The sequence below is a fragment of the Choloepus didactylus genome, chromosome 11, assembly GCF_015220235.1.
Source record: "Choloepus didactylus isolate mChoDid1 chromosome 11, mChoDid1.pri, whole genome shotgun sequence".
Taxonomy (NCBI): Eukaryota; Metazoa; Chordata; class Mammalia; order Pilosa; family Megalonychidae; genus Choloepus; species Choloepus didactylus.
Window position 1 is genome coordinate 81,082,917 of NC_051317.1, and position 288,358 is coordinate 81,371,274.

The window sequence follows — 288,358 nt, forward strand, 5'->3', positions numbered from 1 at the left end:
TCCAAAGTTCCAGGTCCTCCATCCACCTCCAAGGGCTTCTCCTTTTTTTGCCACCTGCTCTTTTCTTTGCTACAAGTGTGGGTGGCTGTTTCCCATTCTGAATTTTATTTCTCTCTCCAGCATCACACACCCTCTGGCTGTAAAATTCTCCTTTATTTATGCCCTGCCCTGTGGCCTCCAGTTCCCTCCTCTCTATCAAATTGCTTCAGAAGACTTCCTCTTAATGAAATCTTGTCTTTATTGCACATTTAAAGGATATCTCTAAATTAACTAGAGTGATTCCCTTGGATTTTCTGTTCTTTCTCCTTACATTGATTAAGTTCTCACAGGAAATAAAGCCCAGGGGAATAAGAACTATTGGCAGCAGTAACCCCAGTGCCATTGGGAATTAGGTTTCATTGAATCTCTGAGACACTAAGTCATAAAATAGAACCTGAGATAATTAGCAGGTTTTTCAAATTGCTTCACCTGTAGAAATGCAACCTGGGGAATTTCGGTCACATCCTCAAAGACAATGAGCTTTATGAGAGCAGGGGCTTTGTTTTATTCATGGTTGTAGCCCCCTCACCTGCAACAGTGTACATAATAGGTGCTCACAAATTTTTGCTTCAATAGTCAACTTTTATTTGGAGACAGAAGAGTTAGTAGAAGAAGGGAACTGGTAAGTGAGAACAGGGAACAAATTTATTAAGGACTACTTAGTTTCTTCTGTTAATCCCCACCACTACTTTTTATGGTATTTTTAAATTAGAGGATGCAAGTCATTATTATCAAGTGTTTTTCTTTTCATTAAAAAGAACACTAGTGATGTTGGAACGGCCAGCACATTTTATTAAAAATATATGTAAAAAAATCTAAATGGCCATTCTTCATTACATTATCATGATTCTCTTAAAAATTGTCAAGAAGATACATTCTGCAAAGTAAGTTTAGTTGGAAAAAAGGCAGTTACTCATATGTGTTGTGTCAGTGAAGTTTTAAAGTAACAAAAAGAAATCAGAGCAAAGCATTACATTTTATTAAATTCATTCTAATTTTAGAATTTTGAGGATAAAATATACTTGAGAAGTTTCTTTACGTCTGTTCCCAAGCTTCTTTCCTCATATGAGAACCAGTATTACACTGGATACATAGTAAGAGGGCCATTAGTTTTACCTTAGGCTCCATGTCCTCAAATATTTGACTCTGTGCTGCACACAGCTAATTCTCAATCAGGTGTGGACTTCTTTGAAAGTTGACAAGTGTTCCTGGCCTCTTTCCTTCTTTCTCCTCCTCCCAGAGTTCATCAGCACACCTACAAGATGGATAAGTGGTTAAGAGAAATGGGAGCATAGAAATCAGTTTGTTTTGCACCCCATGAGTGATAGTGTCAAAAGACTTGAGAGAAAGTAATGGATAATCCATTAGAACGCTGTGTGTCAGGCACACTGGAAACACTTCTCTGCTTAGGTTAGGGTAATTACCACATGGAATTGTCTCTCCACCAGGGAAATGCTAACCTCCCTCCTGGGTTGGGCTGAGGATGGCTCTGACTGGGTGTGGGACTGGCTCCTGAAAGGATTAGCTTTCAACCAAGTCCTCCCCGACACCCATTCCCTTCCCCATTTTCCACAGAGCTCAGAAGTCAGCTCTCCTTTTCTGAATAGACAAACTGATAAAGAAATGAGGTTCAATCAGCATGACGTTATCATTTTGAGAGTCAGTGATGCTAACCCTGACTTACCTGATTGGGAAAGTTTTGGCAATTATGTTAAGATTTCCTTTTTGCATAGACAGTAAGGTTACTACTTTACAAAACCGAGTCTGATTTCTTCATGCTCTGACTATATTACCAGCTACAGAAATCTCTTTGGCTTTGAGCTGCAGGATACTGAAGAGGTAAAATGTTAATATTTTGGATTATCATTTTAAGTTTTTATTCAGATTTCCTCATTTCTAGAGTCCTTTTTTTTAATTCTCTGGGACTCTATAACTTAGAGTGAAAGAATGAAAATAGAGAAACAATTTTGAAACTTAATATTTGGTTTTATTAAAAGATAATTTATGTTTTGGGTTTTCTTTCTTTTCTTTTCTTTTTTTTTCCCCAGCATAATGAAAATGTTCTGATATTGATTGTGGTGATGAATGCACAACTATGTGATGATACTGTAAGCCATTGATTGTATATTTTGGGTGGATTGTATTGTGTATGAATATATCTCAATAAAATTGCATTAAAAAAGAAAAATAAGATAATTTATTGGCTTCAAATCACAAACAAATCAAAACAGAGGATATACTATTTAAATATTGACTTTTTTGCTTGAATAATCATAGGAAAAGCCTCAACACTTAACCTCATATAAATTTGTTATATCCCCTATACTAATCTATTCTTCCTGTAGCACCTTGCACAGTGGAAGCAGACTTTGTTGATTGACTGACAATGAATGAATGAATGCAGGAATGCATTATAGTCATCTGCTGCCAGTCCAGAAAATGCTAAGTCAAGGGTAGAGAATAGATGCCAGAAAAGGAGGAAATTTCCAGATCTCAATGTAAATGAATCCCTAAGAGGCCTTCCCGCATGGCTGAGTGATGTCTCAGTTCTTGGGCCATGTAATTTAAGCTAACCATTCTTCTTACCAAGGAATAATGATTTGTTTTGCAACCAGCTGAGTCATTCAGACTTTGACTGACTGGTGAATATATGTAGAACCCTCATTTTCCCTCTTGATTCTGTTCAAGCTGGCCTGAGAAAGTCACCAACACATCCATTTCCTGCCTGACTTTCAGCCCTTCCCACGAGTTGGTGTTTGTTTCCTAGCTACAAGGGGAATTGGAGGAGCCACACATGCATTTCCTGAGTGTTATGGGGTGTGGAGGTGAGAACAAGATCAGACATGAAGCCAGGGAGAGTGCTGCCTACCAGACCAGACTGGTGACGATGAGCAGAAAACCTGGCTAAACTGAGCTGTGAGCTGTTAATAGGCTCACGAGGCAACAGGGACAGCTTTGATCATCCATGAACACTCATTAAGGTGTGATTTGGTTCATAATGAGTTATGAGGGGAAATCCCATTCTAGAGGTAGTACTGAATCATGCACACGTCTACTATATGGGTTTCATTAACCTTTGGATTATATTATATTCCATGAAATGTTACAATTCAATACAAGAGAACCTAGGAATGTTATGATTTACTGTTTGAGGCAGGCATGAGTCCTGTTCTATAGCAACAGGGTTCCTATTTAATTTAAATTGCTCTTAATTTGGAAAGATTTTTAAAAAAAGTTATAGTCAATGATATGCTGGTAAAGGAAGCCCTGATTTGTTTGCTTATTTCCGTGGTGTGGGTATTTCCACCATGGTCAATTTCAAGCTATCATTTCACAAAATTCCTGAAGATTGTATTTCATAATTAGCTTCTGCGAACTGGTTAGAGCTGACTCCAGCACACTGCTGGGAGTAAAATCTTATTCATTTTGCTAGCCTTTATTAGGATAACACAGAAGTCTTTAGGGAAGGTTGAATCTTCATCCCATTCTGAAGGAATGTGGCAAAGGGGAGGTGATGCTATGAAGGAGACATTCTAGCTAAGCCCACAGCTATGGATATTTAATGGGCAAGATGTCAGGGCCTAGAGATTCAAGGCAGAAAAGATTCCTATAGCTGTCCAACTTACTTTTTCTCTGCATGTCTATGTTTTCTCCTCCAAAATCACTTGTTCAGAGAACACTGGGATAGATATCCCAGAATGAGCTACTTAGACACATGGGAACATTGCATTGGTTTTTACCTTTTCCTGCATTCAAAGGCTTGCTTGGCTTTCCCATTTGTATCTGAGAAAACTTCTTTATGTTTTAGGCAACTTAAAGAAGTTTTAGTTAGCATCTCCTAAGATCTGTGAGCAATGACGTAAGTGTTAAGCAAGAGAAATGGAGTTCATCCTTCTGAGGCAGAGGCCAGGCCTTGGCTTGCTCATCATATAGAACAATTATTTGGCTACTTCTGGTCCTAAGGTGTGGCTTTGCGTCTTTATTACCTGCTGCTGTTGTTGTTGTTGTTGTTATTTTAATTATCAGGATCTAAGTAGTCAGTAAGTATAATTGGCTTCTCCTTAGAGCCTTTTTGGAGTACTTTTACATTTTACACAAGTAGAACCCAGGGAGATAATTTTCTTCATCCTTTTATGTCAATCTCTGCTATGTCTGGGGCTGAGTCACCTTCAGTGCATCAAAGACATTGAACATGGTCATCTGTTTGTATCTGGACTCGTTTCTTGGGTTCACTGCCCATATAGGGCTGACTACAATTTCCTCTATCCTCCACCCCACCTTCCCATTTACAGCAGGTACTACATCGCCATGGCCAAAAACTTCAGCTTCCTATCTTGCATGTAAACCACTTAGATTCTATTATGTCTTCCTAAAGGAACTGGCAGACTTTTTTCCTCTGACATTTTTCTTAGTCTGTAGACCATTAGCAACTGCAAGGTGATTTACTCTTCAGCATTGGTGAGATTTTCACTGGGGAATTAATAATCAGCAAGTTATTTCCTGTTTTTCATGTATATCAATGTGAAAATTATCTTTGTCCTTCTGCTGACAACTGTGCTAGTATAACATGCTAACTGGAAACTCTACAGTTTTTGGTAAAATTTATGCACTGACTTCCCAGATTTGGCCTCTGGTGATTTCTTTGAACTTGTTGGACTAGAACAGAGGTAAGAATGGGAAGCATTTGCTTTGAAAAACCATGATTTTGATAGAAACATACTATTTATATAGAGTCATGGTCTACCAGTATTAAGATTTCTATGTCAATGTCTAGAAAATATGTAGCTCTGATAGAATTTCCTGATTTAAAACCTCACTTAAAAAAATTTTCAGAAGGCAATAAAGGGTCTAGCTACTACATATGAAAGTTGCTATCATGTTCCTTTATTAATTTAGTTTTTGTTTTGAGTTTTATATTTCATGCTAGAAGCTGATGCCCAATTTGTGCCTTCTTAGTTACTGCATTTAAACCCATGCTGGATTCCCAAGGGCTGTTTTTAGAAGACCTTTAAATGCCAGGATGTCCTCACTTAGAGACATGTATTGGTAAATTTCAAACAGTAGGAGCAAAACCAAAATTAATGGTTATATTTGTCTTTTTGGGAAGCACTACATTTCTAATCAATCACTTGGTGAGTTAGAATCAAATATTGTGTATCAAATTGTGCTCTGGTAGAGTTGGAAGGAATAATATGCTGGAGTCACAGAAATCTATTTGTTGACTTAATTCTAGGATGACCAGAGCATTGAAGCTAATTTTTTACTGGAAGAAATGACACCTATATTAAATGTGCTGATTACCAAAAAGAACTAAGAAAAATGGGGGGGGGGGGTGTTAGGGGGAACATTTTACTTCCAACAACTCTACCTAGTTTAGCACAAATCACTGAGTTGGTGGCTATTTCCACAAACATTAATGGCAGCTCCACTTTGCCTGTATAGATATTTAGGCTGAATACATAAATTCAGAAAGGAGGCTTTGCCAAAGGTATAGCATACTTATGAAATTTCTGGAACAGGGAATTGATGGTTTTGAGGTTATGTATATGGACTTTGGGACTAGAGAGGCCTCTCTTATAAGCCAAATTATTTAACTTTTCTCTGCCTTGGATTTCTTATCTGTAAACGGGGGGTGATAAGAACTATTTTGAAGGTTGATGTAATGGTTCAAATGAAATAATGTATGCATAGTTATGATTTTTATGTGTGGAAATACAGGATATATCCTTATAAATGAAGGGTAATGTAGGTGGTAAAACAAGAAACAAAGCATTTTAGAAGAAAAAGTTGCTTGTAATTTTGGAAAGTTAGTCTCTAATTAGTGAGTACTTAATATCTGATTTGGTCAGTAAAATATTGGCTGAAGATGAATCTACCCCAAATAAGCAACTTTACCTGGTTGGAGAAGGACAGCTACTCTGTTTAAAGAGAAGGGAGTGACAACATATTATTTCTTCATAGCAAGCAAAAAAAAAAAAAAAAAAAAAATTCCTAAATCAACTTGGATAGAAAAGCCCAATATTAGAAGACCCTCTGTGTGTATGTGTGTGTGTGTGCAGGTGCTAAGGGATGGTGATTTTTCCATACTGTATACATTAATTTTTGTATTATCTACTTCATGGAAGGGCATACCAGTCTCCTTAAATGATCACTCAGAATCTGAGATTTGGGTAGTGTGGTAATCTTTTGGATAATTCACAAATATTCCAATTCTCCCCTTTCCAAAGACATGCACACTTCTCTGTCCCTTTTGAAGTTAGGCATGTCCATGTGACTTGATTTGGCAAATGAAAAGTGAGAGGAAGTGATGAGACTCACCTCTCATTTCCTCTGCTTTGGTCATCAAGGAAGCACATGTTGAAATGGAGTCTACGTCAGCCAACTCTGCCAACTGGTGAGGGACAAGGAGTGTGAATGAGAAACAAATTATGTTAGCCAATGAGATTTGGGGGTTGTTTATTATTGCAGTAGAAGCTAGCCTACCTTGAATCATCTAGGTGGCACAGAGCCTTGGTATTTATGGGTGAATGGACATGGATCAAAAGTAGCCAGGTGACACAACTGACCAGCCTAACAGTCCACTGTTTACAAAGAATGATTCTTCAAAACAAAACCAGCCCACAGACAAAATGCAACAGAACAGAAAACCTTTCAGAAGCTGTGTCTTAAATGGTCTTCCATTTGCCTCATGATTTTTCCTCCCTCTCCCTAGCTTGGGAGGTTGGTCAAACAACTATCATCGCCAAAATGTGATTGTGGACTAATGACCTCTTTCATTATCACTTCCTACATCTCCCTACCTTGGCTCCACCCCTTCTCCCTCCCTGCTTCCTTCCCTTCCTTCCTTCCTGAATAAAATGACTGCATGCCTGCTGTGTCAGGCGCTATACAGATCTCTAGGAGTGCAAAGCCAAATAACTGATTTAGCCCCAGGGGAACTTCTAGCTAGCTACTGGTAGAATCCGACCTCTCTAAACAAATAACATTAATATACAGTGATAAATGTTACAATGAGATATTTGCAAAATAATATGCAGGCTCAGAAATAACACGGAGCAGCTCTTCCCTGATGTAGCTGAGACTTGAATTTTATAAAGACCTCTAGCCAAAATCAATCAAAACACCACACAAGCATTTTGATAAGGAGATCTGTAATTAGTAGCAGTCTTTCAAAGCTTCATTGAGTCTAAAGTTTGGGAATGTTTTGAGTAGGCTGAGGCCATTATTTTGACAGAAAAAAAGAATGATTAAATATGCAGAGCATTTGAGGAATGTGTATGAAGAGCGTACTCAATTCTGTTAGGCCAGGATGTAGACTTTTCCAACTCACATAACCTCCTCACTAGTGAAACAATCAATAATACCTGAAAAAGAAAATGGGTGGAAATAATTAACAAAGAAGAGACTCACAAACATTGAAACCTTGAAAACTTGCATTGTCAAGCCAATTAGGCAGTCATTAACTTGGCTGTAGCCAAGAACTATGTTAGAATATATTTTGCGGAAGATTGAATATTTAAAAGTGACTGGTTAAAGACTTTATTACTATCATTTTAATGAAGTCACATCAGTCAAAGGTAGAAGTACAACAAATGTAAAGAAAGAGTCTGGAATGTGCATTTATTTATTTATTATTCAGCAAAACATACAAATTTTTTAAACATAAAATCATTCAGCAAAAATAATCAGCAAACATGCCACAAAGCAAACCAAATATAGCTAAGTTTCCCTACTGGTGGCCTATTTTGACTTTTTATTTTGGTGTGTGGAGGTCACAGAAACTCACAGACTTATAGTACATGCACGCTCAAAAATTTTAAGTGCCTATTTGAGAAATGTCTTTATTTGGAATAAAGACTTTTTGAGTTACAAAACTGTGAATGGCTTATGGAATGCAGCTTACTAAATTAGTCTTTGTTCTTACAAATTAGAGTAATCTCATCCCTTGAGAATTGAAGATATATATCATCTATATTTCTGTAGTCAGCAGCCCACAGTTAATTTTCTTTATTGGTGTTATTGGCAGGCTTTTCACTCTCCTCAGCTGGTGTATTGTGTCCCCGTTGGCTTGGAATAGCCGGAAGCACTCGGTTTGCCCTTAGAGGTTCTCCAGACAGAACTGGGGAGAAAGAATAGAATGAGAGACTTTCAAGATTTGCCTTTCTTGGTGCAGAATGGTGGTAGGAGAACTGCTATTTCTTAAGAGGGGCAGTATTTCTAAGTTTTTCTTAGTGAGAGTTGAGTATACATATCTATTTAGGCTTTACTTCATGTAGTCATGGATGTCAAATATGCAAAAATACAGGACTGGGCCAAGTCTGATCAAAACAAGATTGGGCAGTGCGTGCCAGGCAGAGTTCTTCCTTGGGTGGGGTAGTAGTTGATGGCCAGCCAAGTCAGCACAAGGTTCCAAAGAAGCCCCAAAGACATTTGCCCTGTTCTTTTATGCAAACTGCAAACAAACCTCAAAAGGCTATCCTGTTTCTTTAGGGAAAGCACTGCGTGCCCTACCATTTATTTTTCTTAGAGCTAAAGCCTATCAAAGATCTTTATCTTCCCTTCTCTTCTGAGACCTAAATGTGAAAAGTGATGCTTCCAAGCTCTGCAAGAAACTCCCCTGTTTTTGGTTTCTCTAAGCACCACCAAGACTCAAGACTGAGTGACTCCTCCCTTAACTCCTTCCTTCCTTTGTGGGACTAGGTTTCTCCTTAAAGACAAGCTCAGGCCTGAATTGCATTCAACAATATAATTCATAGCACCCAAAACTCTCACATTTACCCAGATCAGTAAGGCAGAGGAACGCATCTGTTGAGGAGGAAGTCTCGGTTTCTGCTACTAACTCTGGGTGGCTTTGGACATACTCTTCTACTTCTTACTTTCCTAATCTGCAAAAAGACTGGGTTTTATTAGGACTGTGGTTCATTGTTTTTACCAAAAGAGTTCTAGAACTCTTGGTTGGTCCCTTTCAAACTGTAGCCTGGGTTGAAAAGCCATATTGGGTATTTAATCTGTGCAAACAGTGTGCAGGTGCTTTAGGTATATTATCTCATTCAATCCTCACAAATTTATCAGCCTGGTACTATTGTTATAGCCAAAATGAGGAAACTTAAGTACAGAAAGTTTAGGGAACTTGTCTTGTTAATAGTTAAGGCAGCTCCTAAATCATCTAATCTCTGATTAAGGTGTAGAAGGGACTTGTGTGTGTGTGTATGTCTGTGTGTTTGTGCAAGTGATATAAAGGGGTGGGGTGTGGCTTATGCAGTAGGCAGGAAGAAAAAAGAGGAAGAAAATGAGAATCCAGTAATTATTGTTTTACGTGTTATCCCAAGACTCAGTATCCCAGGGCTTTGCTCCTGGGTTTGCTACTTACTACCTATGTAATGGTGGTCAAGTTATGTCATCTCTCTGAACTCAGTTTTCTTATTGGTACAGTAGGAATAAGAATGGCACCTGTCTTACAGCACAGATGTGAGGATATATAGACTCAGAATTGGGGGTGGGGCCTAGGAATCTACTGTACAACAAGCTTCCCAGATAATTCTTAGGCATACTCAAGTTTGAAGATCATTGATGCAGTAAAATGTATTACTATTTTATTTTGTGAGTTTTTAATATTATAAATATACAAATTGATTTTAAATAAATATAAAATAAATCAATAATGCCAAAATTATTAGTGATGAAGGGCATCTACTTGACTATTCCTTTCTGCTTTGAAGTACATGGAGTGTGAACACAGAGGTAATGCACATTTCCAGCTGTCCACCGTAGTAAGGAAACCAATGTCAAGATGTTATCCTTAAGAGAAGAATTTTAAAGCACCTTCCTAAAGACATTAAATAATACATAGCAAAGAAAATTCCTATTACTGCTTTTATAGTCTGAACACAAAAATTTCTCAAGGGAGGGAGTGTTCTCTATCCCCTCCAACAAGTGTTACTAAGTTGGAAGAAGCTTTTTAAAGATTGTCTCTATATTTCATATAATTTACAAATTTTAGCTCCTGATGTCCCCTTGAAAAATGAAAGGAAAATGAAATTACATTTAGTTGTGTCTATATTTGTTAATTATTACAAAGGAAGTCGAGAAAGATTTACAGTACTTACATTTCTGGTCTGGTAGGGGAGCTAGGTTGTTCCGTGTGAAAGGAAGATCCTTGATTTTGGGTCTGTTTGGGGAGGGATGCTGAAAATTTTGTCCTGGAGACAAACATATTTGCATCAATCATTTAGACCCAATTAAGTGCAAATTACAATATCCAATGGATAAGAGAATCATAAAACTTGTTAGAAATCACTAAATTTAAGATGTGACAACAACAAAAACAATAATAGCTACACTTTGAGTGTCTATTATACGCCAGTCACTGTTCAAATGAAAGGAAGAGGCACCAGAAATCATTTCTTGAATGAAATAATTTAAATAAAATTTTCTAAACCAGCACAGGTGGTCCTTCACTCCACAACACTTAAGTTGGAAAAATAAAAGTGATATTGAGTTATGGAATAATTTATCACTTAGTTGTCAAGTTTTTGATGAATGAGTAGGTCAGAAGTGGTGTCTGTGTTTCTCAATTTTGGTGGCACGTGGGAATTATTTGAGGAACTTAAAAAAATATCAATGCTGTTGCCATACTCCAAATCAATTAAAAGAGAATCTCTGGGGGTAGGGCTCAGTAATCACATTTTTATCAGCTCCCAGGTGATTCTAATGGACAGCCAGGACTGAGAATCACTGACCTACAGTTGGGAATTGGGTGAAAGCACTCGGGAAATCGCTATAACCTAATTGCCTACAACAGTAGTGTGTTGGAACCACTGTACTGACTCTTGATGGCTGATGGTTAGATTTTCAGGAATTTTGTGAGCTGGTTTTCATCTCATTGGTGGCTTGAAATCAGTCATGTTGGTAATATTTACACAATGGAAATCAGCAAATTCTGATTTTTTTTCGCCTAGGGAGACCATTGTTAAACATTTATCAGCATACCGTTGAATAAGAGAGATGTATTTTCCAAATATCTGAACATAGAAGGAAAAACAAGGGTTATTTAAGCTCATTTTAAAAGTTGATAGAATGGCATAATGGTCAGGAGCTTGGACTCTGGGATCAGACAGGATTGGGCTTGATTCCCAGGTCACCACTTTTCAGCCTTGGGGAAGTGACATAGCCTCTCTAAATCTGTTTCCTCATATTTAAAAGTGGTGAAAATACTATCTGTCTTCTATCTGTCATGAGGATTAAATAGGAGAACAAATGTAAAGCATTTAGTTCAATACCTGGTATAAGGAAAGTGCTCAATATGCATTAGCAATTACTAGAGGCATTCTATTACGTGGAGTGTTTAACATTATCTTCCAGACAGTGAGGCATGTTTTCATTTGTTCTTTTGCTCACTAGGGTATCTGAGAAGGAACTGGAATCACAACAGCAATGCTGACAGAGTTTAAGAATCTACTGTCTGGACAAAATAGCCTTTTGCATAAGAAAAAAGCAAATATTATCCAAGATCCACCTTCTGTCCCCTTTAAGTCCAATGGTAGATTGCCTTTGTGGGGGAATCGCCTGTAGAGTGTGCTTTGATGGCAACTGGCCAAAATTTCCAGTCTCTTTAGTGGATACTTTGCCATTATCTGTATATATTTTTTCTTTATTAAAGAAGCTGTGGATTTACAGAACAATCATGCATAAAATACAGGATTCCCATATACCACCCTATTGTTAACACCTTGCACTGGTGTGGAACATTTGTTACAATTGATAATAGCACGTTTTTATAATTGCACTGTTAACTATAGTCCATGGTTAACTTAGGGTTCACTGTGCAGTGTGGTTCCATGGAAATTTTTGTTACCGTATATATAATCTAACATTTCCTCTTTAAATCACATTCAGATATATATTTCAGTGCTGCTAATTACATTCATGATATTGTGCTACCTTCACCACCATCTATTACCAAAACATTTCCATCAATTCCAAATAGGAACCCTTGTACATTTTAAGCCTCAACTTCTATTCCCTATCCCCGCTCTTTTCTCTGGTAACACATATTCTAGGTTATGACTCTATGAGTTTGCTTATTCTAATTATTTCAAATCAGTAAGATCATACAATCCTTATGTGTCTGGTTTATTTCAGGCAACATGATGTCTTCAAGTTTAATCCATGCTGTTGCATGTATCAGAGCTTCATTACTTTTTACGGCTAAGTAATATTCCATTATATATATATACAGCATATTATTTATCCATTCATCAATTGATGAACCATTATATTTTTATTCCTTTGAACTCTGAAGGTAAAGTCACATCAGGAGCCACTATTTAAAAAGCAAACACTTCTGCATGGACTATGTTAAGACCCAAATCATCTCTAACTTAATTATCCTTGAACACTTGAGTAGAAATTTGCAAAACCAAGAAACAAGGTAATAATAATTATAGATAACATTTTTAAGCACTTACGTATTGTTTTTAAGCACTATCAGGGGCTGGGCTAAATGCTGCAGGCATAATCTTTTAGTCCGAACAACCACCTTCCCTGTGACATAGATCCTATTATCTTTGCTGTTTTACAAATGAGGAAGCTGCCTTGGAGAAATTCTAAAATGTGCTCAAGGTCAAGAGCCGGTAAGTGCTGAGCCTGGACAGCAACCCAAATCTGTGTTACCCTAAGACCTCACTATTCTGCCTTCTAGGCACCAAAGAAATATTGTTAGGATGGAAGAAGTGGGCAAGAGAGGGGCTGAGACAATGAGTTAAACTTTACCCCTCACTGGTGTTTTGTGCAGTTTAGAAGGACAACATGGAGCTGTGCACAGCCCCAAACTCATATCTGTGCTCGATGCCACCAGGGACCATCCAGCCCATGGGGATAGGGTCGAGGACCATCTTCCCAGAATAAAAGGGCAGGAAAAGTTTTCACAGTTACATGAAGGAGCCAGAGGTGATTAAAGCAAAAGGCAATAAATTCGGCAATCAACTCTTGAGCACCCACTGTATTCCAGATGCTGGAGAAGAAGGCAAGCGCTCAAAGGTCTTCCAGTTTAGACGGGAAGAGAGAAGGAGAGACAGGTAAACGTGCAATTTTGAAGTGCCATGAGTAGTGCTGTGATAGAAGTATGTGGGGCATCACAGAGGAAAGAAGGGTCCAGAGAGATCAATGTGCCCTCGAATCTGATCGATCTTGTTCGAATGTCTGCTCCCCCTTCCTAGCTAGCTTTGTAACCTACGGCAGGTGAGCAAACTTCTCTGTGCCTCAATCTCTCCACTTACAAAATGGGGATAAAAACTCCTCTCCTGCAGTGTTGTTGAGAAAGAAGTGTGTTGTATGTTGTCTGCCCCCAAGAAGGTGCCTCAACAAGGTGGATCTATTCTTGCTATGAATAGTAAGAAAGGGCAACACTTCCTAGAGGGCTGAGTGACATTCACGTAGAAGGGGAATTTTGAGTTGGTTTTTAAAAGTTTAAAGGAATCTGTCAAGCATGTAGGCAGGGAGAGGGTCCATCCAGAGAAAAGTAACATGGGCAAAGATCTCATAAGAGTGAAAAGGAGTGGAATATTCAAGAAACTGTTCAAGGGGTTGGGGAAAAAAGATGTGAGATGGGAGGTGCAGAGAATGGGAAGTGGCGCAGAGCCACACAATCAGGGCTTTGCTTGCTTAGCTAAGGAATCTGGCTTTTGTTCTGGAAAGATGCAAAGCCTCTGATGGGTTTAAACAGAGGACTCACAGGATCACATCTACGTAGCAAGGAGGGTGAATTATTACTGATACAGTCTAGAAAGTTCTGGAGGAGGAAGATGTCTCTTGAGGGAGAAAGGAAGTGAGTACTTTCTTATTTTTCTTGTGATAGCTTGTAAATAACCAGACTGGTAGAAAACACCACAGAGCTTTCTGTTCCATTTTCTCTGAAAGCTGCTGGCAGGGAATTAAGCTGATTTGGTCCAAATTCCAACTCATTAGGATAAGTGCCTCATCCCCCATCTCTGCATCTAGCCAGCTGACAGGTCCCAATAAATGTTAAGCGATAATCATTACGGTGAAATATTCAGAGTTGCTGATGTTAGCACAGGATGGCTAGTGCTGCCAGGAATTCAAACATTAGTGCTGCTAGCTGGTATTATTTTTACTGAACCCAGGGCAAGAAAGGAGAAAATCCAAAGTTAAAGGGGTATCCAAGTTCAAACCAGTGGTACAGTGGTATAGTTTATAGTATCCAATTGCTTTACCACATCAGGCTTTCACATCACATAAAGAAGCTCATAAGAAGCTCAATGTAAAAATCTGCTGAGTTTCAACCTCCCTAGACTAAAAACTTAAACCACTGAAGAGAACCCTCTCAACTGTATTCCAGATGCCTCGGTAGCCCTAAACCCAACATATTAAATTGGGTTAAAAGTGCCCACAAAAATAAAACCCATTAGCCAGGGAAAACGTTTTATTTCCGGGAGGATAATGTGATTTCTAAGAAAATTACATGTTAGGTAATCAGTAAGCATACTAACAAACTGGACTTCAAGATTTAAAGAGAGAATTACACTGCCAGGGTGATGACCTGAATATATCATCAAGCTCCAAGATTTTGAGCAAATCATGTAACTTTTCTAGGCCATGTCAAGTAGGACTGGGAAGAGCGCCCCTCAGACAAATTGGTTCCAGCCCCTCTATGCAGAGGGTAAGGTACTATTTTTTTTTTTTTTTTAATTTTACAGATCAGGAAACTGTTGCCCAGAAAGATAAAATTTCTTGCTTTGTCAATCAGGGGCCATCCAAGAAAATAGTTAGATCTCTCTAGGTCTTTCAAATAGAGGGAATTTCATAGCAAAAAAGTTGGTTACATTGGTGGTAGAGAAACCGAGAAGCCAACAGAGGACAAGGACAACCCAGAGAGGAGCCTCTGCAGGAAGATGCAAACACCTCCAGGCCATAGGGACAGTGGGAAGAATTGGCATTGCCACGGCCCAGAAGCTAGTGGGAGCCAGACGCACAGAGGGAGGGACTGTTTGGAGAGAAAGGGGAGGAGATGGAGCTGTTGTAAGAGACACCATAGGAAGCAGAGGGGGCCCTGGAGAAATACTCTGGTTTCCCCATTCTCCTGCTCTTAATCTTTCACCATTGCCTCTTGTTGGCCAAAACTACCTGGAGGCCATCTGGCAAAGGGCAGTGTGACTTCAGAAGCACTCCCTTAACCATTGGACCATACTGCCTCTTGATAAATTAGTATGATAGACACTCAAAAATCATTTAATGAATGAGCAAATGATCAAGGTCCTATCCATCTTAAAACCTAATGCCTTGTATTTAAACATGAGGAGGAGGCAATTTAAAGTCAGCTACACAGATTTTAGCAAATCCTTCATCCATAAAGCTCCTTTATTGACAAATGATATAGGCAAAACTAATTGATGAAGTTTCCCTTGGAGAATTTTGCTTCTCCTCTTCTGCTGTTCTACTGCCCCGGGACTTTTCCAGCTACTTCATTAGGTATTGAACAAATTCCAAACCAACTTTATTGAATTACCTTTCATTTCAAATGGTTGAAATTTTTGGATGGTGAAGAGTCTACTAGTTGTCTATCCAGTATCCATTCTACCTTCTCCCTTAGAAACAGAATGCCCAGGTAAAAGAGTACATGATGATTTTTATCTATCCCTTGCAGATAGGTGTAATCATATGACTAAAATTCTGGCCAATGAGATGTAAGCAGAAGCGTGGGACTTATGGAAGATGACTTTTTAATGGGCACTGACTCAGCTGAGAGACACCCATTTTTTTTTTTTTTTTTGCCTCTCTCTATATCCTTCTTCCTGCTCCATCAGTTACTGCAGACTGTGAGTTCCCCCGGATGATGGAAGCCATATATTAGGGTGTGGTGCCTACAGACAGAAGGAGCCTGGGTCTCTAATGATCATGAGCCATCAAGCATCTGGGAACTTCAGACTTCTTTCATATGAGAAAAATGGAATGAGAGCAATAAACTTCTTTGTAGTTTAAGTCACTGTCATTTTGAGTTTTCTACTACAGGTAGCTGAGCCCAATCCTAACTGATATTGAAGGGACAGCAGACGGCTGTCAAAAGGGAAGGTGTTAGCATAGTCAGGACAGGGTTAGCTCCAGGAAGTAGGCTGAGCTGAGATCCTGGAGGCCACTAAAGTGTCAAAAGGTGGCAGGCCAATAAGTTCTTTTCTTTATTCTTCCTCAAGAAAAAAAAAAAAAAGGCAAAACCACACTACCACACCACTAGCTAAATGCTTCAATGCTTTGTGGGAGGGAGTCAAGTTTTGAGTGGAGCTTTTCCTCAGACACACAGAAATAGCCTAATGTGCTTATCCATATTCATCCCATGCCTAAATGTGTATATGTGTGTGTGTGTGTGTGTATGTAAATATGTATGAGGGGAGCCACACTCTGCCTCAAAGTCTTGGGCACCAGGCACATTTAAATGAATGAAGAGGACCTGACACAAGCTGCATATTAACAGGAAGGACTATTCTTCAGTTCCAAAAGAAATATGCCCTCCCCCACATTTCTTAAAACACATAGCACTCTTGTTTTATCTTTCATTTTTCCACTTTTGACAGGGAAGTGGGTTCTACGAATATATAATTTTCTTCCTAACCCTATTATATGGAAAACAACAGAAACACTTCGATAAATAACAATTGACACTCCACAGAGAGATACTAGAGAGTGTGGGCTTGGTAGAACTGGGCAACCAAGTTGGTTACTCAGATCCTGCTTATTATTGCTGCATGGGAATTTGGGTTCATTGCTGACAGGTTTTTCAGTTTCTCAAGAAAAGCTAGGAATTTACAATTTTTTTGTGTGTGTAAAACTTCTTGATTTTTAAATATTGGCAATTAATTCAGTTAATAACAAACCAAAATAAACCAAGATATTGTGGTAGTGAAGAGACTTTGAAGTTGTTTTGCAGCCTCTGCTTTAGAGCAATGGTTCTCAGCCTCTGGTGGCAGCAGAATCATCTGTGAATCATTTTTAAAAAACATTTATAAATTGTTTAGTGTGATGCATTTATTTGAAAAGGGGCATGGAATATATACACATGTATTTGCTTGTATGCATATAAAACATCTTGGGAAGGAGAAACAGGAAATTAATGACATCGGTAGATTTGGGTGAGAGGCACTGGGTAGATGCAAGAAGAGACAGGAAGGAGAACTGCCACAGAATCCTTTGGTATGTGGTGAGACTTGAACCATAAATGTGCAAATGTGTTACCTTACTAAACATATACATACAAGGCATACCATTTTCCCTTCTTCCTCAACAAGATTTTGATTTGGTAAGTATGGAGTGGTGCTTGAACAGTCAAACTAACCAACCCCTTGTAGGTGATTTTGCAAACATACCCCTGGTTAGGAATCCCTGCTACTGGCAATAGTATTCCTGATCAAACTGCCAGACAACACACATATTTGCTTGGAGGCTGAGGAGGCATGCACTTTTACTGGATGATTTTACTCTTAAGGTGGAAAAAGAGAATGTTTCCATAGCCTGGAAATCTGGATCCAGGAGCACTCCAGGAGAAATGATGGCCCCATTTACCCATTTTATTCTGGTCCTTCCCTCTGGGGTAATGTGGCTATCTGTCACTCCAGTTCCTAACTCAGAACTGTATGAGTCACTTCCTGTATAGAGCTTGCCAGAAATGAAGAAGAAGGAAGCAAGGATATTACCTGATGAAGGATTATGTAGATGGGGAAGATGTGGTGGCCCCAAGACCTCCTGGTGACCAGATCTGCCATTGAGCAATCTGTCTAGCAGCTTGTCAGAAGACGACACAGTCCAAGCTTTGTAGGGGAACACCTGATTAGACTCACCCCTCCAGGGGTTGTCTAGCAATGTTTGGCAGCTAGTTCTATTATTTAATAAATCCTGCTCACTTCTACTTTTCTGAGACCTCTGAGCTGTATGATGAGTACCAGAGCTCAGCCCAGCATGGGCAGTGGCCCCATGGGAGGCCGTCAGGAAGTTATTGCCCAGGGTGATGGGTGGGAGACTCTGTGTTCTGATTGGTGGAAGCCCCTTATGGGCCAAAGGCTTCTTTTCTGGCAAGAGATATTTTGAATTCTCTGAGGTCCTCTTCTTAAAGTCAACCATAGCCTCCTGATCACCAGGCTGTTCTTGGCAGTTGGTATCCACGATGCTGTCAAAGGTGGTGATGATGTCATCGACTTCCGAGGTGTCCTCCTCCCTGTATCTGTCTCTGCTGTGATCTTTCTGATAGGCTCTCTGCTCTTCTTTCTTATTTTTGCAGAAGATTTGATTGAGCATGCTGAACCGTCCCTCCTTCTTCTGGGGTCTACTGTTCTGGGAAGGAAGGGGTTGGGTAGGCTCTATTCTATGGGAACATAAAATAACACGGATATTATGTGAGGATAGGAAGTGGAGACAACGTCACTAAACAAAACATAGCCTCTATTTTATCTACTTAAGCAGATTGTCTGAGATCACCCAAAGACACCCCTAAACTCTCCCAAGTCAAAGGTGATGGGCAACAACTCTCAACATCCTGTGAAATCTCCTTCAAAAGGTGATTCATCACCATGATCAGTCCTCTGCTCAATTAGAACATTTCTTAATTAGATTTTTTTTGGACTCTCAGGGATCATCCTTCCAAATTTGTTCCTAGATAATCTGTTTTCACCAAGGTTTAAACTAAGCTGAAAGGACATGTCAGTGGGTGAATAATCTTTAAGTCAAAGAGATGAAGGTCAAGGGTGAGTCAGGCTTCAACTAGTTGGTAGTGGGTGGAGGTTGCACAGGTGATGAGAGGTGGTTCTAGGCCTGGAAATCTGGCCTAGATTTGGAGAGGGATCCAAAGGGGATCTGGACGACAGAGCTCTGACATTATTCACCTCAGGAAATGTGCCCATTTTATGCTGGGTCTGTTCTTTATTTCCCTTTTAACTACTAATAAGTTGCCTATTGAAAAATACTTTTTAAACCAGAGAAGCAGGCTTTGGTCTAGGCTGCAGCTGGAGAAGAAAAGGAAGTGTGTATGCCAGAGGTTGGGTGTGGCAGCAGGCAAAAAGTGAGCAGTGCCCAGTGGGCAGGCAAACTCAAAAGGAAAAAGGTCAGCAATTGTCTGGCAGCTTGTCCTTATGTAGAAAGTTCCCCTGAGGAACTATTCTGTTTTTGTTCCTTGGAAAGTTCTATGTTATTTTCTTTTGAGGCTGTAATTGGTTTAATGCTTTCTGCAATACGAGTTAACAAGGAAACCTGATACATGTACATATCCCTAAGGGTCAGATTTCAACATTACTCTTTGGCGTAAGATATTGTAATTTGTAATTTGAAACACATCACCACTTATTCTAGTTGCATACACATAATGGTTTTTTTCTACAGGTCACACAGTACGTAATTGAATTTTTATTGCAGTGATATATTTTTCTTTCTAGTACTTGTATATTATCTTTTTTTCTTTTCCTTTATTTAAAAAAATTACTTTTAAAAATTGTTTTAGGTTTACAGAAAAACTGAGCAGAAAGTACAGAGAGTTCTCATAAATCCCCTCCCCCTATCCCCTCCTCCCCCCAACAGTTTCCCCTATTATCACATCTTGCATTAGTGTGGTACATTTGTTACAATTGGTGAACCAATATTGGTACACTATTATTAAGTAAAGTCTATAGTTTACATTAGCCATGATGTATTTTTATCTTCATTTATTCATCTTGCACTAGACCTTTGAAACATTGAACAGTTTCCTGGACTCCTGCTGGGGATCGAAATCATATCCCCCACAAAAGATATGTTCAATATCTAATCCCCAGTCCTGTGGTGTGAATCCATTTGTAAATAGGACCTTTGACAATGTTTTTAGTTATGTTGTATTCAACTGAGTGAGGGTGGGTCTTAATCTAATATGGCTGAGGTATTTATAAACAAAGGAAATTGGACATGGAGATAGAAGCCAGAGAAGGGAAAAGAGATCACTATGTGATGGAGACAGAGTCCAGGTTCAAGCCAAGGAGCCCCAGGGATTGCTGGCAAGCTAGCACCAGAATGCTACAGACTCTGGGAGATGACATGGCCTGGTGATACCTTGATGTTGGACTTCTAGCCTCCAAAACTGTGAGAGTAAATCTCTGTTATTTAAGCCAACTAGTGTATGGTATTTGTCATAGCACACCTGGCAAACTAAGACAACTCTAATACTACCTTTGCAGGAGCCCCAGAAGACTTTAATTTTCTTTCAGATTTCCCAGTTACAGAATGTGTCCCTGTGCTAAATACTGTTACTTATCAACTTTCACAACCTATCTTCTTCTCCTATTACAGGTTGTGCTTTAGGCTGGTAGTTCTTAATGTGTGGTCCAATAAACTTGCAAGGTTCCCAAGACTCTTCCAGGGGGTCCATGAAGCAAAACTATTTTCATAATAATGCACCAAGTTGTTATTTTTCATTTTCACTGTGCTACCTTTTGGAGTGATGGTGCAACAGAGATGGTGTACAAAACTGTGGGCACCTTAGCACAAATCAAAGCAGTGGCATCAAACAATACTACTGATAGTCATTGCATTCTCTACCAACACATACTTGCAATTAAAAAAAAATTCAGTTTAACTTAATGATGTCTTTGGTGAAGCAGTAAAATTTATTAATTTTATTAAAATTTACCCTCAAGTATAAATCTTTCTGACAAAATAGGAAGTGCTCATAAAGCAGTTCTACTACATGCTGAAGTAAATGGTTGTCTTGAAGCAAAACATCTGTGCAATTATTTGTGTTGCCAGCTGAACTAGCCACTTTTTTCTCAGGGAATAACATTTTTATGACTTACAGACAACTGTGGATATTCAGAATTGGGTATTTGAATAAATTTTTTAAAAAATGAACAAAATGAGCCAGACACTCAAGGAAAATGACTGACAGTAATTGTTGCCAATGACAAAAGTCTAGATTTGAAGGAAAATTTAGAATTTTGGAAAACTTGTTTTAACCACTCTGAACTTGACAGCTTCCCAATACATAAAGGCTTTTTTAATGAGATTGTTGGTGATATTAGCAAATGTCATTTTTTGATATCATATCATTTGGAAGATCTGCATAACACATCATTTGGAAGATCTGCATAACTAAATGAACCAATATTTTCCAAAATGACCACTGCAAGCTATTATAAAATCATGCATGGGCATATGTGATGGCTTAGAAGCTTTATGGACCCCAGAAAAGTATGTTCTTAAAGTTAATCCATTCCTGTGGGTGTGGACAAAGTAGGATCCTCTGGTGAGTAGGATCTTAAGTTAAGATGTGACCCACTTCATTCACCTTTTACTGGGGTCTTTTATAAGAGGATGAAATATATAGAGAAAGACATGGAAGCTGAGAGAAAAAAACAGAAGCTCAGAGAGAAAGCCACAAGGAAGAAGCTGAAAGCAATGAAGCCTGGTAGAGAAGGGAGAGACCAGCAGATGCCACCATGTGCCTTGCCATTTGACAGAGGAATCCAGGTATTGTCTTGATGATGCCTTGATTTGGACATTTTCATGGCCTCAGAACTGTAAGCTTGCAAGCTAATAAATCCCCCTTGTTAAAAGCCAGCCCATTTCTGTTATATTACATTTCAGCAGCTTTAGCAAAACTAAAACAGTGTAAGACCCATTAAAAATGTAAGATAGACTAATGGATTTTAATGCAACAAAGTACAAAAAGTTCACTGATGTGGTGACAGAGTCCACATTGCAACTAACCTTTAGGAAACTAATAGCTGTCAAGTGTTTGCATAATATCAAAGAAAAATACCCACAATTGACTGCAAAGACTATTGAAATACTCCTTTCTTTTCCAACATTTATGTGAGGCCAGACTGACTTCAAACACTTCAATCAAAACAACCTGTTGCAACAGAAACAGAATCCAGCTGTCTTCTATTAAGCTTCCATTAAGAAATCAAAGACATTTTTAAAAAATTGAAAACAATGTATCTCTCATCATTACAATATTTTTGCTTTGGAATATAGGGTTCCTTTTAATTAAAAATATATTATTTATGATAACATGAAAATATAATGGGTTTATTGTTTACATGAATAAAGAAATAAACATTTTAAAAGTTTCACACTTTAATTTCCAATACCATAAATATTAATATGTGTAACTTGAATAACAAAAACTCTGAGATCTTTAATAATTTTTGAGAGTGTAAATGGGTCTTGAGACCAAAAAAGTTTGCGAACCCCTGATCCAGACAAAAGGAAGAGTAGAAGCTATGGCATAAAGGGAAGAGGAAAGAAAGAAAAAGGAAAGTAAGGATTAAAGTCATGTGAATATGAGGTCAATGGACTGGAATATAGAATATTTCTCTGTATGTCAGATAACAGTAAACACAAAATTAAGCTATTGTTGGTTTTGCACATCGGTAGGCAAGGAGACTATCCTTGCAGTGTTGTTTCATCCAATTTTATAAATCTTTGAGAGGAAGACAAAAATGGGTGCCTCCAGGTGTACTTACCTGTTCTCTTGGGAGAGGAGTTTGACACAGGCCATGTGGCCACAGTACAGGGCGTACGCCAGCGGTGTACTCTCGTTGATATCTCGCAGGTTGCTGTCCATGCCCAACTCAAGCAGTGACTGGACACATTCTGCCTTCCCTGCAGCTGCAGCCCAATGCAGAGGTGTTCTGGAGAACCACGTGGGAAAAAACACAAGTCTGAGCTCATGAATGGGACAGGTTGCTTAAACAGTAACAGCACCTGCTCAATGTCTGGTTGTGACAAGAAAAATTTGTTGCTATTTATGGTATGGGAAAAATAAGTATTATATGGGACTTAAGGATGATGGTGTGCATGTGTATGGACTTCTCCTCTAGCTCTAAGGAGTCCTTGGCCTTCCACCATCTCTGACGTTGCTGAGAATTTCCTAGAAGAGGAAATGCTGGGGCAGAGTATGAACAATTTTAAGGCTCTTTATACATAGTGCCAAACTACCTTCCAAGAAGATTGTCTCAATTTATCCTCCTTTCTCCTTCCTTAACATTGACTATTATCACCATCTTTTAAAAACTGCCAATTTGGTAGGAAACATGATACTTCAATGTTTTCTTTTGCATTTCTTTAATTAATAGTGCAGTTGAACTTTTGAAATATATATGTATTTGCCATTTGAGTTTTTTCATTGAAATGACTTTTTATGTCCTTTGTCCATTTTTTCTGTTAGAGTGTTAGTGTTTTTCTTACTAACATGCATGGGCTCTTTGCATATTAAAGGTATCAATCTTTTATCAGTTATATTTATGCACACATTTTCTCCAATTTTTCACTTGACTTTTAATTTTTAATGATTTTTCCATAAAAATTAAAACATAATCACATTTAATTGCCTCTTTATTTTTTGTTTCTTTCTTGATGTTATGCTTAGAAAGTCATTCATCAGTCAGAGGGCAGATAAATATTCCTCTGTATTTAAACCTTTGTTAAATTATTAAACCAGTATTTTCTTAAGAAAATGAAAAAGAAAAGTCACAGATTGGGAGAAAATATTTGCAAATCCCATATCCAACAAAGGATTTGTATTCAGAAAATATAAAATTGTTCAAAACTGAACAATAAAAAAAAAACTAATGTAAAAAATGGGTAACAGATCAGAACAGACTCTTCATCAAAGAAGATATATGGATGATAAAAAAGCACATGAAAAGATGCTTAGTAACAGTCATTAGGGAAATGCAAATTAAAACCACAAAGAGAAACCACTGCATATGTATTTAAATGGCTAAAATTTAAAATTCTGACAATACCAAGTGCTGATGAAGATAAAGAACAAATGGAACTTTTATACATTGCTGGTGAAAATGAAAAATGGTACAGGTACTCTGGGAAACAGTTTGACAGCTTCTTCCAAAGTTAAACATATATTTATCACATTATCCAGCAGTCCCACTTCTAGATATTTACCTAGAGAAATGAGAACTTCTGTTCATACAAAAACCTGCACAAGATTGTTTATAGCAGCATTTGTCATAATTGCCAAACCCAGAAACAATCCAACTGTCTTTCAAAGGGTAAATGGATAAAAAAACAAACAAACAAACAAAAAAACAAAAAAACACACAACTGTGTTTCATCCATACAGAGAAAAGAAATGGACTTCTGATATATAAAACAAAGATGAACCTCAAATACATTCTGCTAAGTGAAAGAAAATCTCAAAAACTTGCATCCTGTATCTTTCCATTTACATGACATTCTGGAAAAGGGAAAACCGTAAAGACTGAACAAATCAGTAGTTGCCAGGGTTTAGGGGTGGGAGAGGATTTGACTACAAAAGGACAGCATGATTTTAGAGTTAATGGAATTGTTCTGAATCTTTTCTGTGGTGGTGGTTACATGAATCTATGTATGTGTTAAAACTCATACAACTTTACACTAAAAAAGAAAGGGGGGTATTTTACTGAATGTCAATAAAAAGAAAACCCATATTTCCTTCTAGATTTATTTAGATTAAAAAATCCTGTGTGTCGCTTTGTGTATTTTGGAAAGTGAGTTGAGGTACAGAGCTAATTGGACTATTTTTCCAGTTACATAGCCAACTTTTCTCAACACCATTTATTAATGTAGTGGGGTCATATTTTGAGATACTGAATATACGCATATTTTTCTACCTTTTCTCTTTCTCTAATTCAAGGAGATGGTTGACTTTGTGCTTAGTCTCAGGGAATAAATAGTGTCTTCCTGTTTTCCCAGCACTGGGAGTGGATTTGGAGCAAAAGCAAAGTATTTGATTGACATTATGAAGGGAGAAAGACTTCCTGAGGCTAGAAAGAGAGTCTGCCCTCCATCTCCTCTGCCCCACTGACCTCCACTGTCAAGGCTGTGTGGGGGTGAGGTGATGTGAGCCTGAAGGAGTATGGAACCCAAGAGCAGAGGAGACCGGAACCTTGCTTCAGGGAGTGTGGAGTGTCTCTGTGGTGGGTCTAGGTAAATGGGACAGTCCCAAAAGATTCTATGCTGCTAAGCACAGCATGGAAACAGTTGAAGGCCATAAGAGGAGGACAGGATGAGAAGGCCAACCTCCACCTTTTTACTACACACTTTGGCATGTAAAAGATTCCAGGATCATTGCATGATAAGGGAAAGGGGTGGGGGCTGAAAAAGATCTAGGTTAAGTTTGTCACTAACGTAGTGAGATGACAGCTCAAAAACAGAAATTAGGTTAAATTATAGATAATAGAAACCATCAAAATTTTTGAAAATCTGGCTTATAAAATGAAATTCATACTTGGTACATTAAATATTCCATCCTTTCCCCTTATAAGCTCCACATAGGAAGGAAATGGGGGCATTTTGCTCACTTATGCTATCCTTAGCACCTAGCAGGGTGTCTAACACATAAAAGGGGGCTCAATAAAATATGCTAAATAATGATTATATTTTGATACTGCCTTTATCATACTGATAACAAAATAATCCTGAATAATATCGGACCCTGATTTTTTTGTTTGTTTTACTCTTTGGGGTAGAAATGAGTATTTGGGCAATTCATTTAAAAGTTGCATGCTGTTTTTTACCTTCTGGAAGGTCAAGGTTTGGATTTAGCTCTGAAAAAGGACTCTGTCCACGTTTTGGGATTCTGTCCCAGGAGATATTCAGTATTCCTGATGTATAGCAACTACTTTCATCTAGAACAGAAAGTCTCAGAAACTGTGGCTTAGCTGAAGCACATAAAAGATTAACTTCTGGGGAGGTAGAGTTGCATCTCTGCCAATTAGCTTTCCTTTAAAAAATGTATTTTTCTTAAGTGTGGATTCATGCTGTTCTGTACATGCTGTTCTGTACCTCCCTACTATTACTATGACTATTATTATTATTAGTAGTAGTAATAGTAGTAGTAGTAGAATCCTTGGACTTGTAATTGCCTAGACAGTTGCTACCAGACAATCCAGAGGTGATCCTAGAAGTGGCCAAAGGATGGATAGCTCTGGCTATCTTGTCATTTTGGAAAATATTGTGAAAAGGGTCTGGATGTACCATTTTGCACATGACATTATTTGAGATGGAATAAGCCATATTTTTGGACGGTGTACTGATGATGTCACACTCTCATGTCCTGTTTTAGTGTTTGGTGGTTAGGGAGAGGCAAAGGGCAAGTTAAAATTCCTACAAATGGGATCTCCCATGAAGAGAATGGCTATTTCCTGTGCCAGTCACTCTGGAAAAGGATCAAAACTGGGCAAGAAAGGAGGGCTTGGAAGGCAATGGGGATAGAATTTCTCCTCTCCGTGGCTTTATGTGGGGGCTGAAACCTTGGCAGAAGGGCACTCCTGGGAGAGCAAAAGTGGTTTCTCAGAGAGGAGGCAATCTGAGGACTGGCAAAGGAGGGCTCAGGTGGGGATGCCCTTGAGGGGTCTTGGGCCATAGCCACAGTGGGCCCACAGAGTCTGCATGTGCAAGCTTGTCATCTGTTGATCAAGCACCTGCCTTCTTTTGCTTTGGACAGCAACTTCAGAACACTTGGTAGGGCCATATATATTTTTTCCAATACAGTAGTCTATCACACTGCTTATTTGAATATATGGCAGATATGATTTGTTCCATTCTCTGTCAGAGAGGTCTCGAGACAGCATTTATTCTGAAACAAGATGAAGCACTAGCAGATTATGCCCTCCCTTTTGGAGAATATATTGCCAATAAATTCAGTGGATGGAGAATTGGACATTGATCTAGTCAGGCTTAATATGTGACAATTCACTGTGAAGCATTGTAAAGTATTCTTTTTATAGGAACCACTAAGCCCAATTCTTTTAATTCTTCTGACCATCAACATGGAAGAAGAGGTTCTGAAGAACATGTGGAAAACTTGTTAGTATTATTTTTTTCAGTATATGGATAGGAGCATATAGATAACTTCTGACTAATATATGGTCTGTAATATCCAATTTCAAATCTAAGTTATAGTTCCTTTCTTATCTGCAAGCCTTCAGGAGCATCCTGCAAACATATCATAATGGTCTCAGTGGGGAGCTGAGGGGAAGGGTCAGTGCCCTGCTTCAGGAGAAGAAATTCAGTAGACAGTAGCACAGGCTGATGTGGTGGCCTCTGAATGGCAGGGGATGATGGGTACAAAAATGCAGTATTGGCTCAGGATTTATAGAACATGTAAAATTCCCCAGAGAAGTCCCATAAATACATTGGGTGGGAGAACTTGATAAATGACTCCCTGTGGACAAGCTGGGCAGTGGTTCAGATTATTGCACTGGGCATTCAAGAGAAGTGTGACATCATAGGCTGATGAAGTTCTAGACATTTAAGCTACTTCTGGGCTATGTGTTCTGTGCCATTAATCTTAGGCTAGTACCATAATGTTTCAAAATCATAGATTTACTGTGTGTCTTAATATCTAGGAGGGCTGGTGCCCCTGTATTTTCTCTCTACTTTCTTACTATTACAACCTTATTCTTCCTTTTCTACAAAAATCTTCTCTCCACCAGGAAAGAGAAGAAGGAAAGGGAAGTCACAATTATTGCAAATGTTTAAAGCACTTAAACCTATTAAAAATTTGAAAATTCTCCCAGTAACACAAGCTTACATGAAGTTACAATGCAGAAAATGTGGAAAAAAAGTGGAGGGCAGGAGTTGCTATAATGAGAGACTTGACCTGGGCACTGGAGCAGGAACTAGGCTTTCTTTGAGATTTTACTTCTGCTTTGAACTCTCATAGAACTTGATTGTTTGTGTTTTTCCTCCTCTTGTTTTTATTTTCTTCCTTGAGTCTGGGGAACTGGATTTTCTTTGTTAAGCATGTGGTAAGGAAAAATAGAAAATAACTTATCCAGTGCTGGTTCTAGGAGTACTCTGAAGTAGGCAGACACTCATCCCCAGCCCTCCTTTCTTAAATTTGCTCTTTTTTTCTCTTTATGGATCATTTACCTTTTCTCCTCATGTAACTGAAGTCCTTCTACTTTCTTAACAGCTCAGGAGCAACACCTGCTCTTAGGAAAAAACCTACTACCAATTATTTATGCTCTAATGTTAATTAAAGTCATTGTGTTAACCATCTCCAGCTTCTGGGACTTCTGTGGAACTCAACATTTTTTTCTTTGGTGTTAAAAATATTTCAGACACTAGGAAGTAAAAGGTGCTTTCTTGGGGCATCTAAAATCATGATAAGTAAATGGTTAATTTTGTACTTGAAGAGGGTAAAAAAAAATCATGCATAATATGGGCAGGCCTTTTACTTATTTTTAATAGTCTTGTTTGTTGTTATATTATTCTTATATTGCCATTGAAGCAATGCTTAACCAAAACAAAGGTTAGATAAACGGCATTGTAGGTGAAAAGTTCTAAGTTGGGAAGACAAGGGTAAAAGTCTTCATTTATAAATAGCTCTGGAGTTCAGTCCTTTCACCTTTCTGGGCCCAGCTTCCTTCCCTATGGTAATAAATCTATAATAATTAAAAAAAAAAAAAAAACTGATACAAGATCCCTTCTAGTTCTAAGAGCCTAATAGTTCTGAATACAAAGCCTCTTTTTGCTCTTCTCTGGATAACAAGAACTTGTTGACTTTACAACATAATCCAGAAATGAAGGAAAAAAAAAAACCCTACTATTAAGAACAGAAAGTACATGTAGCAGGAAGCTGATATACAGAAAGCCTTCTGTGAACACTGAGGATGTTTAGCAAAAAGGTGGAAAATTTGACAATACCGTACAGTCACAGTGTTTCTCTCCGTAACAATAATTTTTCCTGTCCTGACTAAAATAGAGCAATTTTTATTGTCACGAGAACATGTGTAAATATTACTGGCAATGAGGTGATAGTCGTGTAGGATCACTCCTTAAACATCTTTATTTTAAGATTAAAATTTGGAAAGGATTACTGGTAGTTCCTAGCACTTCCTGGGTAGCCATGGATACCTGTCATCCACATCCAGAGCCTGTAGGTTACACTCGGGGACCCTTGCCAGTTCGTTAATAATGTCGCTGAAACCTGCCGCTGCTGCGATGTGCACACAAGTCTTCCCGCTTTCATCATCATAGTTGATTATGGACGGACTCTGGTGATGGCTCAGAATAATGGAACACAGAATTCTATTTCCACTCTGGAAAAAAAGGGTCAAAGAAAAACCTTTATGTACAATCCAGTCCTCATCCCAGCATATGCATGTCAACATGAAAACCTTAAAACCTTAAGTAAAGAAATCCACTCCCCCCACCAAAAAAAAAAAAAAAAAAAAAAAAAAATTTAGAAGGAAAAGGAAAATACATTCTATACAAACTCTCCAACAAATTTTCACTTTCTCAAGTCACTGTAGAGAGTTATCTCTCCCGTAAGAGCTAAATTATCTTCCATGATTAGAGAGCTAAGGACAGAATACAGGTATTCAATTGACTGACATCAGAGCTAGCATGGTGATCAAGCCACCTAGAAAACAGCTTGCCTGTTAGGTCTGTTTTGCTTCCCTACTTGCTGTAAAGGTTGACTGCTGAGAAACTGATAGCTAATTTTTTAAAGCCATTTATTGTGATATTCAGACACCATATAATCCATCCAAAGTATACAATCAAAGGCTCACAGTATCATCACATTAGTAGTTAATTTTAACGTTCACAGAATGACTGCTGAGTACTAACTGGTGGTGGGATGATGAGGCCAAAATGACCTGGAAATGGTCAAATTACCATAATTTCCATGGAGTATAACTACCAAAAGTCCTTTTTGGAAGGAAGTAGATAATAAATAAGTAGTTAATAAATTAAAAAGTTAAACAACCAAGTATGAGAAGAAAAGAACTTCAGGCAATCATCTAAATTGGATTTACCTTTCCGGGAAGGTCTATAGGAAGCTTTTAAATCTTATCTGAAGGGAGTCTATTCTATAAACCTTTTAAAATAAACTATGCCATCTTTAAAAGTCACCAGCTCTTACTTGGGTGTGTCCACAATCTTTTCAGCTTAAATGAAGAAAAAAGTAATGGTGTGTATTCCTGGTGTTGAATATCCTTAATTGGACTCAAAAAGCAAAGAACATTGCATAAGCGGTCGCAATTTAAGATGACAACAAATCTAATGGTGTAAAAAGGAAATTCTAGTTTTATATCTCCCAATGGAAGGTTTTATCTTTCAGGTTTCTTTTGATATCTCTTCAAGTCAACTTACTCATTAGCATTTTTATTTTCTCAATGAATCCATAGAGATGTTGCACAAAGCCTTATCAGTAGAATGGGGGTTCCTAGGAGGTAGGAAAGGAGCAGGTTAATGGAAGGAGAGAGACTGGCTGTCATCTCGGAGGTAGAAGCTGGGCCACTTGCTAGGCTCAGGAACTCAGGGGTTAAAAAAAGAGTTGGATTTTTTAAATGCTGCAATTCCGACATATTTCAAATGCTGTTTAATAGTCACCTTATTTTCCTACATAAATTTTTTCTTTGATATTTTTCACACTATATTATCCCAGTTTATTTAAACTCAAGGTTGTGTTTTAGAACGTCTGAGTCAGTTTTCACAATTCTACGGAATGCCACCAATTGATTTTCCCTTTTCCTCTTCTTTTCCCTCCCCTCTCTCTAGCACTGTTTGCAAATTAGTCAGGAAGGCTGTCAGGATATCCCATTACTCACCCTGCGACTTGAGTCACAATGAACCATTATATAGTAAGTGTCTGCCCACTGTATCTGGAGCCAACAGCCAGCACCAGTGATGAAACTGAAACTTTGCAGAGGACTAAGAGCTCCCCAATTTGAGCCCCAAGAAGGGTCCTGAGTAGGTTTTAAATTCCAACACCGGAGTCAACTACATAAGTTATGGGGTCCAGGGCAAAATGAAAATATGGAACCCCCTGTTCAAAAAGTAGAAACAAAGCTAATTCCTTTCTTCCCTTGTGTCTCTCTCAACCTAACATGGGGATTTTTATTTGCTATTTAATGTTGCCCTCCCTCGAGCATCCCTGGACCCTCCCAGGCCTGCCACCCTGCCTTTGACTCTTCCAGTGTCCACCCCTGACCCTCCCTTTGTCTGATCCCAAATCAGAGGACAATAGCAATTGGTGGGTGGGGGGTGTAGGGGATATGGGTGGTGGGGGTGGTGTCTGAGAACCTGTCCCAGGGAGGCAGGACCATGTGAGCTGAGATCTCAAACCCCCAGCAGATGCTCCACTGTCCTATTGGGCTTCACTTACAAGATACAAATTCAAAATAAAATTATTGAGAACTTTAAGAAGATGATCGCAGAGGATTAAACCTCAAGCACTGGGTCCCCTTCTGAACCTGGGGCCTCTGTGGCTGCAGTGGTCCCATGCTCACAAAGCTGGCTGTGCCTACCTTTTTCCTTCTCTTTCTCTTGCCTTCTGTCATACATCCTCTTCTTCCCTTGGCCCTTCCTTTGTCTACCAGTGACTTTTAAGTAACTCTGATCAATTGTTTTGAGTTCAAGCCATGCCTGTCACCAGAAGTCTGCCACACTGAATACCCATCCATACATGAATTTGTGCTGCTTTATCAACTTACCTATGATTCTTTTACCTCTTATTTCCAAAACGTATTTTGACGGGGTCTAAAATACATTCTAAATAATCAAGAGACACTTTTTAAAAAGCACTACCCTCTTGAGAAGGAAAACAGAAGCTAAAAGAGTGCCAGCTCTATGAATTTATTTTGTTAACAATTTACTAGAAGAGGAAAGGAATTCAGGTTACCAAGGTGATTCAAAGGGCAAAACACCCTGGCACTGCTCGGCTGTTCCTCTGTGTGGACAAGGGAGCACCAAGCACAGAGGGAAAACAAAAACTCCACTCCTCACACTCTCTCTTCCTCCTTCCTGGGCTGACCTTTGGCAGGAGCCATTTTGGAAGTAGGAAGCTAAAATAAGAGTTGCTGCTCAGGATTCGAGTCTGCCTCTTCGGGGATCCCCACCAGCCAGTCCCAGTTGGCAGTTCTCTTGAGAGCTGGATTATGACTGACTGCTTCCCTGGATAGGTGAAGGCAGATCCCAACCCCCACACTTTCCCCCCACCACCAAATACCTTTCTGTCCTGAATTTTCCAGACAATTCCTTTGCCTCTACATCTGGCTTCCCCTTACAACATTATCCTGTATAGTTTCCTTTTCTTTGCAAGAAGATTCTCCCAGGAAAATTGCTAATAACTACACTTTCTGCATGTACATTTTGTACCCGACACTGTTCTAAGCATTTCCATGTACTATCTCATTTAATCCTGATAACAAAAAGGTAATCCTGATAACCAGAAGGTAGGCACTATAGTTATTCCCATTTGATAGAGGAGATGATGGAGGTATATAGAGAAATTAAGTAACTTGCCCAAGGTCACAGCTAAGAAGTGACAGAGCTGAGACTGAGTCTGTCTGCAGAGTCTTGGCACTTAACCACTATACCACCAGACTGTCTCTGACAAAGGAATAGTCTGTTTAGTAATTCTGCATGTTCATACTGAGGAACTAAAGTAAAAACTGCTGTTTAGATCTGTGGGGTCAGTAGCGGCCATGCGTGCCTTGCAAACTGAGACCTTCTTTAGAGTTCAACATTAAGGCACTTCAAAAGCCTTTCCTAAAATGTTCAGAGATAGATTGTGGTGATGAACGTATAACTGTTATCATACTGTGGACAGTGGATTGTATACCATGGATGATTGTATGGTGTGTGAATGTATTTCAGTAAAACTGAATTTAATAATAATAATAAAGAGAATACAATATAAATACATTAATTTTTCTTTCAAAAAAAAGCCTTTCCTAGGAGGGTTGCCATGGTGTGCTCTCACAAGCATTTGAGGGAGACCTAGAGAGCATTGGCTTGTAAGCCAAGGCGGCTGGATCAGTGGTCTCTTAGTTACAGCATTTACAACTTGGGAGTCTGGATTGGGTGTTAGCTAAATGTAGGTTCTAGACTGAGGTGGGGTTGGGCGGGGGATGTATGTCACAGAGACCAGAAAGCCCCAGTAGAGAAGAAATAGGGATGTTCCCCAGATGGGCCACTAAATATGGGGAAGTAACAATACTATAAATATGCTATCTCATGGGATTCTAGAATTGTAGGGTGGACCACCAGATGAGGATTGTGGATTTGTTCATTCTCTGTATTTGTTTGTTTTTGTCCATGGGGTAGTCCCTAATGTTGCCTTCATATGCTCTGAAAACTGCCGGGACTATCTCAGTTCTGCTCATGTTCTCTTTACCCCTCAAAAGTGAGTAGAGTGGAGGAGCCTGACCCAAAAGCAGCCTTGCCAAGAACGGAGTTGAATTAATGTGGAATGATTTGGCTACAGACAAACTGATAAAGACAAGAGCTCAATGTCCTGATTGTGACCTTCTGTATTCCAGATGACTTTCTAAGTAATCTTAGTGGGAGATTTAGGATTAGTTGGTTATTTGTTAACATATATCTGGTGTATTAGTTCTATGGTAGCTTTTTCTTGGAGGAACTCCTGTCTCCTTCCTTTTCCTGTATGTAGGGATCTGTTTGCATTGCTTGCCCATGATGTTAACTATATAAAGCAGAGGCTGGGGTTTTAGATCACACATTGCTTCCAAATTGCTGAGTGGTTTTGTAATATAAGACTATGTTGGCCCCATTAGTTCAGCTGTAGCCAGATGTGTTTTACTGGAATGGAGCTGGTGGGGAAGAGCTACTGGTTTTCTCACTGCGAACATTTGAGAATTGAGTGTTTGGGGCTAACCAGAGTGTGAAAGGTGGCCAACCCCCCTGGTTCAGAGTCTGGACCATCTCCATGGTCAACCTCTTCAGACCTCGGCTCCCTGCTTGGCCTGGACTCCAAAGGGCATTGGACCCCAAAGCCTGGGGCTGACTCCCCTGGAAAACAAGTGGAAGACAGAAATGGTGGGAGGGAGCTGAGGCTGAACTTCTTTATTTCATTGGTGTATTGATGCTTAATATGGAAAAAAAAAATCTATGTTCCTGCTGCATTCATGTGTAGAAAGAAGCTGGCTTCTGCTTATTGCTGTCTGGCAAGATCAGGATGTCTGCTCCAGTACATCTTTGTGGTTATTCTTGCTAAACACGTGACTGGGAATCTTTCTGCTGAGATGGATCCTGGCAAAGAGTAACTCTCAATAAATATATGCTGAACAATGAATAAATAAATACACGAGTAAAACAAGCCCCACAAACTATGGGCAAAGCCAAACAGTATAGAATTTTATCTGGTCCTTTTTGCTTCTCTCTCTTTTCTTGATTATCTCTTTTACTTTATTATCTTTTCTCTTCTTTCTTTCTTTATATTTACTCCTAGGCCAGTCCCTGTTTTCCCTCATTCTCCTCAACCCCCTTCCTCTCCACCATCGAGTACTGGGGGAACTTACAAATGAAGACCACTCTAACTTAGGTTACCCTTTAAGAGTCCGCCTTCCTAAACAGGTTTTTGTTTCAGGGTTGATTTCGAAACTTGACTTTCTCTTTGTTTACTCTAGGCTTAAGTGGCTTTGTAATCTTCCTCTTATCAAGCATTGCACTGGGAGTCATGTGGTCTGGGTTCCTGCATGGGTGCTGGGTACATGTGGGTAAATGACACCCTCCCTGTGAACTAGATTCTCTGCCTGTGAACGGAAGGGTTGGACCAAATGGCCTCTGAGGTCCTTTCCAGCTCTAAGATTCTTTAACCTTATGAGCTAGATTCACTGGTATACTCTTCAGCATTGTGAGTATATTTAGAGTTAAAGTATATTTACAGGATTTTTACACAATTCAAACAGTTGACCACAAACCTTGGCTGCACAGGAAGAGGGAGGAGTCAATGCTAGACCACACTTGTCTCAGACATTGGGGACTTGAAGATTATATTCAAGGGGTCCAAAGGTGTGTGTGTGTTGTTTAATTTCCTCAACTACAAAACCACATACTGAATGAATAAACATGAAATAGTTGTTTTATATTTGTGTAGTTATTTCTGCCCTCCCTTGAAAAGTGTGCTGAAAGAAAAATGCAATTGAATGAGATCCCAAATAAACATGATTTCTACTAAGCAGAGGAGGTAGCTAGTGGAGGGCAGTAGATACTTGCCCCTCTCACTGACCTGCCATGGTGCCTGGAATTCCTATCTTTAGAAGAACTCCCTGGTATTGAGACATTGCACTCTTGGAAGGCTTGGTTAATCTTAAAATGTTATTTCACAGAAAGAACCAATAAACCATTAATTCTATTGGTGTGAGATAGATTCATTTTTTTGGATGATTGAATGCAGTGAACACCTATTTGAGGACCTAAGAGTCCTGAAGCTCTATTCTGGGTCTCAAGAGACAATCGGATGAATAAGTCACATTGGCAAGCACACAGTCTAGAAGGGAAGACACGGTACTCCGCTGATTGTAACAAATCCTAGAGTGAGAAAGTGCTAGGTGGACAACATGGAGGGAACAATTCTGAAAGATAATTCAACAGAAAAGGTGACATTTATTTGGGCCTTAAGAAACAAGAAAGAATAAGCAGAAATTCTATAGATAGAAGGGATGAGGTGGGAAGTACAAGAAGGAAAAAGCATTTCACCCAAAGGGAAGGGTGTGGCCAAGGGGAAGGCAGAATGAATTTTTATGATGTATCGGGGAAAATGTTAATATTCCAGTGATTGGTACAAAAATGGTATTGGCTGAAGAAGAAAGGAGAGGGATTAGGGTGGGAAGAGGTTGTTCACATCACTAAGTGCTGGCGTAAGGAGTTTGCTCTTTACCAACAAATGGAGCCCACTGAAGGTTTTTGAGCCAATGACCAACAGTGGCCATAATTGTTTTGGTGTAATAACAGCTATGCTAGTATGTTACTTTGTGATTTGTTGAAAGAGAACTCAATGGCAGTGTGAGAATAGTAAGGAGAGGGGAAGGACTGAAAATAGGAATATCATCTAGTGCAACTGTTCAGATGAGAGATGGTAGGAATTTGATCTGAGGAAGCGAAAGTGGGTATGCTAAATTGTCTACAGCTGCACATCCAGGTTTACTGTCTGTTTCTTTCCATCGTGCTCTCCACCCTTTAGCATTCTACAGACTGCATCAAATGGGCTCACTTGCTTTTTGACTTCCTGTTGAGTTTGACCAATGGGAAGCACTGACAGGAGAAGGATGTGGGAGGAAAGAAAGACTGAAGTATTTATTCTGTTTCTCTCCCTGTTGGGCTACTGTTTGGCAGTGGTTGGTTCTTCTACCAAGGGCCACTGCTTCTGTCCGGGGCCTTGTCTTAGTAACTGATGCCTCCCCACGCTCTTTTAGTCCCCTTTGTACTAATGACAACCTGCTTGTTAGCCCTGGAGTTGACCTTAAACCCTGCCCAAGCCTGTGTAAATAGCCCCTTTATGAATCTCCCTATAATTACCCCCATTTGAGTATGCCATATATCTCCTGCTGGGACTCTGACCTGTATGGTGTGGATAGGAAGGAGGAAAGAGAGATGAGAGACCTGAGCAGGTAGAATTGAGAGATCCTGATAACCAATGGACATGAAGGTGGTAAGGCTGGAGTACTTATAAAACATGCTGAGGTCTTTGGCTTGGGTTACTGGAAGATGGGAATGTGAAAGGAAGAAGAGATGGATTCTCTTTGAACATGTTGAGTTTGAGGTATCTGTGGGATGTTGTGGGAAGATGCCCAGGAGAGCTGGAAATGTGGGTCTAGAGTTCAAGAGAGATGTCAGAGCTGGAGTTAGTGCTCTGAGCATCTTCTGAATTGGATGGCAGTTGAAGCCGTAGGAACCAACGAGCTCTCTGATAAAGAGAGAGTCAGAAAACATTGATGACTGAGATTTTGCAGTGTTGAGTGAAAGGGAGATGAGGCTGATGTCATCACAGGCAGGCAAGAACATGCCCCTAAGGGGCTGTGATGTCGTACAGGGAGATTGTGATGGGGCCAGGGGCTCTGCTCAGTATGGAGGCCCAGGTACAGCCAAGCAGTGGGATCTTCTAGGGAGATGGGTGGGGGTGAAAGAGGGCAGTGAGCACATTGGAGGAGACTGTGAGGTATCAAGGGACCTGAGAAATGTGAGCAGAAGTCAAACTTAGTTTACTTCATAGGCTTGATGTCTCAAATATTATTGCTTTGGTTATTTGGACCAAAAAAAAAAACAAAAAACAAAAAACAAACAAACAAAAAAAAACAGAGGCTTTATTATTTCAAAGTACTATAGATTTAAATGAGGTCTCATTGCCCGGTACAAGAACAAAGCTGGAATTCCAGTGAAGGAACAAATGACAATGGGAAATAGAATCATACATGTGGAAAAATTTTAAAGGGAACACAATGCTGGTCCTGTGTTAAAAATGAACAAGAAGGCTAAAGAAGGCAAGTGTCATGATGGTATCAACTGACATTTGGAATTACCCTTAATCCTCTTTTCAGTGTAAAGGGTGAAATACACCACTTCAGAAATTTATTGCCAACTGTAGAGAAGGAAGAGGGGGCAGTAATCCCCCTGAGCTGTGATTCTTAACCTTTTGGGTGTAGTCACAGATCTTGTCCAGTAATTGAAGAAGGTTGCGGACTCTTTCCTCAGAACAATGCATGCAAACACACTCACACACACATACAATAGCACACAATCTTAGGAGTTTTAGAAGTGACCTGTCTTTTTAATCTTTGTAAACTAAGACCTACCAATGGCAGTGCTCAAGAAAATATTTAGTAAGTGATTGAGTAAATCAATGAGTGATACATTATGCTTATAAAGATCAGGTCAAATGAAAACATTGTAGGGGAGTGTACCTAAGGTATTAGCATCCATTCATGTCAATTCATTTGTCATGGTGGTTCTCAACACTGCATATTACAATCTCCTGGAGGGAGAAGGAATTTTTAAAAATACTGATACTCAGGCCACACTGAGACCAACTGAATAAAATTCTAAAGGTGTGGGGCCTGAGCATCAGTATTGTTTAAGAGCTCTTCAGATGATCCTAATGACAGACAGAACTGAAATCAATGAAACCAGTTAAAAGCTGTATTGTTAGGTGGAGAGAAACAAATATGAAGATATGAGTATAATAGGTAAGTTTTCATGGAGGAAATATTCTTGAACCATAATAAACATAACACTAATAAAAATGATAATCTCTTCCAATTATATAGCACATTACCTATCACTTTCATATGCCTGGTCTCATTCAAACCTCAAAGATACACCGATAGTCAAGCCCAGCATGTATTGGTGAGCTTCCTCAGATCAAACCTAGACCAGTCATTGCAGACTCAGACTTTGCAAGTTCAGTATGTTGTTCTTATGACTTTGCCAAACTGCGCCTTGGAAGATAAGAACAGGTTCTCACCCTCGAAGAGCCTAACTCAATATGGGACCTGGGAATCTGTTGTTTTACAAGCACTGCAGGGGATGCTGTTTTAAGGCTAGGTTTGGAAATCTCTGGTCTACAGCAGATTGGGGGTGGGGTGGAGAAAGGGCAAGCAGCCAGAATTACCCATGGAGATTTTTCAAAATATGAATACATGGGCCCCATCCCCGAATCAGAATGCAGGAGTGATGAGGGTGAATGTGCAGAAAATGCTTGATTTCGGTAACACTCTCCTTCTGACCGAGAACCAACAACCATGGAGCACTTCTTGGGAGTCTAAGCTAGGCTGTACTGGGATCACTGTTACAGAGGTGACCCTTGACAAGCCAGAGATAGGGGACTGGGCCCCGGATAGAGATTGGCAGCGAGGCATGGGGTGGGGGACTAGATACCGAAAGTATGTAGGAGGGTACCCAGGGCAGGTGGAGATGGCAAAAACAAGCTTTGTGCATCTTGGAGTTTTGCCTAGGGCTGGCCCTGATAAAGAATAACTGACGCTGAGGTTGAAGGGACAAAAACAGAGCAGTTTCCAAATCACTTCTGTTTTCCCCTCATATCAGGCACATGTGTCAACCCTGAAAGTCCCAGGTGCCCACCTCTGCTGTGCTTTGCACATGAAACCTGAGTGAAACCACTGTCAGAACCAGCAGACACTACTCCCACAGTATCCTGGCAGCAATTCAGAAAGGGCTTCTTTATTGGCGGACGGAAATAAACAGTGGTGATGGCTTTGCTTACGCCATCAAAAGACAGAATGAGTTGGCAAGTTTGTTGAAAGGATGCCTAATTCTGCTGTCCTCTGAAGGAGGGGATAGATTAACTCATGGGTAATCATTTATTGGAGAAAGCACTCCAGCAAATGCAAGCTATTAGCATTCTTTCTACTCCCAGTGTTACCATCTTTGGATTCCAGATTTCTTGGGTCTATTTTGATTTCTTTGGTTGAGTGGACTAACATAGACTCCCTTCCGTGCAGTGCTGCAGGATCATGGGCCACTATTTTCATTTTTCAGCATAGAATTCAGGACCAGGACCAGCTGGACTGACCCATCTTTGGAAGATTTGGAAGGAAGGAGAGGGCCATGGTCCAAAGACTTGGAAGGAATTTTCCCAGTGATTGTTTTGACGGTTTACTCTGGGATACTGTGAGCCAGTAGCAAGCACTGAGATGGAGAGAGCAAGAGAGCAAGAGTGAGAGGGAGGTGTGTGTGTGTGTGTGTGTGTGTGTGTGTGTGTGTGTGTGTGTGTACAAGCAAGGCAGGCCTCGCCTGATATCCTATAACTTCTCTCCTCTGCGTCTTGGCAGGGTTTCTTCTCAACAAGTGATGCAGCCAAGTCCTCTAAGGTGACAGGTTTGCTGTTGTCCTTCTGGATATGAAAGGGGGGGGGGTAGAAGGTCAGAGTGAATCTTACTTGCTCAATCATATATATCGTTCCCAAATCAATGCTGGGGCCTCGTACCTTTGATAATCTCGTCTTTCTCATGCCTGACCGTAACTCAGAGAATTGTTAACACTGTTTTACGTTAAACTTGAGATAGTCCATTGGCCAGTTCTCACCTGGACAGCCCAGTGGAGAGCCGTTTTAAAGTCTTTATCCACAAGGGTGGGGTCTGCCCCCTTCTTCAGCAGCACTTGGGTGTGTTGAGGCTGGTTATGGAAAGCTGCCCAATGGAGTGGTGTCATTCCCTACAAAACAATAACCAAAGAGAGCTGACGTGAGGACTGGCTGTCAAGAAGGAAACTGGAGCTCACCCCCTCTCCCCAGGTACAGGGGGCCACTAGCAGACACTTGGTTGCTGTCCATTAGTTCATTCATCCAATAGATACTTACTGAGCTCAACTTTGTGCCAGGCACATAAGTGTTGAGGATACAGTAGGAATAAGATAAACAAGATCCCTGTCCTCATGAGGATTAGATTCCAGTAGGGGTAGACAGGCAAATGCATGCAAAGGAGCTGCCCAGTTTTCCAGATTGAGGATTTCTATTGAGAAGATGCCTGGAGAGGAACCACAGGGGTGCTCTAGACAGGCCCTGGTGAAAAGAGCTGGGGAAAGAGGGTCCAGGCAAAGGGAGCAGTAAGTACCAAGTCCTGGAAGCAGGGAAGATGTATTCAAGGGAGAGACCTAGGACTGCAGTCACATTAGAATGGAATCTGCCACCACAAAGCCAGGAACGTTGTTTCACTGAGTATCTCAGTGCCTGGAACAGAGGCTAGATAAATAGTGAATGAATAGATAGATGAGAGAATGAATGCAGTGGGAGAGGAGGAGAGTGATATGAGATAAGGTTGGAGGGGGAGGCAGGGGTTGCCTGATCCTGGAGTGGGGGCAGAGGGTAGTGATATGGATTTTATTCTAAATTCAGTGAAAGGCAATGAAGGGTTTTAAGCAGGTGCTGGCATGATTTGAGTTACACTGTTTGGAAGAAATCATTCTGTGGCAGCATGGAGAACAGACCTAGATGAGTCAATCTGGTGAATCCCAGCTTCTGTGAGGGCTTATGGTTCCTCACTTTAGGCTTAATTTAATGATGCAATGAGCCTATTCTGAGAAATGGTGGCCAAAAAGATGGCCTCTCTTCCTTGCCCACTGCTTTCAGTTCCACGAAATATATCTAAAATGACTCCAGACGTTAAAAACCATTAAATTGTACACTTGAGATGGGTGAATTGTATGGAATGTGAATTATATCTCAACAAAGCTGTTTTTAAAAATATTAAAGTTTCTTTTTTTTATAGTCATCTGCACGTTTCATAAAGGTAAGAGCCACTACCTTGGCCCTCTCTGCTGCATCCTAGATGAACTGAGTGGAGGAGATGGACCTCAGCCTGAAAATAATAGTACAGAGCTAATATTTATTGATCCAGAGATCTTTATGAATTCTTGTATGTATTATCTCATTTAATTGTCCAACCAACATTTTGGATTAAGTACTGTGGTGGAGCCTGCTATGTGCTCACCAAATCTGTTTCTTCTTCCTCCTGGACATACAGCAGGTCTACATTTTCAACCTTCCTGCAGTTAGATGTGGCCTAATTCATTTCTGATCACTGGAAGTGGACAGAAGGGTATGGAAGCCACATACAGGCCTGGCCTATAAAATAAAGCCCACATTGTCCTCCATGCCTGTTCTCTTTCTTCATCTGCCAGCTGAATGAGGAGGAAGACAAACCTCTAGAAGATGCTGGAACCATGTGGCTAAAGAAGCCGAGGGTCCCTAAAGAGGTACAAGAAGACTGTCTCACCCAGCAGCTTTGGACTCTGATGTAAGCAAGAAAAAATCTTTCATAGTGTCAGGCCACCAGGATTCTGTGTTGTTTGCTATAGCAGTTAGCCAACTCTGACTACTGCAGGTACCATTACCCTTCTCATTTGTAGAAGAGGAAGCTGAGCCCCTGAGAATTTCCCAAGCCAATGAGTAAATATGGAAGTGAATCTAGGGTTTGAGGTTTGTGGGGCGCTTGGATTTGGCCAAGTAAGGCTGGGATTAAAATGTTAAATTCCCTTTGGCCAGTTCCATATTTTAAGCCATTAAATTATGTTCTGCTTTTGAGTTTCAAGTGTCATGTAACACTGAACCTCCTAAGATACTCTTGAGGATATTTCAAGAAACTGGACACATATGGAAAAGAATGCTGGTTAAAATGCAATGAAACTTCTTATTCTTATTCATATAGCTGAATATTTATTTGGGATTCAGAATAGCTCAAAACTTTTCAATAGGTCCTTTTCTTTTTTAATTTGGTTGACCAGGATTAGCAATCAGAACTCAAGGAAATCAAATTATTTATATTTTGCACAAATCACCCCTTTCCCAGTTCTGAATGTTGTTTCAGGGTCATTGTCTTCATCATGAAGTGTTACCATAATTGAGGGTTAAAGATATCAAATCAATTTTGAAGTCACTGGAGTGTAAGCTTCCTGAGGACAGAAGAGCCTAGAGCCCAGAACAGTGCCAGACACATTGTAGATGCCAAGTAAATGTTTATTAAATTAATAAATAACTTCTCACTAGTTATTGATTACATTTTAAGAAATTTTCTAAAATTTGGCTTTGCTTTTAAAAATCATATGCACAAGAAGGAAAGGAAGAATATGACTTCTCCTTTATAGAAAATGAACTTGTCAGAGATGATCACTGTTACCAACTCATCAGTTGAAACCTGTAAGAAATTTTGAAGAGTACTTCAAATTGCCATGTTCTTTATACTACTGTCATAAGGTGAGGTACATGGAGATCAGTATATGCTGAGATACCATTTACCAATGTGGGAATTAAGTGTGAAAATGTGGTTGTGAATTAACCTATGTTTTTGCAGTGTTAATTCTTGTCTCCTAAACATGGTTGCTAGGCTTCAAGAGTTACTCTCTTAAAACCAAACAAATCCTTTATGTTTTGGTGAAGAGTAGGATGGGGATGAGCACTGGCATTTTTTGTTTACCTACTTGGTGCCAAGAACTTTGTATATGTTATCTCATTGAATCTTTACAACCATCCTAAAGTGTAGACATTTTTAGACCCATTTTACAGATGAGGAAACTGAAACACAGAGAGGTTAAGTAACTTAAGTAGGGGCATTGCCTGAGTTCTTGGCAAAGCTAGGATTCCAATCCAGGTCTCTATGACTCCGGAGAAAAGTATTTTTGCCTCACTTTGGGGCTGGCAGACTTCCATTTTGGAAATTTTCATTGGAAATTTTCTCAGATGCTGGAAAATTCTTTTCTTTGTGATTTGATCTGGATTTGGGGTCACCTTACTTTCTAGAATGGTGGCTCTCACTAGGGTAAGAGTTGCTACTCTTCATTTGCTTCATTTGCCAATAGGCTTGTCTTAAAAGTACAGCTGGCAAATACTTATTTTTGTAAGATATAGAATTATGTATATTACCCTCCTCCTGGAATTTGGGAGCACTGTTAGAAACATAAATGATGGTCCTCTGAAAGACCCCAAATCAAGACTCGATTACTTCTCTAAAGAATTTTGTAATGTAAAGAGGTTGCAAACATTCAGTCAAGCCAAGGGAAATTTCCTATTGCTATTTTTTTTTCAATCAGACTAATGAGAAATAAAAATAAATCCCCTTATAGTTAGTAATATGAAAACAAAAACTTTCAAAATCAGCGGAAGTGCAGCTCTGGGTGTTGCACAATACACTTTGTGTAGGAACTTTTTCCTACAGCTGCCTGCTTCTTCCTTCAACTTAACTTCTGTTGAGTCTACAGACATTATAGTTCTATTACATTAAAGATTCTGGTGGGCATTTAAGGGGCAGTCTTCAGGCTTGGCAAATGGCATCTGCACTGAGCAAAGAGAGATAATGACTAAGCTGAAATGCACTTAACGGCAGGGGCTGCAGAATGTTCATTGTGATATGCCCCGCTGCACTGAGCATGTACTAGGTGCTCAAGAAATGTTTTCTGGATGAGTTAATTAATAAATTCAGGTTACCATGAATCCCTTGGACTCCTGGGGAGTACAAATTATCAGTATTTGTGGGATGCAACACAGCCATCTATGTTGCACTGTGGAGATCTTTCTACTAGCTGCCCCTGGTGGGTGTTTTGCTGGGGACTCAACTGGGCTTCCAAAGCATCTGAGGGCTGCACACCTAGGAGTCTCTTGCACACATGTTGCGAGAAACACTGTAGTGGCCCTTGCGACCATAGAATTCCACTTTTTTTGGAAAAACAAAAAATTTTGGCCCTAAAGTGAAGAATAACTCACATTCAGTGAAGAAACCATGCTCTCAGATGTTTTGAAAGGAAATGTTAAGTTTCAGTTGGCCTTGGATCCAATTTTAGTTTGCTGATAGGACTAAATCTATGTCATGACTGTTGGGTGCATAGTAGAGTTGCTTTGGAACAGCGCTTTTCTAATGATGAGTAATTCTGTCCCTTGAGGCTGTGCTGCTGCAGTTTCAGTTAAAAGGCTTACAAGTCCAATCAGCTTCTCAGAACATTTTTTTTTCCTCCAAAACCACTGTAACTTTTGTCTTTTCTGAAGCAGAAATCTGATTTAGAGCTTTAGTGCTTAGCAGGTTTCATGTTTCAGAACTGCACTTTCAGAACGGCTCTAGCTGACACTGAAGGGAGGGAGAAATGTGTGATGTGGTTGATGCTTGCTGCATCCATCACCTTGGTGAACTGGAGATAGAATTATAGCAGGTGGCTGAGTGATCGGCAAAACCATTCTAGATAAGAGCTTCATAGAAGTCCAGCTTGGGTCTTGTTGACTTTTAAAAATTCATGTATTATTAACCTAACCACATATATCCAACCCCACAAAAGTTATAAAGGGTCTCCCACAGATAAAAAATTGGAATGAATGATATACTTTAAAAGACATTTTAATCTAGATGGTGTTAGAAGTGTAGTCATGAAGTCTTATTCTTTTATTTCCATTTGGAAAAAATCTTACAATTGAAGATTAGAAAAATTGGAAAAAGTGGTAAATTAATTCATTGTCTTTGTTTTGGAGTTTTCTAATCTGGCTAGATAAACGGTACACATCACCATGACAAAGATTATAATCAAAGACCAAAAATAATCTGAGGCTGGGTTTTAGAGAAATCAGTACTAATAATGATATCCTTTAAAAGCTCATGCTTTCTTTCCACAGTAATTACAAAAAGAATGTATTTGACATCTTAAAAAAATCTTGAGAATGTAGGTTTTCATAGTTTAAATGAAATACAAATGCAAGAAAAAAAATAAAATGAACTTAAGTCATAGAAATATATTAGCAAATTCTAATGAGAATAAACTTATAAACAATGCCTTTAGAATATAGGCCTAAGTTATTATAATTATTTTTACAGCAAAACAGAACTGGAAGATAACTTTTGTAATTTTTGTGATTACCTCAAAAGCATGGGTTCTATCTGTGGATGGAATTTAGGCATTGTGTGAACTTGAATCAGAGAAATAAATTATATTTCTATTTTCACTGCCTTCTAATAGCAATTTAGCACCTTCTTCAGTTATGAATGTAAGCAACAACCCACAATCGTATTGGTAGTAAGTGTGAACTAGCCACTAACATAAATCACATATATTTTCATATTCCATTGTGCCAGTTTGAATGTATTATGTCCCTCAAAAAGTCATATTCTTGTGGGAGCAGATGTATTAGTGTGGATTTAGGTTGGAATCTATTGGCTTAGTATTTCCATGGAGGTATGGCCACACCTATTCAGCGTGGGCCTTGATTAGTTCATTGGAGCTCTATAAAAGCTCAGACAGAAGGAGCTCACAGATAGCTGTAGCCGAGACAGACATTTTGAAGATAGCTGTTGGAAGCTGATGCAGACATTTTGGAGCACGCCATTTTGAAATGCAACCTGGGAGCAAGCAGACACCAGCCACGTGCCTTCCCAGCTAACAGAGGTTTTCTGGATGCCACTGGTCATCCTCCAGCGAAGGTACCCAATTGTTGATGCATTACCTTGGACACTTTATAGCCTTAAGACTGTAACTGTGTAACCAGATAAACCCCTTTTATAAAAGCCAATCCATTTCTGGTGTTTTTGCATTCCGGCAAAATTAGCAAACTAGAAAATCCATTAACTATTACAGATATTTCAAAATATTATTTATATGCATTAGTACTTCAAAATTACAGCAGTTATTGCTGTAATACATCACTAAATCTTCTTGTTTAATGCATTGACAAAGAGGCTTGTATATTACTGTATCACACATTTATTTAAAAAAATATTTTGATAGCTATATTTCAATAAAATTGGTTTCTTTTGTAATCCTATGTATTTTATGCAATTTAAAACTTTATTCTGAGAAAGAGTCCATAGACTTCACTGGCATGTCAAAGGAGCTCACGTTGCAAAAAAGAATAAAGGCTCCTTATCTAGAGTCTATTGTCCATTATTTGAAGTCCCTAAATGTGTCAGATATTATTGTTTTTGAGAGTAGATTTTGGAAATAACTAAAAGTCACCTGCAGAGAAATCTAGTGAACAAAAAGGGTAGTTGAACTGAGTCAACAAAACAAAGGGAGAATGATCATAAAGTAATATAATTTTCCTTGAATTTAATTCAACATTTTTATTTTAACTTCTACTATATGCCAGTTACTGAGCTAGATTCTAAGGATGCAAAGGTTACAAAGACATGGTCCACCTCTAGAAACTTATGGGGAGGAGTGGGAGGTGGGCAGGGGAGGTACGGGAAGGGGAGAGCTCTTGGGCAGTAGTGACCCTACTCCATTCCAAGGTGTTCAGTTTTAGATAAAAATTCTGGTGCATTTTAAAAGATTTATTTTATTATTTTACATTTTTCTAATTGTAAAGTAAAAAGATTTCTAGAGTCAAGGACTGTTTCTTTTGATTTTGCCTTTCCCGTGTACAATCTCTGCTCTTGGCCATAGTTTAAGAAGTTTAAGTAGAATTAGTGTTAAGAATTGCATCCAAAAGTTCACAGCTGTTTTTGGAACTTGAATTTATTTTCTTGGAAGTGCTGTTAAAGTTGATGTTTGGAGCCTCAGACTGTGCCCAAATATCTACTTATATCAGAATATGCATTTAATATAGGATTAACAATGCATCCTAAATACCATGTAAACCAGTGCTTCTCTGTGCAAATGCATTCAAAATTCTAACCCAGAGGCCATTAACTCATTGCCCCTCTTGATGGGGCCCTCTTCCCGTCAAAGCCAAAATGAGAGTAGGAGAGGTTAGATTACAGGGATTGAGCAACTCATCAACTCCCTGAAGCTGCAAAAGACAACCCTCTCCCTAGGTAGGTGATTCCCCTGCAGTCCTCATTTGAAAAACAGAAGCACAAAGCAGGAGCTGACCCATCTCACCTTTCCCACAGTGTTAAACTGCAGTGTGGATAGCTTTATAATTAAACAGTGGGTAATAAGACAGGAAAAACAAATGTCCTCAGGGGTGGGGAGGGCCTATTTTAAAAAGACAACAAAGGCAAAAATAGTAACAGACAAGAATGATCATTTTGATTGTACCATATTGAAAAATGTCTGAACCTGTAAAGACACCATGAATGGTTCTAAAATAAACAACAGACTGGGAAAAAAATACTTGCAACCCAACAGCAGACAAAGGATTATTGTCCAGAAAATTAAATGAACTTCCTATGAATCAATAAGAAATGACAAGTAACCCAGATAAATGGACAAAGGATATAAACAAGTCATAAAAGAAGATACAAAAATGACCATTATTCATACAGAATGTTGTTCAATCTCACTGGTAACCAGAGAAATGCAAGTTGAAACTAAGACAAGAAAACAAAAATAGCAGTGGTAAAAAGAGTATTCTTTTACACCGCTGATGGAGACAGAAATCGACACAGCCATTTTGGAGAACAACTTGGCAGTATATATTGAACATAAAAACACATGTTTTACTATGAAACCATTTCTCTTCCAGAGAAATGCTTGTATGAAACACTCAAGGAGACGTGCAGAAGGACACCTTTTTGATTAGTGTTTGTGATGGTGAAAAGTTGAAGACAATGTAAATATCCATTCATAGGCGAATGGCTAAATAAGCTGTGGAATTTTCATAGTATGAAAAACTCTGAACATGTATGAACCTTGGAGACATTGTGTTCAGTGAAATAAGCCAGACACAAAAGGACAAATATTGTATGATCTCAATGATATGAAATAATTAGAATAAGCAAAATCATAGGGTCAGAATCTAGAGTATAGGTTACCAGAAGATGGGGTGGGGCTAGGGAATGGGAAGTTAAGGCTTAAAACGTACAGGGTTCCTATTTGGCATGATGATGGAAATGTTTTGGTAATGGATGGTGGTGATGGTAGCACAACATTGTGAATGTAATTAACAGCACTGAAAGATATATCAGAATGTGGTTAAAAGGTGAAATGTTAGGATGCATATATGGTACTAGAATAAAAATTAAAAAACAAAACAAAACCATGGAACCACACAACACAAACAGTGAATGCTAAGTTAAGCCACAGACTACTGTTAATAATAAACTTATAAAAATGAGCTTGTATCAATAGTAACAAATGTGTAGCACCAAGGCAAGGTGTTAATAATAGGGTGGTATATGAGAATCCTGTATTTCATGCATGATTGTTCTGTAAACCCACAATTTCTCTAATAAAAAAAAAAAAAGAAAGGAACCAGACCTATATGTATCAACATGGGTAGAGCTCGAAGATATAATTTTGAGTGTAAAAGAAAGTTTCAGGACAATATATATAGTGTGCTGCCTTTTATGTAATACTCTATAGTTTCTATGCATTTATGTAAAAGATTGAGAAAGAGACACATGAAACAGTGATTACCTGAATATTTAAATTTTAAAAAAGAATGTATGTATGTATTACTTATATAAGTAAAAACTAACGATAAAAAAAATTTAAGTCAGAGCTCAGATCAGCCTGATCTTTAAAGTCATATTCACCTCCCTGATTGCTTGAAGTTGAATACTACCATTTTTAAGCATAGATTTTTTTTCTTCCTTTCTCTGTTCTTTTGAGTTTTCTATCTAATATACTTCTTAATAAAGTTTGATTTCTAGTAATTGATTTTTTTTAACTGTTATAAACCGTTACTGTTTTAAGCTTGGGACTCTTTCAATTATTCTGGGAAAAAAATTGCATTCACGTATGCCTTGCTCTTTCCTTTTGTCATTTGGAGATCCTAATACTTCACTAGTACTAACTTTATCTTTTCTTCATTTCTTTTGGTTTTGCTTTTATGTGTCCCTATATTTAGTGATGTAGGGTATGTGTGAGTGTCTGTTTTAACTCTTACCCCTCATTTGCAATGGAGGCTGCATGGTGCCTGGAACTCATTGGGAAAATGTTTGAGGAAAGGTCTGAAGAATTGATTGCTTATTTAAAACACTGAGAAACCGATGCAGGAAAACCTCCAAAGTATAAAAGGAAAAAGGAAAAGCTTGGATTGTGTTCATTCCATTTCAGAATTGTCCTTATATCCCAATGCCAAGTGGCTTCTAGTCTTTGCAAATTTAGCATGATTGGCTTACAATAGCAATGACCAAAAAAGGATGTAAAACATAGGCAAGCATTAGCACTTGGCTTCAGATGTGCTTCAGACATGCTGTGATATGGACCAGATAGGAAGCTGAGACATCAGCTAGGAAGTATACTTTTCAAGGCCCCCTGAGCTGATAGGCCTGCTTTCTGCATCCAATTGGTCAGAATGCTCATGTAACAGAAGGAGAAAACTTCTCAGAGAGGTCACTTCACATGAGAAAGAACCAGGGACCTTTCCAATTTTACCTCATATTATTTTACCCCATATTACAATGACCACTGTTTGGAAGATCTGTGTCTACGTTCATGTCTCCAAGAAAGGCACTTCCCAAGGGTGGGGAAGAATGGGGAACTATCATTTCGCTGGGGGATGTTAGTTCATCTGAGAGATGGATGGAGTTGGAAGTCTATAAGAAGTATTTAGCTTTAGGGTATGAATGACTGAATTTGTTACCTTTCCACTAAGACCCAGTTTTGGGGCTGGTGAGGATGGGAGTTGGAGGTGGAGGAAGTGGTTGCAAACTTGTCAAAAGTCTAGAAGTTCACAATATGCTGACATAAACTCCAACCACTCAAGTTCCTGGCTTTCATACCATGGGACAGAGAGTGATCAGAGCATGCTAGCTCATCTCTGGTTCTTGTTTTTAAAGCAGAAGTTTAAAAAAGTGCAGTCCTCTCTCCTAACTGTGGGGTTTTGCTTTAAACCACCGAAAATATAGGGAGTGAAAGCAGCGTGTGACCACCCAGTTGGGGAGGTGATCCAACCTTGGGCACAGGCTGTGAAGCAGGGGCTTTTTGGTGTGGTCATTAATGCCAAGTCAACAGGAAGTTGGGTGGCCTTTAATCAGAGCTCAGGAAAGACAAGGGGCTCAGCCCAGGAGAAAGCTATTAGATGTTTCAACTCCATCCCCTTGTCTATGGTTAGCTGACTTCCTTGAAAATGGTGTAATTTGACATCTTTGGGTAAATGTATTTTTCATGTTATCAGACATTCTTACTGAAATGTAGCCAAACCAAGCACATATTTAAGAAAAATTCCATTAAAATCCAAGTATTTACATTGGATTTTAGAAGCTTGTTAAATCAGTCTGCCCAACTAAAATTCATGCTTCTTTTCAAAAGGATACTTAGAGATAAGAAGGCCCTAAACTACTTTGGGGCAACTCTGTTTACTGTTTGACCTGCCCTCCCTCAAGAAGTTTTCTGAAGAATGCTGAACTGTCTTTTTGGAAACCTCCTGCAATACTGTCTTTGCAACATGAAAGAAATAGCAACCGTGGTCACTGAGACTAATAATGTGGCTTCAGGAACAGGTAGTCTGGGTTTTTTTTTATCTATCTGCCAACTTTCACTCAGAGATGGGGCATATGGGGCCATAGCTTGCCATCTGAGACTCAAGAGAGTGCAACATTTATTTCTCAATGTCAAGAGGGAAATTACAAAATTTCAGGGGTATGATAAATACTTAAGTACTTAATGCAATAAGTCCTTCCCTATTAGTCCACACCCACAGAGGGGAAGACTTGCTGCTGGAGAATTAATAGTGGGACACAGGTTCCCGTCTTGGTGTAGGAACACAAAAATGTGCTCCATCCCCTTTGTACCTTTAGGAGATGGCCGCTTCAGGGAAGCACAGTGGTTCAGAAAGTCCTTTCCATCCCCCAAGGTGCAAAATGGCCAACTGTCACTTGAGAGGGCAGGCTCACCTCATTGTCCTGGTGATTTATCTCGCTGAGGTTTGACTGTTGCAGCAGGACAGTTAGGAGCCTGTAAGGAAAAATAGGATAAGCGGCTCAAAGGAGCTGACAGCCAGAGTGCTCCTAGAATCTGTAAGAGGACATGGTGCTAGAAATGCAGTTCATTGAAGGCCACCAACTGGCTCTCTAAATGAAGATGAGGACCCTTTCCATTTATCTGGGGAAAAGATCCGTGGAAGGTGAGCCAGCATGAGAGGTAAGAAGGCATTTGGGAGAATACCTCTGTCTTTTCTTCACCTGTCTCCTTTCTATCTTAGTGTCCCTGGAGAGGCCAAAGGAAATGGGAGCAGGTGAAACTTTAGGCCCATTTTATTCACCAGACCCACGTAACCTCTGGATGTGCTTTAAGAACCAAATTCCTCTAGTGCTGCTTCTTTATTCATGACACGTAAACTTACAGAGTGCTTTTGAACTGTTTCACCATTAGGTATATGTGTCAGGCCTTTTGCATGTGTAGATTTTTCTGGGAGATTGTCAGCATTTATAACTTTGCTCATTCTTTGTGAAACATCTAATTGTGTAAGCATGAGATAACAATAAGCAGTGTGAAACAACTATCAATGATCCTCAAGTTCAAGCAGTTGCCCCACTTGGACCCCGCACTTGGTTGACTGAGGTCAACCTTTATCCGTGCATCTGTGCGAGGCAATCAAGCAAGTGTTGGGAGCCCAGACTCTGGATCCAGACTGCCTGGCTTCACATCCCAGAACTGCCACTTGCTCCCTCTGTGACTTCTGTACCTAAGTTTCCTCATCTGAAAAATGGAGTAATAAAAAGTGCCCACTGTTTAGCTCACGATGAGGATTAAATGAGTTAATATGCAAAAAAAAAAAAAAAAAAAAAAAAAAAAGCATCTGCTCTTAAGATCTTAAGAGTATGCTTGGAACTCAGTAGGGTTATTTATAGAACACAATTCTAGGAGTCTTAACCCTGGCTATAACTCAGAATCCCTTGGGGAAATTTATAAAGCTACAAATAACTGGAGTGATGGTTAGGTTCATGTGTCAAATTGGCCACGTGATGGTGCCCAGGGGTCTGGTCAAGCAAGCACTGGCCTAACCATTACTGCAAGGACATTTGTGGCCAGTTAATATACCAGAAGACTGGTTTATCAAATCATCAGTCAACTGATTGCATCTGTGGCTGATTACATCAAGGAAGAGTGTGTCTTCTCAATGGAAGAATACAATTGGCTGAATTTAATCCAATCAGTTGAAGACTTTTAAGGGAGAAGAGAAAGAACTTTCACTTCTTCTTCAGCCAGTCAGCCTCTCCTGGGGAGTTCATCGAAGACCTTCGTTGGAGTTGCCAGCTCACTGCCTGCCCCATGGAATTTGGACTCGTGTATTCTGCCCTATGGAATTTGAGCTGCCTGAGATGCTTTTATAAAATCTCATATTTACAGATATCTCCTGTTGGTTCTGTTTCCCTAGAGAACCCTAACTAATACAGCTTGGTACTGGGAGTGGTTCTAGAGAACCAAAAGCAAGGTGGGCATGGCTACCATAATGGACAGCAGGCTCAAAGCAGCAGTCAAAATAATCCCACTCACAGAGATTTATACTGTTAATCTTTGTCCCAGCCTTCCCTAGGGTGAACTACGGCCTTTTACCAGGGTAACTATGCATTGGGGAAAGGAAATGATCTGATATTTTGGGGATTATTAGACACTTGCTCAGAAGGGACATTAATTCCAGGAGACCCAAATGTCACTCTGGTCCACCAGTTAGAGTAGGGGCTTATGGAGGTCAGGTGATCGATGGAGTTTTAGCTCAGGTCAGTCTCATAGTGGGTCTAGTGGGTCCCTGGACCCATTCTGTGGTTATTTCCTCAGTTTTGGAATGCATAATTGGAATGCTGATTAAATTCAAAGGCACTAATGACTCTATTTCCAATAATCAAAATGACGCTGACAGTCCATGGCATGAGTTGGCAAAGGAGACATGCAAAATATCACATTTGATCATACTCTTGTATGACGCAAGGCTCTGGGCAACAATGGTTTTGACACCTTAACAGAGTTTTGTGGAGTTGAGAGGAATAATGATGTTGGCTGGTTGTTTCTTAGATATGCTGGATAAATTTATAAGAGAAAGGGATGAACTGAAGGCTTCAAATTTGAAATGTAAATGCCATATGACAGATGTAAATGTTTCTATTTGAGACTTGAAAGAAAATCTTATTTCCTGTGGTCGCAGACTTGAGATCTCTGAAAACCAGACTCAGAGTCTCACTGTGTGAGTAACAGATTTACAACGTAAACTAAACTCTCAACCTTACAGGTGTCTGCTGTTAAAGTAAAGGCATTGATGGGAAAAGAATGCAATCCTGAAAATTGTGTTGGGGGCATATAGGTTGATAATAAAGGCAATGCGGACATTGGAACCCTGGATTCTGCTGAGTCTTTGCTAGATACACCTGTAATGGTCTGCCCTGAGGAAACAGCCCTCCATCACTACCTCCAGTCTGCTCTGAGAAGACAGCTACCCAACCTCCAGCCTGCCTTGAGGAAACAGCTTCCTGACCTCCAGTGTGCCCTGAGGAGCCTGCCATCCAACCTTCACCTAAAGAGAGTGTGATGGTTAGGTTCATGTGTCAACTTGGCCAGGTGATGGCACCCAGGTGTCTGGTCAAGCAAGCACTGGCCTAACCATTACTGCAAGGATATTTGTGGCTGGTTAATAAACCAGAAGGCTGGTTTATTAAATCATCAGTCAATTGGCTTCAGTTGTGACTGATTACATCAATGAAGGGTGGGTCTTCCACAATGAGAGACCGCAATCAGCTGGAATTAATCCAATCAGTTGAAGACTTTTAAGCGAGAAAGATAGAGGATCTTCACTTCTTCGGTTGACCAGTGAAGCATTTCCTGAGGAGTTCATCGAAGTTGCCACTTCGTTGTCTGAGGAGTTCATTGAACATCTTCATTGGAGTTGCCAGTCTGCTACCTGCCCTATGGGATTTGGACTCGTACATACTCACAGTTGTGTGAGACACTTTGATAAATCTTATGTTTATAGATATCTCTTATTGATTGTTTCCCTAGAGAACCCTAACTAATACAGAGAGTAACACTTCAGTGCCTGCTAAACCTGTTATCACCTCCTCTAAGGAAGCAAGCTTCACTCCTCTGTCTGGAGAGATTAAACCAGTTTCACCAGATGAAACTACAACAGAATGTACTGTGGTAATTGACTTGAAGGATACTTCTAATTCTTTTCATGACCCACCCCCACTGCCACTCTTTTTTTCAAGACCTATAACTAGACTAAAGTCCCAACAGGCCTCAAAGGGTGAGGTACAAAATGTGATCCATGAGGGAGTATGCTATACTCCAAAAGAATTGCATGAGTTTTCTAATTTATACAGACAGAAATCAGGGGAATATGTGTGGGAATGGATATTAAAAGTGTGGGATAATGGTGGAAGGAATATAAACTTGGATTAGGTTGAATTTACTGATATGGGCCTACTAAGCAGAGATTCTGCCTTCAGTGTTGTAGCTTGAGGGGTTAGAAGGGGCGTTAACAGTTTGTTTGGGTGGTTGGCTGAAACGTGGATCAAAAGGTGGCCAACATTACGTGAGGTAGAAATACCAGAACTGCCCTGGTATAATGTAGAGGAGGGGATTCAAAGGCTTAGAGAGATTGGAATGTTAGAGTGTATTTATCATGGAAGACCTACTTATACACCCCTGGGATATCCAGAGGACATATGTTTTACAAGGACTGTAAGGAATAAATCTGTGAGACTAGATTTGTCATCAATGAAGAGCTCTGTAGTCGCCCTTCTCTGTAGGTCAGATATTCCTGGGGGAACTGCTGTCACTGAGCTGGAATCCTTAAACACAATGGGAATAATTGGATCTCAATTTGGTCAAAGCCATGTGGGAGCAGTTAATGGCCAAAGGCAAGGTGGGCGAGGCTACCATAATGGACAGCAGGCTCAAAGCAGCAGTCAAAATAATCCCACTCACAGAGACTTATACTGTTAATCTTTGTCCCAGCCTTCCTCAGGGTGACCTATGGCATTTTACCAGGGTAACTATGCATTGAGGAAAGGAAATGATTAGATATTCTGGGGATTATTAGACTCTGACTCAGAAGGGACATTAATTGCAGGAGACTCAAACGTCACTCTGGTCCACCAGTCAGAGTAGGGGCTTATGGAGGTCAGGTGATAGATGGAGTTTTAGGTCAGGTTGGTCTCATAGTGGGTCCAGTGGGTCCCTGGACCCATTCTGTGGTTCTTTCCTCAGTTTTGGAATGCATAATAGGAATAGACATACTCAGCAACTGGCAGAATTCCCAGATGGTTCCCTGGCTCATGGAGTGAGGGTTATTATGGTAGGAAAGTCCAAGTGGAAGCCACTAGAACTGCCACTGCTTAGCAAAATAGTAAATCAAAAGCAATATCATTATTCCTGGAGGTATTGATGAGATTAATGCCACTTTTAAGGACCTGAAGGATGCAGGAGTGGTGATTCCCACCACACCCCCATTCAACTCCCCTATTTGGCCTGTGAAGAAAACAGATGGGTCTTGGAGGATGACAGTGGATTATTATAAGCTTAATAATATGGTGACTTCAGTTGCAGCTGCTGTTCCAGAAGTGGTATCATTGCTTGAGCAAATCAACACATCTCCTGGTACCTGGTATACAGCTATTGATCTGGAAAATGTTTTTTTCCCTCAATAGCTGTTAGTAAGGAGCACCAGAAACAGTTTTCATTCAGCTGGCAAGGCCAGCAGTTGACATTCACTGTGCTACCTCAGGTATATATCAACTCTCTAGCCGTATATCATAACTTTGTCTGCAGGGAACTTGATCATTTTTCTCTGCTAAAAGACATCACACTGGTCCATTATATTCATGATATCATGTTGATTGGACCCAGGGAGCAAGAAGTAGCAACTACTCTAGGCTTATTGGTATGGTATTTGTGTGTCAGATGATGAGAGATTAATCCAACAAAAATACAGGGGCCTTCCACTTCAGTAAAATTTCTAGGTGTCCAGTGGTGTGGGGTATGTCAAGATATCCTTTCTAAGGTGAAGGATAAGCTGTTGCATCTGGCCCTTCATATGACCAAAAACAAGGCACAATACCTAGTTGGCCTCTTTGGATTTTAGAGAGAACATATTCCTCATTTGAGTGTGCTATTCTGGTTCATTTACTGAGTGACCAGAAATCTTCTAGTTTTGAATGGGAACCACAATGAAATGAGGCTCTCTGACAGGTCCAGGCTGTTGTGCAAGCTGCTCTGCCACTTGGACCATATGACTCAGTTGATCCAGTGGCTGGAAGTGTCAGAGGCAAATAGAGATGCTGTTTGGAGCCTTTGGCAGGCTCCTATAGGAGAATCACAATGTAGGCCCTTAAGATTTTGGAGTAAAGCCTAACCATCCTTTGCAGATAACTATCTCCTTTTGAGAAACAGATTTTAGCCTGCTATTGGGCTTTAGGGGAGACAGAATGCTTAACCATGGGCCACGAAGTTACCATGAGACCTGAATTACCTATCATGAGCTGGGTGTTGTCTGACCTGCCAAGCCATAAAGTTGGGTATGCACAGCAGCACTCCATCATAAAATGGAAACGGTATATACAAGACAGGGCTTGAGCAGGTCCTGAAGGCACATGTAAGTTACATTAGGAACTGGCCCAAATGCCCATGGCCCCCACTCCTGCCACATCACCTTCTCTTTCCCAGCCCAAAGCTACGGCCTCCTGGAGAGTTCCTTACAATCAGTTGACTAAGGAGGAGAAAACTTGAGCCTGGTTTACAGATGGTTCTGCATGATATGCATGTATCACGTGAAAGTGGACAGCTGCAGCACTGTAACCCATTTCTAGGATGTCCCTGAAGGACAGTGGTGAGGGGAATTCCTCCCAATGGGTGGAACTTTGAGCAGTGCACTTGCTTGTTCATTTTGCTTGGAAGGAGAACTAGCCAGAGGTGTGTTTGTGTACTGATTCATGGGCTACTGCATATGGTTTGGCTGGATGGTCAAGGACTTGGAAGGAACATGATTAGAAAATTGATGACAAAGAAGCCTGGGGAAGAGGTATGTGGATAACCTTTCTGAGTGGGCAAAAAACATGAAGATATTTGTGTCCCATGTGAATGCTCACCAGAGGGTGACTTCAACAGAGGGTGACTTCAACAGAGGAAGATTTTAATAATCAAGTGGATAAGATGACCTGTTTTGTGGATATCAGTCAGGTTCTTTCCCCAGACACTCCGGTCATTGCCCAATGGGCTCATGAACAAAGTGGTCATGGTTGTAAGGATGCAGGTTATGCATGGGCTCAGCAACATGGATGTCCTAGTTTGCTAATGCTGCAGAATGCAAAACACCAGCGATGGATTGGCTTTTATAAAACGGGGGTTTATTTCACTACACAGTTACAGTCTTAAGGCTACAAAGTGTCCAAGGCAACACATCAGCAACTGGGTACCTTCACCAGAGGATGGCCAATGGCGTCCGGAAAACCTCTGTTAGCTGGGAAGGCAGCCAGCGTCTGCTCCAAAGCTCTGGCCTCAAAACGGCTTTCTCCCAGGACGTTCCTCTCTAGCAAGCTTGCTCCTCTTCAAAACATCACTCCCAGCTGCACTCCCTCAGTTCCCTCTCTTTGAGTCAGCTCATTTATATAGCTCCACTGATCAAGGCCCACCCCGAATGGGCGGGGCCACACCTCCATGGGAACATCTCATTGAAATCATCACCGACAGCTGGGTGGGGCACACTCCAAGCAAATCCAACCATCACCAAAACGTCTGCCCCATACAAGACCACAAAGATAATGGCATTTGGGGGACACAATACATTCAAACCGGCACAATGGACTTCTACTCACCACGACCAACCTGGCCACAGCTACTGTTGTGTGCCCAATCTGCCAGCAGCAGAGATTCAAACTCAGTCCCTGATATGGCACCATTCTTCAAGGTGATCAGCTTGCTACTTGTTCTAACTGGAATAGACACATACTCCAGATATGGGTTTGCTTTTCCTGCATTCAATGCTTCTGCTGAAACTACCATCCATGGACTTACGGAATACCTTATCCACCATCATGGTATTCCACACAACAGTGCTTCTGATGAAGGAACCCACTTCACAGCAAATGAAGTAAGGGAATGGGCACACGCTCATGGAATTCTCTGGTCTTACCATGTTCCCCATCATTCAGAGTCTGCTGGGTTGATAGAACAGTGGAATGGCCTATTAAAGACTCAATTATGGTGCCAACTAGGTGGCAACACCTTGCAGAGCTGGGGCAGTGTTCTCCAGGAGGCTGTGTATGCTCTAAGCCAGCATCCACTCTGTGGTGCTATTTCTCCCATAGCCAGTATTCACAGGCCCATGAATCAAGGGTTGAGAATGGGAGTGGCACTATTCACTAACACTCCTAGTGACCTACTAAGAAAATTTTTGCTTCCTGTCTCTGCAACCTTAAGCTCTGCTGGTCTACAAGTCTTAGTTCCAAAGAAGGAGTGCTCCCACCAGGAGACACAACAATAATTCCATTGAACTGGAAGTTAAGACTGCCAACTGGCCACTTTGGGCTTCTCATGCCTCTGAGTTAATAGGCAAGGAAGGGAATTACTGCACTGGCTGGAGTGATTGATCCTGACTATCACGGGGAAATAGGACTTCAACCACACAGTGGAGGTAAGGAAGAGTTTTCCTGGAATACAGGAGATCCCCTAAGGTGTCTCTTAGTACTATAATGTCCTGTGATTAAAGTCAATGGAAAACTGCAACAACCCAATCCGGGCAGGACTAACAATGGCCAAGAAACTTCAGGAATGAAGGTTTGGGTTGCCCCACCAGGCAAAGAACCATGGCCAGCTGAAGTGCTTGCTGAGGGTAAAGGGAACATGGACTGCGTAATGGAAAAATACAGTGATAAATATGAACTATAACCACGTGACAAGTTACTGAAATGACATAACTATTTCCTCCTTGTTTTGTTGAGTATGTTTGTATTTGTCCATAAAGCAAATATCTTTGTTTTCTTCTCTATCTTATCCCCTTATCATATGACATAAGTTGCATTGTTTATTTCATAGTATTTAAGTTATAGGATAGCAAGCTTAAGAGTGAATGTTACCGAAGGACTTGCACCCTATACTGGAGAGATTTAGTGTGTTTCTGTTTGTATGTAGGACAGCTGAGTATTGTTAGGTGAAACATATGTCTGTTATTCTATTTAGAAATTAAGTATGGTTTAAGGTGATGTGTATAGCTGCCACATTGACAAGAGGTAGACTGTGATGGTTAGGTTCACATGTCAACTTGGCCAGGTGATGGTGTCCAGTTGTCTGGTCAAGAACTGGCCTAACCAAGCATTGGCCTAACCATTACTGCAAGGACATTTGTGGCTGGTTAATAAACCAGAAGACTGGTTTATTAAATCATCAGTCAATTGATTGCATCTGTGGCTGATTACCTCAACGAAGGGTGTGTCTTCCTCAATGAGAGAATTCGATCAGCTGGACTTAATCCAATCAGCTGAAGACTTTCAAGGGAGAAGAGAGGGAACATTTACTTCTTCTTCGGCTAGGTAGCCTCTCCTGGGGAGTTCATTGAAGACCTTCACTGGCATTGCCAGCTCACTGCCTGCCCCATGGAATTTGGATTTCTGCATTCCCACAGTTGTGTGAGACACTTTTATAACATCTTATTTACAGGTATCTCCTGTTGGTTCTATTTCCCTAGATAATCCTAACTAATACACCTGGGTTCTAAACCTGGACTTTCTGACTCAGTAAGCCTGAGGAGGACCCCTGCTTTTATAGTTTAAAAAGCTGCTCAGGAAGTCTGGCTAACAGCCAGATTTGAAAATCATTGAGAAAGGTGCTGAATGAGTAAATCGATGAACGCTCATCAAGCTGATAAAGAATACTATAGGAGCAGACAATGAGTGAAACTCAGAAACTATTTTTGTAAGAATTATTTGTACAGAAATGAAGCTTTTTAGCTTGCTCTCTGTGCTAGTTTGAATGTATTATGTCCCCCTAAATGCCATTATCTTCGATGCAATCTTGTGTGGGCAGACCTATTAGTGTTGATTAGATTGTAATTCTTTGATTGAGTATTCCCATGGAGATGTGACACACCCAACTGTAGGTGATAACTCTGGTTGGATGATTTCCATGGAGGCACCGTGTCTCCCATTCAGTGCAGCCCTAGATTAGTTCACTGGAGCCCTATATAAGCTCAGACAGAAGGAGTGAGCTTGCTACAGCCAAGAGGGACACTTTGAAGAAGCCACAGAAGCTGAGAGAGTAGCTGCAGATGAGAGACAGTTTGAAGACGGCCATTGAAAGTAGATTTTTGCTCTGGAGAAGCTAATAGAAGACAAACACTCCAAGAGCAACTAAGAGCAACATTTTGAGGAACTGCAGCCTAGAGAGGAAAATCCTGGGAGAAAGCCATTTTGAAACCAGAACTTTGGAGCAGACACCAGCCACGTGCCTTCCCAGTTAACTGAGGTTTTCCAGACACCACTGGCCATCCTCCAGTGAAGGTACTCGATTGCTGATGTGTTACCTTGGACACTTTATGGCCTTAAGCCTGTAACTGTGTAACCAAATAAACCCCCTTTTATAAAAGCCAATCCGTCTCTGGTGTTTTGCATTAAGGCAGCATTAGCAAACTAGAACACTCCCCAGTCAAGTTTTCATTGTCTCTCAGCTTAGGTGACATCTAAAAGTTCCCAGCCTGGTGCTTTCTTGCTGTTCCAATGTGCAGAGGAAATCTGCAAGACACTTGTCCCACGTCTGCCTCAATTAACAGAAGACATGAATTCTTCTTTGCTTTGTTTCCTCAGAGCTCCCATTTTGTGCCCCAGTGGCCCTGTTGTATGTCTTCCACAGTCGTCTAGCCCATTCTCCTTTTAACATCAGCTCAAATTCTATCCTGCTCTCTCATCTTGAGGCAGCAGCTGCCATGTGAGGTCCACTTGATCCCAGGTCCCAAGAAGACAGGCACAGATCCCCAGTGGGAATGGTCCCAGACTGGCAGTGTGGCGGGTGTAAAGAGCACAGATGCTGGAACCAGACAGCCTTTGTTTCAATCCCTCCTCCACTAGCAACCCACTGCCTTACTTATGAGACTCTCAGTGCCTACATTTTCTTTTATGCAAAATAATACCTACTTCCTAAAGATTTGTTGTGACATTAAATGAGTCAATGCATATAAAGCACTTGGCATGGTTGTTGCAATGCTATAATAAGTTCTGTATAATGGCTATTATTTTTTTTTTAAAGCTCCTGCCTTCTATTTTCTGGGTCTTTCCTAATTGCCATTAGGGTGATTAGTAGGCCAGAGGGATAACAGGAAAGAAGCATCCTGCAGGCGAGCTGGTTCTAGGAGCTTCTTTTTTACTTCTTTTCAGCCCTGGAGCTGGCTAGTCCACTGAGAGGTAGGGAAAATTCCCCCAATTCAGCTGGCTCCCCTTCCTGTCTCCGAAGCTTCTGGATATGAGTATGCTGCAATGAAATACCCTCCCGCAGGTAGGAACGTAATACCTGGTAACTAGGGAACAAGACTCCAAAGAAATGATTCCTTTCCTCCCTCTTCTTGTAGTCTACAGAGAGAAAAAGAGGCAGAGCTGCTGGTGATCTGGCAGGAAAACACACACACACACACACACACACACACACACACAAACTGCTGGTAACCAAGGAAACCATGGAAAAGGCCATCAGAGAATCCTGTGGCTGCTTTCAGAAGCAATTGCTGCTCGCCTTCTAAAACTAGCATGCACAGCATTGTACAAACACAACTCTGTTCTCTTTGGAGCTTTGTCTTAATGATCATGCCCACATTTTCACAGTGGCACCCTCTCAATGTCCCAGCCAAGGGAGCAAGAAAAGTCACGGGGAGCTTAAAGGGAGAAAACTTGGACCTGCTGAGAAGCAAATGGTTCAAAGCAGGAAGGGGAATCTTGAGCTGAAACCTGTGCTTCTTCGCTTTTGTCAATACAACTTGCCTCCATGTTCAAAATTATAAATCACTTATCCCTGATTCAGCTTAGATTCCCACTTAGTCATAGTTAGGTAAGGGTGTGTATTGGGACTAACTGGTTTGCTAGGCAGTTGTTGCCATCAGAGAACCAAAATCTCTCTGGAGGCAAAAGGGTTAATTGAAGCATTCCCTTGGCTTGTTTATAAGCAGTGTCAATTTGAGGCTTTGCTCCGTGTAACCTCTAGTGTGCATCGAGTAGGAGCTAGCTGCTTGGAAATCTAAATGTTGGCAGATTTTAAAACAAGTGTTGATACCTGAGCATAAGGACCAAATATGGTCTGTATATACTGTTTATAATTAGGGGGGATATACAGATGTATGTGCACTAACAAAGTAGGCAGGGAATTTCAAGGGAGCTGAATGCTTGAATCTAATGTCATTGTGTTCTATTCAGCAGCAGTCTATGTCCCATACCCTGATGACTTTTGCAGTGAATGTGGGTGCATATCAGTGAGGCTCAGAATTGCATGTGTATGTGTGCTGTATACATATTTTTTGTGGATCTGTGTGTGCAAGGGTGAAGAAGGCCAGGGTAACAGCTGACAGGTTGTTAATAGCTGGGTTTCATTCTTTAGCAACTTAAGTAATGTATTTATCTTTCCCTCTTCCTTTCTCCCTCTCCACAGCACTTAGGATATACTAGGTGCCCTGATCAGTGGTTTCCATCCATTTTCTCATTCCCTTCTGCCTACTTACCTATGAAGTAAGTACTGTATTATCCCTACTTTCTAGAAAAGAAAACTAGATGAGCCATGAGATGTTAACTTACCCAAGACAACATGGCTGCTAAGAGGGGGAGCCAGACTCAAACTTAGTCAGTCTGACTTCTGAGCCAGCACTTCCTGCCATCCTTTATCTCAACCCAGAAAGGTGGCTTTCAAAGGTGTATATATATATATACAATAAAAAGTGGAAAAAAAGAAAAAAACTGCAAACAAGAGCAGGATAGAGAAGACAGCGCCACAGTCCCACACATATGCCAGAGGTGGGACATGACCAGATTTTGAGTTTCCTAAATATACAAGGAAGGAAACATGATCATAATTCACTGTCTTTATAGTAAAAATTACAAACAAATTCTCAGGGGAAGCACTGCTTTAGTAGGAATTTTCCTTGTGGCTTCTCATAAAGGATTTTTTCAGGCACTACAATGAACAGTATGTATCCTGACAATGAGAAAGTATGGAGTTTTGTAAGGCTGTTTCTTATAGGGCCTGTCAATGTAGGCTAGGGACTTAATGACAAAATATGGCCTTTAAAATAAATTCTACAAGTTCCTCAATAGTGGGTTCCAGGAGCACAGCAGACCTATTGGGCAGGTTACTTATCTCCACACACACATTAGGCAATTACTTATCTTCCATGTGCCTCAGCTTTCTCATCTCTAAAATGGGGCTAGAAATACTACTCATTTCATAGAGTTATGGTGAAGATTAGATGAAATGATGCATGGAAAGCACTTGGACCTTTGCTGGGCACATGGGAAATAATCAACGTTGTTTATCCTCATAGTTGCAAGTTAAGTGCAGACCTATATGCTTTAGTGGGCAGCTGAGCTGACCTGAGGTTATGTCCATTTAGGAAAATTAAGCGTCAAACAGGCTTGCATGGCCTAATGGGACGTCATTCCTTTCTACAATATGGTTGTAGGATTAGGATGTACCCACAAGGCAGATTAAGATTTTCTTCTTTTCATAAAACAACTCTGAGTTCATGCTGACACAGAAGCAAATGGGTGATTGAAGCCCAAGTTCCATGTGACAAAGAGTGGCTTGTTTAGTTCCTGCTTTATCAAACTTTGCATGTCTATAAAAATTCTCAATAAAGCACAATGAAATATCTGATTTTAACCAATGTAACTCCCTAGGGAGTACTTTAAGGAAAGCTAGTTTCCAAATGTTATATAGGTAACTAAACTGGTTGATTCGATATATGAGTTGTTGTAGTTCAACCCAGTTTAGGTAATTGTTGGAGAACATTTACCAGAAATGATGATTTTGGTTTTGGAATATATTGGGGATTGAATCATGTTCCCCACAAAAGACATGTTTGTGCCCCAACCCCTGGTCCTGTGGGTGTGAACCCATTTGTAAATAGGACCTTTGACGACGTTATTAGTTAAATTGTGCCCAGACTGAATGAGCGTGGGCCTTAATCCAATATGGCTGAAGTTCTTATAAGCAGAGGAAATTGGACCCGGTGGAGGAAGCCACAGGGAGCAGCCAGATGCTGGAAGTCAGTGGGACCAGGAAGAGAAAGGAAAAGAAGTTGCTATGTGCTTTACCATGTGATAGCCAAGCCAAGAAACCCCAAAGATTTTGCTAGCTAGCCAGAAGATACTGACCCTTGGAGGAGGCAAGCTTTCTAGTCTCTGCAACTGTTAGCCAATAAATTCCTGTTGTGATGCCAACCCACTGTATGGTATTTATCAGCTAGGAAACCAATACAGAATAGTTGATCTTAGCCATTATTTAAGTGATAAGGTCACTCCATTTATGGCAATAAAACAATGCCATAAGCACACAGGAGAATGTTTATTTTTCTGGATTCAATTCATCCCAAGATGGTGACTGAATCATTAGGTACAATTTCAAGAAAAGAGGAAGCCACAACTCAACATTTTCCCAGTTATAGTGATGCTCCTATAGATCCTATAGATTCTAGAGAGCATAGGGACACCGCTGGGCATAATAAGAAATAGACATACAAGTAGAGGAAGTAAACTTGATTGGTGTTCAACTCTTCACTGCAGTGATTTTAGATGATGAACCTAATGGATTGACCACACTGATCTTGAAAGTGAGTTTAACTGGCAAGGCTTTATTCACCCTTCAAGGGCAATGGGTTGATGGGAGAGACAGCTAGTTTTTCACCAAAATTCATGTGCCCCTTTTCATGGCATGGTGTCATTGCTGGGCAGTAGATTCCTGGTCAGGTGCTATATTTTCCAGTCTGCATTATACCTAGGTGCCATATGACTAGTCCTTATTAATCGAATGTGAGCAGAAATGAAGTATGCCATTCACAGGCTACGCTTTTAAATGAGTGGGGCCTCTCCACTCTCCTCTTTCCCCATCTGGGGATTGAATGAAGAGGATCCTGTGATCTTAGGTGATAAGGGAGCTTAGGTCCCATAAGTACATGTGGAGGGGAACCATCTACCATGCAGAGACACCTGCCTTGGACTGCTACATGTATGAGAAAATTTTATTGTGTTAAAACATTGAAGTTTTGGGTTTTTATTTGTTACAACAGCTGTCATTACCATAGCAAAAGCAGGATTTTATCTTTCAGAATCCGTTAGATTTTTAAATGACTACTCTGAGTGAGGCAGGTAATAGCACTCAATTAGAGTAAATAAAGGCAGACTTAACTTAAGAAGTATGTTTTCAACTTATTTTCTAAAGACCACTTTTGGGAAAAGAGTATGATTTTGTGACTAAATATTTTTGTGGGTTGTCAAAAAAGGTCATTCTTCTTTGTCTAATTCATTAAAATGGAATTATCCCCCTTATGATGCTTATTGACTGTTAGTGGTCCAGGCTTCTTGTTTCTTCTCTAAACTTCCTTGTTTTGTTGGGCTTTGGATAAATCCTAGTTTTCTGTTATTTCTGGATATAATCCAGTGATGGTAAGAGGCAAGCTTTGGGAATAGCGCAGGAATTTCCCAAACCCTTTTATTTACTGTAAAACAGATTGAAATGTAGAAATCCTGTTATCTCTCAAGATTAAGGCTTTGGTCTCCTCCAACCACCACAGGGTTTTATGGTTGGTGTGCACACAGAGCGTAAAGGGTAAGAAATGCACCACATGATCTCTGTGGTGCTGGCCTGGGGTTTAGGACTGGGGAGTGCGAAATTCCTAGCAGAGGCTTGCTCTATACAACAGAGCTTAAGGAAGAGTCCAGAATGCTGCCGATTCCATAGTTGGTAATAAAGGAGCAGCTCTGAGGGTCTTTTAGAAGAAGGGAGACTGAGGCCATAGGCATGGAGGGATGGGGAAGCTGGGGTTACACTTGGTCTGGGCAAAATTTTGTCTTCGGCTACTTGATTGTCCTTTTTGGTCTTTTTAGATCATCCATTTATTTGAATATATTTCTTCGTATGGCTTCTAGGAGCACACACTCCTGTTTTTTCCCTTCTAACTCACTGCTTTTCCTGTCTCAGTCTCCTTTTCTGGGTCCTTCTCCTCCTCCCAACCCATAAATGTTGTCACAACTCTGGGTTTAGACATTACCCTGTTTTATTTTCTTCATAGCACACATCACATTTGGAATTATTTTATATATTTATTATTTGTTTATTAGTGTGTTGCTTGCCTCCTTCAGAGTGTAAACTCTGTGAGGTCAGACTCTGGCTTGCTTATTGTGGAATGGCTAGGGCCTAGAACAGTGCTGGGCGTTACTAAGGACTCAAAAATTATTTATCAAATTACTAATGGCTGACTGATTAATTGAATGAATGACTATATGAATTCAAATAAAGACAAACAGCATTTCTCCTTAAACAAAGGGCTAGGAGAAAAGAGTTTATCTTAAAGTAGGAAGTGAAAGAGATTAGAGATTAAGATCATTCCAAGGTATTTCAGTTTACTGAGATATGGCCTTCTCTGCTGCAACTTTAAAAAAAAATAGAGATGAGTTTGGTTTTGTAAGCCACAGAGAGATGGATTATATGATCTCCCAATTCAAGTTGGGTCCCTCCTACCTTTAGTGTCCTTTCAACCTGGCTACTTACCTCACATCGGGCTCAGCAGTGGCAGCATGCAGGGGCAGACGACCATTTTTATCTGGGATATTGTGCCTGGCACCATTTCTGAGCAGACTCACACAGCCTTCGAGCCAACCCTGAAATATGAGAGCAACTGCATCATTATATAACACAATCTTGCATAACATATATCAATAAATTTTCTCTGTTTTTTTTTTTTTTCTTTCATCTTTGGTTTGGCTAACAAATATTTTTTATTTTATATTTTATTTGACTTGAGGTGGTTAAGGACCACAGCTCCAACTTAGACAGCTCCACAGAGGGCTGAAGATGTTGAGGTGTGGATTCCCAGGTTATCAGGAGGAACTTTATCCTGTCAGAGGCAGACTGATTCCTAGATCTGCAATCTGCCTCTCCCTCCCCATTTCTAGAGCCACTCATTTGTATTCCACTTACAAGCTCAGACTGCACCAGCTCCTAAGATCAAACATGGAATGAGATATGAGGTGATTAACAAGCAGTAGCCTCTTATTCTGTGGACTTAACTCCAAATCATTCAATGGTCTGACCTGTATGTCATGGTCTGACTCTAAAAACTGGGTTCCTCTGTCATTCATGAGTCCCAGCTTCTGCCCTTTGCCTGATAAATGACCCTTGTTCCTAGTTGCCAAGTTCCTTTTCTAGTAACCACCAGAACAAAATCTTGCTTATTCTAACCAGCCCCCCCCCCCCAATACCCAGAGTCCTAATCTGAGCCCTACTCCAAGGGCTGAGACCCTCCCACCTTACTGATTGGTCTCTCTGATGTTGACAGCCCAAATTCCTAAATATTGGGGTATCACAAAACCTTCCAAGGGTTTCTGATTGCTGTGTTTTAACTATCTATAGATCCCCAAGAAACTGTGTGCGAACTCCTTGCCGTTTTTCTGGTTCCCTAGATTGAAATCTGATATTGCCACATCCCATGTTTGTCCACTTCTTAGTCAGCACTTACAGCTGGGTCATTTCCAGACTGTCTATTCTATCTCAAAGGGCAGTGCAATCTTAGGCCGGCCCTCTTTCTCTGCTGCATATTGTTTTAAGTAACTTGCTGAACCCCGCAGAGAAATAGCTTTGATTCACATTCATCTAGAACCACTTGGATTACTCATCTAATTTAAAATAGACTTTTAAGTAGATGAAACTATTACTCTGAAGAATAATAGAAGAATATTATAATAACTCTCTATTTTATTTCAAAGCAGGCTTCCTGCCCTCTTCCATTTATGTACAGTTAAGCCTCAAGATTACTCAGTAAGATGAGAAAGATGACTGAAGACTTTTCCCCCTAAGCCAATATTGGAAGCAACAAAAATCAAAATGTTACTAAATGCATGGAGAAGACAATTAATAACAAGAAAGAAACTTTTGGTTCTGAAAAGTCTGGAAAAAATCAATGGAAGCACGCCAAAATTCATAGGTTATAATATTGAATATGGTCTTGTAGAATTGACCAGTAATACCTAAGTCTTAAGTAGAAACAAATATTTTTCTGGCATTGCCAGTCTTGACTCATACCTTATTAATGTACTCAATCTGTTTTTATTTAGTTATTTCCAAGTCATCAATTCTCTCATTAAAAAGAAAAAATATGTCCAAGACACCCAAAAGAAAAGCACACTGGACAAATTTTAGAGTTGCCAAAGTTTTACAGTTTTTGAAAAACAGATCTTTTCATGAGGGAGGGTTTAAATCATTTTTTATCATTTTGCAACATTTCCTGGAACTGTGTGTGTGTGCATGTGGTTTTCTTTTTTTCTTCAGAAAAAAATCAGAAAACCATTGAATATATGTGAAGCCCATGGTTAGTATTCAGAATCAACAAATAATCTTTGTACCACTATGTGCTGGGTGATTCCACACATGCTTTCTCCTTCAATTGGGATAAACTCTGTTGTGAAGTATTATTTTTTACTATATTTTACAAATGAGGAAAAAGGCGCAAAAAAGTTAAGTGACTTGCCTAAGATCACACATGTACAATGACTTTATTTGTGTACTGAGTTTGGAGCTGTGACTAAGACTGAGTTTCATGACAGCCCCTTCTGTCAAGTTTCTCTGTAATACTTGAATTCAAATGCTGCTATGAGGGAATGGTAGCTTCTTAGGGCAATTCCCAGGACTCCTTGCTCTTCCCAGAGAACTCAGAAGAACAAGGAACGAGGTCCTGCTTTGGGGACCCACTGGAGAGAGGGAGGAATTTTTAAGAGGGTAGCACCACTTCGTGTCATACGGCCATAGTTCCCTCATGCAGCAACTTAGAACGTGTTCTGCAAAGGTGTCACCTCTCTAGGCTCCAAGTATTCCCCATAATGATTCACCACTCTCCAGAGGAGTACTCTTTCCAGTTCTTTGCCCAGCACACAAAAAAATTGAAAATTTGAATTGCAGAATTCCAAAAGAAGTACAGTTTGGTTAACTTGAATTATAGAATTCTGAAAGAAGTGCAGTTTGGTTTCACTATATTCTGTATGCCAGTGGCAGTTAACTCTGTAAACAATCTCTTCCTCCCTCCTCCATCCCTTGATCTAAATGTCCTATTTTCCTCAGCTCAGACACCAAAACATCCATAGGAAGCGCAGCCATTAGGGCATGTGCTAGAGGGAAGGGGGATTGAGAGGACAGTCATGTGTCTGTCTGAGATATTGGGCTTCAGCTGGTCCTCAAATACCCATGGTATTCAAACTTTAGTGGGCATAAAAATTGCCAGGGATGTTTGTTTAAAATGTAGGCACCCCCTCCCCCCAACCCTCAACAACTCTGGTCTCACTCCCAAAGTGTTTGACTAACGAAGTTCAGGGTGGCTCCCAGACACCTGGATTTGAAAAAGTACCCTAAGTGATAATATCCCAAGAGATCTGTGGACCACACTTTGAAAAGTTTTTCCATAGATTCTGTTTGAGGGCATGCAAATAGAAAATGGAAAAGATGTTTCTAAAGAAAATCTCTGTGAGAACTGGGCAATGCTTCACTGCAATCTATGATGGATCATGGCAGGAGGGGTTGGTGTTTGGGGAAGGAAAGTGGCAGGGCAACTTCAGGACACTGTGGGGTGGCCCAGGGCAAATCCACTGCCATCCATGGGCAGTAACAGCAAATGCAAGGAGCTGCCACGGTGGTCATGGTGAGCATTTCCAGGTGCCTTGTTGGAGGGGAAGGGGAATGATGACCCCTATGTGACAGTTAGGAAGACTTGTTCGGTATGGACACAAGGCAGCCCCTAGGGCCTTCCAGAAGGATTAAGGGAAGATTTGAGAAAAGAGGGGCTTGAGGGTTTTCAATAGGCATCCAACAAGCTTGCTTTGATGTTGGGAAATGTTGAACTAACATCTCTTGTGCTGAGTGCTGGCACCATACATAATTATGAAGAAAAGTGTTTTTCAGACCTTTCCTGATTCCTCAGTTTTTAAGTTGAGCACTGATCATGGGCTGAGACTGTGCTTGGTGTTGCTCCTCAAGAGCCTGGTATTTCTTTGCCACTCCCCGTCTCCTACACTTCCTTGTTCTCATCCTTTTCCACATTCCTCAACCTTCAGCTTCCACACCAACCAATCCTACCCCAGGGCTGTTAACTGAAGCTTCAAAAGCGCTACCACCCCTCAGGGGCATTTATGGAGGGCATTCTTGCAAGTATTACTCAGTGTGTCCACATGTGTCTGAAAGGAAAATTCGAAGCCTTTAAAATGCATTTCTAATAGCAACAACATCTCTACTCTGGAAGATCCAAAATGAATTAAGTCCACAAAACCAACTGTAAATGGCAATTTAAATGCCAGAGATCATTGAAGCAAAGTGTCCAGTTCTATGTCCACTGACTAGTTGCATATGTCTAAGAACACTTTTCTGCATCTGTGACTTCTAACAACATGTCAGCACACCCCCTTCCTTAGTCCTGCAGCAGACACAGGTAGGTACCAGATAGGTTGCCACGCATAAACTCGTGCGGCCATATGCGTCCTGCATGTTGATGTTGGCTCCCATCTTCAACAGCAGCTTCACTGTGTCCACTTGACGTCCGGAAACCGCATGCATCAAGGGCGTGCATCCTGGAATGAGACATTTCAACAGCCTTTACAAAATGTTTGTCTTGTTAAATTTATGAGCAGTCTTTATTTGCCTGTTCATTTATTTTGGTCTTTGCAGATAAATGAGCCGCCCTCAACACAAGCCCAGCTGTTGAGCTGTGTAAGACTTAAGAGAGATGGAGATGACTATTGCTACATTTATGAAAATTATGTATTTTTTTCTGGTCTTATTCAGTGCTCTGTACTTTTGCAACAATCAAGTGACTAAAGTATTTTGTGCAGATGATAAAAATTGCATGTTACTACCTCAGATATCAGCTTAATTTGGGACATAACAGTCAAGTATTATCCTGTTGACTTGAACAACACAGAATCTGAAAGTGCCTTTGGAAAGCAACTCCAGCCAAGCAGACAGGTTCAGTACAGCTTTTATCGGATGGTGGGTAGTAAACGGCAGTGATGGTAGCTCGGTCTGGATTTGCACACATTCTTGCTATAAGGGGCCACCTTTACTAAATATTTCTCTCTTTTAGGAATCAATATAGGTGTTTAAGGGTCAAGGAAGTTGATGTATATGTTTTCTTCCTGGATAAACATAGAGATGACATTACATATTCTGGCTAACTTTTGCAGGGCTGTTGGAAAAGGCCAGCCTGGTGAGGGAGAAGTCAGGTGCTCCTTGGTACTTCAGATGAAGAAACCACACCTTAGACATGATCTGTGCCCAGCTGAGACTTTCTTAGCTCACTTTTGGATGGAGATTTATGTTGGGGTGTTGGGGCTGTGATTCTTCACTGCATAAACTGGATCTCTGAGAATGGATAAATCCCAGGACTGCTGTTCTCACTGAAGGTTGCAACTGGCAACCTTTGAAATTTCGTCTTGAAATCTCTCTTTTTCTAATACTCTTTCAGGCACCTGCACTGGGTAAAAGTGGCAATGAAGTACTATGTCTTAAATAGTGGCTGAATTTATTTTCCCTCCCTCCCTTCCTTCTTTCCTTCCTACCTTCCTTCCTGCATTCCTCTCTTCCTTTCTCTTTTTAACAGGTGGTAGTTATAACTACCAGGGAAAAAAACGATAGTCAGGGAACATGCTGCAAAAGGCAATTATTGGAGCAATCTTTAAAATCTGAAATGTTCAGTAGAATAAAGCCAAAGGATTTTTAGATATTATATTCATAAGGCTAGATGCTCTGTCTGGGTAATTCATACACATCTTGATATTCTAGCTTAAATATAATTTGTTAGAGAAGACTTCCCCGAACTTCCATTCTAAACCAGGTCTCCATGTCAGAAACTCTCATCATCCTTTATTTTTCTTTCACAACCCTTTTGTGAAATGTTTTATTTTGGTTATAAATATAACTTAAAATTTGCCATTTTAGTATACAATTCAGTGGCATTAATTATAAATATAACTTAAAATTTGCCATTTTAGTATACAATTTAGTGGCATTAATTACATTCACAGTGTTGTGAATCACCACCATCCACTACCAAACGCCTGCATCACTCAAAACATGAAGTGATAATTCCCCATTCTTCTCCCTCTCCAGGTCCTGGTAACCTGTAATCTACTTTCTATCTCTATGAATTTGTCTATTCTGGATATTTCATTTAAGTGGAATCATACAATATTTGTCCTTTTATGTCTGGTTGAGTTCGCTTAGCATAATATTTTCAAGTTTCATCCACATTGTTGCATGTATCAGCAGTTCATTCCTTCTTATGGCTGAATAACATTTCTTTCACAAACCTTGTACATTTTGCAATTATGTATTTCTTAGGGATGATCATTTATTTAAAATCTATTTCTCCTTCTAAGATAACTTCCAAGGCAGAAGAACCATGTCTCTTGTTCTTCATTCCATTCTTAGCACCCAGCACTGACCCTGGGACCTAAAAGATGTTAATTTTTTTTAAAAATGCATAAATGCATGATTATCTTATGAACATTTTTAAATTTTAAAATAATCTCACTGAGACGTTTCTAACTAAGGTTTAGGTAGGAGTTACAGGAGATTCATCTCCAAACTGGATTCCAAAGTTTAGTTTTAGTAGGTATACCTGCCCTTACAGAAAATATAAAAACAAAATAGAACAAATAAGAGAGTTCAGATTGTTGCTGGATATAACATTAATTTTATATTAATTGTATAATTTATTTAAATAAATTTACATAGAAAATATGTAAATAAATATGTGTAAATATATAAATAAATTTACATATATATAAAATTCTCAAAAACAATGAGAAAAGGAATGAAAAACCACAGCATCAAAATTTTAAGATGCTTAGGAACAAATCTTAAAGAAGAAATGAAAGGCTTGTGTGGATAAAATTATAAAAGTTATTTTATGACAAAGAAGAACTAAACATGGAGAGAGACATATAATGTTTACAAAGGGAAAGACAATATAATAGAGATATCAGTTTTCTGGAAGTTAATCTATAAATTCAATTTGATTCCAATAAAAACTCACAAAGTTTTTGTGAAACTTGAAAAAATGATGCTAAGATTAATCTGAAAGGGTAAAGTGCTGAAAAAAATTCAAGACAATTTTGAAGTAGAACAGGAGGTGGAAAGTGCCTTATTGGCCGGCAAGATTTGTGATAAAGCTATGATAACTAAAACAAATGAATAGATCAACAGACGAGAACAAAGCCCGGGGAACACTCAGTCCTATATGGGATCAATATGAATAAAGTGACATTACAATTCAGTTTAGAAAACAAGGCTATTTAATAAATGATGCTGACCACCTGCCTATACATAAGGGAAAACTTAAAATTGGATCCGGAACTCATAACATATAGAAATACAAATTCCAGATGGTTAGAGACCAAATATGAAAAACAAAATTTAACAACTTTTAAAAGAAAATGTAAAAGAATATCTTTATAATCTTAATGTTGATAGGCCCTTACTGAAGAAGACACACAAAAATCACAAAGAACAAAATATTTTATCAAATTCAATTATATTAAAATTAAAATTGCCTGTATTACTTAAGACACCATAAACAAAATTAAAAGTCCAGTGATAGATTAGGAGAAGTTATTTTAATTTATAAAGCTAGAGAAGATTATTAACCAGACTAAATAAAGCATATCAACTATCAATTTATTAAGAAAATAAACAACCTAATAGAAAAGATTGACAAATGCATATAAACAATTCACAAGAATGAAAACGTAAACCGTTAAGAGCATATAAAATATTATAAACCTTACAAGTAATCAGGGATGCATATTAATATGACTTTGGGATACCATTTTGTACATATTGGATTAGTAATTATATAAAGTCTGAAACACCATGTGTTGTCCTGAATGTGAGAAACTCTTATATACTGTTGGTTGTTAGGACAACCATTTTGGAGATAAATTTGGGAAAATCTAATAAAATTAAAGTTTTCCCTATCTTATTACCCAGTAATTCTACTTCCAGATATAATTCATAAAGAAACTTTGACATTGATGAACAAAGAGATATAATTAAAGATGTTCAATGAAAAACCATTTATAATAGCAAATAATAAGGAATGGTCTAAATATTAGACTACCGATAGAGGAATGCATGACTTGTGTTATATTTACACAAAGAAATACCACAGAGCAGTTAAAATTAACCTGTATCCACATGAATAAAACTTGAAAGCATAATGTTGAGGGAAGGAAGCAAACTAAAAATACATGGTACAACTTAAGTGAATTTTACAAACCAAAATAACAGAATGAATTGTTATGAAATGATATAAAACATGTAAACAAGAAGGCAAATCAACTTCAGCATAGCAGTTCCTTTTTTTTAGAGGAATGGAGGGAAAGGGGATGGAATCAGAAAAGTGGGTAGTGGAGGTGGGGGAGGGTCTTCTAGCATTCTGTATCATTCATTCTTAAAAAAATATCCAATTACAACTTATTACAAATTATTGAATAATTTATATTCAATTATTGAATAATTACTGGAAAAATTACAAATTATTAAAATTGAGTGGTGTGTATACAGTAGTTTAATATGTTATTCTTTGCTTTCTGCTTTATGTTTGAAATACCTTATTATTAAAATAAAATAAAATACATAAAACAGGGTATAACAAACAGGTCAGGTGTGGCAAGCAAAAAGGTAGCCTTAGTGTCTTGTATCCTTAAACATTCTACTTTACCACATGGCAAATTATTCAAGGGCTTTAAGACCACTGTATTTTGAGAAAAGGAGCAGAAAGAGCACTGAACTAGGAACCAGAATATTTGGGTTCCAGTCCCAGCTATTCCATTTATTATCTGTGGGACTTTGGCTAAGAAATTCAGCCTCTTTGAGACTCCTCACCTTGTCCTAGGTGTTTGCAAGGTACTTATGGTATATGAAAATCCAAAAACTACAATAGCTAACATTTATTGCATACTTATTATGTGCCAGGTGTAACTCTTAGTGCTCAATATGGATAAACCCATATAATTTTCATAAAGAAATCCCTTGAGTTACTTCATTTTATATATGAGTAAACTGAGACACAAGAGTTAAGTAATTTGTTGATGCTTAGTCTGCTAGTAAGCAGGGTGAACCAGCATAACTCACAATGGTTTAAGAGCATTGACTGAACCAGGCTGTCTGGGTTTGAGTCCTGGCTCTGCCATGTATTAACTATATGATCTTGGGCAAGTTACTTAATCTCTCCTTGACTCAGTGATCTCTTCTGTGAAATTATGATTAATAATAGTACCTACCATATAGAATTGATAGGAGGGTTAAATAAGATAATACATGTAAAGCGCTAAAGCAGTGACTGTCACATAGTAGTTGCTGTGTGTTTGATAAATAAGTGACTGGTCATAGATTTGCACCCAGCAATATGGCTCCAGACTCTATGTTTTTAACTATCCTGGAAAAATATTATGTGGAGGAGGTCTGTCAAGTATATACCAAGCATTTGGTGGTATTATCATTTGTGATGATTAAGTTCATGTGCCAACTTGGCTAGGTTATGGGGTTGAAGTGTTTGGTCAAGCAAGCATTGGCCTGATTGTTACTAAGAGGGTATTTCATGGACTTAAATCATTAGTCATTTGATTGCTGGCTGATGACATCCACAATCACTGAAGGAGATTGCCCTCAGCAATGAGAGAAGCCTCATTGAATCAGTTGAAGGCCTTAAGGACAGAACTCACTATTTTAGCAGTCAGAAAGAATTTTTATCTCCACTTTAGTCAGCCAGATTCTCCTGGGGAATTGATTGAAAGCTTTATCAGTGTTCCCAACTTCTGGCCTGCCCTGTGGAATTTGAATTTGCCAATCCCCATAGTCACATGAGCCAATTCCTATAATAAACCTCATAATATTAACTCACACACATAGATACACATACATATCCTGTTGATTCTGTTTCTCTGGAAAACCCTGACTAATAAAGATTTGGTACCGAGAATGGTTTTTCAGAAGCAATCTAAAAAATTATATTTTTGAGTTGGTTCTGGGGTTTTTTGACTTTGTTCTGTAATCTGATTAGATTAAAAGCCACCAATGACTCTATTTCCAATGATCAAGATGGCACTCCTAGTCCATGGCATGCATTGGCAATAGAGATATGCAGAATATCTTCTATGGATACTGGTACTTGAATGCTTGTGAAACAAGGCTCTGGGTGACAGTGTATTTGATACCTTAACAGGTAAATGAGTTAAAAAAAAAAAACTAATTATTCCTAAATATGCTGGATATAGTTATTAAAGAAAGAGATGAACTCAAAGCCCCAAATTTCCAGCTCAAGTGCCACCTGAAGGATTTGAATGCTTCTATGTGTGCCCTGAAAGAAATTTTTATTTCTTCTAGCCACAGGTTTGAGATTTCTGAAAAGCAGACCCAGAATCTTATTGTGTGAGTGGCTAAATTACAACATAAATTGAATTCTCAACCTTGCAGGATGTCTACTGTTAAACAGAAAGCATTGATTGGGAGGAAATGGGATCCTGAAAATTGGAATGGGGACATATCATCTGATAATGATGATAGTGGGAACATTGAAACCCTGGATTCTGTTTAGTAATCTTTTCCAGATAAATCTGCACCAGTCTACCCTGGAATCAGTCATCTCACTTCCATGTGAAGAGATTAACCCTGCTGTACCTGATAAACTTATCACCACCACTCCTGAGGAAATAGCCCTCTTATGACCCACCTCTACCACCCCTCTTTTCTTCCTGACCTTTAACTAGATTGAAGTCTCAACAGGCCCCAGATAGTGAGGTACAACATGTGATGCACAAGGAGGTGTGCTATACTCCAAAAGAACTACATGATTTTTCCAATTTATATACAGAGAAATCAGGAGAATATTTGGGGAATGGGTATTAAGGGTGTGAGATAATGGTAGAAGGAGCATAAAGTTGGATCAGGCTGAATTTATTGATTTGAGCCCACTAAGCTGAGATTCTGGATTCAATATTGTAGATTGAGGGGCTAGAAAGGGCTCTAACAGTTTGTTTGGGTGGTTGACTGAAGCATGAATCAAAAGGTGGCTTATGTTACCCGATGTTGAAATGCCAGGATTGCCCTGGTATAACGTAGATGAGGGAATCTAAAGGCTTAGAGAGATTGGAATGTTAGAGTGGACTTATCATGTAAGACCTGCTCACCTACTCTAGGAATGTCCAGAGGACACACCTTTCACCAGGAGTCTGAGGAATAAAGTGAGAGCACCTCTATCATCCATGAAGATGATATGATATGATATGATGTACTCTCTCTTCTCTGTAGGTCAGATATTGTGAGGACTTCTGTCATTGAACTTGGATCCTTAAACACAATGTAGATAATCAGATCCCAGGTTGGCAGGATCAAGTAGCAGCAGTTCACCACAAAAGACTTGGTGGGCATGGCTATGATAAAGGACAACAGAATCATAGCAATAATCAAAATAGTCTGACTACAGAGACCTATGGTATTGGCTAGTTGATCATGAGGTACATACAAATGAAACAGATGGAGAGTCTACTAAATTCCTACTTGATCTGTGTAAGCAGAAGAGTTCTAGGTTAAGTGAACAAAAATCCATCTTGAATCACAAAAACAGAAAGCCATGCTGCCTCAATCAATTCCCAGACATGACACAGATTATAGACCCAGAACATTTGAATGAAGGAAAGGCTGGGTCCCCTTGGAGGAAGAGCCTGCTACACTGCCAAAAGTTTATACTGTTAATTTTCCTCCCAGCCTTCCCCAAGGGGACATACAGCCATTTATTTATCAGTGTGACTGTGCTTTGAGGAAAAGGAAATGATCAGACATTTAGGGGCTTCTTAGACATTGGCTCTTAATTGACATTAATTCCAGAAAACCCAAAACATCACTGTGGTCCATCAGTAAGAGTAGGGGCTTAAGGAGATCAGGTGATCAATGGAATTTTAGCTCAGGTCTGTCTCACACTGGGTCCAGTGGGTCTCCGTACCCATTCTCTGGTTATTTCCCCAGTTCTGAAATGCATAATTGAAATAGACACACTCAGAAACTGGCAGAATCCCCACATTGGTGCCCTGACTTTTGGAATGAGGGTTATTATGGTAGGAAAGGCCAACTGGAAGCCACCTGAAGTGTCTCTACCTAGCAAAATAATAAATCAAAAGCAATACTGCATTCCTGAAGGGATTGCAGAGATCAGTGCCACCATCAAGGACTTGAAGAATGCAGAGGTGGTGATTCCTACCATATTCCCATTCAAATCTCCTATTTGGCCTGTGCAGAAACCATACGAATCCTGGAGGATGATAGTGATTCCTACCATATTCCCATTCAAATCTCCTATTTGGCCTGTGCAGAAACCATACGAATCCTGGAGGATGATAGTGGATTATTGTAAATTTAATCAGAATGGTGACTCCAATTACAGCTGCTGTTCCAGAAGTGTTTGAGCAAATCATCATGCCCTCTGGTAGCTTTTGTGCAGCTATTGATCTGGCAAATGTTTTTTTTTTTTTTTTTTTTTTTTTGATACCTGTTAGTAAAGACCACCAGAAACAATTTTCGTTCCACTGGCAAGGCCAGCAATATACCTTTACTGCCCTACCTCATGGGTATATCAATTCTCCAGCCCTATGTCATGGTCTAATCTGCATGGACCTTGATTGCCTTTCTCTTCCCCAAGACATCATGCTAGTCCCTTATATTAGTGACATTATACTGAGTGGAACTAGTGAGAAAGAAGTAGCAACTACTCTAGACTTATTGGCAAGGCATTTGTGTGTGGGAGACAAATCCAATAATAATTTAGGGGTCTTCCACCTCTGAAATTTCTAGGCATCCCATGGTGTGGGGCATATTGAGATATCCCTTCTAAGGTGAAAACTAAGCTGTTGCATCTGGCCTCTTCTTTTTTTTTTTAATTTTTATTTATTTGTTTTTTAATATTTTGTATGTTTTTTAATTTGCTCCAGGTGTCGTTTTTTTTCTTTATTTTGAAATAAATTCAAAGTTATAGGAACAGTTGCATAAACAATACTAACCCCATACACAGAATTCCATCATATCCTGACCCCCCTCCCCCGATAGCTCAATCCATCAACTTTAACATGCTGTCACATCACTATTTCTTTCCCTCCCTCCCTCCCTGTCTCCCTCCCTATCTATCATCCATCATCTATTGCTCTGTCTTCTGAACATATGACAGCTAGCTGCACACATCCTTGAACATACACTATAATTCACGTATACACTTCCCATGAACAAGAACATTCTTTTATGCAATCCAATTAAGCCCAGCTAAGAAGTACAAGAGACTCAACAATGATACAAAGCTTACATTCTATATTTCCTTTTCCTTATGTCTCAACTGTGTCCCTTTGAGCCACCTGGCCTCCATCTTCCAATCCCATCCAAGTTCATCCTTGGCATTCAATTGTCATCTATTTAGACTGTCTTTTTTTTTTTTTTCAGTTGTGGAAACATATATACAGCCTAAATCTTCCCTTTCCACCCCCTCCCTAGCATTCCATTAGTGGGATTAATCACATTTAGAACGTTGTAATGCTCTTTCCCACCATCCATTACTAGAAATTTCCCTTCACCTCAAACAGCAACCCTACACTCATTTCTTGACTCCCCATTGCCCCTTCCCCCATTTCTCTTAACCCATATTCTACTTTTCATCTCTATGGTTATATTCTCTGATAATTTCTTTGTGTTTACTGTGGGGCTTAAAATTAACCTCTTAAATCCATAACAATCTTGTTTTTCTTTGATACCACCTTCACTTCAATAGGGCACATAAACTATGTTCCTATACTCCTCCATTCCCCCACCTTTATATAGTTGTCTAAAATTACATATTTTACCTTGAGTTCAAAACTACTGATTTGTCCTTAGAGTTTGTGTATTTTATATCATGTAGGAAGTAAATAGTGGAGTTACAGTTCAAAAATTATTGACTTCTATTTGTATTCCATTGTGGTTGCAGAATGTGCTTTGAGTATATTCAATTTTTTTTTTTAATTTATTGAAGCTTGTTTTATGTCCCAGCTTATGGTCCCTTCTGGAGAAAGATCCATAATCACTAGAGAAAAATGAGTGTCCTGGTGCTTTGGGATGTAAGGTACTATATATTTCTGTTAAAATTCTCTATATCTCTTTATCCTTTCTTTGTTTCTTTGTTGGTAGGGCTCCCTTTAGTATCTGAAGTAGGGCAGGTCTTTTATTGGCAAACTCTCTCAGCATTTGCTTGTCTGTGAAAAATTTAAGTTCTCCCTCAAATTTGAAGGAGAGTTTTTCTGGATAAAGTATTCTTGGTTGGAAATTTTTCTCTCCCAGAATTTTAAATATGTCATGCCACTGCCTTCTCACCTCCATGGTGGCCGCTGAGTAGTCACAACTTGGTCTTATGTTGTTTCCTTTGTATGTGGTGAATTGCTTTTCTCTTGCTGCTTTCAGAACTTGCTCCTTCTCTTCAGTATTTGACAGTCTGATCAGAATATGTCTTGGAGTGGGTTTATTTGGATTTATTCTATTTGGAGTTCACTGGGCATTTATGCTTTGTGTATTTATATTGTGTAGAAGGTATGGGAAGTTTTCCCCAGCAATTTCTTTGAATATCTTTCTAGACCTTTACCCTTCTCTTCCCCTTCTGGGACACCAATGAGTTTTAAGTTTGGACGTTTTATTTTATCTATCATATCCCTGAGATCCATTTTGATTTTTTTGATTTTTTTCTCCATTCTTTCTTTTGTTCTTTCATTTTCTGTTCTGTGGACTTCTAGGACATTGAGACATTGTTCAGCTTCCTCTAGTCTTGTATTGTGAATATCCAGAGTCTTTTTAATTTGGTCAACAGTTTCTTTTATTTCCATGAGATCTTTGAATTTTTTATTTACTCTTGCAATGTCTTCTTTATGCTCTTCTAGGGTCTTCTTTATGTTGCTGATATCCTGGGCCATGGTCTTCTTATGTCCTTTAAATCCTTTGCCATGTTTTCATTCCTCGATTATAGTTCTTTGATTAATTGTGCGAGGTACTGTGTCTCTTCCAATATCTTGATTTGTGTGTTTGGAGCTGGATTCTCCATATTGTCTGGTTTTATCATATGCATCAAGATTTTCTGTTGTTTTTGGCCTCTTGACATTTGCTTTGCTTGATAGGGTTCTTTCAAGTTGTAAAAAAAAATACCAATCTAATTTTTCAGAAACACAGTTTGGTGGCGTACACTTTAACTAACCAGCAGATGGCGTCTGTGAGTCACCTATACCCCTCAAGTCAGTTCTCCACCTTGTCCCTGTGGTGTGTGGGGAAATGATTCTTGTGGGGTTCAGTTGGAGAACTCAGTTTGGGTGTGTTGCTGGAGCCATCTGTCCTGAATGTGGGGCATGTGTACAGGTGGCCAGGGAGGAAGGACAGCTTTAATATTTAAACCCCCCGGGTTCCCGGAGATTCAAGGCCACTGCAAGAGTCTAAGCCTTCATTTCATTTCAGCCCCAGACCCTCTCTCTCGCCGACCCACAAACCACCAGACTTGGCATAGTGTCGCTGGGTTCTCTGAGCGGGTCCCCCTGCCCAGCTGCGATCCTCCAGGACCTCTGCCAAGGGAATGCCGTGCTACGTCACCAGTGCATGCCATCCCTCAAGGGAAGCCCCAGGCCACTGGTCTGTGCAGGGGCGCTTTCAGCCTTATGCAAAGATGGCTGAACAGGGCATCTCAACACCCCCCTCCTCACACAGTTCCTCCTTCCCAGCTCTGGGACAACTGGCAGGGCTCTGGGCTGTGGGCACGGCCCTGGGCAGTAGTTTATCCAGCCCTCTGGGGAGCCAGCTGCTAGCTGCAGGGTTTCTTTCTGCTTCCGGCTTTCCCCTCCATTCCCCTGGCCCTGAGGGTATCTGCAGTGGGCTATCTTCCAGGTCAGACACCGAGAGGCCAGCCCAGCCCCCTCTTGCTGTGTTTTACTGCATGGTTCCCACTATCACAACTGCAGCCGCTCCTGGGTTTTACCCCCCCCCCTTTTTTTTTTTTTCCAAAAAAGAGCCAGTCGGTCTCCAAACACCAAACCCTGGCTTCCCCAGACCACCGCGTGGCTGTGGGTCTTCCAGCTGGCTTACTCACTCGTTTCAGAATGCAGACTCCTAGTTTCACCAAGTATACGGCCCCTGTGGAACCAGCAGACCTCATCCAGCTGGCGCATCGCTGTAACCAGTATTCTGGGTCACTTTCTGTTTTTTATCTAGTGTTTTCCACGGAGGTATTTTTTTTGCCCTTTCTCACCTAGCCACCATCTTAGTTTCTCCCTGGCCTCTTCTATAACCAAAAAAGAGGCACAACTCCTAGATGGCCTCTTTGGATTTTGGACTAAACATATTCCTCATTTGGGTGTGCTATGCTTGCTTACTTATAGAGTGACCTGAAAAGCTGCTGGTCTTGAGTGGGGACCAGAATATTTGGAGGCTCTGAAACAGGTCCAGGCTGCCATGCAAGCTGCCCTGCCACTTGAACCATATAATACAACAGATCCAAAGGTGCTGGAAGTTTCATTGGCAAACAGAGATGCTGTTGGGAGACTTTGGCTGGTCCATATAGGGGAATCACAGGGGAGACCCTTAGGATTTTGGAGCAAAGCCTTGCCATCCTCTGCAGATAACTACTCTCCTTCTGAGAAACAGCTTTTGGTCTCCTACTGGGCCTCAGTAAGAATGAACACTTAATTATGGGCCACCAAGATACCATGAGACCTGCGTTGCCCATCATGAACTGGTTGTTGTCTGACTTACAAGTCATAGAGTTAGGTATGCACAGCAGCACTCCATCATCAAATGGAAATGGTATATATATAATCAAGCTGTAGCAGGCACTGAGGGCACAATTAAGTTTCATGAGAAAGTGCATACTTAATGTACACATGCGTAATTTATATAAATTTTAAAAAGCTTTCAGTCTCTCACCATTGAGTACTATATTGGCTGTGGGTTTTTCATATATGCCCTTTATCATGTAGAAGAAGGTTCATTCAATTCCTAATTTTTGAAGTATTTTTATCATGAAAGGATACTGGATTTTGTTGAATGCTTTTTCAGCATCTATTGAGATGATCATTTGATTTTTCCCTTCTGATTTGTTAATGTGTTGTATTATGTTGATTGATTTTTTTATGTTGAACCATCCTTGCATGACAGGAAAGAACCCCACTTGGTCATGGTGTATAACTCTTTTAATGTGCCTTTGGATCCAATTTGCAAGTATTTTGTTTAGGATTTTTGCATCTATATTCATTAGGGAGATTGGCCTATAGTTTTCCTTTCTTGTAGCAATTTTATCTGGTTTTGGTATTAGAGTGATGTTGGCTTCATAAAATGAGTTAAATAGTGTTCTATTTTCTTCATTTTTTTGTTTTTAAGAGTTTAAGTAGGAATGGTGTCACTTCTTTTTGGAAAGTCTGGCAAATTCCCCTGTGAAGCCATCTGGACCTGGGGTTTTATTTGTAGGAAGCTTTTTGATAACTGATTGGATCTCTTTACTTGTGATTGGTTTGTTGAGTTCTTCTATTTCTTCATTATTCAGTCTAGGTTGTTCATGTGTTTTCAGGTAATTATCCATTTACTCTAAATTATCTACTTTGTTGGCATAGAGTTGTTCATAGCATCCTCTTACAATATTTTTTATTTCTTCAGGATCAGCAGTAATATCCCCCCTCTTGTTTATTATTTTCTTTATATGGGTCTTCTCTCTTTTTTACTTTGTCAGTCTAGCTAAGGGCTTGTCAATCCTGTTGATCTTCTCAAAGAACCAACTTTTGGTTTATTTATTCTCTCTATTGTTTTTTGTTTTCTATGTCATTTATTTCTGCCTTAATCCTTGTTATTTCTTTTCTTCTACTTCCTTTAGGATTAATTTGCTGATCATTTTCTAGCTTCTTCAGTTGTTTCATTAGTTCTTTGATTTTAGCTCTTTCTTCCTTTTAAATGTATGCATTTAGAGCTATAAATTTGCCTCTCAATACCACCTTTGCTGCATTCCATGAATTTTGATATGTTGTGTTCTCATCTTCATTCATCTCTAGATATTTAGCAATTTCTCTGGCAATTTCTTCTTTGACCTATTGATTGTTTAGGAGTATGTTGTTTAACCTCCAGATATTTGTGAATTTTCTGGTTCTTTGATAGTTATTAACTTCTAGTTGTATTCCACTGTGGTCAGAGAATCTGTTTTGAATAATTTTAATCTTTTTCAATTTATTGAGTCTTGTTTTAGCCCCAGCATATGATCTATCCTGGAGAAAGTTCCATGAGCACCATAGAAGAATGTATATCCTGGTAATTTGGGATGTAATGTTCTATGTATATCCATTAAGTCTAATTCACTTAACACATTGATTAAGTTCTCAATTTCCTTAGTGGTCTTCTGTTTAGATCTATCTATCAGAGAAAGTGTTGCATTGAAGTCTCCCACAATTATTGTGGAAACATCTATTGCTTCCTTCAGTTTTTTTTACAATTAAATTCAGTTTTATTGAGATATATTCACCTACCATACAATCATCCATGGTGTACTATCAACTGTTCATGATACCATAATATAGTTGTGCATTCATCACCCCAATCTGTTTTTTTTTAATTCAGTTTTATTGAGATATATTCACATACTGCACAATCATCCATGATATACTATCAACTGTTCACAGTACCGTCATATAGTTGTACATTCATCACCCCAATCTATTTTTGAACATTTTCCTTATACCAGAAAGAATCAGAATAAGAATAAAAAATAAAAATTAAAAAGAACACCCAAATCATTCCCCCCATCCCACCCTATTTTTCATTTAGTTTTTGTCCCCATTTTTCTACTCATCCATCCATACACTGGATAAAAGGAGCGTGATCCACAAGATTTTCACAATCACACTGTCACCCCTTGTGTTCTAGTTTGCTAATGCTGCAGAATGCAAAACACCAGAGATGGATTGGCTTTTATAAAAAGGGGGTTTATTTGGCTATACAGTTACAGTCTTAAGGCCATAAAGTATCCAAAGTAACACATCAGTAATCGGGTACCTTCACTGGAGGATGGCCAATGGCGTCCGGAAAACCTCTGTTAGCTGGGAAGGCACGTGGCTGGCGTCTGCTCCAAAGTTCTGGTTTCAAAATGGCTTTCTCCCAGGACATTCCTCTCTAGCAAGCTTGCTCTTCTTCAAAACGTCACTCACAGCTGCACTCCGTTCAGTCTCTTTGAGTCAGCATGTTTTATATGGCTCCACTGATCAAGGCCCACCCTAAATGGGTGGGGTCACACCTCCATGGGAGTATCCCACCAAAGTCACCACCCACAGCTGGGTGGGACACATTCCAAGCAAATTTAACCAGCACCAAAACGTCTGTCCCACAAGACCACAAAGATAATGGCATTTGGGGGACACAATACATTCAAACTGGCACATTCCATCCCCTGGACCCCAAAATGACATTATCTTTCCAAATACAAAATACATTCATTTCATCACAATATCACAAAAACTTAAACCATTTCAGTAACAAAAGTTAAGTACAAAATCCCATCAAAATCAAATATAGGCGTGGTCAGTCCTAAGGCATACTTTTCCTTTAGCTTGGATCTGTGGACTTAGAACAAGTTATATGCTTCCAATATACAAAGGAGGGACATTCATAGGATAAACATTTCCATTGCCATAAGGAGAAAGAGTAAGGAAAATAGGGTTAACAGGACCAAAACAGTTCCTAAAACCTGCAGGACAAACTCCATTGGATTTCAAAGTCTGAGAGTCATTTACAGAACGACATTGCATCCTTGGGGCTTGAGAGAGCGGGAGCCTAACCCTTCCTAAGGGCCTTTTCGGCAGCCCTTTCCTCTCCAAATGCTTAGGTGAGTGCTCCAACATACTCACACATTGGGGAGACCACCTTCTCGGCCCCACCCTCCTCAAATATCGGGGCAGCTCCCGGATTCCCTTCCATCTCCGGGGCACACGCTCAACCCCTTCAGAACAGTGGGGTGGCAGCCAGGCTCTCCCCAATTCCCTGGGAATGTGCTCCAACCTCTTTGGGACCTGAGGTGGCAAAACTCTTCCAGAGCATCGAGGCGGAAAGCCCTCCCTCGACCTCCAGGGCAAACTCACCCTTTCCATGCATGTGGGCTGCTCCACTCTCCCAGCCTGAGACCTCCTGACTCCAGACCTCAACCTCCATGGCTCTGTCTTTGAAGAAATTTTTCCTTTAATTTTTTCCTTGTCTGTCTCCTCCAGTCCAGACCGACAATGGCTCTGTCTATAACGATCTCGCAAAAGTTCTGTTGGCTTTGCATGAAGCATGCAGGGGTCAAAGCCATCAGACAATAGGACTTTCCACAAATCTTTTCTGGATAATTCCATCTCCAGTCTTGGCTTGTAGTGAAATGGTGGCTGGGTTCCATGTTTGGTTACATCCTCACGTTGGGCTGTAGCTTCTGGGATTCCACCCCCTGGAAGCTCGTAATTTTCCAAGCCATCAGCTTCTGGTTTCTTTGAACCCAAGAGTTCAGTTCTAAGTTTATCTCTTTCTGCTCACATTTTACTATGAGCTGCAAGGAGAAGCCAGGATACATCCTCCACATGTAGTCTGGAGATCTCCTCAGCTAAGTATTCCAGGTTGTTGCTTCCAGATTCTTCCTTCCATCTGACACCAGGACTCAATTTTGCCAAATTCTCTGCCACTTTAAAACAAGGATCACCTTTCTTCCAGTTTGCAACAACACATTCATCATTTCTGCTTAAGTCCTCATCAGAAGTATCTTTAGAGTCCATATTTCCATAAACAGTCTCTTTAAAGCAGTTTTGGCCTTTTCTGTCAAGCTCCTCACAATTCTTCCAGAAACTCCCCATTATCCATTTAAAAAGCCTTTCCAACATGTTTGGTGTTTGCAAACTCAGCAGCAAAAGCACCCTACTTCTCTGGTACCAAAATCTGTTCTAGTTTGCTAATGCTGCAGAATGCAAAACACCAGAGATGGATTGGCTTTTATAAAAAGGGGGTTTATTTGGCTATACAGTTACAGTCTTAAGGCCATAAAGTATCCAAAGTAACACATCAGTAATCGGGTACCTTCACTGGAGGATGGCCAATGGCGTCCGGAAAACCTCTGTTAGCTGGGAAGGCACGTGGCTGGCGTCTGCTCCAAAGTTCTGGTTTCAAAATGGCTTTCTCCCAGGACATTCCTCTCTAGCAAGCTTGCTCTTCTTCAAAACGTCACTCACAGCTGCACTCCGTTCAGTCTCTTTGAGTCAGCATGTTTTATATGGCTCCACTGATCAAGGCCCACCCTGAATGGGTGGGGTCACACCTCCATGGGAGTATCCCACCAAAGTCACCACCCACAGCTGGGTGGGGCGCATTCCAAGCAAATCTAACCAGCACCAAAACATCTGTCCCACAAGACCACAAAGATAATGGCATTTGGGGGACACAATACATTCAAACTGGCACACCTTGTAAGCTATATTGTTATACAGTTGTCTTCAAGAGTCAAGGCTACTGGGTTAGAGTTTGATAGTTTCAGGTATTTACTTCTAGCTATTCCAATACATTAAAACCTAAGAAGCGTTATCTGTATAGTGTGTAAGAATGTCCACCAGAGTGACTTCTCAACTCCATTTGATATCTCTAGACACTGAAACTTTATTTTGTTTCACTTTGCATCCCTCGTTTGGTCAAGAAGATGTTCTCAATCCCACACTGCTGGGTCCAGATTAATCCCCAGGAGTCATATTCTGCATTGCCAGGAAGATTTACACTCCTGGGAGTCAGGTCTCACATAGCGGGGAGGGCAGTGAGTTCACCTGCCAAGTTGGCTTAGCTAAAGAGAGGGGGCCACATCTGGGCAACAAAGAGGTACTCAGGGGGAGACTCTTATGCTTCCTTCAGTTTTGCCAATATTTGTCTCATATACTTTGGCGCACCTTGATTGGGTGCATAAAAGTTTATGATTGTTATTTCTTCTTGGTGAGTAGTTCCTTTTATTAGTATATAGTGTCCTTCTTTGTCTCTTATAACATCCTTGCATTTAAAGTTTATTTATCTGAAATTAATATTGCTGTCCCTGCTTTCTTTTGGCTGTAGCTTGCATGGAATATTTTTTTTCCATTCTTTCACTTTCAGTTTCTTTCTGTCACTAAGTCTAAGATGAGTCTCTTCTAAATAATATATTGATGGATCATATTTTTAAATCCATTCTGCCCATCCGTATCTTTTAATTGGGAAGTTTAATCCATTCACATTCAATGTTATTACTATAAAGGCTGTTCTTGAATCAGCCATCTTATCTTTTGGTTTTTATTTGTCAGATCTATTTTTACTCTCTCTTTATTTCCTTTAAGGTACCCTTACTAAGACTCTTCAGTTCTGTGCCCTTCTCCAGACCTCTCTCTCCTTCCTTTTTTTTTTCTCAGCTGGTAGAGCTCCCCTTAGCAGTTCTTGTAGGGCAGGTCTCTTGCTAACAAATTCTCTCAGCATTTGTTTGTCTCTGAAGATTAAAAGCGACAGCTGAACTTCCAAGATGGCAGATTAGGAGAGACAGAGCAGGATTCTGCTCTATGAAAAATACTAAATAAAGGACAGAATGTGCTCCCGAACAGTGGTTCCAGGGTTTCACTGCCTGAGAAAGGACTTCTATACCCATAGTGAGTGCCTACTTGGAGAAACTGAGGCCACGTTCAAGAAGGATGAGTGTCCTGCCCAGAACACAACTGAGCTGACTGACAGCATGGAGGGAAGTAGCCTTCCACACCCCAGGAACCCTCCAAAGTACTAGGCTTAGGGGATAACCCTTCACATACCTGCGCTGAGAGCTCCCATGCCAGGAACTGGTGGTTTGAGCAGGCAGATGGCCACAGAAGGGGGTGGTTTTCCATGCCTGGTGCAGCCATCTTTGCAGTTGCTTGGGAGATGGCCTTTTGTGGCCCCAGGGCCAGGACTTTGCAGTTGGCTGGGAGATAACTTTTTACAGCTCAGCAGCTGGAAGTTTCTTTGAGGGAATTTGGGATTTGGTGGGCTTGTGTCAGTGTATATACTTCATGGAGCCCCGTGGTGCACACAGCATAGAGGCAGGGGTGCCACATGGAAGTGCTAGGAGCCCTCTCCCAATCCCAGGGACTTGTAAGCACATGGCAGAGAGGGACAGTGTGCCATTTGAGCTGGAAGGTGAGATGTGAGCTCTGCAGCCTAGAGAAGTCCACCCACAGAACTTGGAATGGCTGGGACCACTGTGTCCTGAAGCGGACTCCCTGCCAAACTGCACAGGGCACACCGTTGTCACGACTATTATTCAACATTGTGCTAGAAGTTCTAGCCAGAGCAACTTGGCAAGAAAAAGAAATAAACAGCATTCAAATTGGAAAGGAAGAAGCAAAACTCTCATTATTTGCAGATGATATGATCTTATACTTGGAAACCCTGAAATTGATGACACACACACTTGAGCTAATAAACAAATTCAGCAAAATGGTAGGATATAAGATTAATGCACGTAAGTCAGTAATGTTAATATACAGTAGAAATGACATAATTGAAGAGACACTCAAGAAAAAGATTCCATTTTCAATAGCAACTAAAAAATTAAGTACCTAGGAATAAACGTAACCAAGGATGTAAAAAACTTCTACACAGAAAATTACATAGCTTTACTAAAAGAAATGGAAGGTGACCTTAAGAGATGGAAAAATATTCTGCGTTCATGGATAGAAAGGCAAAATGTAGTTAAGATGTCAATTCTACCCAAATTGATCTATAGATTTAATGCAATTCCCATCAAAATTCCAACAATCTACTTTGCAGACTTGGAAAAACTAGTCATCAAATTTACTTGGAAAGGAAAGAAAAATATTCCAATAAAAAAGAAAAACAAAGTGGGAGGACTTACACTGCCTGACTTTGAAGCCTACTATAAAGCCACAGTAGTCGAAACAGCATGGTATTGACACAAAGATAGACATATTGATCAATAGAATCAAATTGAGGATTTGGAAATAGACCCCAAGATCTATGTTTTATTTGGAATTTTTTTTTGATAAGTAACATTAAGAAAAATTCAAAAAAAATACAAAAAAAATTCAAAAAAATTCATTTAGGAGGTCAAGGGTCCCAAGAAAGAATGCAGACTGAGAAAAGAGAATATAACTACATGACGTATATGAAACCAACTCTTTGAAGGGAGTGATAGGAAAGTGTGATGACCTAAGTAACTTTGGAAATGAGTGGAGTCTATAAGATTAAAGGCAAAAGGAACTGCACATATACACTGTAGTCTAGTAAATAAAGATGTTTCCTTGAGGGTAAGAATAAAAAATTCTGGTACTGCTATGCATGTTTACTGGTATTGTATGCTTAATTAAATGAATGGTGGATGGTGGGAGCCATGTTTCTCATTGTTGGGATGGGAATTTACAGATAAGCAAGGGAAAAAAGCTAGAATAACCCATGATATAATAGATTTGAGTTGGAAATATCAGTAAGAACTCATGTTTAGCTTAATATAGATACAGATACCTACATATAGAAATATTTAGAGATACATGTATATACATAAACCAGTATATACACATATCTGTCAAGTGAGAGGGCCTAAATGAAATGGAACCCCAGTGGCAATGAGCGCAGCTAGTGCCCACTTGTTTTCTAATGCCATTCTCCAATAATAGGAATCAAGGTTTGTGGAGACATGACTGGTTCTAGGACTATGGCAGGAAGTACACAAGATGAGCTAGAGCATCTTGTAGTGCCAGAAATCAAGGAAGTACTCATATACTATTAGAACTAATAGAAGTGCATTACTAGAAATGTGAAAAGAAGTTCTTCAGGTGGAAGGAAAATAATCCCAAATTGTGCCTGAAATCTACATGAAGGAATGGGGAGTGCCAGAAATGGTAAATATATGGGTAAATATGAAATGCTTTTATTCTCATTTTTTAATTTCTTTAAAAATTAAATTGACAATTTAAAGTAAAAATAATAATGATGCATCAAGGGATTTATAATATTTGTAGAAATGAAAAAAAATACAAACATTATGATTTCATTTATATATAAAATTCTAGAAAATGCAAACTAATTTATAATAACAGGAAGCAGATCAATGGATGATTGGGGATGGGAGTGAGAAGGGGGCAGGGAGAGAAGGAAGGGACTACAAAGGGGAATAGGGAAACCTGGAAGTGATGGATATGGTTATTATCTTGATGATGGTTTCACAGAGGTATATATATGTCAAAACTCATCAAATTGCATACTTCAAATATGCATAGCGTGGCATTTATATCTCAATATCTTTTTTTAAAATTCAAGATAGCCATGGTCCTAAGAAGAAATTGTAAGACAAATTAGAACTTATTTTGAACTTATATTTTGAACTTAATAAAAATGAAATCACAATATATCAAAATACATGGAATCAGCTGAAGCAGGGCTTAGAGGGAAATGCACAGTTCAACTGCTTATATTAAAAAAGATGAAATGATCCAAAATTTCAAGTTAAAAAACAAGAAAAAGAGCAGAAAATCATATGTGAAGTAATTAGAAGAAAGGAAATAATGATAACACAAATCAATGGTATAGAAAATGGATTAAGAGTAAAGAAACTCAATGAAACCAGTTATTTTTAAAAGCAGTAAAATCGATAACTGTAGTGAGACTAACCAAGAAAAAAGAGAAAAGACAAAAATATCAATCTGAGGAACAAATGAAATGATATCAGTAAAGATCCTACAGACATTACAGTAATAATAAGGGGATATTATGAAGATACTTATAGCAATAAATTTGACAATTTAGATGAAATAGACAAATTCATTAAAAGACACAAATGACCAAAGCTGATACAGAAAAAAAAAAAAAAAAATCTGAACAACCTTTATCTATTAAAGAAATTGAGTTCATAATTAAAATCATTGCCATGTAGAGAACTGCAGGCTGGAGGGCTTCATTGGTGAATTCCATCTGCTATTTAAGGAATAAGAATACTAATCCTATATAGATTCTTTTAGAAAATAGAAGAGGAGAGAACATTTTTCATCTCATTTTATCTGGTGCCAAAACCAGATAAAGACATTATAAAAAAGAAAATTACAAGCCAATAGCACTCATGCATATACACACACAAGTCCTTTAAAAATATTAGCAAAATGAATTCATCAATGTGAAAAAGGAAAACACATCACAACACAGTGGGGATGCAAGGCAAGTTTAGCATTCAAAAATCAATCAGTGTAATTCACCATATTGTCCAAATAAAGGAAACAAACCTTATGATCAGCTCAATAGATGTACAGAAATTATTTGACAAAATTCAATGCCCATTCATGATGAAAACTCTCAGAAAAATAGGAATAGAAAGAAATTTCTTTATCATGATAAAAGGCATCTACAAAAAGACACAGGTGACATATTCAACTGCGAAAGACTCAATACTTTCTCTTTATTATGAACATGATTGTTAACAAAGCAAGGATATATACTTTTACCACTTCTGTTCAACATTGTACTGGAGGTCTTAGTGTAACAAGGCAGGAGAAAGATATAAAAGACATACGCACTGAGAAGAAAGATGTAAATCTGTCCTTATTTGCTGATGACATGATTGTTCATGTGGAAAATAATAAGGTATTTACAAAAAAGCAGCTATGATTAATAAATATATATAGCTTGGTTACAGAATTCAAGATTAATATTAAAAAATCAATTGTATCTCTCTATATAAGCAACAATTGAAAATGAAATTAAAACATAATATTAGTTACATTAGCATAAAAGTCATGAAATAATTAGGGATAGATTGAACACAAAAACATTTTGAAAAAAATTAAAAGCAAATAAATTGAGAGAAGAGTCATGTACAGAGATCATAAGACTCAATTATGTTTAACATCAATTGTTCTTATACTAAATGGGGACATTTCAAATAAAGCTGCTTTGAACATTCATTTACAAGTCTTTGTGTGGATATATGCATTTATTTCTCCAAAGTAAATGCCTAGGATGGGAATTGCAGGGTCATATGGTTAAGTGTTTGTTTAACTTTAGAAGAAACTGCTAAACTGTTCTGCAAAGTTGCTGTATGATTTTACATTTCCATCAACAATGAATGAACATCATTGTTGCTCTGCATCCTCACATGCACTTGGTATTGTCAGTTATTGTATTTTTTGTTTTGTTTTTTAGCCTTTCTAGTAGGTATGTAGTGATATTTCATATCGGGAGATTTGAATTTCAGCAATTCTAGTCATAATCCTCTCAGGCTTTTTTGTAGATTATAAACTGATTCTAAAATTTATATGAACATGCAAAGAACCCAGAAGAGTCAAAAGAATTTTGAATTAAAAGAACAATGTTTGAGGTCTTACACTTTATGTTTTTAAGATTTATTACAAAGTTACACCAACCAAGACAGTGTAGCATTGGTGTAAGTGTAGAAATAGACCAACTGAATGGAATAGAGAGTCAAAAAAGTAGACATACTTATATGGTGAATAGATTTTTAAGGTGGTTACAAAGAAAATTCAGTGGGGAAAAGGGTAATATTTTCACAAATTGTGCTGGGAAAAAGTGGGTATTTTTATTAAGAAATAAATCTTGATCCTTACCCCATCATATACAAAAATTACACAAAATGGATAATAGTCCTAAAATAAATGTTAAAACTGTAAAACCTTACAAGAAAACAGAAGAAAATCTTTGCAGTCTTGAAGTACACAAGATTTATTAGAAGAAATAATAAAAAGAAATGAATGATAAATAAGACTTCATCAAAATGAACTCCCCCTGTTTGCCAAATTCACTGATTAGAATACGAAAGAGCAAGTCACAGACTGGGATGAAAGATTTTTAATACATTTATCTGGGAAAGGATTTGTATCAGTAATATAGAAAGAACCCTTAAAATTCATTAAGAAGATAAACTAGTCAATTTTTAAAATGGAATAAAAGATCTAAACAGGCACTTCACTAAAAAATAGATGGCAAATGAGAACATAAAAGATGCTCAAAATCATTAGCCATTATGAAAATGCAAATTAAAACCCGATATGAGATATCACTACATACCTACTAGAAAGGCTAAAAAACAAAACAAAAAATACAATAACTGACAATACCAAGTGCATGTGAGGATGCAGAGCAACAATGATGTTCCTTCATTGTTGATGGAAATGTAAAATCATACAGCAACTTTGCAGAACAGTTCAGCAGTTTCTTCTAAAGTTAAACAAACACTTAACCATATGACCCTGCAATTCCCATCCTAGGCATTTACTTTGGAGAAATAAATGCATATATCCACACAAAGACTTGTAAATGAATGTTCAAAGCAGCTTTATTTGAAATGTCCCCAATCCAGAAATAATTAAATGTTTATCAACAGGCGAATGGACAAACAAGCAGTGGTACATCCACACAATGGAATACTATTCAACAATGAAAAGAAGCAAACTACTGTTAAATGCAGTAACATGGACAAATTTCAAAATAAGGCTGAGCAAAAGAAGACAGACACAATGAGTACATATTGTCTGATCTCATTTATATGAAATTCTAGCAAAAGGAAATCTAACTTATAATAGCAGAAGCCAGATAAGTGGTTGCCTAGGACCAGAGTGTGTGTGGGTAAGTTGACTGCAAAGTGATATGAGAGAACTTCTTGGGGTGATAAGATATTTTATATCTTGATTGTGGTGGTGGTTACATAGGTCTATGCATTTGCTAAGACTTTTCAAACTGTACTCTTAAAATGACTGCCTTTTGTTATATGTAAATTATGTTCTGTAAAGTTCATCAAAATTTAAAAAAGCATATGTCAAACAAATCACAAGCAAATACCATGATACTAAATGGAGAAAAAATAAATCCCCCCAGAAATAACTGTCAGCCAACAGTTATATGCTCAGAAAAAAATTCTTTCAGGGACAAAGACAATAAGACCTTATCAAATGAAAACAAACAAACAAACAAACAAAAGGAAATTTTCCACTAGTCTTTTTATTATTCTTATTATTGGCTAGAGCTGTCCAATTTCTCCAGCATTATTTGTTGAAGAGTTAATCTTTCCTCAATTAAATTGCTTTTTTATTAAAAACAAGTTGGACATATCTGTGTGGGTCTATTTCTGGGTTTTCTGTTCAGTTCCATTGATCTATGTGTCTATCCCTCAGCCACAGTCATGATTAGTGTAGCTACATAATAAGTCTTGAAATCAGGTGGACTTATTCCTCACACTTTATTCTTCTTTTTCAAAATTGTTTTACTTATCCTAGTTTTTTGTCTTTCCATATTACTTTAGAATAATTTTGTCTATATCTACAAAAAATCTTGGTGGAAATTCATAGAATCAGAAACTAGAATGCAGGTTACCAGGAAGTGGGATAGGGGTAAGGGATGGGGAGTTAATACTTAATTGATACAGAATTTCTGTTTTGAGTGATGAAAAAGTTTTGGTAATGGTTGGTTGTGATGGTAACCCAACATTTTAGATAAAATTAATACCACTGAATTATATGTTCGAATGTGGTTAAAAGGGGGAAATTTTAAGTTATATACATGGTAATAGAATAAAAAATTAAAAAAAAAAAACCCAAACCAAGACACATCATAGTTAAACTACTGAAAATTAAAGGCAAAGAAAACCATTTTGAAGACAGTAAGAGAGAAATAGTATCTTGTATATAGGGGGGAAATGTGAATGATAGCAGATTTTTCATCAGAGACATTACAGGCCAGAAGGAAGTGACATATTTTTTTTAAGAGTTGCAAGTTTATCTGTTTGGGGTTTACTTGGCTTCTTGAATCTGCAGGTGCATGTCTCCTGCAAAATCAAGAAGTTTTCAGTTATTATTTGTTCAAATACATTTGCAGGCACACTTTTCTCCTTTCCTCCTGGGATGCTGATGACATGAATGTTATCAAGACTGTTTTCAAACATGAATGTTAGTTTAATTCATTTTTTTCAGTCTATGTTCTCTCTGATGTTCAGATTGGATAATTCCTATTGTTTTATCTTCAAGTTCATTGATTCTTTTCTCTATCCCCTCCATTCTGATTTTTTATTATTGTATTTTTCAGTGCTAAAATTTTTCATTTGACTTTTTAAAAATATCTTCTATTTCCTGAAAGATTTTCTAGTTTGTTGTTGAAGTGTTTTATTTTGGTTTTCATTTGTTTTGATCAAATGAAGTATTCAAATTCAATCAAATTGAAGTATTTTATCATGGCTTGACATTCTGGTATTATGTTACGAGACTCTGAATCTTACTTTCTGTTTTAGCTGGCTTCCTTTGACACAATTCCACAAGAGAGGGTGTGTGCCATCTTGTTACTGCCAGGTGGGATCAGAAACTGAGGTCCCCCTCCCCTTTTAGCCTCCCATCTGAGGGAGGGGTCTCTCTATTATTGCTGAGCAGGGCTGGGGTTGCCAGTTCCCCACCAGGCATCCAGTGATATCTCCCTGACTAGGAAGTGTATGAGTACTTACTACTACTTCCCTAATGGTTTCCACTGGCAACAAGGTGAGGTTGTTACCACCTGATGAGGATGAAAGTCTAGGATACTTACGTGGCCTTCTCTGAACCACCCCAGCAGGGCAGGAGTGTGCCTTACTGCAGCCTGGTAGAGCTGAAATTACGCTGGGTCTTTGCTGGTATGGGTGGGGATGGGGCCACAGTTTTTTTCTGTGCTTGACTGGAATAGAGTGGCTATTGTCTAAAATAGGCTGCTCATGTCCTGGTTCTTTGGCCAGAGAGAGAGCAGGCTTTTGTTGGGGCTTTTATTCCCTGTGACCATTGGCATTTCTTGTTTGCTGGCTTCTTTAGCATCATATCTGGGATACATGAGGCAAAAAGAAAACCCAAGGAACTCATCACCTTGTCATTCTTTGGGATCCAAGGTCCTAGTCAGTTTGCTTTTGTCTCTCTACCTTCCAGAGTCCCCTTTTATTTATTTTACATATAATGCCCAAGGCTTTTAGTTACACTTAATGAGAAAAGTACCTCTATTCCATCTTCCTGGAAGCACAAGTCCTTGCTTTCTGACTTTAACAGTAACCTTTTCCCAATACCCACTGAAATCAAAAGTAGCTTTCTCTCCCCACATTCCTTTTCTAACTATTTAGCCTATCTGCTTTAGTCATAACACCACAAAGAAGTCGGAAACAAACTCAGACTGACAGGCTTCCTTATAAGAAGTGACATGAAAGAATTTGAAGCTTTGTATCCAAGACCCTCAATTAAAGAAATATTTAAGATACCTGCACATTGCCACAGGCAAGATACTACTGGTCTCTCCAGTATCAAAGTGACCTGATAGTTACAATTTTATTAGCATTGTTCATGTCTGAAGGCCATCTCCAAAGGATAAAGAAGATCCTTCTGCAGTATTCAAAATGCATAAACCTCTCACCTTCACTGTCACAGCATTCTAGGATTGCAGGGTCTTCCCGAATCACTGCAGTTAGAGTATTGACATCTCCATTAGATGCAGCCTGGTAAACCATGGTCAGGTCAACTTCCTCAGATGAGTCACCTTCATGAATCAGACAGAGAGAAATACTGAAGAGTGTGTGAAGCGAGCTCACTGAAAGAATAACAACATTCAAACCATCATCCACAGAAATGATTCATTGAAACCTCTCTGGCATATCCAGGCAGAAGGCTGAGTCATGCTGATCACCTGCATCCTCACCACTTCTGAAGAAAGACGGACCACTATGGGCCATGTTGTAATACCCATCCTATATTGGGAAGCAGCCTGCAGGCATTGAATGTCCTCTGAGATTTTATGTTTCTCTCCAGGCATTCAGACTACTTGAAATCAGTGAGATCAGATAGGGAAGTGGGGTCCCTGTCTTGTTCTGAGTTTCCCTTTACAGTCTGAAACATGCTAGTGTTCCTTCAATGACTCAGTTTCCACATCTTTGAAAGACACGTTGTGCTGGTTATTCTCTGCTCCCCTACTCCACCCTTTTCCCCCCAAAGCTGATAACAAAACTTCAAGTCTAGTGACCACAGGGAAGCACTGGAAGGGCTGGGAGGCAAGTTCTGCTCATGGGGAGACCCCTGGTAAGACACACTGCCAACCCCATCTACTTATACAATTTTTCTCACACATGTTGTTTTTTCCCCCTCCTAAACATAGCCATTATTTAAGGGAAAAAATTGTGTATAAGAAATTTTTTTATTGTATTTTTATGATAATGTGGACAATATGCCAGAAAACCTTTATAGTTCTAACCAATCTTTAGTTGGCAGTGGTCCCAACCCTTTGGTTTGTTTTCTTTCTATCAGTGTTCCTGGGGAGCAATTAATGATTTTTAACAAGTTGACCTGCCCCCCCAAAGATCTCGTTATTGAAAATGGTTCCCTTATCATGACAAAAACCTGTTTTGTAAAGTGAGTGGTTTATCCCTCATTTATCCAAGGTAGTTTTGTTGTGGTTGTTTTTAAGCAAACTCACTTGGACATTTACCTGGGGACTGGAAGTGGAAGTGGGAGGTGATGGATATCAAAGATTGAACACCTATCCTGTGGTAAGTTCAAGTACTCTGGAATCAGACTTCCTATGTGCTTGTACTTACTGCTATATGGATTTGGACAAGTTGTTCTTTCTGGGTCTCAGCTTCCCTGTCTTTAAAATGCAGATGATGATGATGATAACCTATAACATAAGGTTATGAGGATTAAATGGGTTAATATTAGGTCTGATTAGGATTAAAGGGTCTGACTCAAAATAAACTCTGTATATGCCTTGCTACTACTATTGCTTTTTTTTTTTTTTTTTGCTTATGTAGAGGGCAACAGACAGCTGAGAGAAAAATGCCTCTCTTTGCTGGAGGCCAGATAAAGAGCCCATTACTGCACAGAACTTTGACTATCTACTAGAAAACTTCTTAGGTAGCTAGACATTTTATTAAGATGGCTCATGATATCTTTGGGCACAAAAAGCAGGACCTGGACTTAAGGACAAAGATAGATCTGGGTATGTGGTTGCTATGACCACATCCAAAGGTGCTATGATTGGGTCACCTGGGAAGGAAGATCTGGGTGGTGTGCAGAGGAGCCTTGTGTTGATAACCTGTTCATCCTTGAGTGCAATAAAATATGTAAGGCATGTCATAACACTGGTAGAGTACATACAGATGAGAGGGACAATGAATACATGATCTGCTAGAATTAGTATCCCAAAAAGATCTTGGTGGAAGGATTCTGGCAAAATTGGATTTAATAGGTGTAAGCATAGAGCAATGTATTTTAGTCCATAAAACACCCAGTTTAATTAATTGAAGTGTAATTCACATATTGTTTCTTGCTGCTCAGCATCCGCCTCACCCTGCTGGTAACCTTAACCTGGTTAGCTCCAGGGACCACCCTGTCTCCACATTCAGTGGCACTGACCATATCCCTTTCTCAGGTGTGGAACATGCAGCCTAGAGCTAAGCTGCTCAGGACGAGCATTATGTTGGCCACAGAGACTGATCCAGGGATGGGCACTTGACTCAACCAGAGCCCCTGAAAGGCAATGCTACTTTGAGATTTCTGGGAGCAAATGTAAGTGTAAATATAAAGCAAAAAAAAAGGAATATTTTACTGGTGCATAAAGGGAAAGAGACACCTCCCCACCCCCACTCCCTTTTCTTAGAGCATTTCCTTTAGAAAGCTTGTAATTGGAAAATCTTTTTCTGTCCCTTTGAGTTGTATGTGTCTTTTAAAAGGCCAAACAAGTCTCTGGCCCTTTTTTATAACCCAGGAGTATTTTTCGTAGAGACCGGAAGCCATCTGTGGGAGGTAGGAACTTAACTTCCATGGATGCCTGGCTCTAGTTGCAAACTCCCTGTCACAAATGTGTGAGAAGTGTATATTTCCTTTGGAAAACACACAGGTGGCTAACCCAATTGCAAGGTGAATTTAAGATGAACTATATGTGACAAATGGTGTTGCAAAACCCTCTTTCTTGAGGACTAGTTATCATTTATCTTAAGAACATGTATGTAACGGGTTGTGCCTGCCTGGATATCTTAAAGGATAAGATTCCTTTCTGTTTTTGCAATATCTTTAGCAGATTGCTTGTGATGCACATCACATTCTGGTTTAATGATTATTAAGTAATAAAACTGTTTTCTTTCTCTTTTGTGGAGAGGTTCTCCAGGTTCTCTGGCAGGAGATTTTGTTTCCATTTCCCAATATAAGATTTCCTCTTTATTCCATGGGCTATGAACATTGGAGCTACCTGGAGACATCTTAAGAATGGAGAGTCTGCCTCAAAATGAAGACAATGCAAGGAGAAGAGCAACACTGGGCCAAAGAAAGAAATAATTGAGACCTGGTGACATCATTTGAACTCCTGAATAAAGCCAGGCTTTAATGCAGTAGGACTTCTAGAACATTTCTATGTGCCAATAAGTTCCTTTTTTGGTTAAGTCAGTTTGCATAGATTTTGTTTGCTTTGTTTATAACTGAGACCAAATGATTATGACCACTGAGTCATTATATAGATGTTTCTTTTTACTTCCCAGTATATTAAAATAGCCAGAAGGAAATACCTGAAATTGCTGAACTGTAATCCAGTTGCCTTGATCTCTGATATACAACTTTGATCTCTGACGTGTAACTATATATATATTCTTTATCTTGTGACCTTGTGATTGTAAAAACCTTGTGAATGACCCTCACTTGTACCCCCTTTATTTGTTTTTGTTTTCTTTTTTAACTTTAGAGTCTTCTGATCACTAAGACAGCCCCTTATGTTTATTAACGAAGGGGCTTGAGTCAATCCAGAGCTAACGCAACCCAATTCTGCTGCTATTTTGATAGACAAAGCTGGACCTAACCAAAATGATCCCCCCTGACATGCTCAGTAGCTTAGGTTTTAACCTATAAGTGACTTATAACTCATTATGATGCTAAACATCATGCCCATCATCATATTCAGGCAGCCATTTTCTTACATACATTCTGTGACTAAGCATGTAATCAATCTGTACATGCTCAATAATTAGATCATCTCTAACCTCATCGTCTAAAGCCATTATACTCATTATCTGCCCATCTTTTGGTATTATAAAACTATCAGAGTTACTGCAGTTCGGAGAGACAGATCTTTAGGCTGATAGGCCATTTGATCTCCTGGTTTGTGCCTACAATAAACTCTCTCTTTGGAACCTTGGTTTCTCAGGAATTGGTCATTTGAATGCATCAGGCAGAGAACCCATCACTTTTGATTGTTATCAATTTGGTGACCCCCAGAAGGGACCAAGGTTCCCAAGAAGGAGTCCACTGCCTGAAGTTCTGGAGCCCAGGTGGGACAGGTAAACAGGTAATTGAGCTTCTTAGCCATTAGACTCTTTTTAGTCTACAGGCTCAACAACCAGGTTTTGCTCTGTTCTATCAGACCCTTGACTCGTTAAAAAGCCTCAAGGAGAGAAACTGTTTCCAGTTCCAAGTCTGGACATCAGACTGGGTGAGTGGGTCAGCAAGGTAAAGGTAGGATGGGAAGTCAGCGTGCAGGTTCATGTCCCCTAGACCAAGCCTTGAGGCCCTGGGTCCCACTTCCAGAACAATCCCCCTTGCTCTGAACTCACACATTTCTGTTATTGAGTATCATTCTCTACGGGGTTCAAGGTCCTAACCTGAGTTTGTCTGTTGAGTGTACTCCTAGAAAATAAATAATCCAATGACTAATTGGTACTTAATTAAATTAAGTGTATGAGTTCTGTTTAACTGTTGGTTGGTGTGTTACTTAGATATTGTTAAGTGTGTAATGCCTGTTTAATTGTTAATTGGTGTGTTTGGTCTAGTTATTAATTGGTGTGTTACTTAAATGTAGTGTTAAGTGTCTGTTTAAATTTGTTAGCTGGTGTGTTACTACATTTGTGTTGTTCAAGTGTTCCTAATGGGTTACTGATTGTGGAAATTCTTTAAAATGGGAAATTCTAATTCTAATAGCATTCCTAAATATAGCCGTTTGGGTTGTATTTTAAAAACTGGAAAGATTTAGTTATGAGCCTATGAAAAAACAAAAAATAGTTTACATCTATAACATAGTCTGGCCTCAATATGCTTTAGAATTGAGAAGGAGCCCAAGAATGGCTCTATATAAAAGAGCACTGTATTAAAGCTAGAGCTGTTCTGCAAGACAGAGCAGAAATGGAATGAGATAATGTATGTTCAATCCTTTATTTGTCTCTCCCAGTAATCAGTGTTGATAAGGAAATATAAAATTTTACTTGTAAAGATTAGCAGAGAAAAGAATGTCCTCCCTGATTTGAATCCAGAGGATCTAATAGAACTTTTACTAACTCCTTCATCTGTTCCACCTCTACCCTACAACCAAGGGGCCAATAGATCAGGAAAGCAGAAAGCTTTCCTACCTCTTCCTCCTCCTCAGTATCCCTCTTTGTCAGGGGTAAAAGAACTAGTGATAGAAATGGTCTCCCCTCCCATACCCACCGGGGTACTCAATTGGGCCTTGGCTGCTCTCTAAAACCAGTACTGGACCCACCAGCAAAACTCCTACCCCTCCGGCAGGTGCTTTTAGGAGTAGACAAACAGGGGGGCCCAAGAGGGTTTGTATATGTGTGTACCCTATTTCTCATGTTGGATTTATATACTGGAGAATAATACCCCACTTTATAGAGAGGACCTAAAGAAAATGGAAAGCTTAACTGCTTTAGTATTTGCAACATATAATCCAAATTGGGCTGATATTCGGACCTTGTTAAATGCCCTGATAAAAGGAGAAGAACAGAGAATGGTAAAAGCAGGAAGCAGATAAGAAACAAGTTGAAGGCCAGCAATCCAGTATATGCTGGAGCAAATTTAGCAGGCCCAGCAAGGGATCCTGAATGGAATCTGAATGATGCAGGTGGCTTAGAGCATATTAAAGAGTATATTGTTGTGGTTCTGTGAAAAGGGGTCCCTAAAGCTATAAACTTATAAAAGATAAATGAAGTAAGGCAGGGACCAAAGGAAAGTCCCTCAATTTTCCTTGAAAGAATTTATACTACCTACTGGCAGTACATGGATATAGATCCAGGAAGTCTAGAGAATGTCAGATATTTAAATGTGACTTCTATTACTCAGAGTTTTCGTGATATAAGGAGAAAGCTACAGAACGTTTGTTGATGGAGTACTAGGATTGCCTATCTCTATGTTGGTTGAAATTGCTTTTAAAGTTTGTAACAACAGGGATCAAGTTAAAGAAGACCACTACTTTCCAAAGCAAGCAGCACTTGAGGATCGATACCTTAAGAGACAAATGGCACTTCTCAGGGCTCTAGTGAACCAAGGACAACCAGGAGGAGATAATAGCAAGAAGGTAAGACCCCTGGCCCCCTCGAGAGATAGGAGGAATTCCTCAGGAATTCAGAACTAACCACTGTGCATACTGCAAGAAAGAAGGGTGCTGGAGGAAGGATTGCCCTGGCAGCCCCTCAGGGAAAAATCCAGAGGGAAGCTAGACAACCCAAATTCCAGATGCCCCAATGAAATAATGAAATAGACAGTGATTTGGAATGAAAGCACCCAGGGCTCTACTAGAAGAAGCACTTCTTCTCTCAATCTTCCACCAAGAGCCTCGGGTAACAGTGCGGGTGGGAAAACTTGTTTTGATACACGAGCCAATACTTGGTATTAAATTAAAGACCTAACTCAGTTTCCAACCAATCAGTTACTATAACAGGAGTATTTGGTAAAAGAACAAGTAAACCATTTTTGCAGCTGCTAGACTGCCTAACTGGGACCCAAAATTTAAAGCATATTTTCCAGTATGTATGGGAAAGTCCAGTTCCATTGCTGGGAAGAGACCTGTTACTGACGTTAAATGTCCAGAAAACCTTTTCTCCAGATTATTTGTCAATAGAAGTGCCTCCAGGAAAAGCTTGTGTATTGCAAGCTGCACTGATGTTTGATGACGGAGATAAGTAGACCATGCTTATCCCAGAAGAAATCTTGAATGCTATAAAACCAGAGGCATGGGCTGATGGAAAACGTGGACATGCAAAAACAGTAAGACCAGTTCAAGTGAAATTCAAAAGCCAGGTACTTTATGTCATGCTAAACAATAACCCCTTAAACTAGAATCCAGAGAAGATATTGCTCCATTACCAGAGATATTTTTGAAATATCAATTAATATGACCCTGTCAATCTCCATATAACACTTCAGTATTGCTGGTATGAAAGTCAGGTAACCTAAATGAATACTGGTTTGTGCAAGATCTTTTGGTTATTAATCACATTGTAGAAGACATCTGTCCTGCATTTCCAAATCGATATTCTTTACTTACTATATTATCTAGAGATTTCTTTTGGTTCACTGTCCTAGATTTAAAAGATGCCTTTTACTGCATATTCCGAGACCCAGAATTTCAAGAACTTTTTGCTTTTGAATGGGAAGACCCCATTGCTAACAAAAAAACAATATTATTGGATTCTTCTTCCACAACAATTTAAAAATACTCCCATAATATTTGGAGAAGCTTTGACTAGAAATTTAAGGGAATCACACTTGCAAAAAGGAGTATTATAACAGTATGTAGATGATAGCTTAATAGCAAGTCATAACAGAAAAGCATCAGATAAGAATGCTATTCAAACTCTGAATTTCTTAGTAGACTGAGGGTACAAAGTCTCAAAAAGAAAAGCACACATTTCACAAGAATCAGTAAAATATTTAGGTTTTGAACTATCAAAGGATTGAGAAATCTATTGCTAGGTCAGAGAGAGGCTTTAGCCAAAGTAGCAGAGCCACTCACAAGAAGACAGCTTCAAGGATTCTTAGGAATGGCAGGATTCTGTAGAATTTGGATACCTAATTTTGGACTCACAGCAAAACCCTTATATAAAGCTTTAATAGGATCTGAGCAAGAACCTGTAAATTGTACTACTGTATGTAAAAATGCCTTCCAGAAAACAAAAAAAGAACTTTTAACAGTCCCAGAGCCCCAGGCCTCCAGATCCAAGAAAACATTTTGACCTTTTCATACATGAAAGATAAGAGATTGGATGAGGAGGGCTTACTAAAAAATCAGGAAATGCCAGATATTCTGTGGTCTATTGTTCTAAACAGTTAGACAATACTACCCAAGAATGGTCAGTATGCCAAAGGGCTATAGCTGTCACCTGTGACTTTCTCAAAGAAGCTGAAAAATTCATTTTAAGACAATCCACCACCCTGCATATGCCACAGTATATACTGCCTCTGTTACACAGAAAGGTGGATATTGGCTCACCGCTGGACAGTTAGGTAAATATCAAGCTATTCTACTGGAGAATCCTAATACCACTTTAAAAGCTTCTTCTAGCTTAAACCCGGCTACCTTACTTCCTGTGTGTGATGGTATACAAATAATTGATGAAGTCTATTCCAGCCATTCAGGTTTAGTCAATCAACCTTTAAAATATCCAGACATTGAGATGCACTGATGGAAGCAGCTTCATGGAGCAAGGACTTAGGGAAGCCACTTATGCAGTGGTAACTCTACAAACAGCACTGGAGAGTGGGGCTCTTTCACCAGATACATTTACAGGATGGGTAGAGGTCCTTCCATGCAGGACAGAACATGCCTCAGAAGTAACTAAGGTGCTCTTGAAGAAAACAATCCCCTGGATTGGACTCCCATTTTCAATACAAAGTGCTAATGGGGGAGGGCTTTTACATAAACAATTTCACAGGAACTTTCAGGAGCACTGAACATACATTGGAAATTACAGGCATCTTGGAGACCATTATCTACTGGGAAAATGGAGTAGATGAATAAAACCTGAAGAAAAGGTAGCTAAACTCTGCCCAGAGACTAATCTCTCATGGGACAAGGTACTTGTGGTGATGCTTCTGTGGACTATTCACAGGTCAAATATTGGAAAAACATACTGCCAAGCACCCTGAAGGAGAGGAAACTGACAAACTTCCAACAGGCAGATATCAATGTCAACGCCTAGAAGACTGAAAATACATCTTCAGGAAACAGTTAAGAAATGCTAAAAATTAGAGCATTTATTTTTATCTGAGTACCATTAAGTATATACAAAACTTTATAAATGTGTGTATTGCCTAAAGAATGGAACACCTTCACTTGTAGCCAAATACATAGACTACTATATAAAACTATTAGACTCTGACAGGTACTTTCAGCTTATCCTTGTTCTGTATCTCTACTATAGTATATAGCCTCAGGAATTGACATATTATAAAACACTAATTTTTTTTTTTTCAATGGGAACACTCTTATGCAGGTTCTATGAATTAGATTGTTGGATATGTGGCCAATTACCTATGTCTAGTGTTCCTGGTTACCCTGGTGTATATCACCCCTCCTGGGAACTGACTGGAAGGAACTAAGAAAATTAATCAAAAACATGTGAGAACAAAAAGGGATTCTAGATTCCATAAACTTAACTAATGCAGATCCAAAAAAAGGGCCAATTAATTTGAGAAACCCCAGGACATAGAATTTCTTTCTTTCTTTTTTTTTTTTTTTAATAGTATAACAGTGGAGAGAGCAATTCAGCATGCAAAATGTTTAGACAGAAAGGCTGCACATTTAACTATTAGAGGAAAAGAGGGGTATTTACAACTCTGGGATGGCATAATATGGCTAACACCTGGCTAGGGTAGATTAAGCCAGACAGCCTCTCTCTGTTGGTAACAATGGAACCACTCCCAACAGCATAATCCTTTCAATGCTAGGAAAATGGGAGGCTGCCTCCAGAGCGATGTTTCCAAACTTTATTACAAGAAAGTGACTGGTTTGGGACAGATTGGGTTCAAAGACCTGATGTTTGCTGGATAGCTCCAAAGGGAACTCAGTGGTTCTGCAGCACCAGCTTATGGCCCTGGTTGCCCCCAGGTTGGCCAGGCAGATGCACTTTAGGATTACCCTGGACTCAAGAAGTATTCATAAAACTTTACCAGCAGGAGCAAATCTGCCATTATTAAAAGCTTAATGGGCCTGATCAGTATTTCATTGGTATGATCACCTAGCCACTATATTTCTGCCTTCATTAGGCACAGAAGGTGTTTTACTTGGGATGGAAGCACTGAACAATTTTACACAATAAGCTTTTAATGATAGCGTCAAAACGATATCTCTTTTAAATACTGAAGTGATTCTAATGTGTAAAGCAGTAATACAAAATCAAATGGTTTTAGATGTCTTGACAGCTTTATAGGGAGGGGCATGTGCTATAATAAAAACTGAATGTTGTACCTATATACCTGATGAATCTGATAATGTAACTAAAGTGTTAGAGGCATGAAAAATTGAAATCAGTAGCCCCCTCTCCTTTGGCATATTTGATTTATTTAGTTGGCTTCCTACAGCAATAGGATCTTGGTTCCATTCAGTATTACAAACAGGACTTATGATATTACTACTAATAATTGCTAGCATACTTATTTTTAAAACATGTCTCTATCTCTTATACCAGTCCTGCCATAACCAAATTACTGGAAAAGCTGTAATGCCCCAGCCAAAACCTGAAGTTAAAGAATATGTACAACTGCAATCTAAGAAGCTCCATTCGCACTACCCCTACAGTTGGCATCCCTTTTCAGCAAGAAGTCGTCAGAGAGGTTGTCATCCGGTTATCTCTCAAGACTGGGGAATGCTCAAACAAAAGGGAGATGTTGTAACAAGAAGTTACGATTTTACAAATGATTATGGCTACTGAATCATTATATAGATGTTTCTTTTTTTATCTAGTATACTAGAATAGCCAGAAGGAAATACCTGAAATTGCTGAATTGTGATCCAGTCACCTTGATCTTTGATAATGGTGGTATAACTATACAGCCTTTATCTTGTGCCATTGTGATTATAAAAACCTTGTAAATGACCCTCATTTATACCCTTTTATCCTGTTTTTCAACTTTAGAGTCTTCTGATCACTACAGATAGCCCCTAATATTTATTAAGGAAGGGACTTGAATCTGTCCAGAACTAACCCAACCTAAATCTAAAGCTATCTTGATAGACAAAGCTGAACCTAGCCAAAATGGGCCTGCCTGACACGCACAGTAGCTTAAACTTTAACCTCTAAGTGACCCATACTTCATTATAATAGTAAATATCACATCCATCATCATATTAAGGCTGCCATTTTCTTACATTGGTTCTGTGACTAAGCATGACATCAGTCTGTGCATGCTCAAAAATTAGATCATCTCGAACCTCATCATCTTGAGTCATTGTGCTCATTTTCCTAAAACCTGCCCATCTTTTGATATTATAAAGCAATCAGAATTACTGGAGTTCAGGGAGACAGATTTTTAAGTCAAAAGGCCATCTGATCTCCTGCTTCATGCCTAGTAATAACCATCTTCTCTCTTTGAAACCCTGGTGTCTCAGGAATTGGTCATTTGAGTGCATCAGGCAGAGAACCCACATTTTTAATAGGTATCATGTTTTGTTTTAATTATGGACATAATTCTAATTTATATAGGGTTTAGCAGCAGCCCATTAGAATAGAACTTAATGTTTTAGTTTGGGCATTTGGTGCTACAGAAGTGAACAGTGTGATAATAAGGTTAGTGGAAGTTCTGCCTGCATTGATAGTAGTCCAGAAAGCAGAACGGAGGAGGTGATGGGCCTCTTCTATTCTCAAATGGTTAGTGCCATGGTGAGGTCTATGGCCCATGGGCTACATGGACTGTAAGGATCTGAAGAATATTCAGAGGAGAGTGACCAAAATGGATATTGAAGGGACTTCGTTCATGTCACATGAGGAATCATTGAAGGAAATATGTGTGTTTACTCTCAAGATTATTCAGTGGGGTCATAATAGAATCCTTCAGATAGTCAAAGAGTTTTTATGTGTAAAATTTTATGGTTAAATTTTTCTGTGAGACTCTAGCAGTTAGAACCACCAGCAGATGACAGCGCCAGGGAGGCAGGTTTTTTTTCATTCGTAGAGCATTATAAAAATGGCCTGGGTAACCTCAAGCAGTAGTAAGCTTCCTGTCACTGAAGAGGGCCAATCATGGCTAATTGGCCAACAAGGAAGTGAATTATAGAAGGAATATAGACATGAGAGTAAAGCAGAGGGAAGGGGACAAGTAAGGCATGTACTGCAGGATAGAATGTACTACAGAGTTCCTTCTAGCTCTAAGATATCATATTAAGGCACAGAGAGATTAGGAAATAGGAAATGAAGGAGATTTCCTAGAGGTTGTGCAGAAACAGCCAATCTAAACTGTGGTCAGTGCAAATAGTTAGACTTAAACTTGGAGACTGTACAAAGAATTTCTGTAGAAATGAGGAATAGTGATGTAGAAACAACTAGTATGAAGAGAAGAATGATTGATGGTCCTTATGGAATGAAAAACAGGTAGGAATTTTTTTTTCTACTGAAGGATGCAAACCAACTTACAGTATCTAAAAGAGCCACACAAACAACACAGAAATTCCACCTTCCCTCCAACTTTCCTTCCCCCATCCCTCCTTCCCTTCCTTTTCTCTCTCTCTGTCTCATCTATCTTTCCATTTAGCTTAGGGAAGGAGTATGGTTTGAATGGAACCAGGCAGAATGTCTCTCTGTCTCTGTGTGAAAGTTAATCAGATAGACTTATGTATGGGTATATGAAGAACTATTCCAAAATGCACACAGAGGGAGAGAGACTGAAAGTAGAGAAAATGGAAAAGAGACAGAAAGAAATAGAAAGGAAAAACATGTGAAGAGATATAGATATATTTTATAAAAAATTATATGTATATATGGATGAGGTATGTAAAAGACTAGAAGAAAATATATCAAAAAGTTAATAGAGGTAATTTCTTGGTTGCTCCTCAGAACTTTCTCTATTTTCCAAATTCTCTATAATGAATTTATATCTTTTATAGTCATCAAAGTAAACCAAGCTTTTTTTTCCTTAAATGGTGAGAGACGAGGATGCCTTACTAGCTTTACTTTAATGTACTATTACACAAAAAATAGACAGAGACTGGTATGTCTACAGCTAAGAAAAAAAGTCCTTGATATTTCACAAATTTCTGAAAAAGAAAAAAAAATATTTTTTGCTAATTCTGACCTTATAAATTAACTTGTTAATTTAAAAAGGTGCTTATTTTAAATTTTTCTTAATTTTTACCTATAATTTGGAAGGATAAACTTTCTTGGAATAATTTATTTCCCTAATTTTTCACAGTCAAAAAACCCTAACTGGTTTCTGGATGCATCACAAATTATTTTACTAATCCCAGAGCCTAACTTTTTTTTTTTTAGGTAGTTTTATGGAGATAAATTCACATACCATACAATCCATCTAAAGCGTACAATCAATGTCTTCTAACATATTCACAGAGTTGTCCATTCATCACCACAATCAATTCTAGAACACTTTACCCTCAAGAGGGTTCATTATGCTGTACAATCCCATGTTTCATCCTTGATACATGACCCTAAACTTTCCCTTTCAACCACAATCACACCCATATATCATACTGGGTATGTGCTATAGTCACTATAATGTGCTACTGTCCTAGTTTGCTAATGCTGCAGAATGCAAAACACCAGAGATGGATAGCCTTTTATAAAATGGGGGTTTATTTCACTACACAATTACAGTCTTAAGGCCACAAAGCGTCCAAGGTAACCCATCAGCAATCGGGTACCCTCACCGGAGGATGGCCAATGGCCTCCGGAAAACCTCTGTTAGCTAGGAAGGCAGCTGGCATCTGCTCCAAAGCTCCGGCCTCAAAACGGCTTTCTCCCAGGACGTTCCTCTCTAGCAAGCTTGCTCCTCTTCAAAACATCACTCCCAGCTGCACTCTCTTTCCTCTCTTTGAGTCATCTCATTTATATAGCTCCACTGATCAAGGCCCACCCCGAATGGGTGGGGCCATGCCTCCATGGGAACATCTCATCAAAATTATCTCCCACAGCTGGGTGGGGCACACTCCAAGCAAATCTAACCAGCACCAAAACTTCTGCCCCACACAAGACCACAAAGATACTGGCATTTGGGGGACACAATACATTCAAACTGGCACAGCTACCATCACCTCTATCCGTTTCCAAACATTTGCAATCAACTTTTTTACATATTCTATATGAATTAATCCTCAGCTCTCCATTCTCTGCCCAAATTCTATCTTCTGGTGACATATGTTCTAGATATTAACAACTTGAGATTGCTGGTTATATTTAGTTCATATTAGCAAGGTCATACAATATTTGTCCTTTTATGTCTGGCTTATTTCATTTAACACAATGTGCTCAAGTTTCATCCATGTAGACTCATGTGTTACGACTTCATTTCTTCTTACAGCTGCATAATATCCCATAGTGTGTATATACCACATTTGTTTATCCATTCATTGCTTGATGGACACCTGGGTTGTTTCCATCTTTTTGCAATTATGAATAATGCCGCTATGAACATTGGTGTGAAAATGTCTATTCATGTCTCTGCTTTCAGTTCTTCTGAGTATATAGCTAGTAGGGGAATTGCTGGATCATACAGCAGTTCTAAACTTCGCTTCCTGAGAAACTGCCAAAATGTCTTCCACAGTGGCTATACCATTCTATGTTCCCTCCAATAGTGAATAAGTGTTCCTATTTCTCCACAACTTCTCCAACCCTTGCAATTTTCTGTTTTGTTAGCAGTGGCCATTCTAGTAGATGTAAAAGGATATCTCATTGTAGTTTTGATTTGCATCTCCATAATAGCTAGTGATGTTGAACATCTTTTCATGTGCTGTTTAGCCATTTGTATTTCCTCTTTGGAAAAATGTCTATTCATGTCTTTTGCCTATTTTTAATTGGGCTATTTGTCTTTTTATTGTCGAGTTGTGGGACCTTTTTATATATCTTGGATTATTAAATCCTCATTGGCTATGTGGTGTCCAACTATTTTCTCCCATTGAATAGGCTGCCTTTTCTCCCTTTTGAAAAAGTCCTTTGAAGCACAAGAGTATTCAGTTTTATCTATTTTTTTCTTTCATTGCTTGTGCTTTGGGTGTAAGTATAAGAAACCACCTCTCACCACAAGATCTTAAAGATGCTTCCCTACATTTTTTTCTGAGTTTCATGGTTCTGGCTTTTATATTTAGGTCTTTGATCCATTTTGAGTTAGTTTTTTAAAGAAGGTGTGTGATAGGTGTTCTCTTTCATTCTTTTTGATATGGAGGTCCAGTTCTCCCAGCATGATTTGTTGAAGATGCTCTGTCCCAGTTGGGTGTACTTGGCAGCCTTGTCAAAAATCAATTGACTATAGATGTGAGGGTCTATTCCTGAACTCTCAATTTGATTCCATCAGTCAATATGTCTATCTTTATGCCAATACCATGCTGTTTTTACCACTGTAGCTTTGCAATATGCTTTCAAGCTAGAAAGTGAGTCCTCTGACTTCATTCTTTTTCAAGATGTTTTTGGCTATTCAGGCCCCTTCTCTTCCAAGTAAATTTGATAATTGGCTTTTACAATTCTGCCAAGTACACTGTTGGAATTTTGAATGGGATTGTGTTGAATCTGTAGATAAATTTTGGTAGAATTGACATCTTAACAATATTTCATCTTCCAATCCATGAACATGGAATATCCTTCCATTTATTTAGGTCTTCTTTGATTTCTTTTAGCCATGATTTTTAGTTTTCTGAATACAGGTCCTTTACATCTTTGGTTAAGTTTATTCCTAGATATTTGATTCTTTTAGTTGCTATTGTGAATGGAATTTTCCCCCTGATATCCTTCTCAGATTGCTCATTACTAGTGTATAGAAACAGTACTGAGTTTTGGGTGTTGATCTTGTATCCTGCCATGCTGAGCTTGTTTCTTAGGTCTAGTAGCTTTGTTGTAGATTTTTGGGAGACTTTCTAAATATAGGATCATGTTATCTGCAAATAGTGGAAAATTTTACTTCTTTTTTGACTTGGATGTCTTTTATTTCTTTTCCTGCCTAACTACTCTAGCTAGAACTTCTAGTACAACATTGAAGAACAGTGATGACAGTGGGCATCATTGTCTTGTTCCAGATCTTAGATGGAAAGCTTTCAGTCTTTCACCGTTGATTACAGTGTTAGCTGTGCATTTTTCATATTACACCCTTTATCATGTTGAGAAAGTTTCCTTCTATTCCTATCTTTGAGTGTTTTTATCAAGAAGGGATACTGACTTTTTTCAAATACTTTTTCTGCATCTATCAAGATGATCATGTGGTCCTTTTCCTTTGATTTGTTAATGTGGTGTATTATGTTAATTGATTTTCTTGTGTTGAACCACACTTGCATACCTGGGATAAAACCCAGTTGATCATGATGTATAATTATTTTAATGTGCAATTGGATTCAATTTGCAAGTATTTTGTTGAGGACTTTTGCACATATATCATTACAGAGATTAGTCTATAATTATCCTTTCTTGTGGTATCTTTATCTGGTATTGATATTAGGGTGATATTGTCTTCATAGTATGAGTTTCAGTAGCATTTCTTCCTCTTCAATTTTTTTGGAAGAGTTTGAGCAGGGTTGGTATTAATTCTTGAAATGATTGGTAGAATTCACTTGTGGAACCATCTGGTCCTGGGCTTTTCTTTATTGGGAGGTTTTTAATGACTGTTTCAATATCTTTCCTTGTGATTAGTTTGTTGAGATCTTCTATTCTACTGGAGTCAGTGTATGTTTCTAGAAAATTTTCCATTTCATATACATTGTCTAGGTTGTTGGTATACAGTTGTTCATAGTATCTTCTTATGAACATTTTTATTTCTTTGGAGTCAGTATTAATGTCGCCCCTCTCATTTCTGATTTTATTTATTTGCATCTTCTCTCTTTTTTTCTTTGTCAGTCTAGTTAGGGACTTGTCGATTTCCTTGATACTCTCAGAGAACCAACTGTTGGTTTTGTTGATTCAATTGTTTTTTTTCCCCTCAATTTCATTTATTTGTGCTCTATTCTTTGTTACTTCTTTCTTTCTGATTGCTTTGGGATTAGTTTGATGTTCTTTTTCTATTTCCTCCAGGTGTGTAGCTAGGTCTTTGATTTTAGCTCATTCTTCCTTTTTAATGTAGGTATTTGTGGCTATACATTTCCCTTTCAGCACTGCCTTCACTGTATCCCATTTTGTATTCTCATTTTCATTCATCTCAAGATATTTACGATATCTCTTGCAATTTCTTTTTGAACCCATTGTTTCTTTAAGTGTGGGTTGTTTAACCTCCATAAATTTGTGCATTTTCCAGTCCTTTACCTGTTGTTGATTTCCAGCTTCATTCCATCATGACCAGAGAAAGTGTTTTGTATAATTTCAGTCTTTTAAAATTTATTAAGACCTGTATTGTGATCCAACACATGGTCTATCCAAGAGAATGATCCATGAGCACTAGAGAAGAATGTATATCCTATTGTTTTGGGATGCATTGTTGTGTATATGTCTGTTTAGTCTAGTTCCTTTATCCAATTATTCAAGTTCTCTGTTTCCTTCTTGATTCTCTGTCTAGATGGTTTATCTATTAATGTGAATGGTGTGTTGAAGTTTCCAATGATTATTGTAGATGCATCTAATTCTCCCTTCAGTTTTGCTAGTGTTTGCCTCATGTATTTTGGGGGCACTCTGATTATGTGCATGTATTTTTATGATTGTTATTTTTTCTTGTTGGATTGTCCCTTTTATTAATGTATAACTTTCTTCTTTTTCTCATAAAACAGATTTGCACTTAAAGTTTATTTTGTCTGATATTTGTATAGCTACCCTGACTTTTTTTGAACACTCTTTGTGTGGAATATCTTTTCCCAGCCATTCATTTTCAACCTATTTGTATCCTTGCATCTAAGGTGAGTTTCTTGATGACAGCATGTAGACTGCTTATATTTTTTTTTACTCATTCTACCAGTCTGTATATTTGATTGTGGTGTTTAAGCCATTAATATTCAATTTTATTACTGTAATGGCAGTACTTACTTTAACCTTTTTATCCTTTGGCTTTTATATGTCACATCTTATTTTTGTCTTTCTTTATATCCTTTTAGTTTCTTTACTTATGCTCTTCATGTCTACACCCTCATCCAAGTCTGTTCTCCTGTCATTTCCTTTCATCCTGCCAGGATTCCCTTTAGTATTTTTTGTAGGGCAGGTTCTTTTGTTAAGAAATTCTCTGAGCTTCTGCTTATCTGTGAATGTCTTAAACTCTCCCTTATTTTGGAAGGACAGTTTTTTTCAGATAGAGAATTCTTGGCTGGTAATTTTTCTCTTTGAGTATCTTGAATATATCATACCACTGCCTTCTCACCTCCATAATTTTTTACATGAAATTGGCATTTAGTCTTATGGGGCATCCCTTGTATGTAATGAATTGGTTTTCTCTTGCTGCTTTTAGATGTTTCTGTTTACCTTTGGCATTTGACCTTCTGTTTAGTATGTGTCTTGGAGCAAGTCTCTATGGATTATTCAGTTTGTAGTATGTTGTCCTTCTTGGACATGGATAGCAATGCCTTTCATAAGAGTTGGGAAGTTTTCAGCCATTATTTCTTCAAATATTCCTTCTGCCCCTTTTCCCTTTTCTTCTCCTTCTGGGACACACATTACACAAATATTTGTGTGCCTCATGTTGTAAATAAGTTCCCTGAGACCCTACTCAATTTTTTCCCATTCTTTTCTTTTTCTGTTCAAATTCAGATGCTTTTTCTTCTAGCTCACTGATCCTTTCCTCTGCCTCTTTATATCTGCTGTTGTGTGCCTCGTTTATTTTTAATTTCATGTATTGTGCCTTCATTCCCATAAGATTTGCTATGTTTCTTCACATGCTTTCAAATTCTTCCTTATGCTCACCCAGTGTCTTCTTAATATACTTTATCTCTTTAGCCATCTCCTGGAATTGGTTTAGCAGATTTTTTTTAGAACATCATTGATTAGTTGTTTCAGATTCTGTATATCCTCTGACTTTTGGATTTTCTTCTTTGACTGGGCCATATATTCCTGTTTCTTGATATGACTTGCTATTTTTACTGATTTCTGGGCATTGGTTTATCTTTGTGGGTTTACTCTGAAGGTTGGATTCTCTTTCTTGTCAAAACCTTAGTTGTTGATTGTGTTAATGCTCTTACTTGACACTTGATCCATCAGTATTACCAAACAGGGTTTGGCCAGGGATCCTCAAAGGAGGTGCACATAGCTCCACAGGACCCTGGGGGGAAGGTCAGGTAAAGATGCCCAAAAGACTTTAATTCTGTTCCCCAAGGATGTGCTTTCCACATCTGCCAGCAATGGTGCTCTTTGGCAACCAATTCCCCTCAGCCCTCAGAAGACAGGCTATTCTTAGTTATTGGCTCCAGAAAATGGCATTGCAATGCCAGGTCAGGCAAGTTGTAACTACTGGCCACTGCATTCAAAATTCACCAGCCAAAAGCTAGAACAGTGCTAGACTGTGCCCTGCCCTGTTCTTAGGACAGTGGACCTCTGCTTCCCTTTCAGTCTGCCACTACCTGCACACCAGGGATTGGTGACCCCAAAGCTTTCTGCCCCAAAAGTGGGGGAAGAGTGTGAGGAGCCATGGCTGAGGGGATTACTCATGATCACTCACTCCATTTTCTGTCTCTTTGTCCTGCACTTTTCTGGTGTTGTGCAGCACTACCCCTGATCTCCAGAGCTCCAGAACTGTTTCTGCTTGTTCCCTAGCTGTTTTCTGGGAGGGAAGTGTGCTAAGCCTCTCCATAAATAGTCATTTTGGATCCTCTTAACTCTAATAGAATGATTTCAGACATGTAATAGGCTGTTAAAAATATTTTGGATTAGAGGACTTTCCTCGTAGCGTCTTAGATTTTATCACAAATGTGGGCCGTGTTCAAGATTTTCACATAGTGGCTCTGACCATGAGATATTTAAGAGTTCCTTGGAAAAGCCTTGATTGCATCAATTATGGGGCCCCTTCTGTTGAAATTCCTCAAGGTCAGCTTGACATGTGTTCTAATTAAACTGTGATGCTTTTGTTGAAGAGCCAGGTTGGCCTGAGGGCAGATTGGGTATTGCAGTTTCAAAAGTTCAGACCAGGTTTTGAGAAGCTTTCTTTGGTTCATTATATTCTGAGGATCCTTGGGTGGCTGAACCCACCCTGGAGTCACCAGTAAAGTCTGGATTCATTTTGGACAACTATGGAGGACTCTGCAGATCTTTCTTAGATTATTCTCTGCAGTGGAATTGAGTGCCTCTAAAGAACTGAAGTTTATTAATTCATCCATTTATTCAACATATACCATAGCCTAGGGAAATTGTAGGTACAATGGTGTTAGAGTCTTTGTAAGAAAAATGTGTTCTAGTGAGAATACAAATGTGTAATTTATGATTGAGATATACCAGAGATATTTTGGCATCACAGAGGAGAATTCCTTAAATAAATAGTTTCCTGGGCATTCTCCTTACTTAAATCCCTCACTCCTCCTGCATGATTAACCTGATGCTCTGGGGACAGTAAAGACATTGTATCCTTGGGGCTGCCAGGAATGACCTACCCATAAGGTGGTGAGGCCTTTCCACCTTTATGGAGGGTGCTAGACTTTCACTGCACCTGATGGCCCCATGTGGTAACATTGCCACCCACTGGTGATGAAGACTCTCTGTGGGCCTTGACTGGCACTCTGAGCCAGGATGGTGCCAGTTCTGCTAGGTAGAATTAAGAAGCCTGTCTGGAATATTCTGGCCATGCAAGGAAAAGTTTAATGTCACTGATACACTTTCCTGGCATTGAAACAAAAGTAGTCTCATATATATCATATATATGTGGAGAAATATATGGAGGCAATGCAGAAAAGCAGTTGAGAGCCTAGGCTCTGAAATTCAACCTCCAGTGTTTAAATCTGGCACTGCCTCTTACTTGCTAGCTGTGTAAACTTGGATGTTGCTTAAACTCTCTATGCCCAGTTCTTCATCTGTTAAATGGGATAATACTAGTATACACCTCATTGGGCTATTCTGAGGGCTAAACAAGTTAAACCATGTAGAGCATGTCAATTGGTATTATCAATATTATTACTTGGACATAATAGGCATCTCTGCCTTCTTTCTCCTTAATGAGGCCTTTGCTTTGCTCAGCAGGCTGTTGAAATTTTGTGAGATTAAACATTTTACTATATATCATATTTTCTCCTCTAGTTCCTCAGTGTGTATTGGCTGAGATTTTAAGAATGTTTGATAAAGTGTCAGTCATATGTGAGGAGGAGAAAGAGTTTGTTTCTAACACTCAAAAAAGAAAAATAGCTCCAAGCTTTCTATAGGTACCAGCTCAGAGAACAAACACTCAAAGTAACTTTGGAATAGTTGCATGGCTTACTTAGCAGTTCATGCCCGGGAACTGGAAGAGAAGGGATCTTGTTCTGTGGGAGGAAGTCTTGCAACAATATTTTCTCAAGGGCAAATACCTAGCCACAATCAGACCTTTCTTCATAGCTAGATTTGTGATGCAATGCATGTTGCCTTACTTTGAATCTCAGCACGTGTGTGTTCCTGGGGGTGTTTACATCACCTCTGAAACCTTGTTGAGGTCACATTCAGTCTGCTGGCTTTCCGTGGCATGAGCTGGTTGTCTTGACTCTCCTTTCTGCCTTCTCTTTAATGATTCTCTCCCATTTTAGACAGGATCTTTCTTATCTTTAACTTTTCTTTAGAATTACACTGACCCTGTAAACTATCTGAGCATGCTTTCTGTTCCATGGTCATGGATAGAGAGTTCCTGTATGAATGTCTCATGGGTTCCTAAAGTTTTTTTCAGACAATTGAAATAGAATAGCTTCTCATGATGTTGAGATTATTGCTGTTTCTCTGGCTTTCTTGTTGCTTTAGAAAAGGCATGGAATAAAGCTCAACTTAGTGAATAATTGCCCCTCTCGCAACTTCACTAGAATTTGTGTTCAGTTTGGCAGCATGGTTTTGCCTTTATTAAAGAAAAAATCCCAAACTTGAGACATAGAAGCTAGAATAGTATTGGATATATTGTAGGCAGTTGATAAATGTGTTTATTGATTTAATGAGCATTTTCTCTTCCAGTTGGAAAATTAAAGTGGGATGTATATAAGAAATAAGATTCATTTTTCATTATCATTAGGAGTAGAATTTGGAAAAGTGATGGAAGGAGGAGTTTTCAACTTGTTTAAACAATTTTGTAAGGCCTTGAATTTAAAGTACAGTTGAAGTAAATGAACAGCTCTCCACCAACCCAAATCATGATAGATATAATGAAGCTGGTTTAAAGCATCTCACCAGAGCTGTGCATGTGATTTTGTGAGAACTAATAAAATCACAGCAGAAATTACTGCTTAGTACCAAACAAGTTCAGTTAAATCTGAATGTCATAAAGAACTGTCTTTTTGAACAATGGACTATTGGTCAAGTGTGTGACTGATCTATTCTGGGATTAGGGGTCTATATTGTAAAATGAGAGGATTAAAGGATTGACTACATCTCTGGTTCTCAATACTGGCTGTACATTAGAATCACCTGGGGAACTTAAAAAAAGCTTATTTAATTGGTCTATCATTTTATATGTTGTTTTATTTATATATTTTTGGATTATGAAAATTATGAAAGTATAAATAATAATAAGAAAAAAAGTACTCAAAGAGAGTCACAGTTAAAATTTTGGTGTGTTGTGTATACTTGACTTATGTGGTAGAATGAGTTTGCTGCCCACCTTACCTCTGTTCCCAGAGCCTCCTTCCCTCCACCCCCTGTGCAATGTAATGTGGGAGGGAAGGAAAGTGCTAGCAGGAGGTGAAGCTTGAAGGCCTGAAGGATGTGATGTTTGGGGGTGTGCAGTCTGCTCTTTCCATCTTCAGGATCTGAACTGTCTCTCTGCCCCTAAAATGGACATAGCTGAAATGAGTGGCAACCCAACCAAAGACCAAGTAAAGACAAGGCAGTTTCCGGAGGGGCAAGCAAAGGGGTTCAGACATCCAAACAGCTGCAAGTCCAGGAGATATAGAACAAGAGGGAGAAAGTTCTGGGAGGTGCTGCTGCCTGCAGTGAGTGGCCAGTGACCTCAGGGATTAAGACTGTCGCCTCATGCCTGTTGCTAGAGCTTGGGGTCCATGCCAGCTGGTGGAGCAGGACAAGTTGACCAGATTAGCATTGCTAATCTCAAATCTCACACACTGTGATTTTTCCATGGATAGGAATCTACTGATGGAACCTGAAGAAAATGACTGAAATTCTCTGAGCCCCTGGGTAAGTTTGGCTAATAGTAAGACTATTTTCCCTCTTTGATGCTTAAGCTCTCAGCTTATTTTTTTAAAAAATTCATTTTCCGCTTTTACATAGTCAAAAGCTTTAGATATTCCAACATTTGATTTATTTGGTTGCTTTTATGATTAAAAAGTTCTATCCCTCTGGAGTCTTATATTTAATTATTTATTAATATTTATCTCTAACTAATGTACAGGTTTTAAACTTTATTTTTGTATATTGCAATTAACTTTTTTTGTAAATTGTCATTTGTTGGCTAAGTCTCCCTTCTCTCACTAATTTTTAGTGGCAACCTTACAAACGAAATCATTTTTAACACTTTCGACGGTTCACTGGACCTGAGGCTCTGGGTGCAGGGACCGCAGAGGTATCCTCACTTGGGGATCCAGCCAAAGTCCAACTCAGTTACATTCCAAGGAATCTTGTGGTCAGTCCACAGTCGAGGCTCTGAGTCTTTTTGCATTCCCTGCATAGTTTCAAATCTTAGAATTTTTGGTAGCAACTTTGAAGGATTTAAGAGATTCATAACAACTCTAAAGTTAATGAAAACTGCCATTCAATCACTTCTTCAGCAACATCTCAATGCAGCTATAAAAGTATCCACTGTTATTGCACTATCCGTTGGGGTCTCCTCAGCACTGTGTGACTTTCCCAGGAACAGTTGTAATACGGTCAGCCCTTACATAACTCTTAACTCTTTCTAGGCACTGTGCCAAAGCCCCTTCTGTATATTGACTATTTTAGTTTCTCAGCTACCATACAATGGGCCAGCTTAAAAAATGGGAATTTATTAGCTTATGGTTTTGAGGCTAGGAGAAGTCCAAAATTGAGGTGTAGGCAGGGTGATGCTTTCTCCCAGAAGACTGTGGTGTTCTGGGGCTGGCTGCCGGCAATCCCTGGTCCTTGGCCTTTCCGTCATATGGCAATGCACATGACGATGTCTTTTCCTTTCTCTCCCAGGTTCCATTGACTTCCAGCTTCTGGCTGCTCCTGGATGTGGCTTCTCACCCTCTGTGTCCAATTTCTTTTCCCTATAAGGACTTCAGCCACATTGGATTAAGGTTGACCTTCATTCAGTTTGGGCCCACCTTAACTATTGACATCGTCAAAGGTCCTATTTGCAAATGGGTTCACACCCACAGGACCAGGGGTTGAGACCTGAACATGCTTTTGTGGGGAATATGATTCCATCTACAACATTGACTCATTTAATTCTCTTCCTACTACAATTATTCCCCTTTTATGGATGAGGAAACTGAGGCAAAAGCAGGAAAGTAACTTGACCAAAGTTACACAGGTAGCAAATGGTGAACCCCAAATATGGTTGCAAGCTATTGGGCTCAAATAGCTCTGACCCATATGCACTTTTGTCTGTAACTGCCCACTCACACAGGCAGCAGAGCCCTCATACATTCCAGTGAACTTGTGACCTACATTTGTGCTGGATGGACATTCCATATTCCATTCTCTCTTATTCCCAGAAGCCTGTACCCCTCTCTACATGCTGGTGCACAAGCTACATGCCTCAGTGATCTGCCTGTCAAGCATCATTCTACTAGAGTTTAGAATCTATTGTAGCAAAATTAATTTTATACATTGTGCTGGTTTGAATCTATTATGTACCTCAGAAAAACCATGCTCTTTTAATCTAATCTTATGGGGACAGACCTACTGTGGGTGGGATCTTTTGATTAGGTTGTTTCCATGGAGCTGTGACCCCCACCCATTCATGGTGGGTGTTAATTAGTTTACTGGAGTTCTTAAGAGAGCTCAGGGAGAGGGAGAGAGAGCTCAGAGCTGACACAGATCCAGATGCTTGGAAATGCAGACAGAAAGATGTTTGGAGATGCTAAGCTAAGAGATGAAGCCCAGAGTTTGCCCTGGGAGAAGCAAGAAGGACCCACAGGAGCTGAGGGAAGCTAAGAGAGCTGCTTAGACAGAAATGCCCCAGGAGAAGTAAGCAGAGAGCTGAGAGAGGCTAAGAGGGACAGAAGCCCAGAGACATTTTGGAGAAAGTCACGGAAACCAGAAGCTGAGCTCAGCAGAGAAGGATCAGCAGAGCCAGCCATATACCTTCCCATGTGACAGAGGAATTCCAGATGCATAGGCATTTCTTCAGAGAAGGTATCTTCCTCTTAATGCCTAAATTGGGACATTTTCATGGCCTTAGAACTATGAATTTGTGACCTTAATAAATCCCCATTGTTAAAAGCCAGTCAGTTTCTGGTTTATTGTATTTTGGCAACTTTAGCAAACTGGAACATATATTAACCAAAAATTGAAGAGTAGGTTGTATACCAGGAAGAGAATTAAAGCTAGTGATAGACAATAGCATAAAGATTCTACAGTGGGGTTGGGTGAGTTCTTTTAAAGTGACCAAGGAAAAAATAATTCTCATACCAAAGCACAGAAAAAGAGTAAAACTTTTCTTATTTACTTTCTAAGGCTAGCATAAACTAGTGAAAACATGCATTCACACACACACACACACACACACACACACCTATCAACCAATTCAATTCATGAGGTCAGAATTATATGTTCTAAATTAAATTCTCCCAGACTGAATTCAATTGGGTATTAAAAGAATAATACACCATGAACAAATACAGTTTTTTCAAGGAATATAAAGATATTTGATTTTAGGATATCCATTAAAAAATATATCACATCAATAGCGCATAAGGGAAATATATGACTATATGGGTAAAGACTATAGGGCATTTTATAAAATTTGCTCTCTGTTCCTAAAAACAATGCTTAACATCTAGAAGTAGAAGGATGTATTCTCATTAGGATAAAGTTCATTTATTTCAAACCAATTACTAACATTATACTTAATATTAAAACACTAGAGGCAGTACTATTAAAGAAAGGAATGAAACAAACCTTATCTAATGCAATACAGTATGAAGCTGAAAGAAAGAAGAGATATAATAATCATAAAAGAAGAGTAAAATTATTGAAATTTAATAATAACTACCTTTACACCTGACTTATGTTCTAAGCACTGTCCTAACATTTTAATTTCTTTTTAATTAGGCCATTCATTTCAATAACCATTTGCAGATGAGAAAATTAGGCCCAGGGAGGTTTCATAACCTTCCAAAAGTTATACAACTATTAAGTGGCAGAGCAGTATTTGAATCCAGGCAATCTGACCCCAGAGCCAGGGTTCTTAACCACTTGTGGCCTTGCTCTCACCATTGGAATGATTTAATTATCTATGAGACACCATGAGAGAATTAATCACAGAATAAGATTTGCTTAAATTAGCTAGATTTAAAAACAAGTAGGACACTAAATAGCTCATCTGTATCAATTTATATAAGGAGAGAAATAACCTATTACAATGAAAATATGATAATATAAAATACTCAGGAATAAACCACCAAAATATTCAGAATCTATATGAAAAAACTACAGAACTTTATGGAGGGATGTAACAGTAGAGTTGAATAAATGGAGATAAATACTGTGTTCCTGGACAGGAAGACTAAATCATGTACACAATTACATTTGTTACCCATATTCGAGTATAAGTTAATGTTATTTCAATCAAAGTTCCAGCAGGTTATTTTTGAATTTTTTAGCTCAGGAAAATGATATTAACTTTCATTTGTAAAAATAAATGGATTATTTTATGCTTTTAAAAAAGGGAAAAAGAATATATGTAAGTATTTGCTTACCTATACACAGAATCTCTCTGGAAGGATGCATAAGAAACTGATAACACTGTTTTCTTTCCAGGAAGGGGAACTGGATGGCTAAAGCAGGTGATGACTTCTCATTGTACATTGTTTTATATGTTGAGAGTGTGTGAATGTATTACCATTCCAAAAGTAAAAACAAACAAAAAAGAGGGAACAAAAAGTGGGTAAGAATATCTAACAAAATTGGAAAAAAAAGTGTTGAGGGGGGATTTCTCTATCAGATATTAAAATATTATAAAACTTTGATAATTAAAATAGTGAGGTTCTGTCTCAAAACTGGATGGAGCACTACAACAGAGTAGAGAAACCAGAAACTGCTCTGATGCCATCATGGTAGATGGGAGGTAACAGGCTGGCTTTTGAGCAAAGTGAAGAGTTCTGTCTCAAAGACAAGTTTTAGACTGAGAAGACAGAACACCAGAAACATAGAAAAGGGCAAGTGGAGGTACTTCGTGGTCTATGAGCTTCCTTGGAGAATTAATTTCCTTCTCATGTGGTTTCCCTGCTCAGGCAAATTCTGCCCCTTCCAATTTCTAAATGCCACAAGGGTGCTATGCCATGAATTCATTACAGAAGATGATGATACTACAAAGGATTGTTTTTGAACAAATAATTTAATTCAAAGTACTTGGAACCATCCATGCCTGGCCCATAGTAATCACTTGGTAAGTGACCTGGAGTGACTGATAGTCCATGTGATTTTGGGTAAGTCATTGATAACAATCACCAATACTTCTCTACACAGTACCATTTATCCCTTCCTTGTTTCAGTTTTCACATACACAAAGTAAGGGGTTTGTCCTCAAAATCGAGTACCTCAGTACTTCAAAGGATTTTGTCAAAAGGGTGAAAAGGCAACCCAATCAATGGGAGAAAATATTTGGAAACAACATAACTGATAAGGGTTTGATATCCAGAATATATAAATAAATCCTAAAGCTCAACAATAAAAAGACAAACAACCCAATTAAAAAATGGGCAAAAGTCATGACTAAATAAAATATATTGTGAGTGCTCTTATAAAAATTAAATGTTTGTTCAATTAAAAGCAAATGATATGATGAATGCACAACTATATGATGATACTATGAGCAATTGATTGTATTTTTTGGATGGATTGTATGGTGTGTGAATATATCTCAATAAAATTACATTAAAAAATGATCATAACACTATTAAATGTTATGTATATATATATTTAAAGTTGTGAAGGCACATTTAGAAGTTGAGATATTTCCTGTGTAGACTGGAACATCATCCCTTTTCTTCCTCCTCCAATATACCCAATAAAGTAAGAATAACATCATCATCAGGGAGCAAGTACATTCTTAGGTTTTATAAAGAAAACTAAGGGTTCTTATTAAGCACACAAACCTACTTATTAGTTGGAAGTTAAGATTAGAGTAAAACAGTGTGGATTTAAGAGACAAATCAGAGAATCTGTGATGTGGTCCATTCTTGAGATAAATGAATTCTCATAATCAGCAGACAACTTACATTTAATGACTGACAAGCTTTCTAGAAGTTAAAAATGTTCTAAACTTATGATTTCCAGTTGGGAGTGGGTTTTTTTGCAAGGTGGTTGTTAGCCCATACCCCATTCCTTGGACTTCAATACATCCAGACTCTCACCTTGCCTCATATTCAGGGATGGGTGAGATGTTTCTTTCACACTGATTTTGTAATTAAAATAGCTAAAAGCATAGTGGCTTTTCCTTTTAGGCTCTATTAAAATATCTGTTTCAAAATGATTCCATCAAAGTGAAAACCCATGAGTATCAGTATGTAATACAGTTGTTTAGTAATTGTCCGGGAAATGCTGTTGAGTTAATGAATAGAGATGGTGGGAAAAGTTTAGTGTGGTGACCCAGGTGACTCTTGGACAAGGGACAGAGTTGAGGGTTAGCCTTCTGAGTTGATCTGGCTAAGTTGTGGGACTCTGCATCAAAGTTGATTCAAGAAATCAGGCTGACCAGGTGAGCCTTCATTCCACTCCAGGGTCCTCCATCTTGGGATGTATACTCAGGCAAGAGGCCAGCCTTCACCAGGACAGTAGGGCTGTCCTTTGGTGGAGAATACCAATGTTGACATCATACTCCTAATCCTCTCTACTGAGTCACTTACAGTTTCATGGGTCTCTAAGGCAGTGAACGGTAATTGTTTGGCTAAGATCAGTCAGGATTTTCCTTCTAGAGAAGTCCCCAAGAGAGGCAAGAAGGATAGAAGGGAAAGAAATATTCAGGTGATGGGAGGTATAGACTGGTGGAGGTGGCAATAGATGACATTCACAGCAGAGACACTAGAATTGACTTATCTGCCTCAACCTTTCACAGAAGCTGCTGATGGTAGGGAGTTTCCTGTGTGCTGTAAAAGGGGCATCACTAAGAAGAGGGGGCAGAAAAGGGAGGCCAGGCTTCTAGCAAACATGTTTGCCTAGGCTTGGTTGGAAGTGGGAAAGAACTTTGGAAAAAGGATTCTTCTTCCATCTCTTTTTCTCCCTTGTGCTGGTTTGAATCTATTATGCCCCCCACAAAAGCCATGTTCTTTAATGCAATCTTGTGGGGGCAGACTTATTAGTCTTTTGATTGGGGGGGGGGCATTTGATTAGGTTGTTTCCATGGAAATGTGAACCACCCAACTGTAGGGGAGACTTTTTGATTAGATCATTTCCATGCAGGTGTGACCCCACCCATTCTGGTGGGTCTTAATTAGATCACTCGAATTCTTAAGAAAGCTGAGAACCTACATAGACCCAGATGTTTGGAGATGCTGGAAGATGCAGACAGAAAGGCATTTGGAGATGGTAAGCTAAGAGATGAAGCTCAGAGTTTGCCCTGGAGAAGCTAAGAGAGGAATCCCAGATGCTTAGAGAGAAACACCCCAGGAGAACCAAGCAGAGAGCTGAGAGAAGCTAAGAGAGACAGAAGCTCAGAGATATTTTGGAGGAAGTTATTTTGAAACCAGAACCTGGGAGCAAAAGACCAGAAGACACTAGCCACATGCCTTCCCAGATAACAGAGGTGTTCTGGTTGCCATTGGCCATTCTATAGTGAAGGTATCCACCTGTTGATACTTTAGCTTGGACCCTTTTATGGCCTTAGAACTGTAAATTTGTAATCTAATAAATCCCCTTTATAAAAGACAATTCATCTCTGGCATTTTGCGCAACAAACTGGAACAGATTTTGCAAACTGGAACAGATTTTGGTACCAAAGAAGTGGGGTGCTGCTGAGCTTGCAAATACCAAACATGTTGGAACAGCTTTTTAAATGGATAAGGGGAAGATTCTGGAAGAATTGTGAGGAGCTTGATAGAAAAGGCCTAGATTGCTTTAAAGAGACTGTTTGTGGACATATGGACTCTAAAGATGCTTCTGATGAGGCCTTAGACAGAAATAATGAATGTGTTATTGCCAACTAGAAGAAAGGCAATCCTTGTTTTAAAGTGGGAGAGAATTTGGCAAAATGAATCCGGGTGTTGGATGGAAGGTAGAATTTGAAAGTGACAAGCTGGGATATTTAGCTGAAGAAATCTCCAAACAAATTATGGAAAACACAGCCTGGCTTCTCCTTGCAGCTTATAGTAAATGTGAGAGGACAGAGATAAGGTGAAAACTGTACCCTTGGGAACAAAGAAATCAGAAATTGATGGTCTGGAAAATTCTGGGCTTCCAGAAAGTAAGACCCCAGATGATAGTGCCCCATGTGAGGATTTAACTAAACATGGAACCCAACAGCCATTTCAGTATAAGCCAGGATTGGAGATGGAATTATCCAGAAAGGATTTGTGGAAAGTCCCATTGTCTGATGGTTTTAACACCTGTATGCTGCATGCCAAGCCAACAAATTTTTATGAGCTCTGTATAAATGGAACCACTGCCCAGTCTGGACTGGAGGGGACAGAGAAGGGAGAAATTGAGAGAAGGATGACTTCAAAGGAAAAAACATGGAAGCTAAGGTCTGGAGCCAAGAAATCTCAGGCCAGGAGAGGGGACCTACCCATGCACATGGAAAGGGTGAGTCTGCCCTGGAGGCAGAGGGCAGGCCTTCCACTTCCATGCTCAGGAAGAGTGCTGCCACCCCAGGCCTCAGAAGGGTGGAGCACATTCCCTGGAGATTGGGGAGAGCCTGGCCACCACCCCACTGTTTGGAGAGGGGACAGACTTTGCCCCACAGATAGAGAGTCTGGGTGGTGCTTCGATGCTTGAGGAGGGTGTGGCCAAGAAGAAGGTGGTCTCTCCAATGCGTGGATATGTTGGAGCAATCACCCCAGTGTTTTTAGTGTAAGGCCTCTGCATATGCCTTTAGAGAGGGTGGGACTGCTGCTCTCTCAAGCCCTGAAGATAAAATGTCATTCTACAAATGACTCTCAGACTTTGAAATCTAATGGAGTTTGCCCTGCAGGTTTTAGGAACTGTTTTGGTCCTTTGGCTCTTGTTTTCCTTTCTGTTTCTCCTTATGACAATAGGAATGTTTATTCTATGTCTGTCCCTCCTTTGTATATTGGAAGCAGATAACTTGTTCTAAGTTTCACAGCCAGAGGGGAATTTTGTCATTGGACAAACTGTGCCTATAACTGATTTTGATAAGACTTTGTTACTTACCTATTTTTACTGAAATGATTTAAGTTTTTGTAATATTGTGATGGAATGAACGCATTTTTGCATTTGGAAAGAACATGTCTTTTTGGGTCCCAGGGGGTGGAATGTGCTGGCTTGAATCTATTATGCCCCCTACAAAAGCCATGTTCTTTAATGCAATTTTGTGGAGGCAGACTTATTAGTCTTTTGATTAGGGTTAGGTGTTTGATCAGGTTGTTTCCATGGAAATGTGACCCACCCTATTGTAGGTGAGATCTTTTTATTAGATTATTTCCATGGAGGTGTGACCCTGACCCTTCTGGTGGGCCTTAATTTGATCATGGAGTCCTTAAGAGAGCTGAGTGCCTACACAGACACTGGGAGATGCAGCAGAAGGGCATTTGGAGATGCTAAGCTAAGAGATGAAGCCCAGAGTTTGCCCGGAGAAGCTGAGAGAGACATTTTGGAGAGAAGCTAAGATATATAATCCAGAATTTGCCTCTGGGAGAAAATAAGAGGTGACACAGGCCCAGACATTTGGAGATGCAGACAAAAAGGCATTTGGAGATGCTGAACTAAGAGAGACAGAAGCCCAGTGACATTTTGAAGAAAGCCATTTTGAAACCAGAACCCAGGAGCAAAGGCCCAGCAGATGCTAGCCACATGCCTTCCCAGCTGACGGAACTGTTCCAGGCACCATTGGCTGTTTTACACTGAAGGTATCCTCTTGCTGATGCCTTAGATTGGACACTTTCATGGCCTTAGAGCTGTACATTTGTAACCTAATAAATCCCCTTTACAAAAGCCAATCCATCTCTGGCATTTTGTACAACAGCAGCTTTAGCAAACTGGAACACCCCTGCTCTGCTTTCTTGACCAAGGGAGGGAGAGGAGCTGAGCACTTTCCCAGAAGCAGTGGATAATCTACTTTTAAACCTGTGGTTTCATCATTTACCGACTAGTCTTCCTTTATCTGGACCATGAATCTGAAAATAAATCAATCACAGAATTCTCCTCAGTGTTCCTGGTTTCCATTCCTGGTAACCACTCAAGTTCTGTCTGCCTAAAATCATTAATCAAGCCCAAATCATTCCCCTCTCTTTCCTGTCTCCTTTGCCTGCCTTTTCCATGCTGTTTTCCCTGAAACCCTTTCAAAATTTGCTTATTCTTCCTTTAAAGGCATCTGGTTGTCATGCCCAACTTTTAAACTTTTGCTTTTTCAGCAAAGTGCAAATCTGTGCACTCTAAATTTTGTTTGTTTAGCATTCCCATTTTGGATAAAAAGTTAGAATTTAAAGCCAGCACATCTGTGACTGGGAGCTTTATACATCCACAACAAAATGGGAAAACACCTTGTGAAAATATATGCATCATTAATTTGATTTTTTGTTGATGTGTTATTTCTTTATAAAACTTTATAGTGAGTCAAGGAAGACACATGCTGTAGTAGAAAGAATATGAGTTTTGAAGTCAGATAGGCTCAGGCTTGCATCCCAGCTTTGACATTTTACCTTCTGGTAATCTTGGGTGAGTCCCAACCTTTTTGAATTCCCTTATCAGTAAAGATGGGGTAGTCAGAGTGGGGCTGATGTGAGGATTAAATGAACTAGTTCACATACAGTCCTCAGCACAGAGTCCGGCTCTGCTAAGTGCTCAGTAAACATTAGCTCTTATCAGTAAGTACTCTATTAAGCTGCTTGTACAGAGTCTGCACCAAACAGATGCCCTTTCCACTCCACCTTCCAAATGCCAATTTCCTCCTAGCTTAAGTGAGGATGGATTTTACAAAAAAATGAAACAAAACAAAAACAAAAACAAGTCATGGGGTTGCCTGCTTCCTAAGAAAGGACTTGAAAAGCGACCTCTTTTCACTGTAGGCAGTGGGTTGAATGGTGGCCCCAAAGATGTATTCACATTCTAATTCCTGAACCTGTGAACATTACCTTACATGGCAAAAGAAAAAATGCAACCTGCGAGGAGGGGTTTATCTTGGACTATCTGGGTGGGCCCTAAAGGCAGAGGACACACAGAAGAGGGACACACAGAAGAGAGATACACGCACAGAGGAGAAGGCTGTATGAAGACTGAGGCAGAGATGGAGTGATGCAGCCTCCAGCAGCTGGAAGAGACAAGGAAGGATTCTCCCTCCAGCCTGCAGAGGCAGCTCGATTTGGACTTTTGGCTTTCAGAACTGTGAGAGAATACATTTCTGTTGCTGTGTGGTAATTTGTGACGGCAGCCCCAGGAAACTAATGGACTGTACTAATCCAGACTGGAAAACTAGCTTCTCCTCTCATTCTCTCAGCAGCTCTACAAGAGAAACAATTTGTGGGGTGGCCCATAGCCCTCGCAGGTGCCTGCACACACGCTGCTCAGCCCCGTCAAAAACATTTCCAGTCAGAACCTTGGCAGGGCCGAGTCCTCCTCACTCACATCACAGAGGGGTGCGCGGGGCACCGGAGACCACACTTCCCTCCCCCATTTTCACACCGAGGCCTGGGATTCCTTCAGGCACAGTAAAGCTTTTCTTTCCACAATTAGAAATGTAAGTATCATCAGTTACGCAATACCTGACTTCAGCAGGAATCTCTGATTCTGTAGTAAATAATCTTACTACAAGATCCTTTCTCGCATGTGGGCTTTGAGAGGGAAGACCGCCAGGGGGCGCCCGTGCTGTGGTGAAAACCGGAAAGCACAGAGAGGAAGTGGTGAGCTCTGAAGACCCAGGCTTTCTCCCTCACAACTTTTCAAAGTGTGCCAGTCGGATAACCTGATCTTTTAAGCTTCCCAACAACCCTATGAATATATGATATTATTCCCGTTTAACAGATAAGGAGATGGAAGTCAAGGGAGATCAGTTTGTCAGAGATCATGCACCTGGGACGAGACTGAGATCAGCCTTGAGCAAATGTTTGTCTGTCATCACACCCCTGGCATAGAAAAGTCCCATTACCCCTAACTAATAAGAAATAGAGAAAAGCACAGTTGGAGTTGGAGGTGTTCAGGTTTACCAAATCCTCCGCATTTGAGCCCAAAAGGTCATTAGGCATCATATTTTTCCAAGTCCACAATGACAATCACTTTCTGGAGCAACCATTGACCAGAGCTGTCCAAACCCCACCCACCCTCACCCTAAGAGGATTTGTTCGGGCCAGTGATTGTGAGGAAAAGGAAATTTCCTGTTGTTCTGCAACCTGGATAGAGAATGCCTGGGTCTCAGGATTCTCTGGTCCTAATTAGCTCTGTGTTGTTATTAATTAAAGGGGCCCAACTTTCACTTCTCTGTGCTTCAGTTTTCCCATCTGAAAGCTTAGGTGAATGGATTGGATGGGTGGTTCTCGATATTTGCTGCACAGTAGAACTTTCTGGGAAGTGTCTGCACAGGCCACACCCCACGCCAATTAAATTGGACTCTCCAAGTTGCGTACCAGGCATCAGCATTTTCATAAACTTCCTGGATAATTCTTATGTGCTGCCAAATTCCAGAACCAGTGGATTGCATGACTTCTAAGGTCCTTCCAGATGTAATCTCCTTTCTCAGCCCCTACAGGGGAAGCACGTGGCCACTAGAATTTCCATTCTCCAGGCATTCCAAATTCATGGAAAACCTGTGGAAGTTGAGTATGGCCTGCCGCCTTTCCCTGGAACCCATAAATAAATCCTCCGCTCGGAACCAGATGTTACATCCTGGCTTCTAGGACGGGTTGATAAGTGTGGGCTGACCCCCTTCTTGGGGCATCTCAGATAGTATTCTGCCCATGTATTCTTTCCCCTTTTGCTCTGAGCATATGTAAACTTTCCCAGATGGAGTACATAAGTTGTAATGCACTTGATCCACGTGCATTGCTATTCCTGGAGGGGAGGGAATGGTGTCCTTCCGCCGGGCACAAGAAGCATGTGCACAGATCAGATCGTCTGCTTGCCTCAGCAGACCATGGGGGCTGACACCCACTAGTGAAGCTGGACTTGCTCGGTGACTTTATATGAGTAAATGTTATTCCAACCAGTGCCTGTGTGAGTCGCACTTTGCTGGAGTCCATGCAGTGGGTTGGGACCCTAGGGCTGTGTTCGTGGTGGCAGGCATTGTTATGACCTTGCTATCTCCACGCTGGACAGGTCATTGGTGTTTCTCTTTCTGACCGATAAACCCTCTTAAAGCCTCACACTCAATCTTTCTAGAGAAAGTCACTTCCCTGTGGTTTCCCCAACAACATAATATTTAAATCTATATAATGGTCTTAAACTTATTGTGGTCTTAAATGCTTTTAAGAAGATTCAAGAATTAACGAGATAATAGAACTTTCAGGTATCCTTTAGTTAATTACTATCGTAAGGTTCACTCTAAATGTTACCCTGGAGTTCTGAAAAAATTAATTAATGTAATCTGTTTAACCAGCATTAACTAAACTCCCATTTGATCACAGGACTGTGCTAAATTCAAGCTGGAGATAGGGAGGTGAATAGTCCTTTGCACTCGAGGAGCCCACAGTCTGGTGCGGTAATAATAACAATAACAATAATAATAACTGCAGTCACCATTTACAAGTACTCTTTGCACATCAATGACAGGTACTTTTCTGCATTATATTAAATCCTCACAACACCTCTGCTAGTTAGGATCATTTTCTTCATTTTATTGTCAAGGAAACTTAGGCCCAGGGAGGTTAGGAAACATGCCAAGATCACACACCTAGGAAGTAGCTGATCTGCGATTTTGATCTACATCTACGATTCTGAAGTCCATGCTATTTCCACCATACCACAGAGCCTCTAGAAAGAGGGAAAGTGTTGAGAGAGATGTCAGAGAGAGGGTTAACTTACATGGGGTGGGGGATTAGGCCTAGGGTGGAGGAAATGCTATGAATTGTGCAAACGAAAGGCGCTATAAGAAAATAAATATTAGAAATCAATATTATAGTTATGTTTTGGACCAGATACTGTCTAAAATAAACACATTGTTTTCCTCTTTGGATTTCATAGCTCAGCAATTTCATTTTTTTCAGCAAGTCTTGTGCTCTGATTCTAAGCAGATTTTCACTTTTGCTCATTGCCATCTGTGATGATACAAAATTTACAAAGATGAGAGGATGGTGGTAGGCACAGCTGAAACAATCATAGCACATTTGAAAGTACACACACACACACATGCAATTCAAAATGAGTTAGGACCTAAAGATAAAACTATGCATATATAAACTGTATCTCAAATAGTTACTCAGAAATCTAGTATTTGAAAAACCACTAAGCTGAAAGAATTCACCCGTGAAACCAGCTGTAGCTTCAGGATTAGTAAACATACTGTGGCCTAGAGCAGGAAAAGGGAAAAAGAAAGAAGCAATGAATTTTCTTAATGAGACTTTCTCAAACTACCATTTTCAGGTTGTAGCCAAAACAAGTATAACCAAAGGACCTTGGCATCTTGAATAAAATTCAGAGACTATAGAAAGTTGCTTGGATATCAGATATGTTTTAAAAGATTCTAAAAAATATTTATTACGTTTATAGAATGGAAATTTCATGTACATACATAGACAAGATGCGTAGTTACAAATAGGTATCACATGTGCCTGTATGTTTGTGCATATGTATATATATATATATATAAGCAAAATGTGCACACAAAGACTATACAGCTAAATGAATGCTTATTATAAGGATGGTTCTATTTCACAGCAACCTCCTTATGTGGAAAATTACCTACATCCTGGAAATTATGAAGATAAACCTTGTCATTGCAGACAATAACATAGTGATAAGTCATTACACAACCTTGGATAAGACAAAATATCAAACACACTGTAAATATGGTCAATAGCTATTCCTAAAAGAAAATGAGAGACACTAATGAGATTTCAGGTTAAGAGACTGCAAAGAGGCTCATGATTTATTCTGCTTAAATTATTTTTTTTTCAGATTTGAAAAAAAACCCTAATGAGAATAAAAATGATATTATTCAAAACAGCTGATATGCTTGAAGCCCAATTTTTAAAATTTGTAGGTGGCAGCAATTCAGCAAGACAGACAGGTCATAAACTTATTTTTCCTTCCAAATGTTTGTCAAATTAGAAATGAACATTTAGAACAGGTTTGTTTTCTACATGAAATCCTCTTTCCACATCCCAAATAGTGTGCACGCATGCACACACACACACGGTACTCTCTCCTTACAACTACAAATCTCTACAGCTGGGCTAAAGATGCTAATAACCAGAAGACATGTCAAAGCAGCTGAAAAACCTACCTTTTTGCTGATCAAACACAGATGGGGTGCTGAAATCCATGGTTGCCTGTCTCATCATTTACCATCAGTACAGCAAAAAGCATCCAAATCTCTAGAGAGGAGAAAACACACCATTTTACATGTTATAGTCAACAACAATCAGATACAGCAGCGTTTGCCAAGGCCTCTATTTAAGAATTAAATGTGCATTAGTGCTGCAGGTTGTTGTCAAGGTAAATTATGGAAACAGGTAAATGCTATTCCTGTAATACCTGCCAGGAAAAGAATTACTTCTGATGGCCTCATTCAGCAGCTATATTTGTGTGTAAGCATTACACACCCTCTACTCTCAAATAAATAAAGAAGCCCAAACCCTAAGAATAGTATTCTCAGAGGGCCACCTGCCTCGGATCTGGACCAGGAAACTCTTGCAGGTCTCGGAGCTTCAGCAGCTGGAATGTTGCTTTAATCCAAAAGAAATCTCAATGGGTGAGTGAGGATTCACAGGGCCAGACGGAGCATGTGCAAAACTGCCAATGCAGTTTGCCTTCGGCTGTGCTCGTGGTGGAGTGAGAACTGCATTTGAGTCATGTGAGCAGAGAGTGCCATCTCAATGGAATAGGACGTAAATATTGTAGCAGGAGGCTGCGGGCCATGTGCTGCACTGGAGTAATTATCAACTTCACAGCTCGTCTGCAGACTCCATTCCACCTACAGTATCTAAGTGACAGGGAGGTTGAGGGAAAGGAGGTGGCATTTAAAAGATTACATTTTAAGGCTCAAATGTCTGTGACAATAAAATTAAAATAGTCTGCAGTCACAAGGGTGTTTATTGCAGCATTATCTGTGGCTGCAGAAACCTGATAATCACCCAAACATACATCTTTTGAGGAGCAATTGGATAAATTGTAGTAAGTTCATATTTTAAATTTTTAAAACAGAGGTAAATCTATAGGTATTGATCTGGGGCATCACTAATCTATTGATAAATGAATAGAACAAGTTATATATTTCATTTGTTCATGGCTTTATGAAACCAGCAACCACCTACTGTATATGTAAATGTTTATATATGTTCATAGGAACATGGAGAAAGCTGTAGAAAGATACATGTTAAATTGCTACTACTGGTTACCTTAGGGGATTGCTACTAAGGTGGAAGACTCCAACTTATTCTTATCTAACTTTGCATTTTTTGTTTGACTTATTATAACAAGTGTCTATTATTTTATATTTGTAATAAAAATCCAATGTAATAAACTCAAAATAAGCAAACAGATCTCTGCTTTCAAGATACAATCAGATTTTTGGACAAGTCAAACAGCACTTTCCATATAATAGATGACTCATACACTCTGTTTTACATGTTGATAATTGTAATAACTGTGTTTTTTTAAAAAACTAATTAGTGTGTGAATGTGGGAATAAAAGCAGAAACCATTTTCTTCGTACATGTCCACATTTATTCTGATATGGACTGACCTAATTTATAATTTGTGTTCTTCCATAAGCAGATACCTTTCTTATCTCTTGCCTCTCATATTTTCCCAGTATCCCAGCTTTTGTTTTCCATCAACAAATTGACTAGACTCAGTTCCCTGTGACATTACTTTTCTGCTCACTTAGCTTTCCCATATCGGCCTCTCTCCAAATCTGCCGTGTTCTTTTTATTTAAAACATTGGCAGAACATACCTCTTACAAATCAATACCCAAAATGTGTTATAGATAACTCGCTTCAATTTCCTAATACCAGTTTCTTGCATTAACCATAACGCCAAACTGAGGGGTTGAAAGTGGGTTGGGGAGAAACTTTGAATTACAATAGCAGTTACTCAGCTAAGGAGAGATGGCTCAAACTTATCCAACTGTCTGAGGAAAAAGTGGTTGCTGTCATTGTGTCCCAAATGGGAGGGAAAAAAATGGGCTTAAGAATAAAAAAAAAGGATTTAGACTAACTTCCTTTCCTTCCCTTGCTCATTAATTGATCAATTGAAGGATTCCTACATTCAAATCATTTTTATACACATAGGTGCTGTGGCAATGAGCAAGATGTGAAAGGTCTCCACGTTCAATGAACTTATTCTCTTGGGTGCGAATTTCCCTTTTCACCGTGATGGAGTAATAGAGACTGGTTTTACCCCCCTGCCTTAAACAACTAGAAAACTGGTCAAAATATCTAAAACAATGGTTTTCAGACGGCAGACTGTTCAGGACAGTGATCCCTGAGAGAGGGGAAACAAATGAAGTGATCCAGACGAATCCCCAGCTCACTGCCTGGGGAGTTTCCAGGCTTCAGTGCGGGGAGGGGAATCCTCCAAATAAATGCAAAATCTCTAAAATTGTTATATTTCTATGTCCATCTATATCATTGCCAAAACCAAATTAGAATAGACAGACATTTTCATTTTTGTAAAAGGGCTGCTTTGGGCAGTGAAATTAAGTTGAAAGGACATGAGCTGGAGCTTGTTTCTTGTTAGCTGTGTGACTTGGGCAAGTTATGCAACTTCTTAAATCTCAATATCTTCATATGTGGTATGGTAACTCTGCCTCCTAACTTGTGAAAACTGACTATTATTATCAAGGTCTTCGATGTCATTCAGTTCAATTTCTAAGCTGCAAACATGGGGAAATTTTTTCTATGCAATCAAAGACAAATATAAGGTAACATTTGGTTGTATCTTCAAGTACTTTTATTTTCTTTATTTTTTCTTTCTTTTTTTTTTTTGTGCCAGTCACTAGTTATCATGAGACTATACAGGTATGAAGTAAAGATTATACAGTTACCCAATAAGGCACCATCATCAAGACATCAAGGCATCTGGGCTGTTGTACAGTGAGTTACTACAGTTACAGATATTTAACCAGCCACACTTGTCTCTTTTCTGTTCCTTGAACATGCCAAGCCCTTTCCCACCCAAAGTCTTTGCTGTTGCTCTTTTCCCAGCTCAAATGTCATGATTTTAGAGAGGCTTTTCCTGACCACGTTACTAAAAATAGTCCTGACTCGCTGTACCCATTAGTCACTTCCTTCTCCAGAATGCTGCTTTGTGAATTTACAAAGAAAAATATCCCTGCCAGGGAGACAGGGCTTTTGCCCATATCATGACATTTGTTCCAGGTTGCTAAAGATGCCAAAATGCAATATACCAGAAATGGACTGGCTTTTACAACGGGGCTTTATTAGTTACAGTTCTAAGTCCATGAAAATGTCCAAATTAAGGCATCAAGAGGTGGAACCCTTCACAGAAGAAAGACCAGTGGTATCTGGGGTTCCTCTGTCACATGGGAAAGCACATGTTGATGTCTGCTGGTCGTTCTCTCCTGGGTTCTGGTTTCAAATGGCTATCTCCAAAATGTCTCTGGGTGTTTTTTCTCCAAGGGTCTCTAAACTCTCTTCAAAATGTCTCTGCCTTTTATCCTCTCATTGAGGATGCCAGTTAACTAATTAATGCCCACATTGAGTGGACAGGCTCACATCTCCATGGAAACAACCTAATCAAAAGGTCCCACCTGCTATGTTGAGTGAAATTAGCCGAAAATGGAAGGACAAACACTGAATGGTCACACTAATATGAACTAACATTAGTGAGCAAATTTTGAGAATTAAAACTGAGAACACAGCTTATCAGGAGATAGAAGGAGTACAGAATGTTCACCAGGATTGATTGTATAGATCCAGAAATAGATAGCACAATACTGTGTGATGGCAGCACAATATTGTAAGTACACTGAACAAAAATGACTGTGAGTAAAGTTGAAAGAGGAAGGCCAGGGATATGTATGACACCAGAAGGAAAGACAGAAGATAAAGACTGGGACTGCATAACTTAGTGAAATCTAGAGTGGTCAATGATGGTGATTAAATGTACAAATATAAAAATGTTTTTATATATGGCAGAACAAATGAATGTCAACTTTGCAAGGTGTTGAGAATGGGATGGTATTGGGGAAAAATATAATCAAGGAAAATTAGAGTATATAGTTAACAGTATCATTGTAATATGCTTCCATTAATTGTAACAAAGGCAATATACTAAAGCTAAATGTCTATAAGAGGCGGATATAAGGGAGGGATATGGGAGTCTTGGTGGTGGTGATGTTGTCTGACCTTTCTATTTTATTTTATTTTATTTTTTCTTTTGTCCTTTTTATTATTCGTATTTTAATTTTTTTGGAGTAATAAATTTGTTCAAGGGCTGATTGTGGTGATGAATGCACAACTGTGTGATGATAATCTGAACAATCAACTGTACACCATGGATGATTATATGGTACTTGAATATATCTCTATAAAATTGCAGGAAAAAAATAAACAGAGAGATACAAGTGCTAGAGAAAATGTGGAGAGAGGGAGGTACCTATTAACTGTTGCTGGGGAAGTAGAATGGTACAGCCTATCTGTAGGGCAGTGTGGTGGTTCCACAAGAAGCTAAGTATACGTTTGCCACAAGTCCTGCAACCTCATTATTGGATATATCAAAAAACTGAGAGCAGGGATACAAATGGACGTTTGTACACTTGTGTATATGGCAGCAGTATTCACGATTTGTAATGGATGGATGTGGCATATAAAAGCATACAGTTGCCAAGTCATTAATAAAACACCCCATCAAAAAATGTTTGTTTGGAAATGTTGGGTGATTCTGCAGCAAAGGTCATTCAAGTATCACTTTCCAATTGCACAATGGCTGGACATATTCAGGAACTGCGTAATGATTCGGAAAAACAACTCATAGAAAAATAAATTAAGCAAACTATTATTTATTGTAACAAAAATACACATTTTTTGATAATGTGGCAATTTTTATTATATTGTTATTTAAACACAAGGGTGATACAGAGGAAGAAGGTTTTTTTTTTTCATCTTCATTGCAAACAAACAAAACTAGTACTAGAATGTATAAAACTATGAAGGAATACAGTGTCAACAAATGTGGTTTGAAGGTTAAGTTTTGTGTTGGAGAATGACTGATGATGCAGCTACAATTACAAGAAAACATTCTGGAGTAGTACATTAATTGTTTCTTGCCATGTAACAAATAGCCCCAAAATTTGGCTGAAAGGTGCAAACATTTGTCATTTCACAATTTCTGGAGTCATGAATCCAGGGGTATAGTAGCTGGGTGCTTCTGGCTCAGAGTTCCTTATGAGATTGCTACATCCCACCGTGGAGCAGTCCTCAACTAATGAGTGAAGGGACTTGGTGTATAAATACTTTAGCCTCCTTACTCCTTGGTGGGATAATTGTGAAGCATGAATTTTCCATTCCTCCCAGAGTTTTCCCTGAGGGATTAAGATACAGCTGCCCACAGTTCTAGCTGTATGATAACCCTTGTTGGCTGTCTTCTAGAAGCCCCCTCATTTCCCAATCTTCAATAATTTGCACTCAAACCTTTGTCCCACTCAATCCTTTGGGTTTTGGAGTAACTCAAACCAAACTACTTACATTTATTTTGAAGTTTAATAGAGATTTTACTTTGAATGACATTTGTGGGAGTACACCATAATCTTATCAGATTTTGAAATCTTTAGGAATCAGTCACTAATTAGCAACATTTGGCTTAGAACTGACCATCTCTGAGAATTACTGTTTGTCCAAGAGACTGGTACTTGCATATATTTGATTCAACCTTTACTAGCTGGACAATGAGAAGCATTAAAAAGTTATTTTCAATGAAAGCTGGTAAAATGAGCTTGAAGGGGATCCTGCTTGGACGGTACCCATACCTTGTGCTAAAGCTCAACCCATCCAAGACTACTACTGCCAAAGACCATATCAGGTTGTTCTGCTATGACTCAGGGCATTATTTTACTCTGAAAATACTGGACTTCTGGGGAAGTGATGTATCCTTGGGCAAGACAAGCCTCTTTGGAAGGAACAGAGTTATCCAAAAAATTGCAAGAGGTTTCCTGGGGGATGAGGTAAGAAGGAAAAGCCATTAACACTGTGGTCCTGAGGCTAGAGAATAAGATTAGGATCTGGGGATGCCTAGGAAAATGGCCCTGTGAAAGATTTGGCTTCTCAAGTGTTTCTCTTGGACTATGGGAAATTTTTAGCTTTTTTCTCCTTCCTTGTAATTTGCTTTACCTTTAAGCCTTTAGTAAATTAGATCTCCTATATTTATATATAGCCTTAGATGATGTGATGGCAGTCAGAGCTTAAGGAGGATTTTGGCTAGCTCCATATTGACTCCTCCCCTGGCACCTGTGAGGAGGGGAAAGCAACCAATCAAGGAGCCCTGCAGTGGCTCAGCAATGGATCCTTCAAGAATATTATCAACTGTGAAACTAAACTGTGGCCAACATGACAAAGAAGTTTCTGTTTTTATTTTTGAAGTCAAGGGGCTTCTAAGCCACTTCTAAGGCTATTCCTTTAAAAATCAGTGAATATTCTTCATAAGCTATTTTGAGCCTTTTCTAAGGATAGCCTGTATAATTAAGATTTCTGCTGTTTTACTCAAAGCTATATTATTATTTAATATCCTAGAACACTATTGAATATTGATGCTGTCACTTCAGATTTCCGATTACTTATACTGTACTCACTCCTTATTTCATGAAGTAACAATATTAACTGTTTCCCTATACATAATATGCCTTATACTTCTTGTAAATAATATGCCTTTTTGCTTTTACGTATATTGCAGAATAGCCAAGAACAAACACCTGAATCTATGGAAACTCACTGAACTGTAGCCCAGATGCCGTGATCTTTGAGAATAATTGTAGCTTTACTGTATGATTGTAAAAGCTTTGTGATAATTTGTCACTGGCCCCACTTGTACATCCCTAAGTAAAAAATATATATATTTGTCATCCTTAAGAAATTTTTCATATTGCTTTGTTCATACAACTCCTCCCTTTTAACATTCATTCATTTATTCATTCAAAGAAACAAACAAGCATTTAACACTCACTATGTGCCAGGGACTATTATAAGTCAATTTCTGTTTCCTTTATGAAAGATTATTTGTCCATTTCAACATTCATGACCCAGTTTGGCACTTAATCATAAATAATATTTGGACACCTCTCCTACTGATATTTTGCATTGTAGTTTTTTTTTTTTTTTTTATGTCATCTTGTTATTCTTTTATTTCCAACTAAATTCTAAACTCCCAGAAGGCTGGAACTCAATTTGAGGTCTTCTGTCTGTCTCTCACAGTGCCAAACACTTCCATGTGCTTTATCAGTAGCCAGTACTAGATATTTGTCTGTTAAATGCTAAATGTTAAATGGACAAATGGGCAAGTCAGACTTTTTGCAAAATAGTGAAGTAGATGGTGAAAATCTCTGTCTCCACAATGAGTGCTCCACTTTTCTTCCCCTTCCCAGTCTTCACAATCCCATTCGTACTTAGTGCCGATCCCTCCCTCTCTGACTTTGCCATGTTTTTTCCTTTTACTCTTGGTTTCCAGGCTAACGTAAACTTTTATATTCATGAGTATCATAAGGGAAAGTTGGGTGAGACTTTATCAGGCATTTCTAGCATGCTCAGGTTAGTTTGGAGCAATAACTTCTTTCATTCATTCAATCATGTTGAACTGAGAAGTTACATGTTAACAAATGATTTTTGAATGATTACTGAATCATTATATAGATGCCTTTTTACTTTCAAGTATAATGTAGAATAGCCAAGAACAAATACCTGAATCTATGGAAACTCACTGAACTGTAGCCCAGATGCCTTTATCTTTGAGAATAATTGTAGCTTTACCATATGATTGTAAAAGCTTTGTGATAATTTGTGACTGGTCCCGCTTGTACATCCCTAACCCAGTTTTACAACTTAAAAGTCTTGTGATCACTGGACAGTCCCTAAATATTCATTAATGAAGCAACTTGAGTCAGCCGAGAACTTACCCACCCTAATTCCTAAACTATCTTACTAGACAAAGCTGGATCTAACCAAAATTGGCCTGCCTGCCATGTGCAGTAGCTTAAACCTTAATATTTAAGTAATCTATATGATTTATAATACTAAAAATCATGCCCATCATCATACTAAGGACATCATTTTCTTACATACGTTCTGTGAGTAGGGATGTAATCAGTCTGCGCATGCTCAATAATTAGATAATCTAACTTCATCTTGAGCCATTATACTCATTATCCTAAAACCTGCCCATCTTTTGATACTATGAAACTCTGAGTTACTGTGGTTCAGGTAGACAGACTTTAGGCCCATAGGCCATCTGTTCTCCTTGCTTTGTGGTTGGCAATAAGCTCTTTCTGCCTTTGAAACTCCAATGTCTCTGTATTGGCCTTTTTTATGTATCAGGCAGAGAACCCCGCATTTGATCAGTAACAATGTGATAAATATTTAACGAGTACTAACGATGTGCCAGGCACTGGTCTTGGTGCTGGAGACATGGCGGTGACCAAAATAGGCATGTGGTTCTTATTCTCAAGAAGTTTCCAGTTTGGGGGTGATTTAGGGTACCTCCTGTGGTCTCCTGGCATCTCAGAGCCCTTGGATTCTACTCTTGGTTCACCAGGGGCCTGAGGCCACAAATCTGAGTAACCAACTTATATTAAGAATATGGTAAACCACTCCATAATCAGGCAGACAAAATGTTCTTCTTCCTATCTTGCTACCTTGTTGACAAATGTCACTCCTGCTGTCATCTAACAAGCAAGCTTCCTAGCATGCCTTGCCCAGATGAAAAATGTAAACGGATCTTCTACCTTGTTATCCCTGTTGGATGTATTTAGGCTCATACTGTCTGGTGGGCATTGTTGTCACCATAGATGTCAATAGATGAGAATAATTTTGGTATTTATTTAAAAGTCCTGAATAGATATTTCCAAAATTTCTTTCTCTGAACTGCTTTTGTTTCATTTCTAGATTTCCATCTCAACTGGAAAACTTGGGGACTTAAATTCGATTGTATCTGGATTGTGGTCACTTCCCCAGCAACCAAATAGACTTGGGAAAACACAGAGAACAAAATACAGTTAAAAACAAACAAACAAACAAAAAAACCCAATTCACAATGATTTAAAATGTATGTGGATTGTGAATTTGCTGAATACCTCATAAGTGTTTTTTAAAAGTTCTAACTTTGGCTACGTACGCTTTCCTTCTCTTTTCAATTCATGCATGACTGGTCAAATTCAAATGAAGTCCTGTGGTTTGAATTAAGTTAGCACGTTCCAGAGGTCTGGCTCCAGCAATCTGACCCCTCCCCTCTGCCCCTTCCTGGCCAACTCTGGAGTGTTTACAAAGAATTTCTCTTTGTATTAATTTTTCTGAAAGGAGGTCCTTATAAGGAATCTAATTGACCTTAGCTCTCCAAAGTTTCCTGTGGAATTAGGAAAACAAAATTTCAGGTTACTAAGCAGGTTAATGTAGGAGAAGCCTGTGGCTGTTTGATTGATTTCTTAGAATAGTTGGTAATGAAGCCAAAGTCTCACTCAGTAGTGTTTCTCTGTTTTGTGACCACAGCCTGTACCCCTAATAGCCACAAAGGGGACAGGACAGATCAAGTAGTTTCTGTATCAATGCCAGTCCCTGCCAAATACAGGAAAAGCAACTTACAATGTGAGACACTCTTGGTATATGAAGGCCCTGAATTGATCACTAGTTAAAGCAGAGCTTCTCAAATCTTAGTAGGTACACAAATTACCAGAGGGATCTTATTAAAATACAGATTATGTTTTAGTAGATCTAGAGATGGGTCAAAGATTCTGGATTTCTAGCAAGTTTCCAGATGATGCTGGTACTTGCTCTATCCATTGTGCAGTAAGAGCCTAGAATATTTTTCAAATACTATGTAAAATTTACTCTTATGGGCTTTTACCCAGAGGTTCTATACTGAAGAGTAAAAACTCAGAAATATAAACTCAGCTCACCAAGGACCTCAGAAACTGAATCTGTAACAAAAGTGGGCTGGATGTGGAGAATTGATTAATGACTGGTAAATAACAACTAGGAATTCTGTATCTATTCTTAGGGTAAAGGTGGAGTTGGCCTAAGGCCAGGTATTACTAGGGTCATACAGCCTGGGTTTCCCTCGAGCTCTGTCTGTGTACTGGGGAAAGTAATTAAACCTCTCTAAATATGTTTCCTTGTACACAGTAGATAATAATGGTACATGCCTTAAGGACTTGTTGGTAAGATGAAATGAGATAACAAAACAGTGGCATGCTGTTGTTGACTCTTGCTGGCTCTCTAGGGCTGGCTGTGAAATATTTGGGAATTTTGGGAGGCAGTTTGATAGCTTGAAATTGGCCACGGTGGAAGTATTTACACCATGGAGATTGGTGAATACTATAATCCAGGGCTTTTTTGTTTGCTTGCTTGCTTTTTGAGAGCTGGTATATCAGAACACCCCATGCAAATTACCTGGCACCTAAGAGAGCTCAATAAATATTAGTTACTATAATTACTATTACCTTAGCTACCTTTCTGAATTGTTCGAGACTTCTAGTTTGAAACACATCATTTAGCAGTGGATAGTCTATACGAGCTTCTTTCTCAATAAATTCTTTTATTGGGTTCTTCTAAAAAAAAAATCAATGGTAAATTTGCGCCTTTCAAACTGGATGCTGCATGAAGGTGACCTTCTTCACCATTGTTCCATGATTGATCCGTGTTTTGCTCTTTCACCTCTTCAAAGAAACATCAAGAACCTAAGAAATAGATCCCAGAATATTAATATCTCTTGAAGTTTTTACCCTGGTAAGAATGCCAGAATTGGCATGGGGAGAAACAGAATATTTATAAGTGGTAAAAGAAAAATAGATTTGCGGTTTTCACACATTTATCTAAATAATTGCAGCTGGTAGATTAATTGGCTGATGGAAAATAGAGAGTAATGTCCTTCTGTGTATTTGTGCTGAGATAACATGGTTTTAAGATCCTGAACAGAAGGGATCTTAAAAATCATCCTAGCCTCTATTCTCCAAATTTATCTGTTCTTTTCTCTAGCCTATTCTTAACTTCTTCTGCCTGAAAAAAAGAAGAAAGAAGTGTCATGTCTCCTAGAGAATGCTAGGCCACCATTAATATACTTCATTCTACCCCAAAACTTTCCTGAGAGAGGCAGATTTGCACTATGATTAAAAGAATGGACTTTGAAACCTGGCTGCCAAGGTTCAAAGCCCAGGCTCATAACTTAATGCTGTTTAAGCTATACCTCATTTTCCTCATCTGTGAAATCAGAATAAAATTAGCACCTTCTTCATAGGGTCTTTGAGTGAATTAAATTGATTAAAATATGTCAAGCAATTAGAGCAATGTCATACATATATTAATTCTTATATACATTTACTATTATTTCTATCAATTATTCATCTGTTTTTGTAACTTGATCCTTTTTTTCTCTCCTTAAGAAGGTTTTCCTTAGCCTACACACATGCTCCATGCTTAAAAACCAAAGCAAAACAACTAAACTGTGATGTTCCTTCAAGCAGGTCTATTTTTCCTTTTCTGATGGAAATGAAATGAATGAAATTCTACATTTGATCTTTCCCTTCTGGACCATCCAATCTCTCCTTAATCCATTGCAAGATAGCTTCAGCTCTACAGGTTCTGTGAACAGGAGCTACTTTGCACACAACGCTAATGACAACTGTTAGAATCCAGCTCAGCTGGGGCTGCACATAGATTTTTTTTCTTTTTTTGACAATTTCTTTTTTTTTTTTTAATTCTATTTTGAAATAAATTTGAAGTTACAGGAACAATTGCAAAAACAATACAAATCCCATACACAGCATGCCCTGACCCCCCTTCCCCAATACCCGATCCATCAACTTTAACATGCTGACATACCACCATTTCTTTCTTTTCCTCCCTCCCTCCCTCCCTCCCTATCAATCATCCGTCATCTATTGCTCTGTCTTCTGAACATATGAGAGCAAGCTGCACACATCCTTGAACATACACTATAATTCACATATACAATTCCCATGAACAAGAACATTCCTTTATGCAAACCAATTAAGTGCAGCTAAGAAGTTCAAGAAATTCAACATTGATACAAAGCTTACATTCTGTATTTCCTTTTTTTTTTTCTTATGTCCTAACTGTGTCCCTTTGAGCCTCCTCTCCTCCATCCTCAGATCCCATCCAGGATCATCCTTGGCATTCAATTGTCATCTATTTAGACTTTTTTTTTTTTTCAGTTGTGGAAACATATATACAGCCTTAATCTTCCCATTCCACCCCCTCCCTAGCATTCCATTAGTGGGATTAATCACATTTAGAATGTTGTAATGCTACCACCTTCCCACTATCCATTACTAGAAATTTCCCTTCACCTCGAACAGCAACCCTACACTCATTTCTTAACTCCCCATTGCCCCTTCCCCCACTTCTCATAAACCAAACTCTACTTTTCATCTCTATGGTCATATTCTCCGATAATTTCTTTGTGTTTACTGTGGGGCTTAAATTTAACCTCTTAAATCCATAACAATCTTGGTTTTCTTTGATACCCACTTAACTTCAATAGGACTCATAAACTATGTTCCTATACTCCGCCATTCCCCCACCTTTATATAGTTCTTGTCAAAAATTGCATATTTTACATTGAGTCCAAAACCACTGATTTGTCATTAGAGTTCATGTATTTTATATACTGTAGGAAGTAAATAGTGGAGTTACAAATCAAAAGTTATTGATGTCTATTTGTATTCCATTGTGGTCAGAGAATGTGCTCTGGATAAATTCAATTTTTTTTTTTTTTAATTTATTGAGACTTGTTTTATGTCCCAGCATATGGTCTATTCTGGAGAAAGATCTGTGATCACTAGAGAAAAATGTGTGTCTTGGTGATTTGGGATGTAAGGTTCTATATATGTCTGTTAAAATTCTCTATATCTCTCTCTCCTTTATTTGTTTCTCTGTCAGTAGGGCTCCCTTTAGTATCTGAAGTAGGGCAGGTCTTTTATTGGCAAAGTCTCTCAGCATCTGTTTGTCTGTGAAAAATTTAAGCTCTCCCTCAAATTTGAAGGAGTGTTTTGCTGGATAAAGTATTCTTGGTTGGAAATTTTTCTCTCTCAGAATTTTAAAGATGTCATACCACTGCCTTCTTGCCTCTATGGTGGCTGCTGAGTAGTCACTACTGAGTCTTATGCTGTTTCCTTTGTATGTGGTGAATTGCTTTTCTCTTGCTGCTTTCAGAACTTGCTCCTTCTCTTCAGTATTTGAGAGTCTGATCAGAATATGTCTTGGAGTGGGTTTATTTGGATTTATTCTATTTGGAGTTCGCTGGGCATTTATGCTTTGTGTATTTATATTGTGTAGAAAGTTTGGGAAGTTTTCCCCAACAATTTCTTTGAATACTCTTTCTAGACCTTTACCCTTCTCTTCCCCTTCTGGGACACCAATGAGTCTTAAATTTGAACATTTTATTTTATCTATCATATCCCTGAGATCCATTTCGATTTTTTCAATTTTTTTCTCCATTCTTTCTTTTGTTCTTTCATTTTCTGTTCTGTGGTCCTCTAGGACACTGAGTCGTTGTTCAACTTCCTCTAATCTTGTATTATGAGTATGCAGAGTCTTTTTAATTTGGCCAACAGTTTCTTTTATTTCCATAAGATCTTCTATTTTTTTATTTACTCTTGCAATTTCTTCTTTATGCTCTTCTAGGGTCTTCTTTATGTCCTTTACATCCTGTGCCATGTTCTTCTTCATGTCCTTTATATCCTGTGCCATGCTCTCATTCTTTGACTGTGGTCCTTTAATTAATTGCACCAAGTACTGTGTCTCTTCTGATCGGTTGATTTGGGTGTTTGGGATTGGGTTCTCCATATTGTCTGGTTTTGGCAAATGCTTTAAGATTTTCTGTTGTTTTTGGCCTCTTGGCATTTGCTTTCCTTGATAGCTGTGATCTTCCAGGACCTCTGCTGAGGGAAGGCTTTGCTACGTCACAAGTGCACACCTTCCCTCAAGGGAAGCCCCGGCCTGCTGGGTCGTGCAGGGGCGCTCCCAGCCTGATGCAAGAATGGCTGAATGGAGCATCTCAACCCCCTCCTTTTTGCACAGCTCCGCCTTCCCAGCTCCAGGACAACTAGCTGTGGGTGCACCCAAGGCCACTGCCCACGGCCGATATTGTGGCGTGTGTGCAGTGCCATGGGATACACTCTCCATCAGACTGGGTTTCCTGGTGCGGCTCTGGGCTGTGGGTATGGCCCTGGGCAGGAGTGTCACCAGCATGCTGGGAAACTGGCTGCAAGGGGCACAGCTTTTTTCTCCTTTTGGCTCTCCCCTCTGTCTTCTGGCCCAGGAACAATCAGCAGTGGGTGTGGGGATGGCTATCCTCCATGCCAGACACTGAGGTATTGGCTACAGCCCCCTCTTGCAGTGCTTCTCACTGCCGTACCTGCAGCCGCTCCTGGTTGTTTTTTTGTTTTTTTTTTAAAGAACTAGTCCATCTCCAAATGCCAACCCACAATTTCCCCACACTGCAGCATGGCTGCGGGACTTTCAGCTGGCTTACTCACTCATTTCAGAATGCAGAGTCCCGGTTTCACCAAGTGCATGGTCCCTGTGGTTTTAGCAGACCTTGTCCAGCTGGTGCATCAGTAGAAGTGGTATTCTGGTTTTTATCTAGTGTTTTTCATGGAGGTGTTCTTTTGCCCTGTCTCACCTAGCCGCCATTTTAGGTTCTCTCTCCTGCACATAGATTTTATTTTAATGGTTGGGGCTTAGATTGTTAACACCTGCTATAAAATCATACAGACTTAATATTTTCCACAAATCTCAGGTCCTCTACCCCATAAGCACCCAAGGTAATTTTGGGAGTGGGGGTTCCTACCATGTAACCTAGGCAGTGGGGAGTTGGAAGGCCTGGGTTCAAGCTCTCTCTCTGCTTCACACATGGTAGATGCTCAATGAATACCTGTTTAACAGAAATGAATTATTTGCCCAGCAAAGCATTCAGGACTCCTCCCTTCTTTTTTTTTTTATACCAATGCACCTGCTCTCCAGATTGGATCTGACTCCAACAGACCCTAAACAGAGGTTGGATGGCTGGGCCTGCAACCCAGTCCTCCATGTGCAGGCATTAATATGCCTATGGGCTTTTAAAGGAAGAAAGGGAGATGAGTTGATGAAATTGGCCCCAGGGCCCTGATCTCATCCCTTGGATAGAGATGGGGCTCAGGAAGAACTTCTCCTGCTTAAACCAGCCTGGTATTTCTCTGGTATCATCTATCTGTTCTCTCTCTAGCTCTGCTTCAAATCTTTTTTTTCTCTCAGGAGAATATCAATTTCTGAATTCCTCTTGGCATACATCTTGAAGAAAACTTCCCAACATTCAGAAAATCATAAACTATATTAGAGCAAAAAGCAATCTTAGCCATCTTCATTTTACAAACAGACCCAGAAGGTTAATAACTAAACCAATAATCATCAGAGAAAATCATTTTCCTTTATCTGTAGGAGGAAAATTGAGGAAGTTTGGCTTATTGTTTGGCTGGTTGAGGCAACACACCATTGCACACATGCAGCATTGACAATTTAACAACAGCAAGGGATTTGGGATTTCCTTTATATACTGTACAAAAGGATGTTTTTACATGTGATTATGTCACATAACAATTTCGAATTGCTAAGCAAAAGTCAGCATTCCCTTTTCAATTTGATTTCATAAGCTTTTTGTAAGACACAGCTTAAAATAAATCTATATTCTTGTCCCTAAAAATGGTGCTAGAGCATATGGATTTATATTAAGCCTACAGAACAGAAAATTAAATTTTGTTAAGCCCTGGTATATATTATTTGATCTACATTTGATCTACATTGTGCTAAACAACTGATTTTACTGGCTTTGGGTCCCTAAAGTGATGATCTTTTTGGTATGATATAGATCCAGCCTATTCTGGAGAATTGGTATCTGAATTTTTCTTTGGCTTAATTGACATTTGTCTGTGAGCAATTTGATATGTGAGTTATATGTGTGGTAACATGTCAACCTTTAGGCAAATTTAGCTTAGTGAAATATTTCACCTAATACAAGCAAAATTTAAGCTTCTACGAGCTTATATTCTGACATTCTTGTCTCTAACCCTCAGGGAAAGAAATGCCATTGAAATCCAAATTGAAAAATGGAAACGAAAAATGATATCTCAATTTGCAGCAGGAAATTTTTGGCATGGTTAGGCTCAGGTAGGCAAAAATAATTTTCAAAAGTCAAATCTGAATTAATCCCTGAATGTTCAATCAGACAATAGTCTTAAGCTTCCCTCCATCCAGTTAAACAAAAAAATTGAAATTCTGTGGGAGTACAAACATAATTGCCATTTCATTATACTATACTGGGAAATGTTTTAGCTGCTTGCTTGATTTAAGAGCAGTGATTTTAAATAGGCTGCTAATAATATTTGATGGGAATAAGAGGTGGCTGTCATGGTCTCTGAACCCCCTTTGGACAATGATAGACCCCACAAGAGGAGGTCAGCCTGTTTGGGTGCTTGAAAAAATGTTTGCATAATTCTCTTTACTTGGGAAGACTCTTCTGTATTAAATTTTATGCTTGCAGTGTACAAATAGGGATCATAAACAGAATTCTTGTTTCTCTCTTAGTGAAAAACCAAACAGTTGAATTAGAACTGGAGATCACTTGCTAACTATTGATCAAGAAGTACTTATTGGACACTTGTTGAGTGCCTGACCTGATGCTTGGTGGCATCATTCATGATTCCAACATACATCATGTATGAGCTGCCTGCTCTCAGACCTACTGCATCCCCAATCCCCCAAACCAGTGCCAGGATTGTTTTGGCTGGACAGAGTCCAAAATTTGTAGAATTCCCCTTTTCTCTGATAGGAATGATCAAGTTTTTGGACACTTCTCATTTTTCAAAAGTCAAATAACACTTTTAAAAAATCTCTATATGTAAAGTATGATAGAATCAAAAGATAATTTATACTCTTGGAAATGAATATGCCAATGGGTTAATGTTTTTCAACAAGGAAAACATCAATATCCCAATAGAAAATGGGGAAAAATTAAACACAAATTCATAGAGAAAGAAAAATGAGTTGTCAATAAGGAACTCTAAAGACAAATGATCGAGGGGCGGGGCAAGATGGCGGACTGGTGAGCTGTATGTTTTAGTTACTCCTCCAGGAAAGTAGGTAGAAAGCCAGGAACTGCGTGGACTGGACACCACAGAGCAATCTGACTTTGGGCATACTTCATACAACACTCATGAAAACATGGAACTGCTGAGATCAGCGAAATCTGTAAGTTTTTGTGGCCAGGGGACCCACACCCCTCCCTGCCAGGCTCAGTCCCGTGGGAGGAGGGGCTGTCAGCTCCAGGAAGGAGAAGGGAGAACTGCAGTGGCAGCTCTTATCGGAAACTCATCCTACTGATCCAAACTCCAACCATAGATAGACTGAGACCAGACACCAGAGAATCTGAGAGCAGCCAGCCCAGCAGAGAGGAGACAGGCATAGAAAAAAACAACACGAAAAACTCCAAAATAAAAGCGGAGGATTTTTGGAGTTCTGGTGAACATAGAAAGGGGAAGGGCAGAGCTCAGGCCCTGAGGCTCATATGCAAATCCCGAAGAAAAGCTGATCTCTCTGCCCTGTGGACCTTTCCTTAATGGCCGTAATTGCTTTGTCTCTTAGCATTTCAATAACCCATTAGATCTCTGAGGAGGGCCCTTTTTTTTTTAATCCTTTTTTCTTTTTCTAAAACAATTACTCTAAGAAGCCCAATACAAAAAGCTTCAAAGACTTGCAATTTGGGCAGGTCAAGACAAGAGCAGAACTAAGAGAGCTCTGAGACAAAAGGCAATAATCCAGTGGCTGAGAAAATTCACTAAACACCACAACTTCCCAAGAAAAGGGGGGCTGTCTGCTCACAGCCATCATCCTGGTGGACAGGAAACACTCCTGCCCGTCGCCAGCCCCATAGCCCAGAGCTGCCCCAGACAACCCAGTGTGACGGAAGTGCTTCAAATAACAGGCACACACCACAAAACTGGGCGTGGACATTAGCCTTCCCTGCAACCTCAGCTGATTGTCCCAGAGTTGGGAAAGTGGAGCAGTATGAATTAACAAAGCCCCATTCAGCCATCATTTCAGCAGACTGGGAGCCTCCCTACACAGCCCAGCAGCCCAGAACTGCCCTGGGAGTACGGCACTCACCTGTGACATAGCACAGTCATCCCTCAACAGAGGACCCGGGGTGCACAGCCTGGAAGAGGGACCCACTTGCAAGTCTCAGGAGCCATACGCCAATACCAAGGACTTGTGGGTCAGTGGCAGAGACAAACTGTGGCAGGACTGAACTGAAGGATTAGACTATTGCAGCAGCTTTAAAACTCTAGGATCACCAGGGAGATTTGATTGTTAGAGCCACCCCCCCTCCCTGACTGCCCAGAAACACGCCCCATATACAGGGCAGGCAACACCAACTACACACGCAAGCTTGGTACACCAATTGGACCCCACAAGACTCACTCCCCCACTCACCAAAAAGGCTAAGCAGGGGAGAACTGGCTTGTGGAGAACAGGTGGCTTGTGGATGCCACCTGCTGGTTAGTTAGAGAAAGTGTACTCCATGAAGCTGTAGATCTGATAAATTAGAGATAAGGACTTCAATTGGTCTACAAATCCTAAAAGAACCCTATCAAGTTCAGCAAATGCCAAGAGGCCAAAAACAACAGAAAATTATAAAGCATATGAAAAAACCAGATGATATGGATAACCCAAGCCCAAGCACCCAAATCAAAAGACCAGAAGAGACACAGCACCTAGAGCAGCTACTCAAAGAACTAAAGATGAACAATGAGACCATAGTACGGGAGACAAAGGAAATCAAGAAGACCCTGGAAGAGCATAAAAAAGACATTGCAAGACTAAATAAAAAAATGGATGATCTTATGGAAATTAAAGAAACTGTTGACCAAATTAAAAAATTAAAAAGATTCTGGACACTCATAGTACAAGACTAGAGGAAGTTGAACAACGAATCAGTGACCTGGAAGATGACAGAATGGAAAATGAAAGCATAAAAGAAAGAATGGGGAAAAAAATTGAAAAAATCGAAATGGACCTCAGGGATATGATAGATAATATGAAACGTCCGAATATAAGACTCATTGGTATTCCAGAAGGGGAAGAAAAGGGTAAAGGTCTAGGAAGAGTATTCAAAGAAATTGTTGGGGAAAACTTCCCAAATCTTCTGAACAACATAAATACACAAACCATAAATGCTCAGTAAACTCCAAATAGAATAAATCCAAATAAACCCACTCCGAGACATATTCTGATCACACTGTCAAACACAGAAGAGAAGGAGCAAGTTCTGAAAGCAGCAAGAGAAAAGCAATTCACCACATACAAAGGAAACAGCATAAGACTAAGTAGTGACTACTCAGCAGCCACCATGGAGGCGAGAAGGCAGTGGCACGATATATTTAAAATTCTGAGTGAGAAAAATTTCCAACCAAGAATACTTTATCCAGCAAAGCTCTCCTTCAAATTTGAGGGAGAGCTTAAATTTTTCACAGACAAACAAATGCTGAGAGAATTGGCTAACAAGAGACCTGCCCTACTGGAGATACTAAAGGGAGCCCTACAGACAGAGAAACAAAGAAAGGACAGAGAGACTTGGAGAAAGGTTCAGTACTAAAGAGATTCAGTATGGGTACAATAAAGGATATTAATAGAGAGAGGGGAAAAATATGACAAACATAAACCAAAGGATAAGATGGCTGATTCACGAAATGCCTTCACGGTTATAACGTTGAATGTAAATGGATTAAACTCCCCAATTAAAAGATATAGATTCGCAGAATGGATCAAAAAAAATGAACCATCAATATGTTGCATACAAGAGACTCATCTTAGACCCAGGGACACAAAGAAACTGAAAGTGAAAGGACGGAAAAAAATATTTCATGCAAGCTACAGCCAAAAGAAAGCAGGTGCAGCAATATTAATCTCAGATAAAATAGACTTTAAATGCAGGGATGTTTTGAGAGACAAAGAAGGCCACTACATACTAATAAAAGAGGCAATTCAACAAGAAGAAATAACAATCGTAAATGTCTATGCACCCAATCAAGGTGCCACAAAATACATGAGAGAAACACTGGCAAAACTGAAGGAAGCAATGGATGTTTCCACAATAATTGTGGGAGACTTCAACACATCACTCTCTCCTATAGATAGATCAACCAGACAGAAGACCAATAAGGAAATTGAAAACCTAAACAATCTGATAAATGAATTAGATTTAACAGACATATATAGAACATTACATCCCAATTCACCAGGATACACATACTTTTCTAGTGCTCATGGAACTTTCTCCAGTATAGATCATATGCTGGGACATAAAACAAGCCTCAAATTTAAAAAGATTGAAATTATTCAAAGCACATTCTCTGACCACAATGGAATACAATTAGAAGTCAATAACCATCAGAGACTTAGAAAATTCACAAATACCTGGAGGTTAAACAACACACTCCTAAACAATCAGTGGGTTAAAGAAGAAATAGCAAGAGAAATTGCTAAATATATAGAGACGAATGAAAATGAGAGCACAACATACCAAAACCTATGGGGTGCAGCAAAAGCAGTACTAAGGGGGAAATTTATAGCACTAAACGCATATATTAAAAAGGAAGAAAGAGCCAAAATCAAAGAACTAATGGATCAACTGAAGAAGCTAGAAAATGAACAGCAAACCAATCCTAAACCAAGTAGAAGAAAAGAAATAACAAGGATTAAAGCAGAAATAAATGACATAAAGAACAAAAAAACAATAGAGAGGATAAATATCACCAAAAGTTGGTTCTTTGAGAAGATCAACAAGGTTGACAAGCCCCTAGCTAGACCAACAAAATCAAAAAGAGAGAAGACCCATATAAACAAAATAATGAATGAAAAAGGTGACATAACTGCAGATCCTGAAGAAATTAAAAAAATTATAAGAGGATACTATGAACAACTGTATGGCAACAAACTGGATAATGTAGAGGAAATGGACAATTTCCTGGAAACATATGAACAACCTAGACTGACCAGAGAAGAAATAGAAGACCTCAACCAACCCATCACAAGTAAAGAGATCCAATCAGTCATCAAAAATCTTCCCACAAATAAATGCCCAGGGCCAGATAGCTTCACAGGGGAATTCTACCAAACTTTCCAGAAAGAACTGACACCAATCTTACTCAAACTCTTTCAAAACATTGAAGAAAATGGAACACTACCTAACTCATTTTATGAAGCTAACATCAATCTAATACCAAAACCAGGCAAAGATGCTACAAAAAAGGAAAACTACCGGCCAATCTCCCTAATGAATATAGATGCAAAAATCCTCAACAAAATACTTGCAAATCGAATCCAAAGACACATTAAAAAAATCATACACCATGACCAAGTGGGGTTTATTCCAGGCATGCAAGGATGGTTCAACATAAGAAAATCAATCAATGTATTACAACACATTAACAATTTGAAAGGGAAAAATCAAATGATCATCTCAATAGATGCTGAAAAAGCATTTGACAAAATCCAACATCCCTTTTTGATAAAAACACTTCAAAAGGTAGGAATTGAAGGAAACTTCCTCAACATGATAAAGAGCACATATGAAAAACCCACAGCCAGCATAGTACTCAATGGTGAGAGACTGAAAGCCTTCCCTCTAAGATCAGGAACAAGACAAGGATGCCCGCTGTCACCACTGTTATTCAACATTGTGCTGGAAGTGCTAGCCAGGGCAATCCGGCAAGACAAAGAAATAAAAGGCATCCAAATTGGAAAAGAAGAAGTAAAACTGTCATTGTTTGCAGTTGATATGATCTTATATCTAGAAAACCCTGAGAAATCGACGATACAGCTACTAGAGCTAATAAACAAATTTAGCAAAGTAGTGGGATACAAGATTAATGCACCTAATTCAGTAATGTTTCTATATGCTAGAAATGAATGAACTGAAGAGACACTCAAGAAAAAGATACCATTTTCAATAGCAACTAAAAAAATCAAGTACCTAGGAATAAACTTAACCAAATATGTCAAAGACCTATACAAAGAAAACTACATAACTCTACTAAAAGAAATAGAAGGGGACCTTAAAAGATGGAAAAATATTCCATGTTCATGGATAGGAAGGCTAAATGTCATTAAGATGTCAATTCTACCCAAACTCATCTACAGATTCAATGCAATCCCAATCAAAATTCTAACAACCTACTTTGCAGACTTGGAAAAGCTAGTTATCAAATTTATTTGGAAAGGGCAGATGCCTTGAATTGCTAAAGACACTCTAAAAAAGAAAAATGAAGTGGGAGGACTTGCACTCCCTGACTTTGAAGCTTATTATAAAGCCACAATTGCCAAAACAGCATGGTACTGGCACAAAGATAGACATATAGATCAATGGAATTGAATTGAGAATTCGGAGATAGACCCTCAGATCTATGGCCGACTGATCTTTGATAAGGCCCCCAAAGTCACTGAACTGAGTCATAATGGTCTTTTCAACAAATGGGGCTGGGAGAGCTGGATATCCATATCCAAAAGAATGAAAGAGGACCCCTACTTCACACCCTACACAAAAATTAACTCAAAATGGACCAAAGTTCCCAATATTAAAGAAAGTACCATAAAACTCCTAGAAGATAATGTAGGAAAACATCTTCAAGACCTTGTATTAGGCGGCCACTTCCTAGACTTTACACCCAAAGCACAAGCAACAAAAGAAAAAATAGATAAATGGGAACTCCTCAAGCTTAGAAGTTTCTGCACCTCAAAGGAATTTCTCAAAAAGGTAAAGAGACAGCCAACTCAATGGGAAAAAATTTTTGGAAACCATGTATCTGACAAAAGACTGATATCTTGCATGTATAAAGAAATCCTACAACTCAATGACAATAGTACAGACAGCCCAATTATAAAATGGGCAAAAGATATGAAAAGACAGTTCTCTGAAGAGGAAATACAAATGGCTAAGAAACACATGAAAAAATGTTCAGCTTCACCAGCTATTAGAGAGATGCAAATTAAGACCACAATGAGATACCATCTAACACCGATTAGAATGGCTGCCATTAAACAAACAGGAAACTACAAATGCTGGAGGGGATGTGGAGAAATTGGAACTCTTATTCACTGTTGGTGGGACTGTATAATGGTTCAGCCACTCTGGAAGTCAGTCTGGCAGTTCCTTAGAAAACTAGATATAGAGTTACCATTCGATCCAGTGATTGGACTTCTCGGTATATACCCAGAAGATCGGAAAGCAGTGACACAAACAGATATCTGCACGCCAATATTCATAGCAGCATTATTCACAATTGCCAAGAGATGGAAACAAGCCAAATGTCCTTCAACAGATGAGTGGATAAATAAAATGTGGTATATACACGATGGAATACTACGCGGCAGTAAGAAGGAACGATCTCGTGAAACATATGACAACATGCATGAACCTTGAAGACATAATGCTGAGCGAAATAAGCCAGGCACAAAAAGAGAAATATTATATGCTACCACTAATGTGAACTTTGAAAAATGTAAAACAAATGTTTTATAATGTAGAATGTAGGGGAACTAGCAATAGAGAGCAATTAAGGAAGGGGGAACAATAATCCAAGAAGAACAGATAAGCTATTTAACGTTCTGGTGATGCCCAGGAATAACTGTGGTCTGTTAATTTCTGATGGATATAGTAGGAACAAGTTCACAGAAATGTTGCTATATTAGGTAACTTTCTTGGGGTAAAGTAGGAACATGTTGGAAGTTAAGCAGTTATCTTAGGTTAGTTGTCTTTTTCTTACTCCTTTGTTATGGTCTCTTTGAAATGTTCTTTTACTGTATGTTTGTTTTCTTTTTAACTTTTTTTCATACAGTTGACTTAAAAAAGAAGGGAAAGTTAAAAAAAAAAAGATAAACTAGGAAAAAAAGATGTAGTGCCCCCTTGAGGAGCCTGTGGAGAATGCAAGGGTATTTGCCTACCCCACCTCGATGGTTGCTAACATGACCACAAACATAGGGGACTGGTGGTTTGATGGGCTGAGCCCTCTACCATAGTTTTTACCCTTGGGAAGACGGTTGCTGCAAAGGAGAGGCTAGGCCTCCCTATAATTGTGCCTAAGAGTCTCCTCCCGAATGCCTCTTTGTTGCTCAGATGTGGCCCTCTCTCTCTAGCTAAGCCAACTTGAAAGGTGAAATCACTGCCCTCCCCCCTACGTGGGATCAGACATCCAGGGGAGTGAATCTCCCTGGCAACGTGGAATATGACTCCCGGGGAGGAATGTAGACCGGGCATCGTGGGACGGAGAACATCTTCTTGACCAAAAGGGGGATGTGAAAGGAAATGAAATAAGCTTCAGTAGCAGAGAGATTCCAAAAAGAGCCGAGAGGTCACTCTGGTGGGCCCTCTTACGCACACTTTAGACAACCCTTTTTAGGTTCTAAAGAATTGGGGTAGCTGGTGGTGGATACCTGAAACTATCAAACTACAACCCAGAACCCATGAATCTTGAAGACAGTTGTATAAAAATGTAGCTTATGAGGGGTGACAATGGGATTGGGAAAGCCATAAGGACCACACTCCACTTTGTCTAGTTTATGGATGGATGAGTAGAAAAATAGGGGAAGGAAACAAACAGACAAAGGTACCCAGTGTTCTTTTTTACTTCAATTGCTCTCTTTCACTCTAATTATTATTCTTGTTATTTTTGTGTGTGTGCTAATGAAGGTGTCAGGGATTGATTTAGGTGATGAATGTACAACTATGTAATGGTACTGTGAACAATCGAAAGTGCGATTTGTTTTGTATGACTGCGTGGTATGTGAATATATCTCAATAAAATGAAGAGAAAAAAATAAAAAAAATTATTTTACAAGTGATGGTAGGGTGGGGGAATATAAATGGAGAGCAGTTGAGACTATTTCACAAGATGTTATTTTATTCTTTTATGTTTGGGGCACTGTGCTTTTGATTTCTAAATCCTACATTGGCAAAGCACAGGAGGATCACTTTGCTGTCCTGATAGTAGCTTCTCGTGCGTAAAATGCAACAGCTGCTTCAACCGGCACATCAGCACACCCATTCAGACAGGAAGTAGGTTAGGACAGTGAATGTAATTGAAGACGCAGAATATAAGGAGGCAGCATACCATTGGCCAACTTGGAAAGTGGCCAGAATACTGCAGCAAACATGTCTTTTCACAGAAAGAGCCAGGTCACTGTACAAAGTCAAGCACTCATCTTGGACAAAGTCCTCTCCCAGGCGCTCCTCTGTCTGTTCTCATGACTTCTCATGGGTTACTATTATTTCACAATGGCCCTGCATGATATATGAATGTCAGCTTCTTGAAAATGTATGTTTGACATAAAGCCATTTTCATAGTTTATGAAACCAGATATACACAGAATACAAAGTAAAAGATAAATAGCAGGACAGATAGAATAGTTTGATTACAGCATAGTGAAATGACTAAATAAAGTGTTGTTATTTTACAAATTAAAATTTAAAAAACAGGTCTTTTGCGAATTGGGCAACTCTCAATCCCACCCAAGCAGTGTGCATTTAGGGAGCAGGTGCTATGCGAAAGACTGGAGCACAAAAGGAAAGGAATGAAGCTGTCTTTCAACATTTTTATCTCAAGGGAAATCTTATGGAATCAACAGCATGGATGGATACCGAGCCAACAGATGACAAGAGGGCTTGCTCTCTTCTCTGGAAAATATGATGATAAGAAACAGATTTCATCTGTTCCTCAAGGTTTTCCTCTATTGGACAACAAAGCTGCCAAGAAAGGAGGATACACAGATTGTGACACACACATGCTCCCACCACCTGCATCACATCCTGACTTGTCACAGCATTTCCTTGATTCAAGTGCAGAACACCTATGCATGAAGAGAAGTCATCTTTTCATATGAAATATTGCATTTTGTGACAGTCTTCAGAAAGAAGTGCAAAATAACCTCAGCATCAGTTACCAGAGGCTCACACTAACACAAATCTAGAAAGTAGAATCCTACTTTCAAACTAAACCACCACCACTATTAACCACCACAAACAAAAAAACAACCAAAGCTAAGAGAAGTTAGGGTCAAGATTCTGTTACCCTGTTTCAAGTATACATTATTTCTCAGCTCTTGCCCTATAAAGTAGAATTTAGGCCTCTCCTAACATTTGCAGAGCTCAGGGCAGGAGTACAAATGGAGATCTATATACCATATATCATTTAAATCAAACATATAAATCTCTTCTCCTACTGTGACAAAAGATGTTCATAACAACAAAATCAGAAAATATGTGAAAAGCTCTGTTTTTTTAATATGACTGAAATTTGGCAAAATACCAAGACTAAATAAATTTAATTATTATTACTAATGTTAGGTGTTCAATTGATGGCCTAGTGATGTCTTGATAAATCATAAAATAAACAAACATAATATACACACACACACACAAAAATAAAGACAAATGATCTCATTAATCTGGCACATGATAGCTGCTCAATAAATGTTTGTTGAATAAATGAAGGAATTAGTTGGTTAAAAAGTATTCACTATCAGCAGTCATCAAGTAAATTTAGGTTAAAACAATAACGACATTTTGACCATTGTTCTGGCTTGCTAATGCTGCTGTTAAGCAAAATATCAGAAACAGATTGGCTTTTATAAACAGGGTTTATTTCGTTTCAAAGTTATAGACTGAAGGCCATGAAAATATCCAAATGAAGGCATCAAAACAAGTATACCTTCACCAAAGGAAGGCCAATGGCATCTTGAAAACCTCAGTTAGCTGGGAAGTTACATGGCTGGCGTCTGCTCCGGCGTTCTGGTTTCAAAATGGCTTTCTCCCAGGACATTCCTGTCTGGGCCACAGCTCCTCTTCAAAATGTCACTCTCAGTTGCTTTCTTAAATGTCACTCACAGCTGCTCTCAGGTCTTTCTGTCTGTGAACTCCTTTATATGACTCCAGTGATCCAATTAACACCCACCCTGAATGGCTGGGGTAACACCTCCATGGAAATTATCCAATCAAATGTTTCACTTACAGTTGATTGAATCACATCTCCATGGAAACACTCAATCAAATGATTCCAGTCTAATCAACACTAATATATCTGCCCCCACAAGATTACATTAAAGAATATGGATTTTGGTGGGACATAATATATCCAAACTAGTACATTCCACCCCCTGGACCCCAAAAGACATATTCTTTCCAAATACAAAATACATTCATCCCATCACAATATCACAGAAACTTAAGTCATTTCAGTAACAACAGGTAACAACAGGTAAGTACAAGATCCCATCAAAATCTGTTACAAGCATGGTCTGTCTTAAGGCAGTTCCCCTCTAGCTATGGACCTGTGAAAACTCAGAACAAGTTATCTGTTTTCATTATACAAAGGAGGAAAGGTCAAAGGATAAACATTACTGTTGCTATAGGGAGAAACTGAAAGGAAAACAGGGTTTACAGGAAAAAAACAATTCCTAAAACCCACAGGACAAACTCCATTAGATTTCAAAATCTGAGAGTCATTTACAGAATGACATTTTATCCTTGGGTGCTTGAGAGAGCCAGAGTCCAACACTTTCCAAGGGCCTAAACAGCAGCCCTTTTCTCTCCAAATGCTGGGATGAGTGCTCCAACATATCCATACATTGGGGAGACCACCTTCTTCTTGGCCCCACCCTCCTCAAACATCAGGGTGCCACCCGGACTCCGCCTTTCTGGGGCAAATGTGTGGTGGTGGCCAGGCTCTCCCCAATACCCAGGGAATGTGCTTCACCCTCCTGGGGCCTAGTGTGGCAGCAGTCTTCCTTAGCACTGAGGTGGAAGGCCCTCCTTTGACCTCCAGGGCAAACTCACCCTTTCCATGTGTGTGGGTTGCTCTGCTCTGCTTGCCCGAGATTTCTTGACTCCAAACTTCAACCTACAAATTCTGTAGGCTTGGCATGAAGCACACAGGGGTCAAAACCATCTGACAATAGGACTTTTCACAAATCCTTTCTGGATAACTCCATCTCCAGTCCTGGCTTGTACTGAAATGGTGGTCAGGTTCCATGTTTGGTTAAATCCTCACATGGGGCTGTAGCTTCTGGGGTCTCACTTTTTGGAAGCCCAGAATTTTCCAAACTATCAGTTTCTTGTTTCTTTGAACTCAAGAGTTCATTGCTCAGCTTATCCCTGTCTTCTCACATTTTACTATATGCTTCAGAGAAGCCAGGCTACACTTTTGATATTTAGTGTTGAAATCTCTTCAGCTAAGTATCCCAGCTCATCGCTTTCAAATTCTGCCTTCCATCTGACACCAGGACTAAATTTTGCCAAATTCTCTGCCACTTTAAAACAAGGATCACCTTTCTTCCAGTTGTCAATGACATATTTATCATTTCTGCTCAAGGCCCCATCAGAAGTATCACTAGAGTCCGTATTTCCACAAACCAGTCTCTTCAGAGCAGTCTAGGCCTTTTCTACCAAGTGCCTCACAATTCTTCCACAGTCTTCCCCTTATCCATTTAAAACATTGTTCCAACATGTTTGCTATTTGCAACTCAGCAGCACCCCACTCCAGGTACCAAAATCTGTTCCAGTTTGCTAATGCTGCTGTTAAGCAAAATGCCAGAAATGATTGACTTTTATAAAGGGGGTTTATTTGGTTTCAAAGTTACAGTCTTAAGGCCATAAAGTGTCCAAGGTAAGGCATCAAAAATAGGGTACCAGTGCCAGTTTGAATTTATTATGTCCCCCCAAATGCCATTATCTTTGATGTAATCTTGTGAGGGCAGACCTATCAGTGTTAATTAGATTGTAATTCTTTGAGTGTTTCTATGGAGATGTGCCCCACCCAACTGTGGGTGATGATTCTGATTAGATAATTTCCATGGAGGTGTTGGCCCACCCATTCAGGTTGGGTCTGAATTAAGTCACTGGAGCCATATAAATGAGCTGACAAACAGAACGAACTCAGTGCAGCTGAGGGTGACATTTTGAAAAGGAGCTATAGCGAAGAGGGACACTTTGAAGAAAGCACAGGAGCTGCAGATGAGAGACAGTTTGAAGATGGCCGTTGAAAGCAGACTTGCTCTGGAGAAGCTGAGAGAGGACAAATATCCCAAGTGCAACTTAGAGTGACATTTTTGAGGAACTGCAGCCTAGAGAGGAGCGTCCTGGGAGAAAGCCATTTTGAAACCAGAACTTTGGAGCAGATGCTAGCCATGTGCCTTCCCAGCTAACAGAGGTTTTCCGGACACCATTGGTCATCCTCCAGTGAAGGTAACCAATTGCTGATTTGTTACCGTGGACACTTTATGGCCTTAAGATTGTTACTGTGTAACCAAATAAACCACCTTTTATAAAAGCCAGTCCATCTTTGGTGTTTTGTATTCCGGCAGCATTAGCAAACTAGAACAGTACCTTCACTAAAGGATGGCCATTGATGTCCAGAAAACCTCTGTTAGCTCAGAAGGCATGTGGCTATTGTCTGCTTGCTCCCAGGTTGCACCTCAAAATGGCATTCTCCAAAATGTTGCTTCTGGGGCATTTTGTCCTCTCTTATCTGCATCTCCTCTTCAAAATGTCACTCACAGCTGCTCTCAGGTCCTTCTGTCTATGAACTCCTTTATACGACTCCAATGATCCAATTAACACCCACCCTGAATGGGCAGGGTAACACCTCCATTGAAATTATCCAATCAAATATTTCACTCACAGTTGATTGAGTCACATCTCCATGGAAACACTCAAACAAATGATTCCAATCTAATCAACACTAAGACATCTGCTCCCATAAGATTGCATTAAAGAATATGGATTTTGGTGGGACATAATATATCCAAAATAGCACAACCATCAAACAAACATACATTAGTATATCAGTCAGGGTCCATTCAGGAGATAGAAACCACATAGTAGATTAAATAGTGAAGCTTAATATAAAGAATTATTAACTGTGATAAAAGAGAAATCATAAGATAATAGTAAACTTTGTTGTGTCTACTTTTGGAGACCCAAAAAAGGACAGACTTGGAAGAGTTTCAGCCATCATTAGAAAAGGTGCTATCCAGTGCTTTCTGGGCTGGTGGTTGGAGGAGAACTCTACCAGATGTCCTTGTACCCACACTACTGACTCCCTTCCACAAGTGGAAACCTCAAGAAAACCCCCTTCCTCCTGCATTGTCCTTCCAGGGCCTTCTTTAAAGGAGAAGTGCTTAAAGGAATTCTGTCAATTATCACAGAACATATATTGAAGAGCAAATTTGGAGCTGAGAGAAAAGAAATTCATATTTATCACAATTAATTTCTAACAATGATAAAGAAATATATTACTTTAAATAAGAATGGCAACCACCAAAAGAACTAAAATTAAAAATCATTAACAATGTTACCACTGGAGAAACTGAATTGAGGGTGGAATAGAAAGGATTTTACCTTGCATTTTGTTTTTTGCCCTTCTATACTATCTGTACTTCTAATTTTCTTTAATTTCTTTTTAAACTAGGTACATATATTACTTCCACTACCAAAAAAAGTAGCCTAATCAAAAAAATTAAAGCTAGTTGCTAGTTAAATAGAAACAATAAGCAAAATTTCTAAATTATTATAGGAAAAAAGAAAATTCAGGAAAAAATAGGAAGCAACAAAAAGAAACAACCAGAATCTTAATAAATAAAAATGGAAAATTGAATATCAGAACAAAAACCAATCATAGTAGTATTCACAAATAATGTAAATTAAGTTCTCCTACTAAAATACAAAGACTCTCAGAATGTTTTTTTTTAAAAACAGCAAAATCCAAGTATATGATATTTGTAAAAGTATACTTCAAATAAGAAAATGTAGCTGCCATTATTGTCCCCGTTTTCTGATGAGATAACTAAGGACGAGCTAATAAGTAGCAGACCTTGGGTTGAAACCCAGGTAGTTGTCTCCAGACTCTATACTCAAGCCACTAAGATAGAGTGTACAAATGGCCATAATTCCTTCCTCCTCTTATATCTATGCCTCTTTGCAATGTTGACTTTGCAGCAACTCCTGTCAAGAAGTTGCATCTGTTCCTTCATCCTTCAAATCAGGGCTAGACTTATTACATACTTTGGCTATTAGAATGCAGCATAAATAAAATTGTGCCACTTCTGTGCCTCTCCTCCTTGGAACCCGACTGAGCCACCATGTAAAGAGGCCCAGGCCAGCCTCCTAGACAATGAGAGACTGCTACCCTACTAGACAGCCAGTCCCCAAAAGCAGAACTGCCTAAGATGACCAATTGCAAACACACAAATGAGGCCTGACAAAGATCAAAATGAGCCAGTTGTGCCCAGCTCAAATGGCCAACTCACCAAAGTGTAAGCTAAGAATAAAGGATGTTTTTAGGCCTTTAATTTGGGGTGGTTTATTATGCAGCAAAAGCTAACTGATACATTGTCTTTCACACAAGTTAACAATCAGGAAAGAGAGATCTTTTCTTTTCTTAAAAATAGATTTTTCTACACACAGAGAAGTATAAACAAACTCCAAAGTATACATTTGTCTCAAGTGGCCCCTGCCCATCTTTCATCTTCTGATGCCCCATTTCACTTTCCTGCCACCTCTTCTGCTGGCTCATAAGTCTTACATTACGAACTTTGTAAACCATTTCCAGAATAAGTCCCATGTGCTCAGAACCTTCCTGCTCCCTTGGTCAATTATACTCATCCTTCAAGGCCAGTGTCTGGTGGCAGTGGTTAGCTACTCAAGAACCAGCTCTGGGGAGGTAACATAATAATCCTCTCAAATAAGCACAGATTCTTTTACTGCCTCACAGAGTTTTAGAGTAAAAGGAATCTTAGAGAATATCCAGTTCAACATCCTGATTTTACAGAGGTGTGATGTTGCCTCAGTCCAGTGCTCTCTCCATTGTTCCATACTGCCTCTTGCTGTGTGAGTGAAATGCTTTATTAGCACCACATTGGTTTATTATAAATGCCTTCTGGGAATAATACGTTAGCCAAGGACTTGCGGTTCTGAGAGATGAGCAATTCGGAGGGGCAGGAATCACTTGCTCTCAACATAGAGATCCATCTGCCACTGGGTCTGAATCAGCCCTAGATCCTTTGTTGCTTAGTTTGGTCCCCTAAATCCAATTATTCTCTGAAGGGGCCAATCCACCTCCTTATCTCTCTTTCCCCCTACCTTCTTTTATTTTCCATGATCCCATCTGCTATCCTGCCCTTAGTATTTCACTCAAATCTCTCATGGATAAAATATTCATACTTGATAGATAATATATATTGAGTTTACTCTAGGTCAGATGCATTGTGAGCCTTTTTATGTGTAGTTTTTCATTTTATTATACAAGAAACCCATGGGATGGGTAATATGAATAGCTCTGTTTGCAGGTCAGGAAATCTAGGCTTACAGAAGTTAAGCCACTTGTCCAAGGTCTAAGATTTAGATTTTGGAGAGTAGTAGTCTAACTTCAGGCCTAAGTACTAAATCATACTATTAACAAATCGACAAAGGCATTTTGAGTATCAACTATACACAAAATACTCAACCAGGCTCTATGAGGAATAGGGCTTCCAGCCTAGATGGACTGTGTGACAGTTATGGTAGTACATATTTAGCAACAAACTTATTATACCATGAATATGTTAGAGCAATAAATCAGTAATGGATTATAGGACCTTAGAGTGGGAATCTTGATCATTGTGTGCCAGGGACCCTTTTGGCAGTCTGGTGAAGCCTTTGAACTCCTTATCAGGTTGAATGCATTTTTTTTTTTTTTTTTTTTTTTTTTTTTAAAGCATAGGATTGCAAAAGAAACTAGTTGCATTGCTGTGATGGTTAGGTTCATGTGTCAACTTGGCCAGGTGATGGTACCCAGATGTCTGGTAAGCAAGCACTGGCCTAACCATTGCTGCAAGGACATTTGTGGCTGGTTAATAAACCAACAGGCTGGTTTATTAAATCATCAGTCAATTGGCTGCAGCTGTGACTGATGACATCAATGAAGGGTGTGTCTTCTGCAATGAGAGAATGCAGTCAGCTGGATTTAATCCAATCTGTTGAAGACTTTTCAGCGAAACAGATAGAGGCCTTCTTCTTTGGCTGACCAGCAAAGCATTTCCTGAGGAGTTTGTTGAAGTTGCCGGTTCATTTCCTGAGGAGTTCATCAAACACGTTCATCGAAGTTGCCTGTTCGTTGCCTGAGGACTTCATCGAACACCTTCATTGGAGTTTCCAATTTGCTGCCTGCCCTATGGAATTTGGACTCATGCATACCCACAGTTGCATGAGAAGCTTTTATAAATCTTATGTTTGTAGATATCTCTTGTTGGTTCTGTTTCGCTAGAGAACCCTAACTAATACAATTGCACTGTAGTAAAAAAAATATTTAAAATTTTGTTATGTAGGGATACATATGCTTCTTTATTAATGCATTAAATAAGATTTAGTGGAAGGTCTGATAACCATAGTAATTTTGAAATAGGGATGTACATAGACAACAAATATTTGATATGAAAATACCTGTAATTTCTATTGGTAATAAAGTTGCAGATATGACTAATACCACTGTGATTTGTGACTGAAGGAAATGCTAAATTTCAGGTAGAGATTAGTAAAAATAAAGATGTACTTTTTCTCCATTCAAGTTTATGGACTTTAAATTCCATCCAGAAACCCCTCTGTGGATTCCAAGTGAAGAAGCTATGATTTCAAGGAAGGAATGAACACTTGTGGTCTGGGAACCCCAGAGGAGCAGATATTATCAAGCTATTTTGCAATTAGGTAGAGAGAGCAAGGGCTTCCTAAAGGACACACAACTAATTAGTCCATGCTTCAACTGGTTCTTCAGTTTCTTAGTTCCATGCATGATCCCTTGTATAACACTAATGGGCTTGGACAGTAGCCTTGGAGAGTAGTTGGCAATGGGGAAAGTCTCTCTGAAATAATCAGGTCATATGGCATCATTAAGATCACCAGTTTGAAAACCAGTTACACGGAGAAGAGCAGTGGTACTGAGGGACCAGAGTTGTAAGAAATCAAGTGGATTTGGGCCCAAACTGCTGTTCATACCTGTAGCTCACCCAACCCAATGTCTCATTCTCAGAGAGTGTAGATTTTGGTATGTTCATTATAGTATGCATTTCCATGCACTATTTTTTCTCATTGCTCCATAATAAAGAGTCACTAAATAGACTCATTTCTGCAATGTTATCACATCTATTGGGACTAAATTCCCATGTTTAAGAGAGGTTGTTTTGGAAGATTGTGCAGCCTTATTTCTCCAAAGTTCCTTCATGAAAAATCAATGACAAAACCACAGCTTTGAATATCAAGAAGTGAATTAGGATAGATTTCAATGATTGTGAACAGCTTTGTTTAATTCCAAGAGCAAGGTTTCTGTTACAGTTTTTCACTTTTTGTACTAAAGCTTGAGAGAATGACTTATGTAACTGTGATGCAGAATTAAAATTCATTCTTCTGCAAGATAAGAAACCTCAACAGAAACCTCATTCTGAATTAAACAAGGCTGTTTATAATTATTGACACCTATTCTAATTCACTTTCAAGTATTCAGAGCTGTGGTTTTGCAATTATTCTTTCATGGACAAACATTGGCATTTCTAGACTATCAAACTGTACACTGTATCAAGGTGTGGTTTTAATTTGCATTTCTCTCTTGAGTAATGATGCCGAGCATCTTTTCATTTGCTTATTGACCATTTCAACATCCTCTTTTTTGAAGGGCCTATTCAAATTCATGCCAAAATTTTAAAAGAGTTTTGTCTTTTTCTTATTGATCAACAGAATTTTTAAAAAGGGGTGTGCTCTAGATATAAATCCTTTGCCAGGTGTGTGTGTGTTTGTGTGGGTGTGTGTGTCTGTGTAACAGATATTTTAGTCCAGTCTGTAGTTTGCTTTTTTCTATTGTCTTTTTGGTGTCATTTGCTGTAAATAATTTCTTAATTTTAACTAATTTCAATTTATCAGTCAAGGAACCTTGGAATACCCTGGGGTCCTGAAGATATTTCCTATGTTTTCTTGTAGAAATTTTATTATTTTACTTTTCTTTTTTTTAGTTCATTTTTGTTGTGATATAGTCACATACCATGCAGTCATAAAAAGTGTACATTCAATTGTTTACAGTACCATTATATAGTTGTGCATTAATTACCAAAATTAATTTTTGACATTTTCATTACCACACACACAAAAATAATAAGAATAAAAATTAAAGTGAAAAAGAACAATTAAAGTAAAAAAGAACACCGGGTGCCTTTTTTCCCTCCTCCATTTTTCTACTCATCCATCCATAAACTGGACAAAGGAAAGTGTGGTCCTTATGGCTTTCTCAATCACATTGTCACCCCTCATAAGCTACATTTTTATACAATCATCTTCAAGAATCATGGGTTCTGAGTTGTAATTTGATAGTTTCAGGTATTTACTGCTAGCTATTCCAATTCATTAGAACCTAAAAAGGGTTGTCTATATTGTGCATAAGAGTGCCCACCAGAGTGACTTCTTGGCTCCTTTTCGAATCTCTCTGCCAGTGAAGCTTGTTTCATTTCTTTTCACATCCCCCTTTCGGTCAAGAAGATGTTCTCCATCTCACGATGCTGGGTCTAGATTCCTCCCCGGGAGTCATATTCCACGTTGCCAGGGAGATTTACTCCCCTGGGTGTCAGATCCCAAGTAGTGGGGAGGGCAGTGATTTCACCTGCCAAGTTGGTTTAGCTAGAGAGAGAGAGGGCCACATCTGAGCAAGAAAGAAGCATTTGGGAGGAGGCTCTTAGGCACAATTATAGAGAGGCCTAGCCTCTCCTTTGCAGCAACAGTCTTCCCAAGGGCAAGTCCCGTGGTAGAGGGCTCAGCCCATCAAACCACCAGTCCCCTATATCTGTGAGCACATCAGCAACCATCAAGGTGGGGAAGCCCAACACCCCTGCATTCTCTACCAGCTCCTCATTGGGGCTCTGCATATTTTTTTCAGTTTTTTTTTTTTATTAACTCTTTTTTTAAAAAATCAACTATATAAAAAAATCAAAAAAAATACAATAAAAAAATTTCAAAAAAACCATAACAAGGGAGTAAGAAAAAGACAACTAACCTAAAAATAATTACTTTACTTCCAACATGTTCCTGCTCTACCCAAAGAAAATAACCTAATATAGCAACATTTCTGTGCACTTGTTCCTACCATACCCATCAGAAATTAATAAACCATAGTCATTCCTGGGTATTCCCAGAACATTAAATTTACCCACGATAGCTTATCTGTTCTTATTGGGTTATTGTTCCCCCTACCTTAATTGCTCTCTATCGCTAGTTCCCCTACATTCTACTTTATAAACCATCTATTTTACATTTTTCAATGTTCACATTAGTGGTAGCATATAATATTTCTCTCTTTGTGCTTGGCTTATTTCACTCAGCATTTTGTCTTCAAGGTTCATCCATGTTGCCATATGTTTCACAACATCGTTTCTTCTTACAGAAGAAACATTGTGTGTATATACCACATTTTATTTATCCACTCATCTGTTGAAGGACATTTGGGTTGTTTCCATCTCTTGGCAATTGTGAATAACGCTGCTATGAACATTGGCGTGCAGATACCTGTTCTAGTCACTGCTTTCAGATCTTCCAGGTATATACCGAGAAGTGCAATCACTGGATCGAAGAGTAACTCTATATCTAGTTTTCTAAGGAAGTGCCAGACTGACTTCCAGAGTGGCTGAACCATTATACATTCCCACCAACAATGAATAAGAGTCCCAATTTCTCCACATCCTCTCCAGCGTTTGTAGTTTCCTGTTTGTTTAATGGCAGCCATTCTAATCGGTGTGAGTGGTATCTCATTGTGGTCTTAATTTGCATCTCTCTAATAGCTAATGAAGCTGAACATATTTTCATGTGTTTCTTGGCCATTTGTATTTCCTCTTCAGAAAACTGTCTTTTTGTATCTTTTGCCCATTTTGTAATTGGGCTGTCTGTATGTAGCATTGTCATTGAATTGTAGGATTTCTTTATATATGCAAGATATCAGTCTTTTGTCAGATACATGGTTTCCAAAATTTTTTCCCATTGAGTTGGATGCCTCTTCACCTTTTTGACAAATTCCTTTGAGTTATAGAAACTTCTAAGCTTGAGGAGTTCCCATTTATCTATTTTTTCTTTTGCTGCTTGTGCTAGGTCTAGGAAGTGGCCGCCTAATACAAGGTCTTGAAGATGTTTTCCTACATTATCTTCTAGGAGTTTTATGGTACTTTCTTTTATATTGAGATCTTTCGTCTATTTTGAGTTAATTTTTGTGTAGGGTGTGAGGTAGGGGTCCTCTTTTATTCTTTTGGATATGGATATCCAACTCTCCCAGCCCCATTTGTTGAATAGACCATTATGACTCAGTTCAGTGACTTTGGGGGCCTTATCAAAGACCAGTTGGCCATAGATCTGAGGGTCTATCTCTGAATTCTCAATTCGATTCCATTGATCTATATGTCTATCTTTGTGCCAGTACCATGCTGTTTTGACAACTGTGGCTTTATAATAAGCTTCAAAGTCAGGGAGTGTAAGTCCTCCCACTTCGTTTTTCTTTTTTAGAGTGTCTTTAGCAATTCAAGGCATCTTCCCTTTCCAAATAAATTTGATAACTAGCTTTTCCAAGTCTGCAAAGTAGGTTGTTGGAATTTTGATTGGGATTGCATTGAATCTGTAGATGAGTTTGGGTAGAATTGACATCTTAATGACATTTAGCCTTCCTATCCATGAACATGGAATATTTTTCCATCTTTTAAGGTCCCCTTCTATTTCTTTTAGTAGAGTTATGTAGTTTTCTTTGTATAGGTCTTTGACATATTTGGTTAAGTTTATTCCTAGGTACTTGATTTTTTTAATTGCTATTGAAAATGGTATCTTTTTCTTGAGTGCCTCTTCAATTTATTCATTGCTAGCGTATAGAGACGTTAATGACTTATGTGCATTAACCTTGTATCCCGCTACTTTGCTAAATTTGTTTATTAGCTCCAGTAGCTGTATCATTGATTTCTCATGGTTTTCCAGATATAAGACCATATCATTTGCAAATAATGACAGTTTTACTTCTTCCTTTCCAATTTGGATGCCTTTTATTTCTTTGTCTTGCCAGATTGCCCTGGCTGGTACTTCTTGAGTAACAGTGCTGACAGTGGGCATCCTTGTCTTGTTCCTGATCTTAGACAGATGGCTTTCAGTCTCTCACCATTGAGTACTATACTGGCTGTGGGTTTTTCATATATGTTTAACCTCCAGGTATTTGTGAATTTATGCACCCAATCAAGGTGCCACCAAATACGTGAGACATATTGAGGAAGTTTCCTTCAATTCCTACCTTTTGAAGTGTTTTTATCAAAAAGGGATGTTGGATTTTGTAGAATGCTTTTTCAGCATCTATTGAGATGATCATTTGATTTTTCTCTTTTGATTTATTAATGTGTTGTAATACTTATGTTGAACCATCCTTGCATGCCTGGAATGAACCCCACTTGGTCATGGTGTATGATTTTTTTAATGTGTCTTTGGATTTGATTTGCAAGTATTTTGTTGAGAGTTTTTGCTTCTCTATTCATTAGGGAGATTGGCCTGTAGTTTTCCTTTTTTGTAGCATCTTTGCCTGGTTTTGGTATTAGATTGATGTTAGCTTCATAAAATGTGTTAGGTAGTGTTCCATTTTCTTCAATGTTTTGAAAGACTTTAAGTAAGATTGGTGTCAGTTCTTTTTGGAATGTTTGGTAGAATTCCCCTGTGAAGCCATCTGGCCCTGGGCATTTGTTTGTGGGAAGCTTTTTGATGACTGTTTGGATCTCTTTGCTTTTGATTGGTTGGCTGAGGTCTTCTATTTCTTCTCTGGTCAGTCTAGGTTGTTCATATGTTTCCAGGAAATTGTCCATTTCCTCTACATTATCCAGTTTCTTGGCATAGAGTTGTTCACAGTATCCTCATAATTTTTTTAATTTCTTCAGGATCTGCAGTAATGTTACCTTTCTCATTCACTATTTTGTTTATATGGGTCTTCTCTCTTTTTGATTTTGTCAGTGTAGCTAGGGGCTTGTTAATCTTGTTGAACTTCTCAAAGAACCAACTTTTGGTGTTATTTATTCTCTCTATTGTTTTTTGTTCTCTATGTCATTTATTTCTGCTTTAATCCTTGTTATTTCTTTTCTTCTACTTGGTTTAGGATTGGTTTGCTGTTCATTTTCTACGTTATTCAGTTGCTCCATTAGTTCTTTGATTTTGGCTCTTTCTTCCTTTTTAATGTATGCATTTAGTGCTATAAATTTCCCCCTCAGTACCACTTTTGCTGCATCCCATAGGTTTTGATATGTTTGGGTTCTCATTTTCATACATCTCTATATATTTAGCAATTTCTCTTGTTCTTTCTTCTTTAACCGACTGTTTAGACATGTGTTGTTTAACCTCCAGGTATTTGTGAATTTTCTAAGTCTCTGACGGTTATTGACTTCTAATTGTATTCCATTGTGGTCAGAGAATGTGCTTTGAATAATTTCATTTTTTTTTTTAAATTTATTGAGCCTTGTTTTATGTCCCAGCATATGATCTATTCCGGAAAAAGTTCCGTGAGCACTAGAGAAGAACGTGTATTCTGGTGATTTCAGATGTAATGTTCTATATATGTCTGTTAAATCCAATTCATTTATCAGATTATTTAGATTTTCAATTTCCTTATTGGTCTTCTGTCTGGTTGATGTATCTATAGGAGAGAGTGATGTGTTGAAGTCTCCCACAGTTGTTGTGGAAACATCCATTGCTCCCTTTAATATTGCCAGTGTTTGTCTTATGCATTTGGTGGCACCTTGATTGGGTGCATAAACATTTATGATTGTTATTTCTTCTTGCTGAACTGCCCCTTTTATTAGTATGTAGTGGCCTTCTTTGTCTCTCATAACATATTTGCATTTAAAGTCTATTTTATCTGAGATTGACATTGTTACTTCTGTTTTCTTTTGGCTGTAGCTTACATGAAATATTTTTTTCCATCCTTTCACTTTCAATTTCTTTGTGTCCCTGTGTCTAAGATAAGTCTCTTGTGTGCAACATACTGATGGTTCATTTTTTTCATCCATTCTGCGAATCTATATCTTTTAATTGGGGAGTTTAATCCATTTACATTCAATGTTATTACTGTGAAGGCATTTCTTGAATCAGCCATCTTATCCTTTGGTTTATGTTTGCCAGATATATTTTTTCCCCTCTCTCTCTTAATATCCTTTAACTTACCCATACTGAATCTCTTTAGTACTGAATCTTTCTACATATCTCTCTGTCCTTTCTTTGTTTCTCTGTTGATAGGGCTCCCTTTAGTATCTGAAGTAGGGCAGGTCTCTTAGCAAATTCTCTCAGCATTTGTTTGTCTGAAAAATTTGAGCTCCCCCTCAACTTTGAAGGAAAGCTTTGCTGGATAAAGTATTCTTCATTGGAAATTTTTCTCTCTCATAATTTTAAATATGTCATGCCACTGCCTTCTTGCCTCTATGGTGGCCGCTGAGTAGTCACTACTTAGTCTTATGTTGTTTCAAGTGTGGTGAATTGCTTTTCTCTTGCTGCTTTTGGAACTTGCTCCTTCTCCTCAGTATTTGACAGTCTGATCAGAATATGTCTCGGAGTGGGTTTATTTGGATTTATTCTATTTGGGGTTTGCTGGGCATTTATGCTTTGTGCATTTATATTGTGTAGCAGGTTGGGGAAGTTTTCCCCAACAATTTCTTTGAATACTTTTTCTAGACCTTTACCCTTCTCTTCCCCTTCTGGAACACCAATGAGTCATGTATTTGGAAATTTTATATTATCTGTCATATCCCTGAGGTCCATTTCAATTTTTTTTTATTTTTTTCCCCATTCTTTCTTTTGTTCTTTCATTTTCTGTTCTGCCATCCTCTAGGTCACTGATTTGTTTCCTCTAGTCTTGTACTATGAGTATCCAGACTCTTTTTAATTTGGTCAACAGTTTCTTTTATTTCCATAAAGATCATGTATTTTTTTATTTACTCTTGCAATTTCTTCTTTATGCTCTTCTAGGGTCTTCTTCATGTCCTTTATATCCTGTGCCATGCTCTTATGGTTTGTCTTTAGTTCTTTGATTAATTGCTCCAAGTACTGTGTTTCCTCTGATGTTTTGATTTGGGTGTTTGGGTTTGGGTTATCCATTTCATCTGTTTATTTCATATGCTTTAACATTTTCTGTTGTTTTTGCCCTCTTGGCATTTGCTTAATTTGATAGGGTTCTTTTAGGATATGTAGACTGATTCAAACACTTATCACTAATTTGTTAGATCTACAGCTTCATGGAATACACTTTCTCTAACTAACAAGCAGGTGGCATCCGTGAGCCACCTATTCCCCTTAAGCCAGTTCTCCCCCACTTTGTCTTTGTGGTGAGTGGGGGGGTGTGAGTCTTGTGGGGGCCAATTCATGCACCAAGTTTGTGTGTGTAGTTGGTGTTGCTTGCCCTGAATGTAGGGTGTGTGTCTGAGCAGTTGGGGGGGGTGGCTTTAATAACCAAATCTCCCAGGTGTTCCTGGAGATTTAAAGCTGTTGCAATAGTCTAATCCTTCAGTTCAGTCTCACCACAGTTTGTCTCTGGTGCTGACCCACAAGTCCTTTGTATTGGTGTATGGTCCCTGGAAATTGCAAGTGGGTCCCTCTTCCAAGCCATGCCCTCCTAGGGCCTCTGCTGAGGGAAGACTGTTATGTTACTTTTCACAGTTACATGTATGATCCATCTCAAATTAATTTTGTATATGATATTAGGCCAACACTCGTTTTTTCCATATTCATATCCATTTGACCCAGCACCATATATTGAAAAAAACCACCCTTTCCTCACTGAATTGCTAAGGTGTCTTTGGCATAAATCAAGTAATTGATCATATAGGTGTAAGTCTATTTCCAAATTTTGTTCTATTCCATGATCTATTGTCTGTTTTTGTACCAATACTACACCATCTTAATTACCCTGGTTTTGATATCTGGTTTTGTTTTACTTCTTCACAATTGCCTTAGTATTTCTAGTTCCTTTGCATTTCCATATAAATTTTTAAAATAGCTTGTCAATTTCCACTAAAAAAATCTGCTGAGATTTTGGTTGGGCTTGCATTGAATCTATATACCAATTTGGAGAGAATTGAGATCTTAACAATACTGCAACTTCAAATTTCAAACTCATGTTATATCCTTCCATTTGTTTAGGTTGTATTTTACTTTGTTTGTCAATTTTCTTCAGTTTTCAGTGCAGAGGTCTTGTACATCCTTCATTAGAATTTTTCTAAATAATTGATGCTTTTTGTGCTTTAAAAAATTTTACTTTATAATTATTTGCTCTTTAATGTTCAGAAATACAACTGATTTTTATTTATTGTTTTTGTATCCAGGGACCTTACTTATTAACTCTAATGGTATGTTTGTAGATTCTTTTGGATATTTTACCTTCTCTATCATGTCTCCTGTGAATGATGAGAATTTTACTTCTTCCTTTCCAAACCTTTAAAATTTTACTTCTTCTGTGTGATTGCACTGGCTAGGCTCTCCAATACAATGCTGTATAGAAGTGGTGACAGTGGATATCCTTGTCTTATTTCTGATTCAGGGGAAAGGGTTCAAATTTTCACCATTAAATCGTTAGCTGTAGTTTTTCAGTAGATACCCCTTGTCAGAATAAGGAAGTTATTCCTTCCTTATTTTTTATCATGAACAGGTGTTGAATTTTATCAAATGCTTTTCCTGCATCTATTGAAATGATCATATGGAGATTTTTCTTTACTGTATTACTGTGGTAAATTATTGTGATTTATCTTTAAAACTTATTAATCTTATATTCCTAGGAGAAAACTCACTTGGTCATTATAATTTATACTCTTATACATTTCTAGATTCTATTTATTATTTTTATTTTATTTTGGATTTTTATGTCTATGTTCATGAAATATATTGGCCTATAGTTTTCCTTTCTTATAATGTCCTTGCAGGTTATGACATGCAGAAAAATTTTGTTAAATCTTCTTGATGGATTAATCCTTTTATTATTACTAAGTAAACCTGTCTATCTTAATAATACATCTTGTCTTAAATTTCAGTTTGATATTAATGTAGAAATACCAGTGTGCCAGTTTGGATGTATTATGTCCCCCCAGACACCATGTTCTTTAATGCATTCTTGGGGCAGACATATTAGTGTTGATTAGGTTGGCATACTTTGATTGAGCGTTTCCATGAGATGTGACTCAATCAACTCTGGGTGAAATGTTGATTGAATTATTTCCATGGATATATTAAGACCCATGGGTGGGTCTTGATTTAATCACTGGGGCCCTAAAAAAGAGCTCACAAACAGAAGGACCTCAGAGCAGCTGAGAGCGACATTTTGGAGAGCAGCTGAGAGAAACATTTTGGAGATGGCTGCTGAGAGCAGACTTTTGCTGACTCTTTGGTGATGTTAGCACAGTGTTTGCTCTGGAGAAACTAAGAGAGGACAAAACATCCTGAGAGCACATTTTGAAGAATGCACAGGAGCTGAGAGAGGAGCTGGAACACATCCTGGGGATTAGCAGATGCCAGCCACGTGACTTCCCAGCTAATAAAGTTTTTCTGGATGCCATTGGCCTTCCTTCAGTGAAGGTACACTCATGTTGATGCCTTAATTTGGACATTTTCATGGCCTTCAGACTAAATTTGTAACCAAATAAACCCCCTTTATATAAGTCAATCCATTTCTGGTATTTTGCATAATGGCGGCATTAGCAAACCGAAACAACCGGCTTTCTTTTGGTTAGTGCTTTCAGGGTATATCTTTTCCATCCTTTTACTTTCAACCTTTCTGTATTTTTAGATTAAAGTATGTATTTCATAAACAGCATATAGTTGGGTCTTCTTTCTTTATCCAGTCAATATTCTGTGCCTTTTAATGAGAGTATTTTTTCTGTTTACATTTAATATTACTAACAGACTTGAGCTTTAAGTCTACTGTTTTGCAAATTGTTTTTCCATTTGTCCTGTCTGAACTTTCTTGCTTTCTTCCTCTTTTCTCTTCTTGATGTGTATTAATCATGTATTTTATTTCTTCTATTATCTCTAAATTATGTTTTTAAAAGTTGTTCTTTTAATAACACTCCTAAAGATATCTTTTTGACTTATTTTAGTCTACTTTAAATTCATAATTTTACAACTTCCCAAAGAATAAAAGAAACTTACACCAGATTAACTCTAATTACTTGCCTTCTGCCCTTTGTCCCCTTGTCATGTTTTACTTCTCATCAAAACATTTTTATTGATGTAGTTTTAAATAATCAGTGTTAATTTCTGTTATTTTTTTTGTGCTTTTCATTTAAACATGCAAATCTATGCATCATGTAGGATAATTTTCCTTCAATCTGAAAAAATTTCTTATAAGACAGACCTGCTGGTAAATACTCTCAGTTTTATTTGTCTAAAAATATCATTTTTGAAGGAAATTTTTGCTGGATATAAAATTCTAGATTGGCAGGTTTTTTGTTTTTTTCTTTTAATTTCCTTTTAACATTTTAAAGATATTTAAAGAGGCCATTTTCTCCTGGCTTCTATAATTTCAGCAATTTGATTACTATAAACTTAGGAATATTTGTTTATTATTTGCTTGGTCTTTGCTGAGCTTTCTGAATCTGTGGGTGGATGAATTTCATTAGCTTTGGAAAATTCTCAGCCATGATCTATTAAAGTATTGCTTTGTCCTCATTCTCCTTTAGTCTCATGTTTCAATTACAAGTATATAGACCATTTGTCTCTTATGTGCTGCACTTTTTTTGTTTGTTTCCATTCTTTTTTCTCAGGGTCTTCAGTTTGGTTATTTTTTTATTGATCTATCTATTAGTTCACTAATTCTTTCTTTTCTGTGTTGAATCTGCTATTAAGCCCACTTAATGAGCTCTTAATGATACCATTTGTTATATTTGAAATCTAGACAATTCGTTTGCCTCTTTTTTTAAGGTCTTGAACATAATAATTATAGTTATTTTAAACTTTCTGTCAGTTAATGTCAATTTCTGAATTCCTTGTAAGTCTGTTTCTATTAAACGTATTTTTCACATGGATTTCAGTAACTGTCTCCTTTTAATTTTTATTAATTTTTGTATCATGCATTGTGATTTTTGGTCAAATACCAGATGTCTGGCTGAAAACTTATGGAGGCTTTAGATGATATTATCTCCTTCCTTAGAGGATTAGGTTTTCTTCTGGTAGGCAGATTGTCAAGATCTGTGAAAACCTGATTTTAGGCTTTTTTGGGCTAGCCTATTTCATCTATTTTTTTTTTTTTTATTATTCTAATGGATTAGTTGTTATTCCTAGGGCATGCTGCTTACTCCTAGGCCATTATCTTCTGAGGTTTCAGTTCAAAGCCAGGTTTCTTCCTGCTCAGCAAGGCTTTAATTCAAACTTCTGCCTCCCTAAAACTATTGAAATCTTTGATCAGCTCTTTAACTTCCCAGCTGCTATTTTCTATTATTTTTTTAATTTATTTTTGAGTTTTACCCTGTACATGCTCAGCTTAGGAATCAGTCAATTAGGGGGAAATTCATATACAGAATTTTTGGTTCCTTCTCTGTTATTCCCCCTTCTCCAGGACTTTGCCTCTCAAGTCACAGAAGCTTTGTTAACCCCAAACCGTGATGTCTGTCTTCTTACCTCTAAACTCAGCAGCTGTTTTATATATCCCCACTTCAGTTTGTAAAATTTCCTCAGAGAAATACCTGGGATGAATGTGGAACTCATGTCACGGGCTTCTCCTCAAGTCTCGCCTATGTTTGTTGTCTCCAATGCTTTCAGACAATTGTTTTATGTATTTTGTCCAATATTTAGAGTTGTTTTTGATGAGAGGGTTAATATGATGCAAGCTCTTCCATCATGGTTGGGTCATAAATCCTCTCACTATTCAGTCTTTAAATATTCTCTGTATTGAGCTGTCTGTTACCGTCAAATCTTTAGTAAGTTTTGAATTCAGTGGTCTCATTTTCCTAGCTTCTTTGGGGGAGTTAAGGGGAAAGTAGGTGTGTTTCATGTTTGGTTTGGAACAGGGTGGACAGAAGAGACTGATCACAAGAGATAAAATGAGGAGATAAGAATGCAAGAACATGGAAAGAGCAGGAAATAGGAGCAGTCTTGTCAAGGAGAAATGCATAGATTTCTGGGAGCTTGTGTGTTGCCACAGTACATGGGATGAGAACTATTCAGTGGGAATGCTTCTTTCCCACTTTTTAGGTTTCCTTCCTCTGGAGGGAGCCCATTTATCATAACGCTAGATCTCCCTTTTGCCCCTTTACTCGTTCTGTCCCTGAAGAAGAGGAATGACTTATCTGATTTAAAAAATTGGGAAGAATAGTGGAGCATGCTCAGTACAATTCTGTCTTCACTACACCCACACAGAATGTGAACTTCTTTTCTCCTTCTACATGCTGCCATCTCTCATCTGGGTAGGCCACTTCTGCATGGCAAAGTCTGTCCCAATCTAACACTGGGACAGGTATGAAAGCCTTTGGCTCATTTGGCAGGCACATTTGATTCTCAACCTAGACTATCTCTTAGAACTTAGCAAAGCTGTTATTTGGCCTGCATATTTTGTTTTTCTCTTTTCTTCAACTTGTTTAGAACCTAGAGAGAAAGGGAGGATGCTATTTATTTGGATATCCTCAAAAGTCTTAACAAGGAGTATTTTACCCTTGGTCCTCTAGAAAGCAAAGCCCGAGGGAAGGATCAAAGTGATAGCACTTTATTTGGGAGCTGCAAGCCGGGGGTGGTGAGGATGAGTGAAAACAAACAGAAGTGAATAAAGAAAAAGAAGGATGTGATGCTAACCATTATGATACATTATGCTGGCTCCAACTTCTCACAAGTCTTCATTTTGTACATATGACTACTCTAGAGGGTTCACAAGGAGAAAACACACTGTGGAGCAGATCATGCAGGGCAGAAAAAGAAGGGTATTTGTCTGCCTGATTCTCTCTCTCTCATCTCCTGTTTCCAATTGGTCAAGGTTTACCCTATGGAGAGCTAAACCCCTTATATTTTTAGGTGGCATCATTCAGCTCCTTGTCAGCTGTACCAGAGGCCAGCTCCCATGTTCCACAGTGGAGCATTTTATCTGCCACATGGGGTAGAGGTGCTAACTGAGAAAAAGAAAAAAGAAGAAAGCAATTCAGAGAATATGAAAAGTGCAAGGGTTATGTACAGTACAGGAATTAGAGCCATTTTAACTTTAATATTACAAGACTTGTTGACAGAATCAACTTGGAGAATATGGGCATTCATGTGAATGGCTTTCAGACTTCACTTGGATTCCCCTACCTTACCATAAAGGTAAAACCCTAACTGAGAGCTTCAAACACCATAGGAAGACAGCAGTGGCAATATTTGGGGGGCAGACCCTTCTTTCAGCCTCCCTCAAATCACATAACTTAGTCAGTGGAGACATGGTTTTGGATGTGTGCTTGCATTGGGATTTTGCCTCAATGGAAGTTAAACAACAGGTTCCTAGAATATAAAGAGTAAAATTATAAAATCTTGGAATTTTATAGCTTCAGTGTGGCTTAATCTTCTCATTATGTTCTCTATCTTGAAGAGCTTCAGACTATTTCCCACTTCTCCTCCTATCTACCTCCTCCTCCTCACCACAAAGCAGAGAGATAAAGGTGAGAAGCCTATCACTCAGATGCTCCCCTTGCAATCAAGAAACATGGACAGAGCTCCCAAAGGAAAAAGCCTCCCATCCTAGTGTCTCTCTCATTTGGACATAAGTTGAAGGGAGCCCTATTGTATAAGTACATAACCTGCTGATCTCTTTCCATCCAGACTCATCATCATATCCTGTGGTGGTGTGAGGTTAGGGCTGATAACTCTTGCAAATGGACCTGGGCCTCTATCTGTCCACCCTACCCCTCCATGACAGCTGTGGGAGGGGTGCCCCTTATTGAACATCTGCCTGCTTGCATTTGTGAAACTTCAGCTTGCACAGCTGCTGCAGTGGAGATGAGAGTTGGGTTGGGTGGGTCAGAGTGAGTTTCAAAGAGGCAGGGCATAAAAGTAGGTAACCCTCCCCTCTGGAGGAGATGTGGATGTTATAGAGATCTTTTGGGAATTGTATAGATGAATTCCAGAATGTAGCAGGCTATGCCATTCCAGGGTGTGTTCTTGTGTGCTTGTGTTGAAGGCCTGAATATTCTGGCGTGGTATCTTTCTATGTAAAAACATTATTCTGTGCCCTCTACAACCTTGTTCCAGTTAGTGGCTGGTCTGTATGCAGAAGCATGTAGGCAGAGAAACTGGGGTGAGAGTCCTGAAGAGGCCAGGCACTGAAAAGCTGGACCTGTGGTTTGTGGGAAGAGAGCGGGGGTGGCTGGGAGGCACAGAACTGTAATTTCCCAAGGCTGGAGATTGCCTGAATGTCTCCTCGATGAACCCAAGTTCTACTGAAATTTAATGTGTGGGTAGATGAAGAGAATGCAGACTCCAGAGTCTGTGGATGAAAGCTTAAATCTACTCCCAACTAGAGAGAAAGTGGAAATTAGCTGAAGCAAGGCATGCCAAATCTTGCCATTTGACACTTAGTTCATAAGTGGGAGAGGAAGAAACATCGTCACACACTGGACTAGAATAGCAATTCTCAAATGTTTTGGTTTCAGGGCTCCTTTACACTCTTAAAAAATATTTAGAATCTAAAAGAGCTTTTGTATATATGCGTTAAGTCTATTGATATTTAACCATATTCAAAATAAAACTGAGAACTTTAAAAATATTTAATTTATTTTAAAATGCAATAGTAAACCCCTGACTTCTTAGCATAAATACTATATTTTTATGAAAAATAACCCATTTTCCAAAACTAAAAAGATTTAGTGTAAAAAGTGGTGCTGTTTTACATTTCCTGGTACTTGCCTGGTAAATCTCTTAAACACCTTCTATTAAAAGACAACTGGATTCTCATAACTACTTCTGCATTCAATCTGTTGCAATATCATATATCTTATAGCCTCTGGAAAACACTAATGCACACTTGAGAGAATGAGGGTGAAAAAGGCAAATAACATCTCAGCATTACTATGAAAAATAGTTTTGACCTCACTAACCTCCTAAAAGGGACTTAGCATCTCCAGGATCCCCAAACCACACTCTGAGAAGGAATGGTCTAGGATTCTGGTTATAATCATTTTTTTGTTTTCTTTTAAAAACAAGAGGTATTTAATGTCCATGAAAAGAAAAGATGAGTATTGATTCTTATTTGGCATTAGCAAAAATCTTAATGATTGAAAACATTAATGGTTTAGTAAACAATGTTATTTTTACTCAAAGGGCTGGAAAAATATATTTGCTTTGAATTATTTTCCTTTGAACTTCAAAGTTGCTGGTAAATACACTTATGCTTAGAAGCTATTTGCTATCCTGAAAGGATAAATTTTTTATTTCTGACTTTATTTTTCTTTAGTTGGGGGTTCTTCTCCACAGAAATGTATACAAATGGTTCAAAATTCAGAAAGTGAGAGTGTAAAGAGTGGAAAGTCTTCTTCTCACTCCTGTCTCCTCTTAGCTACCTCATTACTCTTCTAGCTAGACGCAACCAATTTTGAGTTTCCTTTCAGAGATATATTATCCAAATAATTTGGAGGTAGATAGGTAGGTAGATATTCTTTGTTTTTTCTTCCTATTTTTAAAGCACAAATGAAAGTATTCAGTGATAGAGATAATTATTGCTCTTCATATCTGGCTCTCCTCTCCTTTGTGGGCTTAGGGAATACCTCCTGTCTCATATATTTAGAGGGCAGCATGACAAATTCTGGACAGTAGTTGTGAGCAGATGTGATATATGTCACTTTCAGTCTGAGATACTTCATAAACCCTCTTCTTCTGACATTGCAGCCCTGAAAACCATGCAAGATAGCAGTGGCACAAATTGTTGGAGACTTTATCAGCCTTGAGCAAGTAGGTGGAAGAGGAACCTCTGCCAACCTGCATCAGACATATAGTATGAGTTAGAAATACATCTTTGTTGTGTTAAGCCACTAAGTTTTCTAGTTAATTTGTCACTGCAGCATAACCTGACCTATTCTGATCAACACAAATATTAACTCTAAGAATGAATCAAATTCATGCTGCTTTGTACTCCTTTCTAAGGAAAACCACCTGTGACTCCAGAAGATGAAAACTATTTTAAAAGAATAAATTGTCATGATTTTAGTGGGCAGATCCACAGTGCTCAATACTGATCTAAAAGGAAAGAACACACGTCACCATAATTTGTCCTAGTGCTTTGAGATAAAAGTAATTTAAAACTGAACTCTTCTTCAACAAGTGGTGTTAGAACAACTGGATATCTACATGCAAAAATGAAGTTGGACTCTTACCTTACACCCTATACAAAAATTAGCTCAAAATACATCAAAGACTTAGATATGAGCGAAAACTATGAAACTCTTAGAAGGAAACATAAAGGTAACTCTTCATGACCTTGTATTTGGCAATAGTTTCTTAGATATAACATCAAAAGCACAAGAAGCAACAGAAAAAATAGATAAATTGGACTTTATCAAAATTAAAACCTTTTTTGTGTCAGAAGACACTATCAAGAGAGCGAAAAGACAAACTGCAGAATGGGGAAATATTTGCAATCATATAACTGATAAGGATCTAGTGTCCAGAATATCCAAAGAACCCTTATAACTCAACAACAAAATAAACAACTCAATTAAAAAATGGGTAAAGAACTTGAACAGGCATTTCTCCAAAGAAGACAAACAAATGACCAACAATCACATGAAAAGATATTCAACCTCATTAATAATTAAGGGAATGCAAATCAAAACTACAATGTGACATCACTTCACAGTCACTGGGATGGCAACTATTAAAAAAAATAAGGAAAATCCATGTTGGAGAGGACGTGGAGAAAGTGGAACCCTTTTACATTACTGGTGGGAATGTAAAATGATTCAGCTGCTATGGAATTCAATTTGGTAGTTTCTAAAAAAGTTAAACATAGAATTGTCATATAACCCAGCAATTCTGCTGCTAAGTATATACCCAAAGAATTGAAAACAGATGTCCAAACAAAAACTTATACGTGAATGTCCATTGCAACACTATTCACAATAGCCAAGAGGTGGAAACAACCCAAATGTCCATCAATGCTGAATGGATAAACAAAATGTGGTATATACATACAAGAGAATATTATTCAGCCATAAAATGAATGAGTACTACCATATGAATGAACCTTGAAAACATGCTGAATGAAATAAGCCAGACACAAAAAGTCACATATTGTATGATTGCATTTTTATGAAATGTCCAAAGTAGGCAAACCTATAAAGACAAAAACCAGATTACTGGTTGCCAGAGGCTGGGTTGAGGCGGTAAAGGAGAGTGACTGCTTAATGGGTATGGGGTTTCCTTTGGAGTGATGAAACCGTTGGAACTAGATAGGGGTGATGGCTGCCCAACATTGTGAATGTGCTTAATACCACTGAATGGTGCACTTTGAAATGGTTAAAATGGTAAATGTTACGTGCATTTTACCACAATTTAAAAAATAACAATAGGAACACTTATGAACTCAGTTGCATGGAAAGATAGTAAATAGGCATTTCTCCAAAGAAGATAAACAAATGACCAATAATCACATGAAAAGATGTTTGACTTCATTAATAATTAAGGAAATGCAAATCAAAACTACAATGTGACACCACTTCACAGTCACTGGGGTGGCTACTATCAAAAAAAAAAAAAATAAGGAAAATATGTGTTTCTTATTACAGTTTCTTCATCTGTAACCTGAGGTCCTAATGATAATGATAGGGAGGATAAGACAAACAGGAAAACAGTAGATAAGAAATTCTTAAGAAAGTGGATTTCGCAGACCTAGATATAAAGAAGAAGATGTAAGGAAGTAGAGTGGCTGTAGGGTCATCCCAGGGATGAATTTGTCCAGTTTTCTGTCATTTCCTCTTCTGTACAGTGACTCTGCAGAAACACTCAGGGTAGACCAGTTGCCTACCCGTGGGTGTCTGCTAAACTTGAATTTGCTGAGCTTCAGTTTCCTTAGTCACAGCAACATGGGGTACTGATAATATCTGTTCCTATAGGGGTGTTAGAAGATTACATGCAATAATTCCTGGAAAGTACCTAGCACACAGATGTTAGCTACAGTCACTATTGTTATTATGCTCTTCAGGATCCCCTCTCCTATACCCCAGCCCTTTCCTTATCCATCCCCAGGGTATGGATTCTGGGAATCTGGGCTGGGGCTGAAGAGATTAAGAGCTTAAGTGCTGGTATTCAACAGATCTGTTTTCAAATTCTGACTTTACCATTGCTGGGTGTGTGATCTTTAATAAGTTACTTAATAATTCTGTTAAGAAAATTTTGATTGCAAGTGACAGAAAACTCAGCCTCAAAGACTTAAACAAGACTAATAATTTATTATTGCATATATTAAGAGGTCTCAAGGTTGGTTAATTTAGTGGTTCAATAACATTAATGTAGGTTCTTTCCATCTTTCTATTCTGCCATCTTCAATATATCAGTCTGATCTTTAGCTAGTCTTCCTGGTTCCTTGAGTCACAAAAACATCTGAGGGAAGAAAAATGAACTTTTCTTCTCATGTATCTCTTTTTATTAGCCAGTAATTCTTTTCCAGAAGGCCTCTAGCAGACTCATCTCATGAATTATTGGACATAACTAGGTCACTCATTCCTGGATAAGCCAATCCCTTGCAGGGAGAGTGGGTTTTCTGTGATTGACCTCTCTAACCTGTATACCAACCTACATAGTGAGCCGCTTGAGGTGGGATGGACACTTGAATAAAATATGAGCTCTGCCAACAAGGAAGAAGGGTAGACCAGTTGCCTATCCACTGGTGTCTGCTAAACTTAAATTTGCTGAGCCTTGGTATCCTTATCTGCAGCAACATGGGGTAATAATAATATCAGTCCTATAAGGCTGTTTTAAGGATTAAATGCAATAATCTCTGGAAAGTACCTAGCACATAAGGTGTTAGCTATCGTCACTGTTATTATTATTAGGCTTATGGATAGTATCAGAGGAGGCAACTGATTAAAGAAAATTCCTCTAAAATTTGTTTTAAAAATACCTGAGTATCTCATATACAGATATTAATAGATAGCAAGCCCTAACAAATTTACACAGCAAAGTGGATAGAATACCCCTCTTTGTCTATAAATCTATTGATAATACCTATAGCTACAATTTATTTTTTGACTCAGTGCTGTGCACAACATACAATAGGTGCTTAACATAAACTTTTTCAAATACTACCAATAAAAATTTATTCATGCATTTTCTTCATCCATTCCTTCAATCAAAAAATATTTGATTGTCAGTACTCTTGCTTTACAGGCAATGAAACTGGGTTTTATAACATGTTCAAAGTGACATAGCTAGTGAGGAGCCAAGATGGGATTTGTGCAGAGGTCTTTCTGCACAAAAAGACCTCTGCACAAAAAGACAAAAGAATTTGTGTGCAAATTCTTTTTGATTTCTGCTGAAAGTTTCTTGGTGTTCGATTTCACCAAGCTTTGCCTATTAAAAATGGAGGTGGCCAGGAACAGTCACAGTGACACTCTAGGGTTTGAAGGAGAGAACATAGTCTTGTTAGATGGCCCACATTGGTCATCAGACACACAGGCACTTTGGGTTAGTTCTGCTTGGCTCCAGCAGGTGGCAGGTTTGTATCAGTCAGTGCTTGCCTCTCTCTGTGAAGTGACTGAAGTGGTGAGAATGACTTTCTTTGCAAGCATACAGAAATCAGACTCATTGCTTTTTGGCTTCACTCTGTAGGAAGAGCAGCTAGCCCTTTTCAGCTGTCCTCATGCATGAAGTGAGGCAGCAAAATAAATTGCATTTGAATTGACCTTTTGAATTCTGAAAAGTGCTCTCTGAAAAAATACACTTTCATCCCATTTACAAATATCGAGAGACTTAGACAAGTACTGTTAGCTATAGGTACCACATCTATTATGTTTATTCATGCACTCCCATGAACTCCCTACACTGGTGAGTGTGAGTTATTTGTCTTCACACACCCAACACCTAACAGTGCTCAGCATACTGTGATCGTTCAATGTTTGTGCAATAGATTAATGAACGACTGGAATAAGATGATCTGGGTTTGACTCATTTCTATTTTGGAGGCTTTTCACAAGTCATTTGCTCTCTGAGCCTCAGTTTCTTCATCTGTAACCTGAGGATTCTAATGATAATGATAATAGCAATAATAATAATTCCTAAGCTCACTTGTGAGAACGAAATGAGACAAGGTGTCTGAAAGGGACTTGGTAAAGCCTTTCAGATATAGGTATTATTTTTAGCCAACTGGGTCAAGGTTACAAACACATTAGTGGTTGATACTTACTGATAAGGATTAGATTATAAAGTGTTCAGGTTATAAAGTGCTGGTTTCTACTGGAGACACCTCTTGTCTGGTGGGTATGATCTGCCATGGCTCGAGTACATACCTTTATCACCTCACATCAAGGACAATCATAGTGATCTGTTTATTTGTCTGTCCTGAACCTAATTCTATCTTTTTAAACCACTTCCTAAAGGTGCTATTGAGGAAGTCCTTCCAAGACCTGACCTCAATCTGCTTTTCCTGCCTGACCACTGTTCCCCACCCTCCTCATCTCCCACACGCAAAGCATCTGCAGGGGGTATGCAGGTTTATTCTGGGAATTCCAACATGCCTGCTCACTTTCACTTCTTTGCCTGTCCTCCCACCATGTCTGCTCCAATGGAAGGTCTTCTCCTTCATTTCTTTGCCCCCTGAACCTTATCCACCCTTCAGGATTCCTTTCCTGCAAAGGTTTCCTTCAGCCCACCTTGATCTTCCCCCTTTGAACTCTAGTTGCTCTTATGAGGCAGTATGGATAGTGTGCCATTTAAAGTGTCAGAGAGCCTGGATTTGAACCCTGGCAAATTACTTAGTCTTTGTGAACCTCAGTTTCCTAATCCCTAAAATGGGAGTAATAATAGTACCTCATAAAGTTGTTTTGAGGACTTAATGAGCTAATGTAAATAAAACATTTAGCACAACACTCGGAATGAAGTACGGAATACACAGTAGTTATTAATATCATTGTTGTTATTAAATGGATTGTTTGACACTTCTTTATTACTTGTTCTGGACTATGTCTCATCTTCCTAGATAGACAGTCAGCTTCTTGCCACAATTTTTAATTGCTTGATCAGCCTTACCTGGTATTAAGAAGCAAAACTGATCCCCAATCTATTTTTAGCAAAACCACATAGACACTGATTTAGAATGCCACTGCCACATGCCAAGAACCTCTACAAAGTTTTCTGATCATTAGACAGTGGCTCATCCAAAATTCACAGAGTTGTCCATAGGAGTTTATTTTCTACACAATTTGGACATTATCTATAGGATAAGGAAGAAACAAAAAGGGAGAAAAATAGGACAAGTGACAAAGCAATAATGATGAAAAGGGCGTTTGTAAAGTTTGTCAACCAAGAGGACACAATGAGTTTGAGTTGGCCCCTGGCCTACCAAATATCTCCTCTCCCCACACCCCAGCTCTGGGGTTTTGTGATGTCAGTGATAAATAATGGCTTAGGTCCAAGATTCTGCTGCTGTTCTCCTTTCATTTTCATGATTCTCAAAAGAAGACACTAAACTACCTTCTCTCTCCCTGCCAGGATGGATGTGGTTGCAAAGCTCTCCTCAGTCCCAAATAAAGGTGATTTCACCTGTGCTCCCAGGAGAGTTAGCTCCATTTAGCTCTGTTTCTTAAGCCTTTTTCATGTGTGCCAGGAAACCCTAGGGTTCAATGTTACTTCTCTAGAGAGTTAGGGGATCCTTCACTAAGGTAAAGTGGCTGAATCTCATACTCTAGCTGGGGTCCCTCTACTGTTTCTACTGTATGAAACAAGAGCAGGAAACAGTTCTTTAAAATAAGAAACCTTGAATTTTGTATTTGAAAGTGATCATAGAGAGGTAAGAAAATTCCTTTTCAGTAATGGGAAGCCATATTCAGGGTATGATAGAAGATGGTGAGAGAAGACCAAGCTAGCAATAGTGACACAAATTTCACTCCATAAATAGGATTAAAAATTGGATTCAGGCCTCAATCCAAAATTGAAATTAATTTAATGCAGAATGATGAAAACAGTTCTCTTTGGGGGATACCTGTACTGTGCAACTGCTGCTTTGGTTTCAGAGCAAGATCAGAAATAAGTGGAGGTTGCTACATAGGTTAGAGCAGACCAACTGAAAGGCACGTTCCTCACCCTCAGGCACTCCACTGTCCCCCAGTTGCCTTTAGTCTAGCCTAATTCATAAGTCCAATTACCAAGAAACCATGGTGAGAGATACCAAAATGAAAGGACAGAATCAGACACTTGAGCATCTTCAATAGATGGAGCATCCTCATTACAGACTGGGCTTTGTGACTCAAGTTTCAATAACTGGTCCAGCTCCCTGCAGAGATTTAGGCTGTGGCAAGTGCACTCAGGCTCCAGGACACCAAGACTGCTTTGCGGCTATGGTTGGTGCTTTGGCTCTATCACTGGGATCACAAGAAACCATGAACTTCAGGTGTCAACACAGAATAGGTAGCTGAAGTGCTTTTTTTTTTTCATTTTTAATGCAATTTTATTGAGATATAATCACATAACATAAGTCATTCAAAATGAACAATCAGTTGTTCACAGTATCTCATATAGCTGTGTCTTTATCATCGCAAACTTTGAACATTTTCATTACTCCAAAGAATAAAATAAAAAAGAACATCCAAAACATCCCATTCCCCTCCTACCTGCATTGTTCATTTACTTTTTTTAATACAGTTTAATTGAGATATATTCATATACCTTACAGTCATCCACAGTGTACAATTGTTCACAGTATCGTCATACAGTTGTGCATTCATCACTAGAAACCATATTTGAACCTTTCCCTTACTCCAAAATAAAAATAAAAGCAAAAAAAAAACACCTAAATCTTTCCATCTCCTCCATCCCAACCTATTCTTCATCTAATTTTTGTCCCCATTTTTCCACTCATCTGTCCATACACTGGATAAAGGGAATGCAAGCCACAAGGTTTTCTCAGTCACACTATGCAATCTTCATAGTTACACAATGGTATTCAAGAATCAAGGTCACTGGGTTGCAGCTCCACAACCCCAGGTATTTCCCTCTAGCCATTCCAACACACCAAAGACAAAAAGGTGATATCTATATAGCACATAAGAATACCCTCCAGAGTGACCTCTGGACTCCATTTGAAATCTCTTAGCCACTGGAACCTTATTTTGCTTCATCTCTCCTCCCCCTTCTGGTCAAGAAGATCCTCTCAATCCCACAGTGCTGGGTCCATGCTCATCCCCAGGAGCCATGTCCTGCATTGCCAGGGGGATTCACACACGTGGGAGTCACGTCCCACGAAGCGGGGAGGGTAGTGAGTTCCCCTGCGGAGTGGACTTAGAGAGAGGGCCACATCTGAGCAAGAAAGAGGCTCTCTGGGGTGGGGTGGGGGACGACTCCTAGGCCCAATTATAATTGGGCTTAGCCTCTCCCTTGCAGCAACTAGCCTCACAGTGAAGAGCCCCCAGATGGAGGTCTTGACCCACTAAATTGGCAGTCCTCAATGTTTGAGGGAAAAACAGCAATAGCTCAGCAACTTGGGGAGGGCCCATAATACTCTCTGCCCATATCATGAAGTGCTTCTTATAATCAAGGAAGCAGGGCCTGGTGTTTGTCACCTAAGAGCCAGAAAAGGAGAAATTAAAACCAAACACATATGAAACAACTCCAAATCATCTCCTGACAAATTTTCTGATCAAATGAAATCCATATACAGTGTAAAGACAGGAAAAATATCTAACACCCAAGAGGAGAAATAGATGAAGAGCTAAAAATTGTAAAGGAAGTCGGTGAGAAATAGATGGCACTAGAGAGAACTCCTGACATTTCATCAAAAGAGAAACGGGCGAGGCAACCCCTGTGGAGGATTCTCCCAAAGGCCAGTTCCAAATGGCCCTTGGCCATCCCTGAGTTGCAGTATAACCAACAGCCAGTGGGGGGCAGAGGTGCTCTATGTGTTAGTGAGAGTCCAGGCTATAACCACCAGTCAGGCTCTAACAGGAGAGCCTAGGAATCCTAACAGGAAACCAGCTGGAACTCCCCTGGAGCTTTTTCACTTCTCTCCAGGAAGTGAAAACACAGTAAGTGGCTGATTCCTTATGCTTTACCACGAAGGTCAGTTTTGACTTTAAACCAGTTTGCTTATTTTATATTTTCTTTCACCTGTTTTCTTCCCATCCCACTTAGATTTACACTTTGTTGATCATGGACACAGGACGGTCATCTCTCTGAGTCAAATATTTGAACACTTGAATTCAAGGTCTCCAAACTGTTTCTGAACTTTATCTCCTCAGGGCACAGAACTTTCTTTTTAAGTCTGTGGCAGTTTGAAGATGATGTTTAAGTGGATGGGTGAGTCTAATTGGTGAGTTGGTTTATAGCTGGATACAAGCATCCAGGCTGCAGCTGACTCACACTCCTGAGACCCGAATAAAACTTCTGCTCCTAGTTCAGTGATGTCATGTCAGTAGCTTGAAATTAGCCATGGTGGGAGCATTGACACCACAGAAATAGGCAAACACCACATATCATGGCTTTTCTGCCCACAAGCTGGTTGTTAAACACTTGGGAGCTTACCAATGACTCCAGTGCAAGTTTAAGAATAAATCATGTAGCCCCATCCATATTTAGAACAGAATGCTTCTAGTAAAAAGGAAAAGGAGCGGTATCTGATTGGCCTGAAGACCTTCCCGGATTCCAGAAACTGTAGTCAACGATCTGATGAAGATGTCTTTCCTATCAAATGCTAGCAAGAAATCAAGTGGGATTTTCCTGCACAATTTTTTAACTGTTGAATTGCAGTGCTAAGTGGCCTGTGAAGCCAGGCGTCGTCTGCCCTTTCTAACTTTGGGCCTTGGGGAAAATGTGAGCCTCCTTAGAAAGCCCACAAAATCAGTTGTATTGTCTCTACAAAGTGAAAATCTGGATGAAAACAATGGCCACCTTTCTCTTTTGTGGCACACTGGGAAACACTGATCAATGCATGTTTGCTCATGTCATGTGTTTATTGTATAACTCATGGATTTAAACCCATAAAGGAGTTAACTTTTCATAGAGAAAACACTGTTTCACAACCATGGAATAACCTGCACCCTCGCCAACCCATCCACATTGCTGGAAGTAACATACTCAAAGTGCCTGCTGTACTGAAATGTTTGTAGCAGTTTCTAGAAAGGAATGGGTTTAGGCTATTTGTTCAAGATCTACATTTTTATCATTGTAATTAAATGTTCTGAAATAGATTATTGGCTCAGTGCATTTCCACCCAAGCAAGGAAGATAGCCAGATGGGGATGGCAGCCTACTGGGCTTAAGGGATTGACTGAAAACAAGCAGATTGAGCAAGTAAGTCAGTGTAATGAGGATAATGGGAGCCAGGATTCTCACTGTAAGAGAAGGGAGTTGCAATATATTATGGGAAAAAGCTAGAGTAAACCCTGTAGATTAGAGTTGGAAGTTATGGTGTGAATGAGAGTTTTCAATATGTAGTGTAGATGTAGAAATAAATGTTGATTTCTGTGTGTGTAAGCATACACATCTATATCTTCATATGTATGCATATGCAAATATATGCACACACACATATAAATATACACATTTCCTAGCTCTGTCCCTGAGAGAACTTGAAAGAGTAAAAATGAGCATAACCAGAGTCCAAATCTTGGTTTCATTTTTTTTTTTTTTTTTTTTTTTGTTTTAATTAGAGAGGCTGTGGGTTTACAGAACAATCATGAATAAAATACAGGATTCCCATATAAGACCCCACCACCAACATCCTGCATTAGTGTGGAACATTTGTTACACTTTTATGATAGCACATTTTTATAATTGTACTATTGATTAAAGTTCATGGTTTAACTTAGTCTTCACTGTTTGTGTAGTGTGGCTCCATGGATTTAAAAATATATATTTTTAAAAATCTTCTACCATATAAACATTTCCCCTTTTAATCATATTCAGATATATATATTTCAGTGCTGTTAACTGCATTCACAGTGTCAAGCTATCATCACCACCACCCATTACCAAAACATTTCCATCATTCCAAATAAGAACCCTGTACATTTTAAGCCTTAACTTTCCATTCCCTATACCCTACCTCACTGTTCTTTGGTAAATTACATTCTAGATTCTGACCCTATGAGTTTGCTTATTCCAGTTGTTTCAAAACAGTGAGGTCATACAATATTTGTCCTTTTGCGTCTGGCTTATTTCACTCAACACGATGTCTTCAAGGTTCATCCATGCTGTCACTTATATTGGGATTTCATTCCTTTTTACAGCTGAATAATATTCCATTGTATATATCTGCCACATATGGTTTAGCCATTCATTGGTTGATAGACACCTGGGTTGCTACCATCATTTGACAATTGTGAATAATGATGCTATGAACATCAGTATGCAAATATCTGTTTGAGTTCCTGTAGTCAATTATTTGGGATATATGCTTAGTAGTGGGATTGCCAGGTCATATGGTAGTTCTCCACTTAGCTTTCTGAGGAACCGCTAAACTGTCTTCCACAGTGGCTGCACCATTTTACATTGCCACCAATAATGAATGAGTGTTCCTATTTTTCCATATTCTCTCCAACAATGATTATTTTCCTTTTAAAAAACAGTAGCCATTCAAATGGGTGTGAAATGGTATCTTGTGGTTTTGATTAGCATTTCTCTGATGACTAATGATGCTGAGCATCTTTTCATGTGCTTTTTGGTCATTTGAATATCTTCTTTGGAGAGATGTCTATTCAAGTCTTTTTCCCATTTTTAAATTTGGTTCTTTGACTTTTTTTGTTAAGTTGAAGGATTTCTTTATATATTCTGGTTATTAATCCCTTATCTGATATGTGGTTTCCCAATATTTTCTCCCATTGTGTTGGTTGCCATTTTATTTTCATTATGAAGTCCTTTGAGGCACAGAAGTTTTTGTTTTGATGATGAGCTCTCATTTAACTAATTGTTTCTTTTGTTGCTTGCACTTTAAATATAAAGTCCAAGAAAACATTGCCTAACACAAGGTCCTGGAGGTGTTTCCCTACGTTTTCTTCCAGGAGTTTGATAGTTATAGCTCTTATATTAAGGTCTTTAGTCCATTTTGAGTTGATTTTTTTTTTATTGAGATATATTCACATACCATACAATTATGCAAAGTGTACAATCAGTTGTTCATAGTACCATCATACAGTTGTGCATTCATCACCCCATTCTATTTTTTGAACCTTTTCCTTCTACCAGAAAAAGTGAAAAAAAGAATAAAAAATAAAAGTAAAAAAGAACACCCAAATCATCCCCCCCACCCTATTTTTCATTTAGTTTTTTATCACCATTTTTCTACTCATCCATTCATATGCTGGATAAAAGGACTGCAAACCACAAGGCTTTCACAATCACACTGTCACCCCATGTAAGCTGCATTGCTATACAATTGTCTTCAAGAATCAAGGCTACTGGGTTGTAGTTTGATAGTCTCAGGTATTTATTTCTAGCTGTTTCACTGCACTAAAACCTAAAAAGGGTTATCTACATAGTGCATAGAGTGCCCACCAGAGTGACCTCTCGACTCCATTTGGAATCTCTCAGCCACTGAAACTTTGTTTTGTTTCATTTTGCATCTGCTTTTTGGTCAAGAAGATGTTCTCAAACCCATGGTGTTGGGTCCAGATTCATCCCCGGGAGTCATATCCCATGTTGCCAGAGAGATTTACACCCCTGGGAGTAGATCCCATGTAGGTGGGAGGGCAGTGAGTTCACCCGCTGAGTTGGCTTAGCTAGAGAGAGAGAGGGCCACATCTGAGCAACAAAGAGGCACTCAGGGGGGGAGTCTCAGGCACAATTATAAGCAGGTTTAGCCTCTTCTTTGCAGTAACGAGCCTCATAAGGGCAAGTCCTGTGATAGAGGGCTCAGCACATCAAACCATCAGTCCTCAAGGTTTGTCAGGCATTATTTTTTTTTAATTAAATTCAGTTTTATTGAGATATATTCACTTACCATACAATCATCCATGGTGTACAATCAACTGTTCACAGAACCATCATATATGCATTCATCACCCCAATCTATTTTTGAACATTTTCCTTAGGTCAGAAAGAATCAGAATAAAAAATAAAAGTAAAAAAGAACACCCAAATCATTCCCCCCCCCCATGCCACCCTATTTTTCTTTTAGTTTTAGTCCCCATTTTTCTACTCATCCATCCATACACTGGATAAAGGGAGCAGCACTACTTTTCGAAGAGACTATTCTTTCCTAGCTGAATGGTCTTTGCACATATCATTGTGGTCAGAAAATATACATTGTATGATTTCAATATTTTTTAATTTATTGAGACTTGTTTTATGACTCAACATTTGGTCTCTCCTGGAGAATGATCCTTGTACACTCATGAAGAATGTGTATTCTGTTTTTTGTTGGGTGAAGTGTTCTATATTATGTCTGATAGGTCTGGCTGGTTTAGAGTATCATTCAAGTCTTGTTTGTCCTTATTGATCTTCTGTCTAGATGTCCTATCTATGATTACTATTATTTTTTTTTTTCCAGAAAAGGATTTTTTTTTTTTAATTCAAGTAACTGCAAACAGGAAACCAGAGGAGGGCCCCAGGCTGGGACAAATAATACTTTCCCCCTTCCCTGACAGAACAGGGGGAGAGGGTGGCCCCTCCACCCTCAGTGGTCACACGGGCCTCCCTTCCTCACTCTGCTGCAGCATCCTAGGGGCCGGGCCCCACCTGCCCGGGACGGGGGGAGCCAGTGACCCAGCCTGCTGACCCCCAGCCCCCTTCCTCATGAAGAGTATTTTGGGAGAGACGAACATGGGCAGAACAGGGGAGGCAATGATGGTGAACATTTGGTGCTGGTAGCAGCAGCAGTGATGGTGGACATTTTAAGAATGAAACATTGAACAAAAACCAACACAACTGTCCAGAGGTGGTCTGTGAACAGAGGAAAGATGGAGCCAGAACCTTGGGGGATGGGGAGGATAAAGAGGGGTGGGAGTGGGCAAGGCTAGCTCCTTGTTATTAGTGCCCTGTCTGAGCAAAGGCCTAGCAGGCCCAGAGTAGAAGCTGATTTGGGCAAGTGGCCCCAGTCCCCACCCCCCACCCCTCAGTCCCACCTGCACAAACATGACTTGCCAACTCCATCAGATTCCAGGGTGAGGGCAAGTGGAACATTAGCCGTGTCCAAGAGGGTGTGTGTGTGTGTGTGTGTGTGTGTGTGTGTGTGTGTGTGTTGCGTGTGGGAAGGAAGGGTGGCTGGGAACCAAAGCCTAAGGAAAACTTTCCCACTGGGCCACGGGCACCCCTACAGTGGCTGGTGTGTGGTGTAGTGTGGTGGTGAGGGCGTGGGTGGGGGTGCCAGGAGGGGCTGTTGATGCGCGGGCCTGGGGGAGGGGGCAGAGGTGATGCTCCTTGAGGTGAGTGGGCGGTCGGGTCACTGCTCCTCCTCCGAGGACTCCTGCGAGATGCCCTCTTCTTCCTCTTTCTCCAGTTTTTTGGGTTTGCCCCTTGGTTTCCTCCCTGGAGTTGTGGTGGTTTTCTGGGTCTTGGCAGCGCCCTTGTGTTTGCTCCCATTTGGTTGGCCCCGAGATCTCTTAGGTGTTGGCACTTCGCTGTGCTCCTTCGGAGGCTGCTTGCATGGCCTGCCCCACCTTCGCTTCTCAGTGCCGTCCTTTTCCTGCTTAGAGGCCAGGGGCTGGTTGGACTTCGAGCTCGACTCACTCATCTTTCCTTCTCTGCAGAGCAGGTGGAGGAGCGATGGCTGGGATGTGCGAGCTCGGCCGCTGGGCGCTGAGAACCGGCCTGGCTCCTCCGCTGCCGCTGGTAGAAAATGTGAATGCCTTCTTGGAGCCACGCCAGTGCCAGAAATAGCCCGGGCTCGGATTCCCAATTAGAGCCATCTATTATTGAGAGAGGTGTATTAAAGTCTCCTATTATTAATGTGGAACCACCAATATCTCCCTGAAAATCTGTCAGTATTTGCTTAATACATTTTGGGGCTCTGTGGTTAGTTGCATATATAATTGTTACATCTTCCTGTTGAATTATTGCCTTTATCAGTATATAGTGAACATCTCATACTGTTTTTGACTTAAAATCTATTTTATCAAATATTGGGTACTACTTGAATGGCATGTTTTTTCCTATCATTTCACCCTCAACCTGCTTGAATCTTTGACTTTAATGTGATTCTCTTGCAGTCAGCATAGAGTAGGGTCATGCTTTTTTATTCATTCTGCCAATCCCTGCTTTTTGACTGGAGAGTTTAATCCATTTACATTTAAAGTTACTACTGATAAGACAGGTCTTTCTTCTGCCATTCTGCTATTTCATTTGCCATTTTGCTATTTAGCCTTTGTAAGTCTAACCCTTTTCTCCCCTCATTTGCATTAAAGCCTACTTTTATATTTATTTGCTTTCTTTGTGTTGGCCCATATTGAATGACTTCTCACTTCTGTCTTGATACATGTTTCATCTATTTTCCTTGTGGTTACCATGGGGTTAAAATTTAACATCTTAAATATATAACAATCATATTTTGTTTGATAACGATTTAACTTCAGAAGCATGCACATGCACTTTTCCTACACCATCCTACCCCCCAACAATTTTTTGTGCTTATTACCACTTATATCTGTGTACATTGTATGTCCAAAAACCTAGATAATCATTACTTTTTATGCATTTGCATTTTAGAACATGTAGGAAGTGAGAAGTGGAGTTATATATCAAACAATACAGACAATAATACTGGCATTTATAATTACCCAAATGGTTACCTTTACCACACTTCTTTATTCCTTATTGCTGCTTTCAACCATTGTCCAGTGTTCCCTTTAGTCTGAAGAACCCCCATAGTATTGCTTATAGAGCTTTTGTTTATTGAGAATATCTTAATCTCTCCCTCATTTTTTTTTTAATCATCGTTTTATTGAGATATATTCACATACCACGCAGTCATACAAAACAAATTGTACTTTCGATTGTTTACAGTACCATTACATAGTTGTACATTCATCACCTAAATCAATCCCTGACACCTTCATTAGCACACACACAAAAATAACAAGAATAATAATTAGAGTGAAAAAGAGCAATTGAAGTAAAAAAGAACACTAGGTACCTTTGTCTGTTTGTTTGCTTCCCCTACTTTTCTACACATCCATCCATAAACTAGACAAAGTGGAGTTTGGTCCTTATGGCATTCCCAATCCCACTGTCACCCCTCATAAGCTACATTTTTATACAACTGTCTTCGAGATTCATGGGTTCTGGGTTGTAGTTTAATAGTTTCAGGTATCCACCACCAGCTACCCCAATTCTTTAGAACCTAAAAAAGGTTGTCTAAAGTGTGCGTAAGAGTGCCCACCAGAGTGATCTCTCGGCTCGTTTTGGAATCTCTCTGCCACTGAAGCATATTTCATTTCCTTTCACATGCCCCTTTTGGTCAAGAAGATGTTCTCCATCCCACGATGCCGGGTCTACATTCCTCCCCGGGAGTCATATTCCACGTTGCCAGGGAGATTCACTTCCCTGGGTGTCTGATCCCACGTAGGGGGGAGGGCAGTGATTTCACCTTTCAAGTTGGCTTAGCCAGAGAGAGAGGGCCACATCTGAGCAACGAAGAGGCATTCAGGAGGAGACTCTTAGGCACAAATACAGGGAGGCCTAGCCTCTCCTTTGCAGCAACCGTCTTCCTAAGGGTAAAACTTATGGTAGAGGGCTCAACCCATCAAACCACCAGTCCCCTATGTCTGTGGTCATGTTAGCAACCATGGAGGTGGGGTAGGCGAATACCCCTGCATTCTCCACAGGTTCCTCAAGGGGGCACTACATCTTTTTTTTTTTTTTTCCTTGTTTGTCTTTTTTCTTTTTTTTTTTTTTTTTTTAACTTTCCCTTCTTTTTTCAAATCAACTGTATGAAAAAAAAAGTTAAAAAGAAAACAAACATACAATAAAAGAACATTTCAAAGAGACCATAGCAAGGGAGTAAGAAAAAGACAACTAACCTAAGATAACTGCTTAACTTCCAACATGTTCCTACTTTACCCCAAGAAAGTTACATAATATAGCAACATTTCAGTGAACTTGTTCCTACTACATCCATCAGAAATTAACAGACCATAGTCATTTCTGGGCATCCCCAGAACGTTAAATAGCTTATCTGTTCTTCTTGGATTATTGTTCCCCCTTCCTTAATTGCTCTCTACTGCTAGTTCCCCTACATTCTACATTATAAACCATTTGTTTTACATTTTTCAAAGTTCACATTAGTGGTAGCATATAATATTTCTCTTTTTGTGCCTGGCTTATTTCGCTCAGCATTATGTCTTCAAGGTTCATCCATGTTGTCATATGTTTCACCAGATCGTTCCTTCTTACTGCCGCGTAGTATTCCATTGTGTGTATATACCACATTTTATTTATCCACTCATCTGTTGAAGGACATTTGGGTTGTTTCCATCTCTTGGCAATTGTGAATAATGCTGCTATGAACATTGGCGTGCAGATATCTGTTCGTGTCACTGCTTTCCGATCTTCCGGGTATATACCGAGAAGTGCAATCGCTGGATCGAATGGTAGCTCTATATCTAGTTTTCTAAGGAACTGCCAGACTGACTTCCAGAGTGGCTGAACCATTATACAGTCCCACCAACAATGAATAAGAGTTCCAATTTCTCCACATCCCCTCCAGCATTTGTAGTTTCCTGTTTGTTTAATGGCAGCCATTCTAACCGGTGTTAGATGGTATCTCATTGTGGTCTTAATTTGCATCTCTCTAATAGCTAGTGAAGCTGAACATTTTTTCATGTGTTTCTTGGCCATTCGTATTTCCTCTTCAGAGAACTGTCTTTTCATATCTTTTGCCCATTTTATAATTGGGCTGTCTGTACTATTGTCATTGAGTTGTAGGATTTCTTTGTATATGCACGATATCAGTCTTTTGTCAGATACATGGTTTCCAAAAATTTTTTCCCATTGAGTTGGCTGCCTCTTTACCTTTTTGAGAAATTCCTTTGAGGTGCAGAAACTTCTAAGCTTGAGGAGTTCCCATTTATCTATTTTCTCTTTTGTTGCTTGTGCTTTGGGTGTAAAGTCTAGGAAGTGGCCTCCTAATACAAGGTCTTGAAGATGTTTTCCTACATTATCTTCTAGGAGTTTTATGGTACTTTCTTTTATATTGAGATCTTTGGTCCATTTTGAGTTAATTTTTGTGTAGGGGGTGAGGTAGGGGTCCTCTTTCATTCTTTTGGATATGGATATCCAACTCTCCCAGCCCCATTTGTTGAAAAGACCATTATGGCTCAGTTCGGTGACTTTGGGGGCCTTATCAAAGATCAGTCGGCCATAGATCTGAGGGTCTATCTCTGAATTCTCAATTCGATTCCATTGATCTATATGCCTATCTTTGTGCCAGTACCATGCTGTTTTGGCAACTGTGGCTTTATAATAAGCTTCAAAGTCAGGGAGTGGAAGTCCTCCCACTTCGTTTTTCTTTTTTAGAGTGTCTTTAGCAATTCGAGGCATCTTCCCTTTCCAAATAAATTTGATAACTAGCTTTTCCAAGTCTGCAAAGTAGGTTGTTGGAATTTTGATTGGGATTGCATTGAATCTGTAGATGAGTTTGGGTAGAATTGACATCTTAATGACATTTAGCCTTCCTATCCATGAACATGGAATATTTTTCCATCCTTTAAGGTCCCCTTCTATTTCTTTTAGTAGAGTTATGTAGTTTTCTTTGTATAGGTCTTTTACATCTTTGGTTAAGTTTATTCCTAGGTACTTGATTTTTTTAGTTGCTATTGAAAATGGTATCTTTTTCTTGAGTGTCTCTTCAGTTTGTTCATTTCTAGCATATAGAAACATTACTGACTTATGTGCATTAATCTTGTATCCCGCTACTTTGCTAAATTTGTTTATTAGCTCTAGTAGGTGTATCGTTGATTTCTCAGGGTTTTCTAGATATAAGATCATATCATCTGCAAACAATGACAGTTTTACTTCTTCTTTTCCAATTTGGATGCCTTTTATTTCTTTGTCTTGCCGGATTGCCCTGGCTAGCACTTCCAGCACAATGTTGAATAACAGTGGTGACAGCGGGCATCCTTGTCTTGTTCCTGATCTTAGAGGGAAGGCTTTCAGTCTCTCACCATTGAGTACTATGCTGGCTGTGGGTTTTTCATATATGCTCTTTATCATGTTGAGGAAGTTTCCTTCAATTCCTACCTTTTGAAGTGTTTTTATCAAAAAGGGATGTTGGATTTTGTCAAATGCTTTTTCAGCATCTATTGAGATGATCAATTGATTTTTCCCTTTCGAGTTTTTAATGTGTTGTAATACATTGATTGTTTTTCTGATGTTGAACCATCCTTGCATGCCTGGAATGAACCCCACTTGGTCATGGTGTATGATTTTTTTAATGTGTCTTTGGATTCGATTTGCAAGTATTTTGTTGAGGATTTTTGCATCTATATTCATTAGGGAGATTGGCCGGTAGTTTTCCTTTTTTGTAGCATGTTTGCCTGGTTTTGGTATTAGATTGATGTTAGCTTCATAAAATGAGTTAGGTAGTGTTCCATTTTTTTCAATGTTTTGAAAGAGTTTGAGTAAGATTGGTGTCAGTTCTTTCTGGAAAGTTTGGTAGAATTCCCCTGTGAAGCCATCTGGCCCTGGGCATTTATTTGTGGGAAGATTTTTGATGACTGATTGGATCTCTTTGCTTGTGATGGGTTGGTTGAGGTCTTCTATTTCTTCTCTGGTCAGTCTAGGTTGTTCATATGTTTCCAGGAAATTGTCCATTTCTTCTACATTATCCAGTTTGTTGCCATACAGTTGTTGATAATATCCTCTTATAATTTTTTTAATTTCTTCAGGATCTGCAGTTATGTCACCTTTTTCATTCATTATTTTGTTTATATGGGTCTTCTCTCTTTTTGATTTTGTCAGTCTAGCTAGGGGCTTGTCAATCTTGTTGGTCTTCTCAAAGAACCAACTTTTGGTGATATTTATCCTTTCTATTGTTTTTTTGTTCTCTATGTCATTTATTTCTGCTTTAATCCTTGTTATTTCTTTTCTTGTACTTGGTTTAGGATTGGTTTGCTGTTCATTTTCTAGCTTCTTCAGTTGATCCATTAGTTCTTTGATTTGGCTCTTTCTTCCTTTTTAATATATGCGTTTAGTGCTATAAATTTCCCCCTTAGCACTGCTTTTGCTGCATCCCATAGGTTTTGGTATGTTGTGTTCTCATTTTCATTCGTCTCTATATATTTAGCAATTTCTCTTGCTATTTCTTCTTTAACCCACTGATTGTTTAGGAGTGTGTTGTTTAACCTCCAGGTATTTGTGAATTTTCTAAGTCTCTGATGGTTATTGACTTCTAATTGTATTCCATTGTGGTCAGAGAATGTGCTTTGAATAATTTCAATCTTTTTAAATTTATTGAGGCTTGTTTTATGTCCCAGCATATGATCTATTCTGGAGAAAGTTCCGTGAGCACTAGAAAAGTATGTGTATCCTGGTGATTTGGGATGTAATGTCCTGTATATGTCTGTTAAATCTAATTCATTTATCAGATTGTTTAGGTTTTCAATTTCCTTATTGGTCTTCTGTCTGGTTGATTTATCTATAGGAGAGAGTGATGTGTTGAAGTCTCCCACAATTATTGTGGAAACATCAATTGCTTCCTTTAGTTTTGCCAATGTTTCTCTCATGTATTTTGTGGCACCTTGATTGGGTGCATAGACATTTACGATTGTTATTTCTTCATGCTGAATTGCCCCTTTTATTAGTATGTAGTGGCCTTCTTTGTCTCTCAAAACATCCCTGCATTTGAAGTCTATTTTATCTGAGATTAATATTGCTACACCTGCTTTCTTTTGGCTGTAGCTTGCATGAAATATTTTTTTCCATCCTTTCACTTTCAGTTTCTTTGTGTCCCTGTGTCTAAGATGAGTCTCTTGTATGCAACATATTGATGGTTCATTTTTTTTGATCCATTCTGCGAATCTATATCTTTTAATTGGGGAGTTTAATCCATTTACATTCAACGTTAAAACCGTGAAGGCATTTCTTGAATCGGCCATCTTATCCTTTGGATTATGTTTGCCATATTTTTCCCTCTCTCTATTAATATCCTTTATTGTACCCATACCGAATCTCTTTAGTACTGAACCTTTCTCCAAGTCTCTCTGTCCTGTCTTTGTTTCTCTGTCTGTAGGGCTCCCTTTAGTATCTCCAGTAGGGCAGGTCTCTTGTTAGCAAATTCTCTCAGCATTTCTTTGTCTGTGAAAAATTTAAGCTCTCCCTCAAATTTGAAGGAGAGCTTTGCTGGATAAAGTATTCTTGGCTGGAAATTCCTCTCACTCAGAATTTTAAATATATCGTGCCACTGCCTTCTCGCCTCCATGGTGGCTGCTGAGTAGTCACTACTTAGTCTTATGCTGTTTCCTTTGTATGTGGTGAATTGCTTTTCTCTTGCTGCTTTCAGAACTTGCTCCTTCTCTTCTATGTTTGACAGTGTGATCAGTATATGTCTCGGAGTGGGTTTTTTTGGATTTATTCTATTTGGAGTTCTCTGACCATTTATGATTTGTGTATTTATGTTGTTTAGCAGATTTGGGAAGTTTTCCCCAACAATTTCTTTGAATACTCTTCCTAGACCTTTACCCTTTTCTTCCCCTTCTGGGACACCAATGAGTCTTATATTTGGACGTTTCATATTATCTATCATATCCCTGAGGTCCATTTCGAGTTTTTCAATTTTTTTCCCCATTCTTTCTTTTATGCTTTCATTTTCCATTCTGTCATCTTCCAGGTCACTGATTCGTTGTTCAACTTCCTCTAGTCTTGTACTATGAGTGTCCAGAATCTTTTTAATTTGGTCAACAGTTTCTTTAATTTCCATAAGATCATCCATTTTTTTATTTAGTCTTGCAATGTCTTCTTTATGCTCTTCTAGGGTCTTCTTGATTTCCTTCATATCCCGTACTATGGTCTCATTGTTCATCTTTAGTTCTTTGAGTAGCTGCTCTAGGTGTGTCTCTTCTGGTCTTTTGATTTGGGTGCTTGGGCTTGGGTTATCCATATCGTCTGGTTTTTTCATATGCTTTATAATTTTCTGTTGTTTTTGGCCTCGTGGCATTTGCTGAACTTGATAGGGTTCTTTTAGGGTTTGTAGACCAGTTGAAGTCCTTATCTCTAATTTATCAGATCTACAGCTTCGTGGAGTACACTTTCTCTAACTAACCAGCAGGTGGCGTCCACGAGCCACCTGTTCTCCACAAGCCAGATCTCCCCTGCTTAGCCTTTTTGGTGAGTGGGGGAGTGAGTCTTGTGGGGCCCAATTGGTGTACCAAGCTTGCGTGTGTAGTTGGTGTTGCCTGCCCTGTATGTGGGGCGTGTTTCTGGGCAGCTGGGGAGGGGGGGGTGGCCCTAACAATCAAATCTCCCTGATGATCCTAGAGTTTTAAAGCTACTGCAATAGTCTAATCCTTCAGTTCAGTCCTGCCACAGTTTGTCTCTGCCACTGACCCACAAGTCTTTGGTATTGGCGTATGGCTCCTGAGACTTGCAAGTGGGCCCCTCTTCCAGGCTGTGCACCCCGGGTCCTCTGTTGAGGGATGACTGTGCTATGTCACAGGTGAGTGCCGTCCCCCCAGGGCAGTTCTGGGCTGCTGGGCTGTGTTGGGAGGCTCCCAGTCTGCTCAAATGATGGCTGAATGGGGCTCTGTTAATTCACACTGCTCCCCCTTCCCAGCTCTGGGACATTCAGCTGGGGTTGCAGGGAATGCTAATGTCCACGCCCAGTTTTGTGGTGTGTGCCTGTTATTTGAAGCACTTCTGTCACACTGGGTTGTCTGGGGCAGCTCTGGGCTATGGGGCTGGCGATGGGCAGGAGTGTTTCCTGTCCACCAGGATGGTGGCTGTGAGCGGACACCCCCCTTTTCTTGGGAAGTTGTGTTGTTTAGTGAATTTTCTCAGCCACTGGATTATTGCCTTTTGTCTCAGAGCTCTCTTAGTTCTGCTCTTGACTTGAGGTGCCCAAATTTCAATTCTTTGAAGCTTTCTGTATTGAGCTTCTTAGAGTAATTGTTTTAGAAAAAGCAAAAAGGATTTTAAAAAAAAAAAAAAAAAAAAACGGCCCTCCTCAGAGATCTAATGGGTTATTGAAATGCTAATAGACAAAGCAACCAGGGCCATTAAGGAAAGGTGCACAGGGCAGAGAGATCAGCCTTGCTTCGGGATTTGCATATGCGCCTCAAGGCCTGATCTCCGCCCTTCCCCTTTCTGTGTTCACCAGAACTCCAAAATCCTCTGCTTTTATTTTGGAGTTTTTCGTGTTGTTTTTGTTCTATGCCTGTCTCCTCTCTGCTGGGCTGGCTGCTCTCAGAGTCTCTGGTGTCTGGTCTCAGTCTATCTATGGTTGGAGTTTGAATCAGTAGAATGAGTTTCCCATAAGAGCAGCCACTGCAATTCTCCCTTCTCCTTCCTGGAGCTGACAGCCCCTCCTCCCCCGGGACTGAGCCTGGCAGGGAGGGGCGCGGGTCCCCTGGCCGCAAAAACTTACAGATTTCGCTGATCTCAGCAGTTCCACGTTTTCATGAGTGTTGTATGAAGTATGCCCAAAGACAGATTGCTCTGTGGTGTCCAGTCCACGCAGTTCCTGGCTTTTTACCTACTTTCCTGGAGGAGTAACTAAAACATACAGCTCACCAGTCTGCCATCTTGCCCCGCCTCTCTTCCTCTCCCTCATTTTTGAAGGACAGTCTCACCAAATATAAAATTCTTGGCTGGCAGTCATTTTCCTTCAGCCCTTTAAGTACTTCAACCCACTGCCTTCTTGCCTCCATGGTTTCTGTTGAGAAAATGGAACTCAACCTAATTGGGACTCCCTTATAACATGTTGCTTTTCTCTTTCAGCTTTCAGAAGTTTCTCCTATCCTTTCATTTAATACTATAATAAATATATGATAGTATTTTTCTTCATGTTTATCCTGTTTGGTGTTCTTTGAGCTTCTTGGATGTGCACATTCGTGTTCTTCACTAAGTTTCCAAAGTTCCTGGTCATTATTTCTTTGACCATTCCTTCCATCCCTTTCTCTCTTTCTTCTCTTTCTGGGACTCTGATAATTAAATAAATTGGTGTGCTTGATGGTGTCCTATAGTTTCCCTAGACTATTTTCACTTTTAATAGTCCTTCTTCCTTTCTGCTCCTCAGCCTGAATTCATTTCAAGTGTCTTGCCTTCGAGTTCAGTGATTATTACTTCTGCCAGCTCCAGTCGGCTCTTGAAACCCTCCTTGGCATTTTTCATTTCGTTTTTTATGGTCTTCAACTTCAGTAGTTATGTTTGTTTCCTTTATAAAATTTCTATCTCTTTACTTACACTCTTACAGTGTTCATTCATTGTCTTCCTGATATCCTTTAGTTCCTTCTCTACTGTCCTTCATCTCCTTGAGCATTTAAAAAAAATTTTTTTAAGGCTTTGCTCAGTATGTCCACATTCTCATGATGTTTTCTGTATTTTTATCCTCTTCCTTTGGACGGGTCATCATTTCCTGTTTTGTTGTATGTCTTTTACTCTTTTTTTTGAACACTGTACATTTTAATATTTTAAAATGTTAGCTCTGAGGTTTACTCCCTGGGATGACTGTTTCCTGGTTTTGTAACAAGCTGGTGATAAGACAGAGATTTTCCACAGCTTCAGTCCTCCTATCAGGAAGATCTGCCCAAGATGAATGCAGTGTGCAGGGATTTCCCTGTTTTCTCGGCCTCTGCCTTATCCTGTGCTTTGCTTGTTAAATTGTTTTGGAGTTTCCCCATTTACAGGAGTTTGGTTGTCCACTCTGTTTCCCAGGAAAAATACCTCCCTCTTCCAGGTATCTGATGCCTGCAGGCCTTTGTTCCAGACTGTCTGCCTCTATAGTTTTTTACACTCCTTTCATTGTCTCACACTGCTACCTGGAGGGCAAATTCTAGGAAGAGGGTCACCCTGGAGGGGACTTTCCCAGCCCAAAACAGGGCCAGGGACCTGTGAAGGGGGCACAGACTGGCTCCAAAGTGCCCTGGGGAAGGGATCAGGAAGGGCTCCGACAAGTTCCCTGATGGCTCCCCAAAGCTGAACTTTCCTGGCCTGCCCAGTAAATGAAGCCCTTCAACCAACTGTTCCCTGCAAACTTGAGGAAGTGCCATATCTTTAAATCCCCATGGCCTCTGCCCCTGTCTGGAGAGGGTTGAAACAATGGCTGCCACCTGCCTTTGTTGGGGCTGGGTTGAAACAATAGCTGTCCTCAGAGCCAGGAACCAAAGCAATCCAAATTCGTTAGTCAAAACCTGTGATCAGTTGTTGGCCGTGACCACCCCTGGTCTTGGAGAAGAGGATTTTTATGCCCCTTTCTGTCACCAGGAGCTAGCTAGCAAATGGATTCCACAGCAGCCTGCCATGACAGGTGGTAATGGGCACCCAGTAGGCAACCTGCAGACAACTGATAGTCCTTTACTGTAATTTATCTTCCTCCTCCTACTGCTGTTCCCTGGATGCTGTACAGTGTTTTTCTGGCTTCTGGAGTTGCAAAATAGTTGTTCCAGACAGTTACGGCCTGTTTAATAGTTGTTATGGTGGGAGGACTGAGTCCTGGAGTGCCCTACTCCCCCCTCTTTCCTGGAAGTCTCCAGACCTTGGTTTCTAAATACCATTCTCCACTAAAAGGAACCAGGGTTCCTTGGAGAAACAAGTGAATCTAAGGGTGGAACAAGAAAAGTATAAGATGAATTTAGAACATCTTGTTGTTCCAGAAGGCAAACAAGTATTCAAAGAATGATGGGGACATGTCCAAAAGACGTAAAGGGATGCCAACTCGCTAAATCTGGGATGATTTGAATATTAAAGTATCACAATAATAGATAATATTCCAGTGATTAAAAGAGGTATCCATTAGTCTATCCTGAGATACATAGGTAAATGAACACCTCACCTGAATCTAATCATGTGGAAGCAGCAATAAAATCTGAACTTGGAGACATTCTACAAAATGTCAAGGTCATGAAGGTGAAGAAAGGGCAGAGGAATTGTTCCAGATTGAAAGAGATATGACAACTAAATGTAACTCCTTATCTTGGGTTAGATTCTTTAACTATAAAAAATAGTATTGGGACAGGTGGTGAAACTTGAATGGGGTCTCTAGATAAAGGATTTATGGGAGTTTGTTTTTGTTTTTATGATTCTTGCAACTTTTCTGTATGTTTAAAATTATTTCAAAAGAAATTAGTTCCAAAACAAAAAAAAAAATTAAAAAGAAAAAGTCATTTGATTATGATGTTCTTAGCATGAGTGAATGCAAGATTGGACTTCTGGCTATGGTTATGTGAGCTGGTCAGCAAATTTTCTCCCTTAAAAAAGTAAACACAAAGCTGGAAAGCATTGATAAAACAACCTTTTTCGTTGCATTTTTACTTGAAAACCTGGTGGATTTAAGGTGAGAATAGTAGTCTGTAGTATTCTTACTTGAATCTGCTCTATCTACCCCCAACCTCCCACCCTCATCCCTGCACACAAACGCTCCATCTGGTTGGTTGGTGCAGAGGTATTGCTAGGAAAACCAAGTTAGGAGACAAACATCTTTGCTGCTGCCATTGAAAGGAGCTCATTCAAGTCCAAAAGGAAAAAAAAAAAAATTAAGGAATTCAAATTGAGAAGGAAGAATGAGTGAATGCTTCGTGGAGAGAACTAATTTACTCCTATAGCCAGACAATGCCATCTCATTTGTTTCTTGGGGCACAGATGATAGATTTCAGCGTTGAGTGGTTCAACCAGGCCTTATCAAATGCATGAGCGCCAAGACAGTTAAGCCCAAGGAAAATAAAGCCATAGATACATCAGAAGTGTGTGTGTGTGTGTATGTGTGTGCGCATTTCCATAAGGTAGCTAACAAAATCCACATTGGACATTTCTTAACAAGATTCATAATTCAGTGGGCAAGTTTGGTTCCTTCTGGCCACCCATTGCCTAAAAGGAGCATGTAGGTTTAGGAAGGATGTGGCCTTCAAAACTTCATCATAGAAACTAAAAATATCCAGCAGTACTAGGTCAGAATAATTTAATTATTTTTTGCCAAAGAGCATCTTAAGGTTTGCAGAGTAAGGTACATATGTAGTTGTTAAATAAAGATCATAGAGAAGGGAGCTCAGAGCATATGAGAGAAAATTTTTCTTTGAGTATCCACAAGGGGTCAATCAAATCAAAGCATCATTCTGCTGTATTTTCAGCTGTCTACAGTAATTGGTTCTGTTTTTGGAAGCAGCTGGTGCAGTGAGAGAGGCATTGTGGATTATGGATATGTAATGTGAGGGTCATTCTTTCCAGTATTATTCTGCAGGGAGTAACTTTTTAAAATTCTTAGTAAGCCTGGCACAGTTTTGGATGTACCGACCAAGTGAGAAGTCAGGTAGAGGATCCTCTTCTTCATGCATTTGGTTCTTTTGGTGAAGATGAACCTAAGATACCCACCTACAGAGACCCTGGAACTCATTTTCAAAGTGGCTTGCCTGGCATAAGGATTTCTTGAGCAAAAGAGAGGGGATAAGGCCAGGGTAAAAGGATCAACACGGTCATAAATCAGGATGGACCCAGGATTTATAGGCCCCAAAGCTAATAACATTTGGAAAAAGAACACAAAATTAAAAATAAAAAATTAGGTACAGACCTTGGATGAACCTTAAGAGTTGTTTATCAGCTTTGTGGTAAATCTGTTTCTGCTCTTAATAGAAAATTTAGTCATATTGTTAGGCACACTATGCTCTTCTATCTCCTTCTCCTTCTTTCTAAGATAATGTTGTTTCATGATTATTTTCTTTCTGATTTTTTTTTTCAATTTTATAATTTTATAAGCTGAGTGTCTTTTTTTTTTTTTAAGAGAATTGTGGATTTACAGAAAAATCATGTGAGGTTGCCATAAACCACCCTATTATTAATACCTTGCATTAGTGTGGTATATTTGTTACAATTGATGAAAGTGCATCTTTATAACTGTACTATTAACTAAAGTCTATAATTGAAGTTAGGGTGCACTGTTTGTGTTGTGCAGTTCCATAGATTTTTTTTTTAAACTTTTATTCTAGTACCATATATACAACCTAAATTTTCCCCTTTTAACCACATTCAGATATGTAATTCAGTGCTGTTAATTATGTTCATAATGTTGTGCTACCATCATCACCATTCATTTTCTCTCTGATTTTAAAAGTAATTTGTTCACTGTCAAAAAATATTGAAAAAGTATGAAGAAAGCTAAATCAATTGTACTTGTGAAAACATCCCCAAAGATAGTCCCTAAAAATATTTTGATGCATTTCCTCCCCCCAGAGAATGATGACTATTTGAAAAATAATTTGTGTATTCCTGGGAATGGAATAATATTAAAAATGTTCCATCAAAGCATAGTTATCATAGATTTTTCTCTTTGGCAAGTATTTCTTCATTAGGTATTTGATGATGTTTGATTTTATGATAATATTTGATTGTGGCTACAAACACATAGCTTAAAATAGACTCCCCTTTTTTCTGATATTAGAGAACAAATACTATAAGCATGATATTGGAGTCATATGTTATAAATTGTTTTGTATATGTTTTCCATTTATATCATTAAACAGACTTTTAGAAACATGGTTTTTAATAACTTCATAATATTGACTGCAGTGTTTGGTTTTATTTCAGTATTTTTAGTCTCATTACTGCATTTGCAATTCCTTGCCATTCCTCTTTCTATGTGGACTATGCATTCTTTCTGCTTTTCACTAGCATTTTGAAGGTATACATTCTATTTTTACTCTACTATGGTGTATTTCAAGTATGTGAAAATATTTGACCCTATAAATTTCTTTTTCTATTTTCACCATCAAGAACAACGCAGTATTCCCTGCATTTAAGTTAAGGAATCTAAAAACTTTTATTATTATTTTTTGCATTCTACTTCCTCTTTTCCCTACCTCCCAGTTTTTGTTGATATAATTTGGAATTTTAGATAAGGATTACCATAATACTATTAAATTATTGCTATTATTTTACGGGGTGTATCTTGGATTTTAAAGATTTAATTTCATTGCTGTATCAACACCATTGTTTAGACTTGGCACTCCATTTGATTGGTTTCATTACTTATCATACCATGCCCACTGCATTCAAGTCTTGGGCGACTGAAGTGTATTTTGAAGGAATTCTTTAGAGGCAGGGTATTAAACTGGTGTTTATTCTTAGGACTGGCATATCTGAAAATGTCTGTCTCCAGCCCTGGCACAGAACAACAACTCAGCACACAAGGAATTGTTAAGGCACAAACGTCTTTCCTCTGTTGATTTTGCAACCTTGTTTTCTGTTTTTAAATATAATGGAGAGGCGGGGCAAGATGGCAGACTGGTGAGCTGTATGTTTTAGTTACTCCTCCAGGAAAGTAGGTAAAAAGCCAGGAACTGCGTGGACTGGACACCACAGAGCAATCTGTCTTTGGGCATACTTCATACAACACTCATGAAAACGTGGAACTGCTGAGATCAGCGAAATCTGTAAGTTTTTGCGGCCAGGGGACCCGCGCCCCTCCCTGCCAGGCTCAGTCCCGGGGGAGGAGGGGCTGTCAGCTCCAGGAAGGAGAAGGGAGAATTGCAGTGGCTGCTCTTATGGGAAACTCATTCTACTGATTCAAACTCCAACCATAGATAGACTGAGACCAGACACCAGAGACTCTGAGAGCAGCCAGCCCAGCAGAGAGGAGACAGGCATAGAAAAAAAACAACACGAAAAACTCCAAAATAAAAGCAGAGGATTTTTGGAGTTCTGGTGAACACAGAAAGGGGAAGGGCGGAGATCAGGCCTTGAGGCGCATATGCAAATCCCGAAGCAAGGCTGATCTCTCTGCCCTGTGCACCTTTCCTTAATGGCCCTGGTTGCTTTGTCTATTAGCATTTCAATAACCCATTAGATCTCTGAGGAGAGCCGTTTTTTTTTTTTTTTTTTTTTTTTTTTTTTAAATCCTTTTTGCTTTTTCTAAAACAATTACTCTAAGAAGCTCAATACAGAAAGCTTCAAAGAATTGAAATTTGGGCACGTCAAGTCAAGAGCAGAATTAAGAGAGCTCTGAGACAAAAGGCAATAATCCAGTGGCTGAGAAAATTCACTAAACAACACAACTTCCCAAGAAAAGGGGGGTGTCCGCTCACAGCCACCATCCTGGTGGACAGGAAACACTCCTGCCCATCGCCAGCCCCATAGCCCAGAGCTGCCCCAGACAACCCAGTGTGACGGAAGTGCTTCAAATAACAGGCACACACCACAAAACTGGGCGTGGACATTAGCCTTCCCTGCAACCTCAGCTGAATGTCCCAGAGCTGGGAAGGGGGAGCAGTGTGAATTAACAGAGCCCCATTCAGCCATCATTTGAGCAGACTGGGAGCCTCCCAACACAGCCCAGCAGCCCAGATCTGCCCTGGGGGGACGGCACTCACCTGTGACATAGCACAGTCATCCCTCAACAGAGGACCCGGGGTGCACAGCCTGGAAGAGGGGCCCACTTGCAAGTCTCAGGAGCCATACGCCAATACCAAAGACTTGTGGGTCAGTGGCAGAGACAAACTGTGGCAGGACTGAACTGAAGGATTAGACTATTGCAGTAGCTTTAAAACTCTAGGATCATCAGGGAGATTTGACTGTTAGGGCCACCTCCCCTCCCCAACTGCCCAGAAACACGCCCCACATACAGGGCAGGCAACACCAACTACACACGCAAGCTTGGTACACCAATTGGGCCCCACAAGACTCACTCCCCACTCACCAAAAAGGCTAAGCAGGGGAGATCTGGCTTGTGGAGAACAGGTGGCTCGTGGACGCCACCTGCTGGTTAGTTAGAGAAAGTGTACTCCACGAAGCTGTAGATCTGATAAATTAGAGATAAGGACTTCAACTGGTCTACAAACCCTAAAAGAACCCTATCAAGTTCAGCAAATGCCACAAGGCCAAAAACAACAGAAAATTATAAAGCATATGAAAAAACCAGACGATATGGATAACCCAAGCCCAAGCACCCAAATCAAAAGACCAGAAGAGACACACCTAGAGCAGCTACTCAAAGAACTAAAGATGAACAATGAGACCATAGTACGGGATATGAAGGAAATCAAGAAGACCCTAGAAGAGCATAAAGAAGACATTGCAAGACTAAATAAAAAAATGGATGATCTTATGGAAATTAAAGAAACTGTTGACCAAATTAAAAAGATTCTGGACACTCATAGTACAAGACTAGAGGAAGTTGAACAACGAATCAGTGACCTGGAAGATGACAGAATGGAAAATGAAAGCATAAAAGAAAGATTGGGGAAAAAAATTGAAAAACTCGAAATGGACCTCAGGGATATGATAGATAATATGAAACGTCCGAATATGAGACTCATTGGTGTCCCAGAAGGGGAAAAAAAGGGTAAAGGTCTAGGAAGAGTATTCAAAGAAATTGTTGGGGAAAACTTCCCAAATCTTCTAAACAACATAAATACACAAATCATAAATGCTCAGCGAACTCCAAATAGAATAAATCCAAAAAAACCCACTCCGAGACATATACTGATCACACTGTCAAACATAGAAGAGAAGGAGCAAGTTCTGAAAGCAGCAAGAGAAAAGCAATTCACCACATACAAAGGAAACAGCATAATACTAAGTAGTGACTACTCAGCAGCCACCATGGAGGCGAGAAGGCAGTGGCACGATATATTTAAAATTCTGAGTGAGAGGAATTTCCAGCCAAGAATACTTTATCCAGCAAAGCTCTCCTTCAAATTTGAGGGAGAGCTTAAATTTTTCACAGACAAAGAAATGCTGAGAGAATTTGCTAACAAGAGACCTGCCCTACTGGAGATACTAAAGGGAGCCCTACAGACAGAGAAACAAAGACAGGACAGAGAGACTTGGAGAAAGGTTCAGTACTAAAGAGATTCGGTATGGGTACAATAAAGGATATTAATAGAGAGAGGGAAAAATATGGCAAACATAATCCAAAGGATAAGATGGCCGATTCAAGAAATGCCTTCACGGTTTTAACGTTGAATGTAAATGGATTAAACTCCCCAATTAAAAGATATAGATTCGCAGAATGGATCAAAAAAAATGAACCATCAATATGTTGCATACAAGAGACTCATCTTAGACACAGGGACACAAAGAAACTGAAAGTGAAAGGATGGAAAAAAATATTTCATGCAAGCTACAGCCAAAAGAAAGCAGGTGTAGCAATATTAATCTCAGATAAAATAGACTTCAAATGCAGGGATGTTTTGAGAGACAAAGAAGGCCACTACATACTAATAAAAGGGGCAATTCAGCAAGAAGAAATAACAATCGTAAACGTCTATGCACCCAATCAAGGTGCCACAAAATACATGAGAGAAACATTGGCAAAACTAAAGGAAGCAATTGATGTTTCCACAATAATTGTGGGAGACTTCAACACATCACTCTCTCCTATAGATAGATCAACCAGACAGAAGACCAATAAGGAAATTGAAAACCTAAACAATCTGATAAATGAATTAGATTTAACAGACATATACAGGACATTACATCCCAAATCACCAGGATACACATACTTTTCTAGTGCTCACGGAACTTTCTCCAGAATAGATCATATGCTGGGACATAAAACAAGCCTCAATAAATTTAAAAAGATTGAAATTATTCAAAGCACATTCTCTGACCACAATGGAATACAATTAGAAGTCAATAACCATCAGAGACTTAGAAAATTCACAAATACCTGGAGGTTAAACAACACACTCCTAAACAATCAGTGGGTTAAAGAAGAAATAGCAAGAGAAATTGCTAAATATATAGAGACGAATGAAAATGAGAACACAACATACCAAAACCTATGGGATGCAGCAAAAGCAGTGCTAAGGGGGAAATTTATAGCACTAAACACATATATTAAAAAGGAAGAAAGAGCCAAAATCAAAGAACTAATGGATCAACTGAAGAAGCTAGAAAATGAACAGCAAACCAATCCTAAACCAAGTACAAGAAAAGAAATAACAAGGATTAAAGCAGAAATAAATGACATAGAGAACAAAAAAACAATAGAAAGGATAAATATCACCAAAAGTTGGTTCTTTGAGAAGATCAACAAGATTGACAAGCCCCTAGCTAGACTGACAAAATCAAAAAGAGAGAAGACCCATATAAACAAAATAATGAATGAAAAAGGTGACATAACTGCAGATCCTGAAGAAATTAAAAAAATTATAAGAGGATATTATGAACAACTGTATGGCAACAAACTGGATAATGTAGAAGAAATGGACAATTTCCTGGAAACATATGAACAACCTAGACTGACCAGAGAAGAAATAGAAGACCTCAACCAACCCATCACAAGCAAAGAGATCCAATCAGTCATCAAAAATCTTCCCACAAATAAATGCCCAGGGCCAGATGGCTTCACAGGGGAATTCTACCAAACTTTCCAGAAAGAACTGACACCAATCTTACTCAAACTCTTTCAAAACATTGAAAAAAATGGAACACTACCTAACTCATTTTATGAAGCTAACATCAATCTAATACCAAAACCAGGCAAACATGCTACAAAAAAGGAAAACTACCGGCCAATCTCCCTAATGAATATAGATGCAAAAATCCTCAACAAAATACTTGCAAATCGAATCCAAAGACACATTAAAAAAATCATACACCATGACCAAGTGGGGTTCATTCCAGGCATGCAAGGATGGTTCAACATAAGAAAAACAATCAATGTATTACAACACATTAAAAACTCGAAAGGGAAAAATCAATTGATCATCTCAATAGATGCTGAAAAAGCATTTGACAAAATCCAACATCCCTTTTTGATAAAAACACTTCAAAAGGTAGGAATTGAAGGAAACTTCCTCAACATGATAAAGAGCATATATGAAAAACCCACAGCCAGCATAGTACTCAATGGTGAGAGACTGAAAGCATTCCCTCTAAGATCAGGAACAAGACAAGGATGCCCGCTGTCACCACTGTTATTCAACATTGTGCTGGAAGTGCTAGCCAGGGCAATCCGGCAAGACAAAGAAATAAAAGGCATCCAAATTGGAAAAGAAGAAGTAAAACTGTCATTGTTTGCAGATGATATGATCTTATATCTAGAAAACCCTGAGAAATCAACGATACACCTACTAGAGCTAATAAACAAATTTAGCAAAGTAGCGGGATACAAGATTAATGCACATAAGTCAGTAATGTTTCTATATGCTAGAAATGAACAAACTGAAGAGACACTCAAGAAAAAGATACCATTTTCAATAGCAACTAAAAAAATCAAGTACCTAGGAATAAACTTAACCAAAGATGTAAAAGACCTATACAAAGAAAACTACATAACTCTACTAAAAGAAATAGAAGGGGACCTTAAAGGATGGAAAAATATTCCATGTTCATGGATAGGAAGGCTAAATGTCATTAAGATGTCAATTCTACCCAAACTCATCTACAGATTCAATGCAATCCCAATCAAAATTCCAACAACCTACTTTGCAGACTTGGAAAAGCTAGTTATCAAATTTATTTGGAAAGGGAAGATGCCTCGAATTGCTAAAGACACTCTAAAAAAGAAAAACGAAGTGGGAGGACTTACACTCCCTGACTTTGAAGCTTATTATAAAGCCACAGTTGCCAAAACAGCATGGTACTGGCACAAAGATAGACATATAGATCAATGGAATCGAATTGAGAATTCAGAGATAGACCCTCAGATCTATGGCCGACTGATCTTTGATAAGGCCCCTAAAGTCACCGAACTGAGCCATAATGGTCTTTTCAACAAATGGGGCTGGGAGAGTTGGATATCCATATCCAAAAGAATGAAAGAGGACCCCTACCTCACCCCCTACACAAAAATTAACTCAAAATGGACCAAAGATCTCAATATAAAAGAAAGTACCACAAAACTCCTAGAAGATAATGTAGGAAAACATCTTCAAGACCTTGTATTAGGAGGCCACTTCCTAGACTTTACACCCAAAGCACAAGCAACAAAAGAGAAAATAGATAAATGGGAACTCCTCAAGCTTAGAAGTTTCTGCACCTCAAAGGAATTTCTCAAAAAGGTAAAGAGGCAGCCAACTCAATGGGAAAAAATTTTTGGAAACCATGTATCTGACAAAAGACTGATATCTTGCATATACAAAGAAATCCTACAACTCAATGACAATAGTACAGACAGCCCAATTATAAAATGGGCAAAAGATATGAAAAGACAGTTCTCTGAAGAGGAAATACAAATGGCCAAGAAACACATGAAAAAATGTTCAGCTTCACTAGCTATTAGAGAGATGCAAATTAAGACCACAATGAGATACCATCTAACACCGGTTAGAATGGCTGCCATTAAACAAACAGGAAACTACAAATGCTGGAGGGGATGTGGAGAAATTGGAACTCTTATTCATTGTTGGTGGGACTGTATAATGGTTCAGCCACTCTGGAAGTCAGTCTGGCAGTTCCTTAGAAAACTAGATATAGAGCTACCATTCGATCCGGCGATTGCACTTCTCGGTATATACCCGGAAGATCGGAAAGCAGTGACACGAACAGATATCTGCACGCCAATGTTCATAGCAGCATTATTCACAATTGCCAAGAGATGGAAACAACCCAAATGTCCTTCAACAGATGAGTGGATAAATAAAATGTGGTATATACACACGATGGAATACTACGCGGCAGTAAGAAGGAATGATCTCGTGAAACATATGACAACATGGATGAACCTTGAAGACATAATGCTGAGCGAAATAAGCCAGGCACAAAAAGAGAAATATTATATGCTACCACTAATGTGAACTTTGAAAAATGTAAAACAAATGGTTTATAATGTAGAATGTAGGGGAACTAGCAGTAGAGAGCAATTAAGGAAGGGGGAACAATAATCCAAGAAGAACAGATAAGCTATTTAATGTTCTGGGGATGCCCAGAAATGACTATGGTCTGTTAATTTCTGATGGATGTAGTAGGAACAAGTTCACTGAAATGTTGCTATATTATGTAACTTTCTTGGGGTAAAGTAGAAACATGTTGGAAGTTAAGCAGTTATCTTAGGTTAGTTGTCTTTTTCTTACTCCCTTGCTATGGTCTCTTTGAAATGTTTTTTTATTGTATGTTTGTTTTCTTTTTAACTTTTTTTTTCATACAGTTGATTTGAAAAAAGAAGGGAAAGTTAAAAAAAAAAAAAAGAAAAAAGAAAAAAGACAAACAACGAAAAAAAAAAAAAAAAAAGATGTAGTGCCCCGCTTGAGGAGCCTGTGGAGAATGCAGGGGTATTCGCCTACCCCACCTCCATGGTTGCTAACATGACCACAGACATAGGGGACTGGTGGTTTGATGGGTTGAGCCCTCTACCATAAGTTTTACCCTTGGGAAGATGGCTGCTGCAAAGGAGAGGCTAGGCCTCCCTGTATTTGTGCCTAAGAGTCTCCTCCTGAATGCCTCTTTGTTGCTCAGATGTGGCCCTCTCTCTCTGGCTAAGCCAACTTGAAAGGTGAAATCACTGCCCTCCCCCCTACGTGGGATCAGACACCCAGGGAAGTGAATCTCCCTGGCAACGTGGAATATGACTCCCGGGGAGGAATGTAGACCCGGCATCGTGGGATGGAGAACATCTTCTTGACCAAAAGTGGGATGTGAAAGGAAATGAAATAAGCTTCAGTGGCAGAGAGATTCCAAAACGAGCCGAGAGATCACTCTGGTGGGCACTCTTACGCACACTTTAGACAACCTTTTTTAGGTTCTAAAGAATTGGGGTAGCTGGTGGTGGATACCTGAAACTATTAAACTACAACCCAGAACCCATGAATCTCGAAGACAGTTGTATAAAAATGTAGCTTATGAGGGGTGACAGTGGGATTGGGAATGCCATAAGGACCAAACTCCACTTTGTCTAGTTTATGGATGGATGTGTAGAAAAGTAGGGGAAGCAAACAAACAGACAAAGGTACCTAGTGTTCTTTTTTACTTCAATTGCTCTTTTTCACTCTAATTATTATTCTTGTTATTTTTGTGTGTGTGCTAATGAAGGTGTCAGGGATTGATTTAGGTGATGAATGTACAACTATGTAATGGTACTGTAAACAATCGAAAGTACAATTTGTTTTGTATGACTGCGTGGTATGTGAATATATCTCAATAAAATGATGATTAAAAAAAAAAATAATAAATAAATAAATAAATATAATGGAGACAAAGCCTGAGACCTACCTGATTTTTAGGACTCTTTAGTTAGCTTTTAATTTTCCTAAGTGAATGCTTATAGTTTTTTTTTTTTTTTAATTTTAAGTATTCTTTTTCTTGTTATTTTTTTTAACTTGTGACTCCATTCTACTGATTTGTAAACTCAGTTCTATCTTCAGATCACAAATATTTTTAAAAAAAATTTATTTTCTTCACTTTTTGTTTCTGTTGTGTTCATTCTTTCTCTCCATCTGTAACTCCTGTTGCCCAAAGATTGTATCATATATATATATATATATATATATATATATATATATATATATATATATATATATATGTGTGTGTATATATATCCTCCAACCTGTCATCTTCTATTCTTGTGATTTTAATAATCACATCATTTTGTGATTTGGGGGAGAGTTTCTCAAATTTTCTTCTTTACTAATTCACTTTCCCATGATATTCATCTCATTGTACCTGATTTCCACAGCAGTTTTAATTTAAAAATAATCCTTTTCAACGTCTTACAAGCTTTCTGATCTGTTTGTTCTCTCCTTATTACTGTTTATTCTAATTTTATAGTGTAAAGTTACAATGAATTATTTTGAGAACACAAATTAGAGGTTTTTAAAAATTTTCTGTTTCTTGTAATAAATTTATTTCAGAGGGAGTTATTTCCTCTGATTCTTAAGGGTTGTCCTCTATTTTTGTTTCAGAGGTCTGATGTTCTGTATTGCCAGTCACCCTTATGCATAAAGAATAAGGCATTACAGAAACTTTCTGCTTATTTTAGACTGTGCACCAGGGATTATGGGAAGATTTTAGTGTGGGTCAACTTGGTGGTCACCTTTAGTGTAGCAGTATTTCAGCCTGTTCCCTGAGATTGTAGTAACCCTGATGTTTGTGACCTCGGTTTGTGATTTCCAAGAAAACATTAGATTTTAAAAGGCACTTAGATATATTAGTATACAGTGCTAGACTCTTTATAATTACTCTGCCTTAAAATTAAAATAATCGTGAACAACGACATAGCTTCTTGGTGTCACCCCTGTGGCAGTCACTACCAGCTCCCTAACTAAAATCTGTTTTCTTTGTCCTTCTTACTAATAGAGTCCTGATTTTGTCTGAGGTAGCAATATTTTTGGTTGAAACCTCAATTATCCAATTTCCAGTTTTTCCAATATGGAGTATTCCATTCCTCCCAAGTCTTCCCCTTCACAACTGATAAACCCTGGACATAAGACAACAAACAAGCAAAGGAAGTCTCTGAATGCTGCAAAGAAGATAGGCTGTCTTCAGACCTCAAGATTTATACCCTAGACATGGTCCTGCAGAAGCCTCCAAGCTGGAAACACCAATAGGCAAAAAAGGCCTAGGAAGAGCCTTTCTCCCCAATCAAAGGACAGGAAAAGGCCATCCAACAGCAGAAAATATTTTGGGCAATACCTGCACTACTCCAGGCAACACCAATGGGAAAAATCACACTCCCTATTCTTGCTGTTTCAGCAGGACTGAATGGGAATTTGATCTTTCAACCCACAAGACAGAAGCAGAAGGTGCACTCCGATTCCTTCAGTGGGGGGAGGGAGATGATGGCAGGGCTGTGCAGAGAGGCAATCTTCCCTTCTCTGCTTGGCAGAGGTAGGCAGAGCTCAGATTCCTCACCAGGGTAGCGTCAGCAGGGGACAGAGATGAGCTGAACCACCATACTTACCCTGTGAGGCTAAACAAGGCAGGGAAAGCTGGGGCTAGTAAGTATTCTACTTTCTCTCTGTCACCAGGACCCAGTGAGGAGCTGAGCCTCACCCCTACTCTGAAGCAAAAATGTTATATGAGTCTTCACTTATCCTCCCTTTCTGGTGTCACTGGGCTCCAGTGGGGATCTGATTTTATACCCCTACTGGGAAGCAATGAGGCATGGCAAGAAAATACGCCACTTTTCCTGAGAAGTTGTCACTGGGGCCAAAGGAGGTGGGAAGCTGAACCAAATCACCCACATGGACCTCATATTACATCTCAACAGTTGGATCACCTGCTAAAAAATAAGATTAAGTGGGATCCAGGGTCTCAAAACATAATATTCGAAATGTCCAAGAAGCATTCAAAAGTAACTTGTCATACCAAGAACCAGGAAAATCACAACATGAATGAGAAAAGATAATCATCAGATGCTAACATCTGAGATGAATCAGATGTAGGAATTATCTGACATGGATTTTAAAGCGTCCATCATAAAAATGCTTCAAAAGCAATCATGAATTTCTTAAAGCAAATGAAAAAATAGAAAATCTCAGCAAAAGTGTTGTTACAAAAAAGAACAAAATGGAAGTTATAGAACTGAAAACTTTAATAACTGAAATTTTAAATAGCCACACTTGCCAGATGGACTGTATAGTAGATGATATAGAATCAGTGCACATAAGGAAATCAACAGCATTTACCCAATTTGAACAACATAGAGAAATCATACTTAAAATAATCAAGAGAGTCTTAGGGACCTGTGTGACAATAACAACAGAGTTAACATTGGTATCATTTGAGTCCCAGAAGGAGAGGAAGGGAAGAGTAGGTTTGAAAAGGTATTCCAAGAAATAATGACTAAAATCCTTGCAATTTAGGAACAGATTTTAAGAAACTACATTAACCCCAAATAAAAAAAAAACCAAAGAAATCCATGCCAAGATGCTACCATTAAATTTTTGAAAAATAAAGACAAAGGGAAAATCTTGAAGGCATCCAGAGAGAAATTATGCATTATTTATAGGGACATATCAATTTAAATGACAGTGGATTTCTCATTTGAAGGCATGGAGGGCAGAAGGAAGTGGCTCAACATTTTTCAACCTTTTTCAAGTAGTAAAATAAAAAGAATTGTCAACCATGAATTTTTCATCCAGTGAAAATATCCATCAGGAATAAAGTAGAAATACTGTCTAAGATAAAGGATAACTAGGAGAATTTATTGTTAGCAAACCTACCCTTAAAGAATGGCTAAACAATGTTCTCAAAATCAAAAGGAAATAATAGAAAAATGCTTGGAATTTTAGAAAGGAAAGCAAAACATCAGGATGGTTAAAATAGTGGTACATATAATACATTATCCTATTTGTCATGAGTTTATGAAATCATATTTGATGGTTATGTGAAAACTATAATAACATCTAATGTGATGTTCAATGGATGCAGAGAAAATACTTAAGGCAATGTATTTGGGGAAGATAGGAGGTGCATTCCAGAATGGTTGTCTAAGGACCTTTGAAAATCTACTCCTCCATAAAAACAATGAGAACCCTGGTAAAAAATGTCAGTATCAACTTTTTCAGAATTCTGGAAATTAAACAAAGGCTTACAATAATCTGAGGAGTGTTTATTCAAGAAAAAAATCATTGAATTTCTGTAAGAACAATGACAATTGTGACATTTTTACTTGTCTTATTCCCATGCCTCTCTTCCAAGATAGTTGTCTTGAAAACCCACAGCCTCATAGCCACAGTAGCTGTGGAGAGGCAGCCTAGCAGGCACTGTAGAGGGCAGAACAGATTTTAAGCTTCCCCCAAACCCCACACCAGAGAATGGTCACTATTTAAACTGTCTGGAAGCTCCCTGCAAAATCCCATTCTCAAGGCTTGCTGATCTGACTCAGCATTTGCTCAGTGAAAAAGCCCTATTTCAGAGTGCTAAAAACAAGCAGTGGCAATTGCTTAATATTAAAGCTGACTGAGGTGATTATATCAGTTGGGGTAAACAAAAGACTGGCCAAAAACCTTAAAAGGAAAAATCTAGGGAATGAACTCCAACATGTGCCTGGAAATCAACAGAGCCATGCACATGGGAAAGGTTGGGTGCATGCCCAGGAAAGATATGAGAAGGCCCTAATCTCTCACCTCTGACTGACCTTGAGGTTCTGGGTAAGCAGAAGGTGAAGGCTAAGGGAGAGTTGTAAACTGCTGGAGCACTGACGTCACGTCCACTGTGCATGCAGAGTCCCTCTGCAAAAGATGGGAGACTTATTGGTCCAAGACATTTAAGGAAGTTTCTGTTCAATCATTAGCTGATCACTAAGCTAACTGAGCAGAGACTTTATTGGCCAGACACAACAAAGAATATAGACTTTACAGAACTAGGGCAGGGAAGTCACTAAACAAACAAAGCAGCAGCAATGACAACAAATAGCGGCAACAATAAAGCCTGGGTTGGGGGAAGACCTGATTTCCAGAGTTGCTGCATTATATTATTTAAAATGTCCAGTTCTCAACAAAAAAAAATTAGGAGACATGAAAAGAAACAAGAAAGTATGTCCCATACATGAAGAAAAGCAGTCAACAGAAACTGTCCCTGAGGAAGCCTAGAATTGGACTTTTAAATCAGGTGTTTTAAATATGTAAAAAGAATTAAAGGAAAGCATTTCTAAAGAATTAAAGGAAAGTATGAGGATGGCATCTCACTATGTAGAAATTATCAATAACGAGATAAAAATTACATAAAAAAGTAGAAACACATGTAAACACATTTACCATCAAAATTTTTAGTTATCTAGAGCCAAATGTTGTAAGAACAACTTTTATCATTTTCTAAGATTTCCCATCCTAGTCTTCATACATTCCTTTCTAGAACCACCTTGTAGTCCTTTTTTCCATTTAATATCAGCATCCACAGGCACAGTATCTCATCTCAATCCATATTTAAGAAATTATCAACAATTTCTGCATTCCATAGAAGGTTCTGGATATAACCTGCATGCTAAAGCACTTTATTGATGCATAGTAACCTCTAGGAGGCTTATAGCATGGGATAGGAGAAAAAGAAATGTTCAATATAATAGAAAATTAGAAAGATGGAGTGGTCTCCAGTCAATAGACCAGATTGTATCAATACATATCAAGTTTCACTGATAGATTTCCAGGCTGCCTGACTTTGCAATTCCAACCTTTATCAAATTCCCTTGGTAGCTGACCTTTTTCATTTGTATTGTTCTTCCCTATTCTGAACCCCTTTGTGAGTTTGGACATTTCCTCATTTTATAAGTCTTGGGAAAACTTTCTCCTTATGTAGTAGTTTAAAATTAATTCACTGTCCAGCCAACAAATTCTTACTGTGTCCCTAACATTGCCCAGCATGTTCTAGGTACTAGGGATAGAGCAGTGAGCAAAACAGATAACATTAATGGTTTCTTAGACTTTACACATAAAGTGCAAGCAACAAAAGAAACAATTAATTATATGAGAACTCATCAAAATGAAAAATTTTTGTGCATCAAAGGACTTTATCATGAAAGTGAAAAGACAACCTATACAACAGGAGAAAATATTTGGGAACCAAATAATAGGGGTTTAATATCCAGAATATATAAAGATATCCTACAACTTAATAATAAAAAGACAAGCAATACAATTTAAAAATGGGCAAAAGACTTGCATAGGTATTTCTCCAAAGAAGATAAACAAATAGCCAAAAAGCACATGAAAAGAAGCTCAACATCATTAGCCCCTAGGGAAATGTAAAATGAAACGATAATAAGATACCATTTCACACTCACTAGAATGGTTACTATCAAACAAACAAACAAACAAACAAACAAAATTAAGAGTGTTGGAGAGGATGTGGAGAAATAGAAAAAACTTACACATTGTTGGTGGGTATGCAAAATGGTGCAGCCACTGTGGTAGACAGTTTGATGGTTCCTCAGGAAGCTAAGTATAGAACTACCATATGACCTGGCAATTCCACTTCCCCGTATATATACAAAAGAATTGAAAGCAGGGACTTGATTAGATACTTGCACACTGATGTTCATAGTGACATTATTCACAATTGCTGAAAGAGAAGCAACCCAAGTGTCCATCAACTGATGAATGGGTAAGCAAAATGTGGTATATACATACAATGGAATATTGTTTAGCCATAAAAAGGAATAAAGTTCTGAAACATGCAACAACATGGATGAACCTTGAAGACATCGTTGAGTGAAATAAGCCAGACACAAAAGGACATATATTGACCTCTCTGATATGAAATAATTGAATAAACAAACTCATAGAGTCAGAAACTAGAATATAGGCTACCAGGGGTCAAGTTGGAAGTAGGAAATGGGTACTTAATGCTTATATATTCAGATTTTCTACTTAGGTTGATGGAAAAGTTTTGGTAATGAATGGTGGTGATGATAGCACAACCTTATGAACATGATTAATAGCACTGAATTATATATTTAATGTGGTTAAAATGGAAAATTTTAGGTTGTATATATGTTACTAGAATAAAAATTTTAAAAAGAACAAACCATAGGACTGTACAACACAAACAGTGAACCCTAATGTAATCCAGGGACTATAGTTAATAGTACAATTATAAAAATGTTCTTTCGATGTGGTAACAAGTGCACCACACTAATGCAAGGTGTCAATAATAGGATGGTGTATGCGGAACTCTGTATTTTATGCATGATTTTTCTGTAAACTTATTTCTCTAGTATATGCATATGTTTTTTATATATACCTTGCTTTTGTGGAAGCTGGGGGGGGAGGGATAACATATAAGATGGGAAAGTAAAATGTACAGAATGTCTGCTGGTGATCAATGTTAAGAAGAAAAGTAAAGCAGGGAAAGGTGATGGGAAGTGTATGAATGAGATGGAGTAGCAATTTTAGATTCAGAAGCTCTTGGCCATTCAGCTGGTTAATTTCAAGTCTTTGCTCGAATGTCACATTCTCGGAGATACCTACTGTAATCACTCTATTAAAAATGAAAATAAATCACCTCCCCATTCCATACTCTTGATGTCGTGACCCATTCTATTTTTCCTCAGAGCAATGCCACTTTTCACATCCCGTGTTACTATCTATTATCTATCTTCCTTCTGTAGTATATCAGCCTCATGATGGCAGGTGTTGTAGGATGAGTTCCCTGGGAAAAAATGTTGAGGGGGAAATTTGTGTACAGGAGGTTTATTGGAGGGTCCTCTCAGGAACAGCACCCATGAGGGCATGAAAGAAGTAGGCCTGGGCCGAGAGAGGACTTGAACTGTGATGCAGTTGCAATGTGGGGAGGGCTGAGGCTGGGGTAGGGCTTGAGGAATGTCCCAAATTGAGACAAACGGACTGGGCACGTCAACCAGTCACTGGATACTGGCTGCCCCAGGGAAGGGGAGTTATTTTGGGTGACCCAATATCCTTTGGCTGGGGACAACTTCTAGAGAGAGACTTAGCTGGGAGTCATCACAGGAAGCTCCTGAGGGAATGAGTACCTTGGTCCTGAAGGGGGATCTGGGTGGGGTACCACAGCATCATCCAATAGAGAAGGGATCTTTGTCTATTGCCTTGTCCTTAGCTCCCAGAACAAGGCTAGAATTGTTAATGGATAGATGGGTAAATGAACGAACAAATGAACGAATGAATGAATGAATGAATTCCTTTCCAGAAGGTCAGCATGCACAAATAGAATGTCACCTCTGTTCTCAGTTAACAAGTGGAATGACAAGAGTATAAAAATAGAAAACAGCCAATGTTATTTGCCAAAACCTTTAAGGTAGTTCAGCATTGTGGTAGACAAAAAGTGGCAAATGGTAGAGCAGAGACTTGGGGTTGTCGGAGGGAGAGCAAGGTTGGATATGGTGCTGAAAAAATTTATATTACAGGGACTGTCCAAGTCTTGCATGTAGATTCTGAGCACTTGTAGGACCAGGGTGAGTTGTTCCAGGCCTGAGCTGGGGCCCAGGGTTAAAGAAAGCACCTGGCTCACACAGGAAACAACAGGGTCCTGTGACAGCACTTTAAGAAACTTTTTCTCTTATCTGTTGACTTAGAGCAGGCTAGGGAATTTTCTGAAAGGCAACATGGCTATAAATTAGCAAGTCCTGCCAACATGCATTCTAGGGTCTTGGAGGAAAAGACTGAACACAAAAACACCCTTTGTAAGTCTTCAGCAATGCCTCATGGCCTGTTCTTGGAGGTCTTGGGGTTAGGCCCTGGAACTGGGGATAGAAAGGCTCCAGAGGAGGGGAGCAGGGAAGTCCCAGCAGGAACAGCACAGCATGTTTCTAATAAAAACATTTGGCATCCAGCACCCAAAACAGTGCCTAGCAGATACTAAACACCCGAAGAATATCTGTTGGGTACCTAAATAATAGCCAGGAACCCTGGTTCTATCCTTAGTTCTGTCACTCACTTGCTGGGTGGCCTTGAAGAAGCTTCTTTACTTCTCTGAGCCTCAGTCACCTTGGCTATAAAATGTTGAGTTTTGACAGAACTGGAATTGGAGGTGCCTGAAGCTGTGCGAAGGAGAGAAATACAAAAAGCCTGCCTGACAAGGTGAACACTCGGGCTTCCTGGGCTAACAGAGGAGCACCTGAGATGGTTAGGGGCTGCTTGGGGAAGTGAGTGATTCTTGCCATGGCTGCCCCCTCCCCACCCTAGCAGGATTTACAAGGGGATGGCAGGGCATTGCTGTATGCCCCCCTCCAGGGGAAACACCTCCAGTGCTGGCTCTCCCGCAGTCACCTGAAATACAACAGATACCCCTGAAAAAACAGATCCCCCTCTGGGGCAGCCTGAAGCCAGGCTGAGAGGGAGGAGGTGAATATTGTCTTCTGATGCCCATTGTAACCTCCAATATATCTGGGGCATCCCGAGGCAGACAGAAGAGCAGCCAATTTCAGTCAATTGCCTGCCCCCTTCCACCAGTGGCTTTATGTGGTAGAAAGAACGATAGGCTCCCACTCAGAGTACTGGAGTTCATTTGTCAGCCTTCCCAACACTTGCAAACTTGGCAAATGATTTAATTTCTCTGGCTCTGTAAAATGGGAATGCTCATACTCACATGACACATATGGTCAAAGGATATTTGATGTAGTAAGCAGCCCACTTTTTTTCTCTCCCCTCCCTCCTTCCGTTTTGCATCAGTCAGCTGAGCTGGTCGGAGAAGAACACAAACAAGGCCAAGGGCATGAGTTTGATGCTCACTGAAGACCAAAGTTCTGCTCCTTGTCCTGGCCACATCAGTCCCAGACAGCCAACTTGTGAATTGTGTGCTCACATCTCCTCATCACCGAGCAATTTGCCACTGACTCTGATCCCTATGGACAAATACTATTTACTCAGCAAGGATGCCAAGCATTTTTAACCCCTGACTCACGAGGAAGAGGAATTTGGCAAAAGGGGGAATTGGAGAGGGGGTGAATGGGAATAGAACTGAGCAAGGCAAGAATGTAATTTTGAGGGTCAGATTCTGCTGTTCTGGAGAGCAGAGGAGAGTAGGAGACAGGCCTTTCCCTTAGATGAGTTGACTTGATGACTCCATCTTTTTATACTAATGAAAAAGAGAGGGTCTAGATAGCTGTGTGAGGCTTTCCTTCTTCCTCATGGAGTTGTGCCTTATGCTGAGCCAGTGGTTCCAAATTTGTGGGCCATGGATCCCTGCAGTGGTGACATTATTGAAAGGGGCCCTTGAAATCTTTGTTTGCACTAAGCAGTATTTGCATGCCATGTAAATATAAGTGCAAGTACTGTCATGTAGGAGGCAGGAACGATTTTTGACTTAAAGCTGGGCCTGTCCATTCAAATCCATTGGAATCTAGACTCAATTCACAGCCAAGCCTGATTTTTGGAATTCCCATTTCTCTGGCTGTTCTCTTTTGCCCTTCTCTCTCCACACTCTGAGTCCAGTAGCCAAGCCTTGGGAATGAACACACAGTCCTATTTCCTCTCGGACTGGGGTCCAAGAACCCATGATAAGTTCTGCCCTAGGCCTTTCCTGCAGTGTTAACCTTCTTTTGAGTTGACTCCTGGGAGCAGAGGGGCCAGTTCTGTGTGGTGCCAGAGAAAAGGCTGCTAGGTGACCTTGGTCTGGCAGCTCATTTGCTGTCTTTGCTCTGGTTGATCGTCTTACTGGGCCTGCTTCTTTCCTTTCCCCCCAGCCCTTTCTTTCCCTTCACTGTGTCTTGTCATTATCTCCTCTCCCCTTCTCCACCATGCTAAAGACTGTCTGTTGTCTCACCTCTCTGCCCTTTTTCTTTTTCCAAGATGCTTGCCTCCTCTTCTATGACTCCCACTCTAAGCCATAAGAATTTCCTCCCATGCAGTGTCTTGGATGCTCTTAATACCAGCTTGTACTCCAGTGGATGCAAAGAATCGCCCTGAGAGAGTGGGCACAAAGATTGTCCTGGAAACTGAGTAAGTCTAAAGAGAGAAAAGTGACATTAATTGAGTCCTAATTATGTGCCAGGAAATCTACATAAATATGTTTTTAGTCCTCACAGCATTTCCTCTGAGATAAATTTTTTACCCCCATTTTATGGATGAGCAGATTGAGGTACAGAGAATGAAGTGCTCATCTGGAGGTCACAGTTAGTAAATGGCAGTCATAACTTATCCCAGATATGTCTAACTCTGGAGCTCACTCTCCTCTCTACCCATGTGCCACTCGCTGATTCTACAGCAGTCCTTACATCCATCCCTGGCTTAGGCAAATCTATCTTGATTCTCAGGAAAATCTGATGGGTCCAGTTGAAATTTAATCCTAGCATCATGTAAGTTAGAATTGGAAAAGCAGAAATAAATGCTTCAAGATGATTTGTAGAATGATGAGACACAAGTTCTGATAATTTGCCTTGAGTTGAAAGATGTTAAGTCTGTGTGTGTATGTGAGAGAGACAGAGAGAGAGAGAGAGAGAGAGAGAGACAGAGAGAGAGAGAGAGAGGAGAGATAAATCACAAATCTAGCAAATTGATGAAAGATTCAGTCTAAGACCTCTGGTCCTGAATACTGATGCAAGATGAAGATGCAGCTCAGGAAAGCATTTTAATGCACAGAGAGACTCTGGCCTGGGAGGAATCTGTTAGCCATTGATCAGCAGATCCCTCAGATTCTGCCCTTGTGACCCTCATCTCTTTCTGGTTCCCGTCAAAGCCAGGGGTCTGGAGACTCCACCACGCAAGGGGTGAGGGCAGGGTGCAGGGGTTGTAAATAAAAGCAGGAAATGAATGAGGAATAATGTACTTTCTTTTGACCTTTCCTCTACTCCAAAGGTATCACATGCCAGGCAGAAATGCTCCCATCATCATAGGCTTAGCCTGGAAGAAACCCACTCGTCTCTTTCAGCTTTCTTACTTCCTTAGTCCATGAGGACAGGCATGGTGCCAGTTTTGTTTACCTCCAGAAACCCAGAATCCCCTGGCACATAGTAAATGCCAAATAATGTTTGTTGAATGAATAAATGATTGTAAAATGTTAGGAATAGAATCATGAAAGTGCAGGAACATAGAAGTCAAGGGAGTTTTAAGAAAGAGTGAGTAATCATCAGAGTAACTGAAGCAGAGAGGCTGGTGGGATAAGGATGGGAAAATAACCATTAGGTTGGCAGATGGGAGATCATTTGTGACCTGGGGAGGCCAGTTTCAGGTGAGGGAAGGAGAGCAGATGTCAAATCACAGTGTATGGAGCAATGGACAATGAGGTAGAGAGGAAATAATGAATGTAGATCACATTTTTGAAAAATTTGGATGAGAAGAGGAAGAAAGAGATTTCACAGAAGCTGGATGAGCATCTGGTGGGTGTTTTAGAACTGAAGAAGCTCTCTGATAATTACCAGCTGAGGAAAGTAGGCCAGAAAGGAAGAGGCTGGTGGTGTGGTAGAAAGAGGTGGCAGGTGGAGAAAAATGAATTCTGTTCAGGTCAGAAATCAGACTCAGAGAGATTCACCTTAACAAACTAGGGGAAAGGAATAAAGATGAGTGCAGCTGTGAATATATTTATTATGGAGGGGGGCTGAAAGTTAAAGAAGATCCAGCCTGATCACCTCATTTTTCTTTGGTGCAGTAGGAGGGCAGATGCTTTGCAAGAAAAGGAGAAGGAAGATAAATGAAGACTGAGCTGGGACTTGAGGAAGGTGAGAGAGCTCACACAAGACAAATTAAAGGACTGACAGACAGACTGAGGTTGGAGACCATTACTCTGCAGTGGCATTAGCAGCCAGGATTTAAAAAAAAAAAAAAATACAGAGAAGGCAGGTTAAAATTTTGCTGAATGAGTGCTGGGGTTTTGCTGGGCAGGTGCAGTAAGAGGACAGTGGTGCAAAGAAGCAGAGGAATCTGGTGAGAGAAGAGTCTTTAAGACCAACCATGAGATTCAGACTGGAACTGGCTGATAGACTAGGAAAAGATAGAGGAACAAGGAATTTGTGGTATCCATGAGGCAGAAGAGCAGGTATGGTGGGATGAGGACATGAGGCGGGTATGGTTACAGATTCATGAGAAGAAACTCCAGGTGATGACCAAGTCAATGTATCACCACCATGTGATTGGGCATCTGAAGGTTAGTAGAGTTCCTTAGGAGATCCAAGTATTGCAAGGCCAATTATTCAGCTAGTCAGGCATTGATTTAGCTAGTCTTTTTTTTTAATTAAACTTCTTTTTTGTGGCTTTGGTCCTTTGGCAGGTGGAGCAAATATGGTGAGACTTATTAAGCTGCATGTGTATGAGGAAAATAGCAATCTCACATATATATATAAGACAGCCACCCTTCATCCATAGAGTTCACAAAGTCAAACAGATTAATTATTTGATAGTTGAAAAAAAGTTTTGCATATATGGAAGTAGTGTCGGGAAGGAAAGAAAGACTGTGCTCAGAGTTAACGTATCCACGTATTCATTCCAACTCTGTCACTAACTAGCCTTGTGACTCTGGTAAATCTGCAAAACAGGGTGGGTTTTGATATTTAAAGCTACTATCAGTTCTGCATTTTATGGTTCTCTAAAGAAACGGTTCTTGATGAAGGCCAGAAACAGAATCTGATGGGTGAATGGACTCAATGAACCAGGCTGGAGGTGCAAGGATTCAAGAAGATTAAAGGCTGATGGTGACAGAACTTCATTCCTCAATTATCTCCTCCTCCTTGTGGTCTGTTTTCTGCAGTCTGAAAGAATACCCAAGTATTCCCCATGTGAAAAGCAGTTTTTTCTTGACATGTCTCCCCCTTCTATTTTCTATTTACCTTCTTGTCTGATATATCAGAAAAGGAAACACACAATTACTGCCTCCAGATCTGTTCTTCCCAGTCTCACTTCTTAACAAATTGTGTTCAGTTTTTCATACCCAGCACACTGTACTTGCACCTTGAGGGTCACCAGTGACTCCAAATAGTCAATTTGTGGCTTATTTGTTCTTGATCTCCTTGACTTTTTGAAGAATGGCACTTGGCATTGTGGGTCATCCCCTCTTCATGCCTCTTCTCAGCTTTGCCCTCAGAAATACCACACTTGAAGTTCTCCTCCTCCTTCTCCTCTCTATATCCTCTAGCTCCTGCTTTTTCTTCTGCATCTACGTGTAGTTGACCCCAAGTATCTATACTTAGTTCTCTCCTTTTTCTCCTTCTGTAGTTCCTTCCTTGGCACTCTTTTCAATTGCATAGTTTCAACCATTGTCTTCTTGCAAGTAACTTAGTTCTTTATCTTCAGCACTGATTTTGTCTCTTCCTCTAGTCTAAATTTCAAAATGCCTATTGAACATCTCTGCCAGCACATTCAATTCATTTGTGCAAAGCAGATCACGAAATTCTTCCTGTTTTTCCACTGCATTCTGTATTTCTATCCATTGTACCTTTCATCCATGGAACCATTCTGCCCATTGATTTATTATTCAAGATAGTTTCTCTTCTTTGGCAGTAAGAGTTACTCCAAAAGAATCATGGGACCTTGGAGTGTTTGATCTGGAAGGAATCCCAGAGGAGGTATCTCTTAATGGGGCATTGTAGCTAAGAGCATGTGTGGCCTTTGGACTTGAGTGGATCTGGATTTGAATGCTGGTTTTACTCTCTTGCTATCTGAGTGAACTTTGGAAAGTTACTTAACTTCTCTATGCCTTGGTTTCCACATCTATAATATAGGAAGAATACCTTAAAATATTATTTTCAGCCTCACTTAGATGACATGTGTAAAGTTGTTAGTGGAGGGCCTAGCCCTTACTAAATGATCAGTGAATGATACTAATTATTAAGGATTCCACTATTTTATTTTTCAGATGATGAAACTGAAGACCAGAGAGATAAAGTAAATATTAAAGATTAAATAATAGTATAAGAGTTGAGAGTAGAAAACAGCCTGCTGCTTCAAATCCTGCATGCCTTCCTAAATCTTTAAGGCAGTTTATACATAAACTAAGGGAGTAATTACTGGAAACTGTAAAAAAAAACTGTTGTCAGAGAAGATTATTTTTAGATTTTAAGTTGCTGGGGGAAGAGACTATGTCTCTTTAACTTACTGTCAAGTCTCAATTGCTTATGCTAATTGGGATCAAAAAATTTGGTTAATGAAAGGTACATATAGTCTCCAAGTGCCATTTAAATAACAATTTCAACCTTTTCCTCGGTTTCATTTATTAATTAGTTGTAGGTACTCATTCAATAAGGAAACAGAACATAAAAAATATCAAAATTCTTGAGTCAAGGATTTTTAACTACGTTTCACAATAGTCACAATATAAATAAGGTCACCTCAAAAGAGACATTAAAGGAAATTTTGAAAAATAGACATGGAATGAGGTCATTGTGATAAATAAAAATAGACAAATGAAATTCCATATCTATTGTTATCAATGTCTGAAAGAGTTCCATATTTGGGAGGAAATTATTCCTTGCTTCCTAATGTTGTTTTTCATATTTACTTATCTTGTTAACTTTTTAAAATCCAACAGGAAATAATTTCAGCATCACAGTTAATTTGTTTTGATGTGTCTCAAGAGGGCCATTATTTTTTTTCAAATCATGCCTGCTGCTTTCTATCAAACCATGCCCTGATTGGAGGGGCATCTGCTCTTGGAATGTCTTTTCAAAAATAACAGTGGAGTCTGAACGTCTGGAAAGTTTACAGTAAAATCTTCTATTAGGAGCCAACATTTGTAATGGGATGCTTGGGTTTATTTTTTTTTTTTTTTAAGTCTTTCCAGACTTTTGACAAAGCCATGTGTGATCACATTCCTTCAGCTGAACTTCATCAATTAAATCTAGTTCACTAGGGGTGGGAATGGGGAATCCCCATACTAGGCAATTAAGGATGGTGAAGCAACAGCATATTCTGGATACATGTGGATGGGGAAGTGCAGATTGATTTCCATGGTTTTTAGAGGAAACCACTCACTTCTACCAATAGAGTCAATATCCAGTGGCAACTGTTTTTAAGAGATTTAAGCCAATTTGGTCATCCAGTAGATATTTAATGTTTTATTGATACATATTTATAGTATAGTAGCTTTGAGTGGTGAGAGGTAGGTGTAGGGAAGACTTTAAGTCTCCTTATTGATAATATCAATATCAGAGAGTACAGTATGGTAAAATGAAAGCAAATTTTGGATCAAATTTTGGCAGATGTATTAATATTTATTCACAAGCATGAAATGTGAATGTAAAGATATTTCAAAGGCAGAATTATCCAGCCTGGTAAGAAGGTCAGGTTCTTCACAAAGTGGAAAGAGGCAGGAGCAGGGGGTTTTAGACCTGAAGAATAGGTGGGAATAAACTGCTGGGCATGCTGATTCTTTGTGCAAGGGCAGTGCAGCCATGCTGTACTCACAACCCATCACTTTTCCCTTTCAAGTAACAAACCCTCTGGGACTGATTCAAACTGCTTGAAGTGCTGAGCAACCACCTCTGCAGGTATCGATTCCTGATTAGGATACTTCCTGTGTCAATTCCTGATTAGGATACTTTTTGTGCTAATTAACTACCTCTGAAGGGTAGATTCCTAATTAGGGTACTTTAAATGTTAACAAACTGTTCCTAGGTTCTAGGTTGGAGTTAATCAACTTGTAGAAACACTGTATCATACTGTTTATTCTTATGCAGCATCATTGACCTTCCAATCTCCCATGCTAGACATCTCTGAGTCAGGCTTGACATTATCAACTGCTGCCCATCAACAGATTCTGACACATCTAGCTGGATAATCATCTCTCAAATTTGGCTTCTCCTCTTATCCCCAGGGCCACTGACATACTTTCAGTCCTTATCACAAACTCTCCTTGAATTACTAAAACAGACTCCTGAATGCTCATCTTTACCTTCTATTCTTCCTATAGTTTGGTCTCTGCTCCAGATTTCTCACCCTGAAAACAAATGTGACCCTGCCGCTCTCCTGCATAAACTTTTCTGTGGGCTCCCCATGACCTAGTATTTAATGCTTAACCTCCTTAGCTGATCTGGAGCCACTTTACCATATGCATCCCTTGCTGCAGCCTTCATAAACTTTTCACAGTTTCCCAAACATTCTGACCTGGTTTTTCCTTCAGGGCTTTTGTCGATGTAGTTCCTTCCTGGTTTCTTTACCTGGAAAACACTGTTCCTTATTCTAAGGTTTCATTTGTGTAGCCTCCTCTGTGAAGGTTGTTGTTTGGTCATTCCTTCAGCCCTTTTTATTTGTATTCATTGGCATTAACAATTGTGTTGCATAAATCCATAAATCAGTGTTTCCAGATACAATGCATGAAGCCCAGTTAAATTTGAATTTCAGAAAAATAGCAAAAATTTTTTATATGTATGTTCTGTGAAACCTTTTGGACACATGTTTGTACTAAACAATTCCTTGTTGTTTAGCTGAAATTCAAATTTAACTGAGCATCCTGATTTTTATTTGCTAAATCTGGCAGGCCTTATTGTGTTGTAACTCAATTGTTTACATGTCTGTCACTTATACTTCACTGTGTTGTTCACCAAGTGAACAACTAGACTCCAGAGTAGCACAAGTTCCTATTTCTTCTTGAAAAGAAGAAAAAAGAAAGGAAAAGAAGGATCAAAAGAATAAATGAATTTTACTACTGGTCTTTTCCCAGTTGAGAAAATTAAGAAATAAGAACTTCAGATTATGCCATAAGTTCAGATGACAGAGCTCCCTGTACCTAGTAAAGTTTTGGAAATTAAAAACTATTTCAAAGTGAGAGACCTAAAAATAGTTGCAGTGTGTATGGATATTTTCTAGTGTAGAACCCAAAAGTCATGTCTAACATATAGAAGTAATAATAATAATAATAATAATAATAATAATAATAATAGTAATAAAATAATATGAGTAATTTTGAACCCACATCAATACACTTCAAATGTAACCCCATTAAATCCCCCCAAAACCCTAGGACGCGTGTATCATCGCAAGGGACCGGACAATTTCACTTTCCAGTTTTGTGCTGCGCTAGCAGTACTTCCAAATTCTACTCCACTTCATTCCCAAAGATCCACAGGGAAGCTGACTTGGTAGGAGAATTGTTCAAAACTCCACCTTGTAAATGGAAAACAACGAATGAAGTTGCTAGGCTTCTGTATGGGATTTGGACTCAGTCCCACTGCTTCTTTGGGAAGCTTTCTTTGCATCGGAGGGATTCTCAGACTTTCACTTTTGTCTCATTTTCGTGGTCATAAAACTCTCTTGACCGAAAGTTTGTTTTAAGGGCTTATGCCTTTGGGATATAAAGAAATGTTTGAAGAAGGGAAAAGGGATAACAGCATGCAAGATTCTGTATGGAATGGAATGTTTGGTAAAGCCCCCCCTCCCCTTTCGTTGAACACATGGTGGGAGACCATTCAAAAAGCCAACAACTTGGGTAACAACCCTTAAATCGACATTGTTTGTGTCTGAATGGATCCAATTGGCTTTAAATGTTTTGTTCCCCCACATAATTCCTATTTTAGGCAGATTGGTTACTATAGAGACTACAGCCTCCTTCATTATGGATGATCAAGAGAGGACATGGTGACTAATGGTTAGAGCAGAGGTCTAAGGTGCAAGGTCCCCATGTTCGCCTGACCACAGGCTCACTGTGAGCCTGTCGGGAGCATAGTCCCTGTGCTGCAAATCTTCCTTAACAAAATAGGTGTAAAAATAACTTTGCTGGAGCCCTTTGGGGATTGATATTTATATATTTTATTATGTGGGGTGGGAGAGATGGAAGAAGTAGAAATGAAAGAGAGAGACAGTATTTCTAACGTAAAATGAATTTAAGAAAATAGTGAACTCAGAAGGCTGTTGTTGACTTGCCAAGTAACCAGCTGGCAAACAGCACCTCCTTTGGAGCAGGGATGTCGGCAATGGCGATTCAGGGTATTTTTATTTTTTTTTTAATATATATGCTGAACCTCAAACTCCTAAAGGTAAAGTGTAAAGGCTACAGTTTACAAAGCTCTATAAATAATTTATGTATCTTCAGAAAGAATTATTTTATTCCCTAGCACCTCCTCACATGTATTTTTTAGGTTTTTTTTTTCTTTCCAAAGCAATTTTTCATTATGAAGATTTTCAGACACCAAGTTGAGATGCTAATAGTGTAAATAACTCCCATGTGTCCATTACCGGGCTTCAATAATACCAATGTTCTTTCATTCTTGCTTTATCTTGCTCTCCTTTATTATTATTTTTTCCTGAATTATGTTTGAGCAAATCCCAGACAACATATCATTTTACTTGTAAATACTTCAATATGCCTCTCTAACAGATAAGAACTTTATCTGTACCACAATACCATTAGCATAACCAAGAGAAATAAAAAATCCCTTAAAATCATCTGATATCTAATCCAGGTTCAATTTTCCCAGATTGTCTCAAAAATACTCTTTTTCAGAGTTGGTTTGTTCCCATGAGGATTCAAATATGGTCCTTGCATTGTTACATTTGTTTGATATGTCTCTTAATTATCCTTTACTCTGTAACAATTCCCCCTTCCTCTCCCTTCCTCTTTTATTTGGAAACATTTCAAGCATTTTCAGAAAAGTTGCAAGATAAATGCAATGAACACCCATTTACCTTCACATTTTACACATTGTGCTCAACTCTTTCTCTTGTATATATGTGTTTGTGTGCAGCATGTATATGTATATACATAAGTATATATATGTGTGGAAGCATATGTATGTGGGAGTGTGTATGTATGTATATACATATGGCTTATTATTATTATTACTTTGCTGAAACATTTGAGAGCTAGTTGCAGACCTTTTACCTTTAAATATTTCAGTGTATTTTCCCTAAGAACAAGGTCATTCTCCTACATAGTCACATGACAAATATCATACTCAGGAAATCTAATACTTAAAATAATACTATTATCTATTATTCATTCTATATTCAAATTTCCCCAATTGTCTTAATAATGCTTCATAAAGCTTTTTTTTTTTGTTTTAAATACAGGATCCAATACAAAATCAAATATTGCATTTCCTTGTCCTGTCTTCAGTCTCCTTTAACCTAGACCAGCTCCCAAGCCCTTTATATCTTTCATGATATTTAGAGTTTTTGAAAAGTCCAGGCCATTTGTTCTGCACATTGTGCAGAATGTTCCTCAACTGGATTTGCCTTGTTGTTTATATTTTGAGTTCTTAAAATAGCTAATGAAACAAATCTAGAACTAGCATACTTTGCTGTAACTTAGAGCAAAGTTTCCACATGTTGAAGCTGGATTTTCTTTCTTCTTTGACTGCTTTGCATTCCTTATTTGCTATTTTATTTGGAGATATTTGTCATTAGAGTGGTATTTTATGCCTTGTAATTTTTATGTACTCCATGTGAAACAGGACTGAATTTTCTTTTTCAGGGGTTCCCGTGTGGTGTTAAGGATGCATCGGGAGCATTTGTCCTTGTTCCTATTTCTTGAGAGTCTCCCTTTTTTTCACTTCATAGAACAGCAGAAAATGTGTTCCAATCAACAGTTACGGAAGAGAAATGAGGCGAACTGCAGATGTTACTATTTCTCCCTGAAACCCAGTGTAGCCACTCCCACCTGGAAATTCAGGAGCTCCCTACACCGTGGGATACAAGGCACAGGGGTCCGGTGTGGGCTTTCAGGCCGCAGTGCTGTCTGTTTCTGCAGCCTTCTCTAGTCCCTGACCAGCACCCCTTCCTAGCCAAGAGAACTGGCCTGTGTTGCTCCCTGGGATCTACATATGGGTTATATGGATGATCCACGGATGAGCTTATTTTGTATTTTCTGATCATGTGCCCTAGATTCCCTAGACGATATTGAAGTAGGGTTCCTAAAAGCGTTCAAGGCTGGCAGCAGCACACAATCATGTAAGGTCTGCTCTCTCCTTCCCCGATGAGGGTCTCCGTGTCCATGACAGGAGCATCTTTCCTTCCTTTAACATGGGTGTGGTCTCTGTTGGACCCTCTCTTCCCTCGCCAAGGAGTCAGTTTGGGCTGGGTTAGAGGAGTGTAGATGGTGCCTCATGCTCAGCTCCTGCTGCACGTACTTTTGTTTCTGGCCCACAGGGCTGCACCTCCCCTGATGGGCCATTTAGTAGAAAGATATGGGAAGAAGGAGGCTGGGAACAGAAAAAAATGCTCTCTGGTAGCACAAACAGTGAATGGCTTTGCATCACTAGGATACATTACTTCCTATCCACCTTATCTCAAGTGTCAATGAGACTTTTTACTCCCAGTGACTTCCACTCTTCACACCCTCTGAATCCTCTGGAATCCAGACTCTCACAAAGGCCTATGTAATAACTCATGGTTAGGGCATTGCTCCCCTGAAGGAAAACTGGACACCTACCATGGGACCTAAGGGGAAATATACACTCTTTATGCTTCTTGGGGTCTTATAAGGGAAATGGAAAAGAACACTGGAAAATAGTGACCTGCTACCCTAGTGCTCTGGCATGAAATAGTCATCATTATAATATCATTATAATGATAATGATAATCATTATAATATCATTTATATATATAATAAATATATATTATATTATATTATAATAATGGTCATTTTATTTTGTTCTCACAACACAGTATAAAATAGATATTGCAGTTCCCATTTAAAGGATAAAGTTTCTAATATTCAGAGAAGTTAAGGAACTTGTCCACAGTCATCCAGATGGTCAGTGGTGAACTAGGATTCTAACCTGGTTTCTTGGACTCACAAGTTCATGCTTTTCCCACTACTCAATGCTGCCTCCTTGAGGGGCTTTCCTTGACTACTTGATGAGTGTCCTTATGAATTTTCTTTAATTTCTGTGTCTGATTTTTCCACACCTCTGATCGCATTATATCAAATGAAGCTTCACAGTGAAAGGGCTGCCTCGGTGTGCTGAGCACTCGCTTGGCCTAGAATTTTGGTACAGATATAAACTCGAGGACATACATGAAATTAGACTGTGGGTGTCTGTGTGTATCTGCATAAACTGGGGATGGTGCCAAACACATAGTAAGGGCTCTGTAAATAGTACAGATCTACGTATGCAAGATATGTATATAGGTACACAGTATAGGTACACACCTGGGGCTAATGGGGCTAATCCAGGTCATAGATGGGGTGGAGAAAGGTGAAGCACAGCAATGATTATTTTTAGCATCGATGCTTTTCCCAATTAATTCACTTTTAGATCCAGGGCTGCTGAAGAGCTTCCGCTGCTGGAGACATGAAGAAGTTTACACACATACAGAGTCAGAAGTTGGAAATAGAGGTGAAAGGGAGGGAACATAAGAAGGAAAAAGGATGCTACCAAGTATACGAGTGGCAGAGGGAAAGGCCAGGCTACCTTGGTCCCGGCTTTGAACCATGAAACTCCCAGCTCAGTAGAGCTTTAGTTCTTTCCTTGTATCTGGGAGGAGGGAGCCAGAAACTGGTCCAGAGGTAGGGCCCAGTCAGAGACTATCCTCTCAAAGTGCTAAGAGAAGGGATTCTTAGAGTTTGAAGCCTGGGTAATTCCTTTAGATAGACTTTGTTGTCAAATGGGTGGGGATCTTTAGGGCTAGCTTCATTCATCTGAGGTCTGTGTCTTCCTCAATATGATATTCATATGTTCTATTCTTTGCAGCCAAAAGATTAAAAATCCCATGTCTTGGCTTTCCACAGTATATTGGCGGTAGTGGTTCCACACCGATGAGCATCACCTACATGTCACTGGAGATACTGAAACAATGTGAAAACTGTAGCAGAGGTAGTACAATGGGGTCTATTTTTCATGCCCTTTCTAAGCAGTGTCCTGGGCAGCTAGACATCAAGTTGTTATGGAAAGAGGCTCTGAACTCAGATAGACCTTTTGAATCCCAGAGTTTTCATTTACAAGCTGTGTGACCTTGGTCAAATTTCTTAGCTTCTCTAAGCCTCTATGCCCTCATCTATAAAACGTGAAAAACAATGTCTACTTCACAGGTTTGTAAGGACGAAATGGCCTGATATATGCCAAAATGCCTTGCCCTGTTCAAGCACATAGCGAGCCTTGGTTTTCTTCTTCTCTTTATGCCCATCACACTCATCCTTCTGTTTTTCTCTTTGCTTATAGCCTATGCTAACATGTTAGAAAAGGCATTATCTGCTTTGTTTTCCTTCTGAAAAGGCTGTGAAAATCTAGCAACTCTATAATCTAGATGATTATCTGGCTGTTTTATGAGAACTGTGCCATGGAGTGGGATATTCTCATTCTATCCCAAAACTTGCTGAGGTCAGAAAAGGGGTGCAGACAGCCCAGCCCAGGTATACACAGGCCAAGGAAGACCAAAGCACCAAGAGAAGCCAAGTAATTTCCACAACTGGCAGAACAAAAGAGCCAGAAGTTAAAAGAATAGGATGCACTTCCCATGCTTTCTGTTTCTTTAGATGACCTGAATGCCTAATTGTTGGAGGCAACTCAAAAGAAATTTAATCAGTGGAGGCAGAAAGAAATTAATGGACAAGCTGATCCAAATGCCTTCCACCAGAATTCTGTAATTGCCTGAGTTGGACTCCCATCAGACAAGATATCCACTGAGATGGAGGAAAGCTTTTATACTCAAGGCCTCAAATCACTCTTCCAGCAATCCCTTTTTTGTTTTAGCAAATATTGATTAAGCACCCAATTTACATCCTGCCCTATGTATAACCTTTCTGTACCCTAAGTAAACTTTAAATCATTGTTCCTATTCTGAAGTAAAAAAGTCTTGGGGGGATGATAGGGATAGAACTGGCACAAATTGAGGCATAGAAGAAATTTGTCTTTGCCATTCTCCTGCCTGCCTTACAAGGATGAACTGGTTTCATCCTGTGGCAGGCACTGTTCATATCTACTCAAGGCCATTCCCCCCAAATTTCACTTCCTGGTTTTGTAATAGGTGGGTTTCTCTTGCTATTGGGCAGGACAGGTCCCTCTTCTAATCTCAGGAGAGTGAGTCATGGTTGTTCTAAGCTCAGGTGACCTCATTTCTCCTTACCAGTGATTGGTTTAAAGAAAGGCAAATGATACAATGCCAACCAATCAGATGCAAGAAGTCTGCTTGAAGCTTCTGCTAAGGATTTTGCTTCCTGGTAAAAGGCACAGATGTGGTTTGTACTGCACAATCTTCTCCCTTCTTTCTTCAAAGTGGAAGTAATGCTTGAAACTATAGCAGCCATCTTGGGGCCATGAGGCAGTAAGTACAAAGATAAAAAGCCAATAACCAAAGATGGAGAATCTAGGGGATAGAGAACAGAAAGAGCCTGGATTCTTGATAATATCATAGGGCCCTGAACTGCTGGACTTCTTCTCAGGTGAGATGAGTAAATGCCTTTATTGCTTAATCACACTTAATTGGATTTTCTGTTACTTGCAACAAAGCATTCTCGATAGTCCTTCCTTTTGTACAGATCTCTTTCTGAAGCGTCAAACTACAACCCTCCTCGTAGCCCAACCACCCTCTTTGTTTCCAGTTAGCCACTAAGGGATCCTGCTAAGGTGTTGCTGGAGGTTATGGTATTAGCTGGACTTAAGGCATGATTTCACTAAAGAGTATTGGCATTTTGACAAAAGATTCCTGGGACCAGGAATAGATACACAGGAATAAAACCATAGTGGTAGAATGATGGGTCTTGAGATTGATGCTTTGCAGAGGACGGGGAGCCTTGATTTCTGCCTCTTCAATCCCAGCTTGTAAGTGACCACCTGGTTCCCCAGAACCTTGTAATTCAAAGTCCACCAACATTATTGCATCAAAATTCCATGCCCCGCACCAGACCTACTGAATCAGAACTTGCATTTTAACAAAATCTCCAAGTGATACATACGCATTTTAAAGCACTGCCCCAGACACAGGGAGTTGCTAGACTCAGACAAAGCTCAGCTTTCTTGTACGAGTTGAATGACTGGCAAGGCACAATGTCACAAGGAAAATGTTTCATACTATCTTCGGATCTGGCTGTGGAGATCTGGGGAAAACCAGATTTGATGAATAAATAAATACAATTCTTTCAAAACCATTTGAACATGAACACTGCTAGAATCCACCCAGCACAACTCACCTATTTCAATATTATATATTATTTCTGAGAAAGACATGAGCTATGGAGAAATTAAGGGACAGAGCAGGGATGGAAATAGTGTGGTGTGGTCTAAGGGAGGGCCGACTGGAGCTGGGTAGGGTCTTGTACTACAGGCCCTCAATTAGGTCACTTCATGAAGGTTCCACCCTCTTCCTCAAAGACTCAGGCTCATTATTGGCAGGGCCTGGTGATTAAGTTGTAGGAAAGTCATCCATGCCAATACAAATAAATATTCACTTTGCATGAGATTCAAGAATGTCAAGAAGTTAATTTACATGAAATATATAGCCATCACATGGACTGGAAAGCTCCCCTTGGTCTGTTCCAGAGAATTTTTCCTTGTAAAAAGCTTCATGGGAACCCAAGTCATAATCAGAAATAGCCACACTGGTTTATTAGAAGATGTCACTATCTTGGAGACTAGAACCCTTGAAAGTCCTATGATCAAGTCAGTCTGTTTTCCTGAGGTAGACTTTATAAGGGAGGCAAAATCATAAAGAGAAAGATGTTTTGTGGCCTTGAAATCAATAAAAGGAGCTTTAGGTTAATGGTGATAGCACCAGGCTGAGATAGCCAGGCACATCCATCTCACCATTGGGTTAGTTTTGATAAAGAGAGAAATTGAAGCCTAATAGTTAAGGCTTGTCTTCCCTGAACAGCCTCAGCTAACGGCCTTCCACCCATTTTCTGGTTGCTATGCTGATGACTCATGCTTTCTTTACTTTCTTTTACGCCTTTAGTCAAGTATGACCAACAATGTTTCCTGGGAAACACGTTATCTTTTTTAAATGAGTTTTATCTCTCTGCCTGACCTACTATGTATTCCCCTGACCATTTAAGGTGTAGAGGGTAATTTCATTTCTCTCATTTCCAAGTTCTTAGCGGGCAACTCATGGTCACCCTCAAGTTCTGACAACAAGGATAGTCTCAGCTTTTCCCCTTTTTGCCATTAATGAATGCAGTGGGATATAGCACCACAGTTTCCAACTTGTGTGCCTCTAGAGGAGTGGGTTACAGGTGTGATCAAGTAATTAATTCCCTTAATCCTGGGGGAGCATGACAGGTCCTGGTGGGCTGGGACCTTTAGGTAGTTCCCTCCCCACAAAGTGTGTGATAAAATATCATATCTTCCATGTGTGTCAATAATGGCTGGGAATCCCTGGTACAGTGGAATGGCTGTGGTAATCAGGACACCACTAGCTACATGGGCATCCTTGGGCTTGTCATTGCACTCTCTTAATCCAGATATATGAGACAGGTGGACCAAAGCTTACTTGATGTTGAACCAACAAGGTAATGCAAATGCACTCGGGCTTAACACAGCTTTACTCTTGAGTGAGGGCAGAGCTGAACCTGCAGGCGTGAGCTAAATGGTTCCTGCTGTGGGGATGCTGCATTGCAGGGGCAGAGAGCCAGGTGGGTGATAGAGTGCGTGGAAACCAGGGCCTTCTCCCTGTCAGTGCTCTTACTGGGAGGCTGCTGAGAGGAGAGTGAGTGGTGGCAGGATCTACAGGGAGCAAAAACAATGAGCCAGCCATCCACTGGCCCAGTAAAAAGCCTGGGGAGGAATGCAGAGCACATTCAGGTAGCAGCAGTCAGAGTAACTTACTGCTGCATCTCAAATTATAATTAATAAAGCAATTAATTGCTATTTTTTTTCTAGGAAAATGTGCAGTTTCTCTGAACCCTAGATTTTTGGACTTTGTCAGTAATTCTACCATCTCAGTACTTCTTATACATCAGGGTAACTTTTAATTATCCTCTGTAAAGCTAATAACTTTCCTATTCCCAAAGGAAATATTGTCCAATATTTATCTCAGACATCTTTCTCTGGTAAAATATGCTTCCTCCTACTTATGGATATTTATCTAGATTCCTGGTCATTAATTCTACAAGGACTCCCTTTGCTTGTGAAATCCCTTAGTGCTTTTCTCTCTTATTGCTGGAAAACTTTCTGGAAAGTTTTATTTGTGATGTCACTAATAACACTGAGATGAATCTGTGGCTGGCTCAGTCCTGCAGGGCAAAAGGGATGTAGAAGTATCCTGGTTTTAATTATATGAATAGCTTACATGATTTTAGAACAGAACAGGACACAGGAAGTTCATCTCATCTTATGTTGTCATTTGAGAGATTAAGAAATGAGGCCCAATGATGTGATGCAACATTCCCAAACATACACAACTTGCATTATCTGTGAGATATGTTGGATAATCTAAGAGTGAGGGATATATAGTCAGGGACCTGAAACAAATTATTTTCCTTATACCTCCTTGCCTATAAAATCAGGATAGCAAAACACTACATTCTTCCTTGTGGCCAGGAAATATACTCTTGGAAAAAAAGCCTCGTATGGTCCTGCAAATTAGTCATTTTGCCCCTGGCGACTTCTCTTCTTGAATCCTAGAGCTCCTATCTGGAACATTCCCAGGCTGTGTCACCAGCACTTAGGCTGATACTACCGAGATACCCTCTGCCCATTCCTGGACTAGAAGCAGCAGCTTCCTGATCCCAACTTCCTGATCCCAGCTTTCTGGTTTAGTTGTATAGCCACAAATGCCTCTTGAAACCTACAAAGCTGGCGACAAAATCACAGTGTGCTGAATCCAGCTACCACACTGCTCTGACACATCTCCACAGCCTGCTTGCCAGGAGAAGTAGTAGCAGAGAGACAGCCTTTGTCTTATGTTTGTGGTCAGATCTTGCTCAGGTACATCCAGTGGATGGAGATTACTTTGTACCCAGAACTCTAGGTGCAAGAGAGTCTGAGAAATGTAGCTTTTAGCTTTCTAGTCCCTACAGTACGGGAAGGCACACAGAAAGACATGCAATGAATGCAGAGTGCCAATCAACCATATCTATTTGGGCATCACTGATTGTAACCAGCAGAGCGAATCAGTCTGCAGTTGGAGATCACTGGGAATACTGAAGAGAGCAGGATGTCAGGTTTCTTTAATTTGGAGCTGAGTCCAGGCTCATAGGAGTCCATTTGTAAAAAATGGTCAATGATACGAAGATCAATTTGTCTAACACATCAACCTTCAGCAACTAGAGTCAGAGTGCAATACCTACAAAATAAATCAAGAATTAGGATAACCATATTCAAGGCTTGCCTGAGAGTAAAAAGTATTTATATTAGAAATGACAACTCCTCCACTATCCATTCCCTTCTTTCTTTTAATGATAGATACACCCAGGATTTAAGATAAGCACATGGTGACTAACTAGTGCAGAGGTTTGGAAACTGTGGCCTGCAAGTCAGTTATGCCCATTGTCTCTTTTTATAAATACAGTTTAATTGGGGGACAGTCCATACTCATTCATTTACATATCATCTATGACTGTCTTCCTCCTACAAAGGCAGAGTTGAGTAGTTGCAACAAAGATCATACAGCCTGCAAAGCTGATAATATTTACCCCTTAATTATTGGCCCTTTACAGAAAAAAGTGTTCAACTTCTGAGCGAAGACTGCATTTTCCAGCCTCCCTTGCAGCTAGTCATATATCATATGCAAGTAAAAGTGAGTGAAAGTGATATTAATATAGGCCACTTATAGTTCTTGGCCTTTACATTGGATGTGCATTCTTTCTCCCCTTCCTTCTTCTTATGGGCTTGGTAAATTCTTTCTCTAAAGGGCCAGATAGTATATATTTTAGACTTGGTGGCCCCAGAATCTCTGTCACAGCCACTCAACTCCACTGATGTAGCACCAAAGCAGGCATAGATAATACCTATATTCCAATAAATGACTATATTCAAATGACTATACTCCAATACACAAATGACTATGTTCCAATAAGACATTCTTTACAAAAGCAGGTGGCAGGCCAGGTTTGACCTGTGAGCTGTAGTTTCCCAACCTGTGTCCTATGAGATGACTGAGCAACACAATGGAAGTAACTTGGGGTCTGAAGGACCACATGAAAAATAAACTGCCCACCTACCTAGACTGCTCACTCCAAGAACTGATCATGGAAAAAAAATAAACTTCTGATTTATTTCAGCCACTGTATATTTTTTACTGCAGCTTAGCCTTATAATAGTACTCCTATCATAGCAAGTGATACCCAAACTTGGGATATATTTCTAATATTTGCTCAACATCTTGGTTCTAACATTTAAAATTGAATGTTATCAGAGCTCTTACACTTTCCATGATCCAGGCTCTGTGCAAAGTATAGAACAGAAGCTCGTAGGTTTGGATAAGTGATAATCCATCAGATTTGGAAATGCTGAGTGTGAGAGACCAATAAAATATCCAAATGATGTCTATTGGGGAATTTATTTTTTTTTTTAATTTTTATATCTTAAAATTCAATTTTATCGAGATATATTCACATACCATGCAGTTGTACAAAGCGTACATTCAGTTGTTCACAGTACCATTATATAGTTGTGTGTTCATCACCAAAATTAATTTTTGAACATTTTCTTTACCACACACACAAAAATAATAAGAATAAAAATTAAAGTGAAAAAGAACAATTAAAGTAAAAAAGAACACTGGGTGTTTTTTTTTGGCCCCCATTTTTCTACTCATCCATCCATACACTGGACAAAGGGGAGTGTGGTCCATGTGGCTTTCCCAATCACATTGTCACCCTTCATAAGCTACATTTTTATACAATCGTCTTCAAGAGCCAAGGGTTCTGAGTTGTAGTTTGATAGTTTCGGGTATTTACTGCTAGCTATTCAATTCATTAGAACCTTAAAAGTGTTGTCTATATTGTGCATAAGAGTGCCCACCAGAGTGACCGCTCATCTCCTTTTGGAATCTCTCTGCCACTGAAGCTTATTTCATTTCCTTTCACATCCCCCTTTTGGTCAACAAGATGTTCTCCGTCCCACGATGCTGGTTCTAGATTCCTCCCTGGGGGTCATATTCCACATTGTCAGGGAGGTTCACTCCCCTGGGTGTCTGATCCCACGTAGGGGGAAGGGCAGTGATTTCACCTGCCAAGTTGGCTTAGCTACAGAGAGAGGGCCACATCTGAGCAACAAAGAGGCACTCGGGAGGAGGCTCTTAGGCACAATTATAGGGAGGCCTAGCTTCTCCTTTGCAGCAACAGTCTTCTCTATTGGGGCATTTAAAAAATGAGTCTGTAGCTTCGGAGAGAGGTATAGGCTTGAGAGCCCTTGGTTCTGTGGAAGTAAATGACATTGTCAAGGAAGAGAATGTAGAGGGAGAAGAGAGGCTGACCTGGGAAAGGAGATTGGGGGTGCCTGTGTTTAAGTGACAGGCAAGGGAGGAGAGGGAATCCCCCAGGATCACATGGCCTTGAGTAGAGCAGGATACAGTGTGGAGAGATTGCTGAGCTTGCTGGCAGCAAGAAAAGGCAATGCTCGATGACCTTGCTGGAACATTGGCTAAATTTCAGGGATTAGGGAAGAAGTCAGTACTGAGAAAGTGAAGGACAAAATCTCTCCCTGCCATTCCACAAAATAGGAAGTTTCGTGTATGGGAGTGGTTGGGTGGGCGGGGCATGGGCGCAACCCAGAGTTAGGCAATGAAAGCAAACTGCTGACTGCATGGGCACCCCAAAGCTTTGAAGCAGGCTTAGAAAATAAAGCCCCCCAAAAGGCCCCAAATGATGACAAGTCTTTCTTTTAAATGAAGCTGGAGCAGCTACTTTGACAAGTCCCCTTCAAGTGCTGATGACACTGTGAACATCCCCCGGGGGCCACAGGGAAGATGATCCCACAATCATTTATTATCTGGGCCCTAGTCACTCTTCACGGAATTTGGCAGGTCCCTGGGTGCTACGTTCCAGCTCAGGATCTGCACTCTTCAGATTAAAGAGCCGTTACAACTCTCTGTTTATTTTAGAAAAGATTAATGATTCCTCCTCCTCGTTTCTCAGGGACAAATTTTAGTCTGTCTAGAGTGAGTCATTAAACATATCGGCTCAGCCGCTCTGGCTGCAAGATTACAGATATAAAATCATCCAATTTTGACAAAAAGCAGCTGCAGATTTTTTTATTATTGTAAGTCCACAGTCATATGTGGATTTTGACAGATGAGAATGTGACTGGTAAAAGTTCCATGAGAGTCAAAGACACAATCCTTCCACTCTAATCTGCAATCTTCCCATGCACCTCCGATTCCTCACTCACCGTCACCAAGATATCTCTCAATTTATTCGTGTCAAGTCAATTTAACTCAATTTAATTAATCTAAGAATAATATGGCAGAGGTCTTTGAAGGTGGAGAGCACAGAAAGGTGAGCTCAATCCTCAGGAGAGGTTGGGCAAACTTTTCTTGAGAAGGCAGTGTTGCAGCTGGATCTTGAAGGACCTTGACTGATAGATTTGTGTGTGTGTGTGTGTGTGTGTGTGTGTGTGTGTGTGTGTGTGTTTGCACATGTACAGGGGTTAAATAAAGGGAAAGTGCAGTATTTAGGCAAAAATGCTAAATAAGTTAACACATGTAGGCAGAAGATTGCAGTCCATGAGTAATGTGTGGGAAAATCAGAGTTGGAGGGTTTTAGGTTCAGATGTTCATGAACTTTGATGAGTGTTAGACCCACCTGGGCATCTGGTGAAAAATTCATCAGGCCAGACCTCACCCCTCACCCATGGATTTGACAGGTTAGGCTACTGAGACCTGGAGACGTTCATGATTAGCCAGGGTAAAATTGCTAGTTAATGAGCTGTAGAATCAGCAGAACTGTCTTCAGGAAAGTACAAGTAATTTTTCTAAGTGAGCTGAGGTTAACAGAAGTAGATAGGCATAGGAGAAAGACTAGAAAAGTGGATGTTTAAAGGCATTTCCCACAGATCAGCACCACAATTATGGACAGGTGCTTGTACAATATACTGCTAAGGTATGACACTAGCACAGAGAGTTGACAACAGAAGGATAGATGGGGAAAATCTACACACTGCAAACTAGGGACTATAATTAATAGTAATAATATACTAGTACTACAAAAATACTAGGGACAAATAATTAAGGGCTGACAAGAGCTACGAGATGTTTTGGGCAATGAGAATTGTTTGAAATGAGAGCGATGAGGATTGTACAACTAAGTGATGATAATGTGAGATATGGCTGGATTATCATGGACATAACATATGCTATGTGAACTTAGGAAGCCCCTACTTTATAAGTCAAGCCTTCAATCTTGAGGCTTGCTTGGGTGAAACTTATGGTTGTAGGGAGAGGCTAAGCCCACCTACAATTTTACCTGGGAGAAACTTCCAGAGAATCTCTTTTGTTGCTCAAATGTGGACTTTCTCTCTCTAAGCCTAACTCTGCAAATAGATTCGTCACCCTCCCTCTGATGTGGGATAGGACCTCCAAGATGAATGAGCCTTCCTGGTGATGTGGGACATGGATTTCAGGAATGACCCTGACCCTGGCATCGAGGGACTGAGAATGCCTTTTTGACCAAAAGGGGGAAAAGAAAGGCAATGAAATGAGGTTTCAGGGGCTGAGAGAATTCAAATAGACTCAGGAGATCGTCCTGGAGGTTACTCCTATGCATGCTTCACCTAGATATGCCAAATGACCATAATATGATAAGCCCAAGTCAACAGTAGTCCCCAAAACCTTAAAGAATACCCAGATCCCTATCTGAGACTATAAAAGTTTCACTCACTAAGTCTATTCTTCAGAAACTTAAATCCTACAGAGAACTCTTATGCCAGTTAAGTCCCCAAACCCAGAGGCAACAGCCTCTTCAAGAACATCAACTAGATGCATCCCCTTTTCTCATAAAGTTGACACCCCTTTTCATCATGAACAAGTTAGGGTGGTCACTGCCTAGACATCCCTGAAGATCAGAAAGTGATTAAACTAGAGGAACGGGTAGCAACAGACCAGATGGAATTTAACAAAGAATGATGAATACTGAATCTTTACAGAATTTTCTTTTTCTTAGTTGCTAGGGTATTAGAATAGCTAGAAGGAAAGAATTGAAATGGTGGAACTTTAATACATAGCATCCTTTGAAATTTGTTCTACAGCTACTTGTTATATTGTAATTTGAAAGCTATCATCTATTTGTATGTATATTTCACAATAAGGAAATAACTGAAACTATAGTACTATAACTCATGACTTTGGAAATTTCCTATATAACTACTTATATTAAATCACACTTTGAAAGATATAACTTTTTTATATATATATTTCACATTAAGGAAAGAACAGAAAATGTGGAACTGTAACCTATAATATTCTTTGAAATTTTCTCTGTAACTACTTGTTAAATTACACTTGGAAAGTTATCACTTTTATGTATATATGTTATATCCTACAATAAAAAAAATTTAACAAAAAAAAAAAAAAAAAAAAAAAAAGTGGGTTGGACCCAAATGGATTGGACTTGGATGAAAGGTCAAGGAGATTGGATTTTTTCTATAGACATAGAGTTTTAGAGGCCTTAAGGCTTTAGAAAGAGAAATGACTTGATCAAAGTAATTGAAGATGTGATCAATGAACAAAAGCATATGGTTCAGGCTGTTGATTGGAAATAGAATTACCACTGGCTTACAGGTTTCATAGCTTCCCATTCATTTAAGTCCTCCCACCCTCATCTGAAGCACGTTTCCCTTTAAGCCCATAGAGGAAAGCTTTTTTCTCTCTTTGAGAAAAAATTTCTTTGAGACCCCTCACTTCATCAAGCAATTTCCAAAAGAGCCCCCAAAACCCAAGGGTGTAGAGTCGGTGAGAGGGATGCAAATGTTCATCTAGTTCCCAGCTCAAGGTAACAGGTGCCAATATTCTTGACCCATCTCATGTGGGCCAAGTCCAAGGTAGGAGTAGCACACTCCAGTGTCTGAGAATAAAGGGAGAGTGTAGATGGATGACTACAGTGCTTCATCATGGCCAGAAAAGCAAATTGGGAGTCTTGTCTACAGATGATGGGTCTCTCAATAGCTTCATGGGCAGATGGAAAGCCAGACTCTGGAGAAGACACCTCTGGAGTTCTGGGGATCAGGGTCTAGAGGTCTCAGAGGCTGATGTTCTGGGGGTCTGGGCATCTGGGGGTTGGAAGTCTGAGAATCTGGAGACTGGGGGTCTCAGAGTATGGAGGTCTGGAGGTCTTGGGGTCTGGGGATAGGGGTTATGGAGGCCTGGAAGCCTGGGGGTCTTGTTCTCTAGGTGTCTGGAAGGTTGAAAGTCTTGGGGTCTGGAGATCTGGGATCTGGTGGTCTGGTAATTTAGGGGGTCTCAGGTTCTGGAAGTCTGAGGATCTAGGGGTATGGAGGATCTGGGCCCTATTTAAGGCTACCTTGCATATTGCAAGATGAGAGGAGAGAGGTGGGAAAGAGATATTAAACTTAGTCTGTCTTTAGCTCAGCAGTTATTCAGACCAGGTAATACTGGCTTTGAAAAGATAACCACTGTGGCCTGAATAGCTGCTGAATGCCTAGTTACCTGCTTCCTCATACTTACTGCATGTCTTCACCATTTGGAAAATTCCCCCAGTCTTTATCTCATAATTTGTCCTTCCTTTTTTGTTGTATTTTGGAGGGTAAAATATAGTTTCGTCTGAAAGATTAAACAAAAATACCTAAATGGAAGCATTCCTTATAGAAGAAAGCTCAAGACTGGAATTAAAACATTGGTAGCATCATTGGATATCAGTGAAACTTTCAACTTGGAACAAAGATTGAGCTAAATGAGGAAAATCCCTGACAACAGGGGTTATTTACATCACATATAGAATCATCTGAGGTGATGACATCTTTCATCCACACTGCTTCTGAATGCTTGGTTTCTTAATGGGGGATACTGTCAGTAATTTGGCAGTTCTTTTGTTATGCAGAACTTCCCCCACACTGCAGGACCAGTGAGGGGTGCTGCTGGGTTTGAGCCCTGATAGGATGACTGCTAATTCAGCTCCTTTTCTGAAATATTGTGCTGCCTTTCAATAGAGGCAGAGACGTACTTGATTTCAAATCAACTGAAAAATACATGTTAGTGCATTTTTGTTTTTGTTGCTTTTATTTCTAGCAATCTTCTAAGGAGCACAGGTCATGTTTAAATGGAGGACACTTTGTTCTGAGGTCCTTGATAAAAGCTTAGAGGTAGGAAATTTGGGGGGCTAACAGAAGATCACAGAGCTCCCAGGGGCAGTCAGGAAGGGGATGGGGAGAGGGGAAAGAGCCACCAGGACTGTGGGACTGTGGGTGACCCGTACACACACTCAAGCCTTCAGTACAGTTTATTATTTAGGAAATGATTAGGGAGTGAATTCTTTTTTTTTTTTTCTTGTATAAAATGGCAAAGGGCTGAGTATTAAATCTGGGTTGAGAAAGGCTGATGCAGAGACAGCAGGAGCCAGAGGCAGGAGGGAACTTGAAAGTGGCAGCCCCTGTGAGAATTAGCAGAAATCAAGGACAGGGCCTGGGATTTCCACAAGGGTGGGACTGGTGGGTGTACCCAGATTTCTGAGAGTAAGGGAACACCAGCTCACTGGGGTCACAGGCAACTCAAGTGAGGGCCCAACACCTTGGATTCAATGCTATTTTCCAGGAATTGTAGCGAGGAGAACCACTTCATGTCAGATAACCCAGCTGGAAACTTGCCTGAAGGCAGACTAAAGATTTGCATTCTTATTTAAGAAAATTCAAAATATATTTGTCATGACTGAATATTTGCTTCTTAGCTCGGTTAGGACCATAAAAGAAACTCTCCTATTAGTGTTCAAATTGGTGAGTGCGTAATGCAAAGTGGACCCAGATATGAATGCCTTGAAGCCATATCAGCTAGCTGCTTCAGAACCGTCACCTCCATAAGGAAGAAGAGGCCGGCTATTCCAGGTCATTCTCTGTAATAAACAAAGGATGATTATTTAATTCCAGATATTACAAAAACAACAAAATGATGGAGAATGACTGAATCCACATGTGGAATGAGCACCGAATCTGAAATATAATTATTTTCCAGTTGTCACTACTATACTCTACAATTCCCATATAAACATCCACTTTGTTCTCAATATGATTTGGCGAAACCTGGCCTGGATTTCTTTGGACACCTGCTTTGTTCTAATTCAATGCTGGTTTGCTCTGATTTGCTGCTTCCTTGTATCCAGGACTGTATTTCTACTCAGAAAATGTTCCAAGCATACTACTCATTATGTGAAAATCAGCACCCCTGGGTGGTGGTATAGCCCTGCAGTTCAGAGTCTCACTGAGCCACCAAGTGGTGTTTTCTTGGGGTTCTCCGTTGCATTGCAGCCATGGAAAGGATGCTCACCCACTCTAGGCCAATGTCCACTGTCAAGGCTCCCAGTGTTCCTTCCAGTTCTGAGAGAAGAAGAAAAGAAAAGCCATTACTGATGCCAAATCCTGCATTGCATTCTTCTGCCCTGATGCTTCCATGGAGGTCTCTCAGTTCCTCTCCCACAGTCTCAATCACCTTGTCCAGCCTCTTGCTCTGAGGCAGGCTTTGGCCTGACATCCCAGACACAATTAGTCAGTGGTTGACTCTCATTCAAATAATAATGAAAAATCAGAAGGGCATTGTGTTCTTTGAAGATGAACTTGATAGGCATGAAATCTCAAAAGAAACCCTGCAGGCACAAAGCTCCAGGTCCTCAGTGGGCCTCTTACCAATCTCTGAGCACAGCTTGCCTGTCACAGCCAGCACAGTAGGAGAGAACACTGTCCCTAGCTTTCACTCTTCCTGCAGTAGCACTGGTTTTCTACTGCAACCTCTTTAGCATCCAGTGTTTTCCAACAAAATGCCACAGAGAAGGAGCACAGTTCATGGTCAAGCAGGTAATTCTCAGAGTTGCAGAATGTAAATGGGTCCAGAAAACAACTTAGAAGTCACTATGTCAGGGCATTCAGGGACAAGCATAAGGTACTACCAACAGTTCTATTAATTGAATAAAAGATGTTTACAGAATGCAGAGTCCCTCAAATTCCAAGAAAAAACACAAACTTTAGCTAAAGATCTTTAACCAAACCCTCTGTATTTGCAAGTGACACCTATTCTGGACTTTGAAGCATGGAACTGAATTTGCATGGCATGGCAATCCACCCAGGCCAATTTGATCTTTTGGTAAATATAAAGTTTTGGGGGGACAAATGTCAAGAGCCTCCAGCCATTAGAAGTAGAAGAGAGTGGGGGAGGCTCTGTGGTCTTTCCCCCACAATCTTACAATCAGGAATTGTGTTATAATGAAAATGAGTGTTATACAATAGTCTGACAACATAAGGTATTGGTTCACAAGAAGACCCAAAAACAATCTTAAACTAGCTTTGTAGCTAGGGAAGTCCCACTTTCTACCCGTGGGCCCTCTGTGTAGCATTTCCCATATAAGGCCTAACTGAATTTCAGGCAAGGGTATTCTGATGGCTGCTATGACCAGCTTGGTCAGGGACAAGGTGTTCTGTGACTTGGAAAGAAGTAGGACTAACTCAGAGATCTAGACCACAGCTTGCACCATTTGTATTCAGAAAGTTAGACTTGCCAGATACGTATACTTTATGCAGGTAGGGGTAGTGGTTCCTGTATAACACTACCAACCACCTGTTTTGAATACTACTCATTTCACAGATTAAAAATTATGTTTTAACATCACTTATACTAATCATAAATATTCAGTGTAGGTTTGGTTAGTAATACTTAGCATGCAAAGTGAACATCTTAGAAGATGCTGACTCTGATTAGGATAATTCATCTGTTGGTTACTACCTCTGGGGTAGATCCAAAAAATAAGATATTTTAAATGCTGGCTAACCACCTTCACAGGATGGATTAGAGCTAACTTGTATATATGAGTACATTACAATATGCAATGGAAGTATTTTAAAATAAAATAGCACACAGACAATACAACACATGGGAATAGTGAAAAGGTAATAGAGAGCAAGATAGAGTTGGAAGCAACAGAAACAGTCTTGATTAGCTGAGTTTCTGATTTCCGTTCAAGAGCATGAATCTTGCCTCAGTAGACGCTACTGAGTCCCATGTAAGGACAGCTTTTCTTTGCTGGAGTTTTTTTTTTTTTTTTTTTTTTTTTTTAAACAAGAAATAAAGCTTGACTGGGGTTTCTGAAACTCTTTATCTTGGGGTCTGAAATTTCACCAGCACAGAAGTTTCTAGAATAAATCAGACAATTGTATTCAGAACTTTCAGAGCCTTAGAACAGGAAGTTGAGGCAAGGATCAGAGAAACAATTCTGTTCCTCTGCCCAATTCTGCATCTCCATGCTTCTCTGTTGCTGCTTCAAAAATGGAGAAAAGTCTAGTAGCCTATAGGCAAAGAAGTATACTTCAAGAATGTCATCAAAATTCCACTGGTCAATGAAATTTGAAGACATCGACTGATGAAAGATACAACTAGGTTAGTATTTAAGACATTTTCCCTAAAGTGTAAAACTATAGTTCTTGCTGCATGTATCTATATAAATTAAAACACATACACACACACACACACACACAGAACAGAAACTCTCATTTGTATTTTAACTATTTTAATACAAGATTTAAAATTAAAATTAGACAATTAAAATCTTAAAATAATTTCACATTAAACCTTGATAGCTTCAAAATGATGTCACCCATTAAATGCCAAACAACATAAACTTTGAAATTAAACTCTTCTGTTGAACATGATTCAGTGAGTATCCCCCATTTTAAGTCCTTTTTGGAACAAGATGGGGTGGAAATAAATATAATAACAATAAATACTAATGATAACAATAAATAAGTGTCCTAATCTTATGAAATATTACAGCCAACCTAAAAGCCTTTGGTTTCACCAGACTTTCTTTTAGCAGCTTTGATCTTCCAGATGTTGCATGACTTCTGAAAATGGCAGAAATAAATCAAGTGCAATACAAAGGTGAGAATGGTGATTGTGTTTTTGGCTTCACTGAGCTAAGACATTAGCAAGCTCCGGCATTTATTTACCTGGTGTAATGGAATTTTTCAAGATACCAACATTTTAAAGAAACAAAAGTCCTACTTCCAGAAAAGGCACAATTAGAGAGGTTGAGGACAGGATGTGCACAGGTGAATAGGCAGGGCTGGCAGAGGACTTCGAGGAGTGAGCTGTATCACTTGAATGATGTGATGGAAGGCATCAGAAAATCGCTCTGTCCTAATACCTCCTTCACTACCCTGTTATAGTTGCCTGAGCTTCTGCCATTAAACATTCTGTTGGATTTAAGATAGTGATTTTCTAACTCCTTTAAGCTGCAACCCTTTTTCTTCTAATAACATTTTATTCAGATTTCTAGTAAATGAAACAGATAAAAGCAGAATGCTGTAACTGCGTGGATGACCCTTAAATTAGCCTCCCTCTGAGGCACATCTGCAAACCATTAGGGCTCACTAGAGCACAATTAAAAATCTACTGGGTTAAGATAGAGCCTCCCAATTGTGCCACAAAGGGGTACAGAAGTCCACAGTGGTGGGGGTAATAGATGCTGTGACTCACGTTCTCTTATTTTGAGGTGCCTCTTTTATTCATTACAGTGTATGGCAAAATCATCATTTTCTAGGTATGCTAGACATGAAAAAAGGCTGGGGAATGCTAGGTTAGGGCTTTATCCCGTGGTAGAGATTATTACCTGGAATGATCACTAGTTACTAACACCCTAGCATGAATTTTTCTAACAGTTTTTTCTTGCCAATTCCCTATGGAAGGGAAAAGGTATCAGGCAAATCTTGGGAGGGAAGAGATGGAAATAGAGGTCCTAAGCCAGCCCTGTTAGGGAGAAAAGGACTTAGTAGGAGGCCATGGGAGGAGAGCAGAAGCGGGATTCTGGAGCCTGGAGCCAAAACGTACAGCACTAAGGCAAGAGAAAAAGGACACTCAAAGAAGAATCGGGAGGGCTCTGAGGTGCACGCCTGGTTCTCCTAGCTGATGAGGATGGGCTCTGCCTCCCAGGCCTCAGCTTGGCCTGTGTCAAGACCACACACACACACATACACACACACACCCACACACACAGATTTTAATTCTTAAAGACAGTTTTCATGGTGTAAGTGCTCATTTGGGAAACCCAGATAAGTGGATTATTCACCTGGAGGAAGGCAGACTTGAATTTTGAAAGGGTTGATGAGAGATTCCAAGTGGGAATCCATCAAGGCAAGAGACAGGCCCTGACAGACTCCGACTGAGGAAACAAAGCTGCTTCCCACCTCCTCCCCTGCAGCGTCCTCTTCCAATGTTTCTCAACTTCTTTTTCCCATCCTGCTGCCTCACAAGTGTCAGACGCCGAGCGGCTTCCCATCTCCGAGCCCTTAGAGAGCTCATTGTGAGCGGTTTCTTCTCATCCCCGTCCACTCAGAGTCGGGCACCAATCCAGACACGATCCACTTTTCCAAAGGCGCCCCCCGAGGTGCTGCTTCCTGGCAGGCACCTTCCACAGGCAAAAATGATTTGCCCGTGAGGATTGATGCACCAGGCGGACAAGCTGCGGTTTATGGCTCTCCAACAAGGGGTTTCACAAAGCCTTGCCAATCCCCCCCTTTTTTTCTGCCATTGGCCAATTCCCTTTCACTTGCTCTCTCCGCCTGTCATCTGTTTTGTCAGCCAAATCCCTTTTCATTTTTCTCAGCTTCATCTTGGACTCAGGCCTAGTAAAGCCTGTCAAGAAAATTCCTGATGTATGAAGTTTTATGTCTCTTCCACCAACTTCCTGAGAAGCACTGGTTGCTCTTCACCTCAGCAATATGTTTCAGAGAGGTGCATTTCTACATCTTAAGTAGAGTATATTTGACCAAAACACCAGACGGATAATAGCAAATGTAATTATTTTCCAATGAGAATTTAAATCAAAAGCTGTAATGAAGCAATGGAAATAGAATCCTCAGGAGAGAGTCTGGGGAAAAAATAAGTAAGTGGAGAAAAGCTAAAATAGAGAATATCCTTGCACAAAACTGCAAAGTCCCTAAAGAGGAAAGGTCAAAAATTACACCAAAAAATGGTGCAGTCATTTTGGAATTCGGACAAGGCATCCTGATTCCAGTCATCATACAAATCCTTCTGAATATTCTGGGCCTGTCCCAAACTCACTTGCCTTTTTCCTACCAGCTTGCTCCTCATTATTTCTCAGCATGATCTCTCAGTTTTAGCTAAGCATACTGTTCACCATTGCTTGCACACAACTCGCTTTTATCTACCTGTGGGACTTGCCAAATGCACTTCTCTTCACGTGTAATGTCCCTGGTGCCTATGTGTTTTATTTTGTTTGTTTGTTTGTTCAATCTAGCATTTATTGAGGATTACTAGTTACCCGGCACCTTACAAGCATTATCTCAGTGAATTCCCATAACAACTCTCTGAGGTAGGTAGGTATCATGATTAGACCCATTTGGGATAATAACAGATGAGGAAACAGGAGCTGAGAAAGTTAAAGCAATTTGCTCAAGGAGACAGAGCTATTATTAAGTAACAAACAGAATTCCAGCTCAGGTTTGTCTGACGACAGAGCCCAAGCTCTGAGCCACTTCGCTGCCACCGTCTCTCCCTCCACTTCCTTCTCCAGTGAAGTTCCCAACTCTGCAGTTTTGAGATAGAAATATCAGCCTCCCAGTTGGCTTCCTAAAATACAACTCTCAGGCCCATGCCTGTCCAAATTAGCAGGAAAACCAATCTCTCTCTTAACCATGCTCCTTGAGGCGAGGACGTTTCAACTGTTACACAGCTGTCAGGCTGCTGGTAATTCTGTGGAAGCTGGGGCAGCTGCCACTCAGATGGGCTGAAAAGATCCTTTCCTTGCACTGCTCAAGAGGTGACGTGGCTGGGGTTCTGCTTCCATCCCGTCATGATGCTAACGTAGATCCCTCCTTGAGCTGTTGCAGTTCCTCAAGAGGAAATGCGGATAATCCCTCAACCCTCCTCCGCCCTCCCTCTCCTTCGGTGCTACTCTTTCCCAAGAGTTTCCGCGCCAACACTGGCCTGACTCCCAGTGTCACTGCCTTGACTTTGCTTAGTGACATCCTGAGGCACCAGCCTGCCCCCTAGTGGACAGGTTCCTCCGCTCTTCTCTTTTATAACCAGGTGGTTCCGGGCAGGAACCAGCTCTCTGTCCTGGCTCATTTCTCCCTCAAAGTGATTTTTGTTTCAGGGTCTTCTTTGCCTTCGTCATCCCTGGGTGGTGGCTGTAGTCACCCCACCAACCCTTAGTCCACCTCAGCAGACTTCGATGACTTTGAATCTCAGGGAAAATGTGTTGAGGCTTTAACACTTTCCCTTATGGAAGATCCCTGGACTCCTTGGGCAAATTTGCTCCCTACCACTCTCAGAAAAGTTCAAGTAATGCTTTTCAAAAGGCTCTCAATTTAAAAAGAATCCAAGCTTCTCCTCATGGGTTATATATTAGTACAACCGCAACCCACCTCTCAGGATAAGTCTCACTACTATGCCATTCCTTTGCTTCTGCCACTTAGATTAATTTTTTTCCCCTCCAAGCAACTGGAGACTTGAAATTTGCAAGCGCCTCCAGGGCTGTTAGTATGACGCAGAGCCCAATAACTGGTGTTCACCAGCTGGGACCCTGGAACAGTCTATCTCTCCTTTTCCTTGTTTCTCAGCAATGTGGGGAGCATTGATAAATGTATTATTTGCAAGTCTGTTTAGACTCTTCAAGTGAAAGATGTCAAAGGTGGAATTGTGGGTTGTAATTATTTTATTCTTAATCACCATCTGCATCAGACCTCTAATCAGTAATATTATCATGTCACTGATTCATATTCCCAACTATTCAGTCTTTCTCTGTATCCCCACGGGATGGAGGGAGTATAGACTTGAGACTCTGGGTGAGCCTGGGAAGGCTTAGAGGCTTTAAAATGAGGCAACCAGCATTGGATTTGGGATAGGTGGCTGTCCTCTCTCTGATCTCCTTTCACCTGTCCCTCTCATTGGCTTCAGACGGCCAGCCAGTCCCCAGCCTTCTAAGCCCACTGCTATTCCCCTCCTGGGCAGGTGGGAGAGTCATGCTAGGAGAAAAGGTGTGTCCTATTTCTCTCCATCCTCTGTATTTATCTTGCTCTGACCAGGTCCACCACCATAGTCTTTGCATATTAAGGCCAGAAAGCACAAAGATGTTCTTTCTTTTTGTTTTGAACTCAGTAAACTGTCATGAGGAGGCACATATGTATAATAAAAGTTACCATTTCTTAAGTGACTTATATTGCCAGGTACTTTATGCACATTGTTTTATTTAATCCTCACAAAAATCCTGCAAAGTAGATTATATTCCCATTTCCTTATTTAGTAAATTGAAGATGAAAAAAAAATGCGCTTAGTAAATAATATACCTAGTAAATGGTGGGTTAGGAATTTGAATCCAAAGTCCATTGTCTTCCCACCCCTTGACTCTCCCTAATAAGTCATGGTCCTGTGATCTGGGCAGACAGCCTTCCCTTTGGTGGGATTAGCCAGGTCAGAATTAGCATACTTTTCTACTTGCTCTTTTTTTTTTTTTTTTTTTTTTTATGAAAAAAAAAAAGATCAACTTAAGTATTATATAATATCATGATGGCATTTCAATAGATGATACTAGTTTTCAAACAAAACTAAATACTTCTCAATGTAATGAACTCATTCATTTTCTGTAAGTATGGTTTTATCTCATACTTGAGTAAAACTTGAATTTCAAACTCACCCTGAACTTTTTGGTTTGGAACCTCCTCCAGTTTTCTGCAACATCACCACACATCAACACTGCTCTACAGTGGTTAAAGGCACAGGCTACAGAGCCAGGCTGCAGGTTCAAAGCCTGACTCTGCTATTTATTTGAGGGTGAACTGGCTCAGAGGGTTATTGTAAGAATTAAATGTTACTACATGTAAAACATTTAGAACAGTAACCCCTCGATGAATGTTAGCTATTATTATTATTATTAATGTTTTTAACCTTCCTAAAGAAAGGAACTTACCTGTGACTGCTTTCTGATATTGATGTGCATGCAAAGGCAGGTAGGACAATTGAATAATCTCATCTTTGGCAGAGGACGGAATTAGTGTGGATAATAACTGGGCATCGTTTAACCCTGTAATGATATAGAACTAAAAAAGTGGATTCTATATTGGAAGAAAATGAGTAAAAATAATTAGCAGTGGTTATCTCTGGTTAGTAAGACTACTATAGGTAATTTTATTTAGTTTTGGGGGATATTTTTCCATAATTCCAAAATCTTTGATGAATATACCTTACTTTCACAGTTTAAAAAGTTATAAAAAACAAAGTTACCAGAAGTGGATAAGCTGACACCCAGGTTTACTTCCAGCTTGTCTGTTTTTCTTTCACCATTTATTATGATGATAGGCCTTGTGTTTTTCCACCATTTTCTGTTGGATACATCAATGGGCTTGCCAAAATTAATGCTTGTTTTAGTAAACCTATTTTCAGAAGCCAAAAATCATTATCCTTCCCTTTCCTTCTGATATTGTACTTCAATCTCTTGGACAGACATTTGTGTCTCTGCCTGAGACTAATGTGGGAAAAATTAGACAAATTCTAGGGAAAACATAGAGATTAGTATAAGTGAAAACCAAAAAGAAACCCAATAGTATTGGCTAACAGCCTAAGCCCAAGAAATGTGATGTTACCTACTGATGATAAAGCTACACAAGGTGACTTGATCTGAGCATCATCCTAGTTTGGTAACATTTAAATCAAACATCTATTCCTGTCTAAAAAACACCGCATTTTATTAACAATTTTTACTCAGCATTTTAAGTACTCACCAGGCTGCAGATCTCTCCCCAATACTTGTACGACTAACCAAAGTTTTAGATTGAACAATGAGCTCAAAAGAGTTCAGAATCTTCAGGATCAAATGGGAAGCTAATGGAAGATTCCTAAACAATGGCATATTCCCATTGCATTTAGGTTTTGTTGCTGTTGTTTTAGCTTACACACAATTTAGAATGTTGTTTTTAGAAGACATATCTGGACATGCTTTAGAAAGGTGAATGATTCAGGAGTCTTCTTCTCAATGTATCCAAATCATCATTTAACAAGAAGCAGGTGAAGGTGAGAAAACTTAACATTAGTCATGGTGCAAGCCAAGGAATAATTATAGCTAACATTTCTATAATGTAGAAATGTTATGTTACATGGGAAGAAACTAGGACCCACAGAGGTTAAGTAAGGTGTTCAAAGTCATGTAGTTATCAAGTGGCAGAGCCAGGATTTGAACCTGGCAGGCTGGTTCTCGAGTCTGTGTTCTTAACTACTAGGATCTATTGTCCCAACTTGATTGTTAGAATCAGAAGAATAGAAGTAGTACAGATGAGTGGAAAGCTCCACAGCTCTGCCACTGCAGCAGCAGAACCATCTACACTTTAAATATGGTATGTTGGTGTAGTACTTTTCAGTTTTCAGAATGCTTCAGCATACTTGATCTCATTTGATCCACAAACCCCTGCACCCTCTAATGATTTAGTGTGGGGACCCAGCTCCACCATGAGATGGCTGTGACATCTTGTGCAAGTTGCTAACTTCTCTGGCTAATAACCATGCCTGACCTGTGTCCCTCACCAAGGTGTTGTAAGGAGCAAATGGAAATAACAAGTGTGAATGGACTTTCTGTACTAAAAAGTTGTCTTTGTGAGATATTTTTACCTCTTATGTTTGGGTGACATTAAGCATTGCTTTGATAAGGATGTAGGCACCATAAACACACACCTTGGGGGTGGGGAGCATGTCATACTACTCCCCCACCCCACCCCTTACCCCCTTCAGGATGGTCTACTGTTCATACCATCTCAAGACTATGTAAGGGTGAACACTGGAAATGGAGAGACTGGGAACCATTGGGACACTAGGACAGGGAGGGAAGTTTAACAATTCTGAGCTCTGCCATGAGTTTGGGAGTCTCGGATGCTCAGGAGCCTCATGAATTAAGGATTGGTGTCTGGTGGTTTGCAGCTACATACCATGGAAAAACATGTTCTGGAACTTAACCCATTCCTGTGGGTATGGACCCATCGTAAATAAGATCTCTTCAAGGTGTTACTTCAGTTAAGGCATGGCTCAAATGAACCAGGTTGGGCTTTAATCTGGATTACTGGGGTCCTTTTATAAGCAGAGTGGAAGTCAGACAGAAAAAACCAGATGGAGCAGCCAGAAGGTGAGTATCAATAGGACTTGCAAGAGAAGGGAGAAGCCAGGAGAGGCTGCCATATGCAATGCCATGTGCCATGTGCATTGCCAAGGACCAGCGATCTCCAGCAGCCAGCATCAAAGTGCCAGGGTCTTCAGGGAGAAAGCTCTGACTTGATGGCACCTTGATTTTGGACTTCTCCTAGCATCCAAACTGTGAACCAATAAATTCCTGTCATCTAAGCCAGCCTATTACATGACATTTGTTTTTAGCATCCAGGAAACTGAAACAGTATCCCAAGATTGGCTCCTCAAGAAACATCCAGGCCTAAGAGGGAAAAGACAGAAAGGTTGTTCTCTGCATGATCAGAAACCAGGGACCATCCCTGAAGGTAGAAAAGCTCATTTTCCTGTTGAACTTTCAATCCTGGGCCTTTGGGTGATGATGGCCCTGAAAGGTGGTAATTAGTGTCAGTTGATGTGATGGTTTTGTGAAGCTGACACCTATCCATTAGGAAATGGACAGAGGCCAGTGGACTAGCCATTCAATCAGGGGACAAAAAGCATAAATCAATGCCTGGCCAAACCATACACAATTAGTGTGTTCCTCTAACCATGCTCTGGTGCACAATGGGAATCCTGACAAGGACAGAAACATGCGAGCTCCAAGGTTGAATGTCACCCTGAGCCTTGGAATAGAGTCATAAACAGTGACAAGGAAGAAGACATGTGGGAGAAAGAGTAGGAATGGGGTGGGGAGTGCAACTCAGGTGCCTTTATGGGTCAGAATAAACCCAGGCAGAAGAGAACACATACCATAAACCAAAGGCACTGACATCTAAAAACAGAATTTCCTGGTGTTTAATGGGTTCTGTAACTTACATTCTGTCAAACTTCTTGTCTCCTGTTCCTCTACTCTTTATTTAGTCTCCACAGGTACCCAAAGTTATGCTAACATTTGACATCATCAAGGGACAAAATCTTCACTCAGGTTATCACAGTAACTGTAACTGGTCTCCACTTTTTCCCTATACTTGATCAGCATACGTGATTTTTTCAAAGATAAATCTGAAGGTGTAATTCCCCTTTTTAAACTCTTATGTGGCTTGCTATTGTTATTATTCTTATGATAAAATATAGAATCCTTAATATGCCTTAACGTGGTCTGGCTGCTAGTGACCTCCTCAAGCTTACCTAGCTTGGCTCACTCCATCACTCTTTATTCTCTCTTCCATCCCTCTTTTCTGGTTCAGGGTCTTCAAACAAGTCATTCATCAATCTCTCTCTCTCTCTCTCTCTCTCTCTCTCTGTGTGTGTGCACATGTGTGTGTGTTTGAGTCTTGAGTGCAGGTGTGGGTGTGTATGTGTATATATTCCCTTTGTTTAGAAAGCTCTTTCCCCTGCCCTCTGCCTTCCTAAGTCCCACTCATTCTTTTGACACACAGAGGATAGAGTCCTTTCCAGACTCCACACTTTTAATTATGCTCCCTTTATTATTCGCTCTCTTAACACTATTCTTTTCCTTAGTAGTTCTTACCACAAGATATATATATATATATATATATCCTATCACAAGATGTGTCTCAGAAGGGGGGGGGGGTAGGAGAGAGGCAGACTTGGGCATCGGTATTTTCAAAGTTCCCAGTTGATTCTAGTGTACAGCCAGATGGAGAATTGTTTATCCAAACTATACCCTCCTCATTGTAGAAAGGAAGTACCTGAGGCCCAGAAACCTCACTGACTTGCTCACAGTCTGGAGCTGGCTATTAGTGGGATGTGATGAGGATTCAGTTCTTGTGGAACCTATTCCCTACCCCACACTCCCTAATGTTCTTTCACTTCACTTGGAGAAGCTCTGTAAAACAGTAGAGAAAGGTTTCTTTCAGATTCTCACATTCTTGTAGGGTGACTAACTCATACAGGTTTGCCTGGGACTTTCCTAGTTTTAGCACTGAAAATTCTGTGTCTTGAGAATGCCCTCAGTCCCCGGAAAAATGTGATGGTTGGCTTCCCTAGCCGTAACATCACTAGAGTGAGGCAGGAGAAACAATGCAGTGCTGTGGTTAAAAGCCCAAACCCTAAAGCTAGGCTCTTCTGGGTTTGAATCCTGACTTAGCAATTAAACAACCCAAGATTCCGTTTCTTCATCTGTAATAAATAAATAAATAAATAAATAAATAAAGGGGGAAATGATGCTATCTGTCTCAAACAGTTGTCCTGAAGATTAAAGGAGCTACTTATACAAGTATAGCACTTAGCATAAAGTGTGGTACATAGTAAGAGATTAATTACTCTTTGCTTTTAAAATTATGTAAGAGTCTATGGAAACAGATAACCAAGTTAGGTGCCCAGCATGAAATACTGCTTCTTCCCTTCTTTCCTTCTTCTTTTTTCCCTTTCTTCTTTCCTAATACAGTTATGAGTATAGAACGGAGATGTGTCTCAGAAGGTCTAGCAAATTGCTAGAGCACTAAAACATCTCTGTTTTCTTTTTTAAACCGGCACTCATTACTGTCAGTCAACTTTAAATGCCACCCAGACAACTCTAGGTCTGGGTGAAAGCATTTCATGGTGCTCAATCATTAAGCAACTACTTAAAACAATTCTCTTTCAGGGTCTCCTTCCCTTGGGAATCCACACTTATGCCTCTTTCCAAGTGCTTATTTCCTGGAATCTGGCATCAGCAGACTCCCCAGATGTTGGTATGCCAGACTAATCATTTATCTAAGGCAGCACTGGAGTCCTTGGGATGCCAATTGTGTTTGATCTACATGGCAGCTCTGGGAATGACAAAATGGTAATGATTGGAATTTAGGCCATTGATTTATTCTTATTTATTCATTTGCTCATTTACCTCCATAAGCCCACCAAAAGGTGAATCTGGGGGCAACCTCAAACATGGTAATTGGAGTAGTTTTACCCCACTAGGACTGCCCAGCTTTACATCTGTAGAAAATCCATGTTAGAAATGATGGTTCATTTGTGGATACATAACTAAGAAGAAATGCAACTTAGCTTCTGGGGTCTGCCATTAACAAAGTACTCAAACTAGGTGGCCTAAAACAACAGAAATTTATTGTCTCACAGTTCTGGAGGCTGGAGGTCCAAAATCAAGGTGTTGGAAGTGCCATATTCTTTCTGAAATCTGTAGGGAAGAATCTGTTCCACGCCTTTCTCCTGGGGCAGCCGGCAGTCCTAGGGCTTCAGTGTCTGCCTCAGTTGTCACGTGGCTGCCCAAGCTCTGTCTCTCTGTATTTCTGTCCAATTCTCTCTGTCGTCTAAGGACACAGTCCTGTTGGGTTAAGGGCCCTTTCTAATTCAGTGTGGCTTCATCCTAATAGCATCTTCAAAACCCTACTCCAAACAGATCACGTTCATAGAACTGGGGGTTACGACTGAACATGTCTTTTTTGGGGACACGATTCAACCCATAACAGCAAAAAATCAGAGAATTTTAGGGCAGGAGTGTTGGAGACGACCTCCTCCAACTCACTTGAGAGCATTTTGCATTTAATATCTTGTTAAGTGTAACATTTTGCAATCCACTAGGAAACCACCCTAATGTTGTAATTGCCCATCAAATGGTGACAACAGGATTTGGGGAGGAAAAACAGCTGCAGATTCAGATGTGGAAGGACAGGTGGGGGGTAGGTGGCAGGGATAAATCTTGTGAGATGATACTCCAGGGGCAAACTCAGCAAGGAAGGGACATTCCGGGCTCATCATAGGTCAATAAAACAATATTTGCTGAGTGATAAAACTACTGAAATGCACAACAGCATGAATGAATATAAAAACAATTCTGTTGAAAGAAGCCAGACATAAAAGAGCACATACTGGATTTCATTTGTATAAAATTCTAGAAAACGTGTACTAAACTATAGTGACAGAAAACAGATCAGTATTTGCCTGGTGAAGGGGGGGTGGGGCTTGATGGTGGAGAACAATGGGAAAGATAGATTACCAAGGGGCATAAGGAAATTTGGAGGTTTGATGGATATGTTCACTATCTTGATTGTAGTGATGGCTTCATGGATATATAAATGTCAAAACTTATCACAGTGTATACGTTAAATATGTGCAGTTATTGTATGTCAATTATACCTTAATAGAGCTTTTATATAAAAAAATGGAAAATTAGATAAACAAGAATAGGTAACATCTCCCAATGTAAAAAAACCTGGTGGTTTTTGAGAAGTCTCGGATCTATGAATGTGTTTATTCACATATTTGCCTTAGAGCAGAATGGGGCACTTTTGACCCATCGAGTTGTTGTGGATCCACTTCCTCTGACTTCTTCTGATGTTCTGAGGGACAATAGGGTTGGACAAGGCAAGGGTCACTCTAAGTGAGCACGGAGTCTTAAAAAGAGAAAGAAAACCAGGCCTCTATGTTATGTAGATATCCCTTTTTAGTTTTTAGTGTATTAGAATAGCTAGAAGGAAATACCTGAAACTGTTGAACTGCAACCCAGTAGCCTTGATTATTGAGGATGATTATGTAACTATGTGGCTTACTCGGTGTGACTATGTGATTGTGAAAACCCTGTGGCTCACGCTACCTTTATCTAGTGTACAGACAGATGAGTAGAAAAATGGGAACAAAAATTAAATGAATAATAGGGGAGGGGGCTGGAGAGGATGGGATATTTTGGGTGTTTTTTTTTTAACTTTTATTTTTATTCTTATTCTTATTTTTTATTTTTTTGGAGTAATGCAAATGTTAAGAAATTTTAGTGACGAATGCACAACTATATGATGGTACTGTGAACAATTGACTGTACACTGTGGACGATTGTATGGTATGTGAATATATCTCAATAAAACTAAAATTAAAAAAACAAGGTCACCAGAAAACAAAAACAAAAACAAGCCTGTAGAGAATATGTCATTCCAACTCTGTATCCTGAGCTCTGTGCCATGGGGTATGAGGGACTCCATTCCTGAGGAGATGCCAAAGCTAAAGGAGCAGCTGTGCTCTCTGGAAGGGTTCCTGGAGTGCTCCAGGGGAGTGGCCCCGTCCATAGCTGACTGGTCTACCACTGACCCTGTTGACCTTTTTCTTCTTGAATCTTCTCCTCCTTCGGGGTCAGTGCTTCTTTCTCTCATTTGGTTATACGCTCACGTGCCTTGCCTCTCCTTCTCAGTCTTCCTCCACTTACCCCTGAAGGGTTGCTGGCCCCTAGGACTCGTTTTAACCTTCTGCTCTTCTCCCTTGTTATATTTTTCAGAGACTGTGGCATCATTGATACCAGTCTGAATTCCAACCCTGACCTCCGTTTAACTCTCAGCTGCAGTAAACATCGGTCATTATTATTCAGATGTCTCACAGGTATCTCAAATTCAAGGATCTAAAACAGAAATCCCCTTTTCCCCATTGCCCTCTATTTCAGGGACCACACAACCACCACTGAATCAGCTCCTTGAGGAACTTGGCATCACTCTTGAGTCCTCCTTCACCATCACTTACTCCTCATATCAACTCAGTCTCCAGGTCCTATAGATTCTACCTCTTCATGTTACTCGTAATCACTCTTTTCTTTCTCTTCTAAATGATCACTCTGTTAGTTCACATCCTCATTCATCTTAACTATGTATTATTTTTGATAACCTCCAAACTGGACTCCCTGCCTCTTATTTCTGATCTGCTCCAATTTATCCTCATACTGTTGTCAGAGTAACTAGTAAATGTTTTCCACTTTTTAAATACAAAAAGTAAAATATTTTTAAATACTTAAAAATGTACATAGAATTACAAATACATATGTGCCTATCACCCAGAATTAAAAAATGTTCACATTTTAGAATTTCTACTTTATGTTTTTATAAAAGAAAACATCTTACAGATAAAGATGAAAGCATCTTTGTCCTTCTCCCCATCTTCTACCCCACCAATGTTCCCTAGTTTCTAACACTGTCATAAGTTTGTGCATATATATTCAGTTCATGTTTTATACTTTTACTAGAGTTATGCATTCCTATGTTAAAAATTAATGATATCATAATGGTATCATACTGTGTATATCATTCTGAAACTTGCTGTATCATAAATCTTTGAGTTCTATGAGTATGGATAGATAAAGATAAAATTGACTCCATCCTGCTGTGGTGGTTTGAAGCTGTTATGTACTCTAGAAAAGGCCATGTTATTTTAATCTATTCCTATGGGTGCAGATCTATTGTAGGTGGGACCTTTTGGTCAGGTTATTTCAATTGAGATGTGACCCACCCTATTCAAGGGATTTTAATCCTTTCACTGGAGTCCTTTATGAGGATAAACAAAAAAACTGAGAGAGCTCAGAGAAGCCCCAGAAAAGTTGAGAGACAAGGACACACCCGCAGAAGCCAAGGGAGGGAGCCACTAAAACCACTAAAACTGGAAGAAATGAAACCTGGGAGAGAAGGACCAGAAGACGTCACCATGTGCCTTCCCATGTGATGGAGGTGTCCTGGATGCCAGCAGCCTTTCTTCAGAGAAGGTATCGTCCTGTTATTGCCTTAATTTGGACATTTCCATGGCCTTGGAACTGTAAATTTGTAAGCTAACAAATCCCCATTGTAAAAGTCAACCCATTTCTGGTATATGGCATTCTGGCAGCTTTAGAAAACCAAAACACTTGCTATATAATATTCCATCATATGAATAAATCATACATTATATTCTGTTGTGGATGGAGCATTTATGTTGTTTCCAAATGTTTGCTTTTAATAGCAATTCTCAATAAATGTCATGGTATATGTCACCAATTACACTGTATGATCATTTTCCCAGGGTTTATACCAAGGAGCTGTAGGGTACGTACCTTTTTAACTTTACTTAGGTAACTAGAGAGTGTTCTCGTTTACACTCCCCACCATTCTGTATGATGGTTTCCATTTCCCATATCCTTGCCAATTGCTGATATTGTTGGACTTTAAAACCTTTGCCAATTCAAGGGGTGTGAAATGGTATTTCATTGTTGTTTTATTTGCATTTCCCTGATAATTTGTGAGGTTGAGAATAATTTTGTATGATTCTTGGCCATTAGGATTTCTGTTTCTGTGAATTTCCTGTTCATATTCTCCACCCATGTTTATTGGGCTGTTTATGTTTTTCTTATTATTTCAGTAGTTCTTTACATTTCTGAATATTAATTCTCAGTCTGTTACCTGTGCTTCCACTACTTTCTTCAAGTCTCTGAATTGTCTTTTAACAATGATATCTTTGGAGGGAGGTAAGCTTTAAATTTTGATGTAGTCAGATTTATCAAACTTATTCTTTATGAGTCATACTTTTTCCTTACTTATCTGAGAAATCCTTTCCTACCTCAAAGTGACAAAGATTCTCCTACACATTTTTTTCATAGTTGTCTTAAAGTTTCATTTTTCACATTTGATCATCAGTCTATTTAGAACTCATATTTCAGAACAGTATGAGGTGGGAATGTAACTTTTTTAAATATGAAAAACACTCGTACCATTTTCACCAGTGATTTTGTAATGCCACATTAATCACATAACCTGCTGTTTCTGGGATATCTATTTAGTCTACTTATCTGTACCCCATGTCAGTGCCAGACTATTTCAATTATGTAGCTTTATAACATGCCTGATTGTTTATGATGTCTGGACCAGTTTCCTTCTTGTTATTCTCTTTTTTCAAAATTGTCTTGTCTATTCTTGGACCTTTAAAATTGCAAGTGAATTTTAGAATTGTTTGGTTAAGTTCAGAACATATTATGTTGCTATATTTATCAGAATTGCATTGAATTTACAGATTAATTTGGGGAAAATTTACAGATTTACAATATTGAGTCTTCTTATCCATTGAAAGTAATTTTTATCTCTAATTATTGTCATGATTTCTTTTATATCTCTCAATAATATTTTGTAATTTTCTCCTTAAAGAATGAACAAATCTCTTAAATTTATTATTGAATACCACTGTCTCTTTAACTGTTATTACAAATAATACATTTTAAATCCCTTTGTCTCATTGATTTGCTTGGAATTTTCCATGTATATGATTACATAAGCTGCAAATGACAATTTTATCTTTCTCTTGCAATGTTTATAGTCTTGTTTCTTTTTCTTTTTTGTCTTATAGCAAGGGCCAGGAGATCCATACACTTTTGAGTAGTAGCAATGTTTGCAGGCATCCTTATCTCATTTTTGCCCTTAATGGGAATACTTCTAGAGGAGTCACCTTTCTAAAAAAGAAATATGATCAAATCATTCTTCTCCATAAAATCCTTGAATACCTTTCCTTATTCTGCAAAATAATGTTCATATTCCTGAGGTTTGTGGTCACAGAGCACTTTAGGATCTAATCTTCACTCATTTTCCAGCCTCTCCCTTCTCAATTCTAACAGGACATTAAAATGAGACTCTTCCCGCCTCTACATCAACAGAGGCACCGATATCATAAATCTCAAATACCAAAGTGATTGTGAATCAGATCCTCCCATATGCTGAGTTTTGCAAAGGAAATGTTAAAATCAGGTTGTAGCAGCTATTGTTGGTTCCCCTTCTCTAACTCTCAGGCAGAGTTAATAAGTCAGATGAAACTCAACAGTGTTTGTGGTTTTTACCTGTGAATGACACAGAAACATTGAGGAAATATTCTTCTAGTATTCCACAACTATTATCCAAGTTGGCAAAGATGTCATTCATTAATAAATTTCTAACACACATCTTCATTGTGTCACTTTGTTAACATAAATAAAAATATCAACCAACATTCATATCAGAACTACATTTGTTCATCAGTTGTAACCATAGATTGGTTACAAATAAAAGTTCAGCAAAAATCAATGAAAGTGTTCTGTATCAATTGGCTTTATGGAATTTACAATAAAGAGTCTGTATATCTTATTACTGTTTGTAAATTGTGTGCTATATGTCACTTAGATCAGTAATATATATAGTAAACTACTCTCTCACACTGATGTGCACACTTTTTCTTTTTTTCCAGAGAGCTGGTTGTTAAACATTTACCAACATATCCCTGGTTTTAGCCTATTTCCATTTGCCAGCATCTGAATCTCCTTGCACAAAGCCACTCTGCTCCGAGGGCCAGAAGTGTCAGGAAATTAACTCCTCCTAGTAAATGTTTCAACCCAAAAACCGACTCTGATGTCCATTTTATACTGTTTCCCAGATCTTCCCCAAGGGATTAAGCTCCAGTAATCCCCAGTGGAAGGTGCCTTGAAAACACATGCTCTGTTGGCTGTCTTCCCTTTCCTGTCTACTTCCTCCCTCTCTCCTGGTGTCTTCTGCACCTCCCAAATACACCCACACTTGATTTCTAGGCTCAAGGTCTGCCACAGATCTTCTCTGGGTGACGGGGTCTATAACTCTTTGAAGTCTTAACCAGCTCAAAGGTATAAAAAAGGGCCGGAAGTAGAGAGAAGATTCTGTGAAGAGAATAATTTGGAGAGAGTTACTGCCATGCTGTAAGCCCCACCTACCCAATAAGGGAGAGGAGTATGGGTGTGGGGTGTCTGTGACTTTCCTTACCTCAAGAGCACTTTCCATGGGACCTCTCAGAGTTTACCCCCAGGGGGCACAAAGGACTGCTGCCTGTTTCATGTCTGAGGCTGAGTGAGGCTAACAGGATGAGTGGTGCTGGGCAAAGGCAGCCACAGTCATGGGGCCTGCACTCACAGAGCAGGTCGGAGCAAAGGTCTGTGAGTGTGTCCATCCACCAGCCAGTGCGTGCGTCCTCTTGCTAGTCTGTCCAGTAAGGTTTCCTATATGACAGGAGAGATTCCAACAGCAAGAAGCTAAAGGTGAAGGTTGCATTCCTAAAGGATCCCCAGGAAGGAACTGCAGAAGACCCTCAGAATAGAGATAGACCTGCATGAATCAAGAAAACACAAGGAGGGATTCCCAAGGATGTAAATCTCCAAGGAACCCACAAAAATGCCTGATGAGAGAAGCCAGCTGTAACTATCTATTGACCCCCAAAGGGCAATACTACTTGGCAAAGTAAGAATTGCCCTTCCGTTTACTTCTCTTCCTTCCCCAACCCCTTTTAACCCTGGCTGGGCCAGAACTGGAAGGTAGTAAATGAAGGAGAAGGTTGAGAGCAGAGAGAGCTGAAGTTGACCACACTCATCTGCCAGAGGCAGGTGGTCATCAACCCAGGCCTTAGCATGGCGAGTGGAGAAAGCCCCACCTTTCAACGAATGTTGAAGCATTTAAATGGTATGTTCAATTAGATGTTCTAATTTCCTGATAGAGACCACACTGGTAATCTGAAGTTGCTATAAGGTTGTTCTTTGCCTAGGAATGCATGGGAAAGCCATGGTTTCAGACCCAATTTCCTTCTCAGGCAGGAGAAGTTCACCCCCACTAAATACATTTTAAAGTCATTGGTTGGGAAAAATAAAGTTGCATCTGATCACCTTCCATAAGTCATGCAACTGGAACACCAGTTGCATATTAGCCTCTTCTCCCTCCACTTCTTAAATCTCTCTTCACTCATCAGAGTTACTTACAGTTCCTGAGGCCACCCCACTGTTTGATTCCTCCCTGCCTTTGCACACACTGATCTCCCTGTCCCTTTCCTTCTTCCTTTTCTCTATTTGGTTAATGTCGACACATCTTTCAAAACATGGTCTCTCATGCATCACCTTCCTGAGAAGTACTTCTTTAACCTCCTTCCCAGTCATATCTAGATATGTGCTCCTAAATACTAACCCTGATCACATTGTTATAGTTACTGATTTCATGTCTGCCCCTGGCCCACTCTCTGCCATTCTGTGAGCTCCTGGAGAGTGGGAATGTATCTTATCATACCTTTGGTGCTTCGCATAATGCTACAACACAATAGCCATTCAGTACATAAGTGCCAGCGGTAGTGGTGGGAATAGATTAGGACCCAATTCCCAAAATCCTTTAGGAAAACTCCAAGTTTTCAGAGGAGAGTAGAGGACCTTTGGCAGGCACAGAACAGTCAGTGAGTCAGGGCACCACACACCGGGTAAGCAGAAAGCAGCAGAAGGTGGAACCACTGGCATTATTCACATACCATGTGCGTGTGGCATGCTCAGAAGTGCCAATTTTGAATTCTGCATGGTTTTTCCTGCCATTAGTGGGTGTGGAGATTGCCATCATTTTCTTTGAAGTTCTCTGGAGGTTGGGTGGGGATTGAAAGAGCTAGTTAGCATTGTCAAGATTTTTGTTGACTTGAGCCCGAGTATGTGTGAGACGGAAGGATTGGATGCCGAAGGATATTTTCGCCCAGGTTCCTGGGGAGATGCTCAACTCAACTGAATTAAATGAGAGTCAACTTGAATAAATGTATCAAATGTGTTAGGTGCTGTACTTGGCACACTCCTAGACTTAGATTAAAAACAAAACAAAAACAAAAACAAACAAACTCTGAGAGTCGTGAAGATGCAACAAGCATCTCTGATAGATATTCTACACAAGGAAATCCAGGAACCTTGAACAAAGAAATCTATACAAGTTTGTATCAGCATTTCATCACTGTTTTTCACGAGTGCTACTTTCTTGTCTTTTCTCCTCCGTAAGTGATTCTGCTCATAATGTTTATAATAAAATGTAGCTGCAATAAAATATGATGAAAGATAAATGGATGTATTTCAGAAAGTAATTTTTAAAAAGATTGTTTATGTTGTATGGCAGACATTATTCGCACTAAAAGTGGCTAAATGTATTCATATAAAACAGGATCTTATTCATTGCTTTTCCTGTGGAATAAAGATATTTAAATACATTGGTTTCCCTTACCTTTTTCAGATTTACTTCTAATCTTTGTATGTTGGACACTGGATGTTAACAATTAGCTTATTATTAGTTTTACGTAAAGGTATATCACTTCTACCTGGGGGAATCCTAATTCCTGGGAAGCCCAATTTAGCTGTGTATTTTAAGAAAAATCTAGCATCTTTGTTTCAGGTCCTCACACAAAACATAGAACAGTCTATTTGGGATCTGAAAGACCAGAAGCAGAAACCCTTTAGAGATTTTGTTTCTTCTTATTGTAATGGAATAGAGAGACTCTTTTCTTGCCTTCCTTTCCCAGGAGAAAGACCAGTGAGCAAGAATTAGTATTTGTTTGCTTCCCTATCACCAATCTCCTTCGTCTCTACCCACCCTACTCCTCTCTAGCTGACTAATGCAATCTGAAGGTGTTTATCATATATTTTTCTTGCTTTTATTTAAGACTTTGCGGGGGAGGGGGAGGAATCAGAACAGAACACACTTGCCATATACATAGACTTCATAATAGAACTTCATCATTATCACTTTCATCATCTTCATAATAACATTTTAATAGTGTCAATCTTTTATTGGGAATTTACTATGTTCTCAGTACTGTCTGAAGAATTTTACAGACCATTATTTCATTCAATCCTCACCACAACTTTATGAAGTAGGTAATAATACTGCTTTTATTTTACCATGAGGAAGCTGAGACTTAGAAGGCTTAAAGGAATTGCCCAAGGTCACAGGGAGTGTACCTAGCAGATCCAGGACTGAAACCCAGGGCTCTCCAACTCCAAACCCATGTTCCTCACCTTTGCATCACACATACGAACATGGTACCAAGTATTTTTCATTGTTTATGGCTTTTCATGTTGGTAATTTTGGGTGGCAACATACTAATCCCAGGCCACCCAGCAGCAATACATGCCCTACAAATTTGAAACTGCTGACAGCAGTGGTTTTACTTGTAATTGTAGTTGGTACATGAGCTTATTATGATGTTGTAGTTGTTGTTATTGTAATTTTAGCTTATTTCAGTTCCTTTACTTGTAATTGTAGTTGCTACTTTAGTTTATTGCCATTCCTTTACATGGTATTGTAGTTGTTATCTTATGTTAAACAAGTTATTTATTCTTATTATTGTAATTATTACTTTACTATATTTCCATTTCTTTACCTGTAAAGAAAATTGTTACTTTACACTGCTAGCTAACAACTCCACCTCCCTTGTTTGAATCCTATAAAAACCCAGAATTCCTTAGACTGAGGAGACAGATTTGAGCCTGGCCTTTTGTCTCCTTGTCAGTCAACCTTGCATTAAGACACTTTCTTTTCTCAAAATCCTTGGTGTCACACATTGACTTCTGTGTGCATCGGGCAACGATCCCTTGCTCGGTAACAATCTGGTGACTCTGAGGGGACTGAAAGATCCCCAGGTCCTTTCTTGCCTGAGGTTCTGGGGTCCCAGTGGGTTGGGTTTGTCAGCTGCTTGACCTTGTGTGGCCACCTAAACCTGCTTGTCTAGAAGCTTGGTGATAGTGACATTCTCTTTTTCCCACCAGCATCACAGACCCTTTGGCACAATCTAATTTTGAGAGAAGAAACAGTTCTGGGAACAGACATCTTCCAGGTCAGAAGAGTGCCTATTCTTTTGCCAAGCTTGTCTGCTAGGATTTGGGGTTTGAGGCCCACCCTAGAATCTGTTCATGTTCTGGTTTTCTGGGAAATCTTGTCAGCTAGAATTGTGAGTTTGAGTCCCACTCTAGAATCTGCTATTGGTTTCAAGCCTCAAGACTTATTAGAATTAGCCACAGAAAGTACTTAGTTTCAGGTTTTAGGTAAGTGTACAAGGGTAAGTCAGGTCTGAGTCCTGCTAGGTAGATCTAACCCTGGGAAATTGTCTGTTGGTGATGGATAATTGTAACTATGGGAAATGTTAATAGTACATCAGACTGCAGTTCTTTGAAATGCATTTTGGATAATTGTTCTACGTTTAGTTATGAATCAATGAAAAGGATGATTTTCTCTTGAAACACAGCCTGACCCCAGTGTAAACTAGAATCTGGAACAATGACTAGAAAATGGATCTCTTAACTATAAGACTATATTATAATTAGGCTTATATTGTAAACGAGAAGAGAAATAGAATTAACTCCCATATGTTCAGTCTCTTATGTCTTTGTATCAGAATGAGAATTTACAGAAAAAAGTACAAAATTATAGATTAAACTATTAAGTTTTATGTTTCTGTGTTTCTGTATTTGTTTCTACCACATAACTAAAAACTTCTTGTTGAAGCTACAGGCTTTCTAATTGTGTCTATCTGTTTGTTTAATATATATGTATTTACCTCCAGACTGTACTATCAAATTAATTTGTAATATCTGTTTGTTTAATATATATGTTCTTACCTCCAGATTGTACTATCAAATTAATTTGTAATATCAAATTAATTTTATTTTATTAACAAATAAAAATTTCTTAGGAGAGCTCTATTCAAATTGCTTAAGATAAATAAGTGCGTTTATATAAATGTAGCCCTCCTTGAGTCCCAGAAATTGGGGAAGCCAAGCTTCTAGTGCAGTTTGAACAATTTCTGTCTTCCCCTTCTGTATAGTAGCTTAGCCTAGTTCCTTTTCTATAGATATAAGATTTCCCAAATCCTACTGAAGACTCAGTGGGTTTTGCAAAAATTCAATCTTATTCCGACTTGAGCATGGATACTCAGACCTTTACCAGTTAATTTACGGGACTGCTGGCAAAGGTCATTGCAAAATTTGAATAGACAAAACTATTGGGGGGAAAAACTGAGGAAAAGAATTCCTCCTAAGCTAAAATAGCAGATAAATAACCTCTAGTCACCAGGGTTCAGGCCTTAGTACCTGTATTTACTGTAATCAACCTGTACATTGGGAAGAAACTTCCTGGAACTTCTCAAAGGCAGCAGCAATCCCTTAATGCTCTTTGCCCTCTAAGAAAGCAAAGCGCCTTTTGATGTAACTGCTAGGGTGGCCCCAGGAAGCAGCAGAGACTTTTCCAATTGTCTGAGTCACATCTTTAGGAGAAATAGATCTGATAATTGGAAACAATTAAAATGAGGACATGTAGGCTCTGAGAGATACTTGGGCCACCTTATTTGTCTTAAATCCCACCACATTCATTTGGAACCTTTAAATCAGATTCAGCAGACCAGGCCACATTCTTTCTTCTCACCTAGACCTGCCCCAGGGCCTTTTAAACCTTAGCTGAATATGAATGAACGAGTTAGTGCAGCTATGGGGGAAGGGCCAGGTGCAGAAAGATGGGGAAGATGTGTGTTTGGTTTAGAATTCTTTCTACTGGGCCTGGAAATTAGAAGTGATAGGCATAGAAGGAAATGTTGCAGAATAGGCCATGTTTGTTCTAAGGGAATTCCCCAATTTGGAATTATTTTTCCCCATCATGCCTTTGCAAAGGTAGTCACAGTAAACAAATCACTATTAAAACATATTTATAGCATTGGGATGGGGGGTAATTAATAACATCTAATTGCCAAATTTCAAAAGGTCCAGTAGGTAAAGGAAAATGTCCCTGAAAGCTATTGAAAAGTTTCTCCTGGTTTACACTTGGGACAAACTAAACAATTATAGCATGTTTTCCAGAGCTTGATAGTCAGTATGTATCATGGCCCAAGAGGGCTTTTGCTGCCAAAGGACTAAAGAAAGCACCAGACACGTTCCGAGACATGAGCTTTTATTTGGGGGCTTACCTATAGGGTAGGAAGTCTGCCACATTGCCCTGAATTCAGGAGCTTCTGTGAATAGATTCAGGAGCTGCTCCAAATGGCGGTGGGTTCAGAGCTCAACGTGAAGGTACTCCGCACTTTGGGGTTGCTGAACAAGCTGGATATAAGGGCTCGACATTCCAATGGGTATGAGACAATAAGGCGGGAGCAGGGTTCTTGTGATGTAGAGAGGGATCGATTGTAATCAATAGGGAGGAGGGGAAAATTATCTCAGGGAGTTTCTAGGAGGAGGTAGTTATAGATTACATTTAGTGCCGGAGGCCTGATTTTACAAGGGGAGTAGGTCAAACCTTAATTAACTGTCCCAGGTCAAGCAAGTTGCTGTGTGCAGTCTTCAAGGCACTTGGGGAAGGCCGTGGGCCTGGGGCTCCCACAGCTTTTGAAGTTGTTCATAATTATAGGATATTACGGAAACAAGAGTGTGTTAACCTCCAAGGCAGGAAAAATAAAAAACATTTCTTGTGTTAAGAAATTGCTGGATAACCAAAGATTTTGGCTGTAATTAAAATTCTTGGTCATTCTTAGGCAAATAAGGAGGAAAACACTGGTAATCACAAGGCAAATACAGCTGCAAAAATGTAGCAACAAATTCTAGTCCTACTCCTGTTTGTATGATGACTTTTGAACCAAACAACTCTGCTGGAAATATTTTAAAAGAATGGGAAAATGCGGGCTGCTTTTATAAGCCTGCAATTATATTAAAGTTTTAAACCAATCCTCCCTACTTGCCTCCAGAAAGCTCTTTTGGAAATTATTCATAATATATCTCACTAGAATGCTGATAAAATGGTAAACCGAGGGAAGTGTATTTCTGGAAACCTTCCCTTAAAATAGCTGTCCTCTAACTATCATCATTGAAATTCAATAAAGTATATAATTTTATTCTACTTGGGTATGATTTTCCTAAATCTATAAGGTTTACTGATAAAATAAGCTAGTGTTATATCTATTAGATTTTTAAGATGATTAAAAATTGAATTTGTGTTTAACAAAACAGTTATTTTGGCAAACTTTATTTTAAAAAATAAGTATATTTTGTAATATGTCTGAAGAAAGTTTCAAAGATCTTTTTGGTAACTTAAGGTATCCCAGGTACATAAAGTATGTAGGATGTTCTTTGTTAAGGAAAATGGGTATAGTTTTGTCCTAAAGTAAAATGACTGGTTTTCAGAGAGTGAGAAGAAGGAAAGTATAGGTCAAAGTAGAAAGTTGTGGAGGGTTTGTGGAAATGAATTTTATTTGTCATAGTCAATGCTGACTGGGATGTGATAAGTTTATTTATAATATTTTTTTAGAGCTTTCATATGAAGCAGTATATTCTTGGAAAACTGGAGTTTGGTTTTGTCTCTGTTAAAAAAAAGAAATTTTCTAAGATTATTGGTTTGTTCTTAGGGAGAGTGTATAAAGTTTTTCTTAACCATCTGAATATTCTGCCTAGAAGAAAAAGATTCTATGTCATACTAGAGTAATATACTTGTCGATGTCTATGCTAACCTTGTCACCCTTTATTTTTTTGGAAGATAAGTCTTCTCACTTTTAAAGGAACTAAGTCTTTTTATTACAATCATATTAACTCCTATTTTGCTCTTTTATTTTCACTTTGGTTAAACTGGGAAACAAATATTGTTTCACAGTAACCCATTTGCCTGCTTAACATAATGTTAATTAACTTTTGAGATTTTGCCTTCCTAAAATCAAACCATAAAGATATCTTTTTTATTTCAAACTGTTGCAAAGAATTTGTTCTTTCACCTTGTAAAAAGTAGGTGCTGAAAATAATTAGGTTCAGTTGATATGTTATTAGTTGCAAGGGAAGTGTTAACAAAAATTAATAGGAATTTTCTAACTTTCTGTTAGTCAAATTTCTATGGGGGACATGTTCATATAAACATTTAAAGACTATATAAAATTCCTAGAGACCTGACAAATGTTCTCACTGTCCATATGCGTCCTGACTGATCTGCATGATATTAGATAACAGTATAATGTTGTTGGTCATGATTTCAGTTACTTTTTTTTTAATGTTACATGTCACAGGAACAACCAAATTTCCTTGCCAATTACATCAGTTTGCTCTGATGCTTATGTAAAAGTGCATCTTGTCAGCTACCAGTCAAAACTTCATCTTCAACAAAAAGGACTTCTAAAGAGAAACAAGGCATATATATAAATCATGTCCTACCTGTTAATTAGCACAACCTTGGTAAAAATGTGAAGGTAAGACAGGAAAAACTTCTGCTATGGTCTGTGGCTGATGACCTCAATATAAGATAATTGTCAAATGTTTTTGTTTCTGGAAATAGCTTTATTCAAAAAATGCTCATAAGGAAATTAAGGCCTAGATTGTAAGCTCATAGCAGTCACATTTGTTCCTGGGCTTTGTTAATTCTGAATTTGGGGATGTTTTGCTTTTTGTGTGTGATCTGGTAGCTCCATGGAATTTTGGGTGTCTGTGTAACACCTGAGACTCAGATTTGGAGTTATACAGATCTAAAGATACTAAAGAAGCAGTATTACTCCATACAGCAACTGTCAAAAAGGCTAAAAAAAGGATCAGATTTGGCTGGGGATGTGAATGGGGCTGATCTGGTTAAGATAAGGTGAATCAGAATACAGGGTGGAGATATTATCTGTATTTTGGGACTCTAATTTTTGTATGAGACCAAAGGAGGAAAGATTTATTTTGTCCAAAATTTACATTTTCTAAGTCATGCTATTTTATTTAACCTTTCTGGTCGATTTATTTAGAAAACCTAATCAGCTTTATTTGATATGAAACCTAGAAGAAATATGATCTTGGTATTCTATGCAGGTTGATGTAGTTCCCTGATGCATGTAAGAATGCTTTGGGCATAAAATAAAAAATATTTACAAGTTCCCTTGAGGGATTGGGGAAGGAAAGCATGGAACTCTCAAACTTCCCCAACTGGGGAATTCCTGCTATTCTCTCAAACGATAGGGGTTCCCGATTTACTGAAACCATAATCAAGGAACTTTGCAAGGTCTAAATCTAAGATCCACTCCTTTTGAAAAACATAAATGATCCACATTTAAACTTATAACAGGGAGACTTATGAAAATAAACTCTTGAATATATGAGCTATGCCTCATAAAAGGAAATATGCTAATAAGCCAAGCCCTCGATCTTGAGACTTGCACTTATGAAATTTATTTCTGTGATGATGAAACTAAGCTTAATGATAATTAATGCATAAGAGTCACCACCTGGAGACTTCCTTGTTGCTCAAATGTAGCCCCCCCCCCCCCCCCCCCACCAAGCCAAGCTCTGCAAATAAACTCACTACCTTCACTCCTACTTGAGGCATGACTCACAGGGATGAGCCCCTGATGCCGAGGAATTAATACCAGATGTTGATCAGTGATGATTTTGGAGAAAGCTCTTGGTCAAATGGGTGAAATGTTGAAAGAAATAAAACAAAATAAAATTTCTATGGCTAAGAGATTTCAAATGGAGTTGGGAGGTCATTCTGGAGGTTACTCTTAAGCAGGTTTCAGTCAGATATTGCAAACTACCACAGTATGCCAAGCCTCAAGAAACTATGTTTCTGAAAACCCTAAGGACACCGGGACACCATAAACAAGTCATGTGGCTAAACACTCTTTCCCCACTATGATATGGTTATAATCACTTATAAATCCCTAATCATGGCCCTTTTACTTCTTTTATTTGTACTCAATTTACCTATGAAGTTATTTTTCAAAGGCTTAAGGCCTCCTGGTTATCTCTTTACTGGTTAAGCACTGAAACACAGGGGTATGCCAGTGCCTCCAAGAATGACAACCAGGGTCTCACAAATACCTTCAGCTCCAAGCAAAACAATTCCATTCCGCTGACTCATAATATCTATGTCCCTCCTCAGCTTGAAGCAGCCAGAGCAGTTATTGTCCCAAATCCCTCAAGATTGAGGAATGAACAAAAACAAAGGGGGATTAAAACCACCGACTACAGGGTTTGTAGGTGCTACTTTAGCTTATTTACACTACATGATACTGTAGTTGTTATTGTTATTGTAATTTTAGCTTATTTCCATTCCTTTACCTGTAAGTGCAGTTACTACTTTAGCTTATTTCCATTCCTTTACACAATTTTGTAGTTGTTATCTTATGTTAACTGAGTGATTTATACTTAGTATTATAATTACTACTTTAGCTTATTTCTATTTCTTTACCTGTAATTGTAGTTGTTACTTTGCACTGCTGGGTAACAACTCCATGTCCCTTGTTTGAATCCCATAAAAACCCTAAACTCAGACTTGGGGAGACAGATTTGATCCTGGCGTCTTGTCTCCATGCTATTTGACCTTGTAATAAAGTCTTTTCTCCCTCAAAATCCTAGTGTCACACATTGATTTCTGTTAGCCTTGGGCAACGAGCCCTTGCTCAGGAACAAATTCATCTCAGGGTTGTTCTAAGCAAAATATACTATAATGGCAAATCTGTTTTTTGTTTTATTTTGTTTTATTTTGTTTTAAAATAAGCCATTAAAATTATATATATAATTCTTGCCCTCTCTGTATGGCTTGTTGAAAGCTAATTCTTTGATGTTTAATTCCATATTTTCTGTTTCCTACAGTCACTTTAAAAAAAAAAAAGTCTTTATTTGGAAGCATTGCATTGAAGAGGGAAAATCAGTGTGATTTTAGGGGCAGATTGGTCCATATTGATTTTTAAATTTTATTCTGGTTCTGTTTTTGAATGTCACTGACAGTAATCAAAATGTTGGCTGTATGTTTCTTGACAATAAGGAATATATTATAAATTCCCATATTCTGTGAAATGGACTTCACAGAAAGAAACTTCACTGATATAAAGTCAACTTGAATCCATTTACAATTACATAAAAAGTGAACAAAGCATGTATTTAACAAAACATACAACACTTGTACAGTGAAAACAACAAAACATTGGAAGTCGAAATAAAGAAGACAAGTAAACAGATAAGCCATGTTTATGGGTTGGAAGATTCAGTATTGTAAAGATGCCAATTGTTGCCAAATTGATCTACAATAGGGGTCATAAACCTATGCTCACAGGCCAAATCCAGTTGCTGTCTGCTTTTGTGAATAAAGCTTCCCTGGAACACTGCCATGCCCATTCATTTACCTATGTCTGTGTTTGCTCTCAAAATCTAAAATATTTACTATCTGGTCCTTTACAGGAAAAGTTTGCTGATTTCTGATTTATAGAGTTAACATAATCTCAATCAAAATCCATTAGATTTGTTTTTTGCAGAAATTGACAAGCTGATTCTAAAGTTTGCATGGAGATATAGAGACCTAGAATAGTTGACAATCTTGGAAAAGAGCAATGTAAAGACTTTAAAGTTACTGGGACTGCTTCAGGCCCTGCCACCCAGTTGTTGTCTTTTCTGTACTTGTGTCTCCTCCTTCTTGTTCCTGACCTTTGAGGAAGTCACTGCTTGAGACCCATTTCCTTGAAAGGTGAGTTGTACAGGGAGAGGAGAAGAATCTGCATTCCACATCTCCTGTGACATAATTCCAGTTCTGATGAAAGGTTAAGTGTGGATAAAAGGGAACAACTTCTCCTACTAAAAATCAGTGCACTAGAAGTTTTGTACAGATGGGTGCTCTGTGGGGTAAGTCTTTTACGGGATGATTTGTGGGTCAAGCAGTCCCGGAGTTGAGTGTCTCCCTCCTCTTGGAGTTCTTCCACTTTGATTTCTTCTGCTGCAACCATTTCTGTTTCCATTGTTTCTTCTTCCCCTCTAGGGCTCAAGTGTGAGCAAAACCAAAGCCCCTCAGCTTTTTGATGTCCTGCGTCTTTCCTTTGTTCCTTTGATATCCTGCATCATTTAAGATCCTCTACCCAATTAAGTCCCCTTGTTGCAAAACAACCAATTAATTGGTAAACTATCTTATTTTCTCTTGGCAAAAGTCCTCTTCCAATAGCTATGGAAAACCAAAAGCAGAATAATCGAGGAAAATGTAAAATTGTCTGATTAATAACGACTATTTTTTTAATCTGAGAGCACCAAGTGAGTTATTTTTAACTCACCTTCTGTTCTGCCCCATGCTTTGTCTCTGAGACACATCATTTCCAGGTCATCTCCCAGCACTTAAAAATTTATCTAGATCTTTCTGGACATTTCTTGATGTTTGCCAGG

General features: G+C 39.3%; 2 protein-coding genes across 2 annotated transcripts; both read right to left on the bottom strand.

Moving 5' to 3' along the window:
* Positions 1 to 8,036: 8,036 nt before the first annotated feature.
* ANKRD55 (ankyrin repeat domain 55) lies at positions 8,037 to 135,132 on the bottom strand. The gene is made up of 11 exons (XM_037799279.1): positions 135,075 to 135,132; positions 97,786 to 97,908; positions 70,783 to 70,913; positions 66,856 to 66,965; positions 51,027 to 51,087; positions 39,862 to 39,990; positions 28,927 to 29,111; positions 22,527 to 22,694; positions 17,739 to 18,403; positions 10,146 to 10,238; positions 8,037 to 8,158 (listed from the first exon to the last, which is right to left on the bottom strand). Exons 1-11 carry the CDS (start codon positions 135,130 to 135,132, stop codon positions 8,037 to 8,039), a joined length of 1,845 nt encoding a protein of 614 aa, XP_037655207.1.
* Positions 135,133 to 198,627: 63,495 nt separating this feature from the next.
* Positions 198,628 to 198,920, bottom strand: LOC119506365 (high mobility group protein HMG-I/HMG-Y-like). Its single transcript, XM_037799392.1, has one exon. The coding sequence runs from the start codon at positions 198,918 to 198,920 to the stop codon at positions 198,630 to 198,632; it is 291 nt and encodes a 96-aa protein (XP_037655320.1). The 3' UTR covers positions 198,628 to 198,629.
* Between the last annotated feature and the right edge of the window lie 89,438 nt (positions 198,921 to 288,358).

Coding starts and splice junctions, on each gene's coding strand:
- LOC119506365 (XM_037799392.1), bottom strand. CDS start 198,920: ATGAGTGAGTCGAGCTCGAAGTCCAACCAGCCCCTGGCCTCTAAGCAG.
- ANKRD55 (XM_037799279.1), bottom strand. CDS start 135,132: ATGATGAGACAGGCAACCATGGATTTCAGCACCCCATCTGTGTTTGAT. Junction 51,088..66,855: donor ACTGCTGAGCCCGATGTGAG/GTAAGTAGCCAG, acceptor TTTTCCTTACAG/GCTCCTAACTGTCCTGCTGC. Junction 29,112..39,861: donor CTCTCCACTGGGCTGTCCAG/GTGAGAACTGGC, acceptor CTTTTTTTCCAG/AGTGGAAATAGAATTCTGTG.